Source organism: Monodelphis domestica, chromosome 5 (genome assembly GCF_027887165.1).
Source record: "Monodelphis domestica isolate mMonDom1 chromosome 5, mMonDom1.pri, whole genome shotgun sequence".
Classification (NCBI taxonomy): Eukaryota; Metazoa; Chordata; class Mammalia; order Didelphimorphia; family Didelphidae; genus Monodelphis; species Monodelphis domestica.
This window is the reverse complement of record NC_077231.1, coordinates 203017710-203261502: the sequence shown is the minus strand read 5'-3', so window position 1 is coordinate 203261502 and position 243793 is coordinate 203017710. Positions and strand designations below refer to the sequence as shown.

General features: G+C 39.5%; 2 protein-coding genes across 2 annotated transcripts; one reads left to right on the top strand and one right to left on the bottom strand.

The window, feature by feature from the left end:
• The first annotated feature begins 15783 nt into the window (after positions 1-15783).
• LOC100021001 (mortality factor 4-like protein 1) lies at positions 15784-125534 on the top strand. Its single transcript, XM_056800883.1, has 3 exons — positions 15784-15906; positions 95709-95821; positions 123697-125534. The coding sequence occupies exon 3, from the start codon at positions 123778-123780 to the stop codon at positions 124882-124884; it is 1107 nt and encodes a 368-aa protein (XP_056656861.1). The 5' UTR covers positions 15784-15906; positions 95709-95821; positions 123697-123777; the 3' UTR covers positions 124885-125534.
• Positions 104077-144130, bottom strand: LOC103106405 (uncharacterized). Its single transcript, XM_056800660.1, has 5 exons — positions 144062-144130; positions 142905-143095; positions 142484-142789; positions 127507-127658; positions 104077-107195 (listed from the first exon to the last, which is right to left on the bottom strand). The coding sequence occupies exons 1-5, from the start codon at positions 144128-144130 to the stop codon at positions 107059-107061; spliced, it is 855 nt and encodes a 284-aa protein (XP_056656638.1). The 3' UTR covers positions 104077-107058.
• Between the last annotated feature and the right edge of the window lie 99663 nt (positions 144131-243793).

Genomic DNA, 243793 nt, shown 5'->3' with positions numbered 1-243793 from the left:
CAAGACAATATTACTTGTTTTTTTTTTCTTTTTAACTGGGAAGACACAATTCTATCAAAAAACATGTCCCCATAAAGGAATTTCTTTTGTACAAACTGTCCCCAAGTTGTAATTCACAGCAAAAAGCTGCTTTTTAAAAAATCTCACTGAGGAAAACATACCAAAAATCAGTAGGCTAAGCAAGCATCTTACTCCCAGAGTTTATACTGTTCAAAAACAGAACAATTTTACATACATATGTGTGCATGTGGTTAACATTTTAATTTTTTATTAGGAATTTGACAGTAATCAACAAAAATGAACATTTCATATACAAAAATGGAAAAAGAGAATTGCATTATGAAACTATCAATCTACCAAGTACGGCTTGGTATTCATGTATACTTTTAATGTATGGATTGAGAGCCAGACCAAAAGATAGGATGTCCTGGGTTCAACCTGGCCTCAGCCACTGCCTAGCTGTGTGACCCTGGGCAAGTCCCTTACCACTCTCCTGCCTTGGTACCGATACACAGTATTGATTCTAAGACAGGAGGTAAGGGGGTTTTGTGTGTGTGTGTGTGTGTGTGTGTGTGTGTGTTTTAAGTATAATCAATTTTTTTAACCTTTACCTTCTATCTTGGAATTGATCCTAAGTATCAGCTCCAAGGCAGAAGAGCCATAGGGACCAGGCAATTGGGTCAACTGACTTGCCATTTGAACCCAGGACCACGTCTCTATCCACTGGGCCACCCAGCTGCCCCATACATCAAATTAAACATAGTAGGATCAACACCGTGCTGTGGGAAAACATACCTCTACCTGGATTTGTAGCCTCCCCATCAATGCCTATTTTCCAGAGCTTTCTACCTATAACTCCCTAAGATGGCCAGGGGTGGGCTATTCTGGGAGAAGGTGGAGATTTCCCTGGAATGGGAGCTGACTAGCCTCCAGACCCTCAATAAAAACTCAAACCCTGATCCACCCCAAGGCCACTCCACCAGCCCAATGGCCATCCCACCACCAAGGGCTATGCCATCAGCCTAGGCTCTTTTTACTATTTTAGCCCACTTCTTTAAATTAAATTCTTTCATTCTTCTGGATTGAAGAGAGTTTTGAGCCTCTCATTCTTGGGGTGAGACCCTGCTACAAACTTGGGTGTGTTTTCCCACAACAACTGTAACTTGGTCTGTGCCCCCTTACAAACTTTCTTCAACTCTCCACTGAATATTTTAATTAACGTAGAAAATAATACTATTTGACATTCATATTCATCAGTACCATTCTCTCCTCTCATTTTTTCATCATTGTCACTGCCCTCCTTGTTTCCCACTCCAATCCACTCCCCAGATTAAAGCTCTCCCTTGTAACACGTATAATCAAGGAAAGCAAATGCATTGTGTTGGCTGTGCCTCAGTCTATAAGTAGAATCCATCCCTGTTTTCTCTGCCAAGCGGAGGGAAGAAGGCTTCATCATCCGTCTTCCAGAATTGTGGGAGCTCCCTGCACTGATCAGAGCGCTCAAGTCTCTCCGAGTTGTCATCCTTTACGATGCTGTAGTCAATATCGAAACTATGCTCCCGCTTCTGCTCTCTATTAGTTTCTGGGAATTTATCTTTTTCATTATTTTTTCCAGCACAAAAATAATCCATACGTTTTATGCCATCATTTGCTTCACCATTTCCCAATTGATGAGCTTTTTGCTCCTGTCACTTTGCTCCAATAAAAGGTGCAGCCGTCCATGGGTTTGTGCATACAGATCCTGTTCCTGCCTTTGGTATCTCTGTGATAGAAAACTAGTCGTGTTATTATTGAGCCAAAGGATAGGGATAGATAGTATGGTGACTCTGGGGCTGTATCCAAATGGCTTTCAAGGATGGCTGGTGTAAAGATTAAAATTTTGGGAAACTGAGGCAGGTAGAAATTAGTTCTCTCTGCCAGGAGTATTATTTTTATGAGGTTTATTAAAGGTTAAGGATTTAAAGAAATACAGAATAAGAAAGCACGCGTCTAGGCCCAGGGGCCTAGACAATAGACAACCTCACCTACATTATGAAAAGAGACATGTCTGCTTGCAAGCAGAAACAGGAAAGGGCCGCAAAAGCCTTTCCAATCAGGTTAAATACCCCTTATAGATCTCGGCCCAGGTGAGAATTCAGTGATATTACAAAGCATTCTGGGGAAGTGGAGCAAGGAATTCTGGGGATTGAAGTCTATTTTTGGATTCAAGTCTATTTTTACACTGGACTACCTCATAGCTCCAAGAGTACGTTAGTATGTTGAGCCTCTCATGATCCTTCCAATGATTGCTACTTTCCTCTTGCCATATTTATCAGTCTTATTTGTTGTTGGTCAGTCTTGTTCAACTCTTGATGACCCCATTGGGGGGTTTCTTGGCAGAGAAACTGAAGTGGTTTGACATTTCCTTCTCCAGCTCATGAGGAAACTGAGGCAAAGAATTAAGTGACTTGTCCAGGGTCACACAGCTATAACTGTTTGAAGTTCAGGAAGATGAGTCATTCTGAGTCTAGACCCAGCTGCCTATTTGGGGCACTTCTTTATAGAGTGGTCTTCTGGTCAGCCTAAGGCCTCTTCCCTCCCATAAGCTGTTCCTAAAGTCATCTCTTGGGGAGCAAACCCACCTCCCTCATAACCCTGACCTGGCAGGGCCTCAGGGACAAAAACAAGCCCTTAGGAGGATAGAAAGGGCGGTTCTTTTGGAAAAGGTGTCAAAGGATAGGAATGGATCCTCTGAAAGCCCAAGAGGAGGAGGAGGAGGAGGAGGCTCCTGAAACCAGATTCTACCTCCCAGCAAAAAAACTGCAACCCCAGAAACCAAATGTCCCAAGGACCAGGGAACACACTCTTCTGGTCATCGCTTCACTGAGGCTCCTGCATGTCCTTCCCTGGAACCCGAAGCCTGCCAAGGAGAAGGAGAGCCGCAACTTCATGAAGCAATAACAAGGACAGAGCGTTCTCTTCTGTCTGAGCCTCCTGGCTGGTCACTGTTTCCATTGCCTTTTGTTTTTGTGTATCATTCCCCTCCCTCATTTGTATCTCGGATTCCTCAGAGCTTTGGACAAGCTACAAATGATCTACACTGTGATGCCGCCCAAGGCGCCATCTGACACACCCGGACCTCCTGGAGCAGGAGCACCTGCACAGGACTTGTTAACCGATGCCCCTCTGGTATCTTGGCCACAGACCACAGCAGGCTTTCGGAATGGAGGACCCCAGCCCTTCCCCACCTCCTAGCCCGGACATCTACTGTGCTTGCCTAGATTGCCATGCAAACACCACCCAGTGGACTGCAAAGTCACAGGCTTTTTTTTTTTTTATCTCCCTAATGTATCCTTTCCGTTAACTCATCTCAGGGGTGGGTTTCTCCACCAAACACGACTGGGTGGAATTGTCTTTTTTTCTTTGTTAATGGAAACAGAGTTTTGAGTTAGAAGGTAACTTAGAAACCATCTGCCACAATGCCCTCATTTTACAAATATGGAAACTTGGTTCTGCTTGTTTCACTTCATAATTTCATAGAGGAGGGGAGGGAGGAAGGAGGTATCTAGAAATTTTAATGTAACAAACAAATAAATTTAGAAATTAAAAAAAACTCCAAATATGGAAACTGAGATCTAGAGAGGTGATAGAGGCATAGATTTAAGATTGGCCTGCCTCAGAGACCATGTAGGGTAGCCAACCCCTTCATTTTCCAGAAGAGGAAATGGAAATCCAGATATATTAAATGATTTACTCAAGGTCAGCACTAAGTAACAGAAGTAAGAAGCTAACCTAGTTCCTTTGATTCTAACTCCAAAGACCCACAGAAAGTGCTTTTCCCACATTAGGCTACCTCTTATTATTTTGTGGGCCTTTCCAGCTCTCAAATTCTGCTTAAGACTGGGTTTTGCCAGTTCTTCCCATTCTGAAATTGTGTCTTTTTCATCCTAGATCTTAAATCTGTCCCTATAGAGGTGATTTTGATTTTATGGAAACATCTTCTAGTTGAAGTCTTTTTTTTTTTTTTACTTTCCATCTTAGAATCAATATTGTGTATTGGTTCTAAGGCAGAAGAGTGGTAAGGGCTAGGCCATGGGAATCAAGTGACTTGCCCAGCTAGGTAGGACATGTCTGGTCTGATTTGAACCCAGGACCCCTTGTCTCTGGGGCCTACCTCTCAATGCACTGAGCCACCCGGCTGCCCCATGAAGTCATTTTTAAGAACGCTTGACAGAAGAGTGTCAAGGACTAGGCAGTTGGGATTAAGTAACTTCCCCAGGACACAGATAGGAAGTATCTGGGACTGGGATTTGAAATTTGAAATCAAAAAAATTGAAATTTGAAATTATTTTGATTCTGTCTTACAGAGGATGAGCAAACTTATCTAATTTGATGAGAAAATTTAGTGGAATTCTGTCTTCAAATTATGTGGGATGTTTATTATTTCCATTGATTATATATATTTATATGTCATACATATATGTGTGTGTGTATATATATATATATATATATATATATATATATATATAATATCATCATCAGCCAGATATAAGCCCAGTCTCAAATTACCTGGCATCTTTCTTTTAATCCTCAAACATACAAAAACAGTGATAATAATCAGAAATTCCAGTTTAATTTCAATGGTAATGCTTCCTTGCCTGGTGAGATCCATGTTAACAGAGGCTGCCTTAAGAAAGACATTGTATCCAGAATGAGAGGGGTCCCCAGTTCTGGTGAGATCATACCCAGAGTATGTGTGTCACATTTTAGGACGGACATTGACCAGCTGAAAAGCCAGAAGGCCACCAGGATGGTGAAGGGCCGTAAGGGCATGCCAGCTGATTGGTACCTGCTCATGGAAGTGGAACTGTTTAGCCTAACCAGACCTGGAGTCAGGAAGACTCTTCTCCGTGAGTTCCAATCTGGCCTCAAGACTCTTACTAGCTGTGTGACCCTGGGTAAGCCACTTACTCCTGTTGTCTCAGTTCCCTTATCTATAAGATGAGCTGGACAAGGAAGTGGCAAACCACTCTAGTATCTTGCCAAGAAAACCCCAAATGGGGTCATGAGAACAACAAAAACAGCAAATGTTTTGCCTGGAGAAGACCCAGGGAGAGTCATAAGAGCTGCCTTCGAGTCTATGCAGGGCTGTCGTGTAGGAGGGGAATTAGATTTGTTCTCATTAGCCCCAGAGGACAGAACCAGGGGCAATCAGTGGAAATTGGAGAGGTAAATTTAGTCTTTTTTTTTTAATTCTCCAGTCATTTTTTATCTTTTCCTCTGTTACATGTAAAAATATTTGGCATTCATTTTCTAACATTTTGAATTCCCAATGACAAATTTAGACTTTCTTTGAAAAAAAACCTCCTTACTTTTGGTCTCAGTAAACATTCTAAGACAGAAGGATGACGGCTAGGCTAACGGGGTTAAGTGACTTGCCCAATGTCACCCACTGGGAAGTGTCTGAGATCAGATTTGAACTCAGGTCCTCCAGACTCCAGCCTGGCCCTCTATCTACTGGACCACCTAGCTGCCCCTAAATTTAGTCTTGATGAAGGAAAAGCCTTCCTCACTGTTAGAACTAGCCCAGAAGAGCAGGGTCTGCCTCCAGAGATAGGGAGTTTCCATTCACTGGACATCTTCAGGCAGAGACTGACTCGTCTGGCGTGTGGTAGGAGAGGTTTTGTTCAGCTGCAGGTCAGACTTCGGAAGCCCTTCTGGACCGAGATTCTGTGATTTGGTACCGTGCGAGGGCACACCGGATGGCCTGTGAATTCCTTCCAGCCCCGTAGCTGTGGTGCTGGTAACCGCTCTGCCTCTGCCAGGCCCCGGGTCGGCCTATCTTTCAGGAAAACCATGAATGACTCAGTTGATGATTTGTTAGTTGCTGGGAAGGAGCGGCATCCTGCTGGAGAGCTGTTATTTAGAATGGTGACATGTCCCTGTATTTCCAGGAGATGACGCATTTCTTTGTTATAACCTCTCTTGAATATCATTCCTCCGAAAGTTCCGAGTCACGACTGTGACTGCAAGCCGCGTCTTCCTAAAAACACTTAACACAAAAACGGTAGTCGCTCTGTCTGAAGGTGCTCCTGAGAGCAATCGCTGTGCCCCGTCTGGTCCTTAGGTGGGGGAAGGGGCTGGGCTGGCGCTGGAGATGAACAAGCAGGCAGGGAGAGCTCCTCAGAGTGGCCAAGAAGAGAGTAAACAAGCTTGGCAGGCCCCGAAGAAAGGCAGGCAGCCGATCCATGGCAAAGGCCGAGGCTGCCGAGTCCCCAACAGAGAGGCAGCAAACGCTGGCTAGAGTTCACCAGGAGAGGGGAAGGGAATGAGTATTTATGTAGACCTACTATGTGCCTGGCACTGGGCTAAGCCCTTTACCAATCCTCCTCGAAACAACCCTGAGTTTTGTTTTGTGTTTCCTTTTTTTGCTCTGAGTTTTTAATTATCCTCATTTTACAGTGAGCAAAGTCAAGCATAGTGACTTGGCTAGGGTCGTACAGTGTCTGAGGTCAAGATCTGAACTCGGTTCTCACTGATTCCTGGTCCAGTGCTCTATCTGCCTCACCGCCTGGCTCACAAGGTGTTCATCTGCATAGAGGTGATGTTCTTCTACTAGGCCGAGCTCCACGGAGGCGGGAGGCCGTGAAGCGCCTTGTATTTTTCAGTCTTTGGATTTCCCGTAGTAGCTGGCATGGCCATTGGCACCCAGCAGGCCCTCAAGATGGATTTGTGGAAGCTGAAACTCGTTAAGTCTGGGGAGGGGGCGGGGTTCCGCAGGCCCAGGAAGCCCGGGCAGCTAAGCTTTAGGGGCAGCAGTGGGCAACAGCCCTGGAGCCGCCCGAAGCCCCCATTCCCCTCTAAGTCTGCCACAGGCAGCAGAGGAAGGAAGGCAGAAGCTGGCTTTCTGCTTGTCAAGCTGGCCGCTTTGACAGCTGCTGCAGAGCTCATCTTGGAAGGAGGGAGCGAGGTAGTGAGTCATAGGAGCCTTTTTAATGGCAGAACAGTGTGGCTTCAGGGGTCTGTTATTCCTGGGTGACTTGTCCTGCGCATTTGTGCTCGTGTGTGTGTGTGTGTGTGTGTGTGTGTGTGTGTGTGTGTGTGTGTGTGTGTGCGCGTCCTGGGAACGCGAGTGATTGCTGTCATAGCTGTTCTGTGAAGGTTTTGAACAGAGGAACAACACAAGCCGGCCGGCCGCGTCTTTGGAGGGCGCCCCCTTCCTGAACCCTTCTGGTGGTCCCTCGGGGGTGCTTGTGTCAGAGGTTTGGGGACTCGGGCAAGGAATCAGAACTAGGCACGTATCAGGAAACAGCACAGGAAATAATCAGGGTGCCGGAACTTGATGTGACATGGGGATCACTTATTCTGGGTCCAGCTTGAATCAGCGAGACTCAAAAGCTGTATCTGTGCCCTCGTGGCATGATGCGCTACCTACAGAATTAGGGTTGGAATCTGGAAGACTCAGATTTGAATTCCGCCTCTAACACTTACTAGCTGTGTGACTGTGGGGGGAAAGCCTCAGTTTACTCATCTGTAAAATGGGGACAATGCTTTCTGCATTTGCCTCCCAGCGTGGCTGTGGGACACAAAGAGAACATCTCACAAATTTGAAAGTGTTACCTACATGTCAGCTCTCTTGATTAAGAAAGACAATAACAATAATATTAGAGTCTGCCTCAGAAGACATGAGCTATAGAGACCTCTGCTGTTTGGTACTCATCTGCTGGCAGCAGCTGAAAAGTCTTACCTCTTTCTGGAGGAGACGTCACCCCTGTTAACCTTCATCTACCCACAAAAAAAGAGGAAATATATGGGACAAGGGATCACCCAGGACACTCATGATTTTCATTGATTGGTGCGCCTAAAACTAGGGCAGAGGGCAAACAACCCTCCTCCAAAGATCAAGGCATGGATCATTTGTGTCGGGTCACGCATCAGTACCAAATGCTTTAATGCTGCTCCTGGATTTGCCTCTCATTCTCATTCTTCCTTTCACGTTTGGTTTGCATTCCTGGGTGCCAATCTTTGCTATACACACATAGATACTAGCTTTGTGACCTTGGGCAAGTCACTTAACCCTGTTTGCCTCAGTTTCCTCATCTGCCAATTGAGCTGGAGAAGGCAAGGGCAAACCACTGCAGTCTCTCTGCCAAGAAAACCCTAAATGGGGTCACCAAGAGTCAGATAGGACTGAAACAACTAAGGCACAATAACAACACAGCTTGCTTTGGCCAGTGCCCTAATGTTACATCTGGATCTCCGAGCCTCAGCTGACCTGCTCATCTGGACTCTGCCCTTTGCCTGCCCCCTTCAGTGCCTTGCATGTAGGTCTTTAATACATATTTATTGAATTAAATCAAATTGACCTGAATTCATTTTGGATGAAATCCTCAGATATTGACCTGAGCACATCTCCCCAGCCTAGGAATCCTTCAAACCCTGGATTCTGCCATTGGTTTCGCCATTTTGAATCCCTGGACATAGGTACCTTCCATTTCTACTTGAACCCCCGGGCTACACTCTCTTGCCTCTGGGCTGCACTATTTATTTTCCAGAACACGCTGGACTAGCCTGGCTAGTCCTGACCCCTCCTGCACAGGCTTCTCCCAGGGCTGCTGACAAGTTGGTGCTGACGCCAGCAACCTGCGTCAGTGAGATGGACAACTGGGGTCAAAGTTCTCTGTGTCAGAAGATAGGCGTTCACCGCAGAGCTGGGAAGGGAAGAGAGGCACTAAATCTGCCACCAGTGTGGAAAGACTCCTTGGACGGACGGACGGATGGACAGACGGATGGATGGGTCTCAGCCCTGGGAGGAACAGCTGGGGAGGAAAACGATTGCAATTCTGTAGGAGGGCATTTAGGGACACCAGGAAGTAGGAAGGTTTCTGGTGCTGGTAGAGAAAGGAAGTGACCCACAATCACTTGGCTCTGCAGATGTAGGAGAATCAGAACCCTGCATTTGGGTGGGAGAGAACCCAAGTGCATCCAGAGAGAACAGAGGGTCCTGGTGGCCCACTGCAGCAACAGCACGGCGCATGGCTTGGCTGGTGTCCCCGGTGGCTCGCTGTGATGAGTGAGGATGGGTTTATAGGCGTTTGTCAAGATCAGATTTTGTGGTCCAGCCGCTGGTATCTTCCCCCCACTAAGTTAACAAGCATTTCTTAAACATTTACTACGTGTCAGGCACTGTGCTAAGTGCCAGGCATGCAAGGAAGGCAAAAACAGGGTCCCTGCCACGTCCCCTCTCAGACAGTGACTGTGTTTACAAGATGTGTAAAGTATAGATGGGAGGGAATCAAGATAGAAGATAAGGGTTGGAAAAAAACAAAACCCCAAGCCTCAGCTCTTTCATGGAACTTTTTGAGCTAAAATAGCAACAGGTAGCAGGCTTTTAAAAATTGGAAACTTTTATGTATTTGTTTTTAAACTCTTGCCTTCTGTCTTAGAAACCATACTAAGTATGGATTCTAAGGCAGAGGAGCAGTAAGGGCTAGGCAAAGGGGGTTGAGTGACTTGCCCAGGGTCACACAGCTAGGATGTGTCTGAGGCCGGATTTGAACCCACGTCCTCCCATAGTCGCACGTGGCTCTATCCACTGTGCTACCCAGCTGCCTTTAGTTGGCACCTTTTAGAGGAAATGGACCAAGTCTTTCTGCACTCTGAAATGTCAGGCCCAGCATCATCTGCATGCCCAGAACCCCCTTCAGACTACTTCCAAAAGATGGTGGGAATGATGAGGATGAGAAAAAGACGATGATGGCGATGTACCCTTTCTCCGGGAGTTGCGAGTCCATCCCACTCAGATCTCTGGTGTACCTTTCAATCTCAAGTAAAGGCAGGGTGCTACAGTGAATAGGGTGCTGGGACTGGAATCAAGAAGACCTGGGTTCGAATGTCCCTTCTGACCTTTACTATCGATGTGATTCTAGGCAAGTCATTCACTGCTGTATGCATTTTGCAGCTCCCCCAAACAGCTATCAGGTCATAGATGGGGTGCAATCTAGAGAAACCCTGTAGGGGACAAGAAGAGAGAAAGGGAAGGGAACAAGCATTTAATAAGTCCCTGCTACATGCCAGACACTGCTATTTGTTGCTGTTCAGTCGTGCCCAGCTCTTTGTGACCCCCTTCAGGGTTTTCTTGGCAAAGATATTGGAGTGGTTTGCCATTTCCTTCTCAGGCTCATTCTACAAATGAGGAAACGGAAGCAAACTGAGGGTCAAGTGACTAGCCCAGAGTCACACAGCAAAGTGTCTGACCTGGATTGGAACTCGGGTTTTCCTGATTCCAAGCCCAGCACTTAATGGACTGGATCACCCAACTGCCCAAAACAGGAATGCTTCTGATGTTTGAACATGATGTCCACAACACTGTTCTAGGCACTTAGTGGGGCGGGGAATACGAAAATGAATAAGCCAAGACTCCTACGACCTAATAGAAGGGATAAAAAACAAAACAATGCTATAATGAAGGCTGAAATAAATGAGGTTTATATGATGTGATGAGAGCACATTTATTTTACAGACTTTCACAGATGCTTTTAAGGAGAAATTGAAAGTCTCTGGTGTGCACTCAAACCAACTCTCTATTTCTGAATTCTCCTTTTCCCCCCCTTTTCCCTGCTAGAGGTGAGAGGGGGGAGGCTAGAGGTTGAACAAAGTCCTGGCTGCAGACATAAACAGAGAGCCAGAGCATAGCGCAGAGCAGCAGTGCTCCCCAAAGCTCTGTAATGTGATCCCTCTTGGAAGGGCATTGGGACTGAGGAGAAGAAGGAGCTAGGATTACAGAAACATGCCAAAGGCAAGCCTGTAAAATGTTGCCGCAAGACTTGGGTGCTTTGGGGAAATGGTGCAGGGCCTCAGGAGAAGGGAGATGATGATGATGATGATGATGATGATGATGATGATGATGATGATGATGATGATGATGATGATGATGATGCGACATTAACTCATAGTGTTTTAACTTTTACAAAATCCTTTTCCCTACAACAATCTATGAGATAGGGGCAGCTAGGTGGCACAGTGGATAGAGCAATAGGCCTGGAGGAAGAGGACCTGGCTGAGTTCGAATCTGACCTCAGACGCCTCCTAGCTGTGTGACCCTGGGCAGGTCACTTGACCCCATTTACCTAGACCTTGCCCTTTTGTTTTGGAATTGTTATTAAGACAGAAAAGAAAGGTTATTTTAAAAAAATCGATGAGGTAAATAGTATTTGGTAGCTAAGTACATAGTGGATCAGATACTCAACTTAGAAATAGGAGGACCTGGGTTTAAATCCTGACTCAGTCATTTACTTTTAACTGTATGTTTCTAGGCAAGTCATAACTTCTTTCAGCGTTAGTTTCCTCATGCATAAAATTAGGATAATGATAGCACCTACCTAATAATAATACATGTATATAAAATACTTTGTGATTTTAAAGTGTTATATAGTTATATAAATATTTTATACCATATAAATTTAATATATATTTAAACACTAAACTGAATGTTTAAATTTTTAAATTTTTTTTTAAATTTAAAATTTTTAAATTAAAATTTTTAAATTTTAAATTTAATGCTTTCATATAATACAAATTGAATAGTATAAATATAAAATCTAATATTTTAATTTTTAAAATTTAAAGCTTAAAAGTCAATATTTTAATTTAATACTTTAATATTATAGAAGTAGTATTTCTCCATTTTACAGATGGAAAACACTGAGGTTCAGAAAGTGAAGTGATCAGTCCAGGACCATACAGCTAAGTGCCCAAACCAGCATTTGAATCAAAGTCCCTTGACTCCAATCTTTATACCTTGTACCACTTGACTTCTGTGCAAGGGATAGGAGAAGATTTCTCCTGGGGTTGAGCCAGTATCAGGGAGCTTCCGTGAATATTTCAGTGTCCTAGCTTCTGTGACTATTAAGATTCAGGAAATCTTCTGCCAAACCCTTTCTGGATCATTTTTACCCTCCTGTGAGGGCAGTAAACAGTCACTTCTGTGCCTGCTTGTACATCCATATATACCAATCTGTTGTAACTGCTTTGGGACTTCGAGACTTTCATAAAAGAGCCAGGCAGGCTAGTGATGCTAAAAGCAATGGGTCTTTATTACAGGACCTTTTAAGTCACACAAGGGAAGGCATAAGGAAGGCCTAACTTGATGACCCAAAGACCAGAGCATGAAAAAAAAACAGAGAGGAGTTCAGAGAACTGAGCATATCAATATCTAAGTCACTGGGCTGTGGAAGATGCTATATCTTCAGGCCACACAGCAAGATAAGAAAGAAGAGTCAGTGAGACCCTATGAGAAGTCTCCCTCCAGTTCTAAGGTGTCCAGGTCATACCCAGCACCGTTCACTTCTCCTCGTTCTACATCAGGACAACCTTGCTCTTCTGCTAGGATAGCAACAAAGCTGGTGAGGGCTGGAGATTTTACAGGAAGGGGTAGGGCTGGCACTCAGATGTGTCCAGTTGGTTTCCTACCTGTGATGTTACAGGTCAGGGGAAGCTCCCAAGGTAGCATAGCACATAGAAACTTCCAGCATGAGCCTGTGCCCTGTTTGTCTACTCTCCCCTCTCTCTTCTATCTCTTGGAAGTTCTCATTTCCTTCAAAATTCAGCTTGAGTGCCACATTGTAAATGAAGTCTTTTCTGAGCCCCATTCCTCCCCTCATTCCTAGTGTGCTCCTCAGGACTGTTCCATTCATTTATATGTTCTGTATGTGTGTGTATATGTGTATTTAGACACACATATTGTCTTCCCAGTTAGAATATAAGATCCTTGAGGAGGATTGTTTCAGCACTGCCTGTTTCCCTAATAGTTAGCCTGGTGCCTGGTCCATAATAAGTGCTTAATAAATCTTTGCTTATTGAATGATTGGTTCATTAGCTTGACTCTGGACTTGTTCTCCCAATCACTCAGGTTCCCAAAATGAGGTTATCTTTTTCTCACTTCTCAAACTTCTAGGACAGTGTCAAGATGTCTGTGAGCCCCCACATCACCTTAGAGAGCAGAGGGAGGAAGGGCTTGCTTTGGGCAAACAGACAGAGGGGCAGGGCATGCAAAAAGTGTCCTTGGATGCTGAGAAGAGGGGGAATGGGGCAGCTCCTCATGCCGGGGCTGGCACATGTGCCAATATTTCGCCAACACTGTTCTAGGGAAACTGCTGAGGGGCAGTGGGAGCTTTCTATAATGACACTGGTTCGGGCTCCTATTCTGGTATGTCGTCTCCAATTTTCATTACCATTTCATTTCATTGAAATTTCATTTCAATAATTTCATTATTACAGTTAATATCTCCCCTATATTATTATTATTTTTATAGTTTTTTAAACTCTCACCTTCTGTCTTAGAATTAATACTAAGTATTGGTTCTTAGACTAGTAAGGGCTAGGCAATGGGGATTAAGTGACTTGCTGAGGGTTAGCTCAAACAACTAGGAAGTTTCTGAGATCATATTTGACCCCACGACCTCCTATGTCTAAATCTGATCTCTCTCATATTATGAATACCTTCCAGTGATTACCACCCCAGGATCATGTAACTCATTAGCATAAATTAGCTTTTACTGAGGTTGTATTTACTGAGGAGACCTCTAAAGAACAGAAACTACAAAGCATTTCCCCCAACATCTGGGGGTACACTCTCCACATTTCACCTTGGTCCCTGGGGAGAGTGGGCTCAGTCTTAAAAGCATTGGCCCCACTAAGTTCATTTCTGAATATCCCTTAGCCAATGAATGAATTGCAGTGACTCCCTCTTTGACACTTTTAATCCATTGTTAACCTGGGTGAAGCTCCTCCCAGACCTAGCTATCCACTCCCAGACCTCTTTGGGCGCAATCTAATGACCTTTCTAAGACCATTAGATCAAAACCTAGTTTGAGGCTCCTTCCTTAAGAGCAAGAAAGAACAAAAGCAAAGACACAAAGAACAGAGGCCAAATGTTGGTCCCCAGTGCAAAAATTATGATCCAAGTCTTCCCTCACCACCCAGAGGCTTACAGCATATTTTCCCTTGCTCGTAGCCAGGGTTAAAAGATGGCGGAATTATCAAGTTAGGGCTTTTTGTCAGCATTCTTAGATCTGCTCAGCTGCCAGTTGAAAGTATCCTCTTCTTCATGGGGTAAGCAGACTGAAAAAAAAAATACCTGCACATGTTCCCGATTTCACATGCTGCCTGTGCTCATAAAAACAAGGTCCTCATTGACCATTTCCAGTCTTTCTCCCCATCCTCCTTTATGTTGACAAGCTTCTGGCCTGGAGGTTTCTAGATATGAAGAGTTCCAGGAATGGAGAAAGGCAGCAGTTGTCAGACAAGAGAAGAGGGTGCTGTCCAGAGCAGGGACAGTACCCCAAAAATGGTCTGGGTGCCAAAAACCAGAGAAGTTTTTTGGGTTGCCACAATCCAGCTGCATGAGGTCCAATTAAATTCTGTTATTCAGCTCCCTGCCCAGCACCACCGAATGCCCACAGGAACTTAACAATTTTTTTTTGGTGGGATCAGCATGACAAGCTAGAGAAGGGTAGAGAAATGAATGAATGAAGAGGCAAATTTATCTTTTCCAGTGGTGGTTCTTTTAACGATTACAAAATCTATGACTAAATACATTGTTAAGGGACAATTATTGGCAAGCTGAGCATTTCAGCAACCAATTAGGAACCTGGGTGTTTGCCTCTGTGGGTCATTAGGAAATTTTTTGTTTGTTTACCAGTTGCTCAAAATCAAGACCTTCTTCAAGTAGCCTCTGGGTATAAGGACAATAAATACAGATGTGTTGATTAAAAACATTTTAAAAGTAACTTGATGAAACTTTAGAAAGAGTAAGGGATAAATGTGGCCTAAAATGGTCTATTCCCCAATGATTTGGCCAACTCAATAGAGAATGGAGCTCAAAAACTGGATCTCGTGTGCCACACGTCCAGTTGAGAATGGGAAATGGAAGAGATGGGCGCCCTCTCTCGAAAACTCCCAGTGGCCTCTGGTTCCCCAAAATGTGAATAATGGGGGAATAATTAACAGGGAGAAGTGGCTGATCTTGAGAATCACAGAAGGAAAGAAGGAAAGAGATGACCTCTGAGGTAGTGAGGGGTTCTAGTCCTAAGGAATAATTGTCTCAAGTGGACGGCCTTGGAGAGTCCTTGTAGTCCTTGATGTAATGAAGAGATGAGGGAATAGCCTGGTTCAACATCCCTTTTTTGGAGACTTTCATCTAGCTTCGGTCACAGTGGTATCCCCATAGAGGGTAGGGTCAGTTTTGGCCTTGGACCTAGCACGGTGCCCTGTACTCAGAATAGTTGCTTAATAAGTATTTGCTGGATTGAACTGAATTCTCCGTGAGTGCCAAGCATTTGTTTCCAGAGGTCACACAAAAGCTTCTGAGTGGATAGAATTCTGGGTGTAGAGTCGGGAAGACCCGAGTTCAAATCCAGCCTCTGACACTTCCTAGCTGTATGACCTTGGGTAAAGCCATCTAATTGTTTGCCTCAGTTTCCTCATCTGTAAAAAAGGACATGATCATAGGACCTATCTCCCAAAGCTGTTGTGAGTCTCAAGTGAGATTATATTTGTGAAGCCCTTAGCACATAGTATTCCTAGAGCCTGTGTAAGTGCTGTGTAAATGTTAGCTGCTTCCTGCTGGCCATGGGTCCTGGCTCAGTGGTTGGGTGCTTTGTGGGGGGCACTGGCTGCTTGCAGCGTTGGAGGGAGCTTCGGGGACGACCAAACAGTCCCCCGTGGACAGTTGAGCAAGGAGAGACAATGACTCGGTGGATCTTTAAAAAGGGAGTGACTCTCACCCTGTTGCTCTCTTCCTTTGACTCTCTAGGTAACATCATGTACTTCTGAGACTTCCTGTGAGGGAAGAGGGAGGGCTGGCCCCTGATGAGAACATGTTGGTGACTTCTCCCTGTGTCAGCTAGAGCAGGAGGATCCAACTAGGTAAGCTTGAGCCTGGACTCGAGTTGTTGCCTTTTCTACCTCGTATTTCTTTTCCTGAGAAAGGGAGCAAACACCAGGCTGTGGAGGGATATGGAGGGATGTGGAGGTGAGCTGGTGGCTTCCAGAGGTCCCGAGGGGTGCCGGCTGGAGGCAGGCAGCTCTCTGTTTTGGACAGTCCAAGCCCTGGCCTGGCTGCTCAGTAAATAGGAACTCTGTGGGGACAGTAGAGAAGTAAAGTAAGAGGAACACTTCTTAGTGAGCCACCCCACAGAATGCTGCATGCTCGGATGGGGGTTAAGTGACGTCCCCTCCTGGGAGAAGTTTATCTAATGGCTTAGAAGAAAGTTCCTGGATCCTGGTTTTAAGGCTTTCCTATCTGCACACTTGTATGTTGTGTTTAGAATTTCTTTTGTATATAGGAAATAAATACCCCACCTGATGGCATGGGCTACTTTTCTGCTCTCCCAGCAGTGGAGCTCAAGCCAAGCCTGAAGCAATTTTCCCTCGGGGGCCCTGAGGATGGGGGTGGGGGAACAGAACCAACCAAAGACTTTGAGAAGAAGGGGAGAGAGAGAGAGAGAGAGACAGAGAGAGACAGAGAGAGAGAGAGAGACAGAGAGAGAGAGAGACAGAGAGAGACAGAGAGACAGAGAGAGGGAGACAGAGAGACAGAGAGAGACAGAGACAGAGAGAGAGAGACAGAGAGAGAGACAGAGAGAGAGAGAGGGAGAGAGAGAGAGAGGGGGAGAGAGAGAGAGAGGGAGAGAGAGAGAGAGACAGAGAGAGAGAGAGAGACAGAGAGAGAGAGAGGGAGAGAGAGAGGGAGACAGAGAGACAGAGAGAGACAGAGACAGAGAGAGAGAGACAGAGAGAGAGACAGAGAGAGAGAGAGGGAGAGAGAGAGAGAGGGGGAGAGAGAGAGAGAGGGAGAGAGAGAGAGGCAGAGGCAGAGAGACAGAGAGAGACAGAGACAGAGAGAGAGAGACAGGGAGAGACAGAGAGAGAGACAGAGAGAGGGAGACAGAGAGACAGAGAGAGACAGAGACAGAGAGAGAGAGACAGAGAGAGAGACAGAGAGAGAGAGAGGGAGAGAGAGAGAGAGGGAGAGAGAGAGAGAGAGAGAGAGAGAGAGAGAGAGAGAGAGAGAGAGAGAGAGAGAGAGAGAGAGAGAGAGAGAGGAAGGGAGGGAGAGGCAGAGGCAGAGGCAGAGGCAGAGGCAGAGGCAGAGGCAGAGGCAGAGGGAGAGAGGAGAACCCCATTCCCTCAGGCTCAGTTTTGTTTTGTTTTGTTTTTTAGCCTTTACCTTCGTCTTAGTATCAGTTCTAAGGCAGTAGAGCAGTAAGAGGTAGGCAATTAGAAGCTAGGGACTTGTCCAAGGTCACACAGCTAGGAACTAACTAAGGTCAAATTTGAACCCAGGTCTGAATCAGACCCAGTTCTCTAGCCACTTAGCTGCCCCTCAACAGTAGTGTAATTGATGGTTGGATACTCCTAGCACAAGGTTCAACTCAGGCACCATGAATATTTTCTTTAGTACCCATCAATTGTCTCTTCCTCGTCCACCATTTTTTCCTTTTGCTTTTCCTAGATGGATGGGGCTCAAGGTCAGAATTGGCTATAGGAAAGCCATCATAATTCTTTTACCCCAAAGCTTGTCTCCTCTAAGCCCCAGAGCATATTCCAGAGGCAGAGCACATCCAGGAACAGTGATGCTTCCCAAAGTTCATTATCAGTGCTGCGTATGTAATGTGATCTCCCTTGGAAGGACACTGGAGAGAAATGCATTTTTGGACACGGCCATTGTGAGCACTTGTTTTGCCTGACAATGCATATTTGTTACAGGGTTTTGTTTTCATTTTGTTTTGTTTTTTTCAAGGAGAGAAAATAAATGCTTGGTAATTGAAAAAAAAGTTTTGAGGAAGGATATTGAAAGTGAGGAGCAAAAGAAGCATAGGTTTATAAAAGAGTGTCAAAGGCATGGTGAGGGGAAATTGGAGTGAGACCTCATCACTTTGGATGCCCTTTGGAAATGCATCCCTTCCTATGGTTGTCAAGAGTTTTCTATAATAAATAGAAAGGGCAGCTCAGTGGCTTAGTAGATAGAGAGTCAGGCCTGGAGTTGGGAGAATTTGGGTTCAAATCTGGCCTTACTTTCTAGCTGTGTGACTCTGAGCAAGTCACTTAACCCCAAATGCCTAGCCCTTATTGCTTTTCTGCCTTGGAACCAATATTCAAGAATAAGTCTAAGAGAGAAGGTAAGAGTTTTTTTTTTTTTAATAATAAATAACAGAGGAATTTATATTTGATCCTAAAGGCAATAATTTGGTTTTCAGATTATACTATAAAACAATAATTATTAAAGTTGTCTGGAAGTGGAAGAGATTAGATAAAACGGAACCAGAATGATAGATATCTATCAGTATAATGCATAATAAACCCATTATCAAATAGAAATGGCAAACCACTCCACTATCTTTGCCAAGAAAGCCCCACAAAATCTTGAAGACTCAGACATGACTGAAATGAATGAACAACAGAAAGGTGACAGGGAGTCTCTGGTATTTATTGAGTAGGAGAGTAACATGGTCAGATTGGTACTTCAAGAAAATTACAGTCAAGAGCTGCTGCTGCTGGTGATGGTGGTGATAGAAAGGATGAGTCAGCTACATTGCTCAGTGGATTGAGAGCCAAGACTAGAGAAGGGAGATCCTGGGTTCAAATTTGACCTCAGATACTTCTTAGCTGTGTAACCCTGAGCAAGTCACTTAACTCCAATTGCCTAGCCCCTCCTCACCATTCTTTTACCTTGGAACTGTTTCCTCAGTGTTGATTTTAAGAAAGAAGGTAAAATTTTTAAAAGAAAGAAAGAGAGAGAAGGAAGGAAGGAAGGAAGGAAGGAAGGAAGGAAGGAAGGAAGGAAGGAAGGAAGAAGGAAGGAAGGAAGGAAGGAAGGAAGGAAGGAAGAGAAAAGAAAGAAAGGAGAAGGAAGGAAAAGGAAGGAAAGGAGGGAAGAAGGAAAGAAAGAAGAAGAAAAGAAAGAAAGAAAGAAAGAAAGAAGAAAGAAAGAAAGAAAGAAGAAGAAAGAAAGAAAGAAAGAAAGAAAGAAAGAAAGAAAGAAAAAGAAAGAAAGAAAGAAAGAAAGAAAGAAAGAAAGAGGAAGGAAGGAAGGAAGGAAGGAAGAAAGAGAAAGGAAGAAAGAAAGAAAGAAAGGAAGGAAGGAAGGAAGGAAGGAAGGAAGGAAGGAAGGAAGGAAGGAAGGAAGGAAGGACGGACGAAAGAGCAAATAAGATTGTTTTGCTCCAGATCATCTAGTGCTACTGCAGTTGGGAACACGGAGGATGTTGTATGACACCCCCCCCCCCATTGCACTGTAGAAAACGTGACCTTCACATCAAAATTGCATGGCAAACTATCATCTCACTCATACCTACTCCTCTGCTTAGAAATACATTCTTTATAACTCTAGACAATCTCTACATCTTTGAACCTCTGCTACAAATTTCTTCTCTGCTTCCTGTCTAACTCTTTGGATCTGGCTGTCGGGCCCCATGATCTGGGCTTTCCTTGGCAGGGCTTTCTGTTTACTCTCTTGTATTAAGACTTTGGACCCCACCCTCTTTCCTGGGAGCGTTCTTTCCCTTGGGCCCTCCTAAGTGGCCCCCAGTCACTGACTGGCTACTCCCCTCCCCTTCTTGTGTTTGACATATTCTAGGCTTATATAATAATGAGAAAAGAAAGAGAGGAAAAAGAGAAGAATGAGGGGGAGAGAAGGGGACTAAAAATAATAAATCACATTTTAAGTCCCTCTAATTGGTCTCTCTCCTTGCATATTCTCTTTTGTCCAATTTATCCTTCACATTACTGCCAAAAACAGCTTCCTAAGGCACAGGTGTCATACCCCTACTCAGCAATTTTCAGTGGCTCCCTATTACCTCTGGGACAAAATACAGATTCCTTAGCCTGGCTTTGGAAGTCTTCCACAATCTGATAGCAACCTACCTTTATAGTCTCGTACATCATTTCACATTCAGAAGCAGCATCCTAGCCCAAGTGGTTTATCAGCTATTCTGTGAACTCCACAAAAGTTGACCCCCTTTCTCTACACATTCATGCAGGCTGACCCTCACTCTTGGAATTCATTTTCCTCCCCAATTCTGCTCTTTGGAGTCCTTGTCTCTCCAAGGCTCAGCTTTGAAAGCATCTTTTGGCATTCAGTTTTCCCGGATGTCCTTAGCCGAAAGGATTCTCACACTTTTATGGAGCATCTTGTCTTGTATTCTTTACCCCCATCAATCTCAGCCTGATATGCTTTCCTGAGTTCATGTGACATTAGTCCAGCCCTGGGAGACTGTAAACCCCTTGAGGGGAAGAACTTTTTTGTTTTGAAGTCTCTGGTTCTCTGTCGCCTAGCACAGTACTTTGAACATAGGAAATATTTAATTAATGTTTGTTAAGTGAATAGGCTAATAGGACACTGTGCAGCTTAACCATGCTTTCATCGTCACAACCCTGTGAGGTTGCCAGTACAAATATTATTATTCCCATTTTTGAGATCATGAAACTGAGGCTTAAATAGATTAAGTGATTTGCTCATGATTAAATGGTTAATAAACAGAAGGGGCAACTTGGTGATTCGGTGGGTAGAGTGCTGGGCTTGGATTCAGGTAGATTCATCTTCCTGAATTCGAATCTGGCCTCAGACACTTTCTAGCTGTGTGACCCTGGGCAGGTCACTTAACCTTGTATACTTTAGTTCCTCACCTGTAAAATGAGCTGGAGAAGGAAATGGCAAATTGCTCTGTGTAGCTTTGCCAAGGAAAGCCCAAATGGGGTACTGAAGAATTGTACACAATTAAACAATGCCAACAAAATAGAAGGGGTAAGGCTTGAACTCTATTCTTCTGGTTTCCAGTCTAGGAGGCTAAGAGTAGAGAGGAAGAAGAGCCACAAAAAGAGGAAATGAGAGAGAAGAGAGATGAAGTGCCAAGAGGAGAGTTGAAAAAAAAAGATAGAGAGAAAAAAGAAAATAAAAGATTGGTTATACTTCTGTCCTTCATATTCTTAAAAAATGTTTTTAAGTTACAAAGGCATAAAATCATTAGCATTTCTGTGTGTGACTAATTCAAACCAGAAAAAAACAATAGGAAGAGAAATACTATTTAAACAAAGTAGCCGAGAATTAATCTATTGAGAGATAATAATTAAAGAAAAACATAAAAATAACTTTTATAAAAATAAAAGGAAAATTTTCATAATTGAAGAGACATTCAGTGTCCATAGGATCATAGGTTTAGAGCTAAAAAGAACTTACAAGTCATCTAGTCCAACTCTCAATTTTATATATAAGAAGCAAGTAAGAAAGTGAAAGAAATAGAGATTAAAATCCTAATCTTTTGACTTTAAATCTAGTTCTCCTTCCATCATTAAAAAAAATGTTATTATACTTTAATGCTATGCTGAGGCAGCCTGGTGTAGTTGTTGTTGTTCACCCTTCTTTTTGGAAGAGGACCAATGACATCATAAGGGTGATTTCCTGACTTGCTGGAAAACTGGAGTGATGTGAGGCAGAATTGCACAAGCATCAGCTTCCTTCTCTCTACCAGAGTCATCAAAGTCCAGTGGCAGGACAAAAGTCAAGATGGCTCATGATGGCCTAGGGATGCAGTGGCTAACCTTCGCATCTTCAATGTCTGACCAGGCTCTAAGTGTTTCATAGTGCCTACTTCAGCTTTTTTTCATGGCTGTTGGAACAAAATGTTCCCATCCATCCATCCATTCCACTGGGGAAAGTCTTCCCATGCTTGGGGTAGACACTCACCTAACTCAGTGACAGGTTGGAGGTCTGTTAGTTACTCTTGACCTGGTTTAGCTTTCCTGCCCAGATGTTTTACATCTTGGCAACTCCTGTTAAGCTACCACTTCTTAGAGCCCCAGATGAGAGTTGGGTGAAAGGGGGACACTGAAGGTAGACGAGCAGCCCTAAAAAGTTCTTGGCAAGCCCTCATGCCAGAGATGCTAGTCCACCCTGAACACCCCATACACCCCAGCAGTCTGGATTAGTGGTTCCAGAACTGTCCTGAAAATCAGGAAGACGGACTTGGGTTCCAACCAACATCATTAGTGAGAGTTATCTATACTGATAACATCACAGGGCCATTCTCAATTCCTCTCTCTAAAGATCAACATAACAATGCATAATTCATATAACTAGAAAAATTAGTTTTAAAAATATGAAAGAACTAAAGGTAAACAATATCAAAGGAAAGTATGAAAAAGAAAAATCAGGGCAAGGACTTGTACTGCCAGAACTCAAATTATGCTGTAAAACAAAAATTATTGAAGTTGTTTGGTAATGGAAGAGATTAGAAAGTAATGAACTAAAATGACAGATATATACGAGAATAATGTGCAGTCAACCCATTGTCAAGAAACACTGAGTAAAATATTCATAATTTAAAGAAAAAATTGTTTGTAAAGAGTAGTCAAAAGTTTGGTGGAAAAGAAGTGAGCAGACCAGTATCTCACACCATGGACCAAAATAAATTCCAAATGAATCAATGATCTATCTGCATGAAAAATATATCATTTTATAAACCCTTACTTTCTGCCTTAGAATAAATACTAAGCATTGGTTCTAAGGTAGAAGAGTGGCAAGAGCCAGGGAATTGGGGTTAAAATTATTTGTCCAGGGTCACACAGCTAGAAGTATCTGAGGTCACATTCCATCTCCAGGCCTGTTTCTCTATCTATTGAGCCACATGCCTGCCCTATATCATTTTTTTAAAACCTAGAATATAATAGCAATCAATGAAACAAATGAAAAAGATTACCTTTAGTCCTGTGTAAAAGTCCTTTCTATTTTTGTTGTGGAAAGGAAGGGAAGCAGGTTTAGCCTAAGAATCTGTGTTTTGACCATTAACAAACTTTAATTTGATTGTTTTCCTCTAAACGTGGAATATTTATCCAATGACCTTCTTGTGAACATATTTCTGGAGAACTGAATCATACAGATCTTGCCATTCTTGCTAAAGACCAGCAGCTCTCTGAGTGGGTTTTTCAGGAGACTTCTGGGTTCAAAACTATTTTCATAATAATACAAAGACATTTTAATTTCTAATATAGTAAATATCAATACCTGTAATCCACATGCAATCTCTTTCGGGGATTCTTGATCATTTTTAAGAGTATAAAAGGGGTACAGAGATTGGTCTATGTGATACCAATTCAAGGATTATTGATAAGTTGTGAGGTACATTCAGAGATGTTGGATATATGTCAATACAGAAGATGAAATGAGTGGATGGATGGGTTTGTTGGGGGGGGGAGTATCCAGAATAAATATATATATATATGTATATATATATATACATATATATATATGTATGCATACAAATATATTAAGGGTAAAGCTAGGGACTAGACTGTAGAACTCACAGGACTTGCTTGATCAAGTGGGTCAAGACTCTGTTTGCTCACATTTTTTGAGGGTGTTTAGAAATCTCCAGCTGAGTCCTGAATACCATGGGAAATACAGTACTCTACTCGCTTGGGTGCTACAGGACAAAAGTTCTAGCAGCTCCTTCAGTTTTACTAAATAAAGGATGAAGATAATCTAATTGAACCCAAAAATGAATACTTTTAATTAGTATATCTTAATTTTGAGGCTCATGAAAAGTAGCATAATATCTTCTGATCTTCTAAGCTATATTTTTGAAAAGATAATAACTCAAAGTGGGCTTTGAATCCAGGCTTAGCTTTTGGTAGTCTAAAACTGAGGTTAATTCCAGATTATAATCAGGGGTGTGCTGGAGCCAGCTCTAACCAGTTTGTGAGACCCTTATCTTCCATCTTAAAATCAATGCTGTGTATTATTTCCAAGGCAGAAGAGAGCGGTAAGGACTAGGCAATGGGGGTTAAGTGACTTGCCCAGGGTCATACAGCTAGAAAATAATTGAGGTCAGATTTGAACCAGGACCTCCTATCTCTAGGCCTGGCTCTCAATCTACTGAGCCACCTAGTTGTGCTTCACACACACACACACACACACACACACACACACACACACACACACACACACACACTGTTAAATTTCCAGTGTGAGCATTTACACCTTAAAAATCAGCAATCACTACAAATCAGGGCTTGATTAATTGTTTATTCTGTAGACTTAAGAAAGTGTTAATAATTCAAACTTAAAAGCTTGTGCATGCATTTCTCCTCTCCCCCCCCAGCTCCAGTTATTAACCATTTATTAGCTACTTCCCTGGCTACTTTATTTGAGGGTACTTAAACCACACATAAATCATATTTCTATGTCTGTTCAATCTTTAGTGAATATTATTTAGTAAAATAGGCACTTGATGGAAGCATAGAGTGGTGACAAAGTATCAAGTGGATTTTTGTAAACCTTATTTTCTGCCTTTATATGAATTCTAAGACAGAAAAACAGCAAGGGATAGGCAGTTAGGGTTAAGTGACTTGCTTAGGATCACACAGCTAGGAAGTATCGGAGGCCAGACTTGAACTGAGGTCCTCTTGACTCCAGGACTGGCTCTCTACCTACTGTGCTACCTAGCTATTCCTAAAATGACCATTTTTTTTTACCACCTTATCCTCACCAAAGAATGTCAGGCCCCAGAGGCATAAAAAAATGGATAATTTCATAACCTTCCTTCCACCACGAAACCATCCCAGTGCTGAATAGCTGAGCTTACAACATATCCTCTTCTTCTCCTTCCATGCTCCAATTGCCCTGCCTGACCCGGGACAAGGCTTAAATCCCCTGCTATGTGGTCTCAGGCCCTTCTCTGAGCACCCACATCTCCATATTCTCAATCAAGAAGAAAGTCCGGAGAAGCCACCATAAACTGCAAAGACGCAATTCTCTCCCCAGCAGAACTGGGCTGTCTGAGGAGCCAGCTTTGCCTGGAGGCACGGTGCCAAGAGTGGCTTCCAGCCTTGATGCTCAGCAATCAGTATTGAGGGAATCGGAGCTAAAAATTAGCCAGAAAGAAAGTACAAGGGAGGGAGGAAGAAACAAAACAAAACTGGAGCCCCATCATTCTGCACCGAGAATCACTCGGGCATCTGGCTTGGCCTCATCTCCTTCCACAGCCTCCCTTGGGGTATGTTTGGGCTGCCTCGTCACGCTGCTCTAAGCGTGCACAGACTCCTGGCTCCACGGGGGACCCAAGCAGAGAGGATGAAAAGGGGGCGATGCACGGCCCAGTAGGCTGGAGAGAGGTTAACACTTGAGATTTCCCTTCTGCAAAGCAGTGCACCAGCAAGCCAGGCCCTGGGCTTCTGATTCATGCTGCAGCGTCAGCCCTATTTCTTCTTTCTCTCATCAGGGTTTGCTGAGTTATTCAGAGGGAGAAAGGACCCGTGCTCCACTGAGGCACACATTGAGTGGCACGTGAGCTGAATTCCGGTCCTATAAATGGCCTCCCTGATCAAAGAGATCTGACATAACTCACCAAACCTCACTTTTCTGTACGTGTTTGTTTTTTGTCGACATTAAACAACCCGAATCACTTGTGACCTTTTGGGGGCTGCCTAATCAGGGTACTTTTGCAATTTCCTTCCTGGATGTTAAAATCTTAATTAAAAATCTTCAGGCAGCTCCTTCTGGTGGGCTGTTGATTGATAAGGTGGCTTAAAGCATTTTCTTTCACAGAAGCATTCTGCTTGCGTCACCCCTCTCTCTTCCCTTCTCCCCAGTCCCATCGGATTCTCCTCTCTTTTCCCCATCACTATCCTCTCTTCCCTTCTGTAAGATTATTGGTCTAGATGGAAAGGCAGTGAAATCTGACAATTAAGATGGAGGTAGTCTGGGGGCTAGTGTGCTCAGATAAAACATGTTCGTAGATCACATTTGCCAGAGCTGGAGCCTTACATAACAGCTCCCAGCAGAACCTCCCTCGTGTATTCTAGAGTGGATTAAAAAAAAAAGAAGAATATTGTTGGTACTCAGCAGATCAGGATCAATCATCCGAGCAGGCTTCTTGAGGTTCAGTTCCCAGTTTTACCATTGACTTACTCGGTGCCCTGGGGTGGAGCACTTCACTCCCTCATGTGCCTCAGTTACCCCTGATGAAAACAAATATGATCACATCTGTCCTAGCAGGATAATGTGCATTCATTACATCAAGGGAGGTCCCCATTACATTGGGCAGACCCTCTAGGGTGAATTTATAGAATGCCATGGATAAGGGTCTTAGGACATAATAAATCACTTGCAATCTGCTTTCTGGGAGGAAATGTCCAACTGAATGCAATCAGAGGTCCAACTCAGTATGTGGATAATGCATTATGTATGACACAGTCGACCCCTCTTCTATTATCCCATCCTTATAGCATTTAAGGTTAATAAAGTATTTTCTTTACAATAACCCTGTGAATTAAGTAGCATAAACACATTTGTCCCCATTTTACAGATGATAAAATTGAGAGGTTGAGAAGCTCAAGGTCACGTAGCCCATACATGGCAGAACCTGGCCTCAAACCCAGGTTTGTCATTAATTGAATTGAGAGCTGGAAGGAGCCTTAGAGTCTAAATGTCTTCATTTTATAAGTAGGGAAGCTGAGTCCTAGAAGAGTAAGTGAATCTGCCCAAGGTCACTTGATCTTGCACTTGTGAATCGGTCATGTTTCACTCTGACTTTTCGTGATCCTATTAGGGTTTTCTTGGCAAAGATGCTGTTTGACATTTCCTGCTCCAACTCATTTTACAGATGGAAAAACTGAGTCAGGGACACACAGCTAATAAACGTCTGAGGCTGGATTTGAACTCAGGAAGATGAGTCTTTTTGAGTCCAGGCCTGGCGCTCTATCCCTTGGGCCACCTGGAAGCCCCTGAGTCTTTCCCATCAGGGCTGAAATCAGAGTGCGGGTCTGATGGTTCCAAATCCTTTTTTCTTTCCATTCTGTGAGCTGCCTCCCACTATTAGGAGTCCATGTGCTGTAAGCCTTTTCCCCAGTCATTGTGGGCAGGCTTGGATTGAGGCACGGCTACTCCCTTTCTCATCAGACGCCCGTGTCTGGCTGGGGTCCAGGAATCAGCTGACCTTGGCTTTGGAAGGCTATCTGAAAGTCAACTGACCTATATGGATCATGGAGTGACCGTCACCTTGTTAGCACCTAACTCCGGGCAAAGAGGGCACCCATCATGGACCACAAGCCAATAAACAGAGGCCTTGAGGATCCCTGGGATTCCAGACCTTCCAGCTGCCTTGGCGGGCAGGTGATTGAGCTCCATCCTAGGTCCACAACGGAACAGAAATGCACGCTAGCGCTCCCAGAACCAATCATTTCCGTCCTCCCCCCTTTGCTAGTTCGATACCCCTGTGCCGGGTTCTCCGCTCCACCCCCTACCACCTAGAAGCTCTCCCCACTGGGAAACAGCCTCCTTTGGCTATTTAGGGCAGAAGGCTGCCAGCAGGTCTCCAGCTTCACAGTCATTTCTCGATTTATAGCTCAGCTGTCTTTGGAGGCAGGGTTTGTTTCCTGCAGGATTATTACTACTGCCTATGGACTCGCCTTAATCGCACTGACTCTCTCTGACTTCCTACAGGCAAACACTGTCAGCAGCCACCTGTAGACCCTGGATGCCAAAGTCAATAATCCCTGCCTTGTATTAGGAGGAAGGAAAGGCAAATCGAGGCAAGGGCTAGCTACCCTCGAGCCCAAATTGAAGAGCTCACCTGCACGAAGGGCTCGCTTTGGCATAGCAACAGTGCAGGACTGTGCCACAAGCAACAGACCAATCCCAAGAACAGCCCACTTCTCCTACATGCAGCTGGCAAACTCATATCCTGGCTGGTGGGGCAGTGTTTTCAGAGCACAATAAAGCTGTTTGGAGCTTTTGAGATTGCATTTGTGCCAGACTCCCTGTCCAGAATGTTCTTTGAACTGCTTAATAATAACACTGCAATCTGGTATTTCTCCAGTACTTCTCTTCCTAGTAGAGCTAAGAGTGCTTCCTGATATTATCTTAATCTATTTTGCAAGTGGGGGGGGGGGGGGGGAGAATCCCTTTATCTTGTGATAGAACGAAAAGAGTTCTCTATTTGGATCCAGATATGGGTTCAAATGCCAGCTCCATCCCTTCCTGCAGGTCACTTTATCTCTCTGAACTCAGTTTCCTCATTTGTAAAATGAGGGGATTGGAATTGATGGCCTCCAAATTCTTTTTTTTTAAACCCTGAATCTATGACCCTATTGTGATTTAGTATTGTGTTTAGTGTTGAAAAGGCTAGAAAGAATGCTTTTGGTAAAGAAAAAGATTTAAATCAAAGGATGTGAGATATTGTTTCTGTTGTATAAGAATATTTTGATACCTGAAAGTAAAAATGCTTTTTTTAGTATAAACGGATGAATATGCATGAGAAGAACCATAGCTTTCAGATGGGATTTCAGTAGTTTTTAAATGAACTGTAGTATAAGGATGAAGATTCATTAAACCTTGTGAATGATAAAGGATGATACTTTGTATATATAAACAGTTTGATGGCTTAATGGGGCCAAGATAACTTTTATTTGCCGAAAATTGGAAATAGATGACTACAAAGAAACAGTTTGAAAAAAAAAAACCAACCCAAAATACCTTAGAGGAACATGCTGAGAACTGAGTGCTACAGAACATTATGGTCTCTTGGCTCATTTGCATATAACTATTTCATGATTAAAGAGGGTAAAACAAAAAAAAATGAAATCATATAAACATTTGGAGACAGAGGTATGATTGACATGATTGAAGAAGAACTGCCCATTTCAACGTGGGGATTTGGGATTTTTTTTACCTTTTAAATGAAAGGAAAGACCCCAAGAACCAGGAGACTACTAAAAATATTGGGGATCGGCGATATAGGAAATAGGAGAAAGAATCTGGCAAGTAAAAATTGAAGAAAGAGAAGAAGGTTGGAAAAGCAGTTTTTGAACTGGTTAGAAGGGGGGGGCAGGAGGGCATTGACCATTAGCAAGAATAGTCAGCTGACAAGGAGGCTTAGGCTACTCAATTTTTATTGATTCAGTAATTACTCTTCATGGCTACCCAGAGTTTAAGAGAGTTGAAGCATCTCAGAAGTATATGGTAGGGAGCAGTGAGGCAGTGCAGTGAATTCAGAGACAGGAGATCCTGGGTTCAAATGTGGCCTCAGATACATCCCAGCTGTGTGACTGAGCAAGTAAGTCACATGCCCCCCATTGCCTAGCCCTTACTGCTCTCCTGCCTAGGAACCAATATGCAGTATGGATTCTAAAACAGAAGGTAAGGGTGTAAAAAAGAAACGTCTGTGCTCCACCTTTTCTTCTCCTCTGGTTTGAAAGGGAAAAAGCAATAAAGGGAAAGACAGCGACTCTAAACATTTCTTTCTCTGCTTTATAGAAAGAGCAGGCTAGGCTTGTTTGCCTTGCTCAGAGACTCAACCTGATCTATTTGCTGTAAGTTCTGTTCTGATTGGACAGTGAGCAGCTGGGTGAGTGAATTAATTACTGGCTAGACCTGGCCATTTGTCCCCAGAAGGGCCACCATTTTCAGCTTTTGCAGCTCTGCCTTTTAAAGGGAACAGCTATTGACAGTAAGAGAACATTTTCTAAGTGCCTTTGTATGGGTGATTGTAAATTGGAAGATATTTCCATGCTATTTTCACATATAAAAGGGAAATCTATTTGTCTAGCTGGACAGTAGAATCCCAGCAAACAGTCAGTTAAGAGATGGAGTTTCACAGGGTGGAGATATTCCTCAGTGGACAATGACTTCAAAGCCTGTACTCTAGAGTTGTGAGTTGCCCCAAGCACACTGATTTTTCTTCTTCGGGTGCTTTCCTACCAGGCCCCGGTAAGAACGGATCCACTCGCTCCCACAAATTGAATGTGTTGGTGGCAAAGTGTGATTCAGTTTTATATGTAATTGATCATATATTTTTTATTTATACATTTGATTCAATACATGAATATCTGTGATGTTTGTTTTGTTGGTTATGTTTAAGATCTAAAAGTGCCATTGCTGTGAGTAGCTAGTATATATAAATGTAACACTTCGTATATGGGCTGTCAACACCCGCTGGAGCCCAGTGTGATGTGGTACCTTATGAATGACTAGTTATAGAAATAGAAATGCCTCAGTGTGGACGCAACAGTTGGAGTGGTGGAAAAGAGGAGTGTTTCCCCCTCAACATGGCTGCCCCTAGGACTTAGAGAATTTGTGTTTAGCTGCATGGTGGTGGTCCATCTCTGGGAACCTAGACCTGACAGCGAGAGAAGCCAGCTCTGATGATGAGTAGGTGTCTACAAGCCCCATGTGAGGGGCAATAATTGGTTATGTGATGGCTCTGTGACCTCACTTCCAGTAGGGTTTAGGGAAGCAGAAAAAAGTGAGGTAGGAATGTTTTACTTATATATATATATATATATGTATATATATATATAATATTCTTACCTCATTTATATATATAATATATACCTCACATGTATTATATATAAATACACAGCTAGGATATTTATATATAGTATATGTTATATAATTATATAATATAACTTACAGATTATATAATTATATAACATATCATATAACATAGTAACATTATAGTCATAATTATTTCATTTACATGTATAATTATATAATACATATGTAAATATATAATACATATATCATATATAATATGTATATCACATATAAAGAATATATAATACCTATAATATTACACAATACATATAATATTCATGTGTGTATACATATACCTACATGACTATATATGTTCATGGTATTCTATTTATATCTATGTGTTTATATATGTGTATATACACACTCAAACACACATACATTTAGAGCTATTCAATTGGAGCCAACAATGGTCCTTAAGAGGGAATTTTTTCTAGGTTGGAAGGTGGTAATTTTTCTACCCACTACCCCCATATAGAAGTATGGCCATATTACTTAGACGTAGAGGTACTTAGCTAATAAAGAGATACCATACTCAGCAGGAAGAAAGGACCCTTTATATAGATAAACATAAAGAAGCAGTCACCAGAGGCAGCTCCAAGGAACAGGACTTTTAAAAGCCAAAAAGAGAGGGAGAGATTCAAGAAAGTAATCCCTGGTAATTAAAAGTCAAGTTTTGTTTGGATTCCAAAAGAGAGAAAGTCCCTTTATTATCAGGAATTGTGAGCTGACTTGGCCCCTTGTGGTCCTTATGTGTATTCCCCATTTCCATTGTACTCTAAGTTTGTACCTGCTCTTTCTCTGGGTGTTATAATATTTGTGGGAGTCGTGGCTTAAGTTTGAGAGCGGGAAGAATGTTTTGTAGCTATCACTCTCACTATCCCATCTTAGTAAATGCCTTTGCTAAAAGCTAATTGTGTCTACTGGCTGATTGCTAATGGAAAACATACTGGTTAGGGCTCATGAATCACAGTTTTAGAAGTGTAGCCCTAAAGGAGCCTTTAAACCTAGGAGTAAGCCTTCCATGAGAGACTCAACCTGTAAACTGTAATTGCCAAGTTGGAGAGGTAACCCAGAGAGGGTACTACACTAATTTGACTTCTCCATTAGCACAGCTTTGTTGATTTCTATCGTGCAAAAACTCATTGGGTCATTAACTAGCTTGTCCCAATAATTCCATATTCTAATGTATAAACATGAAACATGTGGCCCCATGCAACCTACAACACTCCAGTGTACCACCTGAACCAGATTTAAATATAATTGGGAAATATTTAACAACATAAATAAAAATACAATAAAATATAAATAACATATTTTAAGACTAATTCAATTTGTAGCCCATAGGGATCTTTATGCATGGTTTAGTGACTCCCGTTTCCTTTTGAATTCAATATCACTGTTCTAAGCCTCAAGACTGGAACTTCTCTGATGTCTTCTAAAATCACTGACAAATATTTTAATATTCCTTCTGTTTGGCCTACTTATCTATATTTGTAGATTCATAAATACTTCTGTCCTGAGCCCAGATCTAGTAAAAACATATAAAATTTTCTTCATTCTTTTTTTAAAAACACTTTCCATTTTAAAATCAATACTGTGTTTTGGTTCTAAGCAAAAGAGTGATAAAGACTAGGTAATGGGGGCTGTGACTTGCCTAAGGTTACACAGCTAGGAAGTGTCTAAGGTCAGATTTGAACCCAGGACTTCCCATCTACAGGCCTGGATCTTAATTCACAGAGCCACCTAGCTGCCCTCCTCATTCTCTATGTGTAGATCATTGAGTAAGGAACTCAGGTCCTATGACTCCAGAATTAGTACTACTACTGTATTATGCTGACTCACTAATCTTTCTAACTAGATTGTTAGTTTCATGGGGGCAAAGACTTTCTAATACCTTTTTTTCATATCTCTCATGTCAAATATGTCTTACCTTTTAGTGTTTTCTACAGAGTAGGTGTTCAGTAGGTCTTTATGGATTCATGGTTTACAAATTCAGAGTATTATAATTTTTTCATGAATTAATCCAACAACTATTTTTTGAGCACCTACTATGTGCCAAACTTAACTAAAAGCTTCCCCTCCCCCCCAACTCAGCAGGCCATCTCCTGCCTCTGTGACTTTTCATATGCATTCTACTATTCCTGGAATGTGCCTATTTTATTTGTTTTAAAATCATTATCTTCCTTCATGGCTCAGCTCACATAACCACACCATTGCCCTCAATAAGCCTTTCTTTATTTCCTTGGTAGTTAATATTTTCTTCCCTCTTAATTTACTTTGTATATATTTATTCATCTGTGCATGTTATATCTCTTTAATAGAAGATATAGTCTCAGAGAATGGTTCTGATTTTGTCTTTGTGTTCCTAGTCACAAATAAAATTCCTTCCACATGAGTTTACTTAATAAAAAATCTTTTTAAAAAATCTATTGATGGAGGGGCAGAAGCTATATGGCTCAATGGATAGAGAACCAGACCTAGAGATGAAAGGTCCTAGATTCAAATCTGGCCTCAGACAAATTCTAGCTGGACTTACCACTCTTATGCCTTAGATCAATACATAGTATTCATTCTAAAGTGGAAGGTAAGGGTTTAAAAAAAATTAAAATCTATTGATGCCTTTTGTTTTTCTATCATAGACATTTCCCAATAGAGAATCCTTCCAACACCCTCTATTCACAGCATCCCCACCCCATAAGAGTAAGAGTTAAACGAATATCCAATTCTCCAAGTGTTATTTTCATAAAGTTTATTATCTGACAAAATTGAACCCTGTGACTAAGTTTTTCTTCCTGCTCAAAATGCCCGCTCCACCAGAGCCGCCGACAGGAACCAAAAAAGGCCTAGACACAGAACTCCACCCAATTTATATCCTGTCTACATCAGCACGTAAAGACAGGAAGTGAATGGGGTTCTGGGAATCATAGTTTTTCTGGGGATCCTAGTTTTTAGGGTAACAGATTCAAATTACACACACACCCTTCTGCCCCACTCTCTCTTATAACTAGAAAAATAGTTAAGGAAAATCCATTGACAGAACAACCACCATAGCCTGAGGGATATATGTTTTATCACTTGTTTTGGTGACTGAAATTGATCTCTACAATTGATCCAACTTTTAGTGTTATTTATATTAATTAGGTCACTGTGACTATCATTCTCCTGGTTCTCTTTACTTTATTCTGCATCAGTTCATATAAGTCTTCCAAAGTTCTCTGAGTTCTTCAAATGTTGTTAAATTTATTTGAAATAAATTGTACTGTGCCAGGAGCTGTGGGGCATTCCAGAGAAATGTAAGCTGTATTCCCTGCCCCCTGGGAGTGAGTTTACAATTTCACTGAGAAAAGACATAAACATAGGGGAAAACGTCATGTCATAGTATTAACAGTATTAAGTGGGGTAGTAGTAATAGTCTCTCGGTAACCGGGGATGACGATTGTCTTTGTGTGTTTTTGTGCACAAAGACACTTGTGCATGAAGATTTAAGTGGAAAAGTCGTTGCACAGAGACAGTCCCATTCTCTCGGCGTTGGAAGCCTAGGTCCAGTGGCACGAAAAGTCGTTACATCTGGAGACTTCCTCAGCTGCATTGGATGGCCATGTTGTCTTTTGTGCTCCAACATGCCCTAAGCACTCCACAGTGCTTTGCTGCGTCGCCATCTCAGCCGTTGAACCTTCTTATTGGTTTCTTCCGCCTGTTCTGCCGAAACAGTCTTCACAAGTGGGGTAACAGTGCTATAAACAGTAAAAACTGGAGGAGCTCTGAGGAGAAGCTCACTAATAGTCTAGAGTTGTATGCAGGTGGGTAGGATTGAAAGCTATTAAGAGCAATCCATGTGGGAGAGAAGAGCCTGGGAAGGAGCACAGCATATCTAGGGAATTAGGAAACCAGTTTTCCAGAGTGGAGGATTGGCATAGAGGAACAGTTTGAAATGGTCTAAGATTATCCTGAGCCTCACATTCTGGGCCATGGCCAATAGGGGCTCATTATAGGTTTTTTTAAGCAGGGAAATGACTTGATAAAATAAGTAAATTCCTATTCTCATCTGCAAAATGATAATACATTTGCCCTGATGAACGTTCTTGGTAAGCTGTCAAATATAATGTTAAAGTTATCTTGTTATTATCATCGTCTCAGTAAACAAGGTGGTTTTATTTTATTTTATTTATTTGTTAAAGCCCTTAACTTCCATCTTAGAATCAATATTGTTTATTAGTTCCAAAGCCAGAGAGTGGTAAGGGTTAGACAATGGAGGTTAAGTGACTTGTCCAGGGTCACACAGCTAGTTTTATAAACACATTGGTTAAGAGTCTTACAGAGCAATGCAGGTATAATCATGTTTTGGTTAATAGTTTAGAAGGTAGTGTGTATCAATATCCAATAACTCCAAGTATTATATTTTATAAAGTTTATTAATAGTCACTTGAAGTAGAAGGAATAAAAAGGAAATAGAAGTGTAAAAACCTAATTATCTAACAAAAATAAGACCATATAAGTTCTCCTGCCTGGCCCAAAAGCCTACTTCTGAAGTTGCGCCTATGGAAAGAGAGAGAGAGAGAGAGAGAGAGAGAGAGAGAGAGAGAGAGAGAGAGAGAGGGTGGAGCTACACAAAACTTATATCCTCCCTACATTAGCATGTAACATGAGAAAGAACATAGGAAGCTGTGATTTAGACTCCTGGGGAGAAAAATCTAATTATACAACTCTAATACCAACAGATTTTTGTAATGTGTTTATTTAAAGCCCACACAATTAAGATACAATTATACAATTAATCTGAATTATTAAAATGAAATAATCTGTGACCTTCTTTCTAGAGTACTTTTTAATTTTGTTGTTCCTGTTTAGTCATTTTTCAGTTGTTATACAACTCTTTGTGATTCCTTTTGGAGTTTTTTTGGCAAAGATACCAGAGTGGTTGGCCCTTTCTTTCTTCAGATAATTTTACAGATGGTGAAACTGATGCAAAAAGTGTTAAGTGATTTCCTAGAATCACACAGTGTCTGAGACTTGATTTGAATTCAAGTCTTCCTAACTCTAGGTCTAGAACTCTATCCATTGTGCCCTCTAGCTTCCTACTTTCTTATATACTAATTACCTGATTTTATCCCTTCGTCAATCAAATAAGTTAAGGAATAATAATAATAATAATAAATGGCATAGTCCTTTAAGATTTGCAATGCACTCAATTTTATTTTTATTTTATTCCAGTAACAAATTTACACATAAGTTTTCCAAATCTACATGACTCATGTTATTTCCCTCCCCTCTTCCCTCCCTTAATTTTTTTTTTAAGACTGGGTCTCCACATGTTACCCAGGCTGGAAGTGCAGGGGGGTACTCATGGGCCCAGTCTCAGTTTGGCCAACACAGCTCTATTTCTGGCATAGGCTGGTTCAACCTTCCTTAGATAACTCAATAGTTCCTTGTTCCAGGGGGCTCATGATCTTAATACCAAACCTGATCAGCTTAGCCCAGAGAACCTCAGAACTGCAGAGTTCAAAAGATCCACCAGCCTCACCCTCCCCAGTGACTGGAATTACCCTGCCTTGGCTCAAAGCACTTTACCCAGAGCCTCTCATTTGATCTTCTCAACAATCCTGTAAGTTTCATTTTTCTCCAGGTATTGTCACTCCTATTTTACAGATGAGGAAACTGAAATTCTGAGAGGTTAAGTGATTTGCCCACAGTCATAATTCCAAGTCTGGCATTATTTCCATTGCACTGCATTCTTTACCTGACCCTGTGTGATTCAGGGCAAGCCACTTAATCTCTGCCTCAGTTTATTCAAGTGTAAAATGGAGATAATAGCACTTACTTCTCAGGATTGTTGTGGGGATTAAATGAGAAAATGTGTTTAAAGTACTTAACATAGAGCCTGAGAGATGGTAGGTGCTAAATAAATGATTATTTCCTTCCTTCCTTCCTTCCTTCCTTCCTTCCTTCCTTCCTTCCTTCCTTCCTTCCTTCCTTCCTTCCTTCCTTCCTTCCTTCCTTCCCTCCTTCCTCCCTTCTTTCCTTCCTTCTCTCCTTACTTCCTTTCATCCTTCCTTCCCTCCTTCCTTTCCTTCTTTTTTCCTTCCTGCCTTCTTTCCTTCCTTCCCTCCTTCCTTCCTTCCCTCCTTCCTTCCTTCCTTCCTTTCCTCCTTCCTTTCTTCCTTCCTTCCCTCCTTCCATCCTTTCCTCCTTCTCTTTCCTTCCTTCCTTCCCTTCCTTCTCTCCTTCCTTACTTTCATCTTTCTTTCCTTTCCTCCTTCCTTCCTTCCTTCCTTCCTTCCTTCCTTCCTTCCTTCCTTCCTTCCTTCCTTCCTTCCTTTCCCTTCACTTCCTTCTCTCCTTCCTTCCTTCTTCCCTTCCTTCTCTCCTTCCTTCTTTTCATCCTTCCTTCCTTCCTTCCTTTCCCCCTTCCTTCCTTTCCTCCTTCCTTCCTTTCTTCCTTCCTTCCTTTCCTCCTTCCTTCCTTTCCTCCTTCCTTCCCTCCTTCCTTCCTTTCCTCCTTCCTTCCTTCCTTTCCTCCTTCCTTCCTTCTTTCCTTCCTTCCTTTCCTTCTCTCCTTCCTTCCTTTCATCCTTCCTACCTTCCTTCCTTCCTCCCTTTCATTCTTCTTTCCTTCCTTCCTTCTTTCCTTCCTTCTTTTCATCCTTCCTTCCTTCCTTTCCTCCTTCCTTCCTTTCCTCCTTCCTTCCTTCCTTCCTTCCCTCCTTCCTTCCTTTCCTCCTTCCTTCCTTCCTTTCCTCCTTCCTTCCTTCCTTCCCCTTCCTTCCTTTCCTCCTTCCTTCCTTTCTTCCTTCCTTCCTTTCCTCCTTCCTTCCTTTCTTCCTTCCTTCCTTTCCTCCTTCCTTCCTTCCTTCCTTTCCTTCTCTCCTTCCTTCCTTTCATCCTTCCTTCCTTCCTCCCTTTCATTCTTTCCTTCCTTCCTTCCTTCCTTCCTTCCTTCCTTCCTTCCTTCCTTCCTTCCTTCCCTCCTTCCTTTCCTCCTTCCTTCCTTTCCTCCTTCCTTCCTTCTTTCCTTCCCTCCTTCCCTCCTTCCTTCCCTTCCTTCCTTCATTCCTTCTTTCTTTCCTTCCCTTCTCCCTTCCTTTATTCCTTCTTTCCTTCCCTCCTTCTTTCCTTCCCTCTACCTTCCTTCCTTCCTTTCCTCCTTCCTTCCTTTCCTCTACCTTCCCTCCTTCCTTCCTTTACTCTTCCTTCCCTCCTTCATCCTTCCTTCCTTCCTTTCCTCCTTCCTTTTCTCTACCTTCCTTCTTCCTTCCTTCCCTCCTTCCCTCCTTCTTCCTTCCTTCCTTCCTTCCTTCCTTCCTTCCTTCCTTCCTTCCTTCCTTTCCTCTACCTTCCCTCCTTCCTTCCTTTACTCTTCCTTCCCTCCTTCATCCTTCCTTCCTTCCTTTCCTCCTTCCTTTTCTCTACCTTCCTTCTTCCTTCCTTCCCTCCTTCCCTCCTTCTTCCTTCCTTCCTTCCTTCCTTCCTTCCTTCCTTCCTTCCTTCCTTCCTTCCTTCCTTCCTTCCTTCCTTCCTTCCCTCCTTCCCTCCTTCTTCCTTCCTTCCTTCCTTCCTTCCTTCCTTCCTTCCTTCCTTCCTTCCTTCCTTCCTTCCTTCCTTCCTTCCTTCCTTCCTTCCTTCCTTCCCTCTTCCTTATTCTTTCCCCCCTTTCTCTTTTCTTTCTTTTTTGCTTCCTTTCATCATTTTTTCCTTCCTCCCTCCCATTTAAAGACAAGGCTATGGAATATAAAAGTAAAGTGTCTTGCCCCAAATTGCACAGCTAGGCCATGATGTGCAAAAGTCTGGCATTTCTAATGTCTTACTAAATAATCTTTCCCTTAGACAATATGTTTTTACTTAATCTTTAGCTTTTTTTGTTTTGTTTTATTTAATTGCTTCCATCTATATGAGTACTCGATAAACATCAAATGATGACAGAGGTAAATTTAGGATCATTTAGTGTTGGTTTCCTCAAGATTTTCTTTTTCTTTTTAAATTTTTCATTTTTTTTTTCAGTTCTAAATTCTCTCCCTCCCTACAGCCCCTCTCCCACTCAGTGAGAAGGTAAGAATTACAATACTCATTGTACATATAAAGTGATACAAAACCTATTTCCACATTATCCATGTTTCAGGAAAAAAAAGAAAGAAAAACAAAGAGAAAAAATAGACTTCAGTTTGCACTCTATCAGTTTTCTATCTAGAAATGGATAGCATTTTTCATTATGTGTTCTCTATAGTTGTTGGGGATCATTGAATTAATCAGAGTTGCTAAATCTGGCTCTATATTTTTATGTATAATATCTTTATATATATTATTTATATTATAATATTGCTACTGTGTTCCTTGCTCTCTGCTCACTTTGCATTGTATCAGTTCATCAGTCTTCCCAATTTTTGAAACCATTCCTTTTGTCATTTCTTACAGAACAATAGTATTTCGTTACAATTAGATACTACAGCTTGTTTAGCCACTCCCCAACCAATGGGTATCTCCATAGTTTCCAATAATTTGCCATCACAAAAAAGGGCTGCTTTATATGTGATCCTTTTTCTTTTCCTTTGATTTCTTTTTAATGCAGACCTAAATATGGTTTGGTCAAAGAGTATACACAGTTTTATAGCCTTTTGGGCATAATTTCAGATTATTCTCCAGAATGTTTGGGCTAGTTCACAGTTCTATCAGTGGTGTATTAGTATACCAATTTTCTCATATCCCTTTCAGGATTTGTCATTTTCTTTTTCTGTCATTTTAGCCAAACTGATGGACGTAAGGTCATCAGAAATTTTTAAATTTCCATTTCTCAAAAAAAAATTTGCATTTCTCTAATTAGTGATTTAGAGCATATTTTCATATGACTATAGATAGCTTTGATTTCTTCGTTTCAAAACAGCCTGTTCCTATCCCAGGACCATTTGTCACTTGGGGAATGGCTCTTTTTTTCTTTTAAAAATTTTTTATTTTTTTTCCAATTACATATAATAATTTTTAAGTTCTTTCTTTGGAGTTGAATAGTATTTTTCATCATGGAATTATCGTGGATCATTGTATTACTGAGAATAGCTAAGCCCTTCACAGTTGTTATTGTATAATATTGCTGTTACTGCATATAATGTTCTCCTGGTTCTATTTACTTTGCTTTCCATCAGTCCATGTGGCTCTAATTTTTCATAAATTTGGCTGTATTCCCTATATATTTGAGAAATAAGACCTTTATTGAGAAATTTGCTGTAAAAATTTTCCCAATTTCCTCCTAATTTTGACTGCATTTGGTTTCTTCACACAAAACCTTTTAAATTTAATATAATTGAAATTATCCATATTTATCTCCCATAATTCTCTCTATCTCTGGTTTGGTCATGAATTCTTCTCCTCTCCATAGATCTGAGAAGTAATTTTTTCCACATTCCTTTAATCTTTGATGATATCAACCTTTATGTCTAAATGATATATCCATTTTGAACTTATTTTGGTATGTGTTGTGGGATGATGGTCTATGTCTAGTTTCTGCCAGACTGTGGTTTTCCAGTTTTCTCAGCAGTTTTTTATCAAAAGTGAATTCTTACATCATGAGGCTCTGGGGTTGTCTTAGATCACTACATTGCAGAAAATAACTAAGTCACCCACAGTTGCTCATCAAAAAAATATCGCTGCGACTGCATTCAAATTTCTTCTGGTTCTGCTCACTAAGAGCTGGGATCTTTCCATTTATCAAATTCTAGGTTACTGTGCACATTTTTTTCTATATGTTGTGAACCTAACCTATTCTATTGATCAACCAGTCTACATTTTATCCATTCTATATCTTTCTTCAAAATTTCTTCAAGTCCTTGGGGACTGAAGTGATTTCTGAAACAGGTGGGAAGTTAAAAGAGAATTTCCATAGTAGGTAGAACTGGAAAGAATTTTAGAGGGAATCTAACATAGTGGTGTCAAGCTTAAATAGAAACGCGGGCTGCATATTGATTTAAAAAATACAAATGAATATTATCTATGTTGTATTGCATTTTAATTTATTTTGTTAATTGTTTCCCAATTACATTTTAATCTGGTTCTAGTGGCACTTGTATGAGCCCTTGAAGCTGCTAAGTTGTGAGTTTGTTACATCCGAGCTCATACAACCTTCTCATTTTGCAAATGAAGAAACTAATGTGCAGAGAGGTGAAGTGACCTGTTGGAGCTCATTCTTGTAAAAAAGTAGAACTGGGATTGGAATCACGTTGCTAATTTTCCAAATCTAGTACCTTTTCTGCAATATTACACTGTCTCCCCAGGCGGAGTGGGAAGTAGATGGAGGGAGGCAAGGTTTTTAGGCACATAAAAGGATTCTTTTAGTATGTAATAATCGGGATAAGAAACAGTCTTGTCTTTTTTCTCCCACATTTCGTATCCTTTTGCACAGACACAGGGGAATGCATGTACAATGAGTATAAAACATGGTGATAATTGATGAAACCTATACTTCTCATGAGACCTTGAACTCAATGCATGTTTGCTAAGTGGAAGAGAGCAGGGCCTCACTTTCCCAAGACGTTATGTTGGCTAGGATCTGGCACTGACAGTTGGTGAGACAAGAAGACTTTTGGAAAGTAGGACCCCCATGAGAGTGAATAAGGAGCAAGGATTTTTGCTGTCAGGCTAGCTTCAAAGCAGTCTTGAAGTGAGAAGAGCAAAGAAGGGAGACAAGCTGGATGTAGCAAAGTTTTGAGATCTGATCTGAGATTCAGATACTGCCTTTATAGAACTTTCCAATCCTGCCCATATCTCTCTCCAGCTTCCCCACCCCCTCATTCTTGCTTTAGAGAGACTGTGGTACTCTGGAGAGGTCTGCACTCACTGTAAACTGTCTTCTGTTATTGCACCAATAAACTGTTTCTCAGCTTAGGTTATTAAGGTGTAGAACTGGATGCCCTAAACAGGAGTGAATTTCAGCAATGATCAGTATCATTTGCTGGAGTGAGGAGGGAAAGGTCTCCAAAGGTAGCATGAGATAGTGAATAAAGATCCAGCCAGAAAGTCAGGAGAGTGAGTCTGGATTCAGGAACTGTCTCTGACCCATGTGGACATTACAGTCAATGATCCTGGGCATGTGCTTTTATCTACTAGTACCCTCGGGCAAATCTTTAAGATCACAAGTCCCCAAACACTGTAAGATGCCAAACAGTTGTGAGAAGCATTTTCCTCACGGAGACCTCCCTGCCACTGGAGAAGTCAGGAGTCTCCTTGGAAGAGAGATTCAAACAAATCGGGTTACAAATACTGTTATACATGCGCGTGTTTTAAATGCCTAAAACTTCCGGTCCCTTTGGGTATTTATCTTGTAGTAAGTCACATGTATTACTGTGAAGGCTCCAAGCTTTGGTGGAAAGTAATACACAGGGGGCACGATTGTCAAATTTTGCCTAAGGCCTACAAATAAATGATTCGTGTTGGCTCTGCTTCTAAAGTTCCTTCCAGCTCTACATTCTCTGATTCCCTGAATACTAGTCACTGGCCACTTGAGTCAAGCACCGACCCTCTGGGTGTATGTGTCTGGGGGGGGGGGTGCAAGGAGAGAAAGAACAAGAATAAGAAGTTCATAATAACACTTGGTTTTGATGCGACTAGTTTCTCCCATTTATTCAAAACACAACTCTGACAGGACCAAAGGGGCCTTCATCCACGGTTCACACAAGGAAAAGAAAAGGGCAGGAAAGCCAGAGCTAAGATGGGGGCACCCAGGAGTTCTGGCTCCCCAGTCCTGTGTGCTGCACCTATTTGGAGATTGGGGGTGCAAAACAGGCAGCCCCAGGCTTATGAAAGTGAGAAAGGGAGGGAGATGAGGAACACAGTTACCCTGTTTCTTCCCTTTCTACCTAGGCAGCATGGGAAAATCTGCTGTGTGTGTGTGTGTGGGGGGGGTTGGGGGTGCACACGCGTGTGTGTAGCTGCCCATAGAGGGAGAGGAGAGAAGAGAAAAGCAGAGAGAACACTAGCTCTAGATGGAAAGTACCCCCAGCTTCCAGTTCCTCTGTGAGCCTCTGTTGACAAAAACACGCCAACTCTGACAGTGGCTGTTCAGGAAGGCTTGTGAGATTAAAAAAAATAATAATTCCTCTTCATTGATGGTCAGGCCATTCCCCTAGGAGCCCCGCTTAGGGGAGGTCAAGCCTCTGTCCCCAAGGCTGTCTAGCGGATGGTCGGGAAAGAGCAGCCCAGCAGATGTGAGTGGGGAAGATGGGGGGCTGGGAGGAGGAGGAGGAGGAGGAGGAGGAGGAGGAGGTGATGGCGGCGGCGGCGGCGGCGGTGATGGTGATGGATGGAGAGGAGGGGAGGGAGGCAGGGAGGAGGAGCTTCAGGCTGCCAGGAAACCAGTTAATAGAAGAGAGTTGAAAGAGATCCAGCGGATAAAGAGACATTCAGAGTTCAGCTAATGAACGGGATGACTCATTGACTGAATCAGACAAAGATTAGCATGGAAAGGGGGCGGGGGCGGCGGAGGAAATTACTCAAAGGAGCATTGCTGAGGGAAATGTTCAGACCGAGCTGGGAGGCCAGGGACACGATGTTACTTAGAGCACAGCCTACGGCCCCGGGGTTGGAGGGAGGAGGAGATCAGCGAGAAAAACACAGGGGAGAAAATTGCGTCTGAGGCCAGAAAAGGAGAGAAAGGAATCTGGAGCCTCCAGTGCTGGGAGAAATGTTGAATTCTCTCCAGGGACAAGGATCTCCCAGGACCCCTGAATTCCCACCTGTCCCCCCAGCCCCTAGAAGGAGAACCAGTGAGGAAAATAAGGCCCCTGGGACTCGATTTCTTTTTAAAACCTTTACCTTCTGTCTTAGAATCAATACTAACGATCGATTCTAAGGTGGAAGAGCAGGAAGGGCTAAGCAATTAGGGTGAAGTGACTTGGCAGTATCTGAGGCTAACATTTGAACCCAGGGCCGCCCATCTTCAGGCCTGGATTTTTATCCACTGAGCCACCGCACTGCCCTTCCTACTGTGACTTTCTCCCCGTTAGATTTTCAGCTCCTCGAGATCAGGGACATTCATTTGTCTCCTTAGGGATCCCCAGCATTTGGTACAATGCCTGGCACATAGTGGGTGCTTAATGAATGTTTACTTATAATCAACTATTAAATGCTTAACTTTTTTTCTTTTAAATACCTCAAACCATGTCATATAGGTGATCTATATGGAAGGTGATCTAGAATGGAAGATTTTTTTTTTTAACCTGGCCAAGGATCATTATCATTTTTTTAGGGGGTGGGAAACTGTGATAGGTTGCAAAAAAAAAACAAAAACAAAAACAGAAAAACCCCTATGGTCATAGAGCCAAGACTTGGTATCCTTCAGGCCCAATCCTATGGCCTCATTCACTAGCCCCTGACTTGTGCCTGTGTACCAGCACAAGACAGGGGTGAGGAATATATATGCCAATGATCAGTTTATCCGTAAATACTTATTAAATAACTATATTCCAGGTCCTGGACTAAATTTTGTAGATATTCATAAATATTAATAAAAAATGAAACAGTCTCTGCATTCAAGAGGTTTACATTCTGGAGCAGCTAGGTGGCTCATGGGAGAGAGAGACCCAGACCTGGTACCTGGGGGATCCTGGGTTCAAATTTGGATCAGACACTTCTTAGCTGTGGGACCCTGGCCAAGTCATTTAACCCCAATTGCCTAACCTTTACCATTTTTCTGGCTTGGAACCAATACTTAGTATTGATTCTAAGACAGAAGGTAAGGGTTAAAAAAAAAAAAAAGGACTGGCTTACATCCTAATGGGAGAGGCTTATGCTCTAGAATGATTATTTCATCTTTAACTGACTCATGTCCTGTACCCCACTTTACTCCTCTGGGAGACTGTGATAAGCCTCCCTGGTGGCCAGCAAGGTGAAGATGGCACACCCACCTGGCATATATAATCAGGAAAATGGGTGAAGAAGACTGATCCCACCCTCACCCCACTTTAGAAAACTTCTGGTCCAACCAATTCAGAAACCAGCCAATAAGACCATATAGTCTAGACTGTTAATCTTTGATAAGACTTGACTCTGCCCATAGTAAAGCTTTAGAAACCTCCTGCAGTCTCTTTCCAATCGAGAACTTCTATCTCTGATCTCTGAGCCACATGGGTATTCTCCACTGCATTATGTCAGAGAAAACTCTGTCCCTCCCTAAAGGCATTGCCTGGTGTTTTGCTCTCTTACTTCCCCAGTTCATCACCCTCTTGCCCTTGCTGACCTATGCCTACTTACCAATGGTAGGTCAGTGGCAATGACAATAAATATGTTCTTGAGTGACTCTTCCTTCTGGAAATGGTCATAGTACTAACTAACATTTATACAGTGCTTACTATGTGCCAGGCACTGTGCTAAGTGCTTTACAATAATTATCGCATTTGATCCCCTTAACAACTCCCATGTCATTATCCTCATTTGATAGATGAGGAAGCTGAGGCAAACTAAGGTTAAGTGAGTTGCCTAGGTAGTAAGGGTTTGGGGCTGGATTAGAACCCAGACCTTCCTGACTCTAGGTCCAGAGTTTTCTCCATTGTGCCAGTTAGAGGCTACTGGTACCCAGTGAATCAGGTCTGGGCTAGAGGTGGACAATTCTCCTAGTACATGAGGTGCTGTCCAGAGCCAACAAGTGCTCACTACCTAAATAGTATCCACAGCAGCTGTACTACTTATCTTGGTGATTGATGTGAATGCAAGGCTGCCTCTCCATCTTAACCCTGTGCCCAGCATCAGAGAATTTCACCTTCTTTAGCCCATGAGTTACTGACCAGGATTAGGAGCAGATTTGGGACTCCCCCCTCAAGCCACACATTGGGAACTCCCACATAGAAGCCCATGTGCCAGGAAGCGAGGACTCCTGCTCCACAGAAGCCCATGTGCAAAATGCCTGGCCATCTGGGTTAACTTTGTGTGAACTCTCCACCTAGATTCTATTCTCTGTGCTCTCTGACGGGTCTTGTGGTAACCTGAAACAAAGTAGAGCCCACAGGTGCAGAGGGGACTCTCTGTTCTTCTTACTTTGTTTGCCAAGCTATTTGTTTTAGTGTCTTTTTTGCTTTGAACTACTGTGTTCTTTGGTTGGCTGGTAAAAGTAAACCCATTGGTGGTACCTTGTGTTTTGAGTGGGTATTCACTTAGGAGGCACAGGCATCCCTTCCAGGTGGTGAGGGAGAGGGGCCCGGGCACTCAATCTGGAAAATTCCTCTAAGATGTTTTGGCTTTTGTATTCTTTTTGCAAACTTCAACTTTTTTTACTTATTTTAACTTTTAAAAAGAAATTATGTCTATTTATGCTATTAAGAGAGAAAAATATGTCAATATTATCCAATATCTATATAATATACTCTATTGTGGATATTATCCAGTATACTGCACCTATATTTTATGCATTTCTGAGTTTCTAAACTTTTTCTGTGTCATCTGCTGGCCTTTGTATGTCATCTGCTGCTTCTTCAAAACTCCCCCCAAAGTCCCATTTAATTTCTCACACTGATCCTCCATATAGTAAGAAATCATAATGGGGAGAGATGGGAGAAGTGTATCAAACTTGGAAACTAGTTTAGAAGGGCTCACAGCTGAGAAAGAATTCCAGGTGCTACCTTTTAACCCCTATTTGATTAAGCAACAAGCATATCACTGCCACGTTCCTCACTGTCATGACTCTTCTCTCTCCCTCTCCCTCTCCCTCTCCCTCTCCCTCTCCCTCTCCCTCTCCCTCTCCCTCTCCCTCTCCCTCTCCCTCTCCCTCTCCCTCTCCCTCTCCCTCTCCCTCTCCCTCTCCCTCTCCCTCTCCCTCTCCCTCTCCCTCTCCCTCTCTCCCCTTTGTACTATAATGGTATAATACATATGTACTTATATTTATAGTTAAATATAATTATAAATATAGAATATAAAACATTTTATATAAATGATTTATATAAAATATAATTATGTTTACCTAGAATGATATAAAATAAATTTATATAAAATGTATATAAATATTAAAGATAAAAGATAAACATATTTGTAGTTAAAATACATTTAATAAATAAATTGATATATTTTATCTTTTTTATATTATCTACATTACTTAAGCTTTTCTCTTCTCTCCTTCAAAGAGAGTCATTTCTTATAATAAAAATTTTTTTAAAAGAAAGAAGGGAAGGTTCAGCAAAACTAATTATCATATCAAAAAAGTCAGCAGTTTTAACTAACGTGCCAACTAAAATGCCATTTTTTTAGAGAAAACCTTCCCTAACCCTCTTAATTCCAGTGCCTTCCTTTGGTTAATTATTTATTCTGCACATACCTTTTTTTTGTACATATTTGTTTACATGGGAGATTGTGAGCTCTTTTAGGGCAGAGCCTGTCTTTTGCTTTTTTTTTGGTATCCTTAGTGTGTAGCACAGTGCCTAACACAGCAGATGCTTACTAAATGTTGATTGATTGAGCTGGCATTTATTAAATGCCTACTATGTTCAAGGAAGGGGCAGCTAAAAGCACAATGGATAGAGTGTAGGGCATGGAGTCAAGAAGAAGATTCATCAGCCTGAGTTCAAATCCAGCTTCACTTTCTAGCTGTGTGACCCTGGGCTAGTGACAATTCTGTTGACCTCAGTTTCCTCATCTGTAAAATGAGCTGGAGAAGGAAATGGCAAACTGTTCTAGGATGTTTGCCAAGAAAACTCCAAAATGGGGTCAAGAAGAGTCAAACACAACTGAACAACAATAAAAATGTACAAGGCACTGGAAATAAAAAGGCAAAACCAAAATAGTCACTATCCTTAAGGATATTTCTTTAAACTTCTTTTCTAACCCTTTAGCTAATTCAATTCTTTTGGTATTCACTTCCTAGTCCTTATCAATCTTAGAGCTAGAAGTGACCAAAGAGTTCATCTGATTCAAATGCCTCATTTTACAAATAAAGAATGAGACTAAGTGACTTACCCAAGGTCTCATAATTAAACTTAAACCCAGAAAATATGACCCCAAATCTAACATTTTTTCCTTCTACTTCATGTTGCCTCCTTTACAGCCTTTCCTGGTCATCTCTTTTCAAACCTCTGATGAAGCCAACATTTTTGACCTAGGCAAGAAACCAACAATATAATGATTATATTCTTATACTGCTTTATGGTTTATAAAGTGCTTGCCACACAATTATGTTAGTAGATAGATAGTGTAAGTATAACTATGAATATTAAAAATGAGAGATGAGAGTCTCAGAAAAACTAAGTAACTTACCCATGGTCACAGAGAACTAGTAATTCAGGATTTGAACCCACGTCTCTTGATTCTAGGTCGCCTTTTTTTCTTTTTAAACTCACTCCCTTAAATTGCCTTTCCTATGCCACTTTGGAGGAAGGAAACACTATCATTTAGCATCTTTGGGAGTCATTATTGCCAGTTCTCTTATCCTTTCTGGGCAAATTCCCTGTTGGAGCCTGAAGCTTTACCCTGCATTTCCTGTGGACGATGGTCCAAAGCCAATGTGCTAATCTCCTGGGAGATACCTTGAAGGAACAGACCTGCCGCAGTCATAGCTTCTGCCTTGGTCCCTGTGGGTTAGACTCTGAATACTTGGCTGAATTTTGTGACCGCTAGTGATAAACATGTGCCCTGAAAGACAGTAATTGGGCCAAGGCTCAAGGTTCAAACAATCTCATAGTTCCTGGTTTCTTTCTCACTAAGCTGTCAAAACAACATAAATATGAATTCTGAATAAGAAAAAGCACCAGAGGGGCAGCTAGATGGCTTAGTAGATTGAGAGCTAGACCCAGAGACAGGAGGTCCTGGGTTTAAGTCTGGCCTCATTTATTTCCTAACTGTGTGACCCTGGGCAAGTCACTTAACCCCCATTGCCTAGCTTTTACCACTCTTCTGCCTTGGAAACAAGACACAGTATTGATTCAAAGGTGGGAAAGAGAAAGAAAGAAAGAAAGGAAGGGAGAGAGAGGAAGAAAGGAAGAGAGAGAGAGAGAGTGAGTGAGAGAGAGAGAGAGAGAGTGAGAGAGAGTGAGAGAGAGAGAATGAGAGAGGGAGAGGAGAGAGAGGGAGGGAGAGAGAGAGGGAGAGGGAGGGAGAGAGAGGAGAGAGAGAGAGTGAGAGAGAGAGTGAGAGAGAGAGAGTGAGAGAGAGAGAGAGAGAGTGAGAGAGAGAGAGAGAGAGTGAGAGAGAGAGAGAGTGAGAGAGAGAGAGAGAGAGAGAGAGAGCGCAGACCCAAGATCTTCAGAAGAACCTAGGCAAATGTTAGTCTTCAAATGGGTTCATTTTTTCATTCCAATTCATTGTTCATTTTTTTCTGCTTAATGTCTAACTCCCCTTCCTGGAATGTAAGAGCACTAGGTTCCTCTAAAATGTCAGCCTGAAAAGCAAAACAAAACACTGCACAGCCCAAGAGCTCCCCCAAAGCCTGATTACCCAACTGGCCACCACATTGAAGGCTTCACGAATAAGGCAGTCAGTTGGATTTTGTTAGGCTTACCTCTGAAATCTGTTCTGTCTCCACCCTTTGGAGAACTCATTTCAGTGGTAAGAAATAACAACACTGTTTGTTCCCAGAGAACAGAAAGTAAACCCACAATGGGCTAAACAAATATTTGAATATAGAGAGGAAAATCCACTCTGTAGAGCAATTAATCCTTGGGATAGCTAGACTATGTGAGAATGATCAGGAGCCCAGAGGACAAAGGGAGAGTGCCTGAGAGCAAGACTTTCCAGGTATGTTGCTCTTGCCCTACCTCGAAGAGATGCAAGAAGAAATGTGCTTCTTTCTTCACACATGTAAAGAACTCCTCGGCAGGAGAAACTTGGACAATACTTTAAGGTTCTCTTAATGGCCAAAAAATGTGAAAATTCCCTGCTTGTGGTAATGCATCTTGTTTTCCACGAGGCCCTAAGGGATGCTTTAAATAGCATCAGTAAGCATCAGAATGAATTAGACAGCAAATGTAGGTTAGCTTTATTTAGACAGATGAAGACAAGCAGAGAAAGTTGTCTGGTTCAAGGACAGTGCGATCTGACATGGCAGCACTCCTCAAAAAGAAGGGACGCTACTCTGGGGGGAGGCAGAGTGACAAAGAGTGAAATTCCCTGAATCTCCAGGAGACATAGATACGCTCTCCTTCAGTTCTCATGACCAGGAATTAGAAGGTATTTCCAGGTTTGTAAAACCTGAAGTCTCTCAGATAAAATAGTTTTACCACTGGAAAAGAAAATGAAATAAAACTTTGTCACTGTAGTATCCATCTCGCCCTCATTCCCATTTCTTCCTTTGAAAAATGTGTACTTGGGGTTATAGTATCCCATCATGGAGAATTGGCTTCCCCGAATGCCCAAATGAAGGAGGTTGTTTATGGGAATCATATGGAGAACCAAGAAACTTAGAGACTCACGGGCTCATTGAGTTCTACAGCTGGAAGCAGCCTTAGACCTGATCTATTTCAGGCTTCTTTATTCTGCAGAGGAGGAAACTGGAGTACAGAGATGTTAAACAGTTTCCCAGTAGTCACAGCACTAGTTCTAGTTCCCTGACTTAAAAAAAAATACAACACAATCTTACCTTCTGTCAATACTGTGCATTGATTCTAAGGCAGAAGAGTGGTAAAGACTAGGTGATGGGGGTAACATGACTTACCTAGAGTCACACAGAGCTGGGAAGTATATGAGGCTGGATTTGAACCCAGGACCTCCCATCTATGAAACTGGCTCTCAATCCACTGAGCCACCTAGTTGCCCCCAAGTTCTCTGATTTTTAAAACATCTTCCCCCCAAAAAAAGGTTAAACAATTAAACAACAATGCCCCCAATAGATGGGACATCATTAAAAGTATAAAGTCCTTAATGGGAAAAAGAGAAAAAATGAGAGGTTCTGCACCTAAATTTCTTTTAGAAGACTGAAAATAATTTCAGAATGATGAACAATATACTTAAAATAAGGGCCATTTATATATTGCTACCTGGTCTTTGGAACTCCAGATGATATTCCTCTTGCAATATGGTTAATGAGACCCTTAAAAGACAACCTTTCAGCAGGTGAGAAGACTCATTTCTCACTTGCTTTAGATTTTTCCATCTTCTGAAATGATTTCAGAAAAACCAGAGAAGACCGGATGCAAAGTTTGAACTGACACAAAGTAAAGTGAGCAGAACCAGGAGAATAATCTGCATAGTTGTAGCAATATTGTAAGAATACTGAACTGGGAAAGACTTATTAACTCTGATCAATACAATGAGCCACCATAAGTCCAAAGAATTCCTGATAGAAAAAGTTATCCACTTTCACATAGAGAATTTATGGACTCAAGAGTACAGATTGAAGCCAATTTTTTCATGTATTTTTTTCTTGCTTTTTTCTTTCAGAGTATAGCTAATGCAGAAATATATTTTTGCATTACTGTATGTGTAAGAAGTATCGTATTTCTTGCCTTCTCAGTGGGTGAGGGAGGTGGTGAAGGGAGGGAAAGAATGTGAAACTAGAAAAAAATTTGAAATGAAAATATTGTAAATAAAATCAGTATTATATATAAAAATATTTCTTCATCCTCTGCAGCACCTGATAGAGGAGGAGGAAAAACTAGCTCACATTTAGAAGAAACTGGCATACATTTATAAATGCTTGCATTAAATTAAGAGATACACTAATATATAAAGGAGAGAAGAGCTTGTATTAATCTCAGAAAGCCTTCCATTTTCAGAAGCCTGAGAAAAGGCTAAAATGAAGCATTGGGAGGCAGCAGAAACTGCTGATTACAGCTGCTTAGACAATGAGAATGATTGGGCAACAGAACATGTAGTAAAAGTTATATTCAAATAGTTCTGTGGGAGTTTTTTTTCTTCTTCTCATTTTATTATCAGCTTTATTCCTTTTATGAAAATTAGTGCTTTCTGTATCTTCTCGATTTTGTAAAGGACATCCAAATCAGAAAATAAAGAATCTAAGTTGGAAAAAAACCTTGGGGGTCATCTCATTCAATCTTTACCTAAAATATGAATCTTCTTTCCAACATCCTTGAAGAATATTCATCCTGCTTCTGCTTGAAGATGTCTAGAGGAGACAATTCACTATTTCCAGGAGCAATATATAGCATCCCATTTCTAGATGATCCCCCCCTCCCTTATATTGAATTGAAATCTGCCTTCCTGTAATTTCCATCCACTGATCCTAGTCCTGTCAAGCCCTCTGGGGCCAAACAGAAATAATCTAATCTCTCTTCCATGTGACTACCCTTCAAATATTTGAATAATATAATCATATTTCCCCAAGCTTCCTCTTCCCCAGCTTAAGCATCTCCACTGTTCTATTTCAAGGCATTTTATTCCTGTCTTATGCTTGGTTTTTTGCACCCTAATTTAAGACTTTACATTTATCTCCATTAAATGGACTGTCTTTTGCTTCTTATCAACTGGCCAAACAAGTTTTCCAAACTCTATAAAATTCAGCTAGTTGTAACTCTGTTTACAAATGTAAAATATTTTAGCATAAGTTTAGCTGATATGAAGATTTTCTGAATAGCCTATCTTAAAATTCAATATACCAAACATAAATTTTTATGAGCAAAGTAAGTTACATGTGTGATGTATTTTTTCTGTTCCTGAACTAACAAGGTACAGCTATATGGAGCAATAAATTGTTAAATATATATTTGCATATACATACATGCATGTGTACATGTATGTGTATGTGTGTGCCTGTAGAACAGAAGCGTGCAAATCAAAGATTTGAGTTTGAGTTTGGCTTTGCCAAGGCTGCTAGCTGTGTGATTTGGGGCAGTTAGTTGTAATTTCTCTTAATTTTAGTTACTACTATATTAAGCTATTGTGAAATTCAAATAAGATATATTATATGGTCAATGCTTGCTACTATATAAATGTGAGAGAGATATTTGGATAACTAGGTGGCACAGTGGATATATATCTGGAGAAAGGAAGACCTGAATTCAAATCCAGCCTCAGACATTTACCAACTATGTGACCCTGGACAAATCCTTTAAACCTGTTTGCCTCAGTTTCCTCATCTGTAAAGTGAGTTGGAGAAGGAAATGACAAACCACTGCAGTATCTTTGCCAAGACAACTCTCAATGGGGTCATGAAGAGCCAGAGATGACTGAAATTACCAAACAAACGAATATATTTACATTTTTTCCAAAATGTACATTTTTGTCTGTGGGAATAAAAGTATGAAGTAGTGGGGTGGCATCATCTGTGCTGTAGAAAATTCTCAACTCATCAGAGGGGAGAAAAATCATATCATAGATTTGGACCTCATCTCATCCAATTTATAATTTTACAAATGTAGAAAATGAGAGAGATTAAATGAATTGCCCATATAGGTAGATCACAGCAGAACCAAGATTTGAACTCGGGTCCTTTGGCTTCACATTTAGCATTCTTTCTATATACCATAAAGGGCCCATAGTTGTTCGTTAGCTTGATTTACCAATCTTGGGGGAATAGCACAGAACTTAAGGTCAAGTGTGGTCCAGGTAAAGATAAGAAAAGTCATCAGTCTGTGGGGAATCCTGAAGCAAACCAAAAAAAAAAAAATAGTTTGAGAAAGGGCTGAGTGGGATGATCAGAATTCTTTCCAGTTTCCTCTTCATTCATATGTATTGTAAATGCATTTGGAATTTTGCCTTTATCAAATTTATTCTCATGTTGGACAGAAATTCGCATCACAAAAGTACATGCACTCAGTTTTGAGGAACTACAAACAGGTACAAGAAATTCTTGCTTAGAGGTAGGACTAGATGATCTTTTAGGCTTGAATTTCCTTGTGAAAATGACAAAAATCTATAGTTCTTTGAACAAAAGCATGTCGAGGACTAGCACAATTTATTATTTTAACTGAAAACCAATATTTGGACTTTTTAGAATGAACCCAACTTGTTTGGTACACATGGGAACAAGCAGCTCAGGCCAACATACCTTGAGTGTATGCCGCGCTCGGCTTCTGGTACTGTATTGGTTTTTATCGGTATCCATGAACCTTCTCTCCAGTGGGCTCTTGAGTGGGTACCAGTTGGGAGGAATCTATGGAGATAGCCTAGACCATCATATAAAACTCAAATTTGGGGGGCAGCTGGGTAGCTCAGTGGATGGAGAGCCAGCCCTAGAGACGGGAGGTCCTAGGTTCAAATCTGGCCTCAGACACTTCCCAGCTGTGTGACTGTGACCCTGGGCAAGTCACTTGACCCCCATTGCCTAGCCCTTACCACTCTTCTGCCTTGGAGCCAATACACAGTATTGACTCCAAGATGAAAGGTAAGGGTTTAAAAAAAATAAAAATAAATTTAAAAAAACTCAAATTTGCTTCAGAACCTGCTGTCAGCTTGATGTTTAGGCCAATCTCCTGAATGCCTTCATGCATTCCAACAAATATGGAGGAAGCGATAGCCCCACTTGGTTTCCATTCTCCATCCCCGCACTTTTTCCTCCTTACAGAGTTTACCTTTGAGACTATGCTAACTATTTATTAAAATCTGAAAATAATGTCCGAGTTAAAATAGCACCCGTACAAAACTCCACTCACTCACTGTCCAAAAATATATAGATGCTCTTTCGTTCTTTGAGGAGCCCACAAAGCAAGAGGCCATCCAAACCCTAGGCAAGTGATGGGAGCGAAGAGAGGAGATGTGGGACAATGGCCCACAGAGAGACCACTCTGGGACACGAAAGGCAGATTTCTTCCCCCACAATCCTAATAGGGGGACTTTCTGTTCTGTGTTCATTTGGCTATTGGGAAAATGTATATTTAGCTCCTGTTATGTATCACACACTCCGCTAGGCTTGTTGGGGTCATCAAGATGTACCATCGTCAAGAATGAATGGCAGAAACAATAAAGAAGAAATGGGGAAAATGACCTAAAAATGACCTAAATAACCAGAATACAAAGCAAGCTGGGCAGCTGGATGGCGCCGTGGATGGAGCACTAGACTCAGAATCAGGGAGACTCATCTTTGGAAATACGAATCCAACCTCAGACATTTACTAGCTGGGTGACTCTGGGCAGGTCACTTAAGTGTTTGCCTCAGGATCCTCATCTGTGAAGTAAGCCGGAGAAGGAAATGGCAAATGACTTCAGTATCTTGGCCAAGAAAGCCCAGATGGGATCCCAAGGGTCTGAGGTGAAACAATGCAGCAGCAGATCAACAACAGAAAGCAAGCGGGATAACGACTCTAAAACGACAAAAGAAGGGCAAATCATGTGTGATGGGAGGTCAGAGAAGAGAGACATTCTGCGTCTTGTCTTCTCCATTGGAGTGGAAACCCTACACGTCAGGAACTCCTTGTGTATCCAGACCTCGTTCCCAGAATGCTGCCGCTGGGAATAAAAGGAAGATTGTCAAATGTCCTGAAGCTTAGAAGAGAAGTGTTTGCAAAAGAGAAAAAAAGAGGAAAAAAACGAAAGAAAAGGAAGAAATCATACACGGCTAGTTCATATTGTCTGTGTCTAACTAAGAATGAAATAGTCAGTTCAGAAGACATTCAGCCAATCCCTAGATAACCAGCCTGTTCTGTTCTAATATTTGCATTTTTAAGACAGAAAAACTCCTTCTATAAATTACACGTTTGTACAGTTGTACAGGCTTAATCATAATGAAAACCACCCTTGTACTTCTGGTAAATGGAATTAATATTTCCTCATGAACTAGAGATGCAACCATTTTAATAGCATCCCTGGGGTTCAGCTTCTTGTTCTGACATCCTCAATCATCTCATCATCATTAGGGAGTACGTACTAAACTATCCTAATATTGCTCACGATCGCGAAGCTCCCTGTTCTTCACTTAAAGCATGGGGTAGAGTAATGGATTTACAGTCAGCATGAATTCATTGGCACTAGCTGGGTAAAACAGGGAGGGAAATCATTAACTTCTTTCAGCCTTAGTCTTCTAATCTGTAAAATGGTACTTGGGCTACGATTCACTTCTTGGGGTTGTTGGAGGGTTTTGGAGATAATTTTTGTAAGGAGTCTTTGCAATCACTTATGATTCCAGAGCCTGGTTCTCATTGTTTTTAAGGTAGAAAACTTCTTTTCTTTCTTTTTTAAAATCCTCATTTTACATCTTAAAATCAATACTCTGTATTGGGTCTAAGGCAAAAGAGCAGCAGGGCTAGACAACAAGGGTTAGGTGACTTGTCCAGGGTCACATCGCTGGGAAGTGTCTGAGAACAGATTTGAACCCAGGACTTCCCATCTCCAGACCCGTCAGAGGTAGGTGATTGGCCCATGGTTAACCAGGTACCCTGCCTCAGAGACAAGATGGAAACGGAATCTTTCTGACTTCAAAGTCTGGCATTCTGCATGTTGTATGTAATATGTAAATGAACAGTCCAAACAAATATGGCCCTGAACCCTGCAGTGCTATAATATATTCAAGCAGCATGGTCTGCGGTTCCCATAAGACCTGCTTGTTTTGTTTTTATTTTGTGGCATCTGTGGTTCTTCCGTATGACATGGACCTTCTTCCTCTCCAAATTCAACTTCCTTTTCTGTTTCTGTTTCGGGCTCTTTTGTTTGAGGGTATTTCTCTCATCTCAGCTCATTCTGAGATTCTGTCTTCCCATTTGGGCTCTTGGATTTCCCCTTTTGTCTTCTCTGAAGGCGCAGGTGTATGCAAATACCCTGCCTTGCCCCAACCCACCAGAGAGAACATATATGTGCTCCTATTTCCTCTTAGCCACAAGGATGTGGCCTGGGGCAGTGACCAGGCTCTTGGCTTCAATTCTCTCCCAGTGGCAGCACAGTTATGGGAGGAAATACCCAATTTGTTGGGGGAGTGGTCATGAGCTCAGATTATACATGTATGTAAACTAAATAAACACCATTTTAAAGTTTAGATTCTTAGTTTAAAAAATAATATCAGCCCAGGCGGCAGAGATGTCATATGTTACACATGTTACATATTTTATACTTATATACACATGTACATTTCACTGATCTAAAGATGTACTTCAGGAGTTACTTCTATAAGCCTGTGGCCTCATCTGTTCTTGAAGAACAACAACTGACCTTATTCTTGGGGATCTGGAAAACGGATTATTCATTCTACAAATAAATCCCTCAAGTTGAGTGTTGAAGTATATAAAAAGCTGGTTAGGGTTCAGTTTTCTATTATTTAATAGTCATGCTACAAATAGAAAATACAAATATAGTAACATAAGTTTTTTTTTTAAACCCTTACCTTCCATCTTGGAGTCAATACTGTGTATTGGCTCCAAGGCAGAAGAGTGGTAAGGGCTAGGCAATGGGGGTCAAGTGACTTGCCCAGGGTCACACAGCTGGGAAGTGTCTGAGGCCAGATTTGAACCTAGGACCTCCCATCTCTAGGATTGGCTCTCAATCCACTGAGCTACCCAGCTGCCCCCTGTAATATAAGTTTTAAAAAGTAGAATAAATAAATAATAAATAAAATTTAGAGCTTAGGTTGTTGGTTGAACAAAACACAAGGGGGTGGCCAGTGCCAAATGTATGCCAGTCAGTATTTAGTAAGCACTTGTAAAATGTATATTTTTTCTAAATCTTTCCCTTTCATCTTAAAATAAATTTTACGTATTGGTTCTAAGGCAGAAGGGTGGTGAGAGTTAGGTAATAGAGGTTAAGTGACTTTCCTAGGGTCACATAGCTAGGAAGTATCTGAGACCAGATTTGAACCCAGGACCTCCTGTCACCAGACGTGGCTTTCTATCCACTGAGCTATCTAGTTCTTCCCTGTAAAAATAAATTTAGAAAAAATAGCCATAGTGAGGACAACAGTAATGTCAATAGTGGGATGAGGAAACTGGCAAGAATTGGAGTCAATGGTCCTGCTGTTTTCCTTTTAGAGAAAGTAGCCACATTGAACTTTATAGAGTTTAGAAGCTGGAAACAAGTCAGAAAAGGAAGAGTGGGGGCTCAGGGTCACAGATTTAGAGCTAGAAAGCATTTTAAAGACCATCAAGTCCAACCTCCTTATTTTAAAGATGGGGAAACTGAGGCACACATCTAGGGTTTGGAGTGGGCTTTGAACCAAGGCCTCTTAGAATCTGAATCAGGCATCCCATTCACTATACAATGGGTTCTCCACCTCCTCATGAGGGTGAACAGCCCAGATAAGAGTAGTGGTATTCAGAAATGTCTCAGCCAGGGGGCAGCTAGGTGGCTCAATAGGTTGAGAGTCAGGCCCAGACAGGAGGTCCTGGGTTCAAATCTGGACTCAGATACTTCCAACTGTGTGACCCTGGACAAGTCACTTGACTCCCATTGCCTAGCCTTTACCACTCTTCTGCCTTGAAACCAATACATAGTATTGATTCCAAGATGGAAGGTAAGGGCTTAAAAAAAAGAAAGAAATATCTCAGCCACAATCCTGCAAAGGCATCCCTGGGATCCTCCCATCCTCTGGGATTTGCCCCAGATGAATGAGGTAAAAGCCAGGGTTGATTTAAAATCTTCTAGAACCCCTGGATACTGAAACTAACCTCAGAGTTTATAACTTTAAAAAACCACCCAAAAAACCTACTTTTGTATTTTGTACTAAAATATGTTGAGTTAAAATACTATTACAGCCATCCCTTCTAATGAAAAACATTGTTCTATTATTTTACTTGTAAGTTGTTTTGCTTTTTTAACATTTTAATTTGTATTTTGAGATTTAAAAGTTACCAGATGTGTCTCAGGAGGGAAAAGGAAATGGGATGTTCCTGTCTTCCTTTTTCTGCTACTTTCCACCCTTCCTCCCCCAGGCTCGTATGACCACTGCCCAGGCTCATGGGTTACTCCTAACCCTCCTTTCTCCGTTGCTCATGGGGAACATGATCAGGGATCTATAGCCAGGTAAGGAGTGGAGGATGGAATTGCCATTCATTCCTTACTTCAGCAGCCTAGAAACTCTGCTCCCTCATCCCCCCCCCCCAAAGAAGAAAAAAGGGCTGGAAAAACCCAGGAGAGGTTCATTGATACAGGAAACTTCTAGAGTAGGAAAATCCCTCTTCCAGTGCAGGTCAGCATTGCTCCAGCTCATATGACTAATCTGGGTCAAAGGCAAAAGGTTTTCCTGGCTCCCGGTCACTCCATCCACTGGGGAACAAAAAGGTCATGAAAGGTCAGGGAGCGAATAGAAAGTTCAGGATTGAAATGGATCCTGGATCTTATCCAAGTGTATATTCCTTGGTACAAAAGGCAACCCATCCATATTGTCTTTGCTATCTAGGGTGATTCTTGTCCATGTTCTACCAAAGCATCCACCCAATAGGCTATGGGTTTTAGGATTAGAGGTCAAGAATCAAAATGGAATTCTGAGGCCATTGGAGTCCAGCCCCCTCATTTTACAGTTGAGGAAACTGAGGCCCAGATAATTTTAAGTGACTTGTGAAAGGTTGCAAAGGTAGTATTGAAAAAACAGATTGGGGGGGGGCAGCTGGGTAGCTCAGTGGATTGAAAGTCAGACCTAGAGATGGGAGGTCCTAGGTTCAAATCTGACCTCAGACACTTCCCAGCTGTGTGACCCTGGGCAAATCACTTGACCCCCATTGCCTAGCCCTTACCACTCTTCTGCCTTGGAGCCAATACACAGTATTGGTAAGGGTTTAAAAAAAAGAAAAGAAAAGAAAAGAAAAAGGAGATTTGAACCCAGGTCCCTTGACTCTAGCTCTTTCGACCACCTTTTCCTTGGTCTTGTTACATTTCTATGGGATAACTGCTAAAATGATCCAGGTCTAGTCTCCCTCTAACTGGACATGCAGTCAGAAAACAGTAGCATTTATTAAGCACCTTTCTGCCAGGCTCTGTGCTGATCATTGTGGGTAAAAAGAAAGCAAAAAAAAAGCTGCTGTCCTCAAAGACAGCCTAATGAAGGAAATAACATGCAAACAACTATCTACAAACAAGTCATGGCTGTGTATATGTAGATATATATACATGATAAATTTGGGGCAATCTCAGAAGGAGGATCCAAAGATTACTTTACTTGATAGTAGATCAGTCCTCTCAATTCATTAAAGTTAATATATACCTTTTCAAAACAAAATATGAAAAATGTGAACTTTATGGCTTTGTGTATTACTTTTATTTTTTCAAATAAATTTTCATTGACATCTTATTTTCCCCCATTGCCTAAATTTCCCCCTTTATTCTTTTTTTTTTAAAACCCTTACTTTCCATTTTGGAATCAATACTAAATATTGGTTCTAAGGCAGAAGAGTAGTAAAGGCTAGGCAAAAGAGATTAAGTGACTTGCCCAAGGTCACACAGCTAAGGCAGTATCTGAAGTCAGACTTGAACCCAGGACCTCCCATCTCTGGGCCTGGCTTGCAATCATTGAGCCACCTACCTGTCCCACTATAAGATCACTTTTAAATTTCATTTGTTACTTTGAATAATTTGTTTTTCTTAATGGTATAGACCACCAATATGGCATAGATATCAGAATAAAACAATTAAAAATTATCTGGCCTAGAGGTAGATGGTTGTCTTTGAGTACCTGTCAATTTAATAAATTGGATCTGGGGTAAGTCCAACCTAGAAGGCTTATCGTTATATGCAAATGGGAAGAAACTTTCTCATCATACATGATTGTAGCTCCCATGGAAAAGTTCTCTTGGCCTATTAATTGGAAGAATAATTATTAAAAAAATTAAAAATGAATTAAATTAGAAAAGAAAAAGATTCATGTTCCTGCCCTCCTTACCAGAGGTAAGAAGTCTCTGAATCAAGAGCTATTTTCAGCAGTCCATCTATCTGAACTGTTCTGCCAACCTTTCATAAAGGTAGAAAAACTTGACCACATCCTTGTCTCCAAAAAACCTCCCAGTTTATTGCTGAGTCCATCCTTCTCCCAGCAACAAAGTAATATATTACACACAAAAAAAACCAAAATGTACAAGATCAATTTTCTTGATGGGGACTCCAAAAAGTAGCCAGATTACTCACAGAGAAAGTAAAGGAGAACATATAGATGTATTTATATATATTTATATTTATATATACTCATATAATATATATAGCATATGTAATATATTATATACAGTATTTATAGGTATATATATATATAAAACTGAACCCAACTCTCCATCCCCTGAAATGGCCAATAGTGGATCGACTCTCAGAAAAAAAAAAGTCTGTATTTCAGGTGGGGAGCAAAGATAGCAGAACAACCACCACCACCACTGCAATGAGAACCACCCCCACCCCCTGCCTCAACTCTAGAGAAACAACTGATTCATTATAGATTCATATTCTGGCCCAAAAGGAAGGGAGAAGTGAAGAGGTTGACATATGAATCAGTTATTTCTCCAGGGCTTGGGGGTTTGTTGTTATTGTTGTTTTAGTTATTGCCTTTATTTCACCAGAAATACAGACCCATTTTTCATGAAGATGGAACAACAACGACAATAAAAATCTCAGCAGGGAAAGAACTGGCAGTTCTTTCCACAAATTATTCAGAAAGCCTGGATGGCACCGGAATGAAGCAAAATGGGGGAGTGCAATTAACAGGAGGAGATTTGGGTTCAAATCTCAGTTCTGCCTCTACCTTGTTGTGTGATGTTGAATAAGACTTTCCCCTGGGCGCCACTTTCTTCCCCTAGAAAATAAGAACTGGACTTAGATAGAGGTTCTCCACCTGAAGTCCATGAACTTGTTTATTAGAAAACATTTAGAAACGGGAATTTTAATGCAATTGATTTTCTTTGTAATCCGATGTGTCTTAGTTTATGTATTTTATAACATAATTTTGGGGAGGAGTATAGAGTTTTCATGAAACTGCCAAAGGAGTTTATGACATAAAAGGTGCAGAACTCCTATTCCAAATGGCCCCTGAGTTTCAATTTAATGATTAACACCAAATTAAATGAGTATTTCCCTCTACATTGTGGAATACAAGAGGCTTGCACGTGAAACTGATAGTTTCTGTTATATAGTGTTTGTCTGTCTTTTAAAGACTTTTTTTTAAATGTCTTTAAAATAACAGGGGCAGCTAGTTGGCCCAGGAGATAGAGAACTGGATTCAGGGGAATCTGGGTACAAATCTGGTCTCAGACATTTCCTAGCTGTGTGACCCTGCCAAGTCACTTAGCCCAAATGCCTAACCCTTGATGCTCTTCTAGCTTAGAATTGATACTAGGACAGAAGGTAAGGGTTTAAGAAAAAAAAATTAAAATAAAATGTATAATAAATTCAACATATAATTTTTAAAGCTGGCCTATTAGTTTGACCTGCCCTTCTGTTTTTTCCTCATTTAGGGGAGGGGAAAGAGACCCTATTCCTCCCCATCCCCACCTCTCTCTCTCACTAGAAAAAGAAAGAAGAAAACCCTTGTAACAAATATACATAGCGAAGCAAAACAAATTCCCACATTGGCCATGTTCAAAACCACATGTCTCATTCTGCAGCTTGAGCTCATCGCCTCTCTGTCATGAGGTTTGTAACATGATTCATTATGGGTCCTCTGCGGCGATCCGAACGTCTAAAGTTCCTTCCAGGTACCCAACTGCTCCGATTCCATGAAGATGTCTCAGCTAGGCCTCTCTCAGCTCACCAGAGATCCCCAGACTGTAAGTGAGGGGGAAGCCCAGCCCAGCCTCTTGCTGGATTCAGAGCTCCTTTCAAAAGACAGGCCTGTAGCACTTCTCAATTCCCTGGCTGTTAGGCGCTGAATGAGTCTCCTAGTGCAGAAATTGAAAGCACTAGAAGTCAGCAGTTCTGAAATACTGCAGAAAGGGCTTGTTTACATTTTTTCCCTTCTCAGGCTGAAACACGTCTATTTAAATTTTAACCAGGGACAATTATAAAACCATGGCAGGCCAGAGACAGCAGCCAGTACAAGCTGGATGGCAGATTCCAAAAGCTGAAGGCAAGGGGGTGGGGATGAGCTATGAGCGAAGAGAGGAAGGAATGAAAAGGTAAGGGGTGAAGAAAGTAGGGAAGAGCAAGATAAGTGCTTGCAACTGCAGGGTGTGGAAGCAAGAAGTGGTTCCCAGACTCCACTGCTTCTCCAATCAATCTGAGAGAGCCTGGGACATCTGGACCAATGGGCCAGAGCCCCAGCACCAGACTTCCATTACCGACAATAAATGAAGCCTCTGTTGTTTATATCCTTATTCTTTTCCTGGGTCAAAAGTGTATTAATGCAAGGAATCAGCTGATGAAAGAGGCCTGCCATTACGAAGCAGCCAGCTGGAACAGACATATCCGGCCCTCAATGACACCAGCCCTTTTCCCCGAAGGCCAAGCCTCCTCTCCACTTCAGCCTTTCCTGGCAGGGCTCCCACTTCTGGGATATGCCGAGCATTTCCATGACATCATAGGAAATCCCCTACTTGGGAAAGGACCCCCATCTAGTTGTCGCAGTTATAACCCTAAACTGATTAGTAATGGGAGATCCCAGATCCTGAAGGACTGGGGAAATCTAAGGTAGAAATTCATAGAGAAATTTCTTCTCATTTGAAGGGCTTAGTTCACCTGGGAACCTGTAAAGTATGCCAGCGTGGCACATCCAGCAGGTAATCCCCTATGGGAAATCATTTGGGGTGTGTCAAAAATGACTCCCCTGTCTAATAGGGAGAACGTTCCCATGAGAGATGCCTTCATTTGGTTCTCTGAAGTCCTTTTCAGGGCCCTCTGTGTAGAGAGTGGGCTCCTCTTTTGTGGAGCTTAACTCCATAACAACCAAGTTCAAGTTTTTTTTTCTTTTTCTTTTTTTTTTAAACCCTTACCTTCCATCTTGGAGTCAATACTGTGTATTGGCTCCAAGGCAGAAGAGTGGTAAGGGCTAGGCAATGGGGGTCAAGTGACTTGCCCAGTGTCACACAGCTGGGAAGTGTCTGAGGCCAGACTTGAACCTAGGACCTCCTGTCTCTAGGCCTGGCTCTCAATCCACTGAGCTACCCAGCTGCCCCCCAAGTTCAAGTTTTTGTTGTGGTTCCAGATCTATGATTTCACCAGAGTAGAGAACTCCCAGTGAGAAACTCTCCGCTCCAGGGGAGATTTAGGACCTTCTTAGCAGCCTGTAGAATTCCCAGGGAGGCACTAAAAATGTAAATGACTTGCCCAGGGTCTCAGAACCTTTTTATTCCTTTTGTTTCAGAGAGAGAACTTGAACCCAAATGGTTCAGGGGCCAGGACTCTACCTATACCACTGTGCCATCTTTCTGCTTTAATTTGCTTTGCTATCCATAATAACAAAATGAAAGACCTAGTATTTCATTCTAATATCAATGATGTTAAGCATATCCCCTTTTTCCATTCTTTGGATGGGCATGTTCCTATATAACATTAATCTAGCAATGGGGAAGTGTTTTAAATTACTCTGAGCTAGCACCCCATCCCTTGCAATATTATACTTAATAGTTGATACCTGAGTGCTGTGTGAATAAGGATGAGTGTATCCCCATCCAGGGAGCCTCGTTCTCTCCCCAGAGAGCCAGCCTCTCCTCAAACAAGCTTCTTCCAGAACAGGAACATCCCTCAAAAGTCCGCAGCATCCTGTCAAAGACAAAACAGGTTCCACTCCATTCATTGATCTCCTTTCCAAAATGACTTCAGCCGGCAGAGCTTCCAAGGCAAAGAGGCAGGGTGTCACCTCTGAGGAGGTGGAAGCAAAGAAGAGATACAGGATTGAGATAACTGAGCATGAGTCCCACTTTCAATAGGAGCAGGTAGGGCCTTGGGAGTCCTGGCCCTTATATTTCCTTCCTGTTGCTGTCCCCTTTGTTGGCATGCTAAGACCAAGCCTAAAGGCTCTCCAGAGTACTGGACCCCAATGGATTGAGGGGTGCAGTAGATGAATAGCTGGTAGAACTTGGGGTTGAATTCCAGTCCAACAGTCTTGTTAACAGTGATATTGATCTATATGTAATATACCGCTCTTTACTGTCACCTGTGGATAAGATCTCTGTTCCAATATTGATGAGGACTCCTTGATGGAGAATGAGTTGTCTTTGCTTTAGGTACTTTTGCGTCCAATGGCACCACATTAAGATATAAATATTTATGGGGTGTGGGTAATGACCTAAATTCAGCAGAGGTACAATATTCTTCTAAGTATTAAATTTCTGAGAAAACCAATCACTCTGGGGGGGGTGTATAGTGTAGATACCTGGAGGTTAGAAGGGGAAAGTTTGGAAAAGACCTCAGAAATGGGTAAGAATACAGACAGGGGAAAGTGGAAATGCCAAAGATAAACTTCAGATTCATAAATCTATCCAGGTCATGCTCAGAATGCCCCCACCAAGGGACAAGGGATAATGTGGGTGCCAATAATCCTAATTCTTGATGTCTTTAGTTTAAATTCTTATCAAATCAAAATAATTTGGTGAAACAAAGAGCAGGAGACTAAAGGCAGAGGGCTTAGCTTGTGTTCTGAGATGTTCAATAATATCAATAAGGTTTTCTAGTTCTAAGTTAGAGTCCACAATCTTTTACTCTTTCAGAGTAACAGACTGTACTTTTGGCCTCTGGCATCCATTTCAAACTTTGAGCTACTGATCTCAAGAGGAACCAGATGGTGTGAGCTGCTCAGTGCAAACTCACCCCCACTAATAGAAAAACAAATTTAAGTCAATGTCCTTATTGATGAGGGGAGAGAGAATGAGTCAGCAGGGATGTCTTCATGTATCAATTCTATCACATTATTGCACTTCATGAAAGGAGGACTTAATTTCTAAACTTGGTTCATATTGGAAATTATTTTCATTGTTGTCTTACTTAGGTAGAAGGAAGTTGAATTTGGTCTTCTGCCTCCTTCAGAATGCACATCTACAGGTACAGGTATATCCTAAGGTCCCTCCAAAAGATTCAACTATCATGGCAATGTCAAGGGAAGCACTAAGCAGCTAAGCACCCTCTGCATACTGCCTCTTTACACAAAGTAGGAATTTATTAAATGCTCATCGAATTCATTGAATTGCAAGAGTTGGAAAGTCAATAAGCATGGTCTTCCATTTTAAGAAATTGATTCAGCAAGGGGAGGTAGGTGGCACAGTGGATAGGATGCCAGGCCTGGAGACAGGAAGACTTGGGTCCAAATCTGGCCTCAAAACACTTTCTAGCTGGGTGACCCTGGGCAAGTCACTTAACTCCTGTTTGCTTAGCCCTTGCCCTTTTGTCTTAGAGTTGTTATTCTGCCTGCTTAAAGGAGGAAATTACATTAGACTCTTGTTACATTAGACATTGTTCACTGTTTCTGTTCTAGATCAGGTCTGGAAGTGTAGGTTTGGTTTTAAAGAGCTGATCTGAAGAATCCTGTAGATGCCCAGAGATTTCTGATGTTCACCTGGACTTCAAATCTAGAAGAGCAGAGTTCTACAGAAATGCTTCTGTAATGGCCAGACTCTGAGTCTGCCTGCAGTCGTTCTGAAAACTTGGATTAGCCCCAGAGCTCACTCATTATCTCAAAAGTTCCTGAGACCAAAGATGACTTAGGGATAGGTAAATCCCCACACTGACTTCATCCTTTAGTCCTGATTTTATGATTTGGGTGCAAATTTACCCTGTTAAAGAAGCTTATACCAAAGGGACTGCATGCAACCATGTTAAAGCTTTTAAATCTTTCTTCATCTCTGTCCTTTTTTCTTTCTCCCTCATCTCTTTTTCTCTTTCTCATCTTTCTTTTTTTTAAAAAAATACTCTCATCTTCTGTCTTAGAATTGATACAAAATATTGACTCCAGATCAGAAGAGTGGCAAGAGCTAGGCAATTGGAGTTAAGGAACTTGCCTAGGTTCACCCAGCTAGGAAGTGTCAGGGGTCACATTTGAACCCAGGCCCTCTTCTGGTGCTCTGAACCTCCTACTTGCCCTCTGCCTTTCTTTCAATGCTTATTCACAACTGCCCTGGTTGTTTACTTGCTTGCATATTTTTAAATAATCTTTACAAGCTTAATAAAGTTATGTATATCCCAAAGTAGTTTATTCCAAAGATTAAATTCAAAAAGTCCCAAAGCCTAAATAGAAATCCAAAATCAGTTAGCAAGCACAGTGCCACAGAGAGTTCCTATTCCTATTCATTTACCTAATCTTTGCTGCTTTTGTACATGGCCCCTCTTTTCCTTCTTGACCCAAAGTCCTGGCACTTTCTACAGCTCCTTCATCCACTGGTCAAGACCTCCTTCTTCACTCATCATGCCGAGTCCATCAAGGGCAGGTCCACTGGGCTAGACAGCATGCACGAGTTTGAACTGGGCCTCATGTCAGTTACAGACCACTTTTCCCAGTGTGTAGCAAGGAGGAATCACTTCTCCCACCATTCAACCTTCATGTCTTCAAAGCACAAAGCACCAAAAGGCCCAAAGGATACTGCTTTTTGTGAATGTCATAAATATTATGTTATCATCTATGCCACATCAACCATGGAAAGAGCCCTTCATGACTTTAAGAAAAGTAAACACAATTCTGATAGATTCTCCATTCATTCCAGAAACAGAGCACTACAATCCAAAATCCTAATATGTTAGCTCTGGAAGAGCTCATCTTTGTGTTCACCTAGTCCAGAACTCTTATTTTATAAAAGAGAAACTTAAGTTTTAGAGAGCCCAACTGGTTTGCCCAAAGCCACACAGAATTTAATGGCAGAGCCAGGACTAGAAGCCAGACTTTCTATTAGATAATACCAGTTCTGAAAAGGAATGGATGGAAGGAGACTCAGGGCATTGGAGCAAAAAATGACATCCCCTAAATGGCAATCTGATAAAAAGAAAACTTGATACTTTGTGGGGAAGAAGTTTGTTCGTTTCAAGATGATGTTTTAGTAATCTTTATTAGGGCAATGAGTCTTGGCTTCCCTAAAATCTCGGCTGCTAAATGGGTAGGCAGTTTCCTCTGTCCATGGTCCTATTCCTGGGGCTTGAAATCTCCTCTTGGAAAAAACCAGGGAAGAGAATACAGAGAAGTAAGATAGTGAGAATCGTGGTTCAGAAGGTATTGGAGCTTGCTGGGGAGGGCTGGGATGCACAAGTGTGTGGGAAGCACAAGAGAACTTATTTTAGTGACCACAGAGGTTGGGTCTGTGCCAGGCTAAGAAAGTGGTCCTTACCTTCTGCCAGGAAGTCAAGATGCGTATGTAAGTAAGGGCTAGGGCTGGCTTGGGGAAGGAAGTCGTTCTGCTTCTGCATAAAGAAAGAACACTAGAGAGCTGACTGACATACTGAAAATTGCTCTGGGAAGCTGACTTTGGGAGAAAACTCAAAGGCCTGTCAGGTGAGACTTAAGTGGAAAAAGACAAGGCTGTGGCCAGAGATGGTGAGAGAACTCCGACGTCTCCAGCAGACAGGGGCTTCTCTCAGAAGTCCCTCACTGTAGGGAATAATGCATAAGGGATCAAGGAATAGTTATGATGAGCCTTGTTTGATCCAAATAGCTTTATTATTTCTCCAGATTTTCATACTTCCAAAGGACTGCCTTATGATCTATGTCTTTCATTATTTTTTTCCAAACATCCCTAAAAGGTGATTATCATTCTATTATAACATGAGGGAGGAATGCAGAAGTTGATCCAAAGTCCCAAGATACATAACCATTACTCAGTGTTTTAGCTAAAGTTGTTGGGCATGAAATTTTATAAAACCATAGATTTAGAGCTAGAATGGGACCTGTGAGGCTGCCTAGTTCAACCTCATTTTTTTATAGAGGAAGAAACAACAGTTCAAAAAAGTTAAATGCTTTCCATAAAGACACAAGGTAGTGAATTGTACAGGCAGTATTTGAACTCAAGTCCTTTGATTTCAAAGTCAGCACCATTTTTACTGTATCCTACTGTCTCATGGGGTGAGCAGGGGTGGCTAAGTGGCACAGTGGATAGAGTACCAGGTCTGGAGTCAAGAAGATTCAGCTTCCTGAGTTCAAATCTGGCCTCAGACATGTATAAGCTATGTGACCCTGAGTAAGTTAGTTAACCCTGTTGGTCTCAGTTTCCTCATCTGAAAAATGATACAGAAAAATAAATGACAAACCACTCCAGTGTCTATGCCAAGAAAACACTAAATAGAGTCAAGAAGAGTTTGACATGATGGAAACAAGTCAATAATAATAACTGCCTCATGGGAAAGAGAAATTATAGTCAGCAGGGTAAAATGTCACGATTCCATTTCATTTTTCTAATTTTAGTTAAAAGTTGTTGAAATCCTCCAAATATACCCTACAATATATGTGTATATATATATATTTTTTTTACATATATATAGGTATATGGGAGGAATGCATACCATTTAGAATATGTGATCCTAATCATAGTCAATTTACAACTTGACACAAAACATTTTAAAAATTGTTATAGGACTACAAAGAAAGACATTAAAATAAAGATATGTAAAGGAAAAATTACAGATGGGTGGAAGAGTCTAGTAGTCTTGTGCAGTGAAAAGAAAGGTTAACCTGGAGTCAGAGGATCTGGATTTGAACCCAGGTTCTGTCACCTGTGTGACACTAAGGTACCAAGGTCAATGAAGCAATTCACTGGCAGGGGAGGGAAGTGCTGTTTCACTGAGCATCAATTATTTTTCTGTAAGATGATGGGATTAGACTAGATGGCTTTCAGGACCCTTTGATCTCTGGCTCCTGTCCTAGCCACTGATAGATTGAAAAGGCAGACTGGAGGTGCTATTTAAATGACAGTAGGGTTGATGGAATGAATGGAGAGGTTGGGGGGAATGAACCAAAACAGAGAAATGAATTGGAGAGAATCAAAAGCAGAAGATAATGATGCATTTAGTCTTGAATGAGGCCAAGTTATATCAGTTTGGACTTAGGACTCACTATGCTGGTATAGTTTAAATCAATTTTCTAGAAATTTTTTTGGGGATTATTTAAAAAAAATTCTATTTGAAGGGAAGAATATGAAAAGTCCATGGGGGAAAATCCAATGTCTTTTTGCCCTAAAATTTCTGAATTATTTTTCTGAAACCTCATTTTTCTAAAAATATTAATTAAAAAATTTTAAACCCTTACCTTCCATCTTTAAATCAATATTATGTTTTGATCCCAAGGCAGAAGAGTGGTAAGGGCTAGGCAATGGGGGTTAAGTGACTTGAGTAGTGCATCATAAGAAACAATGAATATGAAAAATTCAGAAAAACACAGAAAAGCTTATATGAACTGATACAGAATGAAGTAAGCAGAAGTAGGAAAACAACATATAAAATAACAAAAATGTAAATGCAAAGAAAAAACCCAACAACTAAACTGAATGCTGTATAATTATAATGACAAAGCTTGATCTAGAGGAAAGATGAGAAAATATACCTTTCCTCAGCTTGCAGAGATGGAAGAGTGGTATGGAACAGTATGTTTATTGTTAGACATAGCCAATGTATTGGTTAGGGTTGCTTAATTGATTTTTTCTCTTTAAAAGTATTATTCTTAAAGGCCAATCTATACCATTTTCTCCACACTTAAAGTAATCAGTTATCAAATGAGTATTTTCAAGGTTATAGGCTGTGCCTCCCTTAAACCTTTCCACATTCCTTCCCATCTTCATCCTTCTGGTGCTCAATGCTCTTACATTTCCCTGTGGCTGTCTATCTCTTTTTCTTGACTTCTGACCCCTTCCCAAAATGTGGTGCTCTAACTGCCCCTGTCCCCCAAGATTTGGAACCCATACACATGCCTCCACTATCTGCCAGATATGCCACAAGAAAATTGGAAATCTATAATTCTGCTTCATCAATAGTAATTTCATGAGTTTGTGGCTTCATCATTATGTGTACTCTCTCCACTATTGCAGATTGCAGCCCCTCCACATCTAAGGTGACAATTTCCAGGAGTCATTAAGGCCTTCCAAATTCATGACCCTTACCAGTGACGAGCCTTTCCATATTTAGCTCAGGTGACCCTGGAGTGACATAGTCTGTCCCTGGGCCAGTACTTAAAGCCTGTCCAGCTTGGTAGTCAAGTCAAACCAACAAGAATGTATTAAACATATTATGTTCTAGGTATAGTATGAAGTTCTGGGGATACAAATGCCAACAAAAAGAAATATATTCCTTGGCTTCAAGAGCTTATATCTAATTGGAGAAGCTAAGACATAAAAGGGAGCTGAGAAGAACTTTTGTAGAGTCTCAGTGCAAAGTTGGAGAATGAAGGATGGATGGCTGAGCCCTTTATCAGAATAGAAGTTCTGGGGAGAACTTATCAATGGGAGAAGAGTGCACCAGGGGAGGGAAGAAGGCAGCTGAGGCAGAGTGGTAAAGTCCCAGATTCCCAGTGCTTGTTTTGGATTGTCATAGCCCTGGGGATACCAGGGATACTTCCGCAACACCATGAAGTGAGGAAGATTTTAGTCAAGGGCAATTTTGCTCCAAAATAAAAGCGTTTGGGAAGTTCAGATGTCAAGGGAAATGTGGCTGTGAAAGTGCTTTTTTAAACTCTAAAATACTATCTGATAAAAGCATTGTTATTGAAGATAGTATAAAAACTGACCTCAGACACTTCCCAGCTGTGTGACCCTGGGCAAACCATTTAACCCCCATTACCTAGTCCTTATAGTTGGGTCTTCTGCCTTGGAACCAATACATAGTATTGATTCTAAGACTGAAGGTAAGGGTTAAGAAAAAAAAAACAATTTACTATGGTAGAAAGAGAATGTTGAAATGGGAGCCAATAGAGTTGGGTTCGAGTGTTAGCTCTGTCATTTAATTTCACCCATCCCTGTGACCTTGGGTAAGGTCGCCTCTCTGGACTGAAATCTTCTCATCTGTAAAATGACTAAGCTGGATTAAAAAAGATCTCAAAGAGCCCTTCCAGCTAGCACAGTCATTATTATTAGGACATTTGGTGCATTGCTCCCTGGTGATGTTGACTGCAGCAGACGACAAAATGCGCCTCTGCTAAAAAGATCGGCCCCCAAATACCTCCCACAATTTATTCACAAGGGGCTCCTAGCCTTTGAGGCTTTCTGAACTGGTGCACAGAACACAACAGAAGGACTTTTACTTTCAAAGATACTTTGTCATTAGAGTTCATTTTTACAAATACCTTGGGAACATTTCTCCTCTGAACCAGTCCTAGGCTGCAGGACACCTAGGGTCTCCTTTTATTATTTCTGGATGATATAGCTGAGTTCCTGAATGACCTTTTCTCTGCTGCTTCTGCTCCTGTCCCCAGGCAGCTTTCCCACTTATAAAATAAAGATGACAGGCAGGGTAGAGTATTCTGTGACTGTGTTAAGTCACTTAACCTATCAGTGCCCCAGGCAGCTCTCAAAGACAGCTTACAGAGATGTTCATCTGTGTCTGGAGAGGGAGTTTCCACACGGGGAGTTCCCTACACCTGAGGAATTGTGTGTGGAAACAAAAATTGAGAAATAAAAATAATAGCACATGAATATTTCCAAGTAAGATTAAAGTGATTAATATAGCACTTTGAGCTCTGCAAAAGAAAAAGAATAAAATAATCTCTTATTACTACTTCCTGTGATGCTCTGGATTTTCATTAGTAATTTCATTAATATTAATTTAATTTCATTCAATTATTATTTCATCAATTAATTGCCAATGTAGTAAAACATAAATATTAAGAAATTAGGTTTTTGATCCTATAATCATATCATATATTTTTCCTACTCAATAGAATGACTAGAAAACACTGAGATGGCTTCCAAAGAGGATTGATATAGTATAATAATCAACTAATAATTACTTATTATATCTATAATATGAATAAATATTCTATATTATAATTTAATATATACTAAATTAAAGATTATAAAGATATATATTTAACAAAAGGTTAGAATTGGAAGTGGCATTACTATTGCTGTTCAGTTGTTTCCATTGTGTCCAACTCTTTGCATTCCCATTTGGGATCTTCTTGACAAAGATACTGCAGTGGCTTACCATTTCCTTCTCCAGTTCATTTTAGAGATGAGAAATCTGAGGCAGACAGGGCTTGGTGATTTGCCCAGGATCACATAGCTAGTAAGTGTCAGAGACCAGATTTGAACTCAGTGTAAAGATTAAAATTAATATATAATAACTAAATATTATATCTTATGAAGTTTTATTAATAATAACTAAAGCAAAAGAATTGCCTGAATTCAGCCTGGTCTCAAAAAAAAAAGCATGGGAGGAGCATACATCCACTTAAACACCAATAATGTGATCTTGCCAGCATGGAGCCACAGGAGAGATTATAAGGAATTTTGGGAAATACTAAGGACTTCTGGGGAGAAAAGTCAAAGGTTCAAAATCTCCATTTATACATCAGGAAGATGAGTCTTTCAGATTTCAAGCCTGAAACTCTTTCCACTGTGCTACGTAGCTTAAAGTGACTTTGAGATCATCTATCTCAATTCCTCATCTACATGTATATGTATATGTATGATGTATGTACACACACATATGCCAAGGCTGGAAGAGATGACATGACTTGCTCCAGGTTATACAGTTAGTAACCAGAGGCTCTGCGAGTACTTAAGCACAAGTCTTCTGCCCCTAAATCTAATATAGCATTACTTTAGATTACATTTTAGATTTACATTTTAGATTTTTACAATTGTACAAATTGTATAATTTACAATTACAATTGTGATTACATTACATATTACATTTACTTTAGATCAATAAATATGGATGACGTGCCTCCTGTGGGGAGGGGGTGCCCAAGACAAAAAAAAAACAGTTCTTCCCCTCAAGTACCCAACAGTTGACCGAGGGGACACAATACGCTCCTCCTCTTCCAACACTCCACCAGTCCTTCCTTGGAGACCTAGCTCAAATATCCCCTTCTATAGGAGGTCTTCCTATATCTCCCCAGCTGCTAGAGCCTTCCCTTGTAAGACTCACTTCTATCTACTCCCTACATTTTTTTCATGGACTGTTTTCTTTCCATACTGTCTCTCATCCTAATGGAATGTAAAATTCTTGACAGCGGGGACCATTTTTGCCTTCCTTTGTATCCCACCCCTCACCCTGGTGGTTAGCTCAGTCCCTGGAATTAAGTGTTTAATGAATGTTTGTTATGGGTAGGGAGGTGGCACAGTGGGCAGAGTGCCAGGTCTGAAGTCAAGAAGACCCAAGTCTCTTAACCCTGTTTGCCTCCGTTCCTCATCTGTCAAATGAGCTGGAGAAGGAAATGGCAAACCACTCCAGTGTCTTTGCCAAGAAAACCCTAAATGGGGTCACAGAGCCAGACACAGCTGAAATTCCCAAACAACAACAAAATGCTTATTTGATAACTAACACAGAAATATGGCAGAGAACTTTGAATACTTTTTGTATTTAAGATTGGAAAATCAGTCTAACCAGTCAGATTTTAATCTGAGAATTGTGGTCAAAGGGAGTCCTAATCATCCCATGGAGATGCCAACCAGATAAGCCAGAGGGTACAGCAGCCAGCAACCAAAGCGGGACCATGCCCAATGATCACAAAGCCCGGAGGAAAAGAAGGAATGCAGAGTCAAAATTCACAAACAAATCCGGAAGTCCATAGAGGGTGGCCTGTCAATGAAGCTAGGGCCAGGAACACAAAAAGAAACTTAGATGACTGGAGGACAGGGCAGTAGGATATCTGAAGCTGATCCAGGCTAAGTGAACTCTAGCCTCACTCGGGCTCTTAATTCCCTTCATCCACCCACACTTGACAAGTATTTGGAACAGCTATATTTACACAACTACAGGGAATTAGTGCTACCCTTTTCAATGTAGATTGGAGAGATTTTCTTAAATTTTTCTGTTTGGAGGTCTGATCTAAATGAAGTCCCCAACCCCTCAAGCTTTAACTTGGGGGGACCCTAAAACATGATGAATAGACCTATATCTATATCTATATAATACATGCAGATATATACATACATATGTGTGCATACATATATATGTGTTCACTATATAGCTCAATCACATAATTTGGAGATTGAAGGAAACATAGCGACCACCTGGTCTACCTCTTTCATTTTTCAGATTAAAAAAACTGAAGGCCAATGAATATCATTCAAAAAATATTTTTTAATTAAAAAAAAAGACCTTTACTTTCTGTCTTAAAATCAATACTATGTATTGTGTGACCCTGGACAAGTCACTTAACCCACCCCCCCCACTCCCATTGCCTAGTTCTTACCATTCTTTCTGCCTTGGAACCAATACATAATATTGATTCCAAGATGGAAATTAAGGGTTTAAAAAAAAAAAGAAGACACATTTATTAAGTACCTACTATGTGCCAAGACATTGTCAATTAACTTGATTTACCCAAGGTCACACAAGTAGTAGAAACAGTATTCAAATCCAAGTCTTCTAAATTCAAGTCCAGAGCTCCGATGCAGTTCCTTTCCTTTGGTATATATCCATCTCTGAAAAGCTGACCCTTCACCCTGGAAAATGTTGCAATCCAGTAAGGTTTCCAGACCTCACCTCTCTTCTGAATTCATTGCCCACTGCCCCTTGGACATCTCCATTGGCAACTCAAACTTAACACAACTAAAGCAGAGCTCATCTTTTCCCCATAACCAGCCCATCCTCCAAATCTCTGTTCCTGATGGCAGTATCTTCCTTTTGCCACTTTGCAATCAGCATTGACTTCTCAATTTGCCTTACCTCTGTATCCAGTATGCTTCTAGGTCTTGCTGATTCTCCTTCCCCCAATATATCTTGTTTCCCACTCCTCTCCTTATTCATTGCTAGAGTTTGGGTACTCATCATCTCTTTTGCAGATTATTACAATAGCAATGGTCTCCCTTCCTCAAATCTCTCCCTTCTCCAATCCGCTCTCCACACAGTGACCAAGTTAGTTTTCCTCAGGACATGAATTGGACCCTGTCATTTCCCTACTCGAAAAACTTTAGTGGGCTCCTGTTAGCCTTTGGACACACCACCAAATCCTCAACATGGCATTAAAACTCTTGACTATCTAGCACTCTTCTGCCTTTCCAGGCTTATTTCATATTAGTCTCAATTCAAACACTCCAATGTCAGGCACATCCCAAACTTAACATACATCTACTTTTGTACCAGCTGTCTCTCAAGACTGCAATGTAGTTTGCCACCTTACCTCCAGCTCTTAGAAGGGTTCAGAGATATTTTCTATACTTCCTACACAAGGCTTTCCAGGATGACTCCCTACCCCTTGTAAAAATTCTCTCTCTCTCTCTCTCTCTCTCTCTCTCTCTCTCTCTCTCTCTCTCTCTCTCTCTCTCTCTCTCTCTCTCCCCTCTCTCTCTCTTCTCTCTCTCTCTCTTCTCTCTCTTTCCCTCTCTCTTCTCTCTCTTTCCTCTCTCTCTCTCTCTCTCTCTCTCTCTCTCTCTCTCTCTCTCTCTCTCTCTTCTCTTCTCTCTCTCTCTCTCCTCCTCTCTCTCTCTCTCTCTCTCTCTCTCTCTCCTCTCTCTCCTCTCTTCTCTCTCTCTCTCTTCTCTCTTCTCTCTCTTTCCCCCCTCTCTCTTCTCTCTCTCTCCTCTCTTTTTCCCTCTCTCTCTTCTCTCTCTTTCCCTCTCTCTCTCTTCTCTCTTTCCCTCTCTTTCTCTTCTCTCTCTTCCCCCCCCTTTCTCTCTCTCCCTCTCTCTGTCTCTCTCTTTGTCTCTCTCTCTGTCTCTATCTTTCTCTTCCCCCTCTTACTTCATACTTACTTATCTGAGGATTTGCTGTTTCATATAATTAAAATGTAAGTTCCTTGAGGGTAGGGACTATTTATTTTGCCTTTGCATCTTTGGTTACTAGCACATAGTAGATTTTTAATAAAATTGATATTTGATGGAACCATTGGAACCAAATTGTAATCCTGAGAACATTTTACCAGAGGAGGTCAAAGTGTCACAAAACCAGTTTTTATTTAAAAGTGATCATTGAGATAGAAAAAAACAAACAACCAAACAAAAAAACTAAGTTACACAGTGTTTCTGGCAAAATGATTGGTCCTAGTATAAACAAAGTAATGAATGGTGCAAAACCTGTAACCAGCCTTTTCTTTATTGTTGTTGTTGTTGTTGTTGTTAAATCTGTGTGTTGGTTCCAAGGTAGAAGATCAATAAAAGATAGGTAATAGAAGTTGAGTGACTTGCCTAGGGTCATACAGCTAGGAAGTATCTAAGGCCAGTTTTGAACCCTGAATCTCCAGGCTTTGCTTTAAGAACTGATTACAGGATACTGGAAGCTTTCTGCATGCTTTGGTTTAAATAACTTGACACACAGCACATGGATTTGGTCAGAGGAAATTAAATTGTTCAGTCATGTTTAACTCTTCATAACTCCATTTTTTAGGTTTTCTTGGGCGGATATCCTGGAGGAGTTTGCCATTTCCTTCTCCAGCTCATTTTATAGATGAGGAAACTGAGGCAAACAATATTTCATGAAACTTGCCCAATGGGGCAGCTGGGTGGCTCAGTGGCTTGACAGCCAGGCCTAGAGACAGGAGGTCCTAGGTTCAAATGTGGCCTCAGACACTTCCCAGCTGTGTGACCCTGGGCAAGTCACTTTACCCCCATTGCCTAGCCCTTACCACTCTTCTGCCTTGAAGCCAATACACAGTATTGACTCCAAGATGGAAGGTAAGGGTTTAAAAAAAAAATGAAACTTGCCCAAGGTCACACAGCTAATAAGTGACTGAAGCCAGATTTGAATTATGGAAGATGAGTCTTCCTGACTCCAGGCTTGTGCTACCTAGTTTCCCTTGGGGGAATGGAAAAGGGGAAGAACTTGAGGCAATCAGAAGTTAAGAGACTTGTCCAGGGTCACACAGTTGGAAATTGTGTGACTGGAGTTTTCCTGCTAACAGGCCCAGTACTCTTTCCATTGTACCAGTAGCTGCCTAAAAATAGTAGACTGGAAGGAGGAAGAAGAGAGGAATTTAGCAAATGAGAAGTTGCCTGGAGAATGAGGAAATTCCAGTAGTGGGTGTCAGAGGACTTTTCCAAGGATAGACCTCAAGTTCCAAGAGACTGACATTCTCATTTTGAACCATCATGACCATTTCTCCCATCTCCTTCTCCATTGCTTCTTTTTGGAGTTGCAGTCAGATATTGTTCATCTTCTTCCTTGAAATGGAGCTTAATTGCCCAGTTGGCTAGAAGGAAGCAACCCAGCCTAGAATAAGATTCCTGGTCAGAAGCCTAACACAGACCATCCCTTAGGGCTGGCAGAAGCAAAGAGGAAGTTGCTGGATCTGGGAAGCTGAGTCCCCGAGCTTGGGTGGGGTGCATATTAGACCCACAGAAGGAAGGACCAGCAGGCTGAGATCCACAAATAGAAAACACCTTCTCAAGCAGGCCAGTCCTGGGGCCCAATCCACAGACAATGATTTGATCGTTAAATATCTCATTTTCCTACAGCAACCCATTTTCCTGGCTTTTCTAAGTCATTAATTATGACCATGTTTTCCCAAATGTGGAAATTCCCCTTGCACAGAAGTGACTGCCGCTGGCCAACCCTCTTTTCCGAAGAAGCCTTTACTAGCACAAAAACATTTTTTGTTTTCCTCAATTGCCCACAGGGAAAATTTCATCACTCTTCCCCCCCCCCCCCCCCACCACCACCACCTTTTTCTTCTCTTCTTTTAAGGCCTTCTGGCAATTTCCAAGAATCTTAAGTAAACCAGAATTATTTTCATCGCTGGGAAGGTTTTTTGGTTGTTTGACCTCCCACATCAGAAAAAAAAATAACTAAAATTTTAATCAAATTTTCTGAATACTTTTTATCAAAAAAAGTAATGCAGCTGAAACCCAGATGAACCAAAGTGCTAGGCGGAACACTGTTGATCAAGATGATAGCTCTGAGACCTAATAATTCTTGCCCATAGGTAAAGGAAATGCTTATCCTTTTGATCTTCAGTTTGTACAGAATTCACCCAGGATGGCTCTCCCATTTGTGTCCCCCAAGGTAAAAGTTCTATGCTAGGCACCTGGAAGGCAGCTAGGAAGGCCTGAGTTCAAATCCTACCTCTAATTCTTAATACCTGTATGATCCTGTAAAAGTCATTAATCTATTAGCCTCAGTTTCCTACTTTGTAAATAAGGATTATAATAGCACCTGATGCACAAAGTTGTTGTGAGGATCAAGTGAAATAGCACATGCAAAGTGCTTTTCAAACTTTAAAATACTATGTAAATATTAGCTAGGTGAGTTAGGTGGTTCAGTGGAAAGAGAGCTGGAGTCTGGAAGACCTGAGTTCAAATCAGGCTTCAGACACTCACGAGCTCTGTGACAGTGAGCAAATCACTTAACCTGTTTGCCTTAATCCACTGGAGAAGGAAGTGGCAAACCACTCCAGGGTCTTTGCCAAGAAAACCTCACGGACAGTATTGGAAAGCTGTGGTCCATGAAGACTTGGACTCAGCTGAACAATGATTTACGTATCACTTGATTGATTTTGGTCCTTGTTTAAAAATGATATTCAACATGTCCATAACAAGTGAAATGGCCCTTGTTTGGAGCTGAGATACCTTGTCTCAACTCCAAACCTATGTTAAAAAGGAAGAAGAATGGGCTTGCCAAGCAAAATAATATAAAAAGTAATCCAGGGATAATGCTTAAGTTCCTGAAGACAAACTATAAGCTTAAAGCTAAGCTTGTAGTCTGCATTCCAAAATGCTTTCTAAAACAAATTCCAATATTTTAGCAACATTAAATGTATATACTATATTAGCGCCACTATGTTAGCGTTAGGTAAAAATGGATTCGTTTCAAAAAACTTGTACTTAGCAGTTCCTAGTTTGGATTGTTTGAGAAATCAGGTGTGATAAAGAGTCTCAAAACTTCATTAACATTCAGCCCTGCTGGGTGACCTTGGGCAAATCATTTAACTTCATTGGACCTCCGTTTCATCATCTGTAAAATAAAGGTGTTGAATCAGGATGATTCCCCAGATCTTTTCTATATCTAAATCTTATATCATTTATGTACTGTCCTTAAGTTACCAGTGCTGATTCAACAAAATTGATGCAAGTCATCTTTATTCACTTTAACTGGTGCGCTCTGAAAATTTACGTGAACAGTTCTCATAATAAAGCACTTGTCTTTTGCTCCTTACCAGAATATGAAAAAAAAATCCTTAAGAACGAGTCCCAAGAAAACCTCAACCTTCTGATTCAAACTTTTATTATTTAATAGTAACCTCTCCGTACTTAGTCTACATTTGAAATGCTAAGTTTAAAAATACTTCAGTGGCTAGTAAAAATTAATAATAATCAGTAATAATTTACTTTTTGATAGTTTTCTGAGCACTTTTTGAATCACTTTGCAAATTGTGAGATCACATTTCCATGAAGTAGGTTGTATGAGTATATCATTACTGTTGTTATTGTTATTTTTTTAAATCCTTACCTTCCATCTTAGAATCAATAGTGTGTATTGATTCTAAGGCAGAAGAGCACTCAGGGCTAGGCAATGGGGGTTAAGTGACTTGCCCACAGCTGGGAAGTGTCTGAGGCCATATTTGAACCCAGGACCTCCCATCTCTGAGCCTGCTTCTCAATTTACTGAGCCACCCAGCTATCGTTATAATAGCTTTAGGGCCACCCACATCTTAGGTAGACCCACCCCTAGAAAAATTCTTCCCCATACAAGATACTTTGTGGGTCCATGTCTATTAAAAGAACCTCATAATTTAAGAGCCACCATTGATGTATCTGTTAGTTGACTAGAGAAAACAATGAGTCTATAATTGATAAAATGGCAAAGTAGCCTTAAACATTTTGCCTGGAAATGTGGGTCACACTCTCCTACATATATGTGCACCATTCATGGGAAGAGTAGACATCTATAATGGAAATACATGGAGAGCTCTTGTCATTCTCTCTGCCTTTCATTTGCATGGGAGAACCAAGGGATCTTGTGTGGCCTGTGTGTAAACAGGAAGGAATCTCAGGCATCTGATGCTCCAAGGCTGCCAGTGTCTTCTGGCGATGTTGTCAAGATGGTCCTGCTGAGAAGCTCCCTATTGGTCTTTAATGGAGTGGAGTCCCTGCAGCCCAGCACCAGGCAGCATCATCCCCATGGCTAGGCTTTAAAGGCTCCACTGAGCACTTCTCTCTGCTTCTGGCTTCCACTGGAGTCTCTTCTTCACGAGAGAGGTCACCACCATCTTGCTCTCCCTTTTAGCTCTCAGAAAGAGGCTTATCTTCAAAGGTCAAGTCTTTTTGAAACATAAAACAGTTAGCATGTGAAGTACAGTCCACAGGCATTTCATCTTTCTTTGAACCTACATCCTTCTATTCAGTGGGAGAAACTTTCTGTTCAGACTGAAGCCTGTGTCTGCTTCTGGGTCCCAAAGTTCTCTTTGACTTCCATCAGTTTCTTTCTGATTGCCAGCCTCCCTTCCTTTCAAATCATTTTTTAAGGGCTACCTTTGAAGGTAGCCAAGAGCTCCCTGGGATTTCGTCCCATAGGTTTTCTCATCTTCATCTTCATCTCATCATCATCTCATCTTCAAGATGCTCGGGTTCTCCCACGCAAACTAAAGGGATGGAGGACGAGGAGAGCAAAACATCTCAGACGGAGCCAGGAGGAAGCTTGCCTTCCTCTCCTTCGATTCTTTATTCCAATATTTGTCCTTAGTATGTGTAAATGACCAGCAGCAAGCCTCATTCCTGGACTTGGAGCAGCCTTAGGATAACAATTCACATTTTGATGGAGCATTAAGCACTTTCCACATAAAAAGCCAATGAGATAGGTACTGCAAGCATTATTTTTATTATTAATATTGTTCAGATAGTCACAGTGGAACAGCAAGCAAGAGACTAATGCCTATTAGTTCATAGTCAACAATAACATCCACTGCATATTTGTTAGGCAGTATGAGCTGCAGAGTACAGTGTAACCTATTGGGGGAAACAGGGAGAGATAATGGTAATCCACAGCCCTTCTTTCTCTTCAGGAAGATTAGAATCTAGAAAGGCTGGTCAATTTGGAGAGAGATAAGCAATACAAATAAGTACCTGAGAAGAGGACAAAGTACTGGGCAATCTAGTGAAGGCAGATCACTCACTTCCAGTGTGTGCCTGTGGATGAAGAAGCTTGTTGAATGAATGAATGAATGAATGAACAAATGAATAAATAGATGAATGAATGATCAGGGAAAGGATCACAGAAGAGGCAGTATTTGAGAAGGCATAAGAAACTGAATAGGATTTCATCCTGTGGGAGTAGGGTTGGGAAAGAGCATTTCACATATAATGAAAAGTTTGATGTGGGAACAAGGAAAAGCTTGCAAAGTGTTTGGGAGATGATCATTAGTTTAGTTTGGCTGGAATGTGGAGTACCTAATGGAGAGTAACTGGGAAATAAGCCTAGAAAGGTAGGTGGGATCCAAATTTTGCTTATGGATAATAAATCAGACTTATAGTTATTAAAAACTTATGTAAGGGAATCTAATTAAACAAGCCAGCAAGCAACAAGCATTTGTGTGCCTACTAGGTATTAGGTCCCATACTAAGTGCTGGAGAAACAAAGGCTGAAATGACATAATCAAGGAATTTACATGGTAGGGGCAGGGGACAGAGGGACATTATGTATTTATGTAACTATAAGCATAATATATGCAAAATAAATATAAAGGACTTTTTGTGGGGGGGTATTTTGGTGGGGGAAGCACTAGTAATTTTGGAGATCAGGAAAGTCTTCATTTGAAAAATAGCCCCCCTCAAGGGGCAGCTAGGTGGCTCAGTAGATTGAGAACCAGGTCTAGACATGGGAGGTCCTGGGTTCAAATCTTCCCTCAAATGCTTCCTAGTTGTATGACCCTGGTTAAGTCATTTAATCCCCATTGCTTAGCCCTTTACTATTCTTCTTCTTCTTTGGAACCAATAATTAATATATAGTACTGAATTTAAAATGGAAGGGAAAGTGTTTGGGGTTTTTTTTAATGCCTAGCCTATAATCAGGCTTGTTAATAGCTGGATGGAATCTGAGGGCTCTTTTCTTTTTAAAACAAGACAGATTGTGATATTTTCAAAGAGAAACCTTGGGTGAGGGCATCAACCAAAAAATGTATAATTATTGAAAAGTCTTCAAGACTGAACATGGTCTGTATCAACTCATAGCTTCAGTTCTAGGTCATAGGTTATAGCTTTTTTATTGTTGTTTTAAAAACAAGAATAAGAACAATGGGCGAATCAGTAATAAAGTTAAATAGATTTGTAGCTGGGGAAGCAACCATCCCCATGGTATTAACTGATGAAGTTTGCTACCTGTGTGGAAGAAGGTCTTTAGTGGTGTGTCATAGGTCTTTAGTACTTCTAGTACTAGCTGTAAAAATGAAATTTGAACCCCAGACTTCAATCCCCAGAAGTCCTTGGCACTTCCCAGAATGCCCTATAATCTCACCTGAGATCCCCACCTGGGCCAAGAACAAAATTTGTATTTAAACTGACTGTACTTGCTCTCTCTGCTTCCACTTCTAAGCACATGCATCTCTCAAGTTGTAGAGTAAGTGAAATTGAATGAGCTTATCAGTCCTAGAAACATGGCTTATTGATTTGTATCTTTGATTTCTAATAATCTTTAATAAGCCTCTAAAAATATAATACTTTTAGTAGAGAAACTAATTTAACTGTTACATAGCCAAAGTTTTTTTAATCAGCAACTTAGTAGCCAACATTTGTTTATGTCGTGTTTACAATGTGCCAGACAGAGGTGCTAAGTATTTTACAATTATGATCTCATTTGGTTCTCCCAACAACCTTGGAAGGTAGGTACTATTGCTACTCCCCATTTTATTTTACAGATGAAGAAACTGAGGCTGGTAGCAGTTATGTGACTTGCCCAAGCTAGTAAATGCCTGAGGCTGGATTTGAATTCGGGTCTTCATGACTTTAGGCTCCATTACTCAGGGAATGATTTAAAAAAACTATTATGGAGGAGGGGGGATGCAGTTATGTAACTCAGTGGATTGAGGGCTGAGCCTAGAGACTAGAAATTCTGAGTTCAAATTTGGCCTCACCCTTCCTACCTGTGTGACCCTGGGCAAGTCACTTAACCCCCATTGCCTAGCCCTTACCACTCTTCTGCCTTGAAAACAATATACAATATGAATTCTAAGATAGAAAGCAAGGGTTTTAAAACAAATTAATAAACAAAAACAATAGCTGTTGTGGAGCAAAACAGTTACTGATTCTGTTAAATAAAATAAACTCATCACTCCTCAGTGTTTTGGTACATAATGCAGTCCTGAAAATCTCAAGTCTCTGAGTGCAGCCTAATGGAAGAGAAATTCCCCAGGGATACCCAAAACACAGCACATCACAGCTACGTTGCTGTGCCCAAAGAGACAGCATTTAGCCCTTTCTCTGCTTCCCGTTAACACACTCAGATAGTCAGTCAGAGAGAAGCAAAGGTCAGTTTAGGGACCCAAAGAGAGCAGATCTGAGCCATCACGGGTTCTAGGCAAAGAGATGCTGCCTTCTTATTCTCCCTATTTCCTTGACTGCAGTAATATTGGGATCCCTCCCTTCCAGCTCTAACAACCTATGAATTCTGTTAATACCTTGACAGATGATAAAAAGCTGGGATAGAATCCAGAATAAGAAAAAGTCTTATAGGATAGAACTAAAACTACCAAACTGAAATTTAAATGTGTCAGCTTGCACTCAGATTTTTAAAATCCATTGAAGAAGTACAGGATAGAGGAGATGAAGCTAAACACTAGTTCACAGGAAGGAAAGATGGAGGGGTTTAGTTATCTACAAGCCAAGCATGTCCACAATTCAGTGTGGTTTCCACAAAAGCTAATTATGCAAATCTGTTTTATGATGTGCTTGCATTTAATTAAAAGCCCTAGAAGCTTCATTATACAGGATGATCTTATATTTTGTAGGAGAATGTAAGCTTCTTTTTAAAAAATTTTGACCATTTATTAATTGGGGAATGGATTATATTCTTATATATTTGGCAAAGTTATCAATATATTTTAGATTACCTTTATGTAAGAAACTGTCCATAAACCTTTTTTCCCCAAGCATATGGCTTTCCTTCTAAGCTTGGCTACATTAGTTTTATTTGTAAAAAAAATATTGTTTAAAAAAACTTTTCAATTTAATGTAGAGAATGTAAGCTTCTTGAGGGCAGGGGCTGTTTTAAAATTTTCTTTCTTTCTTTGTATTTTTGGTGCCTTACACATAGGTCTTTAATAAATGCTTGTTGAATTTAATTAAACTTTGTCACAGGGACATGAATTTATGCTTTAAAAAAGCAGTTTTTCTAAGATGCATTCATGTCCCTGTGACAAAATTTATTTTTAACAACAAAAGTAAAATCTTGTCATGTTATAAGCATGGAGCTTTCTATGGTATACATTAAATATGTATGTATTTACATGTTATTATAATAATTATCTGTGTTATCTCTATGCATATATGCATATCTATAATATATGTGCTCTATGGACATATTTGTGTATATGTTTGTAAATATGACCTAAATCAGGAATGTGATATATGTTTAACAACTGGATTTACAGAAGGAAAAAAACTACTATTCACAACATACTTTTAAGTTTAATCTACATTATTAACATTTTCTCCATCACTTTCTTAAGTCTAAACAATCAAAAGAACAGTAAACCAAGCCTTGATTTATATAGCATCTGCTAATTTCTGAAATGAGAATGCTTATGCTGAAAATTTAACCATAGATCTGGAGAAGGGAGGCTTGGGCTCTAATATGACCTCAGGTACTTCCTTGCTGTGACCCTGGACAAGTCACTTGACCCTCATTGTCTAGCCCTTACTGCTCTCTGCTTTAGAACCAATACTCAGTATTGATTCTAAGGAAGATAAGGATTTTAAAAAGTAATAAAAAAAAACTTAATCCTTGGTTCTTAGGAACTGCTTTGAACAGGCTATACCACAGCCCTACAAAGATGCTTATATTTGTCCTTATCTCTTGCCTCAGCAACTTACAGATTGATGGATTTATTCATTCTGATGAATATTCATTTGATTAAGGCTCTTAATCAAAATTCGAAAAGTTCTATTTTTTCCTAAGTGGCTTGGTGTCTTAGGGGTTTCTATTAGGCGATAAGGGAATCAGGAGATTGATGAATGAATTTCTGCACAGATGTTCTATGATGTTCAGCCTGCATTTTGCACCAGGGGGAAAAAGAATCAATAGGAAATATTAATCAATTTGCAGATTTCTAATAAAGAACTGAAGTAGGGGGAAAAAGGAATTATATGTAGAGTTATATATAATATAGTGAAAAAAGTGCTGAATTTGAACCTTGAATATTTGAGTATTCATTCTGTCCTGGCTTTGCTATTCATGTTAACTTAGATAAGTCACACAAATGCTCTGAGCCTTAGTTTTCTCATTTATAAAATGGCAATAATAACTGTACCATAAACTTCATGGGATTGAAAAAAGCAGTTTTTATGTAGTGTATATAATTAGGAGAGCAGTGGTCAGAGGACCTGGGTTTGAATTCCTGCCAATAATTAGCTCTGTGTGTGTGTATGTGTCAGTCACTTCATCTGGATGAATCTCAATTTCCTAACCTGTAAAATGGGAAGGATATTTGTTCTACCTCATAAGGCCATTGTGATGAAAGCACTGTTAAAAGTATAAAGCATTTTATAAATTGTGAAGTGTTCTTTGCCAAGGGGCAAAGTAGATTGAGCAGTGGGCCTGAAGCCTGGAAGACCTGAATTCAAATCCAACCTCAGACATTTACTTGCTGTGTGACCTTGAACAAGTCACTTAACTTTTGCCTGCTTCATTTTCCTTAACTACAAAATAATTATCATAGTAGTAGCTGCCTTCCAGGGTTGTGAAGATCAAAAGAGATAATGTTTGTAAAGCACTTACTTAGCACAGTGCCTGGCACATGGCAAGTGTTATATAAATAAATGCTATCCATACTATGAATAGGAAATATTATTTTTGTTGTTTAGTCCTTTCAATCATGTCTGATTTTTTGTGACTCCATTTGGGATTTTCTTGGCACAGATACTGGAGTGGTTGGCCATTTTCCTTCTCCAACTCATTTTGTAGATAAGGAAACTGAGGCAAACAGAGTTAAGTGACTTGCCAAGGGTCACACAGCTAGCCTCTGAGAACTCATGAAGATAAGCCTTCTTCATTCCAATCCCAGTGCTTTATCCGCTGCTCCACCTAATAATATAATAATAAATAATACAATAATAATAATATCCCTAAATATTATTATCTAGCCCAAATCTGGAAACACCTTCCCAGAAATTTGTAAAGTCTCCATTTAGATGCTTTTCGTCCTCCAACAGAACTTACAGTTCTAGGGCCAGCTGGATAGCAGCAGATAGAGTGCCAGGCCGGAAGTCAGGAAGACCTGGGTTCAAATGTGACTCCAGACACCTCCTAGCTGGGCCATCTGAGACAAGTCACTTCACCCCAGTTGCCTAGCCCTTGCCCCTCTTCTGCATTAGGATTGATTCCAAGACAGAAGGTATGGGTTTAAAAAGAAAAAAGAAAAAAAGAACTTACTGTTCTGCTTGTGCAATTGCTGCCAGGTTCCCTCTCTAAAAGAGCCCTCTATCCATAGCTGTTTCCTTCCAGGCCTTTCTTTTCTTTAAGAGAGACAGCCAAGAAATTGGAAAGGGAATATGGATTGCAAACCAGAGGACGCGCCCAATGCCACTGCTGTTCCCCCTATAGGCTGCTTGCTGCAAACCCCTACACTGACAGCACCAAATTCCCCACCGAGGAGGGAGTCCCTTCCCTGTGATTTGAACATCTTTTTCTCCCTGCGCTTTTCGGCGCTTTCTTCGCTTTTGCCACCGGAATGCGATATTAACATAATCCTCTGCTTTTCTTTTTGATGAATGCACCTGTTTCTTAGCCTGCCTTTCCCCAGGTTTGTAATCATCTCTTGCAAAGCGTTGGCCTGGACTTTTCACTGTGCTAAGTGAAGTGGCAGCTGCAACAAGCCGATGGCACATACAGTATTTAAATGAAGCTCGATGAAATTGTTAAAGCTTGCGATGTGCCATTTCTCTGCACGCAATAATGACGGTGCAGTTTCCAGGCACTTGGGCTAGCACAGAGCCTGGAAGCTGAGGCTCCAGTTTCAGCTTTGCCATTTGCAAGAGCAGGGGATTGAATTAAACGGGCTCGAAAATTCTATGATTTTATAATCTTTCTGAAACTGCTTACTGAAATGGCTCCAGCTTCCTTGAAAGGCCCATTTCTAAGGGGACAGGAGAGGCTGCTCAATTTTTTAGACATGAGTGCATCTAGAAGCTAATTATAGCTGTTGGTAATCTTGTATTATTGGTTGTAATGGGAAAGAAGCTGAGCCAATAGAGACTGGGATGGCCATCTGATGCCAACTATTGGGTGGTCACTGGGAAGGGAGAGAGATGGGGGGAGAGGAAGGAAGGGGCTCACCAACTGGTGCTGAACTGGGTCAGTTAATCAATAAATCAACAAGTATTTATTAGGGACTTACTATGTGCCAGGCTTTATTCTAGGTGCTAGGGATAAGGGGCAAAGGATGAAACAATCCCTGCTTGCAGTGAGCTCCCATTATAATGGGGGGAAATAAGTACATGTGAAAAGATGTGCCGCATGAATAGAAAGGTTACATACCGATTATACATCTATGTGACTTAGGACTTCCTGAAACAAATATAATTTGGGGCTGATTAGGGGAAACCATAATCAATGGAGTGAGTCCTCCAGAATCGACTTGAGATTATTGTCAGAATGGAGCATCTCCTGATAGAGAGGGGATGGATTCAGGGTGCAGTTAGAGAGATTTTTCTTTAGGACCTTTGTTTTGGACTTTTGTTTTGCCAAACTATGTACATGCTGTAACAGGTTTCTTGTTTTTTTGTGTGGGTTTTTTTGTGGGTTTTTTTTTTTTGTGAATTGCTTTCTTAATAAAGGGTGGAGAAAAATGAGAAGGAAAGAAAGCAAATCTGTATGAAAATCAAGTAAAATGTGATTTAAACAACAAGGAAAAATAGGAGGGGGCACCCTCTCATGGAACTAGCCACATTCCCAAGCTCCTTTGCCAGGAGAACAAAAGGAAATCCTCCAGTTGATTCCAGTGACTGGGACTGCCTCCCAGTTATTGGTTGACTGTGGCAGAATGAAGAGCCTGGGCTCTTTTCAGATGAGCCATCTTCCCTGTGGTCCATGAGAATGAGTCACATTTTTTACACTGTTCCCACTCCTTACACTTTTTTCTTGCTTTCCTTGGATTTCCAGACCAGAGTCCAGCAGGTTGGGTTGAAGGGTAGAGATTGCAGAAAGGTTTTCTCTCTTCCTCAACCCTCCCAGTAGCCACAAGAGTGATTTACTGCAGAAACACAGAGCAGTGAGAAACATGGGCTTGCACAGTTCCTGGGAGGGAGGTCTCTCTTAGTCTGGCTCTTTCCCTTTTTACCATTTCTTTCTCTGAGCACTAGCCAGTGAATATTGATCCTGGGAAGAGATGTTTCCAGACTTGTAGTTGGAATCCCTGAATTCATTGGATAATTAATGGGTCAAGAATCAAACACTCTTCTCAGAGAAGGGGATGAGAGTGGACAGCCAGAGAACTAAAGTCATGGGGAATGGACATCTAGATCTTGCCCCTTCCCTATGGTATTGCTGGAAGTTTCTCAGATGGAGCAGGTCCAAGATGAATGGAGGTATTTGTTTGGCATCTTCAGGGAGAGTTTAATGAATATAATGGGCTACTGGAGTGTTTTATGTATCCTGTATGTGTTTATACATGCCTCTGAGCCCTTTGTGTCATGCATTTTCCATGGTAGAGGAAATAAGAAGCTGTCTCATACCTATTACCATTTTGTACAGTGATGGCCTCTATGGGAGGGGATCCTATTACACACATATAGGGAAACTATAGGTCTAAGCTGTATCCAAGCTCCTTTTAGAGTGTCCCTTGGGATGGATGGAGGCAGAAACCTAGAAAGAGACCTCGATCCAATGGGCTTAGGTCTTGTGTGAACTAAACCTGGTCTTGTGTGAACTCAGAGGTGGGGGGAGACCAAGCATTATGGGTGACATATATATATATATATATATATATATATATATATACTATATATATATTGTCTACAAATATTTATTAAGCATCTACTATGCCTAGCCTCTATGATAGGAACTAGAGATACAAATACATGAAGCAATTCTTGGCCTCAGTGTTTATATTCTATTAGTGTAGACAATATGATTGGCAGATAAGTGGCACAGTGGCTAGGGTGCCAAGTCTGGAGTGAGTGAGATCTATTGGGAGAGTTCAATTCTGGCCTCAGACACTTACTAGCAATGTGACTCTGGGCAAATCAGTTAATCCTGTTTGCCTCAGTTTCCTCATCTGTAAAATGGGACAGAGAAGAAAATGGCAACTCATTCCAGTGTCTTTGCCACGAAAACCCCAAACAGGGTCACAAAGAGTCAGACATGATCAAAATGACTGAACAGCAACAACAGTAACAACAAAAATAAATATGAGTATATACAAAATAAATATAAGGTAATGATAGCAGAGAGAGTAGAGAGATATTAGAGATTGGAGGGATCAGGAAAGGATTCATGTAGGAGGTGCTATTTGAGCTAAGTTTTAAAGAAAACTCTGGGTTTTAAAAGTTGGAAGTGAGGAGAGAATGCATACCAGTCAGGGGTCTAACCTACATAAAAGCATGGCCATTGGCAGTGGGATGTCAGATATGAAAAAATAATCAGAAGGTCAGTTTGGCTAGATCCCAGAAAAGGAATGATGTGTAGTAAGGATGGCTATTGTAATGGGAAAAGGATAGAGATAGGATAAGATTAAGAAAAGTGGAAGGCTGTCTTTAAGGTACAGGCTAGGAACTTAAGGGAAAGGATTTTAGCAGGCAGAAGGCAGAGGAGGAACAGTTTGGAAGTGACAAGTGCTAGAGTGAGTGACTTCCTGTTGGAGAGGAGGCTCTTCCTGTCGGGAAGAGAGGAGGAAAGGCAGCGTGTCAGAGCTCAGCTACCTCAAGCTGAATGTGGAGAAAGAGAAACCCCCAAATCATCTTTGGAGGTTCTCTGTTTGACTGGGGAACATTTAGGAAAGGATCTGATCACACCTTCTGTGCTTTCCAGAAGGTTTTATCTAAAAATCTTGTCAGATTGGCTTTGAGATTTTACCTCAGGGGTCAGACCCCCTGGGGTGGACTCCGCCATTTGGGAGCAATCATAACGGGTTTTGGAGACAGTTTTTGAACTAAATCTAACCAACTACTGAGAGTCATAGATAGATAGCTTAGTCAGCTTTTGGGGAGCACCTATATAGAAATAGGGAGCTGGTAAGTTAGCCAGAAGACCTAAAGGCTTCCTCTTGTGAGGGACATAGAGGGTTATGGGGCTGAATAGTTAGATCCCTTAGAGTTGGGGACCCCTTGTTCTGATTCTCAGTTTGTAACCCCTCTTATTATAAAAGATATACCAATTATATAAAAACAACAACAAAACCCCCAACAACTATATGTAGGCTGGAGCCAAGTAGTGAAGGGTTTTAAATACTTCTTTAAATCAATCCATAATTTCTTTTAGATCAGTGGTTCTTAATCTGGAGTCCATGGACCTGCATGGGGCCCATGAATAAATTTTAGGGGGTTTCTAAACTTGGATGGAAAAATTATATTTTATATTTATATTAAATTATATTTATTTTCACTAATCTTTGATTTATTTTGTAATCCTATTTTATGCATTTAAAAACATCTAGAGAAGAGGTCCATAGGTTTCACCAGGCTGCAAAAGGCATCCAAAAACAATAAAGAAACGCTGCTCTAGACCAATAGTCCTCAACATGTTTTTTCCTCTAACCCCTTTCAATGACAACAAAAATATGTTGTAAATCTTCAGGGGAATTATTTACTGGGTTAGGTTCCATTAAAGAATTTTAGCATAAACTCCTTGGATCATCCTTGGGAATGGGAACTCTGGATCAGCGTTGGCGAAGGTTTTCAAGTTCTCATGCCTGGACTTCAATTTCAAGCTGCCTGTGAGCCCCCTGCATTACCCCAAAGAGCAGAGGAAGGAAGTGCTTACTTTGAATGGCTGGACGGAGGGATGGGGCATGCAAAATGTTATCAGGCACTGGAAAGAGGGGGGACGGAGCAGTTCCCCAGTGCTGGATGAGCATATATGCCATTACTTGGCCAATGCTGATCTATGCCAACCTTTCATTGTGACCAAGCTAGCTGGCCTGACTACTTTGTCCACTTGCACATAACCCTTTGAATGAGAGCATTTTAAAAATTACTTCTTTTCTCTTTCAAGATCATCTTTGTTGGTCTTTATAATCTTATTTCATCTGTATAAGAATGTTCAAGGGGAAGGGCAGAGAGGAATCAGTAAGATTTGTATCAAGCTGTACGCACCTGGGGGCAACTAGGTGGCACAGCAGATAGAAGGAGGGATCTGAAGTCAAGAAGACTCATCTTCCTGAGGTCAAATCTGTCCTCAGATGCTGACTTGCTGTGTCACTTGGATAAGACTCTTACCCCTATTTGTCTCAGTTTTCTCATCTGTAAAATGAACCAGAGAAGAATAGCAAACTACTCCAGTGTTTTTGCCAAGAAAATCCCCAATGGGGTCATGAAGAGTAGAACACGACTGAAATGGCAGAACAACAAGTATACATCTAGAAAGAGCTGTGGGAAGAAGAGTAGAAATAGCAGAAAGTGTCCTGGACTTGGAATCAGAAGACCTGTATTTGAGCCTCTTTACTGATACTTGTAGCTTTGTTACCCATAAGCAAGGCATTTAACCTCTCTCTCACTTTCCTCATCTGTAAAATGTGAGTAATACTGCTTACAGGTTCTAACCTCATGAAGTTGTTGTGAGGAAGAAAAAAATCTTAAAGCCCTGGAAAAATTCAAACTATATGTATTAGTTCATTTACCCAGTTGTTTTGATTTCTTCTGCCACCAGAGGTGTTAACAAGTAGCAAGATTTATTAACTGGAGTTTCTCCCAGTCTTAAGAATTAACGGTGAAGGGTGGGAAAAGACGGGTTTCTAGATGGAGAAGCTAAGGGTTTAGATAATTTACAGAGATGAGCACAGTCAACTCAATTCAGCATACATTAAGAGTTTACTGTATGCACACAAACAAGTAGAAAGATACATAAATCTAAAGCAATAGAAAATGTGCAAAATATTCTCCTTTACCTCAAACTTTAGGACTCTCTAGGATCGGGTTTAAGAGAAGTATGAATGATACCAGAGATATTATGAAAGCAGAGTAATGTAGATGGGTGAGGAAAGAGAGCTAGAGTAGAAATCAAGAGACTTGGCTCTATTCTAGCTTTGCCACTATCTTGCTTTGCCATCTTGGGTGAGTCATTTAACTTTTTCATTTCTCCCTTTCTATATCTATAAAATGAGTGGTCTAGACTAGCGAATGACTAAAGTCCCTAAGGTAATTATATCCTACTGACTGAGAAGGAGCTACGTTGCCTTGGGAGTATGGTTTAGTAAATGGAATGCTGGATCTGGAGTCAAGAAGACCTTGGTTTATGTCCTGCCTCTAGCAAACACTAGCTATGCTGACCAAGGGCAAGTGACAATTGAGCTGCCTTAGATTACAGACAATACGATTTAGTAAACAGAGTATTGGACCTGGAGTCAAGAAGACTTGGGTTCAAGTGTTGCCTCTGACAAACACTATCTGAGTGAGCATGGACAGATCACAGAGCCATTTGGCATCTCAGGCTTCTCTATAAGATGTAAATGACCAATGAGTCACAGATCTATAGTACAGGGAATGTCTATATGCCTACATCAAAGTCCCAACAACAAACATAAAATCTACTTCCCAAGGCGGAGTAAAGGTCAGTTTAAGTAGCTTATTTCAAGGGTGATATAAATGTCAGTATTCCTGCCAGGCATGTGAATTCTCCTCTTGAATGTGTGAAGTTTAAGAGTTAGTTCCACAAATAGGTACCGGAACCTGGATATTTGCTCTCTAGGACCTGTGGATTCACAGAATGCAAGAGTTTAAGAGACTTTAGCAATCCTTTAATCTAGGGGGTCTTCACCTGGATCTTTGAACTTTTATATTTATATATATATATATACATATATATATATAAATTTTATTATATATATATAAATTTTATTTTATATATAGATATAGATATATATATATATATATATAGAGAGAGAGAGAGAGAGAGATACAGCACCAGGCTTGGAGTGGGGAGGACTTGAGTTCAAATGTGACCTCAGATACTTCCTACCTACTTGACCCTGATTGCTGAGCTCTTACTGCTCTTCTATTTTAGAATTTGATTGATACTAAGAGAGAATATATACATATGTTTATATAATTTATATATTTATATATATGGCTAAGTTTCAATTTAATTCTTTCCTTTGTAAGCTTTGTAAGCTTATATACCTAATTTTACTCATTTAAGAATGCTTCTGGGTGGAATCTATTATATAGACATGAAGAAAAATAAGGAAATTTATTATTTCATTTGTGTAATATCTTCTTTCTATATGGAAATGCTTGTTTGTTTGGATTTATAAACATTTGGATTAATAAATGAATAAATAAATAGATAAATAAAACATTATTCTGAAAGGGGGTTGGTCCATAGGTTTTTCTAGACTATCTTTGGTGGGCTCTTGCATTCATTCTGTAGGATCCAAGACAGAAAAAAAAGGCATGAATAGTGATTTAATCTAAAACTCATTCTGTAAGTGAGGAAACTGAGGCGTATAGAGAGTAAATGACTCACTCTACAATATAATACAAGAATCTATTTTACTTATGTCATCAGGTATCTCTTATCAGTTCTGTATCTTTGTGGCCCATTGAAACATTTCTAGTCAGAGACTTTGAAAGGAAAGGTTTCACCTAATCTGTCAGCCTAAGGAATTTATCGAGACCCTAATAGTAATATGTTGATGGTGGGCTGCTTGCTAACTCCTAAGATTTTTCTTTTTTTTTTTTAATGCTTTTTCATCTTATAAAAAAAAAGATCTACTTTATGCCAGTCACAATCTAGTCAGACAATACCACATTTTCTTTACTTTCGTTTTTTCCCTCCTCCACTGTGCCACTTTGGGGACTTTGATTTGAAAACTGATAATAATCCAGCCAAAGAATTTACTGAATGCAAAAGGAAGAGGCCAAGTGATGCTTAAAATATCTCCAGAGGCGGCACAGACATTATGGATCAAGCCAGGCTTCCTAAGCATAACCTTGGAGGTCAGAGCCAGAGGCTCATACAGCGTGATGACAGGTTTGGGCTACTTCTGTTTCACTTTGATGCAGTGTCAGAGGCAACACGTGGGTTAGTCAGGACTAAAGCTCTTGGGAGCCAAGAAGCTTTCCTTACATCTATTTTTTTTTCTTTTCATAAAAAGAAAAATGTTTAAAATATTTTGGACCAACTAGTAGACCATCATCTGGTGCTTTAAGGTTAGGAGAGAGCTTTACATCTATTGTCCCATTTGATTCTTTAAGCAACCCTATGAGGCAGATAACATGTCTTTAACTCTTTCCTCTCTCATCCCTTCCATGGCCACATTCTTATATCCATCCCTTGAAATGTATATGGAGACACCAAAATGTTGACTTAAGAGTCAGAGCTGGCTTATATTGGGAACAATAGAGTATGTGTTAGGGGAATTGCGGCCTATTTGAACTGAGAATATCTCTGGCATGGCATTATTTTTTAGAGGTCATCCACAGGGGTGGAGTCAGGCAGCCATTGGGTACCAGATTTCTGTCTCCACAGCTCACTAAGGCACCTGTCATATCAGAGTACCTCCTCTTAGATCTGGGATTCTTATTTTGAGGTCTGTGAATTTGTTTTTGTTTACTTGTTTGGCATTCATAATCTTTTGATAACTATTTCAGTAGAATTGGTTTCCTCTGTAATCCCATGTATCTTATGCATTGAAAAGCATTTCTCTGAGAAGGGGTCTGTAGGTTTCACCAACACTACCCAAAGGGGTCTGTGACTCCAAAAACCTTAAGAACCCCTAGTTGGACTCACCTGCTGGAAGTACAGGCAATAAGCTCACCTGCTGCTACCCCTGGATGGGATTTTCAGTTCAAGACAAGCTGGTCTCATGAAGTTGAGGGACTCTATAGGGTCTGCCTGGGACTGCTTTCTCCAACAGCAGAGTTCCTTCACTATGTCATCCTCCAAAGCTGCACCCATCATCCATCCATCCATCCATCCATCTGCCACTTGCCGTGCTCCAAGAGAAGATACTTCTTTCTTTTGGAAGGATTCCCAAACAGTGGGTCTGGGAGCTGTTTACATTTCTAGGGCTTTGGTATACAAAGGTGGCTATCGATACCAGACTGACCCTGTACCTTTCTCTCCCCATCACATCATCTTCCTTATTCTCATAGGATCATATTTGTAGCTTTGCCATTTTCACAATAATTTTTAAAGAGGGAAATTACCAAAAGGGAAGAGAAGGATCCCTGTAAACCAGCAGTTTAGAGCTAAAGAATATGTTAAAATTTTCCATGATGGAAATTTCCCAGCTACCAAGCTCTTTAGATTTTTTTTTTCTTTTCAGGGCTGCAAGCAAAGAATGGAAATTTCCCATTGCAGCATCAAGGGCTGCTGTTCTGCTGACTGTCTCGCTCAGTTGGGGTCATCTGCTTCCCCAAGACATCAAGGAATGCCAAGGTAAGTCTTGAAGAAGCCAAACCCTTCCTCTGCAGGAGGGAGTGTCTTTGTCCTGCCTCCAAGCTGTGACCAGTGGGGAGAGGCAAGAAAAGAGGCAGCCACTGCTCCATCCATCCACCTGGGTGTGAGCAGGTGAGTTTTGCTGACTGCTAACACCTGTAAGCACCTTGCCTTTTCTTTTCTTTTCTTTTCTTTTTTTTTAATAGCCTCTGCCTGGCAGCTGGCAGGGTTCTTAGAACATCTTTTAAGTGACCTGCCCTTTGCTGATTTCTGGAAATTGCATGCAGATTTTAGTTTCCCTATGGATTTGAGAGCTCCTGGTGTTTCAGAAAGCACCCATTTAACTGATCAATTATAAATATCCCAAGGTATCATCTGTGCCCCTCCAAAGACTAGCCTCTTTTTCATGAAACAAAGAAACTCCCCATCTCAGTTCTTCCTGACCTCTCTGATTCAGCAGGCATCCAAGAATTCCTTCAATTCTGTCATGGGCCTTCCCCACCTAGCAGCTACTTCAAAGTAAGAAATCTCAATGATGGCAGCGATTTCAAAAGCAATTAGCAGTAGAGGAATTGGCAAATGGGGTCAAAGATGGTGTCTGGCAATGGATTTATCCCAGAAAGAATGTTCCAGGTTTGCGCATGAGCATGTGTGCGTGTGTTTTGGGGTGGGGGTGGGATGCACTGAGTGGATTTTTGGTTTTCTTCAAGGTCCTAAATTCCTTTAAGGAGCAATGACTATGAGCTTGCCACCTGAATGAGGCAGTGTGGTTCAGTGGAAAGACTTGTAATGTTGGAGTAAAAGATCTAGGTTCAAATCCTGGCTGTTATTTATTGCCTATGTGACCTGGGGCAAGCCACTCAGTGTTTCTCGTTTCTGTTAGCTTCATTATAAAATGAGCTAGTTGGATTATATAACCTCTGAGGTCCCTTCTAGCAAGAAATCCTACAATCTCTATGACCTTCTTGCTCATAGCCTAGGGATGTTTTGAAAATAAAAAAAGGCAAGAAAATGATTATTGCCATTATACTGTTTGCTGAGGTTGGTTCCCTGCAGTTAAAAATGCCAATTTAGCAAGCCAGAAAGTAATGCATCAAGAGGCCAAAATCTCATCTTCCCACAATTCAGTGAGAAAGGAAAGATTCATCCCACCACTGCCTTTTCCCTAGTCTATTCTGAAAGATGGTAGTCACCATGAGCAGTGTCTTCTTTGAATAAAAAGGACCGCATTGCTCATAGGAGAAGGTGAAGGGAGCTAGAGATTGCAGTCAAGTGAACCTATCTTGGTTCTGCTTCAATTCAGAGAATCAGAGACTGTCATAGACTGTCAAGTTTATCCAGATGAATTCCTTATTTTTAGATGAGAAAATGGAGTCTCACAAAGGGAATGGGGTTTGCCCAAGATCACGGAGCTATTCAGTGCCAGACCTGACTCTAACTCGGGTCTTCTGACTTCTAGCTCATTATCTAGTCAGTTACCTGCCTCCTTCTCTGTTTATGCAACTGAGCTCAGACAACTCGATTCAACGTGCATGAAGTGCCTATTGTTTACACACAAACAATAAAAAAGACAATAATGTAAGTCTAAAGCACTAGAAAGTGAGCAAAATATTCTCTTTTTTCCTTAAACTCTAGGTAACTCTGGGGAATTCCTCAATTAGAAATAATCTTTCCTTCCTCTGACCTTGCCTAGTCATTTATTCCTGTCTTAAATTCTTTTTATATGGTATTCTGCATTATAGTTATTGAAGTAACCACAAATTTTATATATTTGGGTGTCATATGCATTCTATTAGATTGCATGCTTCCTCAGGGCAGGGGATATGTGTTCATTTTCTTTGTACCTCCCCTGGGGCCTAGCACAGTGCTTTGTATGAGGTAGCTTCTTTAAAAATGCTTGCTGGATAAGTGAATATTAATTTTGGTATCAACAATAAAGCCTACCAGTTTAGGAAGAAATGAAAAGAGCCTTTGCAGTTTAAGCAGAAAAAAATGCCAACAAAAAAAAGACTTTCTCAAACAGATGTTTTAGATTCCCCACTCCCCATTTGCCAACAGAACTCATTCTCTATTCAGTTCTCTATATCATCTGAATCTCATATGATACAATAGAAAATCTTCTTTTCAAACTCAGTTATTTCTCAAAGCATCTTTCTGATGTAGGTTAATATCATTCTTCTTCATCACTGTATAGTTGAAAAAAATGGTGGCACTGAGCTCAGGCAACTTATTTCGATCCAGCACATGTGTGCCACTCACCCCCAGAACCATTTTCCAGGCTAGTCAATCAAACATTTATCAAGCTCCTTCTATGTGCCAGGCACTGTGCTAAGTGCTGGGGATACAAAGAAAGAAAAAAGATGGTCCCTTCTCTCAAGGAGCTAAGTTCAAATAAAAGAAATAAATAATGAAAGTCAAGAAGTGACTTTCATAAATATAGGGAAGAGGGGGTTGCTCAGGGGATGCCTTGCTTTATATATATCTCTACTGGAGCCTTATCGATTGGGTTTCTGAGACTTGTTGATCAGCCTCAAAAGGCTGGACTCCTGTCTGAGGGCCACTGTCTTTGTGGTCTATAAAAATAAAATGCAAGATGGCTCAGCTGCTTTCTTTTCTGAAGATTTCTCTTCCTTGAACTTCCAGCCTGGAATGCAACAAGGAAGGGTTAAAGGGGATTTCTCCCTTCCCTTCCTCAGGAGCAAAAAATGAGGACTTGCAGGAGGAGTACATAGCTGGTTGATCGGGGAGTTTCTGAACCCCCAGTTCCTGTCCAATTTCTTCTGCCTTTCTTGTTCCTTTTCTGAGCATGGGTAAGAGATTAGAGTTCCTGAGAATTGACTTTCCATGCAAGTCTGAGCTTCCTAGAGAGAGAAGTTTGCCATAACAACACGCTACTGAGAGAAGAAGAGAGGATCCCCAACAGCTGAAGGAATAAAGCCATACCATGGTAGGGAAAGACATCTCGATTTTGCCAACCCTGTTGTTGCTGTGGGTTGCTTGAATGGTACAGGTCTGGGGTAAATGGGGAAATATTGCTCATCAGACCCAGGAAAAGAATGTTTGCCAAGAAGTTGAGCTTAATGGACTTTTGGAATACTTCATATTTCTATATCTGTACATGGTCTCCTTTGAGTCTTTGCATTTTATGAATTTTCTGTGGTGGGTAAAATAACCCATATATGTAGGAGTGGAGGATAAAGTGCTGAACTTGGAGTCCTGAAGACTTGGGTTCAAATCCTGCCTCAGACACTTAATAGCTACAACTCTGGGGATATCATTTAACCATTCCATGACTTAGTTTTCTCATCTCTAAGATGAGGGGTTTGAACTCACTGATCTCTAAAGTAAATTCCAGCTCAAAATCTATGATCCTATGTTCCTATTACCTACAATTGAGGAAACTGACCCCTAAGCTATACCTAAGCTTTTATTCAGGGAATTTTCCTCTAGAATGGGGGACACAAAGAGCCAAAGAAAGAAACTGATTCTTTCAGGACATGCTTCCAAGTCCAAACCTGGTTCAGGTTTGCTTCTGAGGGTAGGAGACCTTAAGTCAACACCAATCAGTCAGTCAATAAATATTTATTATCTGTCATATGTTGATCATTGGGGATGTGAATATGTAAAAGAAAGACAGTCCCATTCTCACGGAGTTTCCAGTCTGTTAGGGAGGACAGGTGAAAAAAAGTTTGAGGAAAGGGGGAAGAAAAGGTATGCAGTGCATGATGGAGAAATCCAAAGGAGTACTTCTGGGTGGGCACCAACAGTGTAAGTTTATATTGATTCACACTACTTCATGTGAATATGCAGGTCTAGAACCTCAGAGTCAGTTGTGCTATTAACTAGAGAACTTGTTGACATTTTGGAAGGTATCCTTTTCCAACATGATCTTTCCTTACATATTTCACACACACTCAAAGATTTCTCTGGGATTCCATGCGGAAGAGTATTCAGGATGAAAGTTCCCTACATGTGGACAGGAGCCACAATTCTTTTCTTTTTCAGAGTACTCAAACTATGCCCATCACAACTATCCCCAAACTCTTGGAACTTCCAGAGAAGACCTTAAGCCTGGCAGACTATTTTGATGGAGCCCTCATTAAGCACCAAACTTTGAAACTGTATTGATGATTTTCTTTTCTTTTCCTTTAAAGATGCACTTGGAGAAAAGCCTTAATTCAAGACTTGGGGGAGTTGAGGGGGGGGGAAACATACTAATTTCTGAACTGAACCCAAGACTAAAACCTTGTTCTCTCCGATCTCTAGCTGGCATTTTCTATGTTGGAATGATCATTTGACAAAGAATGGATAGCTCAGGGATTTGGAACTTGAAACTGAGTGCTTTTAAGACATTCTCTCTTTTGTTTTATGAAAATGTAATAATAGAAAATGTCTTGCTGAGCACTCACATCTTCCTTCCTATAATTAGTATGGCACCTGCTTCCTAAAAGTGTATCACAGAAAAATTGGGATTGAGCAAATTTTAAAATCACCAGGTCTTATCCCTTGTGGGCAACAGAGGATTCACTTGTGTTTTAGAGTAGAGGTATGCAAACTTTTCAAAATAATGGAAATTTCTTGATCGAGAGATAGTTTCTACTTTTTTATTTATTTAAATTATATTTTATTTCTTTTTCAATTAACAACACCTCCCCCCATTTTGAAAAAGAAAGAAAAACAAGAACCTTGTAACAATACCACATTTGGCCATGTCAAAAAAATGTGTCTCAGCTTGTACCCTGAGTCCATCAACTCTCAGTCAAGGGGTGGGTCCCAAATTTCACCATGAGTAAGAGGTAAAGGTTTTAGTGACATGTAAGGCGAATTTGTATAAAAGCAAGATTCAGATCAGTCTGTAACCAACAATCTATGCATCCTAAGATGGGGGATTAAATACCAATAAGCAATAAAAGTTAGGAGATGTTAAGGTAACAAAGTGGGAAGGTTTTTAATGACGTCTCTCTTTCCTTTTGAGGTGGTTCTGTATCTGGGTCAGGTTAAAATAAATTTTAATATAGTTACCACTATAATGGCAACACTTGCACTATTCCTAGTGTAGTACTTGTTGGCCTTTGGGAACAAATGAACTGCGTCAAGATGAAGATGAAGCATTGTTTGGAGCCTTAGTACAAGGCAAGAAAGAACACTGGATTCACTCACACAATAATAGCACTCACACAAGTAATTTTGCAGGACAACTAAAATCTTCCTCTGCTTATTTTCATATGTGAAACAGTCCTTGAAACCTGAACAAGCTAGGACCCTGGGTCTCCCCAAACTCTGCTTTTTTTGAGAGATAGTTGGGGGTATAACTCGAGTCCAAACCATCCTTAGACCCTTACTAGCTGTGTGACCCGACACTGGGCAAGTCATTAAACCATTGCCTGCCATAGTTTCCTCATCTGTAAAATCGGGGCCATAATAGCACCCACCTCCCAGGGCCGTCATGAGGATCAAATGAGTTACTTGTCAAGTGTTTACTTAGCATATCACCTGGCACATAGTAGGTGCTCTCCCTCTCTCTTCCCCTTGCTTTAGAGGGTTTGGTAAAGCTTACTATTTCTCAGTACCCCATCAGCACACTAGCAACCCACCGGTGCCTCTACTGACGGATATGATTGCATTACTTTTATGACTATCATTGGATTATCATTGATAATAACTTGCTCTCCAGAGAACATACAGAGAAGTAGAAGGATGAATAGCTTTCATAATTCAAGATTATAAAGGGCTTCCGAAATTCTATGATGAAAATAGCCAGGATTTTTTTTTCCTAAAGAAAGCAGACCCTGAATATTATCAGGAAAACATTATCATTTGCAGCACCCAGGCAGGAGAATGGGGCCTCACGAGGCTTAGTGTCACTGCAGTACACAAGAAGGAGAATTGGGTCTCACATGGCTCATTCCCAGCCTTGCCTGTGATACTAAGTGATGGAAACTTTTCTGTCTCAGTGTATCATTCTGTTAAATGGGGGAGGATAATAGCCTTCATCTGCAATATATACCATGTCAATCTTCACGTGAAGCTTTTCATTGCATCCCTGCTAGCTCACTGTTGAGCTATGGGGGTAAAAATGCAATTCTTCCTTTCTTTATTCATCTATTCCAGTAACCAAAGGGTAAGTATCAGAAATATGGTTAGGATTATGCAAGCAGGCCTCGACACATGTTTATAGGTGCAAAACAATGAGATAAAGAGTGATAGGATTTGCCTAATGATGGCAAAAGGCAAAATTCTCTCTCCTACCCTAAGATTTTCTAATTCATCACTCAGTTCCCTGAGGATGATGATACTAATGAGCTACCATGCATCTCTAAAGAAGAACCGTGGTTCATCACCTTGCTATAGCCAGTTTACATTGGGAGGGCATGCTACAGAATGGAAGGCTAGAATTTCTTGGGACTCATCCCAGCTAACCATAATTTTAACCTTTACAGTATCAGACACCAAGCTGCCCCCAGCACAGAACTGAAAATCACCGGAAAAGCGCTAAATGGATGAATTGTTACTTTCAGGGAAAGAAACAAGCACAATGTTTCCAATTGTTCTTCTTTTCAGACAACAACGAACTGTTCTAGTTAGCTGGGGTAGTAGTCAAATAGAGAACAATATTGAGTAAATCATGCTAAAAGAAGGCTGAATGTGGGTCAATGAAATTTTTAAAAATTCGATCCCAGCTTTATTTTAGCATGTTACTGGCAAGCCAATAATAGGTACAGTTGGAAACAAATGGCATGAACTGTAAATAAATCTTGAAGCACAAGAAATCCTTCTAGTCCAATAAATATCTTTTTTTAACCAACAAGAATTACTTCTCAGCTAATCAAGGACACCCCAAACTAACTGTTGTTAATGTAAAAGATGAAGTTACTTAAGGACCCAGAGAAACCAGTGGGGAAAAAAACAACAACTGATAAGCTGTTAAAATGTTTTATGAAATATGAAAATGTGGGCCCTTTTAGAACTCTGATTAATGCAATCATAAACCATGAGTCCAGAGGACTGAAGATGATTCACACCACTTACCTCCTGCCAGGAAGGTAATGGACTTAAAACTCAGAATGAGAAATGCATTTGTGGACATGGCCAATGTGGAAATTGGCTTTGCTGTACTATGTGTCTTTGTTATGAGGGTTTTTTGTTTTTTTGTTTGTTTATTTGTTTGTTTTTATTATTCAGTTGGGATGAGAGAAGTGGGAGGGAGAGGTATACATGTTTATAAGAAATAAATATATATTTAAAAAGAAAACAAAATGTGCATCCTGATTTTTGATTTGGAAAATATGGTCACCCAGAATGAAAGGTCCTAGATACATACCAAAATACTCACAGCAGTACTTTTTGTGGTAACAAAGAACTGCCAACAAAGAAGATGTCCACTGATGGGAAATGGCTAAATAAGTTGTGGTCTCTGAATGTAATGGAATATTATTGCCTCTGTTAAGAAACAATGACTGCGAAGAATTCAGAGAGGCATGAGAAAATGTGAACAAATGTAGAAGGAGGTAAGCAGTCAGGAAAATAATATACATAAGGATCACAGTAATGATCAAATGATCATTGAAAGAAGAACAATGAAAAAAATGAAACTGAAAGTTGAGTAATTATAATATTTAAGCTAGGACCCAAAGAAGAAATGAAAAAAAAATGCACCTCCCTTCCTTGAAGAGATGAGGGACTCTGGGTATTTAACACTGATTCTACTGTCATTTTCAGTTGGTAGGTTGGTAAGTTTGGGGGACTGGTTTTTCTCTTCTTTTTTGTTACAAGGAATAGCTTGATGTGTATGGGAAGGGGAGGACTATCAGAATTGAAGGTGATATAAAAACAAAATAATCAGTAACAATAAAAACATTTAAAAATAGTCACCATGCTGCTCCCCATTGTCATGCTTATTCCATTCCTGTTAGATAAGTCTCTATACTCCAACTTGAAATCAGTATAGAAATTTCATCACATATAAAATATAGTCATTAAAAAAGTGAGTTCAATGTATGATTCAAATTTTGCCTGAAAAGAATACTTATCTTCATTTCAATTTCTAAGTTTCTGGGGAGGTTGGCTAATAAGGTAATTAGTCAGCTACCTTTTTTTTTTGTCCTAGAAGTAGAGGGTTTGCAAGGAAAAGCAAATAGTTTTCTTTTATGCATGTAAAATGTGTATATTTGACACTCAAGAATATACATTGTACTAATGCATCTAATAAAGAAATAAATTTCATAAAAATGAATTCCTTATAACATCTCACTCACTTTACAAAAAGCAACAAAGAATTTTTATTTAGATCTTGTATCTCTTACATCTAAAACATTAACTCAGAAATAAAATATTACATAGGTATTTGTTTAACAATTAATAACATAGGTTAAGATCAATCAACAATTTCTAGTTTCCATTGGAGGACATTATCCTTATCTATTCTTGAATATCCAGCATTAAGTTTATTCTACAGTATTCTGCTTCCACCTACACTCTCACCAACTTCTGTTGCCTCCAGAAAATATGCCCTCTAGTCCTGTCAGGCATTTTGGAACATAGTAGAAATTAATTATGGTACAGTGAAAAAGAGTACTGTGTTTAGAGTCAGAAGAGCTGGACTGAAAGGCTGGGTCAGCTACTCAGTACTTGTGCGACCTTGGTGATGGTAGAGAAATGTTTCAGCCTCAGTTTCCCTAGATATAAAATGAGAGGATTGTAGCAGTTGATCCTAGCTCTAGCCTATGACTAGCATCAGTTCCTTAACTTCATTTGGGCTATCATGGTTACATCGTCATCATTTTTAATACTTTGGGGATGTTCCAGCCTCCAATGTCTCCCCCTTTCAATCTGTTTTATACATCATTACCAGATGCTACACTTCCTCAGGCTTGGCTTTCACAATATCACTTCTCTTGTCAAAAATCTTCCATTTTTCACTATGTGCAGGGCAGAACTGACTTTCAAGGTCCTCTATTGCTTAGACCTAATATACCTTTCCAGCCTTAGTTTTCATTATTTACCTGCCCCATTCTAACCAGCACGGTCTATCACTGTTCCTAGAATATCCTATATGTGTGATCACCTCTATGTCATCCCCTTTATCTCAAATTCCACTCCCTATTCTATTTCAATAGAGGCTAATCTAGTCAATACTAACCTTCACTTAAGGTCTGATTCAAGAATGTACTCCATGAAGTCTTCTATGATCAACTCAGCCTATTGCTTTCCCCTTCTAAGCTCATGACATTTATTGGTTATGTTGTCTGTCCTGTCACTTATTGCCACAGCACAGACACACATATGCACAAGGGCAGCTAGGTGGCATGGTCGATAAGGGTTCTGGACCAGGAGTCAGGAAGAACTGAGTTCAAATTCACCCTCAGTCATTTAAACCTTTTTGCCTCTATAAAATGAGCTGGATAAGGAAATGGCAAACCACTAGTTATCTTTGCCAAGAAAACTCCAAAAAGGGGTCATGAAGAGTCAGATTTGACTATATATTAACATATCTGTGAATGGATGGATAGATACATAGGCAGATTGATCAAGGATCACATATTATACTTGTTTGAATTCTTCATAGTATCTAGTACTGTGCTCTGCATGGAATAGATGATCAATAAAGATTTGTTTATTGAATGAATGAATGAATGAATGATCTTATTATGAGGTCAACCATGCAAATAGAGTGAGGAAAAAAACCCAAAAAGGACTAAAAAGGAAGAATTTATGATCTTTTATGTCTTTCCCCTTGAAATTTCTTCCAACTCCATTATGAGGTAGAATAAAGCTATTTTAAAAATACTCTGGAAGAAAAGAAAGATCTTATCCAAAGCCTCTATTCACAGACCTAGGACAGCTCCTTACTTTCTCATTTCCTTTTAGTTTAAAGACAGGTATTTGGTAGTAAAACTCTGGAGTTTCAGGAGATTTTGATAGTTTATTAATTTTCAAGGAAAACACAGAATATCAAAGCAGGGACATATATTTTAAGATTTGGTTTTTAAAAATTAAGTGTGAAAGCAACATGACAAGATTAAATTTCTTGTTTATTTCTTAGATCCTGTTAATCAATCCTTCCTGTCTCATTCCCCCCCAAACCCAACTTAACAAACTTTAGACTTTTTAAATTTAATCTTCACTGAACTATTACTTTGAATAGAAATTAACCCCCACCATATCTTGGCATCAGTTTTAAAGTTCTTTTTACATAAAAGCTATAGATTCAAGCTAAACTTTTCTTTTAAAAATTCAGCATTACACAGAAAGTAAAAGCAGCCAATACGGCATCTTTTACATTTAATTTTTCTTGTCATTCTGTCTCATAGTGCTCTTAGATTCTAACTTTTCAATTCAATACTAGAAATGAGGTAAAGTGAGTTCCTAGATAGGACTAGAGCCACAGAAAATTGATAAGAGTTTTGTTCAACAGTTATAATGGGATTGAGCCTCCTGTAAGCATCATGGGAGAAATTTCTTGGAACATTTAATTCAACTTCTCCAAATCCCATTACAACAAACTCCAAGAGAATGTCTGATTCTTTTAGTGAACTAAAGAGTGCTTGAAATAAATGGGCCATCAGCTTAAGCAACTCGTTTTGTGAGATAAATATTTCCATTATTTTAACTGGATTTGACCTGTTCTCCCCAGAAGTCTAAATCCATTTTTGTAAAGCATAAAATGCTTCACAAATATGATCATTATTTAGTTAGATATGAAGAATTAATTGACAAGACATCATTTAATCATTTAATAAAATCAAGAATTTAATTTAGTTTTATTTGGGTTCCTTTAGTATGTAGCCTACCTTGAAAAGCAATGTAAATTAGGGGGTAGACCTCAGAGTCATAAAGGCTTGGTCAAGTTCTGTCCCTGACACATACCCATTGTATGGCTTTAGGCAAGTCATATTTAATTTCTTAGAGTCCTGTATATGTTTTCAGAGCAGATGCCTTAGTAGGGAAAATTCTTCATACTGGTAAAATCACAGCAGTTTTTATCCTTCCCAAAAAGGACTTACCTTACAGGTTTTCACAAAGTTCAAATGAGAGAAATTATATAAAGCATCCTATAAACTTTAAATGTTTCATATGGGAAGGGGAAGAATGGAACAAATATTTATTAAACATCTACCATTTACCAGGTACCATGCTAAGCACTTTACAAATATCTCATTCAATTGTCACAATGTAACACCTAGGATATAGGTGCTATCATCATCATCATCTTCTTCTTCTTCCTCTTCCTCCTCTTCTTATTCCTCTTCCTTCTCATCTTCTCTTCCTTTTTCTCCTGTCTTCCTCTCTCCTTTCTTCTCCTCTTCCTCCTCCTCCTTCACTTTTCCCTTCTTTTTCCTTCTCCTCATCTCCTCTTCCTCCTTCATCTTCTCATCTTCATCATCAGTAGTAATCAGAGTAGCAATAGGAAGAGGAGGAGAAGGAATAAAAAGAAAAAGGCAATTATTTAAAGAAGGCAACTCCCAAACCTTGAAACAACTAGAGGTGAGGTGACTGATTTTTTAAAACTGAACATTTATGATGTAATATGGCTGTGAATGTTGGAACACCAGGATTTCAGAAGAATCAAAGCTGTAGATGACCCATAGGGCAAAAGAAAGTTCATAGTGGGCACAATAGCCACAATGCTTTATCAGTGATGACTTGTGCAAGAGAAGTTGCACAGAAGATGCCATAAAGGACATGTATAGTTGCAAAAGGAAGAGGTGACATGATTGGTCATGTAGTAAGAATGGTCACTAGACTGAGTGGTCCAGTGGCAGTCATGATACAATAAAAGAACCAGAGGAAGGAACCTGGTATATTGGGTATGCATTCTCTCTAGAGGATGTACAGAAAAACAGACAGGAATCACATACATGGAGGGGCTATGTTTTGCACCCGTGGAGAGAGCCCTAACACTAGAGAGATCATAGATCCACTGAAGAACTGAAAAACCATCACCACAACAACATTTATATAATACTTTGCAAACATTATCTCATTTGATTATCGAAACAACCCTAGTATGGAGGAGTTATAATTATCTTCCTGTTTCAGATGAGGAAACTGAGGCAAACAGAGAGGCTAAATGACTTGCCCAGGGTCACACAGTCAGTAAGTTTCTGAGGTAGGAATTGAATTCACTGCTTCTGACTGAAAGTTCAATGCTCTATCTGCTGAGCCACCTATACTAGAAAGTACAACTTTCAATGCAAAGAATTATGGAATAAGGGGGTGAGGGTGATCTACGTGCATTTTTGACATTCCAAATGCATGTACCAAGAACAGAATGATTGAATTTTGTTCAGGCCAAAAGATATTTTACCTCAATTATCTAGGTATTTAAGGAAAAGTTTTTAGCCTGAGTTATTCAAACAATTGCTGAATTTTCCACATTCCTTCCACAGATGTAGATAAAGGCCATGACTACACATAATAAAGTTAATTATTTTGGTTATCATAGTTACTGACATGAATCATTCCATGAAAATCAGACTGATGAGGCCAGTCCTGTTGTGCTATGAGGCCTGGCCATAGACATAGAATAGTCATGGAGTTTTTTCCCAGGAGTTTTTCCTCTAGTTTTCTTTATCCTGTGATGGCAGCATTCAGGCCATGAATGACATTGGCAAACATCTCTCAAATCGAATACCCATTTCTCAACAAAATGTTTCATTAGGGGGCATTTAACTGCCAAAATGTTTGTTCCTAATGAAAATGCTTATTTCTCAATTGTGAATGCCAGTTTGCTTCAAACATTTTAGCATAAACAAATATTTGGAGATAATAAAAATAAACTTTTTCTAGATGTCTCCATTGAATAATATTTTGAATGTTGAAAAGTGCTTCCAGATAGACCCATCTGTGAAATATATTAGTTTTAGACTAATATTGCTTTGGTTAGGAACAATCTACACACATTTTTTAAAGCTGAGAAAACACATTTGGAAGGTCAAGCAAACATTTAATAGTCTATTTCATAGAATTATTGTATTTTGGAGATCATCTCATCCAACTTCCTCATTTTATAGATGAAAAAAACCTGAAACTCAGAGAAATGAAGAGATTGTTCTAGAACCTGCTCAGTCAGTATGCTTACTATGTGCCAGGCATGTGATAAGCCTTGGGGATACCCAAAAATAAAAGGCAAAAGTATTCCTTGTTCCCAAAAAGCTCATATTCTAAAGGAAGAGAAAACATGTAAATAACAAGGCACATAGGAGATATAAGTATATGCACATACAATATACTTCTTAGTGTTCAGTCATGTTCAACTCTTCATGATCTCATTTGGGATTTTCTTGGCAAAAATACTGGAGTGGTTTGCCATTTCCTTCTCCAGTTCATTTTACAGATAGGGAAACTGAGGCCAACCAGGTTAAGTAACTTGCTCAAGAACACACAACTAGTAAGTGTCTGAGACTGGATTTGAACTCAGAAAGATCAGTGCTCCTGATTCCAGGCCTGACACTCTATCCACTGTACCATCTACCTGCCCCTTACACATATACATAAATAAATGCATATACATAATATACATATATAATATATATACACATATGCATGTATATATATGTTTATAACTATGCATATATAAGAGTACATATAGTAATCTCAGCAGGAAAGACATCAACAACTATGAAGGAGCAGTAAAAGCAAATGGAAGTTGAGTCAGCAGCTAGATCTCCTGAGGTCCAGATCATTATATTTCTAACTATACAGCCTCTCCAACTTCTTTCTACATGAACTCATTTGAATATTATTTGTAATTACCAAGGAAATTTCTAAGAAAAATTTCATACCTTTCAGTTCACTTACATATTTATTTTCATATTAATATGATGGAATTATTACCTATTTGTGGCAGGATAACTAATTAACTAAGAAATGATCTTTATTCAAAAAGAAAAAAAACTTATTAATTTGTCTGCTAAGTCCTGGTAGGTAAAACTGAAAAAGAGCTTCATCTTGGAGTCATAGAAAAGTAACCACACAAAAAATTATAGCACAACTGATTTTTATCAAGTTTTAAAATCTGTCAGTTTCCCAGAGTCTGATTTCTTAACTAAACTTAAATGCTTTGGGGATTCAAATCTAAAAAATAAAAATCAGTTCTTGGGATTTTGATCATTCAACAGCTCCACAACATTTCCATGCCTCATAAAATGTTTAAAAAGCTTAAACATTTAGGGAAGAAGGGCTTGAGGCAAAACATATTTTCCCAATTTGTCCCAATTCAGACAGTTAAACTTGAAAATTAGCTCAAGAGGCTAGCTTTACAAACTGAGCCCACCCTTTGGCATTTGAAATTAAATAATGACATTATATATATAAGGTGCCTAGGACAAATATATGCCAATATGTATAAAGGGAGGCTAAAATTAAATAATACTATTAAGAGGACAATAATAGCTAGTATAAATCATGTGAAAATAAGAGTTCTTTGTAAATACAAAACACTCCTGCTCTTGGGAGAAAGGATAAAGTGACAGAATGCAGAATGTGTTTTCTAGCACAAGGCAGAGTTCCGGGCTGGGAAAAGCCAATGATGCGGCATGGTTCCCTTTTCCCTACCTACCTCTGCCCACTCACGGCCTTAAGGAGAGGGAGCAGATATTGTAAAAGAAAGAACAGGAGGAAAATTTCATAAATTTTTTCACTTGCTCAAAAGAGATGGGATTGAAGTCAGTCTTAAAAAAAAAAAGAATGAGATCACAATTCTAACTCATTTCATCGAACTTCAAGAGCTGAATGTGATGAGGCTGAGGTTATCCAATTATAGGACTGAAAGTGACCTCTGAAGTATCTGTCATATCCCTCCACCTTCTGACAGACTATCCTCTCATTTGTTCCAAACCCAGAGCTAGTGTTTTGTTTTTCAACATTTTAAAGATAAGTCTCTACTGTTATCTCCATTTCCGCGTTTAACAAATCTCCCTCCTGGCAGTACTTTCATATAGCTAACCTAAATCTCTCATGTTGCTATTTATGTAAGTTCCAAGGGGCTGAGAGTTATGTAATTTTGGCTCCATAAGGGCAGAGACCCTATATATTTAAAGATATCTCTCCCAAGTCCCTACAAGAGTGATCTGCACACAGTAGGCTCTTAAGCTGCCATTTAGGCACCATAGTCATTAACAATACCTCAGTCTATATTTGAAAGTGATTATTTAACTTCCTAAAGCCTATTCCTCTCTAGGATAAATAATCTCCCTGGGACAGCTCTTCAGTGACCCTGCCAAGGTCAACAAAACAGATCCTCTGCCCTGCTTGGATCACTCTCAAAACCACACCCAGGGGCTAAGTTTCTACTTCCAGGCTTCTTAAAAATGCTGGCAGCAGGAGAAGGTCCTCAGGTTTCTTAAATAAGCCTGGTCATAAGTATACGCCGCCAGTGGCTGCCATCTCTGGGACACAGCTAATGCCCTTGTAATAATTACATGCCGCCATGGAGAATGGATAGCTCCCAACCAAAGTGTTCCTGTTTTGTGGAGGGGTTATCAGGACATACTGGGGAAGTCAACTGATATCAGAAAAAAATGTTTTTATTAATTATCTTACCACAAGGGAATGAATACCTGGAGAATATTATGGCATAGGCAAAGGTCATTCCTGGAGACCCATAAATAACTTTTATAATGCCTCCTAAAAGTACCCAGTATTCTTTTACTCCCATTTGTCTGACCAGAAGAGATTATCTGATGAATCACTGATACCTTAGTTTGAATTAGCTTAATGTATTATCCTTAGTGTGCATTCAAGGAAAAAAAAAAGACTTAATAATGAAATTCTGATTTCAAACTGTATGTTGAAATAATTTGGGAGAATAGACCTTAAGATTTTCCTTCAGTGGCAGATGAATTCGCAATCTGAACTTTCCACAATTCCTAAGGATCTTGTTTTGAAAATATGTGATGTCATATACAGATCCGTCGAGAGATGTTTGGTCCATTTATTGGCCCATCTAAGTATAGCAGCATCCATCCACTTACCTCTCTATTGCCAAACGCTTTGCAGTAGGATGCTCTCCTCCATAACTATCTATATGCCTTCCATAAGTTTTTTAAAAAGAAAAGAAAACCCTGTTCTTTCTAACACTTTCTTCATTCAGAATTATTTTCAGTGGGGGTGTCCATGGGTGACATTTCCTGAATCAGTGTCACTGTTTCAGTGAAAAACCTTGTGTTGTGCCTACTATGTATCAGACACTGTGCTAGACTCTGGAGATACAAACATAAAGAATGAAACAATCCCTAATCCTAGGTAGTTTATGGTCTAATGGAGGACACAGTTACATATCTAAACACTAAAGATAAATATCCACTGAAATAAATACAAAGTGGTTAAACTCAAGATGGATTGGGAGGAAAGACATTAGCAGATGGGTTGGTTAGGAAAGGCTTCACTGAAGGTAGTATTTGAGCTGAATTTTGAAGGAAGAGAAGGATTCTATGAGACAAAAATGAAGGGGAAGGATTCTAGGCATGAAAGACAGCCAGTTCAAGTTCCCAGAGATGGAACATGGATAGTGTATATGAGAAACAGAGAGCAGGCCAATTGGCTGGATTGTAAAATAAGGGAAAGGAAATAATATACCATGAGGCTGGAAAGATAGGTTGGATTTCGATGGTGAAGAATTTTAAAAGCTAAGCAGAAAAATTAATATTTTATTGTAGAGGCCATTGGAGTCACTTGAAATTTGTTGAGGAGGCTTAGGGGAAAACCACTTTGGCAGCTGTGCGGGGGATAGGCTGGTGTGGGGAGAGATGAATCACAGAGACCAAGTAAGACACTGTTTCAATAGGCTAGGTGAGAGATGATGAAGGTCTGAACTAAAGTGAATCATAGTTTGATGAGTAAAAATTAATGACAGTATTAAAACAATTATTTTTTAGAGAAATTGGGACAACTAGGTGATACAATGGATAGAGTGCCAGATGTGGAGTCAGGAAGAACTGAGATCATATTTGGTCTCTGACACTTATCAGTTATGCGATGCTGAGCAAGTCGCTTATTGGCCTCAGTTTCCTCATCTGTAAAATGAGGATAATAAATAGCACTTAGCTTCTAGGGCTGTTGTAAGGATCAAATGCAATAATACTTATAAAATGCTTAGCACAGTGCCTGGCACTTAATAAATAGCATTAAATAAATGTTAGCTATTATTATTAAAACATGAGACCCAAGGGCCATCTAGTTCATCTGTAGGAGAACAAGAATACCTTTTAAAACATCCCCAATGAGTGACTATCCATCCTTTGCTTAAATAATAATAATAATAGTCAACCTTTATTTGCACTTTGAAAAAGCAATTAGGCAATGGAAAGAAAGCTGGCCTCAGAATCAGAAAGACTTAGATTCAAGTCCCATATCTAATATGTTCTGGCTGAATGACCCTAGACAAGTCACTTATCCTATCAGTGACCCAGGAAATTCTGTAAAGCTATATAAGTTGCCTGAAGAAGGCTGACCTGCCTAGATAGAAGAAAGTTCTGCTCTAGGAATTCCCTGTGTCGATTAAATCACAGGGATGGCAAGGGGATGGGGTAGGGAAGTCCTATAAATTTTTCCATAGCATTTCATAAACACTATGCCATACAAATTAAATCTTATTTTGATGGAATAATGCACGTGAAGTCAACAAGCTTTTATCAAGCTCATACCATGTTCCAAGTACTGTGGTAAGTGCCAGGATACAAAGTAAGGCAGAAACAGTCCTTGCCCTCCAGCAGCTCATAGTCTAAAGAGAGGATTGTGTGCAACAACTGTGTACAAACAATGTTTGTGTGTGCAGTACATACACACAGATATATGAGCACATTTGCATACATCTACATGGCAAAGTAGAGGGGATCTGGAGGGAAGGCACTAAGATTAAAGTGGATTGAGAAAGGTTTCTTGTGGAAGGTGAGGTTTTAGCTGAGACTTGGAGGAAGTTAGGGAAGTCAGGAGATGGAGATGAAGAAATATCTGTACTATACTGTACTGTATTGCTTCCAAGGCAGAAGAGTGGTAAGGGCTAGGCAATGGGGGGTTAACAGACTTGCCCAGGGTCACACAGCTAGGAAGTGTCTGAGGCCAGATTTGAACTTAGGACCTCCCATCTCTAGACCTGGCTCTCAATCCACTGAGCTACCCAGCTGCCTCCTTCCTTCCTTCCTTCCTTCCCTTCCTTCCTTCCTTCCTTCCTTCCTTCCTTCCTTCCTTCCTTCCTTCCTTCCTTCCTTCCTTTCTTCCCTTAATCACTTTTCATTCCTCCTTTCTTCCCTCCCTCATTCCCTTCCTTTTCTCCCTTTTCCCCTCCTTCCTTCCTTCCATTCTTCCTTCTCCCCTCCTTTCCTTCCTTCTTTTCTCCCTCTCTCTACCCCTCCCTCCATTCCTCCATTCTCCCCTACTTCATTTCTATTGCTGATTGACCTAAAAGTTTTGACTAGCTCCATTTCCAACTAGGTTAGAGTCAGTTCACCCCTTCTTAGGCTGCCTCATAGTTCTCTACTCCCAGAGGCTCATCATATTGGTGCCAGACCTGGTGAAGATACCTGATGGAATTTATGCCCACTTCAGCTCAGAACCTCTAAGCTCAAGAGAATCTTCAGCCTCAGCCTGGGCTAACAAACATACATCATCATGTCCAGCTATTAATATGTTTTTGACATCATTTGTTTGTTTACAAAGTTTTTTGTGAGGGGGGGGTGTAAAAAAATCACTTTACCTGACAAACCCCAATGGCAGAGATAGAGATTTATGCAAATTCAAACATTCAAACATTTGCCACTATCACAATTAAAATATAGTTCACTGTTCTTTCTGCTATAAGAAATATCAGACCTTCAAATAATTTCCTTAAATGGACAAAAGGCTATTATTTAATATACTTCAGCTTCTTCATTTCAGTTTTGAACAGAAACAGATGATATTCCATCTAAATACTAACACAGAAGTGAGGTTTGAAACTTGGACATTTTGCCATTTGCCCTAAGAGAAATATGAAATTTATAACTCAGGAATAAACAGTTAATTTTTTTCCTTCTGCTTGCATAACACAAAAACAACTGAACCAGTCTGGCATAAACTTTCCCCTCCAAAGTCACCTTTGTACTGCAACTGAGCACCTCAGGTTTCAGTCAAATAACTTACAGATGAGAACAAGCTTCTAAAGAAAAGAAAATTCTCTTGCAATTTTAACTACAGCATTAGTTATGGGTAGCTGGGGACAAAATGTTTTAAAAAATAATTAAGTGGGTCAGAAGTGCTTTCTTCTTTGCCTTGTTTTCAGATGCACTGGCAAAAAAAAAAAGTTGGAAGTTTACATCCTCTCCCTCCCCTTTCTTTTGTGAAACTATTGTAGATCCAAGGCCATGTCTACTTGATGGAAAACAGATCTGAAAAAGTCAATCTGGGTTTTTTTTGCCATATCAACAGCTGATTTGGATCACTCCATGTTTGAGTCAATCAATTAAGGAAAAATTACTTAGGATGACTGAACATTCCTTCCTCATCCCCAATAAATTCAATGGCCATATGTAGATTCCCACAACAATTATATAATAATCTATTTTCTGGGTTTTTAATCTTTTTTATGCCATTAAACCATAAACAGTACAGTGAAATCTAGGGATGTCCCTTTCAGAATTGTTAGCATAAAATATAAATTTGTAAGAAACCAATTAAATTGAAAAACTATTCTAAATTTTAAAAAATTAATGTACAGTTCTGAGGGTAGGAGCTCTTGAACTAAATGTTCTTGCCCTCTTTTGTCCCTCTATTCTAGTGGTTTCAGCAAAGGAAATGGAGCTCCAGCTAGATGAAGAGAGAGGTGCTCTTAGAATTATAGTCAAGTAAATGGATCGTTTAGTTCATATGTATAAGCGGCTCTCAAATATTCAAATAATTTCATAGATTAGTGATAGAATTGGACTTAAACCTTGGTCTCCCAATTCCTAGTCTAGTATTCTTTTCAGGGCACTTGGTTGCTTTCCCCCCAGTTATATCATGAATGCTATCAGCAAGATAAGCTTCTTCCATGAATTCTTTTTTCTCTATTTTCTTTACCTCACCTTTCCCAACTAAAAATCTGACTTTATTTTTATGAGGATCATTATTAAATAAACTGGCATTTTTACACAATATTTTTATCCTGCATGTAAATGCCATCATTTGACTCAGTCATTGGAAGAAGTCCTTTGTTTAATAAATGCATAAGAGAACTCATCTGGTGGTTTAGGAATTATTTTGATAAATTGGTGAAATCATTTTATGATAACTCTGCCCAGCAAAGCAAATTGCAACCTATCCACCCATTATCCTCGTGCATGATTTTTGTTGAGATTTTTAAATTGTTTTTTAGCAAATCGTCCATTGAAAGTTTCCCTCAACATACTGGAAACATTTCTCTGGTTTTAAAAATAGTTCCAGGGGTACCAGTGTAATATGGGCTGGCCATCTGTTATTCTTCCCTCTTGTTACCTACCTGGACCCACTTCCTTTTCCCATCATTAATGATGGGTTTTTTGCTCCTTCTTTAATGCAAGCCTTTGCTAGTAATATTAGACAACCTCTTTACCACCACACCCACCAACACCCCCACTATGAATCGTTCCATTAGCCTTTGGGCCAGCTGCAGATTTGATTCTACAGAGATCGTAGTGTTCCATTAGTCTCACATGTAGCATCATTGGAAGAATATCCATGCAAAAATGAATTTTTGTGTCAAGAAGCAATTTGGAATCATTGAAGCTACTATGCAATTTCTCATAAGCAATCCGCCCATTTTCTTTCTCCCATTTAATTCTGAATCCAGCTGGGTTCACCTTTATGAGTTGTCCACACAATTGCAATGCCATAATCTAGACCATCAACTTTGCATTCTTATTTTATGAAGCTCTTATTTTATGAATCTCTCCAACAGATTCTTGCACACTTCTGTTCAATTCCATGTACATTTGTAGATTACTATTCTATTCTCCCTTTCAAATGTGTGGAACTCTGAGGGAAGAGTCATATAATTTGTATTCTTTCAGAAATTTTTGAGAAGGAGTTGCTGATATTGATGGTTAAATCTTGACTTGCCAGCTGTGTGATCTTGGGAAAGTCACTTTACCTATATGAACCAGTTTCCTTTTTTTTTTTTTAACAAAATGAGGTTAATGGTGTTTACACTACCTACTTCACAAAATGGTATTGAGCAAAGTACATTATTAAGTGGCACATAAAAATAATGAGCTAACATTTCAAAAGCACCTACCACATACTAGGCATTTTATCTTATTTGATCCTAACAACAAACCTAGGAGGTAGGTTCTCTTTTTACCCTTAATTTATAGTTGAAGAAACTGAGGGTTAAGTGGCTTGCTCAAGGTCAGACCAGCTAACATCTATGTGGTACTTTATGATTTGCAAAATACTTTACATTTATCTCATCTGATCCTCACAACAACTCCATATGGTTAGCATTATTAATATTATCTCCATTTTATAGATGAGGAAACTGAGACATGAAGTTAAATGACTTGTCCAAAGCCACAAAGCTATTAAGTCTCTGAGGTCAGATTATTTGTCTTCCTGACTCCTAGTTTGGCCCTCTATGAACTGTGAATCCTCATTGCCATAATACATGCTAACACATTCATCAAGTGTCCCATAAACCTCTTTGGTTACTCTACACATAATAAAGCTGCAAATTCATTCAAAGACTAACATTTTGTCCACAAGGCTCCAAAATGGGCACATTGGAGCCAGAACTAATCCAGAGGTTAAGAACTCTCTGCCAAAGAATGCCAGGGGAAGAAGGGAGATCAAGGGGTTTTTCCTCATAGCAGTTAAACAGGTGATTGCTTTTTGCCTTTGTCTTAAAAAAAAAGATCGAAACAAAATAAAATCTATCTGATAGCGTTTGGACTTCCTTCGACCTGAGAGTAAATAGTGATGGACAAGTAAAAGATCAACAGAACAAGTTGGTTCTGGAAATAATTCCTAGACATTTTTTTTACCCCAAGGTATTCATAGCTAAGCATTGAAAACCTCAACTTCTGCAAATTACATAGTATGAGGTCGTGAGAACTCTAATTAAAGTTGTGGCCTAAATGCCAGCATCCTTCACAGAGTTCATTTGCTCATAATTCTGTGGAAAGAAAGCTGAATGTGAGTTGTGGTTTTTCAAAGCAATTTACCTTTATACTTAGTCAAAGATGGAAAATTTGAGAAAAATGCCCTAGTTTTTGTTGACTCAATGGTGAAGGGGAAAACTATGCTAAAAAAACAACAACAACACATTTTAGAGATTTTGGTTTCTGGTAACTAAAAAAAGCATTGAATGATGAGAGTAGCAGATGGTGAAAGGAAGCACTGGCCCCCAGGACCACAGAAATGGGGGAGGAGACTGGGTGCAAGCCCAGACTTTGGGAAGATCCAGGTGCCAATTCCACACTACAAGGGCAATAATTAACTATAGTCTTTTAAGTCCAGTCTTCAGAAGTGGGAAATCAATGGTGTTAGCTAGCCTGAATAACATTATTCAGTAGGGGGAGGGGGACAATATACTATAATTATAAAGGAAAACTTTCAAGACAGTTCGGAAACAAGTTAGTCAATGTGGACATGAGGGTCCTTGAATATTTTTGGTCCTTCTCCTTCTAAGCTTTTCTGTGACATGATGAAATGTCTCTTTACTTAAGAGGATGCCCGGAATTATCTGTGTTTTCTAAGGTACCAGTTTTCTACCTTGGGCAATGGAAGCATAAGATTTTGGACAAACTGGTCAATGGCAGTTTTCTCCTCAATGTCTAAAGCTGCTTATTAAGGATTAGATCTTTATCCTGAGAATGTGTTCATTTCAGAAGTCTAGGTCCCTGACAATTTCATATGTGACTTGTCCAACGCAAAGAATTAACATAACACCATGTAAAATCTTTTTATTCCAAGGGAGTAAAAGATAATTTCCATATTCATCCTTGTTCAATCTAGTGACAGCATAAAAAAGAGTCCTTATGGAACATGATGGCGGGCTATATCCTTTGTCAACAATGTTTATTTAATAGATTGTTATTGTTCAGTCATGTCTGGCTCTTTGTGACCCTCTGGACCATAGCATGCCAATACCATTCATGGAATCTATCTATCTTCCTTCCTTCCTTCCTTTGTTCCTTCCTTCCTTCATTCCTTCCTTCCCTCCTTCCTTCCATTGCTTTCTGTCTTAGTAATAACTCTAAGATAGAAGCGCAAAGGCTAGGTGAATGGGGTTAAATAATTTGCCCACAGGGTCACACAGTTAGGATGTGTCTGAGGTCACATTTGAACTCAGGTTTTCCTGACTCCAGGCCTGTTACTCTATCCACTGAGCCATCTAACTGCTCCTCTACTGGGTTTTCTTGGCAAAGATACTGGAATGGTTTGCCATTTCCTTCTTTGGTAGATTAAGGCAAACAGAGGTTTAGTGATTTGTCCTGAGCCACAAGGTTATTAGTTATGTATCCAAGGTTTAATTTGAACTCAAGTCTTCCTGACTCTGGGCCCAGTGCCCTATCTGCCTAGCTGTCTCATTTAATAGATATGACCAGAAATATGTGCTCTAGGAAACTATTAAAGAAAAGCATGTTTTATAACTGAAATGGCAAATTAAAATTTTTGAATTTAAAGAGAATGCCTACACTCATTCCTCTTTCTGGCTTGACTGATTCTCTGTACTTCTCCATATACCAGAAGCCTTCTTCCCCTGGGAGAACTCTTTGCTCCATCCTCTAACTGGTGAATTCTTCCTTGAACTTCCATTTTGAGGAAGTCTCCAGGCCAGCTCCATGCTTACTCCTTTACTCCTCTTGCTGGTTCTATGCCTAATTCTCCCCATTTCTCTTCTATGTTCCAGCCACTTTGCTTTTTCTCCTCCCCACCCTTTTTAGCTCCCTGTTCTATGCTGTTTTCTTCTATTAGAATATAAGTTTCTTAAAGTCAGGGACTTTTGCTTTTTTATTTTATTTTTGCTTAGAGATTTATATTACTAAGACTTAGAATAGTGCCTGGCACCATAGTAAGCTTTTAATAAATGCTTGCTGACTGACTATAGTATAGTATAGTATAGTATAGTATAGTATAGTATAGTATAGTATAGTATAGTATAGTATAGTATAGTATAGTATAGTATAGTACTGATAAATTCCTTTTACTACCACTTCTTCAGCTATTTTAATGAACAGTTTTTGCCCATTCAGTCAGAATAGCATTATAGACAACCCAATTTGATTATTAAGAAAGCCCAATAAAAGGACCTGGATTAATTTTTAATCCAAAGTTTTTGTTTTTTATTTTAGAGATAGACCCATGACAATGTGAATAAATAAATGTTCACTCTCTCATTTCCTCTTTCTCATAAAATCATATAATCCTTATCTTAGGTGTGAACTCAGATGTGATCTCACTCAACTTCTACTCAGAGTGACAATCTCATTTATAATGTCCCTGACAGATGGTCATCCCAACTACAATAAAATCCTCAGTTGGGGTCACTGTTTCATAAGGCAGCCCATTATATGGTTAGAGCTCTCATTATTTGGAGGTTTCTCTGATTATTGTTAATAATAATGGTGAACATATAGTACTATAATGTTTCAGAGCATTATTCATATGCCCTATTTTTGATCCTCACAACCTTGTGAGGGAGATACTATTATGACCTCCCTACTTAACAGATAAGGAACCAGAGGTTGAGAGGGATTAAGTGACTTGTCTAAGGAAAGATTCAAACCCAGGTCTTCCCAATTCCCAAATCCAGCTATCTATCCACTGAACCATTTGGCTCCCTTTGAGTCTATCCAGCCTAATTTCAACTCTGTAATTGAAACCCAATTCTCCTTGTTATGGTCATAGGCCACAAGATTTTAGAGGTGAAGGAGAGCTTGATGAACATCTAGACCATGCCATACTCCAATACAAACACACCCATCTACCTAGCCATTCTATTTCTTCTTGACCTTTACCCCTAATTGCTGAGTTTTCATATATGAAGAGAGTTGGTATCCAGAGATAGAGACAGGACAAAAACAAAAATGTTCAGAGATCAGAAAGAGTACAAGTTGGAGAGAAGTACAAGAATACAGACTGGAAAAGAGAGAGAGAGAGAGTACAAGCCAGGGAAACTCAACAGCTTTTCCTTTACTTTAGGTGAATTTCTCTGAGAAGATAAAAAGTATAAAGAGGGGAGTTTTAATACAGAGGTTCTAGGCAGAGGCCAGGGGGATCTTTGGATCAGGTTTTGGGAGACTGGGGAGAAGACAATTTCCACCTAAAACTAAAGGGTAATTCCTGGAGTCAAGCAAGAAACCCTATATGTGGGAAAGCAACAGAACTAGCCAGCCTTCAAGTAAAATAGTTCTAACCATTTCACATTGTTTTTGCCCAAAACCAAAATGCTTCTTCATGTCTATAGCATAAAATAGAAGATGCCTACCATCTTCTTTGGTCATGCTCTAACTTATCTTTCCAACCCTACCTCATCCAGCTTCTATTTATGAAGTCTATGCTATTTGATTATCAGCCATTCCATTTGATTTCTTGCCCATTTTCCCAACCTGGTTCTGGCCCTCATCATTTCATATCTGGACCACTGCAATATCCTACTTATTTCTTCTCACTTCTCAAGTTTCTTCTCATTCCAGTCTATTGTTCACTCAGCCATCAATATAATCTTCCTAAAGTGCAGATCTGACCACATTATCCCCTGCCCCCTTCAATAAACTCTGGTAGTTCCCTATTGCTTCCAGGATCAAATATAAAATCTTTGGCTCTTAAGAGTCCTTTACAGCTTGGTCCCTTCCTATCTTTTAAGTCTTCTGAGTTCAAAGATGGCATAAGATATTTACTAAGAGAAGTTGGGGGAGTCACTTCACCTCTCTCTGCCTCAGTCTCATCTGTTAAGATGGGGATAACAAGAGCACTCACCTCCAAAGGTTGTTGTGAGGATTAAATGAGATAATAATTGTGAAGTGCTTAGCACAGTACCTGGCATACAGTAGGTGCTTAACCAATACTTGTTTCCTTCTTCCTTCTCTCCTTCCCTTTCTTTCTCCCTTCCTCCTATATTTCCTTCCTTCCTCCCTTTCCTCTATATTTCCTTATTCTATAACCTTTTTTTCCTTCCTTTGTTCCTTCCTTCATTGCTTCCTTCGTTCCTTCCTTCCTTTCTTCTTCCTTCCTTCCTTTCTCCTTCCTTCCTTCCTTTCTTCCTTCCTCCATTTATGTCATGATCTAGTGACCCTGGCCCCTTTACTGTTCCTTGCATAAAATGCTCCATCCCTTAATTGTGTACATTTTTTACTGGCTGTCCCCCATTAGAATGTACAGTGTCCTCATCTCTGCCTCTTGGCTTCCCAGACTTTCTTCAAGTCTCAGCTCAAATCCTACTTCCTGTAAAAGTCTTTTCTGCTCCCTCTTACTGTTAATGCCATCCCTCTTGAGTTACCTCCAGTTTTATCCTGTGTCTACATCTTATTTATATATAGTTGTTTCCATGTTGTCTTCCCCATTAGATATGAGGTCCTTAAGGGAAAGGACTATTTTTGTCTTTCTTGCTATCCCCAGCTCTTAGCATAGTACCTGAAGCATACATAGTCAGTGTTTAGTAAATGTCTGTTGACCTAACTTGACTTGCATTTAGAACACCCCCCTCCATTCAGAAGGTACTCTCTTCTCACCTTCCCCTATTAAATTTCTTCTTTTCATTCTAGGCTCCTCCTTCAAGAAACCTTGTTGGGTCCCTTCAGCTGAAAGTGATGTTCCCCCCTAGATTTTCCTAAAGCACTTACTCTGAATTCCCTCTTTGCCCCTTTCATGGTCTACTAGCATTTGTGAACTTGTTTTCTATTCAACAGTAGGATTCTGGAGGGCAGGAACTATCATTTAAAAAGAAATCTTTGTATCCCAAGTGCCTTACAAATATAGCAGACATTGGTTAAATGTTTGTTGGATTTCATTGAAATAGAAGTAAAAGCCTGCTGGTTACACTCATAGATAATTAGATCTGGAAGTACCTTGAGAGGTCAACTAGTCCAATCCCTTATTCCACAAGTAAAGAAACTGAGTTCTGAGAAATGCTTTGTCCAAGGTCATATAGCTCATTAGTAGCAGAGCCAGGACAAGAATCCAGCTCTTTCAGATTAGGGCTTTTCAGGTGAAGGTCTTTGCAGGAAGAAGTCACTTCCTTAGATGGTGAAGGCAGAATTTATGTAACTTTGATATTCAGCTGAATCTGTGATCTCTTGGATGTGGGAATTTCTTCCCCTGTTCTCTTTTCTCACATACATTGCAATTATCTTTCAGTTTATTTTTTAAAGCTTTGTATCATGTAGATTTGAAATTGAAACAAGGTCTTTAAAAGTTGCTACATAAGTGCCAGTCAACAACTCCCATTGGTAAAAAGCCCAAATCCCTAGAGCACAGATTGCTGATTTTGAAAAAAAAATTGTGCCAAATTGTTACTGCTCAGGGTCGAAAAATGGAATATCTGAAAAACAGAGGGAAAAAAATTACAATGACATAATTAAAAGTTTTCTTAATAAACAATGAAACACTGCTTATTTCTTGTCCAGAAGTCAGCATAGTAAAGCAGAAAGAATACTGGATTTTGAGGCCGAGATGGTAGGTTCAAATCTCAGCTCTGATTTACTACCTAAGGCCATAAAGACTGGGCCTCAGTTTCCTCACCTATAAAACAGATTAGATGATCTCTAAGGCCCCTTGCAGTTTATGATCTTCTTGGGACATGACTTGGCCATGTTTGTTTGTTTTTTCCTTTTTTTTTTAAACAACAGGCAGAACAGAACTGAGTAAGATGGAAAAGAAACTATTGAGCAGAATTTTCTAAGATTCTTGTAGGAAAACAGGAGTAATAACTTCTTACTCCCTAGGACTGTGACATCAGCTGAAGCCCCGAGGGCCCTTGCCTGCCCCTGCGAGTGGTGGGAGGTGTGAGACCTCCGAGGCCTGCTATGGCGCCCAAGCAGTCCCCGAAGCCCGAGTTCCAGGAGGGCGAGCGTGTGCTGTGTTTCCACGGGCCACTTCTCTACGAGGCCAAATGCTTGAAGCTGGCCACCGAGGACAAGCAGGTGCGCTACCTGATTCACTACAGTGGCTGGAACAAAAACTGGGACGAGTGGGTTCCGGAAAACCGAGTCCTCAAGTACTCTGAGGCCAACCTGCAGAAACAGCGCGACCTTCAGAGAGCCAACCAGGAGCAGCGGGCTCGTGGGGCTCCCCAGGGCCGCAAGGGCAGCGCCGCGGTCGCCGCGGCCTCTCTGCAGCAGCAGCAGCAGAACGTGGAGACGCTCTTCCAGAACATTCGCATCACGCCCTCCACCTCCTCATCCATGGCCACGGCCATGGCCAAAGTGGAGGCCCCGGGCCGCCAAACCAGAAAGTGCAAGCAGAAAAGTGGCCCGAGAGAAGGGGGCAGCGGCGGCGCCGGCGCCAGCACCAGCGCCAGTACCAGCACCAGCATGGCCAGGGGGACTGGCCAGCCGCTTCAGAGAAGAAGGACCCGAGGCCATTCCTCTGCCAGGGCCGAAGGGACTTCAGCCGCCAGCTCAGAGGCCAAAGTCCAGATCCCGGAGAGGCTGAAGCCGCTGCTGGTGGAGGACTGGGACCTGGTCACCAAACAAAAGTTGCTGTTTTCCCTTCCTGCCAGAAAGAACGTGGATTCAATCCTGGAGGATTATGTCACCTACCAGAAAGCACGGGGAGAGCAGGATAACACGGTGTATGCTGCAGAGGACTTGGTGGGGGGAATCAGAGCCCACTTCAATGCCCTGTTGGGCACCCAGCTCCTCTACGAGTTCGAAAGACCCCAGTATGCTGAGATCCTCGCTAACCACCCTGATGTCCCCATGTCTCAGCTCTACGGAGCTCCCCACCTGCTGAGACTATTTGTCCCCATTGGAGAAGTGCTGGCCCATTCTTCTTTTGATGAGAAGAGTCTGGCTTTGTTGTTCAACTATCTGCACGATTTCTTAAAATACTTAGCAAAGAATCCTTCTGCTTTTTTTAATGCCAGTGAGTACAAAGTTGCTCCTCCTGAATATCGTCAAAAAGTTGCCTAAGAGTATACAAACCCTATTTGTTATTGTTGGGTTCATAAAGGTATTTTGTTAGTTCCTAAAATTGTGTTTGTATATTGCAGGACTGGTATTTGTTTCTAAAATGTTCTGTTTGAAACTAAGTGAAGGGGTAGTCCCTTCTCAGTTTTTACCGGTTTATGTGATAATGGATAATACGGAGTGACACACAGTGTAGGATGTTTCACTGTATTAATGACAGTTTATCTGAATTCTGGTGGTTCTATCTCTTTAGCCCAAAGTACTTTTATGATTTATGTTAATACACAAGTGATAAAACAGTGAAATCTGGTTTCCAAGGTTTAATTCATTGGGTCCCACGGAGGACTGGATTTTGTGTGGGTTTTTTGGTTTGTTTTGGTGCTCATTTTCTTTTTTGATGTTTTAAGTAAATATAGCCCCCTCTGTGAAATGTGAGTGTGCTTTTCATAGACATTTTTCTTTGCCAAAATTGGGAAAGAATGGTAATCTTTTTGTGTGATGGGGTGGGGTTTATTCTAATAAAATATTCTAACTTTCAGAAATGCCATTATTGTATATCTTTGGTTTTCTGACAAAATTGGTCTTGCAGGAACTATTTCACAAGGATTTTTTTTCTCTGAAATTAAATAAAAGGGGATTGGATTAAACTATCACTGGGGTTCCTTCCATTTCTGACATGGGGAAGGGTGAAACCTAAGAGTTTACTCATTTTCCTATAAGGAAAAAACACTAGGGTTTTTCTATTTTTGATAAATTGAGCTTTGCATGTGGTATGCAGCCTAAAATATTCTGGCAAGAGCAGATTGCATGTCAGGATTTGTAATGAGAAGGAAGGAAAGAATCATTTCTTGAGCACCTTCTGTGTTCCTGGAACTTTTTAAGGGCTTTATAAAAATGATCTCATTTCATTCCCAGAGCCCCATAGGTATGTAGATGCACAAATAGATGGCATCTATTCACCCACAAATTAACTGACACTAAGGGTCAATAAAATCCTTGGTTTGGTCATTTTGTCACAGGCAAGGAATCATCAATATTTGCAATTATTTGCAAAGCTCTCACTTCACAAATGTAATCTCATTTGGTCCTCAGAACGACTCTGGGAGGTAAGTGCTAATATTACCCCTATTTTTAATTTTGAGGAATCTGAAGCCGAGGTTAAGTGGCCTACCCAGGGTCCCATAGCTAGTAAATGTCTGAGACAGATTTAAACTCCATTCTCTTCTGGCTCTAGGTCCAGTGACCTATGTATTGCACAGTGCTCCTGTTTTAATTCATACTTGTATGAGGCTTTAAGGATTAGAAAGCATTTTCCCTTTGAGGTAGGTAGTACAAGAAATTCAAGGTATCCCAAAAGTTTTAGTGCAGTTATAAGTTATTAATAGCTTAGGATTCAGTTTTAAATTATTTAATTTTATTATAATTTAAAATTAATAGCTTAAAATTCAGTGGAGAAGAGTTACAAAACCCAAAACAACATGGACATGTCCTATAGAAAGTCTTAGGGAGGTTATAAGCTATTAATGGCTTAAATGATAACTTTAAACTGTACAGTATATTTTCCCAGTTTTGCATAAATAGAGAGGTTGGGGGGGGATTTCTGGATTGATACATATGAATAAACCAAGTCAGGCATCAAGCAATTATTAAGCACTTACTAGGTACCAGGCACTGTGCTGGGGATACAAAGAAAGGCAAAAGACAGTCCCTTCTCTCAAGGAACTCAGTCTAAAGAACTCTATGATTCAAAGAGATAAGAATTTCTTGCCTGGAGTGGCTCAATGAGTAAGTTTCAGAGCTGGGACTCAAACTCATGTGGTCCTAAATCTAAGGTCAAAGTACTACTTTCACTAAATTGCTATTTGTTATACATGATCCCACATGTCATAGAATCATAAAATTATGTCAAGCCATTCTATTTGATTTTCTGCAGACTACCTTTTCCTCCTTAAAATTCTGCCAGAAAATAGAACAAAACTCAAGACAACATGAGTATGTCTTATGGAATAAAAAGAATATGAAATGGTATCCTTGAGATATTCCTTGAAAGGAACTTCTGAGGACTGGCCACAAAGGAAACCGCCATTATGCTGACTTAAGGTTTGCAAAATGCTTTACACATATTAACTTATCTAGTCCTCACAACAACCCTGGGAGATGGCTGCGCTTGTTATCTCCATGTTTACAGATGAGGAAACTGAGGCACAGAAAGAAATTACTTGCCCAAGTTCACATAGCTAGTGAGTGACTAAGGCAGTATTTCAACTAAGATCTTAACTTCACATCCAGTACTCCATCCACAGTGCCATCTGGTTACATAGTGATAACCGGTGCTTCTTTTAACAACAACAAAAAATATTATCCTGCATTAGCTAAATGGTTCAATGGGTTGAGAGCCAGGCCTTGAGATGGAAGTTCAAATCTGGCTTCAGTCACTTCCTAGCTGTGTGACCCTGGACAAGTCACTTAACCCTTATTGCCCAGCTCTTACCACTCTTCTGCCTTAGAACCAATATATTGTGTTGATTCTAAGATGGAAGTTAAGGGTTATATAATGCTCATATAATAAGTTTCCAAACTAATCAGTCATAAAACTACTTAAAATACTTAAAACCAATCACTTACCGTAGCCCTCCCATTGGTCCGCCTCAGTTTCTCTGAAGTATGGGTTGGATTGTGGATCCAACAGTAGAGAGAATGCCAGGAGCACAAGATATATTTGGGTGACCCACAAACACAGCCCCAGGAGCCTAGATTTTGAAGTCTGGAGAAGAAACCTAAATGGGACAGATGAGAAATACTCCTATACTAACTGCTCAGCTTCCTGAGGCTATATAGGACATGCCAAATTGGTTCATTCATTCACTCATTCATTCATTCATTCACCATTTAATCAGAGCATGCAAAGGACTACCCCAGCTGACTAACATGGATGAATTTTCTGGAACATGTATAGGCAATCTTCAAATCTTCACACACTGTGAGGCACATCATAGACACTTATTAAACACCTTTGGATTCAAATTGATTTTTGTAAATGTTTATTAAATATCTAGGCTGCTAGGTGGTGCAGTGGATAGTGCCAGATCTGATGTCAAGAAGACTCCTCTTCCTGTGTTCAAAAATGTGACCCTGAGCAAGCCACTTCACCCTGTTTGCCTCAGTTTCCTCATTTGTCAAATGAGCTAGAGAAGGAAATGGCAAATCATTTCCATATCTTTGTCAAGAACATCCCAAATAGGGTCATGAAGAGTCAGATGTGACTGAAAAAAATGCTAAACATTAAGTATCTACACCATACAAGGCCCTATAGGGACTTCGGAGCCAAGGTTGAAAAACAGATCCTGCCCTAAAAGAGGCCTACCATTTACTAAGGGGATTTGGCATGAATACAAATAAATAAAAGACAAGGTAGAGTGTTAAAGGGCTAAGGGAGGAACAAAGAGTAGGTGGGACTAGCTAGATTTATCCAAAAAAGATTTGGGGATTTTAGCAGACCACAAGCTCACTGTGAGTCAGTAGTGTGATACTGGCCACAAAAACAGTGACTATGATCTTAGGCTGCCTTTAGAAGCATAGCAGTCAGAACAACAGAAGTGATGGGAATTACTCTACTCTGCCATGGTTGGCCCCTGCCTGGAGTCTTGAGTTCAGTTCTGAATCTCACATTTTAGAAAAGGTGTTGTCTTCAAGAGATGGACCAGTTAAAGAAATTGGTGATGTTTAAGCTGCAAAAAGAGAAAATTTCAGTGGGACATAACAACTTGTATCACAAATATGAAGAACAGACATGTGCAAGATTCGATTTGTTTTGTGTGGTTCTAGATGCATGGATTGGGGGCAATGGGCAAAAATTCGAATAGAGTTGAGCAGGAATGATTTAAGAAAAAACTCATTTACAGAAATAACTATCTAAAGGGAGAAAAAATGGGCTGCCTTAGAAGACTATGGGTTATCTCCCATTACTTGCTTTGCTTGGTCATTATCTATTGTGTCAGATTCTTTGTGACTCCATTTGGGGTTTGCTTGGCAAAAATACTGTAGAGGTTTGCCATTTCCTTCTCTAGCTCATTTTTTATTTTTATTTTTTTTCAGATGAGGAAACAAGGGCAAACAAGGTTAAGTGACTTGCCCAGGATCACACAGCTACCAAGTGTCTGGGGCTGGATTTGAACTCAGATCTTTCTGATTCCAGGTTCAGCACTCTTATCTACTACATCATCTAGCTGCCTTCCCATGGCAGGGAGTCTTCAACCAAAGGATAGTTAACTTCTTGTGTGTGTGTGTGTGGGGGGGGGGGTTGTTGAAAGAATTCTTTTTCAGATAGAGGTTGGACAAGATGGCTTTCCAACTCTGGATGGTTCTGTTAGAATCTGGGAAAATTTGATTCATTTTCTGCCAATGCAATCAAGGAATATTTAACAGGGGGCAGAGATTGTTTCATTTTTGTCTTTGTTACCGTAACTCCTCGAACAGCATCTTATACAAAGTAGAAGTCTGCTAAGTGATGGCCAAATTGAATCAAATTAGAGGAAGCCGTACCTGAGCCTAGCCTGAAGGGAAGGGAAGGACTATGATTGGTGTAGATGAGGAGAGCATGAGGGATGGCCTGAATGAACGTAATCCTAAACAGTTCAAGATAATCTAAGATTTATTTTTAAAGATATTATAACTATAATATTTAGCCAATATTTCAGGGTTTTTCTTAATGTTCACTACAGATAATAGCAGTGAGCTACTATTATCTTCATCCAAGGAATGGAGATGAATTAAAACCAAGGCATATGAGAAAAAACTTAGGACCTTTTTGTTTCCTCACTGTCTTCTGGGATCATGACCTCCGAGCACTGCCAGATGACCGGGTTAAGAGGAGATGTGGCATGTGGTATTTCTAAAGTCCAACATCCTGGGCTGTACACGGTAAAATTAGGAAACGGGAAAGGTAGGCCTTCATCTTTTACTGAATGCTTTCCTTCATTCCATTTGTTCCTTTCAGTGACCTTACATTCCAGGCTCACAGTACCCTCATGTCTCCCAATCCCTACCCCAAGTCAGCTTGTCAGTTATTAAGCATGTAACCTCTCTGTATCCTTTACTATGGAGTCACAAGCTGCCGATACCCTTCCTAGGTTACCTTGCCTTCCTAGGGTGTTCTGTCAAGGATGTGCCTCCTGGTAGGAGTCAGTTAGCTCATCTGTCGTTGCCTTTGTGATCCTGGACAAGTCATTTAACCTTACTAGTACCCAGTTTCCTCATCTGTAAAATGAAGAGGTTGAACTAGATAATAATAACTAGCTTATATGCCAAACATTGTGCTACGTGTTTCCCAGATATCTCATTTGGTTCTCACAACAACCCTGAGAGGTGGGTGCTATTATTTTCCCCATTTTATAATTGAGGAAACTGCAGTAGAAATTAAGTGACTTGCCCAGAGTCATACAACTACTAAGCGTCTGAGACTAGATTTGAACTCAAGTCTTCCTGACTCTAAGTCCAGGGCTCTATCCACTGTGTTACCCAACTGCTTAATAATATGTGTATTATTATAACAGTCTTCTGGAAATAATCCCTTACCTAAAAAGAATCACTCTAATTTGGAAATCTAAAGCAGGCTACCGGGCCTGGGTAGAGTGGGATAGGGAGGAGGTGAAATATTTGGGGGAAACTAGGTCTTTAGCATGCCACAGATAATACCACAGAAGCACCAACACACCCACCTATTCACTTCTTCCTGTGAAAGTATGGGGCTGGTTCACTTTCTATCTGTAGGGTCTGTCTCACAAAGCTATGCCAGAGGACTAGTTCTATGGGTTACCCATCTAACAACGTCCCATAGGACATAGGATCAGCTTCAGCCATGGCTATGATGCTGCATCACCCCAGAGGGAGCGGAATGGCTCTCGCCTTGAGGTTAACTGCAGTTCCTCTTCCTCTCCCAATAGCAAAGGCATTTTGCCACTCTGCTGACAGTCAGAATGTCCTCCCTTCAAGTAAGAGATTTTTGGAAAAAGGGTCATAGGAGGTTCTCTTTACTACACATGAGAGGAATATGGGGCTCTCCTGAGCTTGGGGGGATGGAATCCAGTTGCTGTGAATCCTCTCAACACCTTTTGAGGAAGTGAGACATTTAGCAGCTAAGCAAATTACCCAACATCACACAGTAAGTCAGGAGTAAAATCAGGTGTCCTGACTTTCAGGGCTTTATTTACTAAACTAAGAGGGTAACCTTTTTTTTTTCAGTTTTAAGGGAAAAAAGAGAGGTAGAGAGGTAGGCTACCAGTTAGCATGTTGGCCATGCTCCACAGCCCATTACTTAAAAGTACTCTCATTCTCTTCTTCTGCTGTAAAGAAAGCCCCATTGGCATTGGCATTGGCATGGCTAAGGAAGGATTTGGGTTCTTCTCTGGTCAGTTGCAGTTATGTAGAATCATTCATGAACTACTGCCTTGCACATCTGGAAGAAGGAAGACTTTTTAGAAAACCCAGATCCAGTGAAGCTTAGCAGAGTCAGCCAGGCCAAGCTAGACAGTCAAGGAGGTGGTCAGCACAGGTGCTGTCCTTTCAGGGTACAGTCACTCTACTGCCACCTGCTGTCCACTCTTATGCCTGCTGCTTTATCTATCTCCACTCCCTACTCTCCTGGCACGCCAATGGGGGTCCCTCCCCCCACCCACTAGGGGGGAGATCTGAAAGCTCCGATTTGGAGGTCTTAGTTATCTTTGTGTCTCCTCTAGGGCGATGCACAGAGTAGGTGCTTAGGAAATGTTGAATGCTGAATAAGAGTGGATGATGCTGAGCTGGTGTGTTGGTGGGCAAGCCATTGGATCTGAAGAAAAGATGAAGGTTAATCCCGTCCTGGACCCTGGGATGACAATGAAGGCTTGGAATAGCATGGAGATGTGCCCTCGTATTGGAGCCAGCCATTCACATGGCCCCTGCCTAGTTGGAGCCTCCATTCAAAACTGTAATCACACTAGGGTATTGTCTTCTCAAATGTACATTGGGGCAGAACAGAAACCCTTAGCTATTTGCAATTTGCGACTGCAGTACACAGAGGAGATGAAGAACAATGGCAGACATTATAAATTAATGCTGCATTTCTTACTTGCACACATATTGGCCAAGCTGTAAGAACCTTGTGGTTTTTAGCTGACGATGTTTCAAATATTTCACTTTATGCAAGTTAGCAGTCACCAACACATCAGGCTTTATTTTAAAGAGTTTTAGTTTCATTTCCATTTAACAAGACTGAAAAGGAAAAATGAAATAATAATGCACCTGTTTCTCAAAGAAGAAATCATTAGTCATTTTCTATTATCCAATTCATGCCAATGACATTCTTAGGATGTAAATAATGTCATTGTCATTTTACAAGTTGTATATAAAAGAAACTGAGGCACAGAAGGGAGTGAAATGGCAGACTCAAATGGACTCAAACTGAGTCCCAGAGGAGGTAAAATGCCTGACACAAATTGGTCTCAGCAGAGCAAGAACTAGGTTGTTTTTCATTTTTTATATTGCTTCAGCTAAATTTCTAATTAAGCTACCTCAATTCTGAAATTTAAGTGGAAAGGATATTAATATAATTGAATACTCCTGAGTTAAGTCAATAAAAAAATATTTAAGTGCCTAGCATGGTGCTATCCAGAATTAAACAACAATGCTTCTCACTTTTATGATCTCATTAGTGAGGGTACTCCCTCCACTGGGATAGAGCAAAGCCCATCCATATTTTCCCCTCCTCAGCAGTCCTTGTCCATATTCTCCTGAATTTCTTCCACTTAATAGATCAGGGACCTTCTCTTAGACATTTCTTTTTTTTTTTTTCCAAACCTTACCAAACCCTCCAAATCTTAGAATTAATCCTGTCATTAACTCCAAGGTAGAAGAACAGGAAGGACTAGACAATGGAGTTTAAGTGACTTGCCCCGGATCACACAGTTAAGAAGTGTCTAGGGTCAAATCTGAACCCAGGACCTCTCACCTCTAGATCTGGCTCTTAATCCACTGAGCCATGCCTGGAGATCAGAGACTTTCTAGCTGTGTGACCCTGGGCAAGTCACTTAACCCCCATTGCCTAGCCTTTACTGCACTTCTACTTTGGAACTGACACTTAGTATCAATTCTAAATCAGATGGTAAGAATTAAAAAAAAAAAGAAAGAAAGAAAGAAAGAAAGTGTAGGGGTACCAGAGTTCTATGTAGGCTGGTCTTATATAGCTTCAGCCCACTGATTAGCAGTGTTTGGTACATAATAGATACTCAATAGATGTTTATTAATTTATTGACTGAACCACATCCTATTCTGGCTATCTGTTTTACTGATGGTATCCTTTATGTCATATGGTGTGCACATTCTTTGTTGCCAAAATGCTACATATTATTTATATCCAATCTATTTCTTTCCTTTGTCTTTTATAAAATACACAATTTTGATTACTCAGAGATTGTTTTTCCCAATTTCCAGAGAAAGATCTGAGTTCAAACTTGGCTTCAGACACTTATTATTTGTGTGATCCTGGGTAAGTCAGCCTTGTTGGCCTCCATTTCCTCATTTGTAAAATGGGCTTGGAGAAGAAAACGGCAAACTGCTCCAGTATCTTTGCCAAGAAAACCCCACATGGGATCATGAAGAGTCAGATACAATTTGAACAAATGAATAACAAAGGCCCCATGATACATGTGTAAATTATTTTTATAAAGATTTTATAGAGATAAGGAAATAAGTTTGGCATTAGAAGCTACTGGTAGCCTCACAATCACTTTTTTTTCCGTAGTCATAATACATATTTTTTTTGTAACTATGTGGTCTTTTTTCCTCTTTTAGATATCTTAATAGCTGATCCTTCAGGACCCTTACATTTGTGGAGGCTCCATAATGTATCTTCTTTATGTATTCTTTGCCTAATCTAGCTTGTCTTCCAAATATTTTTCATGCAATTTCTGCTGTTTATGTATGGGGATTGTGATATTAGAGGTCAAGTGTCATAGTTTCACCATTATTAATGGAAAAAATAGCTCATTGTAGATAACTTTATGGATTGTTTCCATTTCAAAAAATCTGTTTTCTGATCTTAAAATTTCACCTTTAAATGCTCTTTGGATGATTTGGCTTAACTGGGTCTCACACCAAGCTTTCTACACAATCCTTTTCCTTTGACCACTTCTAGCTATTTTAGGAAGAGATGCTGTTTCTAATCGCATAATCATCTTCTATCTTTATGTGTAATATTTGACAAATGGGATTATAGTTTAAACTGGCATTGCCTTGGATGGCCATATCTCACTGCTTGGTAAAGAGATCAAGTGTTGGCTATAATCTGGTTTCCAGTATCCTTTGGCACCCTTCCTGTGGTGATTTGGCTTTGCATCAATTAAAAATAAGTGATTATAATCTGGGTTGATATCTGTTCCTTTATCCATTTTTCCATTTTTCAGCTTCAATGTCTGATTTAAATTGGTTAGGTGGGAGATGTTTTGATTTCATTTTATTCTTCTCCCTTCTAATGTGGTAGTGATTTTGTTCTTTGCTCAAGTTGAAAGTTTCCCTGTATACAAGCAGTTTTATCGGAAATGACACCCACATCAAAAACCAGTTATTTCCTGTGTCTTAAGATGCAACCAACTTTATATGTTATGAGGTTATTCAGAGTTTTTTATATCTAGCACTTACCAACTCTCTTCTTGAAAAAAAGATTAATGATATGTGGGCATAAATATTCTGTTCAGTATATAAGTTTTTTACTTATTTTTCTTCTTAATGTTGAACTGTATTTTCTATTGTATTTTTTTCACCATATCTTTCAGGTCCACCTTTATCTCTTCTTCCTCTGAATAACAAATAATTGGATCATGGATTTTGAGCTGGAAGGGACCTTAAAGTGTGCCTATTTCCTGTATCTCTGGCCTCACCTCTACCTCATGGAATCCTGAATTTTTTTCAAATATTGGCTTAGGTGGAGCCTGTTCAGGTCTCTCTAATTTTTAGGTCTTCCCCTACTAAAAACATTAACTTATATTTCTACCTATTGCTTCCCTTAACTGAATGAAAGCTCCTTGAGGGCAGGTTGTGTTTTTTGACTTTGTATTCCCTGTGCTTAGAATACATACTAGGCCCTTAATAATACATCTTAATCAAATGACCTAGTCCAATCCCTTCATTTGATAGATGAAGAAATAGGCTGGGAGAGATGAAGGAACTTGTCCAAGGTCACAGAGGTAGTACACATGAGAACTAGGATTTAAATCCAGGACTTCTTACTTACTAATTAATTACTTCTAATGATTTGTTTATTTTACACTCTTTGGACCACACCTTCAGAGTCCATCCTTATTTTTTGAAATCCATCTCTATAAGATGTGACAGGATTCTGACATTGAACTTTATTCATCCTATTGGTGAATAAGCTAAAATTGTCTTCACATTTATCTTTTTTGGTTATGCTCAGCAGCAGCACTGACATGTGAATGACATAGAATGATGTTTCTTGTTGCCTTTGGACAAACAACATAGCCAATTCCACTAACTCTTTCATTTACCTCTCCAAGAAAAACCTGTGAGCCATTCTTCCATGTAGTTTAAACTTCCTGAAATTTTCTGCTTTCATTTATAGTGTAAAGGTCAATATTGATGATTCATTTCCTCTAGTAGTAGGTCAGTGAGTTGGTAGTTGGATAAGGCTCTCTCAGTTAGAGGACCAACAGTTAAATCAATGTTTATTGAAGGTCTAAACATTTTTTTATTCTTAAAACCCACCAACAATTTTTCTGCTACCTTAAAGGGACTAATAGAGACATAAGGCCATTTTGTGCTTTTCTTTATTTCATATATTATCTTATTCATCAATTAGTAGCCAGCCTATTGATAAAACTCTATCCTTAGCAGATCCTTGAAGCATAAACATAACAATATAAGAAATGCCACAGATGTCATATAATTAAGCTGATTAAGTAAACATTTATTTAGTACCTGTTACTAAAAAGCATTATGTTTGGTACTAAGAATACAAAGATAAAAATCAAACAGCCCTAGTGCTCAAGGAGTCTCTGTCAAATTTGTAGATACAACTTGTGAACAGAGAGGAAAATAGAAGGTGATTTGAGAAGGGAGATGACCAGAAAAGACTTCATGTAAGAGGTGGGAATCTATGGATTGTCAGATGAATATAAGACACAATAAATTCTCTGGATTCAGAATATTTGGAAAGATCTAGGAAAACTTCAAGCAGGAGGTGAATATTGATTTGGACTTGAAAGATATAGAAGTTTTGGAAAGGGGATAGTGAAGTGGGCAGAAATTCAAAGGCAAAGGGAATGGTGTCAGCAAAGGCAAGAAAGTACAAATTGTGTTTGGGAATCAATAAATTAATTAATTTGACTGAAAGAGTCTGTGCATGAGAGTATTGGAAGATAATGCTGGAAAAGTGGGCTGAAGTCTGTCTGTTGACCTTGAATGCCAATCTAAATTATCTAGATTTCATCCTATAGGCAATAGGGAGTCACTAAAAGATTATGAATAAGGAGGAATATAATGAAATCTGTTTTAGGAAGACTAATCAAGTTCATTGTGTTGGATGCATTGATGGGGAGGTAAGCAGAGGAAAAACTGTAGATGGGGAGAATAGTTAAGAGGCTACTATGGTAGGCTAAGAATGAGGTTATAAGGACCTGAACTACAATAATAGCAACAGGAACAGAAAAGAAAGGATAAATGTGAAAGATATTTTAAAAAATAGGACTTGTACTGGTTGCATATGATGTTATTCTTTTTAAAATAAGCTTTAAATGTCCTCTGTTATAAAGCACATTGTTGAATGCACATTAAATGAAACAGATAGATGGATTTTTGGTTGGAGAGGCATATTGATGGATAAAGAGATAATAGATAGATAGATTTAATGTTAGACTCTAATTATGACCTTAAAGGCATGCTCTTTTTATCTTTAAGAATGGAATAAGAATGAGACACACGTGATTGATGTCATTGTACTTTTTGGAGTTCTAGTTATTTGAAGGAAATCATGTGAAACCAACAGTGACCAAGAGGAAAAATAAGTGTCAAAGTCAGTATTGTATGGCTAGTTGAAAACTAGCATAACAGCTCTGTGGATTCCATACTAAGCTACTGTAATACAAATAAATAAATCTATATATTAAATATAGATGAACTTAGATATCATGATACTGTCTCAAAATACCACATTTTATATAGATACATTCCCATTGTATATCTTCTAAGGTATTCTGTTATGTTTGATTCAGTTTCCATATTTTGTTTCATCTTGCTTCTTCCATGAAGCCTTCTTTGACTTTGCCTATTCATGGTAATCTTATTTGGAATTGCCTTATCATTTGAATAGAAAATTTTTTTCCCCAAATCCATACTGTGGCTTTATGCTATACTGGAATGATTTTCTTTTTCATACACACACATGCATATATATACATATATATGTACACACATCTGTGTATACACATACATATAAATATATACATGTATACACATATGTCTTTAACTTCCCTTATATTCTTCAAAGCATACAACATGATACTGGGTAGGTATCAGTTGTTCAAACTAATTAGTAGCTAGGTGGCACAGTTGATAAGAATGCTGGTTTTGGAGTCAGGAATTTTGATTCCAAATCTTGCCTTCAATTCTTACTAGCTAAGTTATCCTGAACAAGTCACTTAAATTTTCTCAGCCTCCCTTTCCTCATTTGTAAAAGGGGGCTAAAATATCATCTACTTAACAGAATTTTGAGGATCAAATTAGATAGTATATGTAAAGCACTTCAAAAATCTTAAAATACTATATAAATGCTAGTTATTATTACTACTATTATTACTACTAACAATGAATGAGTATCAATTAGAATGAAAGACAATGTCATATTAGCTTGTATATTTAGTAAAATGTCAAATAGCAGAATTTAATTTTTTTTCATTTAAAAAACTATACATATGTATAATAAGAAGGCAATCTGGTTGACAGGATCATGGACTAAGAAGACATAAGTTCCATTCCCAGGTATGTCAAATGTAGTCAAATATGTGTTTAAATCCACATGAGAAATAAAAATTATGATTCACATGAAGCATGGATTGATATCATCAGAAGCACAGGAATTGAAAGTCCCTCCATTCCCATGATATGCATGAATAATTAAGTGAAAGTAAATAATAGGGTATAAGCAGCACTTTAATAAAATTTGCAAAAATGTTTCCATCATTTTAGTTAAATATATTTGTTTCTTATTCTGGAGTACAAAACTAATGTCATAAGGTGATATTTTTCTGGAGAAAGAACAAACTATTCATTTGACTGCCTCCCCCACCATCCGCTAAGCAATGCCAAATGATTTCTCCTAACTTAGCCTTCTTCTCTCCCTAGCATCAGAGTTTTTCCCAAATGTGAGTGGTAAGCTGAATATTGAACTGGGTTTTCTACGAGATGATCAATCTCCTTCTTTAGTACACTGTTATGAAACAGGAGTTGGAGATACTTTGTGAGCTATTATTGAGGATACTGAGAATTAAGGAGATGGGTGCACTAGAACCAGGTTCTCCTATGGTCTTGGTTATCACTGACTGGTCAAATGTGACAATATGGGGTCAAAAGCAGAAAGACAAATCCCCATTTTTGTCAACACCGGCTTAAAAAAGAGGATGACTCATAATTACAAGATGAGGTGATAGGTATTACTCATCAAAATGCTTTGATTCAACAAATATCTATTGAATTCCTATTACAGACAATATACCATGCTAAGCTCAGGGAGAATCAAGGGATGACACAAAAATGAGTAAGGCACAGACCCTGTTCTAAAGAATATTATAATTTAGTTGGAGAAATAAGAAAAGTATACATATAATTATAATAGTAAATGATATATGTGATAAGAGCCACAAATGTACTATAGGGTTTCAGAGGAAGAAGAGATCAAGACTAATTGGAGAGAATAAGAAAAAGCTTCTTGAAGGAAATGAAATTTGGAGTATGTTTTGATGGATGAAAGGAATTTTGATAGAGATGGGGAAAGGGCATTCTGGGAAGCTTGGGGTACTATGACAGCTCAATAATTAGCAGAAAACCAAAACATAAAAAAAAAAGTATTTTTCCTACAATCAAGTTTGTTCTAGACTTAGTTAGATACATGGGAATCTGCATTTTTTTTTTGTTTACTAATTCAAAGGCCAAAGCCATTGCATCTTTTCTTTAGTCTATCAATTTCCAGGTTCTGTTGAACAACTTCTTGTAAAGAGCACTACAATTAGTACCTTCAACTGAGAAGCTATTGTTTATATGATATATTTATGTTATATACACTTATATTTTATTACATTAAATGTTATTAATAAAAGGAAATAGTCAACTACTAAGTTCCATAATGGTGATGGCCAGAGTTATAGATTATAAACTGGTTTTTGTAAGGATTCAGATTCTCTGATAATAAGCATTATGTCCATGGCCAACATTTTGGAAACCCTAAAATTTCTAAAGACAGAACTGGAAATGTTATCCTACTCCTGCTAACTATATTATTAACTTTTAAAATAGATGATAAGTTTCCTGAGGGGCCTCACTTGGTTGGTATCTTCAATTCTCTTAGTAGCTACTTTAAAATCCTCACCCATGAACTTAGTTGTGTCATACCTGTTGATTGTAAAACTCTGATGATTCAATTTTTATGTTTCTTAACCTGTCCTTTTCATAATAGTCACCCTTGCTTGGCTAAGGGTACAGAGACATAATACACTTAAAGTGATGGGTTGGCAATTAACACTAAAATGATGATGTATCAAGAGCCAATTGTTTCCCATTATTACTCCTCCCAAGGTCTTCTTGAGTAGGATATTGGAGTATAAAATTATGCACTAAAAGAATAAATATAACTAGATCCAGCCAAAGTTGAAAGTACACAAGAAAGGCTTAGTCAGAGCAATAATATCAATTGAATGTTAGAGCTGGAGGGATGTTGGAAGTCATCTAGATCAAGCCCCTCATCTTACAGATAGAGAAACTGAGGCTTAGCAAGGTTAAGTAAGTTGTTAAGAATGAGGAAAGAAGGCCAGGGAAAGAACCCAGGCTTTCCTTCTTCCATGCCAGTGTCCTTTCCATTTCATCATATAAATCTACTTTAAAAGGTCTCCCCCCACCCCAATTAAATAAGCATATTATATCAGAAACTATTCATTTGTAAAACACAAGTCCAATTCAATTTATTAAACAAATATTAAACACCTACTATATGCTAAGTACAATTCTAGGAATTGAAGTATATAGAGCTATATTGATGTCTTAGAGGATATTTTGGGCTTTGTTTTTTTTAGGTGGGGTTGGGGAGAACATTCTTGTCTTAAAATATTTAGAAGGCTTTCATTGGGAAATTTTCTTGCATGTTCCTCTAGCAAAGAACTAGAACCTATTGATTGCAAATTTTAGCTCAACATAAGTAAATAAATCCTAACAGTCAGAACTATCCAAAAATAGAATAATTTGTCTTGGAGGGGGAAGGTCAGAGGGAAGGTAGTAAATGCTTCATTAGCTGACTCTAAGTGAACATTGGATAAGTATTTTTGGGGTATGTTTTAGCGGGATCCATACTTCAGGGATGGGTTGGACAATTTAATCTCTGAAGTTCCTTTCAACTCTTGAGATACACTTCAAATTGCACTTTAAGAAACAAACTCTAATTTTCAAGAGTATAAAAACTTAAGGCTCATGAAATGTTTTCACTTATCAGAGAAATTAGTTTTCTTCTCTTCATTCAAGGCCTGAGGTATGTTCTTTGATCTCTCCAACTAAAAGTGATCTCTAAATTTTTCTTATAGCACTTCATCTATTTTCCACCCTGCCCCTCCCCTTATCATATAGTGGGATATTGGTTACAATATCCTGCCATGTGTTAACTTATTTGTGTGCCTGTATGATGCTTCTTATGAAATTATAAGCACTGTAAAGGAAAATACATGGTTATTTTTCATTTTTCTCTCTTCGACACAGCATAGTTGTTCATTGGGTGTTCTCCCTGTTTGGAATAATTTTCCTCCTCATTTCTATCTCCTGGCTTCCTTCAAATCCCAGTTAATAAATTTCATCTTCTACAAGAAGTCCTTCCTGATCGCCCTTAATTCTAGTGCCTCCCCTCTGTGGTTATCTTCAATTTACAGGTATAGGTACTTATTGGGTTTGTCTGCACATAGTTGTTTGCTTATCCTCTCCCCTGTTAGACTCAGGGTTACTTGAAGGCAGGTGCTGTTCTCCAACCACCCCACCTCCTTGTATCCCTAGTATTTAGCATAATGTCTGGCTCAGAATTGGAGCTTAATAAGTGCTTGTTTTGCCTTTACTTGAACATTTTAGGAATGTAATAAATAACTTGCTGAGTTGGCTGGAACTACAAGAAAATGGATTTGGTAAAGTTTTATTCCACCTTTTACCCTGGGTTTCTATAAAAGTAGGAAGTTGGACTAGAAAGCTTTTAGCTCTAGATTTATTTTCTAAGACCCTTGAAGACAAATAAATCTACCTTGAGAAAGTAAGCAGTGAACCTCACCAGTCTAGTCTGCTTCTCTATAGGCATGAGACAAATAAAGAAAACCAGTAAGAAAACTAAATCAAATTTATATAAACAATCCAGGATGCTATACACAAGAGAAAGCTTTTTAAATAATGACATTCATTTTCATACTCACCCCTAAGAGTCTGGTTTTCATAAAATCATGATTAAAATACAGGGAACCTGGCCTCTTTACCTTCATCATTTGCTTTTGAGGAGGCATAGATTGAGCCTTTTTGTGGCCAGTTATCTATCTCTTTAATTCTGTATTAAATGTATGAATGACACATGCAAATACTTAGAAAGTAGCCTGGGATTTTGGGGTAAAGGGTACTCTAAAATAGATAATCATAAAAAATTTGTTGTATTAACTGCACTGATGAGGGATATAATATGCTTCCATGGCTCTAACCTATTCTTAAATGAATTATTTTTCATTGTGGGGTGTCTTAATTTCCTGACAGTATAGGACAGTGGAGCTGAACTTATTAGCGAGCAGCTTTTTAAAGTCCCTCTGGACTTTAAATGTGAACCTGTGAAACTGCTAGGGCTTTGGGGATATAATAATGAAGGAGAATTCACTCTCTCCTTTAACCCAACATTTCCCCAAACATATACTAAGGGGGTCGGTGAGGCTTTTCTTATCGATTGTTTAATAGCACCAAAGGCTGTTTCTTTCAGGCGTTGGGCCAAGAGTATTATTTTCGGGACTAAAGTGGGGTTGGGCAGATTTCCCATTCCATCCCCTTCCCTAGTCCTATGCAAGGTAAATTATAAACAAGTGTAGCAAAACTAAAGCCTCAGTCTACAGGAATCCGGTGTTTCCTCCTCCTATTCACCTAAAGCGCCAGGGCTCATGGGATAAGATGAAGCTGTGATGATGAGGCATCTCTGGCCGTGAATCATTCCCTCTCATGTTCCGGCTCAGGGTTCAAGCTGCAAAGCTCTGTGTCCATCTCATCTGGGCTAGCGGTGAAGACCCACTCTCCCCTGTTTCTATATCTTACCTCCCTAGCCATCTCCCACCTGGGTCGCCCTACTTACCATGGTCCCCGAGGTAGCAGGGCTGCCACCTGCCCCGCTATAAGGCTGCTCTGTGGGAGCTGGGCGTTTGTCTCCAGCCCCTCGATACCGGAGATCAGGTCCTCCCCTCCTCCCCCTTGTGCTCCAGCTCCTGCCACTGCCTCCTTCCATGACACAGCAGAACAGCAGCTGCTGCAGTAGTCCAAACCCAGTGGCCCAGGAAGCGCAGCAACGCAGGAAAGGCGGGGGGGCGGAGAGGAGCTGGAGACGTAGAAAGGAGGGGAATCCCCCACTCCCCTGCTTCTAAAGCACCCGTTCCTTGCCCACCTACAGGGGAATAAGGTGTGGCTAAAGCCTCCCAGGTGAGAAGCAAAGGGGCCATAGAGAGCAAGGCGGTGAACATGATGGGGCAGACGCAATTGGGGTCAGGATGGATGAAGACCTGCTTGAAGGAATTCTCAACGCAAGCCCCAGGAGGAGATGGGGCATCTGCATGGAAAATGGTGGTGGGCAACGGTGGGAGTTGGATAGGAGACTAAGAGAATGACGGCGCTTCAGGGAAGTCAGAGAGGTGCGAGGATTGGAGGGGGAGGGAGGCAGAGGTTGAGAATAGAAGGTCTGGGAAAGGAAGCGCTAGTACAAGAAGGCGAAAAGGTGAACGGCTAGCTTTGAGGAGCTAGAGTTAAGATGCGGAGAGAGAAAGTGAAGAGGGATAGAAATATGGAAGAAAGGCATTAATTAGGGAGGGGGAAAACCTGTGGGAACATTTTAAGATTTGAAGTGGTGCAATGGAAAAGTTTTATCACTGATATGCAATAGGAAAAGCACAGAGGCAGCCTAGGGGGGAAAGGAGGCTCAAGATTTCTCCGCCTTACTGTTCTTAAGAAGTTTTACATAATTCGGTCCATTCAAACAGGGAATATTTATGCTTTGTCTTCTACAAAATACAGAAGACATCATATCATTAACATTTGGAGGGAAAAAAATACATTCTTTCTAAAGTTTGGAACTCGGAAATTTTCTGACACTGCAGAGGTGTGTGAGAGAAATAAAAGGTAACAAGAACTCTGTGCTCCATCATATAGAAGAAAGCATTTGAAATCAAGCTTCTGTATCATCGTGAAGTCTCCGTTCATTAAAAGTTTTCCTCTCCGTCTTTTTTTCTCTTCTACTCCCAGTTTCCTAAGCCCACCAAGTTAGAACAAGTTTTGACAACTAAAAGGTTAACTTCACTTAAATATCGGGAAAGAGTGGTGAAATTTATATTCTTGGGTCAAAATGATGAGACAACTGAATACAATCTTCACTGTTCCACAGGACGTTCACAAATCCCTTTAGTAGAGATATAGCTTCCAAAATCTAACAAATGTGATTTTACATCATTTTAGTATAATCTAAGATGTTCATATAAAATGTTTTCGAAAAGACATTCCTCTCCACAAAGGCACCCCAAGTACTTTACAAATGGAACACCCTTTCACTTGTCTGTAAGAAGGTGGGCAGAAAAAAATAACAGAAAATAAAAAATAACACCTTAGTTTCATCTGTACTTCCAGGTCATATCTGAGAACTTTGCTTCCTGACACAAACAAGTTTTACTGCTGTCAGCACCCAAATCCGAATATAGCTGCGGAAGAGAAAAACTGCATTGCCTTTTGCCTCCCGCATGCATCATCGACACAGTTACCGAGGGGATTCTAATTCTAGAAAGCTTTAGGGCTGGTGATGGGGTTGGTAATGATGTGTTCAAAGGAGCCTGATTATTAGTGCTGTAGTCTCACTGTTTGGTCGTAGCTGCTCCACCACAAATCAGTTTGGAGTTGCAGAGGGAAAGCTAAAATCCTGCTTTTGTTTTATTATTTTATTTTTCAGCCTTTTTAAATGACTCATATCTGTTGGGGAACTCATTACGACTGGGGAACCATAAAATAGGAAATACTGAGATGTCATTTCGAACAGCGTGTGGGTTTTGTGAATGTCGGATGGATTTAAGGAAGCACGGCTCTTTCTTCTGTTCAGTGTAATAAGCCACTCTTTAAAAAAGGGGGGGGGGGGAGGGAAAAGAAACGCCTCTGGTTGTTGCTGCGCCCTGGCCTTCCCTTCCGCAGCTCCAGGAGCCCCTCAAGGATGCTGCGAGGGGGGCTTGGTGGGTGGTGCTGAGACCAGCGCTGTTGCCGCCGCCGGCGGTCCTGCCGTGGCTGTTGTTGATGCTGCTGCTGCTTGCTGCTGCTGCAGAGTCACGTGGGAGTCCCCTTTAAGTTTCCATAGAGAGGCCTCTCCGGTGTCACATGATGGACATGATATAATGAAACAACATTGTGGAGCGGAGAGCATTCGGGGAGCCCAAGGCTACAAAAACAAGTGAGTGAGAAGACGTGGGAGGAAGAGAAACTACGCCACCTCCCCTGCAGACCGGCCCACACGCAGCAGCCGCCTCCGGGATAAGGAGAAGAGGGGTCCGTCGTGGGGGACGGGGGATGGGGAAGGGGAAGGGGTGGAGGGCACGGGGTTCTGACCTCCGCACCCTGCAAGCCCCCCTCCCCCAAGGGCAGGGGAGAGACACCAACTTTCCTCCGCCAGCCTTCTACAGGACTGCACCTGTCTCCAAAGTCGCGATAGTCCAAAAAGGGAAATTCTAGAAGAGCAGCCGATGCGATACATGCGCATCTGTTTTTTCCCCCGGCTTCCACTTCTCTCACATGGAAGAAAACAGAGAAGGATTTTTAGCGGCGTGTCAGTTAACCAAAGGTAAGTTATTTATAGGAGCCAAAGCTGGTCCAACAGGACTTTGGGAGAAGAATGTTCTCTCCTTTGCTTTAATGAGACTTGCCTTGTAATTTAAAGGGAAAGAAAAGGTGTCGGCAAAAGGCGTCTTCCACTCGGTTTCTCGGGTGGGTTAGCTTTTTGGGGGTGTTGGGGGGTGGGGAGATAAATCGGTAACACTTGGTTTCTCTGGGCTGTCGTTCTCTTCTTCCCACTCTTCCCCTTCCCATCCTACCGCACCCCTCAATTTTTTTTTCCTCAGGAGGGGTCTGGGAGCCGATTTTGGAAAGTCGGGAGTGGGAAGGTGGGATTGGTTGCATCAAACGGGGATTTCGAGGTGATTTCGCCATGTTTGCGTTGCTAAGAGGACTTTCCTTCCCTCCCAACCCCCCAAATTAGGTGGCTTGATGCCACATGGCTCCTCCGGAGCTGCTGCTGGGTTGAGAGAGTGGTGGTTTTTTTTTTTCTTCAATGTCCGCATTCCAGCTAATGTTGCGCAGATAAAATTCAAACTTGAGGTAAACAGAGGAGGAGGGGGGGGGAGGGAAGGGAGGAGAAGGCTGTTTCCATTTCAAGAACCTACCTCTCCACCCCTCCGAGAACAACATCCCAAACCTAGGGATCACTATTTCATTTCTTCCCCCTCCAGCCCCCACCCTCAACCTTCGCTGTCAACAAAAATAAGAGGAGGGAGGGGGCGCGCGTGTCCGGGGGTGGCGCCTTCGCTCCCTCTTAGCAAACCTTCGCACATCTCTGAGATGCTTCCCTTATTTTGCTTCATCTTTTTTTCCTCCTCTGCTGAAGAACACGAGGATGCCTCTCTCGCCAAAGTGCCCTCCTCTGAAGCCCCTTCGTACTTTGCCCAGCGAGCCCAGATCACTTTCACACCCTCCACGCGCGCTGGAGCGGGGTAGAGGGGCCTGGGGATGGAGTTTTTCCAGCCATGGGGGCAACGCCAGCAGCAGGTAGCGGGTTGGATGCTGAGCAGGTGTGTGTGGCAGCCCAGGGAATTCCTTTTTTCAAATAACTTTTTTACTTGTTTCATGCCTTTTCTATTTGCTAGGACGGTGTGGGAAGTTTGCGAAGCCTTAAGGGACAAGGGGCGGACCTTGTTCTCCTCCGGGCTCCAGAGTATCCGAGAGAAGATAACCCCTTTCTCTTCCACCTCCTCCTCTTCCTTCTCAACTCTTGCCCAACCCGCGGGGGCTTGGAGCTAAGATGAGGTGGGTGGGTTTTCCAGGGTGGGGATGTGATTGCTAGTGACAGCTTGGAAGTCATCCGTCTCTCCCTGCCCACTCTCATTTTCCCCCACTGCCCTCCCCCATCTCTCAAAAAGCGGACGGGGCTGGGGGAGAAGAAAGGAGTACCACTCCGCTATGTACACAGGTAGGGGTCCCGGCCCTCAGTTGTCTTAAGGATCGGTTGCGTAAGGGAGGAAACGACTGACAACCGTGTGGGGCGGGCGCGGGAGATGAGGGACAGATCCTGGCTGGCCAGGGCAGCATCCGGGGACGGGCCGCTCCCACGCAGGACCGGGATGCGCCGTGGGGGTGGAGGCGCGCCCCGGAGTCCTCTCCCCCGGCGGCGGTTTCCGGGCGCGGTCCCTGGGGGCAGACGCTGCCGCTTCCATTCCCGGCAGGGAGAAAAGGACACGGGCGGAGCTTGTGCCGTAAACAGGCTGTCAGCCGCCCGCGGCTCCCCGCCCCTGGGCTGACGCGGGAGCAGGGCCCTGCGAAGCCCCGCCGCCGCCGCCGCCTCCGGCGCGCGGCCGTGTTCCGGCCCGCGTTCCTTCTCGGCGGCAGCGGCAGCCTCGGATGTGCGGGCGCGTGCTCGTGCTCGCCCCCGCGCGCGATCCCTCCCTCTGGGGCGCGCCGCCGACGCCCGGCCGGCCTCTGTTTTTGTTTTGATGGGACCCGCGTGCAGCGGACGCGTGTCGAGTCACGTGCCCAGTGGGTGGGAGGGGAGGAGGAGAGGGCGCGATGACGTCCATAGAGCCTTGCTAAGGGCGGGGGCGGGGCCGAGGAGGAGGGGGCGTTTGCGCTCTCAGAGTCGGGACTGAAGCGGGCAGGTAGAAGCATCCTAGGATGGGGCTGAGCCGGTTCCGCCAAGAGGTTCCGTGCATCTGGGTAACTTACACTTGTGTGACCCCCGCCTCCCCATTCAGTGTACTGGGGGTCAGAGGGATTGCTCCAAACTAAAGAAAGCTTTTGAGTATGCTCCCCTCAGTGATGAGCGGAACTATTTTATTATCCGGCAGAAAGCGCTGACTTAAAGGAGTCCCGATCACAAAAGACTAAAATCGAGACCCCCTAACCCCCCGCCGGAAGCCTAGCTGGAGGAAGAGCAGAGGGCTAGAAGAAAGACTCGGGATGGAGACGGGAAGTACAACGGTTTGCACCAAGGTCTGAAGTGTGAAAGGAAGATATTGGTTCAGGACCTTTGTAGCCGCCTATCATTAAGGAAAAAGTAAGGGGCAGTTGTTTTCCGTGAAAAAGTACCCCAATTCAGTTAAGCAAAATCGAATCAGGAGGCTAGACATAGGTATCAATTATATTGAGCCACTAGAATGTCAAGCCTAGGGAAGAGTTTGCAAATCTGAAAAAGGAATGTGGTATATGTATATCAGTGTGTATATATGTAAAATGAGTCTATTACATATACATCTATATATTCGATATCTAAATATGCATGTGGATATACATAGATATGAATATGTGTATATACATAGAGTGCATGTCTATACAGAGATAGGTATATGTGTGGATATACATAGATATGTGTATATATACATGCAGAGAGATATGTATAAACATCCATATGGGTCTCTATATATGGTATCCCAAAAGTCTTGCTGCACTTTTAAGCTAGTAAAAATTATTAAGCTTAAAACTGCACTGCACCTTTGGGGAATACTATATATAATGCTCAGTTTTGAGCAAATTTGGGACAAGTCAGCTTTTACTTAAAAATTTTTTTTAAAGTAATCTTTTTTTATTAATGGACTACCCAAATTTTAACAGACCTTTTGGTAGGTACATCATTAAAAAGTTGATTATATTTCTATACAGCATGGAAATTTGCAGGTCATGAGCTGGTTGTGTTAGGGAAGGACAGGAATGTATGTGGTATAGCAGAAGCTGTTCTTTGGAACTCTTGAGAAAAAAAATGGGTCATGCTGTCTGTCCCGGAACAAATAATTCTTTTGCCACAAAAATTTTTGACCTAATGCTCATTGCAGTGGAAGCAAACGTTTGGGCTGAACTAAGTGAACATTTCTTTTTGTAAACATTTGTTCATGTAGGTCTTGTATAAATAACGTTTCTTCAAATAAGACAGTGAAGAAAATTGTTGTTTGAAGATGTTTATGTGGCCAACAAGAATTTTCAGATGACAAGAGTATTCCATAGGATAGCCTTTGAATTCTCATTATGATCCATCATTTTTTAAGCATCACCTGGATGTGTGACCTTATGTGCTGCGATATTTACCCAAGTGCAAGTTAGGGTGTATATCTGATCTTTAAGTCGCAAGCAATGTGGTGGGGTAACAAGCTGAATCAACAGAGATTTGATAGACATGTACCTTGTAAATAAATTTAAATGTTGATTTGACCTGTAAATTTTGCACTGGTTTCTTCCCCTGCCCAAACATCATTCTTCATCATTTTAATCTTCTTGCTGCTTTCGCATGGTAGTATTCTAGGGGAAAAAACATAGGTGGCTTTAGACAGCAGATATAGAATACTTTGGCATACGTGGTATTATTTTGTTTGGGTTTCTCATGAAAGTCAGACAATATGGAAATAAAAAGGAAAAGAGGAATATAATACACTAGTCATGACATTATCAGCCTTAGCCTTTTTTTTCCATATTTGTATAGTGTATTATAGAGTGCAAAATCTTTTTCTCAATTTTGTGAGATTGTTAGCATATAGAATTTCCATCTTAGGAGAAGAAATTGAAATACAGAGTTTTAGTGACTGGACCATAGTCATAAAGCAAATACTAGTCTATTTGTCAATTTATATTGATTTCTTTTAGCTCCTGAGCATATATCTAAGACCAGCTCATATTTTTTTTTTTGGTTACGAAGTTAACATTTATTAGTTAAAGCATTTGGTTATCATCATTAACTTTTTACCTTATCTGGAGAGAAACACCATTACTGCAGGAACTACTCTGATCGTCCCTGGTCCATTACTTGCTGCGTCAGAGCTCGGTTTTCATTACATGACGTTCTTTGTACATGTACTTGAGATGAAGAGAGAAATTGATAATCTTGTGATGGTGGCAGTAGTAATTAGGTCTAGGCCCTTGTGAAAAGCTCACAATCTTAGTATCATAGATTTCGAGCTGAAAAGGACCTTAGAAGAACAGAAATTCTTGAGCTATTTTTATCATGGATCCTTTGGCAGTCTGGTAAAACCTATGGATGGCTTCTCAGAATAATATTTTTAAACATGTAAAATAGAATATGCAGGACTATAAAGGAAACCAATTATATTGAAATATAGTTATCAATTTTCCTTCTTTGTTCCTTTCTTTAATTTTTTTTAGCAAAAAGATTAATAGACAGCAGGTTAAGAAATCCTGGTTGGCGGTATGTAGTTCAATCCACTCATTTTATAGGTGAAATAATACCTCAGAATTTTCTCTCAGCAGAGGCTGGAGGCAGGAAAACTCAAATTCTGTCTTAGAATCTAAGTATTCACTACCACAGCTTTAGTGGCTTAAAACTGCACCAAGACTTTGGGGACAACTTGTATTTTAACCAAGTGTCTCAGCCAGCTATGTTTGACATTCAGGGAAGTAGTTATGTAATACTGAAGGGGAGAAACTCCTAGAATTTATAGTAGATGTTTAGATCTCAGGCCATTGTATTTTGAGTGGGAATTGAGCCAATTAATTGCCAGAAGTTATTTTATTTGCAAATGATAGGGGAAAGTAACATAGTTGAATTTTGTTACTGTCATTTTTCATTTGATGGTTCACCCTTGGTTACAATAGTACTTTAGGATATTTGTCTTTTAGTATGACAGAGAAGCTTATAAAGGACTTTATTTTTAAATCATAATCACTTAATTGGTTGACAAAATAAGGTACTGCTTTTAAAAAAATCAGTACATCCTCTGAGAGTAAACATCCATACATATATGTTATATTCATAGGTTAATGTATATGATGCTGCATTATATATTTTGGGATATTTAATGAATCTAGTGACTTATTGAAAAATTATTGCCATGGTTGTCTGTGGGAGTAATGCCCCTGATTCTTTCCTTTGTAGGAGAGGTAAGTGCAGAAGTGGTTGCTAATAATAATGAATAATTCCTCCAGCAGATGCATTAAAGGAGCCCACATAAGGTAGTTTTCCTCCATGTTTTTTTCATAGATGGGAGAATTTATCTTATTTCTAATCATGCTTCTAAGATGCATATGTAAATACATAACATGCTAACAATAATTACATAATACATTTGATGTTGTATTATGAAACTGGAAGTGTTTTTATTCCAGTTATTCTGTCTTTAATAAATATAATTTATATATGTATGTATAAAAGGCAGTACTGTCTTTATTTTTACATTGTTTTATTCTTCTAGGAAATTAAAAACTGTTGCTGTGAAATAGGTCTGGAAGATTATAAACGTAGAGTTATGAGACCTTAGAAATCACCTAGTCCAACTCTGTTATAAAAAGATGAGGAAAGTGAGGACCTGGGAGGGAAAATATTTGCCCAAGTTCTAATTCAGTTATTGTTAACTTCTTTCCATATTATGGAAAGATTATGATTTCCATATTAGTTATGTATTATTTAATTGTTATTCTTCTTTGCCAGCTTGAAAAACCTCACCATAGAAAGGTTAGTACTCAAGGACAGAAAATTAATAAGGCCACAATTCAAACCAAACTCACTTAGATTATTCTTTTAACTTTGCCCAGTTAGCCCATGTTTCTAAGCCTTCAGATGTGGGGGCAAAGTCTACACTGACTTATGATGTTTAGAGACTTGTATATCCAAAGATGGTTTTTAATAGATCTGAAAAAAAGAGACCCAAAATCTTCTCTCTTGTTAATAGTGACAGTGAAAAATCCAACTTTAGTACCAAACAGTGGAATAGAAACATTTGTTTCCGAGGCTTCTAAATCTCAGTTTGTGGCAAATCTGACACCCAAGTTATAAACTCTTCAAAGAAGATGTTTATAACATGAAGAGAAACATTTTTAACTCTACAGACTATCACTACCAGCCTTTGAAATGTTGATATAAATAGGTAGGAGACACACTCGGCATTTGTTTAGAAGAATTCTAAGATTGAAAACCCTGTAAGTTTTATTTCAGGTGATAGATTCCACTTTGGCTAGGAGATGATACAGTCTTACTATGTGAAAGATGCATAAAATGGAATATTTTTAGCACGCTGTATATAATCAACTCCCGTCATGTGTGTGTGTGTGTGTGTGTGTGTGTGTGTGTGTGTGTGTGTGTGTGTGTGTAATGTCTATAGTCAGATTATAGATCTGCCTGCTACCTTCTATTTTATATGTTCATGGAATATACTCCCTCTCCCATTCTTTGATAAAGAGAAACTAATTTTGTATTATATTAAGTAACATGATTAAGAATATATAAATCAATTGTACTTCAAACTCTATATATAAAAATTTATTTCTAGACTGCTGGATTTATTGTCAGGAAGACCTAATAACCTGACAGAAACACTTATGAACTGTGTGATCTGGAACAAGTCACTTTGGCCTAGGCTTCAATTCCTCAACTCTACTATGAGGGAGGTGAGACAGATGACTATAGAAGGAGCTTTTAGCTCTAAATCTATGTCATGTGAAATGTGGATTCTTTTTTCTTTTTAATAATTTTTAAATCGTCAAAACTCTGCCTTCTCTCCCCATTCTCTATCCCCTCTCTCATATAACTGAGGATAAAAGAAAAACAAAGCCCCAGTTATAAACATGTATAGTTAAGCGAAACTAATTTCCTCATTGGCCACATCCCAAAAAAAGTCTCATTCTGCAGCCTGAGCTTTTCACTTCTCTGCAGGAGATAAGTAGCAAGTTTCATCATTAGTCCTTCAGATTCTTGGATGGTCATTACACTGGTAAGAATTTCAAAGTTTTTTTGTCTTTATAATACTGTTATCATTATGTAACTTGTTCTGGTTCCATTTATTGCATCCTGCATTACTTTATACAGATCCTATCAGGTTTCTCTGAAATTATCTCCTCTTTTGCCGCATAGTAGTATTCTAATTAATTCATCTGCTGTATTTCCATTCTTCTTTTAAGTCCTAGGCATAACAAAACCACTCCCAGGTCTCTTTCCTAATTTTTCAGATGGTCACATGCATCATTTCCCCATATTAGAATATATAGTCCCTTATGTTTGCTTGATCATATTTATCTTTTCTTTTAACTTGTGTTTGCATTTGGAAATTTCTATGAAGCTCTTTTGGAATGTTTGGAAGACTTCTATTTTATTAAAAATCTATTTTTTTGAACTGCAAACTCAATTTTGCTGAGTAAATTAACCTTGCTTGTAAGCATATATCCTTTACTTTCTAGAATATTGTATTCCAAGCTCTCTGTTTCTTTATTGTGGTGGCAGCTAGATTGTGTGGTTCTTAGGCACTTACATTTTTTCTTTCTGGCTTCTTTAAATTTTATTTCTTTGACTTGGATGTTTTGGCTTTTGGCTATAATATTCCTGGGAATTTTCATTTTGGAATTTCTCTTAGGAGGTAATTGGTGGGTTCTTTCTGACTTTGTCTTCTAGTTCTGAGAGATTTGGATCTGGTTCTTTTATGATTTCTTGAAATAAGATATCTAGGCCTTTTTCCCCCATCGTGGTGTATGGGTAGTCCAATAAGTTTTAGATTTTCTCTCCTTGATCTGCTTTTTAGGTCAGTTGTTTTTGCTGTGAGATACCTTAAACTTTTTTTTTCATTGTTTCAGTCTTTTGATTTTGTTTTTATATTTCTTAGACCCTAGCTACTATTGTGTCCATTTTTATTTTCAGGAAGTTTGTTGCAATGGGCAAGGTTTTGTGCCTCTTTTCTAAATCTGTTGATTTCCTTTCCAATTCTTTGCTCTATAACTCTCATTTCTTTTCCATTTTTTTAACTCTGATGCTTAATATAATTTATTAAAACATTTTAAAGTTTTAAAACTCTTGCTTCATCTGTTTCAAGAAATATAGTTTAATTTTTGCCAAAACCATGCATTTCTTTGAAACTTTGCTTGTAACCATTTGGTAGTCTTTCTACTTTTCTGGGTTTCTGTCTTGAATGCCTCTTACCATAATAGTTTTTATGACGAACCTTTTTTGTTGTTGTTTGTTTTCTTATTCTTGCAGCCTACTTCTTGATTTATATTAGGGCCAGGCTCTGCACATTTCTGGAGGAAATATTTAGGCTAGTTATGCTACTTCTTTTTTAGGGCATTAAATGTTTGTATGCCAAGATCTCAGGGACAGGTCAGGGTAGGGACCCGAAAGCTTTCAGTGCTTCCAAAGTGGACATATTCAAGACAAAGTCTGACTACTTACCTCCTGGACTGAGCTTTGCAAGTTCCTGACCTGGGTCTAGTTCTGAGCAACAGGCCAGTAGGCTTATATGTTTGGAATTTCAGTAGATTGCTTCTAGATTCACCACTATGAGCCAGCTGGAAAGCTCTTTTGGTTCAAAGTAACAGAACTGCAGGCTTCCCTTTGGTCTGGGATTCTTGCCCTGGTTATTTCTCTGTAGGCTAGAATTGAGTCCTTGCTCCACTCCTGGGACGAGAGCCACATAACTGCTGCTTGCATCTGACCTTACTCTTTGCTCAGTACACAATCTAGGGCTTAGGATTACTCCTCACCCTAGACTGCCACCCCTAGACACAGGTATTCTTCTCTAGGCAGCCTTGGATCTATGCCCTAGAACTGGGTAGTAAGTGACAGAGATGCCAGTTGGCATCTGTTCCTGCACCCCCACACTGGTTTAAGCCCCATCGATGTTGGATCTGGGACTTCTTGCCCTGGTACATTGCCTCTCCCTGCCCTGGAATGCGCCACTCCTGGCCAGACCCCCATCCCCAGTGTCTGTAGACCTCTTTGTCTTTTCCAATGCCAACCTGGGCTGGAAAAATGACTAATTTTTTCTTGGATTTCCTGATCAGGATTCAGTCTGCTATGTTTTCTAGATCTGCTGGAGGAGTTTTGGGGAGGAGGAGGGGAGAGCTTGGCTTTATTCCTTCCTGCTATTCTGCCATCTTGGCTCTACCTAATTATGAATTCTTTATTCATACCACTTCACTGATTCCTTACTTATAAATCCATGATTTACAAACAAAAAATTTTTTATGGACTGCCCATTCCATTCATTCCCATTTGCAGCTTTCATTCCAAATCCCATGTAAAATGAATGAAAAGAATGTTGCTGCTTTTAAGACACCTATAAGTGATAGCTTTTAAAAATTAAATACCTTAGGTAAAATACTCTTTTAAAAATCGCATATAGGCATTAATAAACATTAATGCCATAAGAGTCCAAGCTGTGGCTATTCCTTTTGGAGGAATAATTTGAAAAACTATAATGTTTGTAGAGTTAATAGCTGACTTTTGTGGTACTTTTCTAGCCTACTGATTTCTAACTTCTGGGGAGTTAAAATATTTTATCATTTATTTGGTTTTCTAACACTACTTCCTTCTTAAATGAAAGTAAATTAAATATCGCTTTGTTTATCTTTTGTCTGTTTGTCAGTCTCTGTCTCTGTCTGTCTCTCTGTGTCTCTGTCTCTGTCTGCTCTCTCTCTGTGTCTCTGTCTCTGTCTCTCTCTGTCTCTCTGTCTCTGTCTCTGTCTCTCTCTCTCTGTCTCTCTCTCTCTCTCTCTCTCTGTAAATAGAGTTAAGTAGGAGTTACTACTTTACTCCTATCTAGGGCAGTAGGCTATTTGGCTATAAAAATTTAAAAATGATTGAATGACTAGACCCCTAAATTAGTTTCCATGGGTTTATTTCCTCCAACTTAAAAGGAGGTGATGTAACCTGAGGCTATGAGTTTGACTTGGGGTTAATAGTTTTATCATTGATTTGGATAGGGCTCAGTTTTAAAATTTTAAGATGACAAAGTTTAGGAGGGATAGCTAACACAAGATGACAAAGGCAAGATTCATAAGGATGGTGTTAGAATATTTTACCCAAACTAGTAAAAAGAATTTTACTAGGAATAAGTATAACTTATACTTGGGTTCAAAGAAATTAACTTTACAATCAAGGTATGGAAAGCATGAATAGATAGCAATTCATTTGAAAAAGATCTGGGGGTTTTCGTCAACTCATTTCAACATGAGTAGGCAATTGTGATACCTGCCAAGAAAGCTAATGTGATTTTAGGCTACATTAAGAGAGGCAGATACCTAAGAATAAGTGGGTGAGAGTCCATACCCCAGTCAGAGCACATCTGCAATCTCATGTTCAGTTCTGGGTGACTCATTTTAGAAAAGATGTTTGATAAGCTTGAGAATATTCCAAACATGGAAAAGGGATTTGGGGTCATGCTGTTTAGACTGGGGAGGAGAAGGTAACAATCTTTTTTTTCAAATATTTGAAGGTCTATTATATGGCAGAGGGAATAGACTCAGCTGAAGCACTATATTCTACATAAAGCCTTCCCTGATCTCCCCCACTATGTTTTTCCTCCTTCTTTAGCTTTCTTATATTTAATAGTCTTGTATTTATTCTCCTTCTATTTGTATCTCTACCCATTGTCTTTCCTTTTTATGAGCAGAGATATTATTTTTCTTGCATCCTCAGCACCTAACCCGGTAACCTCTAGCACATAGTAGGTGCACATAAATACTTGTTAATTGATTTCATTGCCGTACTTTACTTGACCCCAAAGATCAGAACTAGGAGCAGTTGATGAAGGTTATAAGAGGTAAAATTAGACTTGAGGTAAACTAAACTTTCTTAACAACTAGAGTCATTAAAAATGGAATGGGTCATCTTGAGAGTCTGGATTTTCCATAATTATAGATTTGGGGGGTGGGGAGTAGCCAAACTATTTATGGAGTATTTTAAGGTTTGCAGGCAGTTCATCATCTCATTTGATCCTGACAACAACCTTGTGAGTCAGCCCTGTGGTTATTGTTCTTTCCATTTGACAGATTAGGAGACTGAGAGGTCAAATAAATTGCCTACGGTCATACAGCATTAAGCAAGTATTGTGAGATAGTGGTTTGTTTTAGATTTAGATTTCATCCTGTTCAATTTAGTCATTCTGTAGTTGAGGAAGTGAGGCCTGGGCAGAGTAAGTCACACCACTCAAATCATACAGGCAGCAAATGAAAGTGTCAGGATTTGAATCCTGACCCTTGGATTCCAAATATAACACCATCCCATTCTTGTTAGGATACTTTATATATTATAAATCTTAATCTTGAAGTCTTTTGGAAACAAGCAGAAAAGATATGTTTTATCTGAAAGAATTCCAGCAAGTTATAGAAATCTTGTCTAGTAGATTGGGAAGGAGGAAGGCCAGGGGGGATGGGGAAAGGGAGAGGGAGAGAGAAGAGAGAGAGATTATGTACATTTATTATAAAAAAATCCAAGGAAAAAGAAAAACCTTGTGCATTTTAAATATTTTCCCCCCTAGGAAATAATGTGGTTGGCAAATTAACAATTTAGGAATTTGATTTGATTTAGGATTTTATTTTGTATAATTAAGTACATATCCAGTTCTAAAGTTTGAGCATCCACAGGAATGTAACATGGTTGGCAAAGGGCCTTGAGATCATGCTGTAGGAGGATTGGTTGTAATAACTGGTATGTTTGGCTTGGAGGGAGGATGATTTAAAGGGGGATTGAGTAACTGTCTTCTAGTATTTGAAAGACAGTAACATTTGAGTGGGATTACATCTCTACTTCTTGGCTAAAGAATATAGAACTAACAGCAGTGGGTGGAAGTTTCAAAGAAGTACATTTAGGCCTGATGTAAAAAGAAACTTCCTAATAATTGTCATCTACTCTGTTATGCTCATCCAAAATTCCCCAATTCGGTCAAAGGCACCTCTCTTCTTCTTTCGTGTAAGGTTCATAAACTGGGCATATCCTTTATTCCTCACTCTGTATATCCATTCAGTTTTTTTACCTTTACAACATATTTCACATCCAAACCCACTCCACTCCCACAGCTGCTCCCTTAGTTCAGGCCCTCATCGTATCTCCTCTACATTATTGTTACTGCCTCTTAATTTCTCTGCCTTATGTCTTTCTACTCTAGTCTGTTCTACATACTTCCAAAGTAATTTTCCTAAATAGAGGACCTGATCATGTGACTACAGACCAACCCTAGTGGCTTCTTATAAATCCCTTCCCCCTGTGCTTTTTGCTTCTGTCAAACTTGTCCTCACTGTCCTCTGTTCTTTACACAAGATATTCTGATCTGCCTTTTCCCTGGCCTTCTCCTTTGCCTTTAATACCCACTGTGCCTCTATCTTAGATAGTTTTTTCTTTTAAGGTACAGCATAGCCACCATCTTGTACATGGAGTCTTTCTCCTTTATTACTCTGGGTTTAATTATTTTATGTATTTATTCATTCACTTTACATTTGTGCCACATATTGTTATCTCCTCCACTTAAATGTAAGTTCCTTGAGAGTGGGGATGGTTTTAATCCTGTAAGCACTAAGGAGAACTTACTATGTGCTTATTCTTTGCTAAGCACTGAAGACACAAATAGAAAAGCAAAGACAAAACCCTGCCCTCAAGGATCTGAAACTCTACTAGGGATAGATAGGTAAATATAGGTAAATTTTTTTTTTCTTAGGGAAATAGTACATAGGGAAGTCTATTTTGATTTGCAGAGTTATAGGCATGGGAAATGGGGTCATTGGGAAATATCCTGACATACTCCTTCTAGAAATTGAAGCAGAATTGATTTGATCATGGTACCATAACTGCATAGAAGTAGATTGGAGGAGGGAAGGTGCCAGGAATTCAGGTGAGGCAATTAACAATCAAAACAGTTGGGGTCCTAAGACCGAGATTCTAGAAATAGAAGGGTTCTGATTGCCAAGGAATGAATTCTGGTTTGGTTGGCAAAGAGGACTGTCAAGGTATGTGACTTTGGGTAAGTCATCTTTCTGGGTCACAGGTGAATTATAAAATAAAGGGATTAGTTTTGGATAATCTTTGAGTCAAGAGTTGAGTTATGGTTGAGGGATTCTTTTATGGGTATAGGTTGGTCTTAGGGTAGCCTCTGAAGTCCTTTCCAATTATAATTGTGAATTCCAATTAAAGAATGGATTATTATTAGTGATGAAGATCTTCAAGTTTAATTATATAATAAATTTTGATCTTTTAATTTTACAAGTTTTAAAAGTTTAAAGTTGGTATGTCAGACTGAACATTGAGCACTTTTGGGTCCAGTAATAAGCTGTTTTGTCTGTCTCTCCTGTTACCTCCCTTTAAAAGTTTTCTTTGCTTATATGTCTCTTCTATGTGTTTCTTATTCACTGCACTCTGTGACTTCTCTGAGTTTTGTTGGAACTTGTGATCTCTTCAATATTATAACTGCCCAGTGACTAATTGCTTGACTTAATATTGAATGACGTCTACTAGAGGATTTTGATCCCTGGTTTGTCTTTCTAAGGTGAGTGAGGTATGTTGCTATGGTGAGCATTAAAGACTTGTTGGTGTGCACATGACCAAGTTGGGTATGGAATGATGGAATCTTTATAGTGATGTTTTGCTGTGGCTCATTAAGATGAGTATATGAGTTAGAGAACATTTTTAGATCCTCATTCTTCTATGTCCATACAGATAGGCTGTAGAAAATGAGGATGACCTCTCTGTAGGTTGTATGTTAGTTGACTTGCCTGTAAGTATACATTTGACTCATTCATTCATTCAGTAAGCATTTATGAAGTTCTTACTGTGTACCCAGCATTGTGCTAAATGCTTAGGATATAAAGAAAGAAAGGCAAAAACACATTCCCTGCAGGAGTTTGCATTCTTATGGAGGGGAGGTAACATATATGCAACTATATATAGGCTTGTCTACACGATTTGTATAGTGTAGGTGGAAGGTAATCTCAGAGGGGAGACACCAGCAGGAGGGGATGAGGAAGAAGTGGTGGTGGGGAGGGAACAGACCGGGAAAGGCCTCTTGAAGAAGCTGGGCTTTTTTCTGAGTCAGGATGAGGAGGGGAAAGCATGGTAGGCTTGAGAGACAGCTATTAAAAAGTCCTTGAGTCTGGAGATTGTGAGTAGGGTAAGAGAATAGCAGGAAGGCTGGCATTTGGGGATCCCAGAGGGCATGGAGAGAACAAAGAATAAGAAGACAAGACTGGCAAGGCAGAAAGGGATGAGACTGTGAAGAAACTGAAATGCTAAAGAGATGATTTTATAGTTGATCCCAGGGATCATGGAAAGTCAGTGGAGCTTACTGAAGTCAGAGCTGTGGGTTAGGGAGATGACTTTGGAAGCTCAATAGAGGAAGAATTGGAGGAAAAAGAAACTTGAGGCAGGGGGACCAACCAAAGGGCTGCTGTAGTCAAGGTGTGAGTTGAGAAGGCCTCTCCTAAAGTGGTGACTGTTCATGGAGAGAAAGGGACAAATGAGAGAGAGATTGTAAAGACAGAAACGAAGATTCGGCAACAGGTCAGATATGTTGGAAGAGTGTGAGGGAGGAATAGAGGAGCACAAGATTTTGAACTTGGGAGACTGAGAGGATGATGAAATCCTTTAAGCAGTAGTGTAGGCAGTTTTACAGGAACTCAACACAAGTGAGTTCAGGTACACATGACTAGCAATTGAAAAAATAAAGGCAGAAAAATACATAAAATAAAACATTTTAATTGTATACTAAATCTGCATGATTTTCTCCAATGGCATCAAGTCTCCCAGGAATTCGCCCATTCAAGATCATTCTGGCTCTGAGAAACATCAGTATCAGTCATTACATTGTTTTGCATCAAACATTATTTGCACCAGTCTTAATCCATAGCCCTCCTTTGTAACAAGTCCTATCAGAGCAGTGCTTTTCTTTGTTTCATTGATGTTGTTTAGTTATTAATAATGGCCCCAAAGTACCAGAGTAGTGATGCAGGTAGCTCTGATAAGCCTAAAAGTCGTTAAGTGCCTGAGTATGTTGGTATGAGAAATATTTAAGATGTAAGGGAGTTTGCCATCATGTGCGATTTTCAACTCTTGCAGAGTCTTGGACTGTCTGTATTGGTTGCCTAAAACAAGGTTCTGCTGTAATAGAGGAGAGAAAAAGGTTTTGGAGGAAAGATGAGACCTCTTTGGTCCAAGAGATATCCAGTAGGCAGTTGGTGACTAGACTTAAGGAGAGAGCCTACAGCTGGAAATCCTATTCCTAGGGATTTATAATTGAATCTCTGGGAGTTGATCAGATCATGAAATGAGATAAGGTATAGAATGTATCATGCAGCGAGTTAAATGTTGTTAATGGACTGAAATTACTCTTATTAGTTCTTATATTCCTGAGCCAAGTTTTAACCAACTTGCATGGATTTGGGTTCCTGACTAGTCTGGAATAGGATGATCCCAGAAGAATAACTCTTGTTGGCATTCCAGGTATAGTCAATGCCTGTGGTGGTGGTGAAGGAGGGAAAAGGCTAGAGCAGAACCCCTCAGACCGCCTTGAAATTCAAACATTTAGGAGAATCTCAGTTAGTTCTGTAACCACCTCAGGCTCTAGGCTCCAGCGCAAAAAGTTGGGGCGGTGCTGGGAGGGTCTCAGATTAAACTAGGCCCCCTGAGTCATGTTGAATGGTGTTGTTCCTTGAGTTGCTATTTGATGAAGATGGTCTAATGAATGGAAAGCCTTTTATTTGGTGAAATTGGGTTCTATGGATGCATTCCCCTTCCCCACACTTAATAAAAACTCAGGTTTATGTTGTGCTTCATGGTTTGCAAAGCATTTTCCTTATAAACCCTATGAACTAATAAGTAGGCTTAATCTCATTAATCCCAAATAAGAAAACTGAGCTTCAGAGAAATTGTATTTTGCTCAGTCGCACAGCTAATGTCAGTGAGGATTTGAATCCAAGTCTCCACATAGGCCAATGACCTTTCTTTTCCTTTCCTTTTTTTTTTTAAACCCTTGCCTCTGTTTTTATTCCAAGGCAAAAGAACAGTAAGGACTAGGCAATGGGGGTTAAGTGACTTGTCCAGGGTCACATAGCTAGGAAATGTCTGAGGCCCCATATTTGAACCAGGGTCTCCAGTCTCTAGGCCTCTTTCTCAGTCCACTGAGCCACTCAAGTCTACCCCTCATCCCTCCCAGTGATCTTTCCATTACATGAGGCAACCTTCCATCCCTAGGACACCTTCACTGCCCTTGCATGTCCAAAGGACTTGAATCAGAAGCCTGGGCATGTTACTTTTAAAAAGCTGATAATTCTTGATTTGTAGGATTCTTCTTCTTCTGGAGTATACTGTGATCCAACCATACCAGTTCATTTCTGTACAGGTCTCATTTTTTGTTCTTCCTGATGCCTGGAAAGCCTCACCACCCACATCCCCCCATTTTTGCTCTCTGAAATCCTCCTTATCCTTCATGTGACATATCACCTTTCCTGATTGTCCCTGTGAGAAGCGTTTTTGAGTTGTATTTAAGTATAGGACAAAGTTTTTTCTACTAAACTCTTGAGTTCCTTGAAGGAAAAGACTATTTTATTTGTTTTAATGTTTCCCTCAGTGCCTAGCACAGCGCCTTACAAATGCCAAGTCTCATAAGAGTTAACTGAATGGAATTTGTTATGAGACAGTGGCTCCTGGGATACTTTCAGTGTCATTGAGTAGGCAGAGTTGTATTAACTTGTAAAAGTGCACACCAGTTCTTCTAGTGAACACTGAGCCATAACTTGTAAAATTGCTATCCTGGGTCTTTATCTTCCAGAGCTTTCTGTGACCTTGAGTACATATTTCCTGTTTCCAGATGGATATTATTAGTACTGAACTGTCTGGTTCTTCACAACTGTACCAAACTGCTGATCTGCTCACAGTTTTGTGGGGGCATCATGGATTGGCTTAGATTTCTTAATTCTACACCTACAATTTTTTCACTCTTGCGAATGTTCTGTGTTCTTTTCTCTTGCATTGCAATTTTACTTTTTAAAAAAGTTCTGTAGAGGGAATTAAATTAGATTCCATTAATTAAATATTTATTAAATGTAAGCTACGAGCAAGGCATTGCACTAGGTGGTGGAGATGCAGAAACTGCAAACAAACCTAGTCCTTGTCCTTCTGGAGGTCACATTCTGTTGTGAGAATACAATAAGTATAGTCCAATGAAAAATGAGGTGAGATACAGAGCTAAAGAGGTTTTGGGGAGGAAATCAGGAAAGGCATCATGTAGGAAATAGGCTCTAAGTTGAGCTTTTAAGGAACATAAGGATTCTTCCAGATGGAAATGCAGCATTTCAGGGACAGAGAGAATGGCTGATAGTCTAGTTGGGTTGTAATGCAATGTTCATAGGATGAAATAATATGAGAATCAGCTGGAAAGGTAGAAGTAGATGGGACTACAGAGGATCTTAAATGCCAGGCTAAGGGATTTCTATGTTATCTAATTTTATGTTTACATGTTATTTAACACTGCCTTCCATGGTTGTGATGAACAAATGAGATATTTGCCAAGGGCTTAGCACAGTTTCTGGCAAATTGTAGGTGCCATATAAAAAGCTAGTTATTATTTTTAAAAATATCAATTTTTTATTTTATTTTTTTTCTCAATTACAAATAAACAAACAACACCCCACCAGCTCTGTACAGTCTATTTTGAAACCCATATTAAATATTGGTTCCAAGGCAGAAGAGCAAATATGGGCTAGGAAGTTGGGGTTAAGTGATTGCCCAGAGTCACACAGCTTGGAAGTATCTGAGACTGGATTTGAACTCAGAACCTCCTGTCTCTAGGACTGACTCTCTATCCACTGAGCCACCTAGTTGGCCCTAAACAAAAAAATTTTAACATTTCTTTTAAAAGTTCCAAATTCTCATCCTTCCTTGAGAAAGCAGGCAATTTGTTACAGATTATACATGTAGTTATAAAAAACATTTCTATATTAGCCATGTTGCAAAAGAAAACACAGACAAAACAAAGAAAAATAGAAAGTTAAACTAGAAGGTTAAATGAAAGCATGATTCAGTCTTCTTTCAGACTTCATCAGTTCTTTCTCTGGGAGCAGATAGCATTTTTCATCATAAATCCTTCAGAATTGGCTTGGATCATTGTATTGATTAGAATAGCTAAGTTTTCACAGATGATCATTGTACAATATTGCTGTTACTGTTTACAGCGTTCTCTTGGTTCAGCTTGCTTCACTTTGAATCAATTCATATAAGTCTTCCCAGGTTTTTCTGAAAAGATCCTGCTCATCATTTCTTAAAGCACAATAGTATTCCATCACAATTATGCTCCACACCTTGTTCAGCCATTCCCCAACTGATGGGCATTCCCTCAATTTCCAATTCATTGCCACCACAAAAAGAACTGATACACACACACACACACACACACACACACACGGATATTTTCCCATTTTCTTTGATTTCTGGTTTCACTGCTGGGTCAAAAGGTACTAGCTATTATTTTTATTTTATAGGCACTTATTTTTGAGTAAAGAAGAGACATGGTCAAACCTATGACTTTAGAAAATTATTTTAGTAACTGTTTGCAGAATGGAGAGAGGAGAGACTGGAAAAAGAGAGCTCAATTAGAAAAGTATTTCAAAAATTCAGATGAGAAGTGATACGAGTCTGAACTAAGTGGTGGCTGTTTGAATAGACAATAAAGGGATGGATTCCAGAAATGTAATATAGATAGAATCAAAAAGACTTGGCAGTTGCTATATATTGGATAAATGGACATGAAGAGGAAGGAAGAGTCAAGAATGACTTTGAGTTTACCACTTGGGTAACTGAGAATCAGGATACTGAGTGCTTGCTTTCAGAAGTCGGAAATTTGGGAAGAATACAGTTTAAGGGGCATGATAATGAATTCAGTTTGGGGCTTGTTGAGTTTGAGATACCCAGGAGAAATACGCAAATGGAAGGTGATAATGAGTTCAGGAGATAGATCAGAACTGACTGGCTATATCGATTTGGGGATTCATCTATGCTCCAACTATAGGATCTGCTGTTAGCAGAGAAAAGGGGCCAAGACAGAGTCTTGGGAAGCCTCCACACGAAGGTCACAGGAGTTCCAACAGAGGAGTCTGAGAAGTGGTCAAACAGGAGAACTATAACTGTATCCTGGAAGTCAGGGGAAGTAGTGGGTAACAGTATCAAAAGCTGTAGAGAGGTCAAGGAGAATGAGGACTGAGAAAAGGTAATTGGATTTAATAGTTAAAGAGATTGTTGGTAACCTTGGAGATAGCTGAAAGCCAGATTACAAAGGATTGAGAAGTAAGTGAATGAGGAGGAAGTGGAGGTAAGGGGGCTGAAAAAATGGAGGTTATTCCCTGTGAGCGCTCCTTCTTCCCCTTCCTCATCTCCTGTCACTCTGGTACCTTCTGCCACTCTCTCCTCCTTCATTCCTGTTTCACGTGATGTGTCCCGATTCTTTACAAAGACTAACCTCTCTGTTTGTTCAAGGGATGCCATGCCATCCTGCTCCCTCCAACAGATTGCTCCCTTGGTCATTCCCACTCATTCACTTATTTTCTGTCTCTCTGCTGGCTTATTCCCTACCACCTACAGATATGCCCTCTCTGCCATTCTGAAAAAACCCTTCCCCCATCATTCCTTCTCTACGATCATCTGATTCCTCTTCTGCCTTCTGTAGCTAAACTCCTTGTAAAGACCCTCTATAATAGGTACCTCTACTTTCTCTCATCTCACTCATCCTTTTTTTTTTTCTGGAGGTAGGTGCTTTTGGCTTCCTCCTTTTACCGTTGCTCACTCTTTTCTTAACACCTTACGACCTGCCATCTGGCCTTTTCTCAGCCCTTGTTCTCCTGGCTCTCTGCAGCCTTTGACACTACTGATCACTCTCTCCTTAATACACTCTTTCTAAGTTTTCAGGGCACCACTCTCTCCTGGTTCTCTGTCTTCTTGGCTTCTTTTGCCTCCTCCCGTTCATACCTTCTAACCTTGATTATCCTTAGGGATCTATCCTGGGGCCTCTTCTCCCATGGATTTAATTACTGTCTCTATGCTGATGATTTCTCAAATATACATATCCTATCCTAACCTCTGAGCTAACCTACAATCTTGCATCTCCAACCGATTTTTGGACATTTCGAACTAGATGTCCAGTAGATGTCCAAAAGAGAACCCCTCATCTTTACCCCTAAACTTTTTTTCTCTCTCCATTCTACTTTCTTATTAGTTTTTTAAACCTTTATCTTCTATCTTAAAATTAATACTGTGTGTTGGTGCCAAGGCAGAAGAGTGATAAGGGCTAGGCAATGTGTGACTTGCCCAGGGTTACACAACTAGGAAGTGCCTGAGGCAAGATTTGAACCCAGGACCACCCATCTCTAGGCCTGAGCCACCTAGCTGCCCCCCCCCCCTTTTCCCTATTCATATATAGAATATTATTATCTTCCCAGTCCCTTAGAATGGAAACCTAGGGTCCTCAACTCCTCACTGATTCGCACTGCCCATGTTGCCCCCTCGGCATCTGTTGATTTCACCTTTGCACATCTCTTGAATGTGGCCCCAGCTCTCCTCTGACTCTCCCACCACTCTGGGACAAGCTTGGATTATTACAGTAGCCTGCATGTGGGTCAGCCTGCCTCACGTTCTTCCCTACTCCAGTCCATTCTCCATTCAGCCATCACAAAGATTTTCCTAATGTGCGGGGCTGATCATGTCTGCTAGCTATTTCAGTGCATAGAGTGCTGAGCTTGGAGTCAGGAAGACCTGAGTTCACATACAGCCTCAGAGAGAACTTCCTAGCTGTTTGACCTTAGGAAAGTTCCTGCCTGCCTCAGCTTCCTCATCTGTAAAATGAGCTGGAGAAGGAAATGGCAAACCAGTCCAGTATCTTTGCCAAGAAAACTCTAACTGACAGAACTGAACAACAACCACCAGTGACTATATCATTCTCCTCAATAAACTCCAGTGACTCCCTGTTGCCTTAAGGTTCAAATAAAATATCCTTTGTTTTACATTCAAAGCCTTTTATAACCTCCCTCTCCTACCTTTCCTTTACAGTCTCTGGCACATAGTAGATACATAAAAAATTTTTATTGATTGATAAGTGCTAAGAAGTATTAACTATTCTCTAGAAAAGACATTGAACATTTCCGTTTGAGTTCATTTTGAATCATTTGCAGCAAATATATTATCCAAGTTATAGTTATTTGATCAGTTAAGTGAATTATTTACAAGTTAACAAGTGATTATTTCTTAATGCAATTCATTCTTTCTTTGTATAGTCTCTTTTAGATCTGAGGTTTATTTTTATTTATTTTAAAACCCTTACCTTCCATCTTAGAATCAATACTAAGTATTAGTTTCAAGACAAGAGTAGTAAGGGCTACACAATGGGGGTTAAGTGACTTGCCCAGAATCACACAACTAGGAAGTGTGTGAGGTCAAATTTGAACCTGGGACCTCCTATCTCTGAACCTGGCTCTCAATCCACTGAGCCACCCAGCTGGGGTTTATTTTGTAACTGGGTTACAGTTCTTATACTTGTAAAATGAGCTGTTCTTATACTCATCTTCAATTCAGAAAATGGCCTTTTTTTTCCATCCTTATGACCTCACGAAGTAAGATTTTTTCCCCTTTCTCCAGTTACTTTTTTGAAAGTTAAATTGTCTTGTTTGTTGTGAATGCCTTTGACAGTGGTATATCCTGTCCTCTATCCATCTCATTTTACCTTTTGGAGGTTATAGCTATTTTCTGTTCCCCGGAAGGCCAATCCTTATTACATGACTGGTAAAGACAAGTCTTGGAGAAAAGGTGAAAATTCACTATGTTCTCTTTCATCACACTTTGAAACAAGGATGTGAGCCCTGTGGTTTCACAGTACACAATGTGAAAGCTGTCTTCTAGGTCAGGAGCAGGTAAATTCTAGTACAGGTGTCCCTGGAGGCAGCACGCGGTTCCTACCCTCATTTTGTATGCTCTTATTCCTATTCTTTACTTTCCCTTCTATTTTCTTGAATTCCTAATTCTCTTTTTATTGCCTTTTTCTTCCTACTGGTTAACTGCCCTAATACATGTACAATGCCATGTTGGAATGAACTATTTCTAGAGTTTATTAATGAAGGTAATTGCTTTTACATAGAGATATTATTGCTTTGACATAGCAATACTATTTGATAAAATTTTATTAAAATACATGCAACATTCAAATAGTTAATGAAACAATATATTTCTATGTTTCTACTGCCCCTTCCTATAGTTGTGTTGGCAAAATTCTAAGGAGATAAGTGTTTCTTAAGCCTTTTGATATGATGCTCTTAAATATCTTTTCATCTGAGGCAAGGTAAGTGGCTCAGTGGATGGAGATCCTGGACTGGAGATGGGAGGTCCTGGGTTCAATTGTGGCCTCAGATACTTCCTAGCTGTGTGATCCTGGGCAAATCACTTAACCCCCTTGTTTAGCTCTTATTACTCTTCTGCCTTGGAACTAATACTTATTATTAATTTTAAGACAGAAGTTGAGGTTTATTTAAAATTTTTTTTTCATTTGAAAAAAATTATTCTCTTGTATGTTTTTTTTTAAACCTTTAAACCTTCCATCTTAGAATCAATACTAAGTATTGGTTCCAAGGCAGAAGAGTGCTAAGGGCTAGGCAGTGGGGGTCAAGTGACTTGCCCGGGGTCACACAGTTGGGAAGTATCTGAGACCAGACTTGAACCTAGGGCTTCCTGTCTCTGGGCCTGGCTCCCATTCTACTGAGTCACCCAGCTGTCCCCTTCCCTTGTGTTTTTAGGAGACAAGTATATCCCAAATTTATTTTCTCCCTAATTCTCTGTGTTTGCATTCTTCTTGGTGCTGGGTAATATTGTAAAGATGAGAAGGTAGTAACCTTTTTGTCATCCAATCAAGGGACAATTGTCACAAGATTCCCTTCAATTAAAAACATCTTCAGTTGTTCATTTCAATAGTTTCATTTTTCAGTAGAGCTGTTGGCCAGTGACAAATCTAAATTTTGGAACCTTAAGTCAGATTTCTCGAAAGTTTTCCCTGAATATGACTAGCCCTTAGAAAGCTCTTTCCATGTACTAGGAGAGAAACTGAGTACATAGTTGCTATGACACTGTCCATTGTATATAAAGTGATGACCGATTTAAAAAAAACAACCCAAAAACCCCTCCAACTGTTAGATGTGGTATAGACTCCATACTATTTGTTAAATACAGCAGCTTGGTTAAAAAACCATCACTGGGCCTCTTTTTCCCCCCCCTAACTCATTATCTGTCTTAGTGTTAGTCACATAGTGAATACTATATTTTAAAATGGTCCCATCTGTGTATTTTGGTGACAGACAGACTTCACAATCCCTTAAAGATTCTAATGATTTCTTTTCTAACTCTGCTTATTTGTTGAATGAATGAGGGGAAAAAGTTGTAAAAAGTTTAAATGTTGTTGGGTTCTTCTAACTGTAGAAGTCATTTCAAATTGGCTTCAAACCAAAGTTTAGGTTTTATATTGAAGGACATTTTGCTAAACTTTAAATAAGATTATTTTTTAATGAATTATAGCTTTAGCCTTAATAAAATCAAATGTTTGTTTTTGTTAACCTTCCGTGTAATGTTAGGAGCACAAAAATGAGTGGTTTTATGTAAGGGACAATAGGAAGAGAGCTGAGTCGGGAGTCAGAGCACCTGGGGTCAAATCTCTGTTCTATCCATCATTTCAGTGTCCTCATCTCTTAAAATAAGATTAGACTAGCTGATCTCAAAAGCCCCTTTTAGCTTTATAGCCTGTGACCTGGCTAGTTCTTCTGAGATAGAACCTTTAATTGATTAGAAACAGAAAAACGGATAGCACATAGGTGACCTTAACTCTACTTTGGCTTCTGCATTTATCTGTTTGGCTTTGGAGAGATTACAGAGTTGCCTTGGAAATCAGTTTTCTTCTCGGTGTCCAGGTTGATAGAGTACTGGGCCTAGAGTCAGGAAGACTCATCTTCCTGAGTTCAAATTTGGCCTCACACCCTTAGTAACTGTGTGACTTTGAGTAAGTCACTTGACACTAATTGCCTCAGTTTCCTCATCTGTAAAATTAGCTGGAGTAGGAAATGGCAAGCCACTCAGACACAAACATGTGATGAGACATAGTCAGACACAACTGAAACAACTGAACAACCAAAATGAGGGGTAAGACTAAATGATTTCTGAAGTCCTCTCCAATTCTGAACTTAACTACCAACAAAAGCAAATAATCAAATATACAAAATCAGAAGCAAAATCTTAACAGAACCTTTCATGTGAAAGAATTCAGAAACAAAAGAATCACCAAATAGTAAACAAATTACTTTTGTTTTGTGCCCCCTCCAGGCCTGTCAGAAATTCATCCATCTTTGACCCTGTTGTCCCTTCTTTATCTTCTGTCTTCCCACCTCTTTCTTTTCTTCTGTCTTCCCTCCTTTTATTTCCCCCCTTTCCTTCTTCTTTCCCTTCTTTTCCATCCTTCCTTCATTTTTAAAAAGAGTTCTAGTCACCATGTAGATAGTTTTGTTTCTGTTCATTTTATTCCATATCACCAAATTTGGTCTTTCCACATGTTTTTGTACTTTTAATATTTTTCATTTTATTGTACCATGGTCCATTATATTAAAATACCACAATTTGTTCAGTTGTATTCCAGTTCTTGTACATAACAGTTATTTCTAGTTTATTCCTATTACAAATAGATTGTCTTTTAGTAGTTTTGTAGGCCTAGAGCCTCTTTCATTTTATGATGTTTGGGGGATATGAGATTTGTTTTTAAATCTAAGTTAACTGCAACAAAGTCATTTGTGAAAAACAGATTTAAATTAATTCAGCTATAATATATTCAGACTTTATTTATATTACATATGGCACCTGTTTTTAGCCAGACAGAAATCCTTTGCCAGCATATTTAAATTTCATATTAGTGAATCACGTTTTCCAATCAAAGCACACTATCAAATTAGCTTCAAGATCTTTATTTCAACATTAAGAACTGGCACCATTAGAATTAATTGATTAGTCTGTTTCTCCAGTCTTCTTGTTGGCTAGCAGGTTCAAACAAATCTTCAGAGGCCGAAGGACATCTTTTCTGCTTTTGTTCAGGTTGGCATGATTTCCCTTGCCTGTATGCAAACTGACTAGCACCTTGCATGACTGCTCTTTGTGTGTTCCTAGGACACCTGGTTAAGCACTCTAGACCATTATTTTTGGAGTGAAGCATCAAGGTGGTGGACCCAGTGTTATGGTTCTAACATGTTTTCCTATTTATTACTTCCCATTTGTTCTTTCAATAAACCCTTAGTAAATACCTGTGTGAATCCTAGCACTGTGTTAAATAGGAGAAACATGAGATGTAGTGCCTGCCCTCTAGGAGCTTACGGTCTTGTTGGGGAGGGGACCAAGACATGAACATATGGAAGAGTTAAATAGTCTAGAAAGGTAGTTCAGAGAATTGTGGCCAGGATGGAGAAGGGACTTGAGGTAATGCCATAGAAAGACTGGTGAAGGACCAGAGAAATCGATCATGGAGAAGATTTGGTATGTGTTAATGGGGTGGTGGGACCATGAAGACTATTTTCAATTACTTAAAGGAGTTGTTTGGAAAAGGGATTTGACCTGTTCTTTACTGTGCCAGAAGGCAGAAGGAGGAGCACAGAGTGGAAGAAGCAGAGAGGCAGATTGAGGCTTGATGTAAGGAAGAATCCATTCCACAACATACTAGGTAAGTGGTTGACCATTCAACCTTTGAAGATCCCTCCTAATGAGATGCCTGCTCCCTCCAGAGAGAAGTCAGTTCCATTGTTAAATAATTCTGATAGTTAAGCTTTTCCTTACATCAAGTCTTTATTAAATGCCTGCTATTTGCATGGCACTGTTTTAGAAAATGGGGCAACAAAGAGAGAATTCCACTGGGAACACTGCATTTACACAGGGTCCTAATATGTAATTGTGGGGAGGCATCACCAGAACCTCCCCTACATGAGGAAATGACTTGGCATTAGTAGAAAATAATTGAGAATATGAGGTATTAAAATAGATCTTAAAGGAAAGGAAAGTCGTGCTTACACTTTATTGTTCTTTTAGGAAGTATGAAGAAACTCCTTTATCAGTTTGATAGAATTGTATCGGGGGTTCTCTACCTGTTAGCTATGGGATCGATCATACCTTTGCAGATAAAACACTTCCTTTAAAAGGTCAGTAAAGTAGCAGCAATGCAATGACCTGGACAATCCAGAGAAACTTGGGAGAAAGAACACTATCCACATCCAGAGAAAGAATTGTGGGAGCAGAAATGCAGAAGAAAAACATAGGATTGATCATGTAGCTCAATATGGATATGACTAGGGCTTTTATGTTAAAGGATCCCTCTACTGCAACTATGAATAACACGGAAATAGGTTTTGAACAATGATACATGGATAACCCAGCAGAACTGCTTGTTAGCTCCGGGAGGGGGGAGGGAAGGGTCAGGGGAAATCATGAAAAAATGAAACCATGGGAAAATATTCTTTAAAAAAAATAACAGTAAAGCCAGAAGTAAAGCTCTGAGGAATGTTAGCTGTGGCAGCAGAGGGGAGCTAGGTGATTTCTCTTTTCTCCAAACTCCACCCCCATCAAAGACATCTGTCTGTGAAAGTTGCCCAGGAGGAGACATTGGGCCCACCAGAGAGCACAACCAGGGAATCCTCTCTGTGAGCTGAGAAGAGAGTTAGCCCTGGCATTCTGGAGTTGAGCTGCGGAGAGGAATTTACCTGGAGATGCCAGGACCTGGACTATCACTAGGAAAGACAAGGCCCAGAGTCCTGTAGGACGAGAATTCAAAGGCATCTCAACACGGGTGCTTCCTGTGAGTCTGCCCCCCTTTTTTGTGGACTGTGTGGGCTTACTCTTTCTGCTGAGTGTATCTGTGACAGAGTGCGTCTCTGGTTTATGGCTAGGTTCCTTTTTGATAGTTCATTCCATGCCATCTCAGTAAATGCTTGTGCTTGAGCTGATGGTCGACTTGGCTGAATTTTAAAGGTGAATACACTGGTGAGGGCTCATGAGCTCTAGTTTTAGGAGTGTGAATGCACGGAGAAGTTTGTGTTTCCCCAGGAAGCACATCCTGGGCTTTTGTGAGAGAGCCCACAAGGAGGGGGAGGGCTCCATTATAAATCCCACAGGAAAGGGGTTGGTTTCTAAGATTTCTCTCACTGCATAAAGCAATGAATTTTTCAGTACTACTCCTTAAGTTACATACCCCTCAGGATGCGGTATATGAAATGCAAAAATTAATTCTCGAGTTGATTTTTCATCTGTGGCATTATTAGCACAAATATATTGATTGCTACTTAGTGCCTCTTCTCACAAAGTCTAAATGCATTTTTCTCATGTTTATTAATCAGTGGAGTGTTGAATTGTGGTTCTGTGGTCATTAGACATTTTTTAATGGAGACAAATGGGCCTGTCCTTAATAATATCCCCAAATTCTACAAAGGAAATGCTTATCAGTTGTTAACAAACGCTCATAAAAGGCATAATTTTGAGAACAAATTTTCTCTTTATCTACCAATAGACTGACTTTTATTAGAATTCATTTTATCAAGCTCTGTAGGAAAAAATTCTATGTTGGTACTTACCTAAAATCTGGCTTAATCATATTGAAGACTGCCTTTTAGCTGGCATTAAATCTTTGTTAGCATTTATCAGGGCAATGACATTTCATTTATTGTAACTTAGATTAAATATTAAAATTATATTTGCACTATTTTATCATAATTTGGGCATTGACCTCAAGAACTTAAAAAAACCTACAAATATGTATTTTTCTAAAGTCCTTTCTTTCTTAGTAACAACCTGAAGGCAAGAGGACAAAGAGGGGGCAGCTGGGTGGTTAAGTGGATTGAAAGCCAGGCCTAGAGATAGGAGGTCCTGGGTTCAAATATGACCTGAGATACTTTCTAGCTGGGTAACCCTGGGCAAGTCATTAACCCCCATTGCTTAGCCCTTACCACTCTTCTGTTTTGGAACCAATATATAGTATTGATTCTAAGATGGAAGGTAAGGGTTAAAAAAAAAAAGGACAAAGGCTAGGCAATGGGGGATAAGTAACTTGCCCGGGGTCACACAAGTAGGATGTGTCTGAGACAAATTTGAACCCAGTCTTCCTGACTCCAGACTTGGTGCTCTATCTGCTGATCCATATAGCTGCCCCTATAAGTATGTATTAAAGGGAGGGAGGCATGCCTGATGCTAATAGTTTCTGTCCTTCATAGGATAAAAATCAAGTGTGATATAGGCTTACCTTTAGAATTGCTCATAGTTGAATTCAGGCGAATGCTCATGGATGAGTGGCAACATAATGGAAGGAGAAGCTAACGTGGGAATCCAGATAGCCTTGGATTCAAAACCTGCCTCTGTGGACCTGGACAAGTCAGTGAACTTTGCAAGTGCCCCCAGTAACTCTAGGACTGTCAGCTGGAGTATTTGCTGCTCTCGGTTGGTGGAGGGGATTTGCCTTTGAGGATCTCCCTACGCGTACTGAATCACAGAAAGTTTGTCTCCCTACTTCTTGGGAAAGCCGTTGTGGCTTGAAGTCCTGAAGCCCTGGCTCTGAATCCTGCCTCCCACGCTTAATAACTGACCCTGGACAGATCGCCTTCTGTGTTGGGCCTTTGTCGACTTCCTACGGTTTAGTGACGGGAGTAACTTGCAGACTGGGAATTCTGTAAGTGGGGGAAACAGAGCCATAGCTATATGTTTGTAGGTGGCTATAGCTATACAGATGTATGCTTTGAGGTTTATGTAGTTCTCCTGTCTGTGTATACATGGGGACGTATGCGCACACTGTGATTTATGTATGACCACAGATGTAAATATATATAAATGTGTACACGTGTGTACATATGCATGCATATGTGCGTGTGTATGCATAAACACACATGCACATATGTGTGTATACACAAACATGAAGAGAAGAGGGGAGAGAGGGAGGGAGAGAGAGCTTGAAGAAGAAAGAGGAGATGACAGGCAGCAGACTGATTATAGTAAGTCTAGAACCAGAGCACTGGTTCTAGGTCTCATTTAAAGTGAGGGATTCAGATTCCCTTTGGGGGACATCTTAGACATAAGCCTTAACCCCCAAGTTCAGAGATTTTTCTCTGATCAGGTCCTGAATCTAGACATAATGAGTCATAGGTTAGGAGGAGGAGCCTAAATCTGTGCTTTGAGGCCAGACTGCCAGTCCATATAAATCAGTCATGTGCATTTATTTGTAGATCTGTACATATGTAGGTGTGTACATGTGTATGTATATATGTGTGTATGTAGAGAGAGTGAGTGTACTCTGACATAAGTTTTTGGAGGTCAAAGGCCTAGATGAACAACCAGAATTTATTGTCATATTATAATATTTCTGCAAGCACTAAAAAAAAGAAATGGACCAACTTTTTGAATATGACAAATAATTGGTAGAATCAGAAATTGAATCCATAACATTCAGTCTTATATTTTCTCTACTAGATATCCTTATCAGTCCTTTGAGGTTTTAATTGATAATTATCCTTGAGAAAAGATACTTTGTGTTGATGAAAAGCATAAGAGACAGTCTCTAAAATGAGAACAGAAATACTGCCTATAAATACAAATTGAAAGATATTCTTCATCACTGTGCAATAAAGGAAGGACTGGAAGGTAATATGGACAATTATTAAGTCACATCAGCACAAAAATATAGTAACTGAACTGATTGGTTCCTCCAAGGCTATTCCAGAGCACTTGAAGCTTCTGGCAGGTCCTGCCAAGCTGTAAAGGCTTGGAATATGAGCCTTCAGAGGGTCTGTTATCCTAGGATCAGCCTTGCTAAGTTTAAAGAGGCTCAATCCCAAATGAGAAGCTATGTAGCAAGTTATGATTTTTTTGGCCATGCTATCTCACAAGAGTGTTCACTAAAGATGATGTGTTATGCAGTGATAGAGGAAATATTTATACCAATGACATCACAGATCTTTTGACAGATGTATGTGTCATACCCTTCTTGTTAGAATATAAACTCAAGGGCAGGTACTGTCTTTAACTTGTCAGTTTTTTCCTGGCTTCCTCTTTCTCCTTCACCCCTGAACACTCCATATACCTAATTACAAACTGGAGAGCCAAAATAACCATAAAAAAAGATATGAAATGCTATGCTTTTGGGGGATTTGGTTTGGTTTGATTTAGTGCTTACTTTGTCTTAGAATCAATACTGTGTATTGGTTCTAAAGCAGGAAAGAGGTAAGGGTTAAATGACTTGCCCAGGGTCACACAGCTAGGAAGTCACTCAGGTAGAAAGTGTCTGAGGTCAAATTTGAACCCAGGACCTCTCATCTCTGAGCCTGGCTCACAATCAGTTGAGTCATCTAACTGTCCCCAACACTATACATTGTCAAATGCTGCTTTTACAGAAAAAAAAAATAGTTTAAAAAGTTTATAGGCAGTTGTTCAGTTATTTCTGATTCTTTGTGACCCCACTTGGAGTTTCAGATACTGGAATGGTTTGCTATTCTTTCTTCAACTCACTTAAAGATGAGAAAACTAAGGCAAACAGGGTTAAGTGACTTTTCGGAGGTCATACAAATAGTGTCTGAGACCAGATTTTAAACTCAGGTCTTCCTGACTCCAGGCCCATTTCTCTAACCACCAAGCTAGCTAGCTGCCCAGGTAGCCATGGGCAATTTATTTAACATCTGAACCTTAGCTCTCCAAAACTATAGCTTATGGGATGAATATTAGTGAAGAAAGTTTCCATGCCAAAGGAATCAAAGGCCACTGACATATTGAGGTATGCTTTTCTGATGAATAAAATAATATTCATTTAAAAGCATGATTAAACTTAATAGTACCTTTATGTCATCATCCGTTTTCTCTGTCAATGGACACTAATAATGGGTGCCTGAAGATTTATTTTAAGAAGGAATTGGGGAAAAATTAGGAATCTAAAGACCATCTAGGACAGAGAGTTGTGTTTGCTTCTGTTTATGATTAGGCTCAGTAGAGTCAGATCAGGAGGCATGGTGGGAATGAGACCAATTAGGCAGAATTCGTTGGATTGGAGGTTAGACCAGTAAAGGCCTTGTCTGTCTAAGATGTCATTAACAGGCAGACATCAGTATACCGCTGTGGTTGGTTCAGGCAATGGTTTTTAATGAGGAGGCAGGTTGGTAGACAGAGACCCACATTGGTTTTGCTTCAGGTTAAACAAATTACAGAATCTGAGGGCAATGGGATTCCAGAGAAACCTTCAGTGAATTCTGTCAACATTTTATTATCCAGATGATCAAGTTCTTCCTTGTGTCCAACCAAAATCTCTTCTGTTTTGCTTTGAATCTACTTTCTCTTTTTCAGCCCTAAATGAACAACTTCATTATCAGTGGTGAGATTTTTTAACCATTTTGACAGCATTTTTAAAAGGGCACTATTATCAAAACTGGACTTAGTGTCCTAATAAGGGCCTAATTGATTAAGATTATAGAGAAAAGTTATTTGTTAGCTTTTTAAAATTTTAGATTGAGGTCATTTGCCTTGATCTCCCTCTTCCTCATCTCTTATCACTCAGATGCCTTCTGCCTTCACTGCCATCTCCTCCTTCATCCCATCTCACTTGAAGCAGTCTTACTTTTTACTTGCAAAAGTGATCTCACTTTATCTTGTGTCCTCCAACAGATTGCCCAGACATCATCCTTACTCTATCAGGCGTTGTCTTCTGGCTGCTTTCCTACTGCCTACAAACAGGCTATATTTCCTATCCTCAAAAATAAAAACAAAATAAAAAACTCTCGACCCTTCCATTCCCATGTCATCCTGTATCTTTCTTGCCCTTGAGGGCTAAACTCCTTCAAAAGGCCTTCTACAATAGGTGCTTCCACTTTCTTTCATCTCACTCACTTTAAAAAAGATCTTTACCTTCTGTCTTAGAGTCAATAGTATGTATAGACTCTAAGGTGGAAGAGTGATAAGGGATAGGCAAAAGGGGTTAAGTGACTTGCCTAGCTATGAAGTATTGGAGGTCAAATTTGAACCCAGGACTTCCCATCTCTAGGCCTGGCTTTCTATCCATTGAGCTATCTAGCCTGCCTCTTCTCATTCCCCGACTTTTCTGTTTCTGTAGAAGTGAACTCCTCCCAGTCCATAGTTGAGATGTCTTCCTTGACCCCTCATTGTCTTTCACCCCTCATATGCAAGCTGTTGCCAAGAGAAGAGCACATGAGCCATATATAACCACCTGCTTAAGGAAATGTTTACCATGGGCTTTAGAGGACCGCATGCTAGCTCTATTCAGGTGTCTGATGGAATGTCACGTACTGAAGGAGAAGGAATTAGACTTGTTCTGCTTGACTCTAGAAAGCATAATTAAGGATCAGTGGGTGAAAGTTGGATTTGCTTGGCTTACTGTTACAATTGCCATGTTTGAGATGATCTATCTTCTGCCCTGCACATCTGCCCTGCAGTTGTGGACTTCCAGAGACCTCTGAGCCAAGATCTTGGGAGATTTGCTGCACTTTTCTTTGGAACTCTCACCCTTAGTGCATTGGTGAGTGCCTGTGCACAGACTCGTGTTTTACCATGTCTGGCCATATTTTCAGGGTCACACTGTTGCCATTCCCCCTGAAGGCTATTCTCCCCTCTTCTCTCTATCCACTTCTTCCTCTGGGAACCAAAATCAAATCAATATTGCCCTTGCTATTAGAGGCAGTGTGCCAATCAACTCTGCTATTGTTATATTCATCACCCTTGTGATTCCTAAAGCAAAACATCTTATCCCTGTCCATCATTTTCACATAGAATTTAAGCTACTTGAAAACAGAGCCTGTCACCTTTTTGAATTTGTATCCCCAGTATTTAATAAGACACATAGTGAGTGTTCAATAAATGCTTTTTTCATTCATTCACAGAAATTTTTAAAATCATAGTTTGAGATAGACATGGATCCCTTTTGTATAGTATGATTAGGATTTTCTCTGTCCTCTGAGGATAATGCTCTCATACTGATGACTTCTGTGAGACATTGTTCAAGTCTAGGTTCATTTCAGATGACTAGATTTGGCAAACAATTTTATGATTCTTCCTAAAACTTTCTTGACTTTTTTTTTCTAGTAAATTATTGTAGTTTCTGGGATTTTGTGATCCTTTCTGTATAGTTTCAGTAACAGAGATTACTGGCCAAGAGCAGAGCAGAAAAGATAACATCAAAAATAGTTCTGGAGTAGAAAATCTAGCCTAGCTACCCCTCATGCCCTTACTAGGAAATGAATAGGAAAAGATATTTTGTTTTCATATTTTCCCTTCAGATTCTCTAGTAAGCCTGATTTGGCTCTGGAGGGAGGCTAAATTAGGAAGCTGAGGTGAAAGGACAATAGAGTTTGCCTTCTTTTCCTTCAAGGATCACATATTGAATAAATGCAGGAATAAAATCAGAGCCAAACCCAGGATATGTTTTCCATTATTCTTCACTCACCATGGTGATATACCTGCTCAGGTATATGTTCTCCTTGCCCAAGGCTGACCTTGAAATCTACTTATTTCCCCTTGTCTTCCTCTGTCACAGCAAATTCCATTTTCACAACTTGGAATATGATCTTGGTGTTCTCATCTAAGCTCTCACTGACAGTTGGCTTTTCCCTGCTTCATTTTTATCTTATTTTTTGACTTCTGGAAACTAAAGTTTTGCCAGGTTGAAAAAAAAAAGCTTTTCTATTCTCTTTAACAGGTTTATTTAAAATTTTTAACCTAACTCCAAATACAGACCAATTTTTTTGACAAATTGGGCAGAAGGCAGATAAATATGAAGCCTGAGCAGTTAGAGGCCATGTCATACCTTGCCTTCCTGTGCCATAGAGCAGCAGTGTGCTTGGCAGCATCCTTGGTGATGTTCCTAGAACAAACTCTCCAGCATCTTGTACACTGAAGGTTCCTTCTCAACATGAAGATTGTAAATGTTGCTTGTTCTATCAACTGGAATAACACTGTTATTACCATTTGTATGTTTTGGACCTCAGATCAATGAAATTTGTATATAGCAAATTGATTCTTAACAAAATTCTTGCAATTTCTTAATAAAATATTTTGTTTGAGTTTCTTCTGGGCTTGTAAACAGAAATACACCTAAATTCTCAAAAACTTATTTTTATCTGGACCTTTTGGAGAGGACAGTGATAACCAGGATAGGAAAGATTTTCACCTTTTTTATATTTCAAAACCTTCAGGTTTATTACTGTACTCCTCTATCTTAAGCCTTTTGTATAATAAAGGCAATTAATATCATCTTTCTGTTCTTTAGGAGAAAAATAGAAGCTGTTTCTAGTGTCCATTTTATTCCCAATCTTTTGTTTTCTCAGCTTGTAGGTTTGAATTGTATTGCACTATTTATTCTCTATGTACAGTTATTATTATGACATAGCAAGTAGTTTTGAGGTAGCGGATAATGTATTGTTTAAACATTTTACTCATCAGCTTAAAAAATTGCTAATCCAAAATTATTATTATTTCTAAACATAAAATCTCAATCAAATAGGTCCTTGAGTTAAAACTGCAGTGGGATGGAGGGAGGGGGAACATTTTTTTTCTTAAAAGTTTTCCATTTATTTCCCCAAGACTTTATCTCTCTCGTAATGGTTCATTCAACTGTGGTATCTTTTCTAGATTGAAGTTTTGGCCATGTTTGTCAAGCCAAATGTTTTATTACTTAAGCATCTCTGACTTGGGTAGGCATAAGGGTAGTGGTGGTGGCATGGGAGAGCTGAATGGATCACCACTAAGACCAAGGAGGAGATTATGACCCACAGTTGTACCTTGGTGAAGGAATCCAAAGAGATCTGGAAGTTTAAGGCCCAGAGACTAGCTTGTTGCAAGATTCCCAAAGATGAAGACATGTCCATTTGATGGTCAGGCCCAGGATCCTTTTGCAGTTGTCCCTCCAGCCCCCAGCACTGCTTCACCCAATGCCCCTGCACTGTTCCTCATGCTGCTAGTGTAAACTAGAGGAGCAGTGGAGGTGGTCCAGTGCCAGGGACTGCATCCTTTTATTTTCTCCGGCTTTGGGGGCAGCCTAAGGCCAGATTGCCTGGGCAGTGGCTCAGCCAGTTTCCTGGGGTAGATGTAGAAGTGGCTGATAGCCAATCTTGTCTCAATTCTGTCCCAGATCCAGGAGAACCCCCTTGTCCAGGACATGATGCCCAGACCTGACTCGATGTGCCACATGCACAGATGTAACAGCTGATGGAGAAGAATCCAGACACCAGCCGTGTGCTTGATTCCCACAGAGCTCATGAGGCTGACCATGGTAGTGACTCAGCCCTGTCTTTATGCAATCAGGACGGGGCCCTGAGCAACCTAGAGAGCATCTCTAGGGGATACAGTGCCTTTTGTTTCATGTACACAGACATCCAGGAACTCATGCCCAGTGCCTCAGGAACATATGGGCAATAATTTCCCTTCTCCCCATTGACTGGGAACTCTGACAGCTCCTCCTCCCAAACTCGCCAGGATGAGAACTGGGAGCCCCTTAGCCCCCACTTCCCAGAACCTAGAACCCCCTGGGGAGGGCCCAAAGGCTCAGGGACCATCTGGGGCACCTACAGTTTCCCACCCTTTGGGATCAAGACAGCTAGCCTGGGGTCAGGGACGTTTAATAGTCCTGAGATGCAGGGCCTCCTCCAGCATGTTTCAGAGAGTCGTCAGCCAATGAAAAATGTAATTGCTGCCCCCTCCACGCAAAGTATGGTGCAGACCTTGCCCAGAACCTGACTTTGCTGCTCAGATGGTGAGTGCCACAGTGTTTTCAGCCCCCCAACCCCAGGGGCAAGAGCAACTCCACTCCAGCTCCCTGTCTCTACAGCAGATGCAGAGCCCGGGCTCCATTCTCACCATCCCCAGGCCATCCAGGCTGCAGACAGACCCTGCACGTGGAGGCCCCAGGCGGGTGCCCACCTTCTTCTGGAGGATGCAGCAGCACCCCAGAGCACATTCCTCACTTCCCTAGCCACATGAGCTAGCCCCTTTCCAGCAGGGGGCACTGCCACCCCCCCAGCAGCAGCTGATGGAACAGATCATTCAGATTTGGCTGGAGGACAAAACTCCCAGGGGCAGACACCAGATATTTCATATCAGCCGCTGCTGGAGCAGCTCATCACTGTGGCCTTGAGCAGCGGAGAGGCCCACCTGCAGATCCCCATTGCTATGGGTGATGCTGTGGCGGTTGAGAGGTTGCTGTGAGTGCCCCCATCCACTCTGACTCCCCCTTACTTTGGTAGGTGCCTTTCCCAGCTCTGTGTCTTCTCCAAATCACCAGATGTCTCTGGTCTTCAGGCCTCTTCAAGTGGGAGTGGGGAGCTGTTGGGCACGGCTGCTCTGTCCTGTGGCTCTTGGTTCTTGTACATCTCTCCTCCATTCTGCCCCTGCCTGGCCTTTGGCAGCTATTGAAGCACTTTTGACTTTTATTTGAGTTTCCCCACTCCATCCCCAACTGTTCCCCTTATTCTCCATCACATCATTAACGGAACAGAGTCCATTTATCAAGGGATGTTGGGTCCCCATCATGAATCTTTCTCTGTCTGATTCTGGCCCTGGCCTAGCTCTCTTAGCAGAGAAGACACTCCTCCTCCCAGCTGGGCTTCCAAGTAGGAGAGGGCACCCTCCATAGGGGTCTCCACAGTAGAAGCCCCTATTCTGAACAGCCTTTGTGTGCACAGCCCTTCCCGGGGCTCTGCTAGGAGAGAGGAAAGGAGGAAATGTCTCCCCATTTGGAGAGGGAGATGGAGCACTCTTTCGGGATACAGAGACAAGGCGGGCAGTGAGCCTGCCAGACAGGGGTCTCTATCAGGGCTATCTTAGAGGCTGGGATTATAAGGAAAGAGGGGAATTCTCAATACCTGCCATGGTTCCTGGTGACTACCTAATTCCCAAGCACAGTACTTTGGCACCCTCCTCTTCCCCTTCTCCGTCCTCTTGTCCTCTTCCTCCCCCAACCCTAGACACAGACATTCTCCAAGTGCTTGTCCAGGTGTGACGTGATCAGTGTATTTGGCCCTCTCTGGGGAGCCAGTGTTCGTCTTACAAGGGGCTGGGCAGGGATGTTGCAGGAAGGAGGATCCCATTTTCTAGTTTCATAGTTTCATAGATAGTTCAGAACTATCTCCTCTAAAGCGAAATGTCAGTAGTAGCTGGTACGCAGAAGCCTTAATGCTGAATAAGGCTGAATGTGCCCCTTTGAAAAGGGGCAGGAATATCACCCAACTCTCCTGGGGTACCCATATACATAATCACTGCCACCTCTAAATACTGGTAACTGCTTTGATGTCCTAGGGTAGAAGAGGGCCAGTTGTCACTGTCTGCAGCCTGAATCTATGCCTTTCTTCCCTCTGTGTTAATTGCCCTCAAGTTCTTCCTTTTGTCCCTTCCAGAAAACCTTATTTGAAGGAGGAGGTGCAGATAGTCATTTTTTTTTTTGAGCTGGGTTGGAGACCATGATAATAGAGAATAGGAACTTCATCCCTATCCTGTCCTCCAATCTCATGTAAATAAATTTTCATGATCTTTGTTGGGGGGGATGGGGGGAATTCTCTGACTCAACTTTTTAAGTGGAGATCAAGCACTAGGGGGCAGTGGTTTTGAACATTGCTAGTAGAATTTTAATTCATGTTTCTGATTTTCAGTCCCTTGTAGCATTTGCTACATTCTATTATTGTTTTTATATACTTACTGTGAGTTCATCTTATGAAATTTGTCACTTTTGTATAGCAGTGATTAAGAGCTTCTTCCAATCACGCTTCCCATGTTTTTTCAAGCTAAAAATTAATTGAAATATTAGTCCTTGGAAATGCAGTCATTAACTTTGCTATATTTATTTTTAATATAAACAATGTCATGCTTAGGATTTTCCAACTGAAGTGATATCAAATTAAAATATAACTTGGTTTTATAATTCTAATTTGGTTTTAAAGTAAAATGTTTCTGGATTACATCATTTTATTTTATTTTCTATCTATTAGAGCCTCAGTACTGAACACTTAATCTTAAAAATAGCTGTAAAACTTTAAATCTAGCAGTTCAATTTTGGACTTACTTGATTATGAGAGCATTTTTTTAAGCCTTGAAATAGTGTGTCCTATACAGTGCCACCTCGTGACAAGCATTTGACTTCCTGCTTATGGAAAATGATTCAATGTTAGACTATTCATAATATGGAGACCACATTTTTATTTATATCTATCTCATGGACCTCATCTCTTTTCAGAAGAAATATTGACAATTATCAAAACATTTGTAAGTCATTTGGTAAATTCACTGGCCCTTCTAAACTGCAAAGAAGCTGGAAGAAGTCCTCCTAGTGATTCAATTAGTTAGACTTTTCCCACTTCCTCTGTGTTATAGCACCAGCTGGTTTCAGATACAGTCAAGTCTGTGGCTTGATGCCCCAGGGGACTCGATCTGTAAGGGCTACTTGGCACTATTTTGTAATTAGCACCTTGGGGCCGATGAACAGCAGAAGAATCAGTTTTCTGGGTACTTCCATTTACCTCCAAATTCGAAAATCCTTCCAGTTTGCTTCCCAGATGGTCATACAGAGTCAGCCCCTGCATTCTAAATAGTCTCCCTTGAAGTTCAAGTGCCCCACCTTAGAGTCAGCCCCTGCCCCAGACACTGACTCCTGCTAGTGATCTGAGCCTTGCAGAGAATGGCTGCTGTGTGTCCTCACGAGGCTATTGTATAGGGTGAGAACCTAGAAGAACTTTAGTAAGGGGAGCAGGCCCTGGGCTCCTTCTGTCTCCCCCCCTGTAGCTCCTGGGAAAGTTTGGGGCCAGCCTTTGAGGGCTGCACCAATGCATGTTGTTAGACTGAATGGGGGACCCCAGAAACACAGCATTATGTTCTCTAGCTCTGACTTGGCACTGAGAGGGTTCAGATTCTCTTGGTTCCTTTTTGTTTCAGGACAGACTCTTGCTTTGTCACTGTCTTTCCAAGTTGGAGTCTGGAAGACCCAAGGGTACATCAGGCCTCAGACACTTACTACTTGTGGGACTCTGGGCAAGTTATTTCACCTCTGTTTGCCACAGTTTTCCCATCTGTAAAATAGAGATAGTTATAGCACGTGCCTTCCAAGGTTGTGGTAAAGATCAAGATAAGTAATAACTGTAAAGCCCCTTAGTAGGTGCTCTATAAATGCTTACTCCTTTTCCTTTGAAATTCATGCTGTCTGGTTTATTTCTTCTTTTCTTGAGCCATCTCACTGTCATTCTCTGACCTTGTCATACAGTCCGTCTGTTCCTTTCACAAGATCCTCCCCCTGCTGTCCCACGGCCTTTTTATTGGCCAGCTTACATGCCTGGAATAGATTTCCTCCTGCTCAGTCCTTTCTTTTCCTCCAAGATGCTGCTCATTATCATTATTATCTCGGGAGTAAAAACTTTCCTGAACCCCACAACTGCTAGTGCTCTCCTCCAATAACTGCTTTATACATGTGTATTTTTTCACATGTTAGTATTGTATACACACACATCTCCTTGAGAGTCTGTAGTGATTTTTTCACTTTTTGCCGTTGTAATCTCTGACTCTTGGCACAATGCCTGACAAACAGTAAATGTTTGATAAAGACTTGTTGATTGGTTTGAGTTATCAGTGATTTGAGTACCAGCCTATAGTCTTTTTCTCATCATAATCCCTCTCACTCTCTTCAGAGATTATTGATAAATGCCTATTAATAAACTCTCTAAAACTTGGCTTTTTAATTCTTTAATTTCTTCAGGCCTTTATAGTCCTTCTTTTCACTTTCCCTCAGCTTCATTGCAATTCATAGCTAGGGTGGTCATATCTTGGCCACTACCATCACTAGAGACTTCTCTACCTCTAAGACACTGAACACAGACATACATTATACATATACATATGTGTTTATGTGAATGTATGAGTATACATAGAGATGCATGCATATTACATGCATTGGGTACCATCTTTCGTAAGCTTAGATGGGAACCAATGACCTAAAATTCTATGGGAAAATTGGGCCAAGAGGGAAGGGATATTTTCAAGAAATAAATTTTGACTGCACAAATAATTTTTATGAGGAAGAAAAGAGAAAGGTGCCTAAATAAATCACTGTGGGCATACAGAGAAAGATTAAAGAAAGGGGATTTAACTGAGATAAATACTAAAAACAATTATAAGGAAGGAGGAGTGTCGAGGTCTAAAGCTGAGAATGAGTTTTGAATTTGGCTTTTGGGAAGAGTAAGTCCAAAGAGAAGAGTTTACTCATCAATCCTTTGCCCTGCAGGTGTAAATGCTTATGCCAACCTGAAACTGCATCTCCTTCCTAGATGCCAGCTCCCCTGCTCCCCTCTTTCAGGACCCTGGTCAGTTTTTGTGAAGGACACTGGTACTCAAGCTATTGAGATAGTAGCTATTGAAATTGCTCTGCTTCCTGCTCAGTAAGATGCGAAGGAAGCAAAGATATGACTCATCTTGCTGGAGAAAAAGCAGTGTTCATATATATGCTGCTTGTCTTTTGATCAGCCTTTTCCTCCCCCATCTCCAGCCCCCCCCCCTCTTATATATGTCCTGTGTTCTATTAAAAACAGAAAGTTTGGCATCTGTTAAATCCATCTCTAATGTGATTGACAGCAGCGGGTAGAGATTAGGGAGAAGGTTTTGATCCTTTTAGAGAGACTGGAGATACATGGCTGCAACACAGGGGGTGAAGAGTAGCATCGGTGAATAGATACTGATCCCATATGGCAGTCCCATTGCCTAGGGACTAACCAGGAGAAGGCTATGAGCAGAAAGACATAATATTCATACACATATGGTCCAAGATGAGAGAAACTCTTGAGGTTCATGGGAAATGAGCCTGAGCAGAGCCAGTCTCCTGGGTGGGTGATTGTACTTTATGGATATGGGGTTGCCCCTCATACGTTTAGTTGTCCATTATCAAATAGAGTACTTGAAGTTAGAAAATGCCCAAATTGGAATCATGTCTCAGACTCTCAGAGCAACAGGCCTGGAGTCAGGAAGTTCCAATCCAGCCCCAAATACTTACTGGCTGTATTGTCTTGTGTAAGTCATTTAACCTGTTTGCCTCAGTTTCCTCATTTGCAAAATGAGGATTTTAGCTCCTACTTTCCAGGGTTGTTATGATAAAATGAGGTCATATTTGTAAAACGCTTAGCCTAGTGCCTGGCACTTATTGTTTTAGAATTGATATCAAAACTAAGACAGAAGAGCAGTAAGGGCTAGGCATTGGAGGTTAAGTTCCTTGACCAAGGTCATACAACTAGGAAGTGTCTGTGGTCAGATTTGAATCCAGGACCTCTCATATCCAGGCCTCATACTTTATCTCTTGTGCTACTAGCTGGCCCCTTCTATGAAGTTTTGAGGTCATTTGGGACTAGGAGGTGGGAAGAAGGACAATTTGATTAAAATATAATTTTTACTTGGCCAATTGTGAACTTGGGGAGGATGGAGATAGGCGGTACTTTGAAAATGATCAGACCGGAGGTCCCTTTTTATGCTAGCTTCTTGAAACAAGAAAAAATATCTCAGATGTTGGTGTTTGAGAAAAAGCAGGCTAGTCTATAGGAAAATGGAATGAGCCAGTGAAGCAGGAATAAGTTCTGGGGGACTATTGTTGAGGACTATTTAAATTTTGGGCCTGCCACTAACAGTGGGTTGTGTCATCTTGAGTTAATCGTTTTGTGTGTTTGGACCTCAGTTTCTTCATCTATAAAAATGAGAGGTTGGATTAGATGCTTTCTTAGGTCACTTAAGCTCTGACATTATATATTTTTGAGATGAATGATGGATTTTCTAAAGGGGGGACTTTTGGTAATCTATAAAATCTTTAGAGGTTGATGAATTAGGTTCTTATTATGCCTAATTTTATTTAACAATTTATAGCTTTTCCTTCCCTTGATTGAGGAGTAATTTGTCACTATTCCCAATACTTAAAAGCATGATTATGTTCAATTTTTTTTTTTGGTTCACAAATGGAATAGATTTCAAGAGGCAAGATGAATTTTTCTGAAGTAATTGAGTTGGAGTGGACATTAGAGGAAAAAGGTATATGTGAGCAGATGACCTGTGTGGGGAATCTAATGTACTCTTGAGGAGGAAGGCAGGTGGTACAAAAAAAAAAAAGATCATGGGTCACATAGTCTTGTACTTTCACCTCCAGAAAGCATCTTCAGTCCAGGACAGCTAAAGTACTATTTGAAATTACTTTAAAAAAGAAGGGGAGGAGACTTCCGGTCAAGATGGCGGCTTAGAGAAAGCTAAAGTTCAGATCTCCGGAAAACCCTTCCCGACCGATCTCAAACTATAAGCTCCTAAGGCGCCGAAATTCAAGACGATCAACAGCATAGACCCTGGGAACCCTCCTCCTGGACCTGGACCCGGATCAAAAGGTACGGCCCCCCTCAAAAGCCAGAACCCGAGATCACTTGGACCTAAAGGGTAGGAGCGCAGAGTCCAAGGCTCCGGGAAGCCGCAGCCCCGCCCCGCTCAGAGAACAGGGTCGTCGGAACAACAACCCTCAGGGCCTTCTATCCGAGTCCCAGTGAAAGTAACTGCCCTCCGAGCTCCGGGAAGCCGCAGCCCATCCCCCCCGCAAGCCTACGAAACAGCCTCACGGCCAGCTATTCTGAAGGCAACTTCCGGAAAGCAACCCGACCCAGAGAGAGTGTGGCACCCTGGTCTGACCCTTCCACTCCAGTTCCAGTGAGGCATACTCAATTTAACCCAGGGAAACCTCACAGAACCGACAATCTGCCCAGGACTAAAGCCTCTGAACACCAGACAGAGATAAGAAAAACTAATCCTCCACATTCAGAGATGGCAAACTCCACAGAAGCACAGAAGCCCCAAAATACCAAGAAAAATAAGAAGAAAGGGGCAACTTTGGACACAATCTATGGAGCCAAAATACAAAATACAGAGCAGATAGAAGATGATATACAAGAAAATTCTCCAAAACCTTCCAAAGGAAATGGAAACTCTCCACAAACCCATGAAGAATTTGAATCAGAAATGACCAAAAAGATGGAAGCCTTCTGGGAGGAAAAGTTGGAAATAATGCAAAAGAAATTCACGCATCTACAAAACCGGTGTGATGAAACTGAAAAGGAAAACCAGGCTTTAAAGGCCAGAATCAGGCAGCTGGAAGACAACGATCGTGTAAAAGAGCAAGAATTAATAAAGCAAAGCCAAAACAACAAGAAATTAGAAGAGAACATAAAATATCTCACCGACAAGATGACAGATCTGGAAAATAGAGGGAGAAGAGATAATTTAAGAATAATTGGACTCCCAGAAAAGCCAGAAATAAACACCAAACTGGACATGGTGATACAAGATATAATCAAAGAAAATTGCCCAGAGATTCTAGAACAAGGGGGCAATACAGCCACTGACAGAGCTCACAGAACACCTTCTACACTAAACCCCCAAAAGACAACTCCCAGGAATGTAATTGCCAAATTCCAAAGCTATCAAACAAAAGAAAAAATCCTACAGGAAGCCAGAAAAAGACAATTTAGATATAAAGGAATGCCAATCAGGGTCACACAAGACCTTGCAAGTTCTACTCTGAATGATCGTAAGGCATGGAACATGATCTTCAGAAAGGCAAGAGAGCTGGGTCTTCAACCAAGAATCAGCTACCCAGCAAAACTGACTATATACTTCCAAGGGAAAGTATGGACATTTAACAAAATAGAAGACTTCCAACTTTTTGCAAAGAAAAGACCAGAGCTCTGTGGAAAGTTTGATACCGAAAAACAAGGAGCAAGGAATACCTGAAAAGGTAAATATTAAGGAAAGGGGAAAAATGTTATCTTCTTCTTTTACTCAAACTCTCTTCTATAAGGACTACATTTATATCAATCTATGTATACTAATATGTGGGGAAAATGTAATGTATAAATAGGGGGTAAAGAAAGACCAAATAGAATAATCTTTCTCACACAAAGATTCACATGGGAAGGGGAGGGGAAGAAAACTCCTATAAGAAGGAGAGGAAGAGAGGGTTTTTTACTTAAACCTTAATCTCAGGGAACTCAACTCTGAGAGGGAAAAACATCCAGATCCATTGGGATCTTGAATTCTATCTTACCCAACAAGGGTAGGGAGAAGGGAAAACCAAGGGGGGGAGGGAGAGAGGGAAAACAAAAAGGGAGGGAAAGAGATGGGGGAGGGGGAGGGAAAAAAGGGAGGGACTAAAAAGGGAAACATCAAGGGAGGGGACAAGGGGGACTGATTCAAAGTAAATCACTGGACTAAAAGGTAGAGCCGAAGAAGAAAAGGTTAGAATTAGGAAAGGATATCAAAATGCCAGGGAGTCCACAAATGACAATCATAACTTTGAACGTGAATGGGATGAACTCACCCATAAAACGTAGGCAAATAGCAAAATGGATTAGAATCCAAAACCCTACCATATGTTGTCTTCAGGAAACACACATGAGGCGGATTGACACCCACAAGGTCAGAATTAAAGGATGGAGTAAGACCTTCTGGGCCTCAACTGACAGAAAGAAGGCAGGAGTGGTAATCATGATATCTGATAAAGCCAAAGCAAAAATAGACCTGATCAAAAGGGATAGGGAAGGTAATTATATTTTGTTAAAAGGGACTTTAGATAATGAGGAAATATCATTAATCAACATGTATGCACCAAATAATATAGCACCCAAATTTCTAATGGAGAAACTAGGAGAATTGAAGGAAGAAATAGACAGTAAAACCATATTAGTGGGAGACTTAAACCAACCATTATCAAATTTAGATAAATCAAATCAAAAAATAAATAAGAAAGAGGTAAAAGAAGTGAATGAAATCTTAGAAAAATTAGAATTAATAGACATATGGAGAAAAATAAATAGGGATAAAAAGGAATATACCTTCTTCTCAGCACCACATGGCACATTCACAAAAATTGACCATACATTAGGTCACAGAAACATAGCACAGAAATGCAGAAAAGCAGAAATAATGAATGCAACCTTCTCAGATCACAAGGCAATAAAAATAATGATTAGTAATGGTACATGGAAAACCAAATCTAAAACCAATTGGAAATTAAACAATATGATACTCCAAAACCGTTCAGTTAAAGAAGAAATCATAGAAACAATTAATAATTACATCGAGGAAAATGACAATGGCAAAACATCCTTTCAAACCTTTTGGGATGCAGCCAAAGCGGTAATCAGAGGTAAATTCATATCCCTGAATGCTTATATTAACAAACAAGGGAGAGCAGAGATCAATCAATTGGAAATGCAAATGAAAAAACTCGAAAGCGATCAAATTAAAACCCCCCAGCAGAAAACCAAACTAGAAATCCTAAAAATTAAGGGAGAAATTAATAAAATCGAAAGTGATAGAACTATTGATTTAATAAATAAGACAAGAAGCTGGTACTTTGAAAAAACAAACAAAATAGACAAAGTACTGGTCAATCTAATTAAAATAAGGAAGGAAGAAAAGCAAATTAACAGCATTAAAGATGAAAAGGGGGACAGCACCTCCGATGAAGAGGAAATTAAGGCAATCATTAGAAATTACTTTGCCCAATTATATGGCAATAAATACACCAATTTAGGAGAAATGGATGAATATATACAAAAACACAAACTGCCTAGACTAACAGAAGAGGAAATAGAATTCTTAAATAATCCCATATCAGAAAATGAAATCCAACAAGCCATCAAAGAACTTCCTAAGAAAAAATCCCCAGGGCCTGATGGATTCACCAGTGAATTCTATCAAACATTCAGAGAACAGTTAATCCCAATACTATACAAATTATTTGACATAATAAGCAAAGAGGGAGTTCTACCAAACTCCTTTTACGACACAAACATGGTACTGATTCCAAAACCAGGCAGGTCAAAAACAGAGAAAGAAAACTATAGGCCAATCTCCCTAATGAATATAGATGCAAAAATCTTAAATAGGATACTAGCAAAAAGACTCCAGCAAGTGATCAGAAGGGTCATCCACCATGATCAAGTAGGATTTATACCAGGGATGCAGGGCTGGTTCAACATTAGGAAAACCATCCACATAATTGACCACATCAACAAGCAAACTAGCAAGAATCACATGATTATCTCAATAGATGCAGAAAAAGCCTTTGATAAAATACAACACCCATTCCTATTAAAAACACTAGAAAGCATAGGAATAGAAGGGTCGTTCCTAAAAATAATAAACAGTATATATCTAAAACCATCAACTAATATCATCTGCAATGGGGATAAACTAGATGCATTCCCAATAAGATCAGGAGTGAAACAAGGATGCCCATTATCACTTCTACTATTTGACATTGTACTAGAAACACTAGCAGTATTAGAGAATTAGAGAAGATAAAGGAATTGAAGGCATCAAAATAGGCAAGGAGGAGACCAAGTTATCACTCTTTGCGGATGACATGATGGTCTACTTAAAGAATCCTAGAGATTCAACCAAAAAGCTAATTGAAATAATCAACAACTTTAGCAAAGTTGCAGGATACAAAATAAACCCACATAAATCATCAGCTTTTCTATATATCTCCAACACAGCTCAGCAACAAGAACTAGAAAGAGAAATCCCATTCAAAATCACCTTAGACAAAATAAAATACCTAGGAATCTACCTCCCAAGACAAACACAGGAACTATATGAACACAACTACAAAACACTCGCCACACAACTAAAATTAGACTTGAGCAAATGGAAAAACATTAACTGCTCATGGATAGGACGAGCCAATATAATAAAAATGACCATCCTACCCAAACTTATTTATCTATTTAGTGCCATACCCATTGAACTACCAAAATACTTCTTCACTGATTTAGAAAAAAAAACATAACAAAGTTCATTTGGAAGAACAAAGGATCAAGGATATCCAGGGAAATAATGAAAAAAAACACATATGATGGGGGCCTTGCAATCCCTGACCTAAAACTATATTACAAAGCAGCAGTCATCAAAACAATTTGGTACTGGCTAAGAAACAGAAAGGAAGATCAGTGGAATAGACTGGGGGAAAGCGACCTCAGCAAGACAGTATACGATAAACCCAAAGATCCCAGCTTTGGGGACAAAAATCCACTATTCGATAAAAACTGTTGGGAAAATTGGAAGACAGTGTGGGAGAGACTAGGAATAGATCAACACCTCACACCCTACACCAAGATAAATTCAAAATGGGTGAGTGACTTAAACATAAAGAAGGAAACCATAAGTAAATTGGGTAAACACAGAATAGTATACATGTCAGACCTTTGGTAGGGGAAAGGCTTTAAAACCAAGCAAGATATAGAAAGAATCACAAAATGTAAAATAAATAATTTTGACTACATCAAACTAAAAAGCTTTTGTACAAACAAAACCAATGTAACTAAAATCAGAAGGGAAACAACAAGTTGGGAAAAAATCTTCATAGAAACCTCTGACAAAGGTTTAATTACTCATATTTATAAAGAGCTAAATCAATTGTACAAAAAATCAAGCCATTCTCCAATTGATAAATGGGCAAGGGACATGGATAGGCAGTTCTCAGATAAAGAAATCAAAACTATTAACAAGCACATGAAGAAGTGTTCTAAATCTCTTATAATCAGAGAGATGCAAATCAAAACAACTCTGAGGTATCACCTCACACCTAGCAGATTGGCTAACATAACAGCAAAGGAAAGTAATGAATGCTGGAGGGGATGTGGCAAAGTAGGGACATTAATTCATTGCTGGTGGAGTTGTGAACTGATCCAACCATTCTGGAGGGCAATTTGGAACTATGCCCAAAGGGCGACAAAAGAATATCTACCCTTTGACCCAGCCATAGCACTGCTGGGTCTGTACCCCAAAGAGATAATGGACACAAAGACTTGTACAAAAATATTCATAGCTGCGCTCTTTGTGGTGGCCAAAAACTGGAAAACGAGGGGATGCCCATCAATTGGGGAATGGCTGAACAAACTGTGGTATATGTTGGTGATGGAATACTATTGTGCTAAAAGGAATAATAAAGTGGAGGAGTTCCATGGAGACTGGAACAACCTCCAGGAAGTGATGCAGAGTGAGAGGAGCAGAACCAGGAGAACATTGTACACAGAGACTAATACACTGTGGTATAATCGAACGTAATGGACTTCTCCATAAATGGTGGTGTAATGTCCCTGAACAATTTGCAGGGATCTAGGAAAAAAAAACACCATTCATAAGCAAAGGATAAACTATGGGAGTGGAAACACTGAGGAAAAGCAACTGCCTGAATACAGAGGTTGAGGGGACATAACAGAGGAGAGACTCTAAATGAACACTCTAATGCAAATACTATCAACAAAGCAATGGGTTCAAATCAAGAAAACATCTAATGCCCAGTGGACTTACGCGTCGGCTATGGGGGGTGGGGGGGAGGAAAAGAAAATGATCTATGTCTTTAACGAATAATGCTTGGAAATGATCAAATAAAATATATTTTAAAAAAAAGTGTTGCAGATAGCAAATAAGATCCAAAAAAAATTAAAAAAAAGAAGGGGAGAAGGGAAACCATTGGGCAATGAGCCACTGACACCTATAGAAAGTTGAGTTTGAACATTTTGAGAATTTTAATGATATTGGCAAGAAAATGTGCTTGAAGTGTTAGCATATAGCTTCTTGTGACCCATTTTAAATAGTTTTATTCAATGATTTATAAGACTAGATTGTGCCAAATGTGGACCTTTTTCATCCTTTCACCGCTGATATTCTGGTACCAATCTTTCAATAATACTATTAATTAACACTAATATCTCCATCTTATCATTTTTAGCCAAAGTAAAATGGTTATGCTACAAGATGGACACTTGAGTTACTGCTCAGTTATGTGTGTTAGCAATTTTGTAAGATCGTTTTATTATTCTTTTGCAAAAAAAGTTCCCAGTACCTAGTGATGGCAGCTCCCTGTTAAATGGATAGAGTGCTGGGCCTGGAGTTAGGAAGATCTGAGTTCATATTTGGCTGTGGACATTTAATAGTTGTATGACTCTAGGCAAGACACTTGAGCCTGTGTGACCCACTCTTTAGATGATCATTACTTTTGGTTTCCTGGTGGCCTTTTTGTCCCCTAATCCCAAGACTGAAGAGTCTGCATTATGTTTTGTATTTCCAGCAAAGCAATAAAACAGGGCCTTATACATAGCACATATACAATTAATATTTGCTGAATTGAATTGCAGAAAGCTTCAAGTTCTCTATTAGGAGGTGAAGGGGAAACTATTGGGTGCCTCTTCCTTTAAAAACCAAGCATTCATCTAGCACCTACTGTGTGTAAGGTGCGATGCTATATTAGCTGCTGGTGTAAACAGCTCTTCACCTCCTTCTAGGACTTCTCTTCCTACCTCACACAGCATTTTCATTGGCCATTCCACGTGTCTGGAATGAACTATTTCCTCACCTCCATCTCAGAGGATGCCTTACCTCCTTCAAGAAGACAGGCGTAAGCAGTGTCTTCACATGAGTGCTTGTCAGCCAATAAATAGCCAGGCATTGTGCTGAGCTCCTGGAATACAAAGAAAGGCAGGCCCTGCTCTGCAGAGAAGTTTGGCTTACCCCCTTTGAAGCCCTCCTTTCAGCCGGCACACGTTTATCAAAGAAAGGTTTAGTCAGGACGTTTAATCTTCTCTGGCATTAACTTAGCGAATTGTTGATTTTAAAACCATATTTACAGTTTTACCAATAGGGTGGGAGGCTGATCTTGAGACCAGATATGCCCGAGGAACTGCTAAGAAATCAAATTGACAAATATATGTTAGCTGCAGGTTGTAGGCCGAGTGCTGTACACTCCTTCTGAGTCAACGAAGGAAGTGGGGCGTTCCTCTGGAACTGCTTAGACTTGAGTTCAGGAGTATGGCCCTGGATGAGAGGTCACATGACAGCAGGAGAAGCTGGCCTAGGAGTCACGATGGCCTGGGGTTCAAAACTGCCCTGACACGTCCCGGCTCTGTGGATCTGGGCAAATCACTGAACTTTTCAAGTACCCCAGGCAATCCCCTCGGTTCCAAGGATGGTACCTTCCCTGCAGTCAGCCAGGACTTCTCACCCCAAGGTATTAGAGTTCTTGGGATTGCTGCTCTTCTCTGGGGACTGTCTTCTCATCCCCATTTTGAAGGCACTCCTCTCCCTGTCTTCAACCATGGCCATTCTGTTGAGACTCTGAGACTAACTGTGATTGTCAGAGGGTCCTCTGATGGCTCGGACTGATCTCTTGGTCTCCTGCTCACTCCCTTCTCTGGATAATCGCTCTCCCAAGACCAGCAGAGATGCAACAAGCACTCCCAGATACATGACAAGTAGGGCGAAAGGGCTGTTGGCTTTTCTCCTCCCAGAACTTAGAGCAGTTCTTACTGCCAAGGAGGGGACAAAAAGAGTGGTGGATCATTCCTTTTGTAGGCGTGGTTATTTCTGTCTCTGTTACTTAAGTCATCAATTCTGGCTCCTCCACCAACCAGAAGGCCCTTCATCTCTACACGGTACCAACCTTTCAGGTTACTCATGGCCAGAACCAAGCAGGGGCTACATATGCATAGTTCTGCATAATTCACCAGGAAGGGCAAATATGAGCAGGCATGAATAAGCCTTTGGTTCTTAGTGGCCATTTTATCTCTAATACTTGTAATGATTTTTATTTTATTTTCTTCTCTGCCTCTGTATCTCTTAAGATCTGGGGCATCCATGCCCCTCAATTAGGGAATGGCTGAACAAATTGTGGTATATGTTGGTGATGGAATACTATTGTGCTAAAAGGAATAATAAAGTGGAGAAGTTCCATGGAGACTGGAACAACCTCCAGGAAGTGATGCAGAGCGAGAGGAGCAGAACCAGGAAAACATTGTACACAGAGACTGATACATTGTGGTACAATCGAAGGTGATAGACTTCTCCATTAGTATCAATGCAATCCCTGAACAATCTGCAGGGATCTTAAAAAAAAATACTACCCACAAGCAGAGGATAAACTGTGGGAGTAAAAACACCACTGAAAAGCAACTGCTTGACTACAGGGTTGGAGGAGATAAGACTGAGGAGAGACTCTAAATGAACACTATAATGCAAACTCCAACAACAGGGAAATGGGTTCGAGTCAAGAACACATGTGATAACCAGTGGAATCATGCGTCGGCTATGGGAGAGGGAAAGGCGGGGGGGAGGGGGGGAGGGGAGGGGAGGAAAAGAAAACGATCTTTGTTTCCAGTGAATAATGTATGAAAACGACCAAATAAAATAATATTAAAATTTAAAAAAAAAATGATAAAGATCTGGGGCATCCACATAATTTCTTCAAAGTTTTTTAAAATTCTTATAGAAACCCACAGAAGGATTCAGGATTATAGCTATTTTTAGGTCAAATTTATGAAATAGGAGAAATGTATTTTTATTTACAGTATGTACATATGGTACATTGGGGCTTTTTGTATAATCAACATGAATAGTATATTTATGCCAATTTTATGAGTGCTTTGAAACATAATTTTACTGCTTCAAATTATTATAGAGATTTGTAATAGTTATATCTGTTTTTTATGAACTAGGCCACATCTGCAATTTATTTTCTACTGTGCGCTTAGTCAGGAACGTAACCCCCAGATATAACATTGTTCCTATGGATATTATAGTCTTCTTTATTATCATTCGCTTTATGAAATTGTTCCCCAGTTGTTTTATCTTGGATGTCTCTGGGAAGGTTTTGTGCGGTAGTCTAGAGCCCAGTTTACAGTACAGTGCCATCTTTAAAGAGCATTTTGAAATTGTTACCTTTGATATATACACCTTCCTTCTTGCAGAGACATTACATAGGACTAATTGCACTGTAGTATGACATAGGTCAAATACATCTTAGGTATGATTTAGGTCATAAATATCTTCCTCTGATATTAACTTCTCCGGGGATAACTGAACCAGGTGTCATAATGTTATGGAAAAAAGATAATTTAGTGAGAATTAAACAGTTCTTTCTTTTATTTGTGGCAAAATTAAATGAATATTTCCCATATATTTTGATAATATCTCCTCTGGGAAGGACTCCCAGCTTGACTGTAGTGTGGTTAGGAAGTGGGAAGTGACTTAAGATAGTCCTGAAGTGTTCTATGCCCCCAACTATTTTTTCTGGTGGCAATGCTTAAAATGTCTGAGGATTCCTTCCTTTTTTGCTAAGCATTGTCTTCTCTGTCAGGTCCTCCTATAAAGTACATATAATAAAGGCCAGCTAGGTAGCCTAGTGGACTGAGAGCCAGGCCTAGAGATGGGAGGTCCTGGGTTCAAATTTGGCCTCAGACACTTCTTAGCTGTGTGATCCTGGGAAAGCCACTTCACCTCCATTGCTTAGCCCTTACCACTCTTTTGCCTTGGAGCCAGTATACAGTATTGATTCTAAGATGGTAGCTAAGTGTTTAAATAAAAATGAAGTGCACATAATCCTGGGATTATATTTTGTTATATATTTCTAGTATGAGTTAGTTTAATCAAATCTAGTGTTTTTCCTGAGAGAAAAAAATGGCAAGCATGTGAACACTGAATGTAACATCAGGAAGGACCAAAATAAAGGGCAGAAAATTGAGCTGGGAGGAAGGGTGCTAAAGATACACTTATTTTGCCTTATAATTTTTGTTTAGATCTTCCTGTAGAGTGCCAAAAAAAATTCTCTAGAAAACCTTGATAAAACAGAAAATTAGGTGAAATGCCTGTCTAGTTTAATGAGAAATCTGTCTTACAGACTATTTAAAAATATTGTTGGATGTGTGCTTGAAGAGAGGGGAGACAGTTCCCCAGACCATAAGAGTAGAACTGATGAGAAACAGTTAATGAGGCAGATTCTATCTGAAGAGGCTGAAGAGAACAGTTGGGTGTGGGAGACTATGAGCAACGGGAAAATGCTAGAGATACATTTCTGTAAAATTTTATTTGACTGTATTACTGAATCTTTTTTTTTTTTTAGCAGCAAAGTATGGTGTTTGGAGAAGGAGCTGGTAAAATTACCCATAGATAAACAAGTTTTCTGGGCTGAAACTATACCCAAAATGAAGGGAACTGAGAAATGTTAATAAAGATAAAATAACTCAGTAATGTCATCCCCACCAAAGCCAAGGGTAAGAGAAATCATGAGTAATTCATTTGGGACTCGGGAGGGAAGCTTTAGCTATAGCAAAGAGAAATCATATATAAGATGTTGAATCATTACAGAGGAGGAGTGGAGTCATGAGAGCATCCATATTTCACATATTTGGAATTGGTGGAAACCAAGTCACTGTTTTGCTAAAGTAGCTAGTGAACAAAAAAACTTATTTTTCAATAAATATTTTAAATTTCAAATTGAAGGTAGCCTCATTCAAAGGGAAACAGAATTTTTAAAGCTTCCTCCCCTCCCCCGAGGTATCAATAGGATATATTAGTAGAATTATTGGTCAGGACCTATTGGAATGCCCATGATTTTACAGAAATTGATGAAGTCTAAATGGGTTATTTTATCACTTACTGACTTCTTTATTTTAAGAAATTATTTTGACACATAGTATAGCTTTGACTATTTGGTAGATTAATGGACTTCTTGGGTGTTTTGCATAGGCTACTATTGTCTGTCTGATTCTGCTTTTGGAGTCCCAACAGTTGGAGACCCAACATTGTCTATAATGCCCTTAGACAGCAACTCTACCTGCTAACATTTTCTTCTTTGGGGAAGAGTTACACTTTCCCTTACTAGACTGACTTATTTCCACTTTCAGAATAGCTGTGGAGATCCATTTTTAGCCAAAGGCTTAATTTTATTTTTGTTGTGTATATGAGATCCTCTTATGAGATACTGGAAAATATACTGAACAACCAGAGAGCTTTCTGATTAGTCAAAAGTCCCTTCAGGTGACCAAAATAGACTTGGATTATTTAGAAGTCTCTCTGACCATCTAGAAGATCAGAAACCCTTTGGCATATTAGAGGAACCATTAGAGTCTCTTGCTAGATCACAGCCCATTCTATATTTAAAACTGACTGGATAGGAAACTAGAAGTGATAGGAGTGGGAAGAATTAAATGTGCTCAGTAGCTTCCTATAATCACATAAAGCATTTATAAACTCCTGGGATCCTTACCCCAACTACCAATCACAGGGGCACATTGGGTCCCCCAGAGGGCTATAGGCCATGTCTTCCTGCTCAGTATTCTTGGGAGAGCCCCAGGGACTGGGAATTTCTCTTTAATGCAATTGACTTGAGCTCCATCCCAATCAGAGTTAGTAAACATTTATGAAGCACCTACCAAATGCCAGGCACTCTACTAAGAAGCATAGGAGATGCAAAGACAAGCACAAGGCAGTCCCTGTCGTCAAGGAGCTCATAATCTGACGAGGGAGGACTTCTAAATTTATTTTTATACATTACAGTAGGTGGCCTTGCTTCTAAGGTTATTTTTGAATTTTTTACCCCTACAGAATCTGCAAATTAATTGTGGGATTTTACAATCATGTTAATATAAGTCTCTACTTGACTTTTCATAGCAACTTTAATTGCTCCTAAAATATATATCTTGATATCTTTATTCATGTGATTATAATAAATGAATTAAAGAGATTTAATTTTCTTTTCCCTAGGCTTTTAATCTGCTTTTAATTTTATTGGCATTTAGATTTAACATGTAACATGGTAAAATAGTATTGAATGTATACCATATTATAGGCTCTAAGACAACATTAACACAATAGTGATAAGTAGTATTTATTTGAGATATGTTATTTCATGTTTGTGCCCTGGAAAATGCCAGCATATCAGACCTAAAAGTGAGTCCTAAATAGCTTTCCTGCGTCATTTGGCAGCGTAGCAGATGAATCTGGTAATAAGTACCAACCTTCAGCTGAGAGTGAAATGTCACAAAGCATTGCCAGTGTGTAACTCATCGTATGACTGTGATAACTGGGCCTCCATTTTCAGGGAATATTCAGGTTCTATACAAATTCTTCTCAGCAACTTTCTCATAGAACTCCACAGTTAACAGCAGATAAGTTACAAGAACAAAAACCTAGATTTCTGTTAGATTTAAGCCTTTGAAATTCTTGGCTCATTGCTCTGCTTGGTTGTATGAAAATGAATGATGTAGGGGGCAACTAGGTGGCCCAGAAGATTGAGAGACAGGCCTTTTCTTTTGCACTTCTCTTTTGTAATTTTTTTGGAAATGACTCCCCTTTTGGCATTCCTTTGGAATTCTCTTCAGAGTCAGCTTATAAAGAAAAGGTTGTGCAGAGATACACATAGCTCTACAATATCAAATTGTTTTTGCCTATCCTACCTTCAAAGTTAATTGTAAAAATGGTTACAAGATTACAAGAAGTAAAAGTTTATCTATAATCAGCTGAAAGGTGTTACCCATGAAGGTGGACCTAAACTCTGCTTCCTTGCTCAAGGAACCCACAAAAAGCCTCTAATTGGTTCCCAGTGACTGTCTCAAACAAACTTCAGGGGTCACTGTGCTGTACGGTCTACAAAAAAAAAAATGGAGTGGCTGCTCTTGGGGGGGGGAGGTTCTTTTTGCCTTTTGCTTCTTCTGGAATACAGGAAGGAGTGTAAAGGAGAAGGGGATTTTCCCTTTTCTTGCTGCCAGGAATCACTAATGGCAACTAGCAGGATGCTGAGCTGCCCGAGCTAGCCAAGGTTGTCTGAGAAGGGAGTTCCTGGCTGCCTTTCACATTGGTTTCCTCTTCTCAGTACAGGTTAGAAGGTACAGTCCCTCCTCAAGCCTTGGGGCTACTTCATGGGAAATCCCAAGTTTGAATTCCAAGGCAGAAGAACAGGAAGGACTAGGCGATAGGGGTTAAGTAACTTTGGCTATTTTCAAAAAATCATACTCGCCTTCAAAAGATGAATAACTGACACCACTGAGACAGGCTAAAGAACTTCTTGGCACCAGTGGCATCAGTGTGTTGTTCCAGGATGGAGATGAATTTCCTTGGCAGTAACCTGAGGAAACCAATCTGGATCTAAGGTCATTTCAAGTGACTCCCAGGCCAAACCTAAGGGGAAAAATGAGAGGGGGGAGACTTCAGGAGTTGGGATGAACTGGGCATTTCTGTGGCCATTTGTGGGTAAGAAAAAAGTAAACAACCCAGGATAGAAAACTTCCAAAGGAACAAGAAAGTCAGCTCTCCTGTCTGCTCTCAGGACTAAAAGAAACTCTTCCCTTGCTTGCCATTTTCCCTGAAATTCCACCAAATAGAAATTTATTTAAGTTAAAATTTGAATTCCTTTGGAAGAGTTATAAGGAAGTTTAACTCTGCCTAGGCAATTGGATTTTTTAAAATAAAAGCAATTTCTTATAAATTAAAGAGCAATGAAATAAATAGGAGAACATTTTAATAAATGAGTTTGTGGAACACTGGTTTGAAGTTCAAATTTCTCTAAAGTCCAGCCATTGATAATTGGAAGACAGAGAGCTTAATGCTTTGCTGTTTGGCCTTGTCTGAATAATATTCACTCAAAATATGCATCAAAAGTTGCTAATACTTATGTTGCCCTTTGGTGAAACTTGGATTCTTCTCCTGTTGTTCTGAGCTAACTTCTTGGCTCAGTCTCACAAATGGGCGAGTGACCTTGGCGGTAGACATTGTTTGTGTGGGTGGTTTCACAGCAGGTTCAGGTCTTAGACACAAGCAATCTCAGTGGCCCCTTCCAGCTTTAGAACCTTTGCTCTTAGGATTATACACTAAGTTCTTGTTACCCCTCCTAGGAATACCTTCCAATTGCTTCTGTTAAGATCAGCTGTAATAGGGTATCAGCTGATTTGCAGACTAGAGGAGACTGATGCCTTAAATACATCACATAAAGCAGATCAAACTACAAGACTTGCACGTTTTTTCTAGGTTCCCTTTGATGATATAACTCAAGAAATTCCAAGGGATAGGTACAATTCTTCTTGAGGCTCTTAAATTACATTCCTAAATATTAATGATAAAATACAGGCTATTTTAAACCCCTCAAATACTAGGTGTCTCAAAAGTCTTCGTTCAGTTTAAAGCTTTCATAGCTTAAAAAACCCCCGTCTTTCAAAATACCTTTTATTTAGATAACAATTTCCAATAAGAATGAGAAGAGTTTCATTCTGTCACAAGCATATTGTTTGTGTATTTGGGGGTGAGGAGTAGGTTTTCTCTCAGTCTAGAAAAGGTCTAGAAAAGTCTAGGAAAGTCTAGAGTCTAGAAAAGGATGTAAACTTTTAGTTTGGAAATTAAGATCTAAAAGGTAAGAGACCCTCAGAGACGACATGACTCTATTTTGGCAAACCTAGAATGGGGCTACAAGAAGGAAGAATCTTCTCCTAAGTCCTTGGGATTTTGAGATTTGAGGACACATCCAGCTTCCCTACTTTCTAGATCAGCTATTTGACCTTGAGTAACTTGGGTTTTTTTGCTTGTTTTTGTTTGTTTTTTTTTCCCCCCACCAATTCAGTGGGAATTAGCTCTAGGATGAAGATGATAGAAGCCTTAGAGAGAACTTGATATCTGTTCAAGATGGCCCTTCTTCACTGATTTTCCATGTTTATAGGAGGTTCTGTTATAGCAAGATTTCAGTATTTTTAGAATATAAATTATAAATCAATAAAGAGAAGGAAAGTTTACTCCTTTTCCTAGGTAACTACTTTTGCCCTTTAGGATGAAACAAGAACTAAAATAACTTTAAAATGATCAATTTTGGGGTGTTAGTATAAATTTGAGGGGGCTATCAAAACAAAACAATAGGACCTTGGAATTTAGGAAGGGTGGGGGAAGGTAATGGTAACCTTGGGCCCTAATGCCACCTTGAGGAACACCACTATTTTGCCTGCCTTGAATTTAATTTAGTTGAGAGAAAAAATAATTAGGCCATATCTTCATACTGGCTAAAACTAGTTCACAATTAGTCACTACTAGAAAAAGGTTTTAGTGATATTCGTTGCCATTGGGAAAAGCTGATAGTCCTATAGTATTTTTAGCTATTCAGACCACTTTAAAAATGTAATAGAAGTGTGATAATGGGGATGTGGGTGCACATGTATGTGTCTGTATGTCTGGCTGTCTGTCTTGGTATAGGGAAGATTACCACAATCACACTATTTTTTTGAAAGAAGTAAAATGAAATCACTACCCTGTAAGCCAAGGGAGCTTCATGTCCTACTTTTAAAGGCGGTAAAAGCACAAGGAAGAGGATGATGGTGCCCATTACAATGGAAAATTGTAATGAAGCAATTACGAGGCTTACAGGATTTAGTTTTATTTCTTCCAGTAAGCCTTGTAAAAATCATACTTTTATATTCTTGAAAATCAGGACTGTCCCAGAAAATCCAAAGTGTAAGGCCTAAAATCTTAGTCAGATATAGTCTATTTATCAATCTGAAGTGAAAAGTTATGAAGAGGCTGAAAGTGTCATTTCAATAGACATCTACCCATAATTACCTGTAATTCAGCAGGCCTGCTGAAAGGGATAGACCTTGTGAAACCAATTTAAATCTCTTAAAAAACATCAATATTTTTGAATATATAACATTTCATTTTGCATAAGAGGGTATAGAATCTTCTAAAAAGTTAAAAAAACAACTTTAAAGCAGTTTATAGCAATGTATATTCCTAAGTGTTGCTAGAATCTAATTAAAGTTAACATGCAAATTAGGTTAAACAAATTCTTGCACTGAGTGGAAAAGGGAGATTTCACTCTTCTACTGAAATAGATCATTTTGGATCAGAGGGAACCTTAGTTATAGACAGTTCTCACTTCTGAGAGGAAAGATACAACTCCTTTTTTTCTCTCCTTTTTTGTTTTTTTTTTCAGCATATGAAAAGGGGATCAGATGCTATGACAAAAGGGAAGTGAAAAAGACATTACAGTCATCCTTTGATTAACTTGGAAGCAGGCAGAGGACTCAACACTATTATATCTTAGCTGCCAGCTGCTAAGAGAAAAATGTGCCTCAAGGTACTGACATCAGGCACATGGCCTGGAAAAAAAATTTGTCTCCCCATTAGAAGCAGAATGAGTTACCAAAATATATCAAATCAAAGCCTGTGCATGAGATTAGGGTTAGAAAAAGTAATAATGCTAAAGAACCAGTGGGAAAGGTACCAAATGGTACCATAGAATTTATTCTTTAAAAGATGCTTTAAAGCAATAGATAGGCACAGATACAGGAAGGGGTTGGGGGAAGCAATTTCAAAGGCCTGTGACCCTCTGCGATGAGAAGAGAGTCCTGTGGAGACAGAAGACCCTGGGAAAACCCAGCCAAAGAACCTACTCAGCAGAGGCATTGCTCCCTGAGGGAGCTGCAAGAAGAGAAGAGGGACCTCCAGGTAGTACCAAGAGTTCTGTTGATTACTTTTGCAGACTATGTATTTGAATCCTCTATCTCACTACTAATATACTCTAAGTTTCGTTCACCCTTCCTGTGCCTGTCATGTATTTGTGGGAGAATGGATCCCAAGTTATTGTATTTGCTGCTCTGAGTAAAAAAAGGTCAATTATAGCAGCACAAGATAGGAAGATATGTCTATGCAACAGCAGAAAAGACCTGATAGTTTTAGTTTAATGAAGACAGAGCACGAGTCAACAACAGATTGTATAATGATGCAGCTTCCAAGAGATCAAATTTAGTCATAGGTTATGTTAATAAAAATAAAGTATACAAGGAAGGTTTTAGTTCCATTGTAGTGTACACTGTTAAGACCATATATCTGGTGCGTATTCTATTTGGCCCTATGTGTATCATTTAAAAAGTGTCATTTACATGTCGAAATATGTCCAGAGAAGGATGACGAGGATAGTAAGGGGTCTTGAAACTCCGCCATGAATATTTGTGGAAGGAACTGGGTATATTTCACCTGAAGAAGGAGGATGTGATAGCTGTCTTCAAATATTTATGGACTATGATGTGGAAAAGACTTTGGCTCTGTGGCTCCAGATGATGAAACTAGCACCGAGGAATAGACGTTTTATGTCTATATCTGTCTATCGGAAAGAAAGATTTAAACTCCATATAAGGAATAATCTTTTAACAATTGACTTTCTGAAAATGGATTGGAATGCTTGGTGAGATAGTAAGTTCTTTATCATTGTATCATGTATGTTCAAGCAGAGACTGGATATCCCAGCTGGAGATTCTATATTGGTACTCGGTCAAACCAGGTGAAGCCAGCTCTTGTGGATGTAATGTGGCACAGACCTTTTTGCTCTGCTCTTGTCTCAAACTGTAGACATGGAGTTTATTATAATCATACAGTTATGTTTGAAAGATGATGGTATCTGACTAGAGAGTGCCACCTGATAGCAGTGGGAATTTATTTGCCTCGGGTGTCAGGAACCTTTTTTGATCTGGTGTAAGTTCTGACTCGCCTCCCCGCTAAAGCTGAAGGGAAGGGAAGAAGAAAAGAGGACATCCTGATAAGGGGGCTGGAGTAAGACCACCAGGACATCTGCCGGCTCTCTCATATGGCCCAGAAAGTATCATGGCCCTATATATTTAGATTCCTTTATTTCTTTTGTTTTAAACCAGAAACTCTTACCTTCTGTCATAGAATCAATACTAAGTATTGCTTCCAAGGTAGAAGAGCGGTAAGGGCTAGGCAATGGGGATTAAGTGACTTGCCCAGGGTCACACAGTTAGGAATTATCTGAGGCCATGTTTGAATCCAGGACCTCCTTTCTCTAGGCCTGGCTGTTACTCTGCTAAACCACTTAGCTGCCCCATATTCTAATTTTGGGCATCATTTAAAATGATATTATATATGGTTAATGCCTATTCTTTATTCTAATTTTAGCAGTGATGTTTTGATACAGATTCTTAAAAAAATTTATATTCACTTTGAATATTTACAGTTGGCATAGGGTTAACCTACACAAAGTTCCTTTTGAATAAAAGATGGATGCTATTTGAATGAACACTGCAAGTAGCCTTCTCACTCTTCTTGGAGTAAAACAGAGCTTGATGATGGTGCGTAGTAGAGCTTGCTCACTATAGTTTATTCCTAGAATAAAATAAAGCCCTACAGTTTAATGAGGAAAAACACAACATGATTTTTTGGAGCAAAATGGATTTTGAGAAAATGGATTTTATTGATATCTTTTGTTTTTATATTACTTTGATTCCTTTTGTTAGATTTCCTCATGAGGCAATCCTAATCTAAGTGATCCAGAGTCACACCAGCTTTCTATTGTGCACACTTTCTAGAGCTTTATTCATTTTTATTTGACTTTGTTCCTTTCCTCCCCTCACCCTCACACAAACTCACAAAGAAACCGTGAAAGTGCTAATAGCAAGTGGGGGCATTTTATCATTTACCAGAGATGGAGAAACCACTGGGACAAGACATAATGGGTTACTAGTCTAGTTTTTGACCAAGTTTGATTTGTGCTGTAACCCTTCTTAAAATAGCAATAGCATGCCCAAATATTGTCCCACTTGTGACCCTGGGGACTGAGCACAAAGCCGCACAAGGAGATGTTGTTTAATCTAAGTTATTTGAGAAGTTCTCTCTCTCTCTCTCTCTGGCATGCATTCAAGCTCTCTGGTTTTGGGGGTGAATCATAAGACATTCAAGGATGGTTTTACCCTAGGTATTATCCTCTAGTAGAGAACAATGTACTAGCAAGATAATTTTATTTCAGGGTCTTTAAAGAATTAGAAACACTTATGTTCCATTTAAATTTCCTTTTTCTATTACATTTTACTACTCTAGTTGTATGGCCAATCAGATTAAGATCTGGCAATATTGGAAGGTTAAAATGAGTTTGAGAGGAGAAATGATGGCTATGAATATTATCTAAAACTTTCATTTTAGGAATAGAAATTATATTTGGGAAAACAATTTGGAATCATACCCCAAAAGTCATTTAATTGTGCCTATGCTTCTAACCAGTTCTACTACTACAGGCACATACCTAAGAAGTCAAAGACAGAGGAGGAAGGGACCCCCTGTATGCATCTGCATAGTGACAATTTTTATTGCACCAAAGAACTGGAAACAGTGGACACTGATCATTTGGAGAGTGCACAAATTATAATATATGAAGGTAATGGAATATTATTGTGCCATAAGGAATAATGAAAGGGATGGAATTGCAGCACCCTGGAAAGGAACAGATGTATGAATGGAAAGTGAATGGAACAAAACAATTCATGCCATGACTATCATAGTGCTAAGGAAAATAACTTTGAAAGCCATAGGAGTTTGAACGTTATAACAACCTACTGGGATTTCAGAAGACTGGTTTGGTAAAGCATATTCCCCACTTCTTGGCAAAAAAGTAAAGGATTTGGTAGAGGTGCAGAATGAATCAGACATTTTTGGAGTTGGCCAGTGTATGAGTTTGTTATAAGACTTATGGTTGTTTGCCACTTTGCTGGTCTATGTTCTCATTTCTTACCTTCCTGCCCTACTTTGGGACTTCTCTGAATTCTTTACCTGCCCCAGGAAGCTCATTATTGGGAAAACTTCATCATTCTACAAGATCCCATCAGCCTTGGAACTTGGGACTGAGCCTCACTAGCTTACTTGAAATTCCTCAAACGTGGAACTCTGCCTCCTTTTTGTGCTTTTTTGTACGGGCTCTTCTCTATCCCTGGGATGCTCAGCCCCCTTATCTCCATCTTTTGATTTCCCTGGCTTCCTTCAAGACTCAACTAAAAAACATCTTTTTCCTTTTTAAAAAAATTACATGAAGAAACAATATCTGTTGATTGTTTTCTGATATATGATTCAGATATAAACAGGACCAGCTAGGTGGCTCAGGGGGTAGGAGCTAAGACCTAGAGATGAGAGGTCCTGGGTTTGAATGTGGCTTCAAACACTTTCTAGCTGTCTGACTCTGGCTAAGTCCCTAAACTCATTGCCTAGCCCTCCCAGCTCTTCTGCCTTAGAACCCACATACAATGTTGATTCTAAGATGGAAGGTAAGGGTTTTTTAAAAAATCAAAAAGGGTCAGAAGCATGTTTGTTTAAAAAAGAAGGTTGTCCATAGAATTAACAAGAGGGGGAAAAGTGCCCAGCTTCCTTGTTTGTGCTTTGTACTGACCATCAGATTGCTCATAAAAAATGTCAGTGCAGTGAAGGTCAGTAAAATACACAGAAACAGGAATAAGAGCTAAGGGCTAAAAATAGTTTTGCAGTCAGGTAAAAGCAGCTCATCTGTAGGAGGCAGTGAGCTATTTTATATTCTCTCCATTTTCATTAAAGATAGGTTTCTTTAACTTTAAAAGGATTCTGAGAGCCCAGGGCTATGAAAGCTTTTCATTCTCTGAGGAGAGAGAAGGCAAATAGATAGTAGAGGAGAGTAAGTAATACTTAATCCGGTACAGGATGGAAATAGCCAAAGCAAGGCTGTCATCAGCCACTCTTCCCACCCCTTGCTGGACTATTCCCTGGGTTCAATAGAAGTATGTTCAGATTTGCTGAGGGGGTTGATCACACTCCAGGATTTGTATAAATCCCAGGAGCTGGTTCAAAATCTAAAAGTTTCAAATGAGCAGAGAACCAGGAGAGAGCTTTCCAGACAAACTCCTGAGAGGGAACCTCTTGGTGGTGAGAGACTGCTGCATGCTCTTTCTCTTCTTTGATGAAGGTTCTGGAGGATTTTCAACTTCCCTGTCTTCCTAGTGGTGTCCGTCAGTATTTCCAGAATATCTAATGGCACTGCCCTACACCTGTAGCCAAGAATAGGCTGGGTGAACACTTCAGAGCTCTATAAAGAGGTCAGTAGTTCCCAAAACAAAACAATACAATACGAAAGAACCTATGATACCTAACAGGAATATCTGGATGATTCCATCAGGAGGATTTTCAAGAGATATGAGTTACCTCCTTGCTATTAGCTCTCTCTAAGCTTGAGCTCACTTTCCTTGATAATTTGTATTTATTTGTGTGAAAGTGTGTTTCAGACTTTTAGAGGGAAGATGTTGGTACCACCTATTCCTACTAAACCACTTTAAATATCCCTTTTCCCATAAAATCTAAGAAAGTCTGATTAATTGTAATCAACTGATAACTATGATCAGAAACACACCATAGCATAGGTGTGCTATTAGAAAGACAACTCCCTGCCTTGTAGGAGATGATATCTCTAAGGTCTTTTTCCAGTTTTAAATTGTATTATACAATGAACTCTAAGGCAAGGGTTCATTCATCAAATAAATTATAACTCCTCAAAACAGAATAAACTGGAATATTAAAATGAAAGTTGGGAATGTGTGGTGATGACTGAGACCCAAATGTCTTTAAAATGATACTTTTATATAGAAGCAACTTTATTATTTTTTTTACAACCCTTACCTTCCATTTTAGAGTCAATACTGGGTATTGGTTCCAAGGCAAAAGAGTGGTAAGGGCTAGGTAATGGGGGTTAAGTGACTTGCCCAGGGTCACACAACTGGGAAGTGTCTGAGACCAGATTTGAGCCCAGGTCCTCCCATCTGTAGGCCTGGCTCTCAATCCATTAAGCTACCCAGCTGTTCCCTTAACTTTAGCTTAATATAGTAAAGCTTAATTTTTCTGGTAAAATTTTTTTTATCAATAATACAAAATTTTAATCTATTTCCATCTTATAATACATTGCATAAAATATGATTTATGATTTTTTAAAGAATCCTTACTTCTGTCTTAAAATCAATCCTGTGAATTGGTTCCAAGGCAGAAAAGTAGTCACACAACTAGGAAGTGTCTGAAGCCAGATTTGAACGCCAGACCTCCCATCTCTAGATCTGGCTTTCAATCCACTGAGCCACCTTACTGCTCCCACAAAATGTGATTTTAAATGTCATTCTTTTTCAACAATCAAAGTTCAGTACATTTTTATTGAGCATCTACTAGGTAAGAGACATAGTGTGAGGCACTGGGTAGACAGAAATAATGGAGAGGGAAATGGCAAACCGCTCTAGTATCTTTGCCAAGAAAACCCCAGAGAGGATGAGCCAGACGACTGAAAATGACTGAACTACAAAACCAGGTAACCAGACAGCCCTTGTTGCCCTTGAGGAGTTTACATCCTAGTTCCTTTAGAGAGGGTCTAATGCTGTATCTGTCCTAAAGTTGACCCATCTGCATGATTGTGAGGCAGTCCCTTAGGCTGAGCCGAATTATACAGTCAAGGCAGCTGAAACTGACTGTTGTACATTTCCCCCCAATTCTACAGATGGAACTATTGACAGGAGTGGAGAGAAACAAGTGCAGAGATGACAGGCATGCTCTAAAGAGCTGATAGGGTGGGGGGGGTTTCCCCCTTACTAGTTTCTCTTTTATGTTTAAGGTTTGAAATTGTGATAGAAGTGAGAGAATGAGTTTAACTCTGGCGTGGGGGATGAAACCACTGAGTCATAAAACAAATCTGAAATGTGGGTATTTGTTTACTTGGGGGAGGGGAATGTATCTCAAAGGGAACTTGCCCCAAGTATCCTTCTCACCGGCTAACCCAACCATTTTCATTAGGCTCCCTTGGAGAACTTAAGGCTGTTGTTAGTAGATCTCCAAGAGTCCAACCCAGTACATATCTTGGGCCCAGGAAATTGAATCTCCACAAGGCATCAAGGTGAATTATTTGATGTATGCCACGTGAAACTTCATAGGAAGGTTATGTAAAATTTAATAATAGTTCAGCCTGGCAAGGTTTATTTAATATTTGAAGAATAACTTGTGAATGTTTATCTCCAGAGAATGAACTGAGAAATGAAAACATGAAAAACATAACCTAGATATTTTTTCCGGATTGCATTCAATGGTGTGGGAAGAGGAGAGAGACTGATTAAAATTAATTAATTAGTTGATTTAATAAACAGAGAAGGTTTACAGAACTATTGATGAGCATCTTCATTTCAGAATAAAAAAATAATGTATGATATTAAAATGTAGGAATGTGGAAGATGGGTGGGGTAGGGAAGTGGGAGTGGGGTGTAAGACATGAGAGGACAGACTGTTGAAGATAGATAGGGCTCTAGTACAGGATACATATTTCATTGTATCTATTTCGAAGTCTTTCCAAAGAGATTTCTTAAAACAGGAAGGCAGTTGCAATACCAAGTATTACCCTATCAGGTTACCCACAGTTCCTAGAGTGATGAATTAAGTTGTTCTTGAGCCTTTGTGTCTAAAAAGAAAAGATCTTCAGGAAAAGGAGGTTCTTCCTTATCTAGACAGTATGTACATAAGAGTTTCATCCTGGTTGGAGCCATAGAACTCTTTGTTATTTTGTCATTAACAAAAAACACTAAAGAATCAGAAAAGTTGGATTATCTGGTTTCTCTGAGTCTTGACTAGGTAAAGCCCAAGTCTGTCATTTGGAGGGTCAAGCATAATAGAACTGCATCATACCTGAGTGAGTAGACGTGGCTTTTTCTGGTTTTAAAACATTTAAAAACCCCGTTAAAACAATAATCTCGTTAGTTTTCATTGGGTGTTTTCAATTTTGTGATTGTTTGACCTAAGATACGATTGTAATAATTCACATATAGTGATAGAATAGCTGACATTTATAATAATGCTCTCATTACTATAGATTAAGTTTGAGATGTTCCGGGCTTCTTTTTATGCTGTGAAGATAAGGATGAGTAGCTTTTGTGCTTTAACCATCTTGATGGAAAGTAACAATTTAATCACTTAACTTGGATAGATGCAGCCTTTCAGTGTGACAGCTATTGCTGTTATAGCCACATGAGTACCTTAATAAGGGACAGATTTTAAATTATTTTGAAAAAATTAGCAAGCCACAGCAAGCAAACTTTCTAAATGTTTTTTTTTAATGTAGTGGCAAGAATAAAAGAAATTTTTTCCCTTTTAAAATAAATCTGCACAAACTTCAGCACCATAAAAGGTATATTAAACTGAGCTAGTATCATCAGGGACGCTATTTGTAATATTACTCTAATTATTAGTTTTCTAGTGCCCAGTTACCTTTCAGACCCAAGACCTTTGACTTTTGCATGGCTAAGCTAATGTAAATCTAAATAAGGAGATTAGCAAAGTGTTTTTGAAAGACTGTTACCCACTAATTAAAGAATCATTAGATAAAGGATGTTACTATTCAAGGCAACATATTTTTTTTTAAATTGCAGAGGAGAGGATCCTATTATTTCCCTTTTGTCTCTAGATATACAGTCCTCTATGATTAGAGTATCCAATATAGCACTTTTTCCCAGTGGTCAATCATTCTGCCCATTCTTGCCTATATTCTTCCATTGGTCCTCCATAGAAGAACTCATCATACTAAAGCCTTGAATCTAGACCTCACCCACCCAGTGTGTGCCAGGCCAGAGCTCAGCCTGTGTCCCAGCTGGTATTCTTTCTCTTACTCCATGAAAATCCTCCCTTCTTAAGTAGCAACAAAGTGGATTAAATGTCTAGAAATTAAACTACCAAATCACATGTAGGATTTATGCAATGTCAACTTTAAAATTGTTTTTTATGGAAACAAGAGATACAGTGGTCTAATGTTAAATATAACCAGCTTTTGTGCTCCTGCCCCACCAAACTTGGTGCTGAGCTGTCAATTAGGCCATTTCCTGGGATACTTGAAGTAACTGTACATCTGGTTATTTTGGTGATTGGACATTTGGTGATTTGGACATATGGCTATTTTGAATAGCATGATAATGGAAAACAATAGTTTGGTTTGTTTTTTTAATGATCTGTTTGGCAGTGCTGCATGGAAGAACCATATTGTATTCACGTCACGTTTAGAGTAAAGTGTTCAAGCTGACTTTAGGCTCATAGTTTAGAGTGAAAGCACTGTTATATTTGCTGCTTGGAATGGACTTGTGGTCACACTGCATTTCAATAGGTTATTTGTGCTGGGGAAACTGAAAAATTATAAATGGATAGCTACTCTAATTACATTACACTTTAAGGCTGACAAACGGAATTAAAGTATATTGCTGATTCGTGTAGAAGGTTTTCCTTTTTGATATTCTTCAGAACAACATTTTGGTATCACTGAATCAGTTGGGTGATAATAGAAATAATAATAATAAATAATTATAGCTGACATTTATATAGTACTTCAAAGGTTGAAGAGTGCTTTGCATATATTATCTGATTTGATTTTCACAACAACTTTGTATGGTAGGTGCTCTTATCCCCATTTTACAGACGAGGAAACAGAGTCAAGGAGGTTGATTTGCCCCAGATCACTAAGTGGCTGATTGAAACCTATAGTAATTGCCTAAGTGACCACAGTTATTGATGAGTGACAGCTGCTGAGTTTTTTGCTGAACAACTTGGTTCCCTTGGTTACACATTTGGGGAACATTTAGACAATACAGAAGGGAGGCAGGGCTTTTTAAGATGAAACATTCTAATATTAATATAACTCATTGTGGCAGGTTTGCTGTTGTTTTTTTAATATTTTGTACTTTTGAAAGATTGAAATACCCAGAAATTTGGCCTCTTAAAAAAAGTGCCCCACTTCTTTGAAATGAAGTAGGATTTTTTTACCTATCTCTTGTGATCGAAATATCTTTGAAAGCAAACAGATGGCCACTTGTTATATCTGCTTATGCACTTTTGTAAAATTTGGAAAAAATTAACTGTGAAACTATAGACCTTCTTTCCTTTGTTTATATTATCCAGTCACATTTCTTTCTTCCTTGAATGAATGAATGAATGAATGAATGAATGAATGAATGAATGAATGAAGAAGCATTTATTTAGGACTTATTATATGATTGTCACTGCAATATAATAATTTCCTTCTTTGTAAACCTGACCTTAAATTGACATCAAGTAAAAGCTTATGAATATGAGTCTAGCTAACATGTCTAAATTCATAAATGCCTGTATACATACACACAGTTTAGACAATATGTAGGAAGCTTTTCATGCTTTAAAGATATATTTATTCCACACTGGGAAACCAGTATTTTTCTTCTTTTCCATCCACTATTTAGGTATTTGGACTTATAAAGATTTGAAACCCTGCAGTTACCCAGATGGCCACGAGATGGCAGTCATGCACTGGCACTAAGGTGACACTGAATGAACTACATTAGAACCTCAGGCAGAGGTTGAATAGGTAGATTATAGAGACCTTAAAAAAATGCATTTTAAAAAGGTACTATTGGAGGAAAGGATTAATAAACTATAGACTGTTTGAAAGGAACTTCCTGTATGAGAAAAAATCTCTCAGGAATTCTACAGGTAAATAAATTAATTTGTTGTAATGGAATTTATTAAAATGAATATTTTGGTGTGGTTTTTTTTTTCTTTTGTTCCTAGACCACTCTAGCTCATCAGAATCCAAGTTGTAAGCCAGAGGAATGCATATCTAACAGTGAAATTAAGAATGGACAGAGTAATATTTTTGATACATTTTATACCATTTAAGCTTTTATGAAATAGAGTAACAATATAGGACTTTTAAACTTATAGCTGTGTGACCCTGGGCAAGTCACTTAAACCCTAGCCCTTGCCACTCTTCTGCTTTGGAACTGAACCTTTGTACTAATTCTTAGACAGAAGGTAAGGGCTTAAAAAATTAATTCATTATCTATCTGGTAGCCTTTTTAAAAGGCCTGCCTTAATTCAAGCCCTTTGAACGTCTGATTATTTGTATCACTTTCCCAGATTATACAGGAGCTTCCTTAGAGGCCTTCTGGTCTGACCTCCTTATTTTATATGAGAAAAGATAGTTAAGCAGAAGAGCTGGTATAGGAGTCCAAGTTCTCTGACTCCCAAATCGGCACTGTCCCCCCAAGATCTTCCTGTAGATAATGTTCTAACTAAAGTCTGTCTTAAATTATAGCATCTTTGCTTGTGCAACCTGGAATATTTCCCACCTCCCACCCCTCCCTACCTCACCTCACCCCACGCCCTCTCAATATTCAGATGAAAATTTCCATAAGTCAAAGAAAACTCAAATAAGCAGAAGAAAAGTAATTTCATGTCAACAGTTTTACAGTTTATTCTGCAAAATCTAATCTATTTGTTCTGCCAATTAATGCTTCAAAGAAGACCTAGAACTTTCTTATACAAAATCTCCTTTTACTTAATAACCCTGGAGTGGCCAAGTTCTTCAGAGTGAATCGTGAAATCCTACCTAGCCATTGTGCCATTTAGTTGTAACAATAGATTAATACTTCTATACACTGTTTTTTTTTTCTTTTTAAGAATATTTCCCTGAATCCTACTGATAACTTTGTTCCCTCCTTTCTCTGTGATTGTACCTTCCCTAATAGAAAGGAGGAGAAATGCAGAGATCGACTAGGAGACAGTCTGATTCTTGATGGTCTTTTCCTTCTCATAGCTTCCTTCAACTGTCCATTGTAGTGTTTGCTAAATGAAGTATGGAGGCAGAGATCTGGGGATAAGAGGCCTAATTTGCTTTCAGAGAGCACTGACAGCTTCTGGAGCTCATGCCAGACCAACTGTGCCAGCCATTGTTCCCTGGTGTCATGGAACTGCTGTGTCTTTCCCATGAAATGGGTGTGTTGGGTTTTAGATGTTCATATTCCCTGTTGCCTCCTAGCTTTTTAGAAAGGTTGCAGAATTCTTAATATTCTTTGATAAGGGTCAGCCTGGCAGAAGCCCCTTCTCACACTTACTAGGCTTTTACTTGCTGATAGAGCCAGTAAGTAGCCTTATGTCTGTGCTGTGAGTTTTGTTTGAAAATTTAATTAAGATTCTTATGTACCTACTCCTAGATGTGTTTAGATACAATCTAAGGCCTTTTAGGCCCTTACCTTTTGGGCTGATTTAGAGGTGCATGGCTGGTTTGACTCTTTCTTTAATTTTTATATTATCTGGACTAGCTTCTTAAAATTCTCATATTTATTCAATATTAGAATGGCATATTTTTCCCCTAGTATATGAGTGCTTTATTGTTTTTGGTATCATTTGAGAGTAGGGCAAGTTAGGTGGCGCAATGGATAGAGTGCCAGGCTTAAAGTCAGGAAAACTCATCTCTTGGGTTCCAATATGGTCTCAGACATTTACTGACCTCATGACCCTGGCCAAGTCACTTAACCCTGTTTATCTCAGTTTTCTTATCTGTGAAGTGAGCTGGAGAAGGAAATGGCAAACCGATTCCAGGGTCTTTGCCAATACAATCCAAGATGGAGCCATGAAGAATTGGACACAACTAAACAACAACAATGATCATTTGGGAATATGTTTCGCATAAAATAATTTTCCTTGTAATGAAAACTTTAATCCCCCCAATTTTTTAGAAACCATTTTTATTGTACCCCACTCCCCATTGTACTCTTGGGAAATGATTTCTAAAATTGCTCTCCAGGTGCTGCAGAATATCTTTTTCTACAGGCAATATAAGAGCAATAGGGGGGAGGCAGTTAAAAAAAAAGTTTTTGTTAGAATGACATGTTGACTGCCTTAGTGTCATTTGGTGAGAGATCTCAGAGAGGTTTGGTTTTTGATCACCTCTGGGGGAAATCCTGCCCCCAAACTATCAGGCTCCTTTTTAGTCAATAAAAAGAATTCAGAAACCTGAATCAGAGATTCCTTTATAATTTTAAAAGTTTTCATTATTGCATATGTTTGAAATATACTAATCACTAGTGGACTGTTTTAGAATTTTGTTCTAAAATCACTCGTGTCTCTAAAAAAGTTGAATTGTAAAGGGACCAACTTAAATAACTCTGGATAGCACAATATGTTTCCCTTCGGATGAATGTTTACTATAAAATTGAATCTCTTCTCTTCTAGGAATTTAGGAAGTCCTCCTGACTGAAGAATTAAGGAGCCTAGTTTTTAAAAATACATAAAATCCTTCCAACTACTTGTAATAAAATTCTAAAAACCCTTTACTTTCTAAGATTTGACACTAAGTATCAGTTCCAAGGCAAAAGAGCAATAAGGCCTAAGTAATTAGGTTAAGTGACTTGCCCAGGGTTACATAGCTAGGAAATATCTACTCAGATTTGATTCTAGGATCTCTTGTCTCCAGGACTGGCTCTGTATTCCCTGAACCACCTGGTTGCCGCAATAATAACAATTTTTAGCATTCATTTTCTAAAATTTTTGAGTTCCAAACTCCAAATCTCTCTCCCTCTCTTCTCCCTCTCTGAGATAATAAGCACTTTGATCTAGGCCATACATAACAAGAGGATCCTAGGTTTTGGATATTTACTGCCTTCGTGTTCCTTCTTGCCATCCCAACCTCTTTTCTCCCTTTGTAAGACGGTCTGGGACCCTCCTGGGGGAAAAGGAGTTAGTAAGTGGTAGGGAGAAGCATTAGAAAGAGTTAATGACAGGTAATCAGACCCTCTAGGCTTTAGAACTCAGCTGGACTCAAAATGGACAACTGGCAGAAATGTTTTAGTTGAAAACAGTTGCAGATGACTTGTTTGAAGGGACTTTTAAATACATTATACTATATGGGTCAAGACAGCTGAAAATGATTAAGCAGCAGGCCTAGAGTCAGAAAAACCCAAGTTCAAATTCAGCCTCTGATACTTACTGGTTTTGTGATCCCAGGCAAGTCACTTAAACTCTGCTTACTCTGCTTCCTCCACTGGAAAATGGGATAATAACTGTCTTCCTTGCAAGGTTGTGAGGATTAAATGAGAGAATATTCTTAAAGGTCTTAGCAGAGAGCCTGGCAAATAGTATAAGTGACTAATAAGGCCTCTCTTTGCCTTTTCTCCTCTTCTTCCTTCCCTTCTTCCCTCTCTCTTCCCTTTCTTTGATTTCTCCTTCTGTCCTCTACCTCTTCTCCTCTGTTCCTCTCACCTAGGCCATGAGAACTCAACATGTATCTGTTGGAAGCATGGAAATGAAAAGAAAACCATTTAAATATTCTACAGCAAACTCACTATGGTCCCTGTGATACTCCTCCAGGATACCATTTTTGTTCAGATAGGGGCCTCTTTACTATGATGGTGTAATGGGAGAAGAATGGGAGATGGGGGAGATTCATTGAGAGAAACTCCTCTCCCTTCCTATTTTAGACAGGCACATGCTTTGAGAACTTCTTGTTTCGGGCTCCTATGATCTTCAATGAAGGAGTGGGGGATGATTTTCCAGGAGGCACTTTTTTGGAGGCTTTCATTCACATTCACATTTATTAATTAATATGTTCTTAGTTTATTCACATGAAACTTTAAACAAAATGAGTTGTAGACATTATTTTTATACTCTAAAGTGTGCAAAATCATGTCTATCTGACCACTTCCAAGATGATTACTACAACCTCAAAATTCTGGAAATTTTACATCCCTAAATCTACTGTTCTCTTTAGCATCCCCCACACCTGTTAGAACTACTCTATTGCTACCTGTTATATGCTGCATTCTCTTGGCTCTCAAGTCTTCATTCTATTAGCTCGTCCACATTACTTGATCTATTTCTTCTTCCACCCTGTCCATCTCCTGCTGAAATCTGAGTTTGCCTTTCACAGAGACTTATTTGATAAGGTTTGGAATTTCATCTTAAACCAGATGCCGGATTTAGATCTTGCAGCCAAACTCTAACAGTATGACTCCTTCATAGAATCACAGACTCTTAGAATTGAAAAGAACTATCCTTTAGAATTTGTCTAGTTCAATTCTCTCATTTTTCAGATGGGGAAACTAAAGCCCAAAGAGGTGGCATTACTTTCCCACAAATTCACACAGCTAGTCAGTAAGTGGCAGAACTGGAAGGAGAGCCTAATGGATCATACTAGAAGGAACCTTTGAATTTGAGTTTAAATCCCTTACAATGGAGGAAATGGAGTTCCAGGGAAGTTAAATGACTTGCCGGAATTTACACAAGTTGTAAATGCCAGACTTGGGATCTGAACCTAATTTCTCTGACCTAGATCAGCATTTCCCTTATACCGTAGTGCTCTTCTCTTATTAGCCAATTCCATCTTCTAATCCATGCTCCAAATATCCCAATATCTCTGACAGTGTTCCTTGTACAAATGACTTTCACTTCCCAGAGTCTAGCACAGTGCTTGCCATGCAATAGGTGCTTTTTAAAATAAGAGTTTGTTAAATTAGATTGAATTTCCTGCCTTCATACCTTTACTCATACTATTGCATTTACCTAGAATATTCTCCTTCCCCCTCTCATCTGTTGAATTTCTACTTATTTAATTCAATATTTTGGCAAACATTTATTAAATGTTCATTTATTTGTAAGATACTGGGTCAAGTAATGGGAATGCTGAGAGATGGACATAAACAAAGAATAGTTTCTGCTGTCAAGGAATTATATTTGGAAAAAAATGCACAAATAGATATATAAGATAATGTGAGGAAGATAGCATTAACAATTAGAAGGGATCATAGAATTGATGAATGTTAAAATCCTTTGCAATTTAAAGCCCTATTCATTGCCGAATAAGAACAATAACTGGAGTTCAGTTGCCCCATACCAACTCTGGGTTTACTTGGATGGATTTTAGATGACTCTTTTTGGTTTGTGCCCTTTGTTTCCTGGAGAGCATCAGCTCATGGTTTGCACCTGCATCTACATCGATTTCCCAACATTGTACAACTGAAGAGCAGCTTGTCTGTGATTTATAGCTTAGGTAGTTGTTTGAGAAACTTGGAAGCTGAAGGTCTTGCCCAAGTTTATTCAACCAATATTTGTCAGAGGGAGAATTTGAACTCTGGTCTTCTTGGCTCTGAGGCTAGCTCTGTATCTGTGACAATGGTCAGTCACTGATACTTGAAAATTATCTGTGAGTAGATCATGTAGACTTTGTAAATTTATTCATGTCTCTTCTTTAACTTTTCCTTAAATCACATTTAGATGCAGTTTTTGTTCATCTACATTTTTCCAATCAGAAATATAACCTTAGGGGAAAAATTTTATACTAAGTGACAGTGGTCAAAAAGCTGTTTTTTTAAAATCAGCAGATAGAAGGGTCTTGTTGGGTGAGAGAATCAGGATCAAGGATTTCTGCAGGTTTTAATAATGGGATGAATCTAGTAAAATGAAATTTAATACTGTGAAATGTCAAGATGTACATTTGAGATGAACAAAAATCCACTGATAAGCTGGAGTGCCTCCAGAAGAGGGGTAATCAGGGAGGTAAGGGGACTTGAGACTGCTGTGACATTTGAGTACTGGTTGAAGGAAGATGGATGTTTAGTTCAGAGAAGAAAAGACCTTTAAAGAAGACTTGGTTTTCTGTTTTCAGCTATTTGAGAAGTTGTCATGTAGAAGTAGGGTTAGACTCTTTCTCTTTGTGTCTCAGGAGTCAAAAGAAGGACTATACTGAGTAGATGGAAGCTTTAAGGAAGTGCATTTGAATTTCATATGAGAAAGAACTTCCCAATAATTTAGAGCTGTTCCAAAAAAGACTAATGGGCTCTCTTAGGAGAGGGTAAGTTCCCTTCTAGTAGATTTGTTGAGATATAGGTTAGATAAGCACTTGTTGAGAACATTGTAGAGATATATGCTTCAGGTAAGAGGCTGACCTAAGAGTGCCCTTCCAATTCCAAGATTCTGTGATCTTAATTCCATTTTTCTCCTTCTTATTCTTTTAGGTATTAGGAACATCTGGCTCGCTTATTAATTAATGACATCTCAGGAAAACATATTTTTGGACTGAGAGAGATACAAGCTTGGAAACAAGGAGTTTCTCTGTTCATGAATTCAAGAAGTTGTGATTAATTAAGAAGATGAAGAATGTATGTGGTATAGTTGGAGATTTGTCTTCAGATAAGATACCTCTTAGAATGGAGATACCGATCTGCCTTTCTCAGGTAAGCCTAAGGTAGCAAATCAGAATCTACTACCTAAACTGTCTAGAAGAACCTGTATAGGGAAATAAAGTTTGGTAACTTAAAAAAAACACATCTTCAAACAGAAATACTGTTTTCAACAAAGATTGGGTTGTAACATTGCCAATGTTTCTTTTTTTGTGAAGAGTCAAGTTATCTTAGGTATTTATATGTTGATTTATTTCAGGAATAAGTGCTTAGAAATGAATTTGAGATGATTATACCTGAATTTGTATTAGCAGTGGAATGTTATTCACAAAAAAGTAAAGGAGAGTCTTTTTTTTAAGTCTTTATTTTTATTTTGCCTAGAATATTCATGAGTGTCAGTGCTATTCTGGTGCTGTGCCAATATTTCCTAGTTTTCATTGCTTGTGGGATTACAGGAATGTAGATAGGAAGTTGAAAGGGATTCTGAAGCCCGTCTGGTCTGAACTCTTGAGGCTCAGTAATAAAGTGACTTGCCCGTTTTCACACACATAACAAATAGGTGATGATGATTAAGATTCAAATGTTCAGCTCCTGTGACTTCACATATAGCTCTTGCTGTATTCCATCATGGTGGCTGGATTGGAATGATAGAACACTGACCCTCTTGTTTTTATCTCTATTGAGAAAGAGTCCTCAACTTTTAAGTTCTTTCCTCTGTTTTTTTTTTTTAAACCCTTACCTTCCGTTTTGGAGTCAATACTGTGTATTGGCTCCAAGGCAGAAGAGTGGTAAGGGCTAGGCAATGGGGGTCAAGTGACTTGCCCAGGGTCACACAGCTAGGAAGTGGCTGAGGCCAGATTTGAACCTAGGACCTCCCGTCTCTAGGCCTGGTTCTCAATCCACTGAGCTACCCAGCTGCCCCCTCTTTCCTCTGTTTTATAGTATCCCACTTCACTATAGGCAGGAGGATAGCCCATTCTTTTGATTTCCAGTTGGAAAGAGACACAGACACAATGCAATTTGTTTTACATACTTGAGAATTCTGGTGGTTATTATACAATAGAAGCACTGAAATTAATAGCAAAAATTTTCCATTGAAAATTATGTGCTATAGTACCCTATCTATAAAGCCTGTTAGTTTACTTATACTCTAAAAATTTCCTCCAGATGGCTAGCCTTACTGTAGTTGTTTTTTCTTGCCAATAAAATTATAGAAAAGTATTTGATATTCTAAGAAAGAACTATCACACTTGGGGTAAAAAGATGTTTTAACTTGTAATGACAGTTTGTCCTATATAAGTTCTTATTACAGCCAAACTTTGATGGTGTGTAAATTCTTTTATTTCACCATCTTATTGTTTAGCAGTGTTAACAGTTAAAATTTAGGGGAGACTGAGGCAGGTAGAAATTAGTTTCTCTCTGCAAGGAGTATTATATTTTATGAGATTTATTAAAGGTTGAGAATTTAAGAATATACAAGTAAGAAAAAACACATGCCTAGGCCAGAGGCCTAGACAAGACCTCACCTACATTATGGGAAGAGCCACGTCTGCTCCAAAATGGAAGTCCAAGAGAGAGAGCCCCACCTATGAGGAAGACCCTTTAAATAAAATGTTGTTCTCGTCCCAGGTGAGAATTCAGTGAGATTAGAGGGCATCCTGGGAGCTAGCAAGGACTCCTGGGGAATGGAGTCCAGAGTTCAAATCTCAATTTTACAGAGGGGCAGCTAAATGGTTCAGGGGACAGAATGCCGGCTACAGAATCAGGAGGACTTTTGTTCAAATTCAGCCTCGGACATTGACCAGCTATATGACCTTGGGCAAGTCACATAACCTTGTTTGCCACGGTTTCCTCATCTGTAAAATGAGCTGGAGAAGAAATGACACACCATTCTAGTATCTTTGTCAAGAAAACCCCAAATGGGGTCATGAAGAGTTGGACATGATCAAAAAATGCTTGAACAAATAATTATACAAAACTGTGAAGGTACTTTATCAAAAAGTAATGAATTTCTTTTTTAAAAGTTGAACACACTTTTGCTTAGTGATTTTGTAATATTTAGACTGATTCACTAAATAACTAAGTAGTGAATGGAACATAATGAAGTACTTTTGACTCTATACTTAATTGTCCTGAGGCATCACTAGCACAAGGAGTCATGTGATATCTAGACTATCAAACTGAAAGCCAAATCTTTGACATTTGAAGGTGAAGCAGGTAGTAGACCAGTGTTTTCATTTAGCAGGTAACCAACATTTCTTCCCTATCTTAAATGTAATTAGGTGGAACTTTAGCTATTATTACAAGGGCTTTTGGTAAGGAATGTGCCAAGAGGTTGTATCTAGGAGAGTCTCTTCATGTTAACTGTCAGAAATCATTAGGGTGGATTTTAGTAAATAACTGAGTGTTTGATGTAGTATAGCGGATCATAGAACCAGGAAGACCTGCTTTCAAGTCTTGCCTCTGGATACGTACTGGCTCTATGAAAGATATGCTGTTATTCAGTCATGTTTGATTCTACGTGACCCCATTTGGAGTTTTCTTTTTTTAAGTTATTCTTTTTCTTTTTTGGGAGGTTTTCTTGGCAAAAATACTAGAGTGGTTTGCCATTTCCTTCTTCAGCTCCTTTTATAGATGAGGAAACTGAGGCAGAGAGGGCTAAGTGACTTGCCCAGGATCACATGGCCAATAAGTGTCTAAAGCTAGATTTGAACTCAGGAAGATGAGTCTAAATGACTTCATGCCCTATATTCTATCCACTGGCTATTCAGCTCCCCTATAGGCATAACCTTGGGCAAATTGCTTGATCTTTCTGTATGTTAGATGAGACTGTAAGTTGTAGAAAACTAAGATTGATAATCTAATTATCACTTTTTCTGGCTTGTTTGGAGGTGAATAGGTTAGGTATAATTCTTTTAGACACAAGGGAGATGGATTTTGAAAGACCTTTTTCTCTTTTTGCAATTCCAGAAAAAATATAGGCAATTTTTAGGCAAAATATTTTGCAAATAACTGTCAAAGTTCATGAACTTCGTCACCCTATAATTTTTTCCATTGAAACCTACAAAGTTCATTTTCATATGGTGAAGTAGAGCTCTACTCATATAGAAAACTACATGTGTGTGTAGATCCTTTTGATATTGGTCAATCTATATGAAAAATGTAACTATAGATATTTCTAAGTATAGATAAAAGCATATCTATAGAGTCAATATATATAAAATATTTATAATATAAACATCAACATATAAATGTATACATACTTAGGCTGGTCTGGAGTCAGTAAGATCTTAGTTCAACCACAGCCTCAGATACTTCTTAGCTTTGTGATTCTGGGCAAATCACTTAAACCTCAGTTTCCTCAACTGTAAAAATGAGGATAATAACATTTACTTCACAGTCTTTTGAGGCTCAAATGAGATCATAAAAATTTGTTCAAAGAATTTTGGACCATGCCTGGCATACAGTAGGTGCTATTGTTGTTGTTTGGTTGGTTCTGTTGTGTCCCAACACTTCATGACCCCATTTAGGGTTTTCTTGATAAAGACATTGGAATGGTTTGCCATTTCTTTCTCCAGCTCTTTTTATAGATGAGGAAGGGAGGCAAAACAGGGTTAAGTAACTTGCACAGAGTAAAACAGCTAAGAAGTGTCTGAGGCCAAATTTGAATCCAGGTCCTCCTGACTCTAGGCCTGGCTCTCCATCCACCAGATGACCCTAAAAAGTGTTTTGTTTTTTTTAAGTTTTCATTTAAATACTTTGAAAGGTTAACGTCTGTTACTGACATTTTTTTGTCAGTAACAAAACAAAAGAATTAAGAAATTCTTTCTGTAAATAGAAAATAGGATCCTTTTCTCTTACCTTTCTGTCCCTTCCTCATCTACCAAATAGACATTGTTAAAAAAAGAAACAAGTCATAACCTTCAAAGATTTTATTTATTGTTGAAGTTTTGTAGGTCAGAATGGAAGTCATGTTTATCTTGTAGATGTTTAATGGTCCTTGGTATTAGGTATATAGCTTGTTTTCAGAGTTTTGATTCCTAGTAGAGAATGATAAGGAAAGAATAATATAGAGTCTTGTTCTCTATATGCAGTAGCTTTGATTTAGTTTGAAAATATCTATATTTTAGAGATTTTGAGATCAGTAATTCAGACTTGATTTTACTGAGGAGGAAATCAGTTCTAGAACTTTTTTTTGCAAGTTCATTATTAGATACTTTCCTAAGGTTTAATGTTCTGGTATTGGAAGAATGATCATTTTTTTTTTGCTTAGAAACATTTGATTTAGCTTATTATTCACCATAATAAATACAACAATATTTAAGAGAGTCTTATTGGAGTATATTGTTATATGTTTAGTAGAGAAACTTCTGTAAATAATCAGGAATGTTTAAAATAGATTTACAGAGAAGAAAAATCTTTGGGGTTTTTCCATCACTTGTTGAAAGAGAAGACTCTTCATTCTGAAAAGTACAATGGGTAGATTTTTCTGATACCTACAGAAAATCTTTGTTATAAGTTGACCACTTGACATTAATTTCCAATAAGCAAACTATGCATAGATTAAGATATGAATAATAACTGTTCTCAGCCAGAGTGCATTATGACCCAAGAGTGGGTGTTGTAGGGATGTTTTTAAAAAATGAAGAGAATAACAGTATTTTTGCCTCTGACCACTTCATAGAATTTGAAACTATTTTGGGATGAACAGTTTCTTCCTTATCTGCTTTTGCATGTCCTAGTTGCTTCCCTTTGAATACCCTTGGATTCTTATATCCAAGGGTATATTATACCCTATATATATATGTGTGTGTGTGTGTGTGTGTGTGTGTGTGTGTGTGTGTACATATATATACATATATATACATAAAATTGTTTTTTTTCTAAATTCTCTAGACATATAAAGCTTGGGGAAGGAATTAACTTTAGGAACAATCTTATAACTACCCAAGTTAGCTACTAAGTCTTGAGTTATAGACTTTTCCTGTTTTTCAAGTGGAGATTTTGTTATTTTTATTTGAATGTCACATGCATGCATGCTTATCAGGAAGTCATTTCTTTGAGTCTGATCTTTAATACAAGGAATGAGAGTTGAATGTTTTAACAGTGTTTACAACCAAAGAGCACTTACTAATTAAGTAAGTTTCTCAGGCTATTGAAAGCTTTTTCTGTCCCAGTGCAGTATTATCTGCAAGATAATAAATAAAATAAAATAAAATAAAATAAAATAAAATAAAATAAAATAAAATAAAATAAAATAAAATAAATAAAAATAAAATAAATAAAAGAAAAGAAAAAAATTTCTTTTACAACAATTAAGTTATTGGTAGGCATTTTACTGAACAAAGAGAATAATAGCTAAGCAGTAGTTTTGCACAGTATTTTAAAAACATATATAGAAAAACATAAAAGGTTTATTAAGTAATCCTTTTTTGAAAATATAATAAGCATTTTACTGACATTTGTCTGATAAACGGTTTTAGCAGAATAAAAAAGCCCTTTAAGATATTGGAGAAATCGGTTGTACAAAAGATGCTGTAGTTTGGTGCTTAATTTCTCTTATAGAAATATTGTACATAAAGAGGGCAGCTAGGCAGTATAGCAGATAAGAATACAGGGCCCGGAGTCAGGAAGACTAATCTGAGTTAAAATCCTGAAATACTTACTAGCTGTGTGACTCTGATCAAGTCACTTAAACCTTGTTGACCTCAGTTTCCTCATGTGTTAAATGAGCTGGAGAAGAAAATGGCAAAGCACTCTGATATCTTTGCCAAGAAAATCCCAAATGGAGTCAGGAAGAGTCAGACACAACTGAACAACAACCACAAAGGAGTTAATAGAAGGGTTTTGTATGAATCCTTCATTTTCTTAACAAGTTTGCTAATTTGTGATAGTTTAGGCTTGATAATATAACATAGCTTTCCCTATTCTTGTTAAAAATGTGTTTCTCTGCATCATTCTAACCTCATACCCTCTTTCTTATTTTATGGCACATTGAGTTTATGAAACTAAAACATTAACTGGTTTCTCCTGAGTTTTAATAGGCCTGTAAACTCACTCGGAGAAGAAACTTTTGTTTGTTGGTTGGTTTTTAAAAAGAAGTTTTTTAAAAGAAGGGAGATCATCTCATTTCACTCAGCCTTTAACCTATGGAATAAAGTAAAAATGCTCATTTTCCATAATCCTTTGGGAATTAATACATTTGTTTAAATGAATTTTCCAGATAGCTAAATGTTTTAAGTGATACAGCTTAAAGAGAAGTTGTAAAAATTAAATATTCCTAAAAATGGGCTTTTTAACACAGTCAGTGGAATATATGTTAACCTTTTTTGATGACTAATGATTATCATTATGAATTCATTTCTATTGAAGTTACTGCCATAACAACTCACTTTGTAGGGCTTTAAAGTATACAGGTGGATTTTCTCATAACTGTCCCATGAAGTAGGCATTTGAAAAGCTATTATCATACCCATTTTCCTAATGAAGAGATAGAAGTAATTTGACCAAGTTCACATAGCTAAAAAGGGACAGTGATGGGTTTTAAACCCAGTTTCTCTTGACTCCCAGCCTAGTTCTCTTTCAATCACACCATCCTGTCGTTCATGCAAGTGTGGATATAGGACCAAATAGAAGCTTTTAACTTGTTTATTTGAAAAAAAAAAATCTCCATGAATGTCATCTTGCTTTTTGGCAAAGGATACACTGCGTTATCCCTTGATATGATATGACAACTCCTGCAGGATGGACTAGTGAATCCCAATCTATGCATTCTTCCCAATTAATCTTCCTGTTTTCCAAAAAATCATCATCTTCATTGTTGAACTTGATATCTTTTGATTCATTAGCAACAACAAAAACATTGTCTTTGATTTTACCATCATTAACATAATGTACCACAGGCACCTTCTCATCAATGTGCGCCCACTCTATCTTACCTGCATGGACTGTTTGTTGACAGAGTATCAATGGCTATTTTTTACCATTTGAAGAATTTGTGCTAGGGAATTTTTGAGGGAGGAAAACTTCAGTGTCTATACATTTTTTTCATTTTCAGAAAACTAGGATGATACCTTTCTTGATAAGATGCCAACATTTTCACCAAGTTCCTTGCTTTGTGCATTTTGATAGAATTCCAGATGTGAGCAACATTCCACTGTATCCATAATGTTTTGAGATGGAAAGTCCTAGGTAGTATTTTTCAGGAAAGACCAACTTTATCATGAAATCTCACTTAAATAAAATAGATTAAATCAGTGAACTAGACCTACAATGGTGGTGGTGGTTGGTGGCTACCCAAGATCAATGTATCTTCAAGTATCTTCAACAGTAGAACAAACCTTGCTATGGTACACTTATGATTCTGAAATAATCTTTAAGATACCAGTCACAAAAAAGTTGTTATCCATTGACACATTAGCTTAGACTCTACAGACATGATGATAAAGTTTTGCTGGCATCAAAGGCTTAATTTTAAAGGTGCCTGCAGTACTCATAGGACTGGAGTATCAGACCTGCTTGGATCATCTCTGTTGCCCAATGAAAGGATGAAGAAGAGGCATGGCCAATGCTTTCTGCGGTGCATCTAAGCAATTCATTGGCCATCCCCTTACCAGATTTTATCTCTTCTCAGTACTAGTTTTCCCCAGACACACCTGTCTGCTAAATCTTTTCTATTTCTGCTAAGGGTACCACTGTTGTCAACTCCAGTGTCACCTTCTCTTATTCATTTCCCCTCACTACACAGCCAATCAGTTGTCAGATCTTGTCCTGTCTATTTATGCAATATCTCTCCTATCTACCCCCTGCTTTCCACTGACCCAGTTACCTCACTTAGGCCCTCATCACCTCTCAGCTGGTCTTATTTGGCGGTAGTCTCTATTTGGTTCCCCTGCTTTGTCTCTGTCCATTTCACAGTCATTCCTTCATAAAACTGCCAGTCTAATTTTCCCAAAGTACAGATTTTATTATTTTACTCTTCCCTTCCTTTCCAAATTTTTCTTCTGTTTTGCATACATTTTATGCCTTCATATTTTGTGGCACTTAATTTATATCGATTAAAGTTACAGATGAAACAATTATAGTCATTCTCAGTGCCAACTGTTCAAAAAGATGCAGCCCAAAAGGACCTAGAAAGGACTTCAGCCAGCACATATCTGACTTACTTATCAAACACAGAAAGATGACAGCTAGAGGTAAAACTGGATTAGAAAAAAATATTTTTTGGGGGAGGAAACATTTATTAAGTGCCAATTACGTGTTTGCAAATATTACCTCACTTGGTCAGATATAAATTTGTGTGTAAAATCTGACAAAGAATTATAATGAACAATTATAAGCTGCATGTTATCTTACATAACAGAAGGACAGTGGAGAATAAAAATGGTTAACTATGCCAAGATAGCCAACTAAGCCTAGTCATCACAAGTACGTTCAAGGGTGAAAATGGAAGAACTTTAAACAAAAGAAAGGCAAAAAAAGATTTGCAAAAGCTGCTTTAATGAACTGTTGTCTTTTTCCTGATGTGTGTATTCTTCTTTTGGTCACCTTTCATTTTATTGATGTGCTTTGTTTTTATATCATATACATTTATAGATTGTTCTCTTGTTACAAAGTAAACTTAGTAATAGCAATCTTATCTGAATGTATGTGCAACAGTTCATATCTGTAGTACTCTAACAGAAATCTATTTCTCTCATGTTTCTCTATACTCCATTAAAAAAAGAAGAGTAAAACTAAATTTCTTTGAACAAATATGCATAATCAAACAAGACAAATTATTTTAATGGCTGTGCACAAATATAAATATGTGTGTGTTTGTGTCTATTTGTCATTCTGTACCCTAAATCCATTATCTTTAGCAAGTTTCATCATTAGTCCTTTGGAATCATGAATGGTTATTGTATTGTTCAAGATTTTTAGAGCTTTCAAAGCTATTTTTAGAATGTTGTTACATAAATTGTTTTGTTCATTTCATTCTTCATTAATTTGTAAAGATTCTAAATTGATCATTTTTAATAATATTGATGTTATGGTATAAATCATTCTTCTGATTCTGCTCACTTCATTCTGCATTAGTTCATAGGAGTTTTAACAGGTGTTTTATAAGTCATATTTCATAACTTACCCAGCTACTGGGAAACTTTTGTCTCCATCAAAGAAAGTGGAACCACCATATTTGGATCTTAACATTATAGTCATCTAAATGCTTATAGAGGGAGTAGAAATAGCACTAGAGAACAAGGATGGGAAAACCAGCAAGACTAAATCTAGCATATAGAAAAGAGATCTCTACTGTAAGCAGTATAATTGTGAGGGCCTTGAGGGGAAAATAAAAAGGCATAAAAAAATTTCAGACCTTGTTGATACCTAAAAAGGTGACTGAAAGTACAGCAATAACGGATCCATATGTAGACTCTCCCATCTATACAAAACCTTTGAGTCATTTATGCAAATTATGAGTCATCTATACATGAATTGATAGCACCCTCAATGAGAAAATTAGTGGGCAACAATTAGGTTTTTATAACTGATATTCAGAAAAGGACCACATCTTTACCACATCACAATTAACTGAAAGCTATAGAGAACATAAAATTTAATTGTACTTACTATGTATTTTTATTTTAAAATAATTTAAAATTTGAAAAAAAAATGGTAGAACAAATTAGTTTTTTGTGAGTTCTTTTATAGCAGGACATCTCCCAACCTTACATCTAGATCATTCAAAATTCCTTACGACATGTAAACACAGAAGTGTGGTTTGATGACTCTCAGATAGACCAGCATAAATCAAGGAGATACTTGCTCACTAAAATTAACAGTCACTGGGTAGGAGGAGATTCAACACAGAATCCAGATTGAGGGAGGATTCCCTGTAGATAATGATATCCTCCAGAGGTTCCTGTTTGCATATGATATTGTGTTGATGGCATCAAGCCCCCCCTGGACTTTGTAGAACTACTGAAATAGAGTTACAATTATTCAAAGGAGTTTGGCCTATCCATCCACACAAGAAAGACTAAGTGGATGAAGATTGGCTTTTGTCCAGATTTCTACTTTCAAGAGACATTTGTATAGAGAGAGTGTAATTGTTCAATATTTTGTTCAATCATATATATATGTATACATATATATGCATATAGATACACACATGATTCAGTCCTCAACTTTTGCAAGTAATATTCCTAGAAAATTGCATGGAAGGAAAAAACTCTCATATAGACATATTAAACTTATGAGAAATAAGAGGTTAGGTTCCCGCAATCATCAAAAACTATAATCTTTCCCTAGAAATTGCTGAAAATAAACTTTTCTACATACAGTTCTTTATAATAAAGCATTAATTCTGATAATCACTTTTCCAAACACTATAATCATAAAATAACCAATAAAATGCCATATACAAAATAAAATTGGTAACATGCAAAACATTTTTCCTGCTAGCAGCTTCTTAGAATTCTGTGACCTTTTGTGTTAATATTTTCATTTTAAAACATTGATTTCAAACAATATTCACTTTTCACAACACCTGAAATCTATAGTATCCTAAGTACATTGCAACAAATAAAATTCTTAAAGCTAAAACATTTTTAAAACTGAATCTTATCTTCCACTGTGTTGGATGGTGGTAAAAAAGGTATTGTACTATATATTATACTGCCACAAACCTCTACCTTCACCTCCCTCTGAAAACCAAGAAAGAGTTTGTTAGAACTTTAGTTGCTGCTGTTGGGAGTTTTTGAGACTGGTGAGGTCTGGATGTCACCTCCAGCTATCTATGACTAGCATATGGCTTTTGGAGATTGTGAAGGACATTCCAGTTTGAAATAGTTTTTCAGAAATGTTTGTGCAGTTGAGAGCCTGTGGAAGTATAGCCGAGGTGAGATGGCATTTAATCTTGAGGTTGCCATTAATTATGGAACTTACAACCTTAATTTCTCTGGCCCATATGGATTGCAGACATTCTGGCCTGAAGTTCATCTCCAACCTCTATTTTCTCATTAATTTGCCTCACTGACTTTTACTTGCTTGGGCTTTGAGTCCAAAGGATTTGCACCACACTTTAGGGGCATAATTGCAAGAGAAAACTTGAGGCAAATAATGAAATTGTGTAACAAATATATGGGGAACTCTTTTACAACAGTTGAAGAAGACGAGAAATATAGATACGACACATACATACATACATATATATGTGTATATATGGGTGTGTGTAAATATATCTACACACTTACATACACATTTAAGATAGGACAATAACCCTGACCTAGAATTGAAAAGGAGGAGGAAAATGGGCTGGATTTCTTTGACCCCAGACTTCCCAAAACATCTATCTTTACAGTTTAAATATTTTACCTCTATTGCTGTATAATACCACTGCCTCCAAAGAACTAAGGAAAAGTATTTTCCAGAGGACAATGGAGAGGAGTATGGTGGATGTGAGTAGGCTTCAAGATATAATCAACAAAGAATTCTAAAGAACAGGTTGTATAAAGGAAGGCACAGGGAATTTTAGGATATAAAGGGAAGATGGGCTAGTCGTGAGGCAAGAATGAGGGATGACAGGATAACCAGAATGCATTGTTGGTACCTTTGCAATAGCAGGAGTAAGTGAGCAAAGCTTTCAGCATATTACATGAGCCTTTTCTGATGACTTTTTGGGAGGATGTGGATAAAAACCACACAAGATAGGCAGATATTAATGGGTTCGAGGGAATTCCAATATTTATGAGGTCATAGATCCATTTGAATAAATTTGTACATAGAAACAGATTCTAATCCCCAGGGAAGGGACTACTTTATTCCTTAGTGGCTTACATTTTCTTCCTTCTCAATATTTTTCTTTGTTGGTATTTTGGGGGGGATGGAGTTGTTTTTCTTATGTTTCTGGATTAGTAGGTAAAAGATTGTCTTTTATAAGAATCCTGATCAATTAACGTGGTCTCTTTTTCTTTCTGAATGCCAAGTGAGCAATTAGAGAACTATGTGCAATGTTGGTGGCTAGCCATTCTGGGCATTTTTGTTAATTGTCAGGTGCTAAGGGATTGCCTTTTTGCTTTCTTTTTTTCTCTCAATACATTTCAGAAGCCTCATGATTTTAGGGAGATTATCTTTAAATAGTCAAAGTTTTGCTGGCTCTTAACACTGGATTTGCATCTGAGTCTATGCCAGGGCACTGCCCTATGAATAAAGCTGCATTATAATAAGTTCTTAAGGAAGTGCATTAATAATTAAACTTCCTTGGATACTTGTTTTTCCAAAGTAGTCTTATAGCAAGGCTCTAGTTTATTCTAGTTTACCTTGATATCAAGGTTAGAAACCATGGAAATCCCAGATTTAAAAATAGATCATTTCTATGTTGAAAATTGCTATATAATTTTATAGTTGTAGAGTGGGAGGCATATGCAGTAGTTTCTAAAGTATGTTTTTCTACTGGTATAATAAGTAATTGGTTTGTATTTCATCATGTTTTTTCTATCTATAAATTCCATCACCTTGACTAATTTATAGAGCAGTGGACACCAATATATAGCTAGCTCATAAGGAAAGTATTGCTCACAAAACTTGTTTCACATGGTACTCTACTACTAGCTACTTCTACCTCTGTTACTTTTATGTTTTCCATTCCTTACTTCTTTTAGGTAGAATACCTGGAAATGTTAAGGTTTATAAAATAAATTTTTAGTATGTTGCATCTGGTGAGGAGTGTGGAGGGGGATGAAGATGATTTGGGACCTTTATTATACATTGTAAATAATCCTTTTAAAGAAATCTCTTTTGTTTTTTCCTTACTTCACTTATTTAGTTGTGGCTGATGTCCATCTCCTCTCCATCATCCTTGAAATGAGTGGAGATGAGAACTGAGGCCATAGGAAAAAGAGCTTTGTTTTTTGAATGGTGAAATGCCATTCATTACATCATCCCTTTTCTCTTCCCTGCTAATTTTCCTTTACTTTTCTGATAGAGGTAGAAGATAGGTATTTCTTTTGTAGTTCTAGAAAGACATGAAGAAGAAAGGGAAGCACTTCATTTTCTCTTCTTTTCCCAACTCTCTACATTTATTTCTGATTTAATAATTATGACAGTCAAGAATAAAATTCGGAAAAATTAATTGTCAATTGTCAGTTTGATCAAATAGTTCATTGGGCATTTCTGTATTGGTTTGACTCTTCAAATATTTGTGCTGGTTGTATGGGTAGTGATAGTCATAGTGTTTTGGAAGAATTGAAGTAGCTAGAAAAAGTTGAAAATGAAGATAACCATCAATATCATGGGAAAATGGTGACAGTACCATGTACAATGCTATCTTTTTCTTCTACCTATTGTGACTTATGCCAGTGGCTTGGCTAAATAACAATTTGTGGGGAATTAGGAGGGAAAGAACAGAAGAGAGAAAAGAGGGAGATAGGAGGGAAAATAGGGAAAAAATAAATCTATGTGAAAGAGGAAGAGGAGTTATAGTAATACTAATGACAAAATTGACATTTGGTGGAAGATAACTCCTAGCTCAGGTCCAAACCTTAAATCAGTGAATCAATGATATGCCTACAGTGTCCCTAGGTTCTTCTATTCAAGTAGTGGGAAATGCCAAGAGTAATGAGAGGGATGACTCACATAATAGGATTCTTTCAAGCCAGAACATGTGATACTTTGAAGTCATGAGGTCTGACCACATCCTTGTTCATCCTTATTCATTTAGCAATGCTGGTGTTCCAACCAAACATGCCCCAGCTTTCATACGTCACGTAGATAATATCATTTATAGAATGTCCATTGTTTGCAGAGCACTCTATAATGTAAAACTTAGTGGTAAGAGCAAAGGGATAGAAATGGAGAAGAAAATGCATTTCTAGTCTTTAAGAAACTTGTGGGATTACTTAATGTGCTAATCTAGAGATATTAGTGTGTTGGAATGATTATTTAAGATTTCTACCCTTTCTGCTTCCAAATGTAATTGAAATAGCAATAATATGGGAGAATTATTGCACTTCCCTCCCAGGGTTGATATGAGGACCAAATCATTGTGAAGTGTACTTAGCACAGTTCCTCTGTTATAATAATGCCTATATAAATGTTAGCTATTACTATTACTAATAACAGGAAAAATGTAATGTAAGATGAATCATTTAAGATTTTTTTAATTGTCATTTGAATTAGCAAAAGAAATTAGATATTTTCAGTTCCATAGGCAAAGATTAAAACTCTTGAACAATAAATTTAGCTAACAGTTTGTGGGCAGTTAAGTCAAAAAGGGAATATCTTGGGATTCCTAGTTTTTATTTTCTAACAAGAGATATAGAACTGGATCATTATTCTCAGTAACCTACTATGTGGCAGTGTAGTTGAAACTATCCCTTTCCCACTTCATTTGGTGTCTGTTGCCCCATTTCAGAACTAGGAGTTCAAGACCCTCTCTCCATTGCTGAGAATATAATAATGAGGAAGCTCCTTATTTCAGTATACTTTTAGAAAATGCATTTTCTATTCTCTGGCTTAAGAAAATGCTATTTCAAAGAAGTGAACATTAAAGCAGATTGATATCTTTATTTTTCTTTTTTAATTCTTCTATAATGCCATTATCTTAAGCAGTTTTCAATGGACATGTTGTTAACCTTTCTAATTGTCTGGCCTCGAAGTTCTTTTCACTTCAATTCTGTTTATCACTCTCTGAATTCAGTTTAGGCCATCCACCATTGTAGCCACTTCTGAGAATTTCAACCTCAGAAGTTCCCAGCTATGATCCTCCATTATTTCTCTTTTGGTCCTAGTTTCCTTCTTTGATTAGTTTGAAAGTCATGCTCAACCATTTCAGCTGTGACTCTACTATTAGCCTTTTGACCTTTCAATACTTCCAGTAATTCAATATTTGATTAACCCTTGCCCCTTATTACATGATTCCTGTAACCTTCTTCCTGGATTATTACTAGAGAAAGTCAGGAAACTGCTCTGGTGTTCAGTTCATAACCTTGGCAGGGCCCTCCCTTAATGCTGCTCTGCAGGTTTTTCATTAAACTCTTGCTGTTTCCTTATTAAATTTTCCATAGTAAGAAGTAAAAATATTTTGTATTCTCTGCAAGCCTCCCAACCTATCCTCAATACCCCCTCACTTTGTAAAAGATTGGGTTCCTCCTATTTTGCCTAGACTGGAAATATCCAATCTTCTTTCTTTTTGACCTGGGCCAGTTTGCCTCTCCTTAGACAAACCAGTATACCCCATTCCCTTGCTTCCTCTTGTGGAAATTTACCCATATTGATGCTGTAGCATAGTATAGTATAGACAGTGAATCTGTATATAGCCCATTGCAGCTCAGAGTTCCCAAACTCAATGCCAGCCTCCACTTTCTTGGTAGCTAGGATTACAGGTATGCATCACTGTGCTTGGTGCCTGCCTGGCTATTTTAATAATTTTTCATTGATAACTTTTATTCTAATATCACCATCTTCTCCATTTCTTCATTTTAACTTAGTTGCCTTCTCATCCTGAAACATCTCTTTTCCTTCTGACAACTCTATTCTGGAGACAGACCTTCATTCCATCCTTATCACCCTCCCTACTATTTTCAGGTTCCTTTTATATGTCATCTTTCCCTCTTAGAATATAAGCTCCTTGAGGGCAGGAACCATTCTTGATTTTTGCTAGTATTAGTATGGCTAATGTTTAGCACAGAGTTGACTTTACTAAATGCTTTTTGTTCATCTACCTTCCTCCTCTCCTGTTGAGAGACCTGTCTCTGAGCAAAGAATCAAGAGAAAAAGGCCAATTTAATAAAACTAAGCATCCCACAAACCCAGGACACTAGTATGTGTAGTTTTTCACACCTGTGGTTCCCTGCATCTATAGAGATGATAGAGTAGGGCTGCTTTCAGGGCCCAGCTTAGTCATTATAATTAGTTTGTATTCATTTTTGTTTTGGTTTTTGTCCTTTTCATTTATATTGTTGTATTGTGTACAGTGTTGTTCTTCATTCAGTTAGTCTCAGCTCATTACATGCTCTCCCACGATTTTCTGCATTCTTCATATTCATAATTTCTGAGATAATATTCCATTACATTCACATAACCATCATTTGTTTATCCATTTCCTAATCAATAGGTATTTACTTGCTTCCAGTTCTTTAACACTAAAAAAAGAGCTATTATGAATATTTTAGGATATGTGGCACTTTTCTTGCTGTCTTTGACTTCCTTGGCCATCCCTACACTCATTTGGTGATGGTACTTCCTACACTCCTAAGAATATTGTAGCTATTCTGTATGAACTTTCTCATGTCCTCCTCTCCTTTCCCCAAGGGAAGAGGTCATTCTACTTCCTTCTAACACGATATCTGCCTTTTGGCCCATCACTTGTATCTCTTCTAGGACTTTGCATCATCAATCATTCCCTCTTTTCTTAGGAATTTTCTCTCCCCACCTCCATTTAAGCATTTTCAGTCTCTCTTTCTCAATTTAACTTCTCAGCCTATGCATTTATTCTATAATGCCATTATCTTTAGAAGTTTTCAACACACGTTTTGATAACTCTTCAAATTCTCTGGCCTCACAGTTCTTTCACTTCAGTTCTGTGTATCACTGCCTGAATTCTGTTTAAGCTATCCACCAGTGCGGCCAATTGTGTTCTTTTTCCATTATTCAGATATGCATGTGTAATGTACAAAGCACCTAGGCTCTATTTGCAAAGATACTGCCCATCTCTTTTTCCATTTTCACTGCCATACTTGTGGAGAGCATTTGACTACCTCTACCTCTTTGCCATCCAGTTACTCTTTTGGATCCTAGCTTTATCCCCATAACTTTACTGAAAATTCTCTCTCCTAATTGCTTCATTTAATGACCTTTTCTTAGTCCTTCCTTGGCCTCCTTTTGGCATTTGCCACGATTAACTACTTTATTCAGATATCTGCCTTCTCCTTGGTCTTTTCCTCTCTCCTTAGTAGCTTTGGCTGATTTTGCAACATCTTTCTCATTTCCCTACCTGCATATAATCAAATCCTATGCAATACTTTCCAGCTTTCTTTTCCTCCCTTTGATTTTTTTTCCTTTTGGTGATCTCCTATAATTCTACAGTTTCTGCGTTGGTTTCGTTTTTAAGACTGATCCTTCTCTGTCATGTCTTTTCTGAACTCCAGATCCACATTACCACTTTCCTAATGAAAACTTCCACCTGGATGTCCTGCTGGCACCTGAAATAATAATTATAATAACATTTACATAGTTCCTGCTCTGTTCCAGGCAGCACTTTACAAATATTATCCCATTTTATCCTTGATCAACCCTGGAAGGAAGGTGCTATTATATTCTATTATTATATGTTATGTTATGTTGTTATGTTGTGTTGTGTTGTGTTGTGTTGTGTTGTGTTGTGTTGTGTTATATTGTATTGTATTATATTATATTATGTTATGTTATATTATATTATGTTATGTTATATTATATTATATTATATTATATTATATTATATTATATTATATTATATTATATTATATTATATTATATTATATTATATTATATTATATTATATTATATTATATTATATTATATTATATTATATTATATTATATTATATTATATTATATTATATTATATTATATTATATTATAAACTACTTGCCCAAGGTCACATAGCAAGTAAGAGTGTCAGTCTTCCTGACTCCAGTGTTCTATTAACTGGACCAGCCAGCTACCTCAAAGAGAGTTGCTACATTGGTAAACTGATGGTCAGGGAGTTGGATTTTAACTCCTGAGAAAAATCTGGGATGTATGAAAGGGAAGCAGTAATCAGACAGCATGATTTCTTCAGGAACAGGTAATGCAGCTAGATTAACCTCATTTCTTTTTGATAGTTAATAGACTGATAGAATAATGGAGTGCTATAGATATCATTTATCTAGATAATAGCAAAAATTTTGAGAGAACATCTCTTGCTCTACTTTTGGATAGGATGAAAAGATGTACACCTGGTGATAGTACAGTTAGGTGGATTTGGAATGGGTTGAATGACCAGTCATTAATGGATTGATATCTGCTTGGAAGATGGTCTCTAGTAGAATACCCCAGAGGTCTCTCTCTGATTTTCAGCTATGTAGCATTTTTTAAAAGTCTTTGAGAAAAATACATAGAGCCTAGTTTGGTGTAGCACTAAATTTGTAAATTAATTGAACTAATATTATAGTATGGCCTAATCACTAGAAATGAAATGAGTATCTCTCCAAATATTTAAGTATTCCTTTATGTCTATAGGAAACATTCTGTAATTGTAGTTATGTGAATATAGAGAGCATTTTGGTAGATTGATTCCCAGGATTTTTATAGTTAATTTGAATGAGATTTCTTTTTCCATTACTCCTTACTAAAATATTGATAATTTTCCATGTTTTTTCTTGCTATTTCGCTGAAATTATTATCTAAATGAGGGGGAGATTGTATGTAAAGCATCATGTCTGAAAATAGGGAACATCTGCTCTTTTTTTTTATCTTTATGTCTTTAATTTCTTTTTTCCCCCTGTTTTGTTGTTAATCCTGACATTTCTAGAGCTAGGTCAAATAGTAGTAAGGGACTGCCCTTGTTTTATCTCTCTGAGTACTTTGATTTTTTTTTGCTGTTGTTTTTAGGAAAGTTAGTATTGTATTTTATCAAAAGCTTTAAAAAATTTTACTGGTATATGTGTGTGTTTTTTTATTTTTTTTATTTTCCCAATATTGAACTCCAGCATAAATCTAACTTGGTTGTAATGTAATGTAATGACTAGCTAACAATATTTGGACATGTTATTGCAACCTTTTTTGCTAGGGTGTTATTTAAAATCTTATATAAATATTCATTTATAAATATATTAGTCAGTAGTTCTTTTTCTGCTTTATCTTACCCTAGTTTAGATGACAGGACTGCATTTGTTATATAAAAGGAGTTTGAGTAGAGTGTTTTCTTTCTCAGTTATTAAGAACAATTTGTGAAGTATAAGTAGAAATAATTTTTACGTGTTTAATAAGGTTAGCCTAACCCCCCCCCCCCTGTCTTCATGAGTCTCGATCTTGATTTATCTGCTTGACAGCTAGGTTTACCCTCAGTACAGGATTTCTTTAACCTTTTGTTTTTAGGACTTTCTTTTGTTTCCAGTAATTTGCCTCCAGAATCCTCCCTTAATCTTTTACTCCTCCTTTTATTTCCACACCAACCTTTGAGTCTCTGTATCCTCATACTCCTTGAGTTAGAAATCTGTGGCAACCTGGATATTACTCTGCCCAGAATAAACCTACCATGGAGACACCAGCTAGGTTCCTAGTCCCTTTTCCCTCGGGTATGTGAGCTTTTTCCCCTCTAGCTATTCCAACCCTATTGGTACCTTCCACCTCTCTTTATCTCCTCATCCTCAAGTTGTTCTGGCTTTCCTTTGAGAGACTGGGCAGAATCAGGACTCTTCTTTTCACCTATTTGGGGAAAGTCAGACTATGTGACTGTAGGGGAGGGACTGAGCAGGAGTCCCCACATCTAGACCTGTGAGATTGTTTATACTGGTTTGGGGCTTAATGGATGTGGTGTGGTTGCTTTAATCATTTCAATCCTCCAATGCTTTTCTTGAGGCCTTTACTTTTGGTGATATTTCTGTTTTCTTGTCTTGTGTAGTCAGCTTTAATTATCAACTTATTGGGAGCATATTTTCTTTTTTGACATTTTTAGGTTTAAAAGGCATTTGTTGTTGTTCCCCAGTTGTATCCAACTCTTTATGAATTGGTGGACCATACTGTCCATGAGGCTCTCTTAGCAAAGATATTGTAATGGTTTGTCCTTTCCTTCTGCAGTGGATTAAGGAAAACAGAGGTTATGTGACTTGTTCAGGATCACACAGCTAGTAAGCATCTGAGGCCAGATTTGAACTCGTCTTAATGACTAGACCCAGCATGCTATCTTCTGAACCACCCAGCTGCCTCTTGGTGAGGAATGCAGAAAAACAAACAAACAAACAAACAACTTATAACCATCTTGCTGATCATGGTTCAATCACTTCTGTTTAGGAGTTATAGAAATCCTTTTCATCAAAATCTTTTCTGATCTTCTCCATAACCCTGTAAAGCCACTGCCAGAGATCCCCCCCATTTTACAGATGGGGAGACTGAGGATGATAGAAAGGGAGACTTGCCCTTAGTCACCCCAGTAGGAGGTATTTTAGGCAGCCCTGAAACCCAGGGCTTGTCTGACTCCCACCCCAGCGCTTGTTCCATTCTTATCAGTCCGTAGAACAGCTGAGACGTGGGGGTGGAACGGCGGGTGCTTCTGCCAGTAACCTTGAAGAAGGCATCACCTGCTCTCCCAGGTTGGCACACCTTAGAACCTGCCCGTGAACGCTGAGGAAAGCATGACTGGTTTGTTGCTGGTGTTCTGCACTGGCCCATTACTGTGCATTTACTGTCCAGGCTGGTACTCTTTGCCAGGAGAGTCAGGTGAGAATTCTTTGCAGCAAAGCAATGTGGGTATTTTCTGTGCCTGGGAAAGCTGGCATGTACTAGCATTTGGATGGCTGGGTAGTGTGGATTTTTCCAGACTCCTTCCATAGATGGACCATTCTGCCAATCTCCCCAGGACTCAGGCCCAGAGCACTTCAGAGGTGTTTGGTGGTAAGGAATCTCTGATACAGGGCCAGGAACAGCTAATCATTCCTCAGCCATTCTTCTTAAGGATCTACCTGAATTAGAAGTCTTTGGACATTGAGAAGAATATACTCTAGGGAGAATTGTTTGGCAGTAAAGGTAGAAACCCCCAAATGACCAAATTCTCCATATCATTTTTTCAGTGTGAATACAGTGAAGGAAATGAGCAACCACCAAAAAAATGCAAATTATTCTGTTTCCATAGAAATAGCCAAATTAGTTAAAGAATAATGAAAGAAATACCGGAAATCACAGAACAGTCTAGGTTTCTATGAAAAATATTTTCAAAGTATGTTGGGTAACAACTGTTAACATATCTATCATACTCAGAAGCCACAAATGAATTTCTCTGAAAAACCTCAGTCCAACCTCATTTTTAAAAAAATCCAAGCAGGTTAGTACTCTGCCAGAATTAGTTTGTTGAAATTCATTTCCTCATACCCACTTTCAATAAAAGACCTTATAAATATCCCCAACGATTCATTTTTCCTCAAAATGTGAGCTTTTTCTCAGGCTTTTTGTTCCTTGTAATGTAGAAAATCTTTCCTAATGGATAGTTGAAGATACCTTCACAATGATGTTGACCATTGGCAAAGGTTCTTAGATATTTAAAAATTTACTTATTCCTTTTGTAATAGTAACAGGTAATTAATAGTAATAATAAAGTATATTAAGTAAAGTGGAAGTAGTATATATAATGCACGAATTTTCCTACTTTGATGCTTTCTCCCCACCTACTAATTTAGTCTTTGATTTTCATTATGTTAAAAGAATTGATCAAAGCTGCTACTTTAAAATTAGTAAAATATGCCAATTTTGCTAGATTCATGTTTATTTTGAGAGACATTACATATTTTATTAATACTTAACATAATTTGTGTTTTCAGAATTTAATCTTTAGTTTGTTTATTTATTTTCCCTAAAACCCTTACCTTTCATCTTGAAATTAATACTGTGTATTGGTTCCAAGGTAGAAGAGTGGTAAGGGCTAGGCAATGGGGATTAAGTTGCCCAGGGTCACACAACAGGGAAGTGTCTGAGGTCACATTTGAACCCAGGACCTCCCATCTGTAGGCCTGGCTCTCAATCCATTGAGCTACCCAGCTGCCCCCTCTTCTTTATTTTAGAAAAGTTAAGATTTCAATAAGCAGGTTTCTGAGTATGAGATATTTAAAAATCTAAGTAAGAGGATCTTGATTTCATTAGGATACCTCCTGTTCCTTTCTGTACCTTTGGACCTCCCTAATTCTTAAGTTTTATACCTGCATCTGTAAATAGACAGATTGTGTGTGTGTAGATATGGGAACTGTGTTTATATCTGTATGCATGTGAAGGCATCAAATCAGATGACCTGTGTTACCATCAAACTTTTTTCTGAAAAAGTATAATAAAATTTTGTTTATCTTTTGGATAGTTTTAGACAAGCACTTAATCTCTTAGATAAAATTGCTTAGAATGATAAGGCAGTTCCATATTTCTTAGTATATTCTTGAACACTCTACATATAAATCATAAAAATTCATTTATATAGCTTAAAGAGAATCCGTTTTGAAGCTTTTTTGAAAGTCAAACATTCTTCTAGAAATTTTTTGAAATGTCCTTCCATGAAATGGAATAGAATATCAGAGATTACCAGTGCAATTCCCTGGACCACACATGTGTGGTGTGTGTGCCAGGAATAGTAGAATAGTAGAATCAGGTGCAAATTGTGTGGATAAGGGGAGAGAAAAGTTTCTATATTTCTACAACATGAAAAATTAGATTTGACCATCATTGGAAAGTTTCATGCTTTAGGAATTTATCATAGTAACTTATGAGATTCTCCCGGAATACTTTTGGATGACTCAGGAACTTGTACTTGATACTAAACTGAAACCTTTTCTCCTAAAATCACTCCACCCCTATGAAACATTCTTACTCATAAGAACTTCCTTCAACTTTTTTTTCAACTACTTGTAGTTGTAAGGATCTAATAAAAATCCTCCTGTTTTTTGAGTATTTCCAGCTGGTTCTTTCAATTCAAATATATCCACTGGCAACTTTTTTTTTTCCATACTAGTACAGGGTGAAAGCATGGCACATAGGAAATACATTTTCCCTTCTTTTCTCCTAATCATTCCTAGAACCATTTCATATATCTATAGGATCTCTCCAAGTTATAT

Bases quoted from the DNA above. Each gene is read 5' to 3' on its own strand.
- LOC100021001 (XM_056800883.1), top strand. From the start codon at position 123,778: ATGGCGCCCAAGCAGTCCCCGAAGCCCGAGTTCCAGGAGGGCGAGCGT.
- LOC103106405 (XM_056800660.1), bottom strand. From the start codon at position 144,130: ATGCGGGAGGCAAAAGGCAATGCAGTTTTTCTCTTCCGCAGCTATATT. The intron at 143,096-144,061 runs GTAAAACTTGTT...TTCTTGTACTAG, and splicing joins GGATTTGGGTGCTGACAGCA to CGCTTCCTTTCCCAGACCTT. The intron at 127,659-142,483 runs GTAAGTAGGGCG...TGTCCCATTTAG, and splicing joins CTGCTACCTCGGGGACCATG to GTTTCTTCTCCAGACTTCAA.